Raw genomic sequence first — 260,647 nt, forward strand, 5'->3', positions numbered from 1 at the left:
GGGTGTTGCATTTCCACTAACAATAATCTTTTGTGTTGCTGTCTTGCCTACTATAGGTTCCTTTCCAGATCTTCCATATACCTATTACCAGTAGTATACATATATTTAGGTAATGAAGAGAAGTGGAATCAGTACTGCAGTGATGTGATATCCTCAGACATGGAGTGACGTTGTACTTTCGGTCTAGTAATTAATTTCTGATAATTTAGAGCTCACAGTAAGTTAAGTATAGTAGATCTCTTAGACGGATGTTAATAACCAAGAATATAAGCAATCACTGTAATTTATTCCTGCCGTAGATCAAAGTCCTTATTCCTCCTGAGACCACTGTTAGCATCCCTGATATATGGCTGTAATAAATTGTGCACCTTAAGCTGCATATTTTAATAGGTCTTAAAAATCAAATTCAGCAGATATGTGTGCTATTTTTACATAGGTCACCACTAGTAATATGATTATTGTATTCCAGATTTGCATTAACCCATGCTCACACCGGACTCTCATTGTAATATGGCATATATCAGAAATCAAGTCATACCTTGTTTGGGGAGAGGATGCATGGTGGACCTCCATTGGAGATGAATGACAGCTGTCTCTGCAGCCACAGCAGCTCCTTCTGAGATTGCTTCAACAAATGCTCTACATCACTTGGCTTTTGACCCATTAATCCCTCCTATAACAAAAGATATAAAAATGGCAAGCTGACCAAAATAGCGGAAAATACCGTTTACATGAATTCACTGACGGACAATGAACTTACCCAAATGTAGATTACAAGAAATGTAAACTATGACATTTATGCTCACATTGGTATTGAAAATAACCCGTTTTCACGGGATAATTTGTAACGCATAGTTACTAGCGTTTGCAACGTCTCCTGGTAAAAATGGCAGTCCTGCATATTTATTTATTTTATTTGGCTTTATAATAACAATCTTTATTTTTATATAGTGCTAACATATTCCGCAGCGCTTTACACACATTATCATTGCTGTCCCCATTGGGGCTCACAATCTAAATTCCCTGTCAGTATGTCTTTGGAATGTGGGAGGAAACCGGAGTGCCTGGAGGAAACCCACGCAAACACGGAGAGAACATACAAACTCTTTGCAGATGTTGTCCTTAGTGGGGCTTGAACCCAGGACTCCAGCGCTGCAAGGCTGCAGTGCTAACCACTGAGCCACCGTGCTGCTTTATGCTCCAAATTTGATCTAATGTGAACACATTTAGGCACATGTTCATTAAACAATTTTTGCCAGAATTTTGAGCTTTAACAGTGCAAAAATGTTGCAACTTTTGGCGCTTTTACATCAATCTGAGTCGAGCTTTGCCATTTTTGTGAAAAGTGGGCATGGTCAAGCTGGAAGAGTGAGGCTGGAGTGTGAATGGGCAAAAAATTCATGATAATTTATGCCACAAGGGTGCCATAAATTACGACAGAGATGTGCTCCAGTGTCTGTTTGGGGTACATTCCTTGCGGGTCATGGCAGCTGGAAGATGCTAAAAATTCCGGAGGCAAAGACTTTAGAAAAATCTGTATTCACCTTCTGTCGCACTTTCTACTTTAACTCCGGCTGGTTTCATGGCATATATTATGTCGTGTAGCATCTAAAGCTGATCAGTGGCCGCTGAAGGGCTGAGCCGATTATGCACCGATTATTGGCTGCTGCCATCATGTCATATTGCTTATACTAGAAGACTGGTGGGGGACTCAGTAGCCATTACTAGGGTTGAGCGACCTTGACCTTTTTAGAGTCGAGCCGTGTTTCGCGAAACCCGACTATCTTAGAAGTCGAGTCGAGTGGAATCGGCCGATTATCGCGAAAAGTCGGGTATCGCCCGAAACACGAAACCCAATGCAAGTCAATGGGGGAGCATAGTCGGCAGTGAGTGGAGGCCAGGAAAACACCTACACTGCCCATTTTAATGGCAAAAACATCCATTCTTGTTAAAGAAGCTTGTCAATCGTAATTTACCTTATAATAATTGGAAGGCATTTGAAATTGGGGGTCATTTGGCTAAAGTTGTGGGGGGTAGGGCTGGTTCAAGTAATTAGTGGGCCCAGTAAATCTGGACCACGTCACGGCAGTGGAGCAGGGAGAGGTAAGTATTTAAACTTTGCAAGTGCTGTGATCCTGAGCAAGCAGGGGGGGCCCACTCGTTGGCATTGGCACTGGCACAGGGCCCCTCAAAGTACAGCGGTGTGTTTGCACGGCGGGGGCGCCTCCCACCGGCAGCAACACTTTTGCGTACTATGAGAGGCCCTGTGCCAGTGACGTCGCCAACTAGTATTCCTCCCCCCACCTGATGAAGGAACCTGCACTTTCATCTGCACCTTCCTCTTTGTCCCCGTGTAAGGTGGTATGGTATGCGGGAAGAGGAACCTGACTTTCAGCAGGGTCACAATCTTGCTGTGTAGCGTGCACGGGGAATTTTGCGTTATGGGTCAATGTACCAGCAGACTCATCTATCACTGGCTGGGCAATGGGCAGGATGAGGAGGAAACACAGATGTAGGCCCAAAAAATAAAGTGGGCTAAATGCAGTTCAAAATTGGTAACACAGGACTAACCAGGGGGCATTGCAGTGGAGGACAACTGGAATGAGAGGCTGACACAGAGAGTAGGCCCAAATCAGTAAGTAGTCGACATGCAGTTCAAAATTGGCAACCGTAGTAAACAGGCGGCCCAGCTTTGTTCAGTTGAGGAGAACAGCAAGGAGTGGCAGACACCGATAGTAGGCCCCAACCCAACTAGTAGGCCAAATGCAGTCTAACATTAACAACTACTTAACAAGAGCCTGAAAATGGAATTTCAGGACAGGAAACCAGGAGAACAGCAAGGAGTGGCAGACACCGATAGTAGGCCCCAAACCAACTAGTACGCCAAATGCAGTTGTTCCATTTAACTACAATTTAATGAGAGCCTGAAGATAGAAGTTCAGGAAAGGCAACCTGGAGAACACCTTGGAGTGGAACACACCATCTCTCTACACCCCATACCCAATTTGTAGGCCTAATGCAGTGTAGTTTTCAACAACTACTAAACGAGAGTCGGAAGATCGAAGCAATGTGGACGAAACCTGGGGAACACCTTGGAGTGTAACACACCGTCTCTCTACACCCCATACCCAATTTGTAGGCCTAATGCAGTGTAGTTTTCTACAACTACTAAACGAGAGTCGGAAGACCGAAGCAATGTGGACGAAACCTGGGGAACACCTTGGAGTGGAACACACGATCTCTCTACACCCCATACCCAATTTGTAGGCCTAATGCAGTGTAGTTTTCTACAACTACTAAAAGAGAGCATGAAGATCGAAGCAATGGAGAGGAAACCTTGGGAACACCTTGGAGTGGAACACACCATCTCTCTACACCCCATACCCAATTTGTAGGCCTAATGCAGCGTAGTTTCCAACAACTACTAAACGAGAGCATGAAGATCGAAGCTCAGGAAAGGCAACCTGGAGAACACCTTGGAGTGGAACACACCATCTCTCTACACCCCATACCCAATTTGTAGGCCTAATGCAGCGTAGTTTCCAACAACTACTAAACGAGAGCATGAAGATCGAAGCAATGGAGAGACAACCTGGGGAACACCTTGGAGTGGAACACACCATCTCTCTACACCCCATACCCAATTTGTAGGCCTAATGCAGCGTAGTTTCCAACAACTACTAAACGAGAGCATGAAGATCGAACCAATGGCGATGAAACCTGGGGAACACCTTGGAGTGGAACACACCATCTCTCTACACCCCATACCCAATTTGTAGGCCTAATGCAGCGTAGTTTCCAACAACTACTAAACGAGAGCATGAAGATCGAAGCAATGGAGAGGAAACCTTGGGAACACCTTGGAGTGGAACACACCATCTCTCTACACCCCATACCCAATTTGTAGGCCTAATGCAGCGTAGTTTCCAACAACTACTAAACGAGAGCATGAAGATTGAAGCTCAGGAAAGGCAACCCGGAGAACACCTTGGAGTGGAACACACCATCTCTCTACACCCCATACCCAATTTGTAGGCCTAATGCAGCGTAGTTTCCAACAACTACTAAACGAGAGCATGAAGATTGAAGCTCAGGAAAGGCAACCTGGAGAACACCTTGGAGTGGAACACACCATCTCTCTACACCCCATACCCAATTTGTAGGCCTAATGCAGCGTAGTTTCCAACAACTACTAAACGAGAGCATGAAGATTGAAGCTCAGGAAAGGCAACCTGGAGAACACCTTGGAGTGGAACACACCATCTCTCTACACCCCATACCCAATTTGTAGGCCTAATGCAGCGTAGTTTCCAACAACTACTAAACGAGAGCATGAAGATTGAAGCTCAGGAAAGGCAACCTGGAGAACACCTTGGAGTGGAACACACCATCTCTCTACACCCCATACCCAATTTGTAGGCCTAATGCAGCGTAGTTTCCAACAACTACTAAACGAGAGCATGAAGATTGAAGCAATGGAGAGGAAACCTGGGGAACACCTTGGAGTGGAACACACCATCTCTCTACACCCCATACCCAATTTGTAGGCCTAATGCAGCGTAGTTTCCAACAACTACTAAACGAGAGCATGAAGATCGAAGCAATGGAGAGGAAACCTTGGGAACACCTTGGAGTGGAACACACCATCTCTCTACACCCCATACCCAATTTGTAGGCCTAATGCAGCGTAGTTTCCAACAACTACTAAACGAGAGCATGAAGATTGAAGCTCAGGAAAGGCAACCTGGAGAACACCTTGGAGTGGAACACACCATCTCTCTACACCCCATACCCAATTTGTAGGCCTAATGCAGCGTAGTTTCCAACAACTACTAAACGAGAGCATGAAGATCGAAGCAATGGAGAGACAACCTGGGGAACACCTTGGAGTGGAACACACCATCTCTCTACACCCCATACCCAATTTGTAGGCCTAATGCAGCGTAGTTTCCAACAACTACTAAACGAGAGCATGAAGATCGAACCAATGGCGATGAAACCTGGGGAACACCTTGGAGTGGAACACACCATCTCTCTACACCCCATACCCAATTTGTAGGCCTAATGCAGCGTAGTTTCCAACAACTACTAAACGAGAGCATGAAGATCGAAGCAATGGAGAGGAAACCTTGGGAACACCTTGGAGTGGAACACACCATCTCTCTACACCCCATACCCAATTTGTAGGCCTAATGCAGCGTAGTTTCCAACAACTACTAAACGAGAGCATGAAGATTGAAGCTCAGGAAAGGCAACCCGGAGAACACCTTGGAGTGGAACACACCATCTCTCTACACCCCATACCCAATTTGTAGGCCTAATGCAGCGTAGTTTCCAACAACTACTAAACGAGAGCATGAAGATTGAAGCTCAGGAAAGGCAACCTGGAGAACACCTTGGAGTGGAACACACCATCTCTCTACACCCCATACCCAATTTGTAGGCCTAATGCAGCGTAGTTTCCAACAACTACTAAACGAGAGCATGAAGATTGAAGCTCAGGAAAGGCAACCTGGAGAACACCTTGGAGTGGAACACACCATCTCTCTACACCCCATACCCAATTTGTAGGCCTAATGCAGCGTAGTTTCCAACAACTACTAAACGAGAGCATGAAGATTGAAGCTCAGGAAAGGCAACCTGGAGAACACCTTGGAGTGGAACACACCATCTCTCTACACCCCATACCCAATTTGTAGGCCTAATGCAGCGTAGTTTCCAACAACTACTAAACGAGAGCATGAAGATTGAAGCAATGGAGAGGAAACCTGGGGAACACCTTGGAGTGGAACACACCATCTCTCTACACCCCATACCCAATTTGTAGGCCTAATGCAGCGTAGTTTCCAACAACTACTAAACGAGAGCATGAAGATCGAAGCAATGGAGAGGAAACCTTGGGAACACCTTGGAGTGGAACACACCATCTCTCTACACCCCATACCCAATTTGTAGGCCTAATGCAGCGTAGTTTCCAACAACTACTAAACGAGAGCATGAAGATTGAAGCTCAGGAAAGGCAACCTGGAGAACACCTTGGAGTGGAACACACCATCTCTCTACACCCCATACCCAATTTGTAGGCCTAATGCAGCGTAGTTTCCAACAACTACTAAACGAGAGCATGAAGATTGAAGCTCAGGAAAGGCAACCTGGAGAACACCTTGGAGTGGAACACACCATCTCTCTACACCCCATACCCAATGTGTAGGCCTAATGCAGCGTAGTTTCCAACAACTACTAAACGAGAGCATGAAGATTGAAGCTCAGGAAAGGCAACCTGGAGAACACCTTGGAGTGGAACACACCATCTCTCTACACCCCATACCCAATTTGTAGGCCTAATGCAGCGTAGTTTCCAACAACTACTAAACGAGAGCATGAAGATTGAAGCTCAGGAAAGGCAACCTGGAGAACACCTTGGAGTGGAACACACCATCTCTCTACACCCCATACCCAATTTGTAGGCCTAATGCAGCGTAGTTTCCAACAACTACTAAACGAGAGCATGAAGATTGAAGCTCAGGAAAGGCAACCTGGAGAACACCTTGGAGTGGAACACACCATCTCTCTACACCCCATACCCAATTTGTAGGCCTAATGCAGCGTAGTTTCCAACAACTACTAAACGAGAGCATGAAGATTGAAGCTCAGGAAAGGCAACCTGGAGAACACCTTGGAGTGGAACACACCATCTCTCTACACCCCATACCCAATTTGTAGGCCTAATGCAGCGTAGTTTCCAACAACTACTAAACGAGAGCATGAAGATTGAAGCAATGGAGAGGAAACCTGGGGAACACCTTGGGGAGGCAGACACCGTTAGTAGGCCCTACCAAAGTTGTACACCCAATGCAATTTTAAAATTCCTAGAGGCTGAAAACAAGACTATTGACGCTCAGCTTTTTTCTAAGGAACACAGCTGAATTGAGTGGCGCAGACAGACACAGGTAGTAGGACTCAAACCAAAAATGTGGCTCACTGCAGCAGAAAAAAGTTACAGGGGTACACAAGCTGCAGTGCTCTGGGCAGTGGAGGACAATTTCAATAGTGAACCGCAGACAGACTTTGTACACCTACTATTAAAAAAAGGATGCTCTATGCAATTATAAATAGGTTCTAGGGGTACACGGGCAGCAGTGGTGTGGTCAGTGGAGGCCTAGTGGAAGGAGTGACCGCAGACAGGCATCGAAGGCCTAAAATAATAACACATGGCTGTAGGCAATTTTAAATTGGTTCCAGGGGTACACGGGCAGCAGTGGCCTGGTCAGTGTAGTAGTAGTAGAAAGAACGGACCGCAGACAGGCATCGAAGGCCTAAAATAAAAAAATTGGGCTGGCTGTAGGCAATTTTAAATTGGTTCCAGGGGTACACGGGCAGCAGTGGTGTGGTCAGTGGAGGCCTAGTGGAAGGAGTGACCGCAGACAGGCATCGAAGGCCTAAAATAATAACACATGGCTGTAGGCAATTTTAAATTGGTTCCAGGGGTACACGGGCAGCAGTGGCCTGGTCAGTGTAGTAGTAGTAGAAAGAACGGACCGCAGACAGGCATCGAAGGCCTAAAATAAAAAAATTGGGCTGGCTGTAGGCAATTTTAAATTGGTTCCAGGGGTACACGGGCAGCAGTGGTGTGGTCAGTGGAGGCCTAGTGGAAGGAGTTACCGCAGACAGGCATCGAAGGCCTAAAATAATAACACATGGCTGTAGGCAATTTTAAATTGGTTCCAGGGGTACACAGGCAGCAGTGGCCTGGTCAGTGTAGTAGTAGTAGAAAGAATGGACCGCAGACAGGCATCGAAGGCCTAAAATAAAAAAATTGGGCTGGCTGTAGGCAATTTTAAATTGGTTCCAGGGGTACACAGGCAGCAGTGGTGTGGTCAGTGGAGGCATAGTGGAAGGAGTGACCGCAGATAGGCTTCGAAGGCCTAACATAACAAAAATGTCAATACAATGGTATTGTCAGTGGCAGGCATTGAAGGATGTCAGCGCATAGACTAAACATTGGTGGAGCTGTGAGATAATTTTGCAAGTGGTAGAGCACTGTTTGAGCTGGGGGGGGGGGAACTGTCTTGTGGCCGGCGGTACAGGCCCAGGGCCCCTCATATTACAACGGTGTGTCTGACGTTGGGTGCGCACCATCACCGCCAGAGACACTTTATTGTACTAGGAGGGACCCAGTGGCAGTGCCGTCGACCAAAAGCGGGCACACCCACCTCTTCAGACAAACAGCACTCTCACGGGTGCTGTCGCCAAGTGTCGATACCACGGCCCCGTGTGGGGAGTTTGGCCATTTAGTGAGGTGTAAACATGTCGTATGCTGGACAATCAGGTGCAGAAAATTACGAGATTGGAAAAGGCATTCAGAATAGTCCACAGGCAAGACCTTTTCATAGGAAAGCTAGGTGTCAGCCGGGCAAGGTGGGGCAAAAGATTTCGAAATCCAGTTGTGGTTCATTTTAATGAAGGTTAGATCATCTACATTTTGGGTAGCCAGACGAGTCCTTTTTTCTGTTAGTATTGAACCTGCAGCACTGAATACTCTTTCTGATAGGACACTAGCTGCCGGGCAAGCAAGCTCCTGCAATGCATATTCTGCCAATTCTGGCCAGGTGTCTAATTTGGATGCCCAGTAATCAAATGGGAATGACGGTTGAGGGAGAACGTCGATAAGGGATGAAAAATAGTTTGTAACCATACTGGACAAATGTTGTCTCCTGTCACTTTGAATTGATGCTGCAGTACCTGTCCTGTCTGCGGTCATAGCAAAATCACTCCACAACCTGGTCAGAAAACCCCTCTGGCCAACGCCACTTCTGATTTCTGCCCCTCTAACTCCTCTGGTCTGCTGGCCCCTGCAGCTCGTGTGAGAACGATCACGGGCGCTGTGTGCAGGGAATGCCAGAAGCAAACGGTCAACAAGAGTTGATTGTTTGGTTGCTAATATTAGTTCCAAGTTCTCATGTGGCATTATATTTTGCAATTTGCCTTTATAGCGAGGATCAAGGAGGCAGGCCAACCAGTAATCGTCATCGTTCATCATTTTAGTTATGCGTGTGTCCCTTTTGAGGATACGTAAGGCATAATCCGCCATGTGGGCCAAAGTTCCAGTTCTCAAATCTGCGGTTGTGCTTGGTTGAGGGGCAGTTTCAGGCAAATCCACGTCACTTGTGTCCCTCCAAAAACCAGAACCCGGCCTTGCCGCGCCACCAATTTCCAGTGGCCCCGGAAAAGCTTCCTCATTAAAAATATAATCATCCCCATCATCCTCCTCGTCCTCCTCCTCCTCTTCGCCCGCTAACTCGTCCTGTACACTGCCCTGGCCAGACAATGGCTGACTGTCATCAAGGCTTTCCTCTTCCTCAGCTGCAGATGCCTGATCCTTTATGTGCGTCAAACTTTGCATCAGCAGACGCATTAGGGGGATGCTCATGCTTATTATGGCGTTGTCTGCACTAACCAGCCGTGTGCATTCCTCAAAACACTGAAGGACTTGACACATGTCTTGAATCTTCGACCACTGCACACCTGACAACTCCATGTCTGCCATCCTACTGCCTGCCTGTGTATGTGTATCCTCCCACAAAAACATAACAGCCCGCCTCTGTTCGCACAGTCTCTGAAGCATGTGCAGTGTTGAGTTCCACCTTGTTGCAACGTTTATGATTAGGCGATGCTGGGGAAGGTTCAAAGAACGCTGATAGGTCTGCATACGGCTGGAGTGTACGGGCGAACGGCGGATATGTGAGCAAAGTCCACACACTTTGAGGAGCAGGTCGGATAACCCCGGATAACTTTTCAGGAAGCACTGCACCACCAGGTTTAAGGTGTGAGCCAGGCAAGGAATGTGTTTCAGTTGGGAAAGGGAGATGGCAGCCATGAAATTCCTTCCGTTATCACTCACTACCTTGCCTGCCTCAAGATCTACAGTGCCCAGCCACGACTGCGTTTCTTTCTGCAAGAACTCGGACAGAACTTCCGCGGTGTGTCTGTTGTCGCCCAAACACTTCATAGCCAATACAGCCTGCTGACGTTTGCCAGTAGCTGCCCCATAATGGGAGACCTGGTGTGCAACAGTGGCAGCTGCGGATGGAGTGGTTGTGCGACTGCGGTCTGTGGACGAGCTCTCGCTTCTGCAGGAGGACGAAGAGGAGGAGGAGGGGGTGCGAACGGCTACAGCCAACTGTTTCCTAGACCGTGGGCTAGGCAGAACTGTCCCAAACTTGCTGTCCCCTGTGGACCCTGCTCTTTAACACGCTGGTGGAGGGCTGGGATGGCTTTTCTGGAAAAAAAGTGTCGACTGGGTAGCTCGTAGCGTGGTACAGCGTAGTCCATCAGGGCTTTGAAAGCTTCGCTTTCAACTAACCGGTAGGGCATCATCTCTAACGAGATTAGTCTAGCTATGTGGGCGTTCAAACCCTGTGTACGCGGATGCGAGGCTAAGTACTTCCCTTTTCTAACCATAGTCTCATGTAGGGTGAGCTGGACTGGAGAGCTGGAGATCGTGGAAATAGCGGGGGTGCCGGTGGACATGGCAGACTGAGAGACGGTGGGAGATGGTATTGTTGCCGCCGGTGCCCTAGATGCAGTGTTTCCTACTACGAAACTGGTGATTCCCTGACCCTGACTGCTTTGGCCTGGCAAAGAAACCTGCACAGATACTGCAGGTGGTGCGGAAAATGGTGGCCCTACACTGCCGGAAGGGATGTTGCGTTGCTGACTAGCTTCATTGGCCGAGGGTGCTACAACCTTAAGGGACGTTTGGTAGTTAGTCCAGGCTTGCAAATGCATGGTGGTTAAATGTCTATGCATGCAACTTGTATTGAGACTTTTCAGATTCTGTCCTCTGCTTAAGGTAGTTGAACATTTTTGACAGATGACTTTGCGCTGATCAATTGGATGTTGTTTAAAAAAATGCCAGACTGCACTCTTTCTAGCATCGGATACCTTTTCAGGCATTGCAGACTGAGCTTTAACCGGATGGCCACGCTGTCCTCCAACAGGTTTTGGCTTTGCCACACGTTTTGGGCAAGATACGGGCCCGGCAGATGGAACCTGTTGCGATGTTGATGCCTGCTGCGGCCCCTCCTCCTCCGCTTCAGAACTGCTGCCGCCTGCACCCTGTTCCCCCAATGGCTGCCAATCGGGGTCAAGAACTGGGTCATCTATTACCTCTTCTTGTAGCTCGTGTGCAACTTCGTCTGTGTCACCGTGTCGGTCGGTGGTATAGCGTTCGTAATGGGGCAACATAGTCTCATCAGGGTCTGATTCTTGATCATTACCCTGCGAGGGCAATGTTGTGGTCTGAGTCAAAGGACCAGCATAGTAGTCTGGCTGTGGCTGTGCATCAGTGCACTCCATGTCAGATTCAACTTGTAATGGGCATGGACTGTTAACTGCTTCACTTTCTAAGCCAGTGACGGTATGTGTAAAGAGCTCCATGGAGTAACCCGTTGTGTCGCCTGCTGCATTCTTCTCTGTTGTTGTTTTTGCTGAAGAGGACAAGGAAGCGACTTGTCCCTGACCGTGAACATCCACTAATGACGCGCTGCTTTGACATTTACCAGTTTCACGAGAGGAGGCAAAAGAGCTAGAGGCTGAGTCAGCAAGATAAGCCAAAACTTGCTCTTGCTGCTCCGGCTTTAAAAGCGGTTTTCCTACTCCCAGAAAAGGGAGCGTTCGAGGCCTTGTGTAGCCAGACGACGAACCTGGCTCCACAGCTCCAGACTTAGGTGCAATATTTTTTTTCCCACGACCAGCTGATGCTCCACCACTACCACTACCCTCATTACCAGCTGACAATGAACGCCCCCGGCCACGACCTCTTCCACCAGACTTCCTCATTGTTTTAAAAATGTAACCAAACTAATGGTATTTGTTGCTGTCACACAACTTACACGGTGAGCTATAACTTCAGTATGATTTAGCTACCCCTTTACAGGTGAGTGAGATCACAACGAAAATCAGGCACAATGTTACACAAAGAAGACACAAAAGAGAATAGTAAAACCAAAAACACTCAGTTTGAAAAAATGTTGCAGTAATCCGCAAGTGCTAGTAAAAGATGTAAAAAACAGGGTATTTGGTTGATACGTTTTTTGCAAAAAATGTATACTAAGCTGCTCTACCAATCTTCACGGTATACCCTTATCAGAGCAGTCCTAACTAATGTATGCAATCCCTATCTGATGTATTTAAAAACCTGATCATCTGTATATAACCTGTGGATTTATCACGTTTTCTAGTGCGGATTCTGCTGCGGATTTACATCTGCACTTTTCTATTGGAGCAGATGTAAAAACGCTGCGAATTCCGCACAAAGAAGTGACATGCTGCGGAAAATAAAACGCTGCGTTTCCGCGCGTTTTTTACCGCAGCATGGGCACAGCGTTTTTGGTTTCCCATAGGTTTACATTGTACTGTAAACTCATGGGAAACTGCTGCGGATCCGCAGCTGCGGATCCACATCATGTACACATACCCTAAAGGGACTCTGTCACCTGATTTTGGCGGGCTATGTAAATGCACTCTTTTTGGTCCGATGGGCGGTGTTTCTTCTTTTTTCCTTCACCCCATCTTTCCCCGCTGTCCGCAATATTTTCCGGAATTGGAGTTTGTGTCCTTCATAGTTGGCTCGTGCGCAATGCAATCTTCGGTCGCGCACGCGCAGTATGCTTTGCCCATCTGCGGGCAAAGCCGAAAAGCATTACTGCGCATGCGCCGGTGCACTATGTTCCGGAAGTAATTCTCTGTGTTCTGGGACAGTGACGGCGCATGCGCAGTAATGCTTTTCGGCTTTGCCCGCAGATGGGCAAAGCATACTGCGCGTGCGCGAGACAAGATTGCATTGCGCACCCGCAATACATCAAAGTCTGTGTTTCAAGGACGTCTGATTTCATCCTTCAAAAGAATCTGTCAACAGGTTTTTGCTATCTCATCTGAGAGGGGTATGATGTCAAGGCAGAGACCTTGATTTCAGCGATGTGTCTTACTCGGCTGCATGCTATCAGTGTGATACTGCAACATTTTTTCAAACTGAGTGTTTTTGGTTTTACTATTCTCTTTTGTGTCTTCAGGTTTCTTGGTGGTGTGTGAACATGATCATACAGACTTGTTCACTGTGCAAGTAGCCCATGTGTTCCTGTTTCCACAATGTTACACACTCTGCTGTTGGTGGCAACAAATGAGAGAGATGCCACACACGCAGGACTGTCACTGAAGCACAAATGTAAATATTAATCTCCCACTGATTTGATTTTTTTTTTTTTTTCAGGGAGACTTTAGGGAAAAAAAATAATAGAATAAAATGATTTTTTCAGGAAGAATTTAGAAACCAAATAAAATAAAATGCTTTTTTCAGGGAGAATTTAGAAAACAAATAAAACAAAAAAAGGCTTTCTATGGCCCACTGAGTGAGAGATGACGCACACAGGTGTCAGGAGTGGCACACAAGCCCAGAGGCCAATATTTATCTCCCACTGATTGATGTAGTGATTTTTTCAGGTAGATTTTGGAACCCAAATCAAGCTAAAAAAATAATAGGCTTTCTATGGCCCACAATTGGAGAGAGAGAGAGAGATGGCACACCCAGGAGTCAAGACGGGCACACAAGCAGAAAGGGCAATATTAATCTCCCACTGATTTGATTTTTTTTTTTTTTTCAGGGAGACTTTAGGAAAAAAAAATAATAGAATAAAATGATTTTTTCAGGAAGAATTTAGAAACCAAATAAAATAAAATGATTTTTTCAGGGAGAATTTAGAAAACAAATAAAACAAAAAAAGGCTTTCTATGGCCCACTGAGTGAGAGATGACGCACACAGGAGTCAGGAGTGGCACACAAGCCCAGAGGCCAATATTTATCTCCCACTGATTGATGTAGTGATTTTTTCAGGTAGATTTTGGAACCCAAATCAAGCTAAAAAAATAATAGGCTTTCTATGGCCCACAATTGGAGAGAGAGAGAGAGATGGCACACCCAGGAGTCAAGACTGGCACACAAGTAGAAAGGGCAATATTAATCTCCCACTGATTTGATTTTTTTTTTTTTCAGGGAGACTTTAGGAAAAAAAATAATAGAATAAAATGATTTTTTCAGGAAGAATTTAGAAACCAAATAAAATAAAATGATTTTTTCAGGGAGAATTTAGAAAACAAATAAAACAAAAAAAGGCTTTCTATGGCCCACTGAGTGAGAGATGACGCACACAGGAGTCAGGAGTGGCACACAAGCCCAGAGGCCAATATTTATCTCCCACTGATTGATGTAGTGATTTTTTCAGGTAGATTTTGGAACCCAAATCAAGCTAAAAAAATAATAGGCTTTCTATGGCCCACAATTGGAGAGAGAGAGAGAGATGGCACACCCAGGAGTCAAGACTGGCACACAAGCAGAAAGGGCAATATTAATCTCCCACTGATTTGATTTTTTTTTTTTTTCAGGGAGACTTTAGGAAAAAAAAATAATAGAATAAAATGATTTTTTCAGGAAGAATTTAGAAACCAAATAAAATAAAATGATTTTTTCAGGGAGAATTTAGAAAACAAATAAAAGAAAAAATAGGCTTTCTATGGCCCACGGAGTGAGAGATGACGCACACAGGAGTCAGGAGTGGCACACAAGCCCAGAGGCCAATATTGTTCTCCCAATGATTGATGTAGTGATTTTTTCAGGTAGATTTTGGAACCCAAATCAAGCTAAAAAAATAATAGGCTTTCTATGGCCCACAATTGGAGAGAGAGAGAGAGATGGCACACCCAGGAGTCAAGACTGGCACACAAGCAGAAAGGGCAATATTAATCTCCCACTGATTTGATTTTTTTTTTTTTTCCAGGGAGACTTTAGAAAAAAAAAATAATAAAAAAAAAATGATTTTTTCAGGAAGAATTTAGAAACCAAATAAAATAAAAATGATTTTTTCAAGGAGAATTTATAAAACAAATAAAACAAAAAATAGGCTTTCTATGGCCCACTGAGTGAGAGATGACGCACACAGGAGTCAGGAGTGGCACACAAGCCCAGAGGCCAATATTTATCTCCCACTGATTGATTTATTGATTTTTTCAGGTAGAATTTAGAACCCAAATCAACCAAAAACATAAATAGGCTTTCTATGGCCCACTATTTGTGAGAGAGATGGCACGCTCAGGACTGGCACACAAGCCCAGAGGCCAATATTAATCTCCCACTTTTTATTTTTTTTCAGGGAAAATTTATAAACCCAATAAAAAAAATAATAAATAGGCTTTCTATGGCCCACTATCTGAGAGAGAGAGATGGCACGCTTAGGACTGGCACACAAGCCCAAAGGCCAATATTAATCTCCCTTTTTTTTTCAGGGAGAATTTATAAAACCCAAAAAAAAAAATAATAAATAGGCTTTCTATGGCCCACTATTTGTGAGAGAGATGGCACGCTCAGGACTGGCACACAAGCCCAGAGGCCAATATTAATCTCCCACTTTTTTTTTTTTGTTCCAGGGAAAATTTATAAACCCAATAAAAAAAATAATAAATAGGCTTTCTATGGCCCACTATCTGAGAGAGAGAGATGGCACGCTTAGGACTGGCACACAAGCCCAAAGGCCAATATTAATCTCCCTTTTTTTTTTCAGGGAGAATTTATAAAACCAAAAAAAAAAAAATAAATAGGCTTTCTATGGCCCACTATTTGTGAGAGAGATGGCACGCTCAGGACTGGCACACAAGCCCAGAGGCCAATATTAATCTCCCACTTTTTTTTTTTTTGTTCCAGGGAAAATTTATAAACCCAATAAAAAAAATAATAAATAGGCTTTCTATGGCCCACTATCTGAGAGAGAGAGATGGCACGCTTAGGACTGGCACACAAGCCCAAAGGCCAATATTAATCTCCCACTGATTGATTTATTGATTTTTTCAGGTAGAATTTAGAACCCAAATAAAGCAAAAAAAAAAAATAGGCTTTCTATGGCCCACTGAGTGAGTGATGATGCACACAGGAGTCAGGAGTGGCACACAAGCCCTGAGGCCAATATTTTTCTCCCACTGATTGATGTAGTGATTTTTTCAGGTAGATTTTAGAACCCAAATCAAGCAAAAAAATAAATAGGCTTTCTATGGCCCACTGACTGAGAGATGGCACTCACAGGAGTCAAGAGTGGCACACAAGCCCTGAGGCCAATATTTTTCTCCCACTGATTGATGTAGTGATTTTTTTCAGGTAGATAAAAAATAGGCTTTCTATGGCCCACTGAGTGAGAGATGGCACACACAGGGATGGCACTCTAGCAGAAATGTCAATCTTAATCTCCCACAAAAAAAAAACAAAAAAAAAAAAACAGGGAGTGTCCAACAATTACTATCTCCCTGCAGTAATCTCAGCCAGGTATGGCAGGCAGCAATAAGGAGTGGACTGATGCACAAATTAAATAAAAAGTGTGGACAAACAAAAAAGATAGCTGTGCAGAAAGGAAGGAACAAGAGGATTTGTGCTTTGAAAAAAGCAGTTGGTTTGCACAGCAGCGTACACACAGCAATGCAGCTATCAGGGAGCCTTCTAGGGCAGCCCAATGAGCTACAGCGCTGAGGGGAAAAAAAATGTAGCTTCCACTGTCCCTGCACACCGAAGGTGGTGTTGGGCAGTGGAAATCGCTACAGCACAAGCGGTTTGGTGGTTAATGGACCCTGCCTAACGCTATCCCTGCTTCTGACGAAGCGGCAGCAACCTCTCCCTAAGCTCAGATCAGCAGCAGTAACATGGCGGTCGGCGGGAACGCCCCTTTATAGCCCCTGTGACGCCGCAGACAGCAAGCCAATCACTGCAATGCCCTTCTCTAAGATGGTGGGGACCAGGACCTATGTCATCACGCTGCCCACACTCTGCGTTTACCTTCATTGGCTGAGAAATGGCGCTTTTCGCGTCATTGAAACGCGACTTTGGCGCGAAAGTCGCGTACCGCATGGCCGACCCCGCACAGGGGTCCGATCGGGTTTCATGAAACCCGACTTTGCCAAAAGTCGGCGACTTTTGAAAATGAACGACCCGTTTCGCTCAACCCTAGCCATTACTGTTCAGCGGTATCAGTCTAAGAGATGAGTAAAGGTTTATTTTCTTTAATTCCTCACTTTGGGCCCATAGACAATATTTTTTAAAGTACTGTATAGGAAAATCACTATAAACTAAACAGTCCCTTTTTTGGCTGCAGCAACCTGAGTTAACCTACATGATTGAATTACAGTCTGTAGTTTATTGTTACTCTTATGTCCCATGAATGAGACATTTTACATGCTGGGTGTCATGTGACTTCTTCTTCTCCCTGTGTCTCAGTCTCCATCTTGGCTTCATTAGAGGCACATGTGCTTTCAGCTTGTCTCAAAGAAAGTCTTTTTTACCTGCTGCTGCTGTTTATGCATTCAACAAGGATTCTTAAAGAAATCAAAGTCTCTTCTGGATTCTTCATAACATGTGTCCCGGCAGCTGAGTAAAGCTATCTGCGAACGTGGCCAATTGTAAGTAGGGTGAAGAGATTCAGCATCTCACAGAGCCATATTTGCAGCCACAGGCCCCGGGGACAGAATAGTAAAAAAGACTTACCAGATTCATCTTTAAAGCCACCAACAGCTTCTATAAAGCTACAGAACTTTCTGCATAGCATCTGCTCTCAGCATATAAGAGACTATACAGCTCCCATTCTCCCTGTGAATCAGGATGGCTGAAGGAATGACTACATGGTTTCTGCCAGACCCATTGTTAGAGGAAGAGTGCATAGAACTTGATCCACCATCTAGTTAGAAGGCTAGACGTCCCACAAAGCCCACATGGAAAGTACGGGAGAATCTAGAATCCAGTAAACAATCTTCTCCATGCCATAGCAGAGCACTGGCAAAAACTGCTGAGTCACATAGACAGCAGTCTCAGCCTGATTCTGTCGAACGACCACAAGAGGGAACCCTTGCACAACTGTGTTCAGATTATCAACTGTATGCAGAAATTGCAGATTAGTGCACCTCAGTTTTACAGAGACTTAACCCGTCTGCTCCCTGCAAAGAGCTGCAAGCTTTCCAACAACTTAACTCTGAGAGAGAAAGCATGGTGCGCAATATAAAAGCCAAGACAGAGGCAAGAATCGCGCTAATAGCCGAGATGTCATCTTGTATTTCCAGCTCAGCCAGACAGTGAAAGCGATCATCTAAGTCACGCTCTTCAAAATCCTCAACCCTCAGCGAACAGCTCGTAAGAGCACGTGCAGAAGCTGAGGCCACTAAAATACAAGCTGCCTTCGCTCAAAAGAAAACTGAGATAAAATTAGAGGCAGCCGAAACAGAGGCCCTAGAGAAGAAAAAAAAGGCAGAAATAGAGGCCTTAGAGAAGGAATGCGAACACGCCGCAGCCATGGCAAGGTTAAAGGTCCTGGAACAAGCCATCAGTGGGAGCCAAAGAGTCAGTTTAAGTGATTTTGATACTGAAGACCCTCTTAAGCATACTAGAGACTATGTACAAAGTCAATACAGCGCTCCCCCTCCTCCTGCAATCCTTCTTGACTGCACAGATGCTCCCCTGAGACAACAGGACACAGACTGTTTACCCACATCCTGCACCCAAGGTCAGAACAATACGCTGCCAACCCTGCATCCTGATCCTCCTCTGTGCACCGGAATGTACCGGAAACCTGCACCTCACCAAACCTTATACACAGAAACATACGTGCAGGCCAATATGCAGGCAAGTCACCACACTCCGGTCAGTCACACAATTCCAGTCCCATGTGTGGCAGAAACTAAGCTCATTAAGCCAGTTAATGGACTGAACGCCTACGCTGCCCCATATGTTCCTGCATTCCCAGGCCAAAGCACAGACTGTATGAACAATGCTACCCAGCCAGCAACGGTCCTTCCAAAATTGGAAAATGCAGATATGACTGGCTTTGCAAGGTACATGATTTGGCGTGATATAACTAAGGGTACCGTCACACAGTGCAATTTTGATCGCTACGATGGCACGATTTGTGACGTTACATCGTCGCTTAATTATCGCTCCAACATCGTAGACTGCGGTCACACTTCACGATGTACGGCGCTGGAGCGATAATTTCATGACGTATTTGCGATGTAGAAGTCGTATGGGACAGTCGTACGGTCGTGTCACACAAGACGATTCAGAGCAAACTTACAAAGTTTGATGATAAACCTGAGAAGTACAGGGGTTGGAAGTGTACCTTTAAAGCCACAATCAGTGGCCTCGGTATTACTGCTGCTGAAGAGCTAGACCTGCTAATCAGGTGGCTTGGGCCACAATCCACAGATCGGGTCAAGAGAATTAAATCCGTCTACATCAGTAATCCTATCGCGGGTCTCACCACTGCATGGAACAGGCTAGAAAGAAGCTATGGCAGTCCTGAGGCCATAGAAAAGGCCCTGTTCAAGCGACTAGAGAAATTTCCAAAGGTATCTAGTAAGGACAGTATAAGGTTCCAAGAGCTCAGCGACCTACTGTTAGAGCTTCAGCTGGCCAAAGCAGACCCATACCTGCCTGGCCTCAGCTACCTGAACACTGCTCATGGGGTAACTCCAATAGTTTCCAAGCTGCCATCCAATATCCAAAATAGGTGGGCCATGCTTTGATCAAAATACTAAAGAGAAAACCAAGTCTCCTTCCTTCCATTTTCCCACTTCTGCGAGTTCATCGAAAATATTACAGAGTGTAAGACTGATCCAAGTTTTTCCTATGAAGAACACAGCGACCCTGCTTCATCTCCTAAACACGAGAGTCCACGTCTTAACTACAGGAACCGCTGAGCTCCAATGTCCGTCAAGAAGACTGATGTTCTTCCCACACCTACAGTATCACAAGATAAGAGCAACAAAGGTGAGAAGGTTGAGAATCCTAATTGTATGTGTCCCATTCACAAGAAACCTCACCCCTTAAAGAAGTGCATCGGCTTCAGAAAGAAACCACTCCAGAAACGCAAAGAGCTTCTGAAGAACTTTGGGATATGTTACAGGTGCTGCACTTCTACTGAACACTTTGCTAAGGACTGTAAAATATCTATTAAGTGTTTGGAGTGTGAGAATGAGGAGCATGTGAAAGCGCTCCATCCATCCCAGTCTAACACTGCAGAGCCTACGCCTCCCCCCACCATGAGGCAAGGTGGGGAGGACGCTGTTCAAACAGTGAGTTCTATCACAATATCTTCTTCATGCACAGAAGTTTGCAGAGAAGGTCTCTGGGACAAGTCGTGTGCGAAGATATGTCTGGTGAATGTGTTTCTCAAGGGTCGACCAGAGAAAACCGCAAGGGTGTATATTATCCTGGATGATCAGAGCAACCGGTCACTTGCAAGGTCAGAACTCTTTGATATGTTTGACTTAAAGGGAAACTCTCACCCCTACACCCTAGGCACCTGCAGCGGTGTTATGGGGGTCTCTGGGAGAAGAGCAAATGGACTCATCGTGTCTTCTCTTGAGAACAATGTGGAGATACCCTTACCCACTCTGGTCGAATGCAACCAGATACCGTCCAACAGAGAGGAAATCCCAACTCCAGAGGCTGCACTCCATCACCCTCATCTAAGGACTTTAGCAGGCAAGATACCAGCTCTCGACAACAGTGCAAACATTCTGATCTTGCTTGGCAGAAGCATTCTGCGACTACACAAGGTACGTCAGCAAATCAACGGGCCACACGACGCTCCATTTGCTCAACGCTTTGACATAGGCTGAGTTATCATAGGCAATGTCTGTATAGGAAAGATGAAGAGACCCATGAGGATTTCCTCATTTAAGACTCACGTCCTACCAAATGGTCGCAGCACTTACAACCATGCCCATATCATTACTGGATGAAAGAAAAGATAAGCGATAACAAGTGGAAGAAAGAAACCTCTGATGACACAAACACATTAATATCTCACAATGGTGACCTCGGGTCAACAGTTTTCAACTCTACAAGAGAAGACAACCAGCTAACACCTACAAGGGAGGACAAAGAGTTTGTAAAGATTATGGAAAAGGAATTCGCCCAAGACGATTCAAATAGCTGGGTAGCACCTCTACCTTTTCGTTCTCCAAGAACAAGACTACCTAATAATCTGCAACAAGCAACGGCAAGGTTTTCATCCCTAAAACGCACCTTAAAGAGAAGGAGATACATTTTGTCGACTTCATGCAGAATATCTTCGACAGAGGTCATGCAGAACCCGCCACCCCGCTAAAAGAAGGTGAAGAATCTCCCATCCTTTGGTGTCTACCATCCTCGCAAACCCAACCAAATTAGAGTGGTGTTTGACTCCAGCGCTCAGTATGAAGGCATCTCCCTAAATAGCCTGTTGCTCACAATCTAATCTAAACAACAGCCTTATAGGTACTGATTCGCTTCAGGCAAGAACATTTCGCAGTAATGGCCGACATTCAACAAATGTTTCATTGTTTTATCATGAGAGAAGACAGCAGAATCTACCTCAGATTCCTATAGCACAAAGACAACAACGTCCACAACAAGGTTATAGACTACAGGATGAAGGTGCACGTCTTCGGGAACAGCCCCTCGCCTGCAGTGGCCATCTATGGATTAAGACGGACAGCACAAGAAGGTGAGAGAGAATATGGGTCTGATACTCGTCTATTTGTGGAAAGAAACTTCTACGTAGATGATGGGCTTAAGTCTCTTCCCACAAGTGAAGAGACAATCGATCATCTCTCTAGGACTCAGGAAATGCTGTCAACAGCAAACCTAAAGGTACCGTCACACTAGACGATATCGCTAGCGATCCGTGACGTTGCAGCGTCCTCGCTAGCGATATCGTCCAGTGTGACAGGCAGCAGCGATCAGGCCCCTGCTGTGCTGTCGCTGGTCGGGGAAGAAAGTCCAGAACTTTATTTGGTCGCTGGACTCTCCGCAGACATCGCTGAATCGGTGTGTGTGACACCGATTCAGCGATGTCTTCACTGGTAACCAGGGTAAACATCGGGTAACTAAGCGCAGGGCCGCGCTTAGTAACCCGATGTTTACCCTGGTTACCATCCTAAAAGTAAAAAAAAACAAACACTACATACTTACCTACAGCCGTCTGTCCTCCAGCGCTGTGCTCTGCACTCCTCCTGTACTGGCTGTGAGCGTCGGTCAGCCGGAAAGCAGAGCGGTGACGTCACCGCTCTGCTTTCCGGCCGCTGTGCTCACAGCCAGTACAGGAGGAGTGCAGAGCACAGCGCTGGAGGACAGACGGCTGTAGGTAAGTATGTAGTGTTTGTTTTTTTTACTTTTAGGATGGTAACCAGGGTAAACATCGGGTTACTAAGCGCGGCCCTGCGCTTAGTTACCCGATGTTTACCCTGGTTACCAGCATCGTTGGTCGTTGGAGAGCTGTCTGTGTGACAGCTCTCCAGCGACCAAACAGCGACGCTGCAGCGATCCGGATCGTTGTCGGTATCGCTGCAGCATCGCTAAGTGTGACGGTACCTTTAGACTCCACAAGATCATCTCCAACAGTAGAAAAGTAATGGAAGCATTTCCATCTAAGGATCACGCTGCTGGTGTAAGGGATCTTGTTCTGGGTTCTGACGTTCCTCCCATGCAACGCAGCCTCAGTCTGCTTTGGGATATTAAGCAGGACACGTTCACTTTCCAGGTGTCAGCTTGTGATAAATCTTTCACTAAACGAGGAGTCCTATCTGTTGTGAACAGCATCTATGATCCTCTCGGGTTTATCGCACCCATCACCATTCAAGGCAAGATACTGTTGAGACAGTTGACCGCCGAGAGTATGGATTGGGACACTCCGCTACCATCCCAGAAACAACAAAGGTGGGAGGCGTGGAAGAAGTCTCTGAAGATCTTAGAGCATTTCCAAGTCCCACGTTGTTATTCCCCAGCCACCATTTCAGCCACCATTAGAAGAGAAGTCCACATTTTCTCCGACGCTTCTACAGAAGCTATAGCTGCTGTAGCCTACCTGAAGACCTTGAAAGAAGATAACAAGGTGCATTGTGGGTTCATCCTCGGTAAGGCAAAACTAACCCTGAAACCTGCTCACTCTGTTCCAAGACTCAAACTTTGTGCCGCCGTTCTGGCGGTGGAGTTAACTGAAGCTATAAAGGACGAAATGGGCATTGCTATTGATTCATTTACCTTCTACACAGACAGTAAAGTGATACTTGGTTACATCTAAAACCAAACAAAACAATTTTATGTCTATGTCAGCAATAGAGTACAGCGTATCAGAAGCTTTTCTACCCCCAACCAGTGGCACTACGTCCCTACTGACATGAATCCAGCCTACCAAGGGACGAGACTCACTGCCGCGTCTAAACTCAATGACAACATGTGGGTGTCACCTCCAAGGCTCTTGTACGAGCATTCCAGTTCAAGGGAGTTCAACATTTACGAGCTGGTGGAACCAGAGTCTGACAAAGAGATCAGGCCAATCATTTCTACTCACTACACTTCTGTGATGCCAAAATTGAAACTGAGATCTCTCTGCTTTGAGCGCTTCTCAAGTTGGACAGCTGTCGTGCGGGCCATAGCTCGTCTAATTCACATCACCCATTCCTTTGCCGGTAACAAGACATCGGAGTGTTGTGGCTGGCATATGTGTAGAGGACACGCTACCATTGCTGATATCAGACATGCCAAGCAATTCATCATCCGATGTGTGCAACAAGAAGAATATGGTCACAAGATTGACAGTATCACAAGGGGTATTAGCCTGTCTAAGAATAGTTCTCTGTTTGAATTGAACCCAGTGATCGATCATCACGGATTGTTAAAGATGGGTGGTCGTATAGAGAAGTCTGACCTATGTGATAAGGAGCAGAATCCTATCATCATCCCGGGTCGGCACTACATTGCCACGCTGTTGTCCGTCACTATCATGAACGAGTGAAGCACCAAGGAAGACAGTTTACCGAAGGCGCTATAAGGTCCACTGGCCTATGGATCATGGGGATGAAGAGATGCGTCTCCTCAGTGCTCCATAAATGCATTAAATGTCAAAAATTAAGAGGAAAACAGCAACATCAACAAATGGCAAATCTTCCAGCAGCCCGGCTAAACACAGACCAGCCAGTCTCGTACGTCGGCGTAGATGTTTTTGGCCCATGGTCGGTTGTTACAAGAAGGACCCGTGGTGGAGCTGCAAACAGTGAGCGGTGGGCCATGCTGTTCACCTGTCTCAGCATCCGAGCAGTTCACATTGAGGTAATTGAATCCATGGATTCCTCTTGTTTCATCAATGCCCTCAGAAGATTCTTTTCTATCTGGGGACGCGCCAAGCAACTCAGATCTGACTGTGGCACTAACTTTGTGGGAACGTGCAAAGAACTACAGTTGCACAACTTTTTGACTGACAATGGGTGTACTTTGGTGTTCAACCCTCCACATTCCTCACATATGGGAGGATCCTGGGAACGTATGATTGGCATTGCTCGAAGAATCCTAGATTCGATGTTGCTGGATCACAAGTTACCCCTCACCCATGAAGTGTTGGTTACCTTCCTGGCTGAAGTGTCTGCCGTGATAAACGCAAGACCATTGATGCCAGTAACATTGGACCCTGATGCACGAATGATCCTTACTCCTACTACACTTTTACTCAGAAGGTTGGAGCTGCCGCAATCCCTCCAGGGAAGTTTGTGGACGGGGAAATTTACAGACGTCAGTGGAAACAGGTACAATACTTGTCCAATGTCTTTTGGCACCGCTGGAAAACTGAATACCTGCACTTGCTTCAAAGCCGTCACAAATGGCAGACTGCAAAACCTAATCTCCAAGAGGGAGACCTCGTTCTCCTTAAAGATAAAGAAGCTCATCGCAACGACTGGCCAATGGGTCTTATCACCATGGTTACACCAAGCAATGACGGGAAGATCCGTAAGGTAGAAGTCAAGGTTACGAAAGGCGGTTCAACTCCTATTTTCTTCCATCCAGTCACTGAGCTTGTGTTACTTTTACCAAAGGAGGACATCACATGAAAGTCATTGTTTATAGACACAGCTCACGGCGGGGAACGTACGCTATATATTCCTCCAGCTGTGTTGGAACATTAGAACATTTGAACTTTCTCCAGTGGATTGTTGGGTTGGTGGAAGTGTTTGCAAGTTGCAGCTTCCCCAATCTGAAGATGGGTTTAGGTTTGGACTCGGACTATCCCGCTGTTGAGGACTTCATGTCTACAACTGAAGATTGGACCATGCCAATTGGACTACAACTGTCATTGTTGTTATTACTTGCATGCTTGCTTTCTTTTGTTTTTCAGGTCAGTGACATCCCCAGAGGACATCAAAAAATTATGAAATCTAAAGATTTCAGACGGGGAGTGTTATGTCCCATGAATGAGACATTTTACAGACTGTCCTGTACATTTTACATGCTGTATTGCAGTTTCTCATATTGTTTATTGTTGCTATGTGTTCCTGGGTTTTGCATAGCTGAAATCCTCCCTTTCCATGAAGTTTGTCCCTTCTGTCTCCCTGTCTCCCTCTGCTGGGTGTCATGTGACTTCCTTCTTCTTCTCCCTGTGTCTCAGTCTTTCAGCTTGGTCAAAGAAAGTCTTTTTTACCTGCTGCTGCTGCTGCTGTTTATGCATTCAACAAGGATTCTTGAACAAATCAAAGTCACTTCTCGATTCTTCATAATGTGTGCTAGCAGCTGAGTTAAGCTATCTGCGAACGTGGCCAATTGTAAGTAGGGTGAAGAGATTCAGCATCTCACAGAGCCATATTTGCAGCCACAGGCCCCGGGGACAGAATAGTTACATTCAGATCAACAGACAAATGGTGAATTAAAGGGAAGGTGCTGCGATTTCTATTTTTGTATTAATAATTATTTATTTCTTGCTATTATTATTTATGCATTCATTATTGTTATATTACTGTTAATAATATTTATTATTGATTATTATTTATTTCACAGAATATAGAAGGTGTGCTCACTGTAAAAAAGTGCTCTGGAGAAAACAATATTATTTTTTTCAGTCACTGGGGGCTCCCATTTTAATTTGCTGGTGTGTAACAACATTTATATACCTCAAATATGGCAGCCCATGTACCGCCTTATATCTCCTCTCTCATCTCTGTCTATCGCCCTACACATGCCCTCCGTTCTACAAATGACCTAAGACTAAGATCCCCCGTAATTCGAACCTCGCACCTCCGTCTCCAAGACTTCTCTCATGCTGCGCCAGCTCTCTGGAATGCAGTACTCCAGACAATCAGACTGATACCTAGCTCCAACCTATTCAAGCGCGCTTTCAAAACCCGGCTGTTCAAACAAGCCTACCACATCAACTACTCAGTAAACTAACTTTGCCCTGTTCCCTCCTTCCAAGTATTATTCTGAATCTGCACCCTACTATTCCTCTGTCTCCACACCCTCCATGCACACGTAAACTGCACTTGTTACTTGACTATTGCACTTAAACACATGGGCTGATGATGGGATCATACAGCTTTTTATGAAAATCCCAATTTATTAGAATTACCAGACCTGAAATAACAAGCACTTTTCACCTATTGTGTCCCCTCCATTTCCTTGTAGATTGTAAGCTTGCGAGCAGGGACCTCACTCCTAATGTCACTGTTTAAATTGTCTTAACTTGTATTGAATTTATTGTCTGTACATGTCCCCACTTAATTGTAAAGTGCTGCGGAATATGTTGGCGCTATATAAATAAAAATTATTATTATTATTATTATTACATAGGAGTCTGTGGTCCCTGTCTGAACACATCTCCTACACTATACAATGTACCAAAGAAGTTGCACTCTGTCATGCTAAAGCATGTACACATGGAATATATGAATTCTGAATAGGAATACAGCTCTGGATAATAAGAAAAAATTGAGACGCACATAATTTGGACAATTCATACGTGCCCAGCAATGAAAGACAGGGTAGGTTCAAGCTGCTGGCACCCTACGTGTCTAGTGCGAATACCTCTCTTAGGCTGAAGTCTGAATTCCTGGGTAAATGTGGCTACCTCTTTCAATAGCTTGTATTTATGGGTAGGTAGGATCCTGCTGTAATTAAAAACACCACATATTGAAGGGCGGTGTGCTCTATCAGCATCTCCTACACTGTGGCTGCCTCCTCCTGTGACCTGGGAATGCCCCCTGGGCTGTCCATGTCACAGCTGTGGGAGGAGACTGGAAACATGTTTGTGAAGCTCACAGCATATGCATGTACCGTCACTGCTCAGTGCGAACCAAGCGGTAACAGCAGCTGATGGGCAGGGAGTGATGACAGGAGATGCATTTAGTGGAGGTATTGGATGAGGTGAGTATCGGTTCTGCTATGTCACTGTAAATTTACATAGCAAAGCCATGTATCTATTGCTCATATTGGTGATTGCATGCGTTCATTATACTGTATTGAGCTCTCTGTGGGGCACATTATACTGTATTGAGGACCATGTGGGACCATTATACTGTGGAGCACTATGTGGGGGCATTATACTGTATGGACCACTATGTGAGGCCATTATACTATATGGTGCAGTATGAAGACACAAAAGAGAATAGTAAAACCAAAAACACTCAGTTTGAAAAAATTTTGCAGTAATCCGCAAGTGCTAGTAAAAGATGTAAAAAACAGGGTATTTTGTTGATACGATTTTTGCAAAAAATGTATACTAAGCTGCTCTACCAATCTTCACGGTATACCCTTATCAGAGCAGTCCTAACTAATGTATGCAATCCCTATCTGATGTATTTAAAAACCTGATCATCTGTATATAACCTGTGTGAACAGGGTTCAGAGAGGAAAATTCCATGTGTGCATACAGGGTAGAACAGCTTTTGTGCAGATAGCCCAAGAGGAGTGGTGGAACTCCCCAGTCTTGTAGACACAAGAGAACAATTATGGAAACAGGAACACATGGGCTACTTGCACAGTGAACAAGTCTGTATGATGTGTTCCTGTTTCCATATATGGTGCAGTATGTGGGGCACATTATAATGTATTGAGCACTATGTGAGGCCATTATTCTGTATGGAAGACTATGTGGGGGCATTATAATATATGGGGTCATTATACTGTGAAGTACTATGTAGGGTCATTATACTGTATTGAGCACTATGTGGAGCCATTATATGGGGAATCTAGGGAGTTCAATAGGACAAAAATAACTTTGTAAGGGTTGCAAAGTTATGATTTATGCTCTTCTGTGACCTAGTTGAATATTATTTTAGTTTTTTGGAGGGATGGGTGGTGGAAATTAGAACTTCTGCTATGGGGCCCCATGATTTCTATATACGCACTTGGTGATACGACCTAGAGCCATGTATCTAATGCCCATCATGGTAATACCCACCTAAAGCCACGTATCTAATGTTCATTACATCAGGGGTGGATATACCACCAATGCAGCTGGAGCAACTGCACTGGGGCCTGAAGATGGAGGAGAGTATGCAACCGCTATGGGGCCACTGAGTCAAGATTATGGAAGGGAGTGAGAGGGGCCCGGTGTCATGCAGTATCGGACCCCTCTCACTCACTCCCGTAATCATTCTGATACCCAGAGCCGGGGAGAAAGCAGTGTGCGGAGTGCAGGAGTTTAAAAAGCGGTTGTGTCATGCAGGAAGAGATGCTGGCTAATGAACGCTTTACCCACCAGACTGATGAGAGCGCTCACTGGCTGCCATCTCTGTCCTCCTGAATGGTGCATCCCAATGGTGAGTACTCACCTGTAGTCAGGGGGCCAGGGCCACACAGCACACAGGGGACAGCAGTGGAGGAAGAGCAGGGCTTACAGTGTGTATTCCGCTCCCTCCACTGTTCCCTTCCCAGCAGGAACTCACAGAACAGAGGTCGGGGGAGGATACGCATTGCACGGGACAGCACAGCCACAGCAGGGAGCTGATATCAGTCCTCTCTGCTGTGTCCCCATCCTCCACAGTGGGTTCTGCAGCCCTCTCAAGCTGATCTCTGAACTAAGTGACCGACCGTGTCTCTTGGGTGTGTCAGTTGCCTTGAGTTCCCTGGCTCTGTGTTAGTGACACACAGGCCTGGGTGCACCAAGCCACCTGCTCTGCAACTTACAGAATCCAAACTGACACACCCAAGGCAAAACTGACAGATTTTAAATGGAATCGTGACCATAGAGCCACTTCCATAACCCGGAGTGGAGAGTGAGATTCGCTCCACTACCAAACTTTTAAATCCCTCTAAAAATAAAAGCCCTTAATGGGTTTTCCTAGAAATCTGACTGAGTCACTACTTAGACCCAATCCTTTTTTTCTTTATTTTGCCTTGTGACTCAGGCGTCCTGCTGTTAACACAAGGCACTCCAGCGGGTTTAAATAGGACTCATCTCACCACGGAGGAGTGAATGAAAAGCTGCCTGCACAGCCTCCCCGCCTGACTAGACATGAACTCATTAGCGTGGGAAAGTTTCTGAACATTCTCACACCCTGTCAGTTCACCATGGGTCAGACTGGGAGTCTGCGCAGCCTCAGTGACGTCAGCGGTAGTTAAACCTGTGTGTTTCATTATTTCATTAAAAGACTTTATTCTTAACATGTGTGTGCATTTTTAACCCTTTCATACTATTGGTTTAATAATGGACACCTCTCCATTATTAACCAGGCATAATGTCACCTTACAATAGCAAGGTGACATTAACCCCTTATTAGCCCATATGCCATCGCTACAGGGGAATGGGAAGAGAGAGGCTAAGTGCCGGAATAGGCGCATCTTACAGATGTGCCTTTTCTGGGGTGGCTGGGGGCAGAACTTTTTAGCTGGGCGGGCAATTACCATGGTTCCACTCTAGGCTATTAACCCCTTACCGGCATCGGACGTACTATACCGTCCGATGCCGGCTCCCCTGCTTTGATGCAGGGCTCCGCGGTGAGCCCGCACCAAAGCCGGGACATGTCAGCTGTTTTGAACAGCTGACATGTGCCCGTAATAGGCGCGGGCAGAATCGCGATCTGCCCGCACCTATTAACTAGTTAAATGCCGCTGTCAAACGCAGACAGCGGCATTTAACTACCGCTTCCGGCCGGGCGGCCGGAAATTACGTCATCGCCGACCCCCAGTCACATGATCGGGGGTCGGCGATGCTTGTATATTGTAACCATAGAGGTCCTTGAGACCTCTATGGTTACTGATTGCCCGTCGCTGTGAGCGCCACCCTGTGGTCGGCGCTCACAGCACACGTGCAATTCTGCTACATAGCAGCGATCAGCAGATCGCTGCTATGTAGCAGAGCCGATCGGGTTGTGCCTGCTTCTAGCCTCTCATGGAGGCTATTGAAGCATGGCAAAAGTTTTAAAAAAAAGTTTAAAAAAATGTGAAAAAAATTAAAAAAACATAAAAGTTTAAATCACCCCCCTTTCGCCCCAATCAAAATAAATCAATAAAAGAAATATCAAATCTATGCATATTTGGTATCGCCGCGCTCAGAATCGCCCGATCTATCAAATAAAAAAAAGTATTAACCTGATCGCTAAACAGCGTAGCGGGAAAAAAACTCGAAACGCCAGAATTACGTTTTTTTGGTCGCCGCGACATTGCATTAAAATGCAATAACGGGCGATCAAAAGAACGTATCTGCACCGAAATGCTATCATTAAAAACGTCATCTCGGCACGCAAAAAATAAGCCCTCAAGCGACCCCAGAGCACGAAAAATGGAGACGCTACGAGTATCGGAAAATGGCGCAATTTTTTTTTTTTTTTTTTTAGCAAAGTTTGGAATTTTTTTTCACCACTTAGATAAAAAATAACCTAGTCATGTTTGGTGTCTATGAACTCGTACTGACCTGGAGAATCATAATGGCAGGTCAGTTTTAGCATTTAGTGAACCTAGCTAAAAAGCCAAACAAAAAACCAATGTGGGATTGCACTTTTTTTGCAATTTCACCGCACTTGGAATTTTTTTCCCGTTTTCTAGTACACGACATGCTAAAACCAATGATGTCGTTCAAAAGTACAACTCGTCCCGCAAAAAATAAGCCCTCACATGGCCAAATTGACGGAAAAATAAAAAAGTTATGGCTCTGGGAAGGAGGGGAGTGAAAAACGAACACGGAAAAATGAAAAATCCCCCGGTCATGAAGGGGTTAATATATGCCCTCAGTCACTAGCTTTCCCTCTCTGGTGGGGAAAATTGCGCAGGAGCCAACGCCAGCTTTTCCGTGAATTAAACCTTTAATTTAACACCTACAGCTCCAAAATTTTACACAAACACACTGCTAACATTATTAGTCAAGGACATATATAAATCTAACTGATATGCAATGGTTTACTGTATGCAAACCATGTCTCATATCCTGTCGGGTTCTGCAATAATTTTACATACAATTGAATTATCGGATATTCTGCTATCTAACTCACTATTAAATATAAAGAGATATATATATATATATATATATATATATATATATATATCTATAATATAACGCTGGGAGCGTCACTCTGTCCGAAGCCTCTATAGACTGCGCAAGCGCCGGCGCAGTCTGGGCCTCACAGAGCGACGCTCCCGGGAGATCGCGGTATGCGTAAGCACTGACGCATACCGCGATCTCCACCGGAGAGTCAGGGACTGCCAGGAGGGAGGGTAAGTATACTCACCTTTCCCGGTTCCAGCGCTGCTTGCGGCTCCATCTCCCGGCTCCTCTGCTCCCGGCTCCGGAGGGCGCGGACTGCGCAGGCGCCGATTCCTGCTGCCGGAATCGGCGCCTGCGCAGTCCGCGCTTTCCGGCGCCATTTTCTTGAAGACACACTCCGGCCCCACTGCAGGTGTGTCTTCAAGAAAATGGCGCCGGAAAGCGCGGACTGCGCAGGCGCCGATTCCTGAGTATGGTATTTTTTTTTTTTTTATGGCAGCAGCATTCGGGGGCATACACACTGGAGCGGGGGGCATATAATACAATGGTGGCGCAGGATGGCAGCAGCACATGACAGAACGGGCGCAGGATGGGAGCAGCACATGACAGAACGGGCGCAGGATGGCAGCAGCACATGACAGAACGGGCGCAGGATGGGAGCAGCACATGACAGAACGGGCGCAGGATGGCAGCAGCACATGACAGAACGGGCGAAGGATGGCAGCAGCACATGACAGAACGGGCGAAGGATGGCAGCAGCACATGACAGAACGGGCGCAGGATGGCAGCAGCACATAACAGAACGGGCGCAGGATGGCAGCAGCACATGACAGAACGGGCGAAGGATGGCAGCAGCACATGACAGAACGGGCGAAGGATGGCAGCAGCACATGACAGAACGGGCGCAGGATGGCAGCAGCACATGACAGAACGGGCGAAGGATGGCAGCAGCACATGACAGAACGGGCGCAGGATGGCAGCAGCACATGACAGAACGGGCGCAGGATGGCCGCAGCACATGACAGAACGGGCGCAGGATGGCCGCAGCACATGACAGAACGGGCGCAGGATGGCAGCAGCACATGACAGAACGGGCGCAGGATGGCAGCAGCACATGACAGAACGGGCGAAGGATGGCAGCAGCACATGACAGAACGGGCGAAGGATGGCAGCAGCACATGACAGAACGGGCGAAGGATGGCAGCAGCACATGACAGAACGGGCGCAGGATGGCAGCAGCACATGACAGAACGGGCGCAGGATGGCCGCAGCACATGACAGAACGGGCGCAGGATGGCAGCAGCACATGACAGAACGGGCGCAGGATGGCAGCAGCACATGACAGAACGGGCGAAGGATGGCAGCAGCACATGACAGAACGGGCGCAGGATGGCAGCAGCACATGACAGAACGGGCGCAGGATGGCCGCAGCACATGACAGAACGGGCGCAGGATGGCAGCAGCACATGACAGAACGGGCGCAGGATGGCAGCAGCACATGACAGAACGGGCGCAGGATGGCCGCAGCACATGACAGAACGGGCGCAGGATGGCCGCAGCACATGACAGAACGGGCGCAGGATGGCAGCAGCACATGACAGAACGGGCGCAGGATGGGAGCAGCACATGACAGAACGGGCGCAGGATGGCAGCAGCACATGACAGAACGGGCGCAGGATGGCAGCAGCACATGACAGAACGGGCGCAGGATGGCAGCAGCACATGACAGAACGGGCGCAGGATGGCAGCAGCACATGACAGAACGGGCGCAGGATGGCAGCAGCACATGACAGAACGGGCGCAGGATGGCAGCAGCACATGACAGAACGGGCGCAGGATGGCAGCAGCACATGACAGAACGGGCGCAGGATGGCAGCAGCACATGACAGAACGGGCGCAGGATGGCAGCAGCACCTGTCAGAACGGGCGCAGGATGGCCGCAGCACATGACAGAACGGGCGCAGGATGGCAGCAGCACATGACAGAACGGGCGCAGGATGGCCGCAACACATGACAGAACGGGCGCAGGATGGGAGCAGCACATGACAGAACGGGCGCAGGATGGCCGCAGCACATGACAGAACGGGCGCAGGATGGCAGCAGCACATGACAGAACGGGCGAAGGATGGCAGCAGCACATGACAGAACGGGCGAAGGATGGCAGCAGCACATGACAGAACGGGCGCAGGATGGCAGCAGCACATGACAGAACGGGCGCAGGATGGCAGCAGCACATGACAGAACGGGCGCAGCACATGACAGAACGGGCGCAGGATGGCAGCAGCACATGACAGAACGGGCGCAGGATGGCAGCAGCACATGACAGAACGGGCACAGGATGGCAGCAGCACATGACAGAACGGGCGCAGGATGGCAGCAGCACATGACAGAACGGGCGCAGGATGGCAGCAGCACATGACAGAACGGGCGCAGGATGGCAGCAGCACATGACAGAACAGGCGCAGGATGGCAGCAGCAAATGACAGAACGGGGACGCAGGATGGGAGCAGCAAATGACAGAACGGGCGCAGGATGGGAGCAGCAAATGACAGGATGGGAGCAGCAAATGACAGAATGGAGGCGCAGGATGGGAGCAGCACATGACAGGATGGGGGCGCAGGATGGAGCAGCACATACCAGGATGGAGACCATATACCAATATAAATGCTCGCCACCCGGGCGTAGAACGGGTTCAATAGCTAGTATATATATATATACAGTGGGGCAAAAAAGTATTTAGTCAGTCAGCAATAGTGCAAGTTCCACCACTTAAAAAGATGAGAGGCGTCTGTAATTTACATCATAGGTAGACCTCAACTATGGGAGACAAACTGAGAAAAAAAAAAATCCAGAAAATCACATTGTCTGTTTTTTTAACATTTTATTTGCATATTATGGTGGAAAATAAGTATTTGGTCAGAAACAAACAATCAAGATTTCTGGCTCTCACAGACCTGTAACTTCTTCTTTAAGAGTCTCCTCTTTCCTCCACTCATTACCTGTAGTAATGGCACCTGTTTAAACTTGTTATCAGTATAAAAAGACACCTGTGCACACCCTCAAACAGTCTGACTCCAAACTCCACTATGGTGAAGACCAAAGAGCTGTCAAAGGACACCAGAAAAAAAATTGTAGCCCTGCACCAGGCTGGGAAGACTGAATCTGCAATAGCCAACCAGCTTGGAGTGAAGAAATCAACAGTGGGAGCAATAATTAGAAAATGGAAGGCATACAAGACCACTGATAATCTCCCTCGATCTGGGGCTCCACGCAAAATCCCACCCCGTGGGGTCAGAATGATCACAAGAACGGTGAGCAAAAATCCCAGAACCACGCGGGGGGACCTAGTGAATGAACTGCAGAGAGCTGGGACCAATGTAACAAGGCCTACCATAAGTAACACACTACGCCACCATGGACTCAGATCCTGCAGTGCCAGATGTGTCCCACTGCTTAAGCCAGTACATGTCCGGGCCCGTCTGAAGTTTGCTAGAGAGCATTTGGATGATCCAGAGGAGTTTTGGGAGAATGTCCTATGGTCTGATGAAACCAAACTGGAACTGTTTGGTAGAAACACAACTTGTCGTGTTTGGAGGAAAAAGAATACTGAGTTGCATCCATCAAACACCATACCTACTGTAAAGCATGGTGGTGGAAACATCATGCTTTGGGGCTGTTTCTCTGCAAAGGGGCCAGGACGACTGATCCGGGTACATCAAAGAATGAATGGGGCCATGTATCGTGAGATTTTGAGTGCAAACCTCCTTCCATCAGCAAGGGCATTGAAGATGAAATGTGGCTGGGTCTTTCAACATGACAATGATCCAAAGCACACCGCCAGGGCAACGAAGGAGTGGCTTCGTAAGAAGCATTTCAAGGTCCTGGAGTGGCCTAGCCAGTCTCCAGATCTCAACCCTATAGAAAACCTTTGGAGGGAGTTGAAAGTCCGTGTTGCCAAGCGAAAAGCCAAAAACATCACTGCTCTAGAGGAGATCTGCATGGAGGAATGGGCCAACATACTAACAACAGTGTGTGACAACCTTGTGAAGACTTACAGAAAACGTTTGACCTCTGTCATTGCCAACAAAGGATATATTACAAAGTATTGAGATTAAATTTTGTTTCTGACCAAATACTTATTTTCCACCATAATATGCAAATAAAATGTTAAAAAAACAGACAATGTGATTTTCTGGATTTTTTTTTCTCAGTTTGTCTCCCATAGTTGAGGTCTACCTATGATGTAAATTACAGACGCCTCTCATCTTTTTAAGTGGTGGAACTTGCACTATTGCTGACTGACTAAATACTTTTTTGCCCCACTGTATATACACTACTGTTCAAAAGTTTATGGTCACTAAGAAGTTTCCTTATTTTTGAAAGAAAAGCACAGGTTTTTCTAATGAAGCTAACATTAAATGATTCAGAAATACACTCTATACATTGTTAATGTGGATGTTTGTGTGTGTGTGTGTGTGTGTAGCCAATTCACTATCCCTATCTATTACACAACCCCTGAGGATGGCTGGACCATCATTGTAAATACATCATTGCAAATACACACCGGTACTTTGTATCTCCCCCACCTCATTGTAGATTGTAAGCTCTCACGAGCAGGGTCGTTTTATTTCACTTTAATTATTGTATTGTTAACGTTGTTACTTATGACTTTTGTGTTTGAAACTGTTAAACTGTAAAGCACTGCAGAATATGTTAGCGCTATATAAATAAAGATTATTATTATTATTATGACTATTCTAGCTGCAAAAGTCTGGTTTGTAATGCAATATCTTCATAGGTGTGTAGAGGCCCATTTCCAACAGCCATCACTCCAGTGTTCTTATGGTACTTTGTGTTCTATAGCTGTGTAACAAGGCTAATGGATGGTTAGAATAACCTTGAAAACCCTTGTGCAAGTATGTTAGCACAGCTGAAAACAGTTTGGCTGATTAGAGAACCTATAAACCTGACCTTCATTTAAGCTAGTTGAGAATCTGGAGCATTACATTTGTTGGTTCCATTAAACTCTCAAAATGGCCAGAAAAAAGAACTTTCATGTGAAACTCGACAGTCTATTCTTGTTCTTAGAAATGAAGGCTATTCCATGCGAGAAATTGCAAAGAAACTGAATATTTCCTACAACGGTGTGTACTACTCCCTTCAGAGGAAAGCACAAACAGGCTCTAACCAGAGTAGAAAGAGAAGTGGGAGGCCTCGCTGCACAACTAAGCAACAAGACAAGTACATTAGAGTCTGTAGTTTGCGAAATCGACGCCTCACAGGTCCTCAACTGGCGGATTCATTAAATAGTGCACACAAAACGCCAGTGTCAACGTCTAAAGTGAAGAGGTGACTCCGGGATGCTGGTCTTCAGGGCACAGTGGGAAAGAAAAAGCTATATCTGAGACTGGCTAATAAAAGGAAAAGATTAATATGGGCAAAAGAACACAGACATTGGACAGAGGAAGATTGGAAAAAAGTGTTATGGACAGCTGAATCCAAATTTGAGGTGTTTGGATCACATAGAAGAACATTTGTGAGATGCAGAACAACTGAAAAGATGCTGGAAGAGTGTCTGACGCCATCTGTCAAGCATGGTGGAGGTAATGTGATGGTCTGGGGTTGCTTTGATAATGGTAAAGTGGAAGATTTGTACAAGGTAAAAGGGATTTTGAATAAGGAAGGCTATCTCTCCATTTTGCAACCCCATGCCTTACCTTGTGGCTTGATTGGAGCCAATTTCATCCTACAACAGGACAATGACCCAAAGCACACCTCCAAATTATGCAAGAACTATTTAGGGAAGAAGCAGGCAGCTGGTATTCTATCTGTAATGGAGTGGCCAGTGAAGTCACCAGGTTTCAACCCCATTGAGCTGTTGTGGGAGCAGCTTGACCATATGGTGCGCAAATAGTGCCCATCAAGCCAAACCAGCTTGTGGGAGGGGCTTCTGGAAGCATGGGGTGACATTTCTCCAGATTACCTCAGCAAATTAACTGCTAGAATGTCAAAGGTCTGCAATGCTGTAATTGCTGCAAAGGAAGCATTCTTTGACGAAAGCAAAGTTTGAAGGAAAAAATTATTATTTCAAATAAAAATCTTTTTTTCGAACCTTGGCAATGTCTGGACTAGATTTTCAATTAATTTGGCAACTCATTTGATTAATAAAAGTATGAGTTTTCATGGAAAACACAAAATTGTCTGGGTAACCCTAAACTTTTGAAATATATATATATTTACATTTATTTTTTCTATTCTGTTTTAACCTGTCAGTGTGATTTTACATTACACTGCACTGAATTGCCAGATTTTCTAAATGACACCGGTGCGTATTTCTTGCAAGTCACACTGATGGTCCGTGTGGTGTGTGAGTTTTTCTCGCACCCATAGACTTTCATTGGCGAGTCTCGGCCGTAATATGGTGCAAATCGCCGCAAGCTGCGATTTCTCTTGCACGTATAATATGGCCGAGAAAACAAAGGATAATGGGAGCTGCCCCATAGATTGTTAGAGAAGGGATTTCCAACCTACTCAGGTGTTCTGTCTTTTAGGTACCTAAGGGTACTTTCACACTAGCGTTTTTTTAAATCCGTCACAATGCGTCGTTTTGCAAAAAAAACGCATCCTGCAAAAGTGCTTGCAGGATGCGTTTTTTCCCCATAGACTTCTATTGACGACGCATTTGCGACGGATTGCCACACTTCGCATCCGTCTTGCGACGGATGCGTCGTGCTTTGGCAGACCGCTACATGTAACGTTTTTTTCTCCTGACGGACCGCTTTTTCCGACCGCGCATGCGCGGCCGGAACTCCGCCCCCACCTCCCCGCACCTTACAATGGGGCAGCGGATGCGCCGGAAAAATGCATCCGCTGCACCCATTGTGCAATGCAGCAAATGCTAGCGTCGGAATCTCTCCCCGACGCATTGCAACGGGGAGATTCTGACGCTAGTGTGAAAGAAGCCTAAGCGATGAAGCAATAATCAGAGAGACACACGCTCGTTGTCTGTCCAAGTAGTCTCATGCTCTTTATTCTCAGGGCTGGGCTTTTAAAGCACCAAGATCAAAAGAAAAACGTTACGTAAAAAATTGGCCTTACGGCGCGCGAATTTTTGCCTGTAGGACATTATTGCAAGAGAGCTTGGCTGAGTAGATTACACAAGAAGGAAAACACACAGCAAGTCAGCAGGATCTAGGAGCAACATGGCAGATGTGACAACCTACATGGTGAGCTGCAGCATGTGCTACATGTTCACAGATCGACCAGAAGAAGAATCCAATTTCACCTGTCAGAAGTGTAGACTAGTGGCCCTTTTAGAAGAAAAGGTGCGGGGTCTGGAAGAAAGAATAGCAACTTTGAAACTCATCAAAGAGAATGAAGACTTTCTAGACAGAACAGAAGCATCTCTACTGGTCACAGAAGGTGCAAAAAGTGTCAGAGAACCTCCAAAAGCAGATGAGTGGAAGCATGTGACCAAAAGAAGCAAGAAGACCATGGAGAAATCACCAACCACACAACTGAAGAACCGATATCAAATCTTTGTAGAGGATGAAGATGGCACACCTAAGAATGAAGCAATACCAGCAAGCAAAAAAGAAAAGGGCACACAGCAACAAGTGACAGCAAAAAGTACAGCCAAGAAGCAACGAAGAGTGGTGGTGGTGGGAGACTCACTACTGAGAGGCACCGAAGCAGCCATCTGCAGACCGGACATAACTGCAAGAGAAGTATGCTGCCTTCCAGGTGCGATGATCAAGGATGTGACCGATAGGATACCAAAGCTCTTCAGCTCCAAGGACGTCCACCCATTTCTTCTGATACATGTTGGCACCAATGACACGGCAAGGAAGGACCTACCGACAATCTGCAAGGACTTTGAAGAGTTGGGGAAGAAAGTAAAGGAACTGGATGCACAGGTAGTTTTTTCTTCTATCCTTCCAGTAGACGGGCATGGCACCAGGAGATGGAACAGGATCCTTGATGCAAACAACTGGCTAAGACGATGGTGCAGACAACAAGGATTTGGATTCCTGGACCACGGTGTGAATTACTGGTATGATGGACTCCTCGCCAGAGACGGACTACACCTCAACAAACCTGGGAAACACACATTCGCCAGAAGACTCGCTACACTCATCAGGAGGGCGTTAAACTAGAAGAAGAGGGGACGGGAAGAAAAACATTAGACTCGAACAAAGACGACCCAGGAAAACATACTCAGAAGGGAGGTAAGAACATTTCTAAAACAATCCACAGTGAGGAGATTGGAACAAAACAAAATCCTCTAAACTGCATGCTCGCAAACGCCAGAAGCCTGACAAACAAGATGGAAGAACTAGAAGCAGAAATATCTACAGGTAACTTTGACATAGTGGGAATAACCGAGACATGGTTAGATGAAAGCTATGACTGGGCAGTTAACTTACAGGGTTACAGTCTGTTTAGAAAGGATCGTAAAAATCGGAGAGGAGGAGGGGTTTGTCTCTATGTAAAGTCTTGTCTAAAGTCCACTTTAAGGGAGGATATTAGCGAAGGGAATGAGGATGTCGAGTCCATATGGGTTGAAATTCATGGAGGGAAAAATGGGAACAAAATTCTCATTGGGGTCTGTTACAAACCCCCAAATATAACAGAAAGCATGGAAAGTCTACTTCTAAAGCAGATAGATGAAGCTGCAACCCATAATGAGGTCCTGGTTATGGGGGACTTTAACTACCCGGATATTAACTGGGAAACAGAAACCTGTGAAACCCATAAAGGCAACAGGTTTCTGCTAATAACCAAGAAAAATTATCTTTCACAATTGGTGCAGAATCCAACCAGAGGAGCAGCACTTTTAGACCTAATACTATCTAATAGACCTGACAGAATAACAAATCTGCAGGTGGTTGGGCATTTAGGAAATAGCAACCACAATATTGTGCAGTTTCACCTGTCTTTCACTAGGGGGACTTGTCAGGGAGTCACAAAAACATTGAACTTTAGGAAGGCAAAGTTTGAACAGCTTAGAGATGCCCTTAATCTGGTAGACTGGGACAATATCCTCAGAAATGAGAATACAGATAATAAATGGGAAATGTTTAAGAACATCCTAAATAGGCAGTGTAAGCGGTTTATACCTTGTGGGAATAAAAGGACTAGAAATAGGAAAAACCCAATGTGGCTAAACAAAGAAGTAAGACAGGCAATTAACAGTAAAAAGAAAGCATTTGCACTACTAAAGCAGGATGGCACCATTGAAGCTCTAAAAAACTATAGGGAGATAAATACTTTATCTAAAAAACTAATTAAAGCTGCCAAAAAGGAAACAGAGAAGCACATTGCTAAGGAGAGTAAAACTAATCCCAAACTGTTCTTCAACTATATCAATAGTAAAAGAATAAAAACTGAAAATGTAGGCCCCTTAAAAAATAGTGAGGAAAGAATGGTTGTAGATGACGAGGAAAAAGCTAACATATTAAACACCTTCTTCTCCACGGTATTCACGGTGGAAAATGAAATGCTAGGTGAAATCCCAAGAAACAATGAAAACCCTATATTAAGGGTCACCAATCTAACCCAAGAAGAGGTGCGAAACCGGCTAAATAAGATTAACCCCTTTACCCCCAAGGGTGGTTTGCACGTTAATGACCAGGCCAATTTTTACAATTCTGACCACTGTCCCTTTATGAGGTTATAACTCCGAAACGCTTCAACGGATCCTGGTGATTCTGACATTGTTTTCTCGTGACATATTGTACTTCATGATAGTGGTAAAATTTCTTTGATAGTACCTGCGTTTATTTGTGAAAAAAACGGAAATTTGGCGAAAATTTTGAAAATTTCGCAATTTTCAAACTTTGAATTTTTATGCAATTAAATCACAGAGATATGTCACACAAAATACTTAATAAGTAACATTTCCCACATGTCTCCTTTACATCAGCATAATTTTGGAACCAATTTTTTTTTTTGTTAGGGAGTTATAAGGGTTAAAAGTTGACCAGCAATTTCTCATTTTTACAACACCATTTTTTTTTAGGGACCACGTCTCATTTGAAGTCATTTTGAGGGGTCTATATGATAGAAAATGCCCAAGTGTGACACCATTCTAAAAACTGCACCCCTCAAGGTGCTCAAAACCACATTCAAGAAGTTTATTAACCCTTCAGGTGTTTAATAGGAATTTTTGGAATGTTTAAATAAAAATGAACATTTAACTTTTTTACACAAAAAATTTACTTCAGCTCCAATTTGTTTTATTTTACCAAGGGTAACAGGAGAAATTGGACCCAAAAAGTTGTTGTCCAATTTGTCCTGAGTACGCTGATACCCCATATGTGGCAGTAAACCACTGTTTGGGCGCATGGGAGAGCTCGGAAGGGAAGGAGCGCAGTTTGACTTTTCAATGCAAAATTGACAGAAATTGAGATGGGACGCCATGTTGCGTTTGGAGAGCCACTGATGTGCCTAAACATTGAAACCCCCCACAAGTGACACCATTTTGGAAAGTAGACCCCCTAAGGAACTTATCTAGAGGTGTGGTGAGCACTTTGACCCACCAAGTGCTTCACAGAAGTTTATAATGCAGAACCGTAAAAATAAAAAATCATATTTTTTCACAAAAATTATATTTTTGCCCCCAATTTTTTATTTTTCCAAGGGTAAGAGAAGAAATTGGACCTCAAAAGTTGTTGTCCAATTTGTCCTGAGTACGCTGATACCCCATATGTGGCAGTAAACCACTGTTTGGGCGCATGGGAGAGCTCGGAAGGGAAGGAGCGCAGTTTGACTTTTCAATGCAAAATTGACAGAAATTGAGATGGGACGCCATGTTGCGTTTGGAGAGCCACTGATGTGCCTAAACATTGAAACCCCCCACAAGTGACACCATTTTGGAAAGTAGACCCCCTAAGGAACTTATCTAGAGGTGTGGTGAGCACTTTGACCCACCAAGTGCTTCACAGAAGTTTATAATGCAGAACCGTAAAAATAAAAAATCATATTTTTTCACAAAAATTATATTTTTGCCCCCAATTTTTTATTTTTCCAAGGGTAAGAGAAGAAATTGGACCTCAAAAGTTGTTGTCCAATTTGTCCCGAGTACGCTGATACCCCATATGTGGCAGTAAACCACTGTTTGGGCGCATGGGAGAGCTCGGAAGGGAAGGAGCGCCGTTTGACTTTTCAATGCAAAATTGACAGGAATTGAGATGGGACGCCATGTTGCGTTTGGAGAGCCACTGATGTGCCTAAACATTGAAACCCCCCACAAGTGACACCATTTTGGAAAGTAGACCCCCTAAGGAACTTATCTGGATGTGTGGTGAGCACTTTGACCCACCAAGGGCTTCACAGAAGTTTATAATGCAGAGCCATAAAAATAAAACAAAATTTTTTTCCCACAAAAATTATTTTTTAGCCCCCAGTTTTGTATTTTCCCTAGGGTAAGAGGAGAAATTGGACCACAAAAGTTGTTGTCCAATTTGTCCTGAGTACGCTGATACCCCATATGTGGGGGGGAACCACCGTTTGGGCGCATGGGAGGGTTCGGAAGGGAAGGAGCGCCATTTGGAATGCAGACTTAGATGGAATGGTCTGCAGGCGTCACATTGCGTTTGCAGAGCCCCTAATGTACCTAAACAGTAGAAACCCCCCACAAGTGACACCATTTTGGAAAGTAGACCCCCTAAGGAACTCATCTTGATGTGTTGTGAGAGCTTTGAACCCCCAAGTATTTCACTACAGTTTATAACGCAGAGCCATGCAAATAAAAAATATTTTTTTTTCCACAAAAATTATATTTTAGCCCCCAGTTTTGTATTTTTCCAAGGTTAGCAGGAGAAATTGGACCCTAAATGTTGTTGTCCAATTTGTCCTGAGTACGCTGATACCCGATATGTGGGGGGGAACCACCGTTTGGGCGCATGGGAGGGCTCGGAAGGGAAGGAGCATCATTTGGAATGCAGACTTAGATGGATTGGTCTGCAGGCGTCACATTGCGTTTGCAGAGCCCCTAATGTACCTAAACAGTAGAAACCCCCCACAAGTGACCCCATATTGGAAACTAGACCCCTCAATGAACTTATCTAGATGTGTTGTGAGAACTTTGAACCCCCAAGTGTTTCACTACAGTTTATAACGCAGAGCCGTGAAAATAAAAAATCTTTTTGTTTTCCCACAAAAATTATTTTTTAGCCCCCAGTTTTGTATTTTCCCAAGGGTAACAGGAGAAATTGGTCCACAAAAGTTGTTGTCCAATTTGTCCTGAGTACGCTGATACCCGATATGTGGGGGGGAACCACCGTTTGGGCGCATGGGAGGGCTCGGAAGGGAAGGAGCATCATTTGGAATGCAGACTTAGATGGATTGGTCTGCAGGCGTCACATTGCGTTTGCAGAGCCCCTAATGTACCTAAACAGTAGAAACCCCCCACAAGTGACCCCATATTGGAAACTAGACCCCTCAATGAACTTATCTAGATGTGTTGTGAGAACTTTGAACCCCCAAGTGTTTCACTACAGTTTATAACGCAGAGCCGTGAAAATAAAAAATCTTTTTGTTTTCCCACAAAAATTATTTTTTAGCCCCCAGTTTTGTATTTTCCCAAGGGTAACAGGAGAAATTGGTCCACAAAAGTTGTTGTCCAATTTGTCCTGAGTACGCTGATACCCCATATGTTGGGGTAAACCCCTGTTTGGGCACACAGGAGAGCTCGGAAGGGAAGGAGCACTGTTTTACTTTTTCAACGCAGAATTGGCTGGAATTGAGATCGGACGCCATGTCGTGTTTGGAGAGCCCCTGATGTGCCGAAACAGTGGAAACCCCCCAATTATAACTGAAACCCTAATCTAAACACACCCCTAACCCTAATTCCAACGGTAACCCTAACCACACCTCTAACCCTGACACACCCCTAACCCTAATCCCAACCCTATTCCCAACTGTAAATGTAATCTAAACCCTAACCCTAACTTTAGCCCCAACCCTAACTGTAGCCCCAACCCTAACCCTAACCCTAATCCTAGCCCTAACCCTAGCCCTAACCCTAACCCTAGCCCTAACCCTAGCCCTAACCCTAGCCCTAACCCTAGCCCTAACCCTAGCCCTAGCCCTAGCCCTAACCCTAGCCCTAACCCTAGCCCTAACCCTAGCCCTAACCCTAGCCCTAACCCTAACCCTAGCCCTAACCCTAGCCCTAACCCTAGCCCTAACCCTAGCCCTAGCCCTAACCCTAGCCCTAACCCTAGCCCTAATGGGAAAATGGAAATAAATACATTTTTTTTTATTTTTCCCTAACTAAGGGGGTGATGAAGGGGGGTTTGATTTACTTTTATAGCGAGTTTTTTAGCGGATTTTTATGATTGGCAGCCGTCACACACTGAAAGACCCTTTTTATTGCAAAAAATATTTTTTGCAATACCACATTTTGAGAGCTATAATTTTTCCATATTTTGGTCCACAGAGTCATGTGAGGTCTTGTTTTTTGCGGGACGAGTTGACGTTTTTATTGAAAACATTTTTGGGCACGTGACATTTTTTTATCGCTTTTTATTCCGATTTTTGTGAGGAAGAATGACCAAAAGCCAGCTATTCATGAATTTCTATTGGGGGAGGCGTTTATACCGTTCCGCGTTTGGTAAAATTGATAAATCAGTTTTATTCTTCGGGTCAGTACGATTACAGCGATACCTCATTTATATAATTTTTTTATGGTTTGGTGCTTTTATACGATAAAAACTATTTTACAGAAAAAATAATTATTTTTGCATCGCTTTATTCTCAGGACTATAACTTTTTTATTTTTTTGCTGATGATGCTGTATGGCGGCTCTTTTTTTGCGGGACAATATGACGCTTTCAGCGGTACCATGGTTATTTATATCTGTCCTTTTGATCGCGTGTTATTCCACTTTTTGTTCGGCGGTATGATAATAAAGCGTTGTTTTTTGCCTCGTTTTTTTTTTTTTTTTCTTACGGTGTTTACTGAAGGGGTTAACTAGTGGGCCAGTTTTATAGGTCGGGCCGTTACGGACGCGGCGATACTAAATATGTGTACTTTTATTGGTTTTTTTTTTTTATTTAGATGAAGAAATGTATTTATGGGAATAATATTTTTTTTTTTTTTTCATTATTTTGGAATATTTTTTTTTATTTTTTTTACACATTTGGAAATTTTTTTTTTTACTTTTTTACTTTGTCCCAGGGGGGGACATCACAGATCAGTGATCTGACAGTTTGCACAGCACTCTGTCAGATCACTGATCTGATAGGAGTGCAGGCTGCTTCACAGTGCCTGCTCTGAGCAGGCTCTGTGAAGCCACCTCCCTCCCTGCAGGACCCGGATCCGCGGCCATCTTGGATCCGGGGCTCGAGCAGGGAGGGAGGTGAGGAGACCCTCGCAGCAACGCGATCACATCGCGTTGCTGCGGGGGGCTCAGGGAAGCCCGCAGGGAGCCCCCTCCCTGCGCGGTGCTTCCCTGTACCGCCGGCACATCGCGATCATCTTTGATCGCGGTGTGCCAGGGGTTAATGTGCCGGGGGCGGTCCGTGACCGCTCCTGGCACATAGTGCCGGATGTCAGCTGCGATAAGCAGCTGACACCCGGCCGCGATCGGCCGCGCTCCCCCCGTGAGCGCGGCCGATCGGCTATGACGTACTATCCCGTCCAGGGTCAGATAAGCCCAGGGCACCTCGACGGGATAGTACGTCTAAGGTCACAGAGGGGTTAAAATAGATAAATCTCCGGGTCCGGATGGCATACACCCACGAGTACTAAGAGAACTAAGTAATGTAATAGATAAACCATTATTTCTTATTTTTAGTGACTCTATAGCGACAGGGTCTGTTCCGCAGGACTGGCGCATAGCAAATGTGGTGCCAATATTCAAAAAGGGCTCTAAAAGTGAACCTGGAAATTATAGGCCAGTAAGTCTAACCTCTATTGTTGGTAAAATATTTGAAGGGTTTCTGAGGGATGTTATTCTGGATTATCTCAATGAGAATAACTGTTTAACTCCATATCAGCATGGGTTTATGAGAAATCGCTCCTGTCAAACCAATCTAATCAGTTTTTATGAAGAGGTAAGCTATAGACTGGACCACGGTGAGTCATTGGACGTGGTATATCTCGATTTTTCCAAAGCGTTTGATACCGTGCCGCACAAGAGGTTGGTACACAAAATGAGAATGCTTGGTCTGGGGGAAAATGTGTGTAAATGGGTTAGTAACTGGCTTAGTGATAGAAAGCAGAGGGTGGTTATAAATGGTATAGTCTCTAACTGGGTCGCTGTGACCAGTGGGGTACCGCAGGGGTCAGTATTGGGACCTGTTCTCTTCAACATATTCATTAATGATCTGGTAGAAGGTTTACACAGTAAAATATCGATATTTGCAGATGATACAAAACTATGTAAAGCAGTTAATACAAGAGAAGATAGTATTCTGCTACAGATGGATCTGGATAAGTTGGAAACTTGGGCTGAAAGGTGGCAGATGAGGTTTAACAATGATAAATGTAAGGTTATACACATGGGAAGAGGGAATCAATATCACCATTACACACTGAACGGGAAACCACTGGGTAAATCTGACAGGGAGAAGGACTTGGGGATCCTAGTTAATGATAAACTTACCTGGAGCAGCCAGTGCCAGGCAGCAGCTGCCAAGGCAAACAGGATCATGGGGTGCATTAAAAGAGGTCTGGATACACATGATGAGAGCATTATACTGCCTCTGTACAAATCCCTAGTTAGACCGCACATGGAGTACTGTGTCCAGTTTTGGGCACCGGTGCTCAGGAAGGATATAATGGAACTAGAGAGAGTACAAAGGAGGGCAACAAAATTAATAAAGGGGATGGGAGAACTACAATACCCAGATAGATTAGCGAAATTAGGATTATTTAGTCTAGAAAAAAGACGACTGAGGGGCGATCTAATAACCATGTATAAGTATATAAGGGGACAATACAAATATCTCGCTGAGGATCTGTTTATACCAAGGAAGGTGACGGGCACAAGGGGGCATTCTTTGCGTCTGGAGGAGAGAAGGTTTTTCCACCAACATAGAAGAGGATTCTTTACTGTTAGGGCAGTGAGAATCTGGAATTGCTTGCCTGAGGAGGTGGTGATGGCGAACTCAGTCGAGGGGTTCAAGAGAGGCCTGGATGTCTTCCTGGAGCAGAACAATATTGTATCATACAATTATTAGGTTCTGTAGAAGGACGTAGATCTGGGTATTTATTATGATGGAATATAGGCTGAACTGGATGGACAAATGTCTTTTTTCGGCCTTACTAACTATGTTACTATGTTACTATGTATGTTACATGGATTATACAATGGGTTGTCATATACATCCTGGGATACAAGATAGATTAGGTCAAAGAATGCTGGGGGGGCTTTGCACATGTCTGCGGTTTTATGAGATTCTGGCTGAATATTCAAGATTTTTGGGTGGATAAAGACAAAAACATAAAATAGTCAGATCAAGAGCGGTGCACTCTCTTTTATATTATATATGGTGCTCAAAGGACAAAAATCACAATATGAAAAGAGGGTAACCTTTGGCACTCAACAAGTCCATACTTTTATATTCTTAGTGAAAATAGGTTTATTAATAGACAGCCAGCAAAAAAATATTAACATACATCAAAGTTCCAACGTTTCGGCGTACATCGCCTTTGTCAAGGAGGTCTGTATGTACCAATGGTGGCTAATGTGGCAGGACCATCGTGAGGTAAGAAAGCCGGCGTGCGTCCCGAGACTCCAGGGCAGAGTTGTTGAGTGCCAAAGGTTACCCTCTTTCCATAAAGACAAAAACAGACATAGAATCGGCGATTCTGAGAAATTCTGACCACTACTATGTGGAATGTCCGGGAAATTGTCCACAAGGAGAGACAGATGATAACATTGCACAATACTTGTTTTCTGTAATTCTGTTATTTTTCTGTTACTTAAAAAGATGAAGATTAACCATTTCTTTAACAAGATTAACATTGGTCCGATTTTTTTATCGCATAGCACTCGTCTGTATTACGCTCTAGTGTGACCCCGGCCTTAGTCTGAGGATTGCCTTCAGGGAGAGCAGAACACACGTGGAGGTTGTTTCACTGTGGTTTGTTGTGCTTTGTATACTTTAATAAAAAATTCATTGTTATTTATGTGGTGGTCCCTGATTCCCTGGCATATTTCTTTTTCCTTGATGTTTGCAGTATTCGGCAAGCTATAGCGCTTGATCAGCCAGTGCGCTCCATGTATCTGGGTTCTTTCTGCAGCTTATTCGGCAAGTGCTATAGCTTGCCGAATAAGTGGGGACCCGAAGAAATTCGCTCAACTCTTGTTACGATTACAGGGTTACACTAAATATGTCAGTATTTTTTAAAAAAGCACATTAAACATTAAAATTATAAAAGTATTTTTAGTAATTTCATGGGAGAATTTTTTTTTCTTCAAGATATGTGTCTCTATGCACTTGTATGATCTTATAATCTGCTTCTGGGTTCACTGCCTGCAATACAGCTAACAATTATCAAAAATCTCCAATGTATATCATTGTGGGCTGCGGCTCATAGTTAGAGCTGCTGCATGAGATCGCGAGTTCAAGTCTCGGGGGGAACAGAGAAGAAAATAGTTTATTTAATTTATGTCAGAGCAGAGAGATGCAGCCCTGCCCCCCCCCCCTACAAGAAGGAGGAGGAACCACAGAGCGATGACGACTTCAGAGAGAGATGAGTATTAGAAGTTGAGACAAAGCCCTGAAGTGGCAGGATTGAGCACTCAAATCAAGACAGTCTCACTGAATCTGGGACGGTTGAGAGCTATGCAGTTATAAAATAAAAAGACAAATGCCTAAACGTTTCCATCTTAAGTTATACTTCTGTTTCCTTGAGGGAAGGAGAAATAAAATATGGATGACAATCAGAACAAGCACCCCCCACATGTGAATGCTATTTCATGGTGTAACCTATCATATTTTCATATGCCAGATTCTGGACTCTTGTATCCAGGACAGCCTATATTCCAATAATAAAATGCCTGGTGTGTCTGGACCGTAGACTAATTTAAGGGCAAGTACCTTACATTTTAAATGCTTTATGTATTTAACCACCTCTCTCCAGATAGTAACTAGTAGAGTTGAGCGAATTTGTTCGGATTCAGTTGCCGAATCTGAATTTGCCATATTCGTGCTATATTGATACCCTATCCGTGCCGAATGTATGTTTGTTGTTTGGTTCAGAACATATTTGGTAATTTCTACACCCATTGATTCTAATGACATTTGGCTGTGTTCGACGAATATTGCAAACAACAATATTTGCTGCCGATCGAATTCAGAACCGAATCTGAACAAATTCGCTCAACTCTAGTAACTAGGAAATATCCAGCCTGGCTGCAATGACCATCTGCTCACACTTTGAAGCTTAGACTCACTAGGCAGAGGTGTCACGATTGACACTTATGTATTCTCATCCAAACCCCCTATGTTTCTGAGGTCCTGCAATAAGTGTAAATAGTGGTCATGCCATTTGTGTAGAGGTAGTCTTGTAAATGATAGACAAACTAATCTTACTTAATTGATGTTATAATTTTCCCTTCCACCTTGGTTTCTCTATTGAGGCCTAGGATTTACCTTGGACTGTATAGTGAGGCCCAGGCATCATCTTGATCTGTCTAGCAAAGCCCAGGCATCACCTTGGTCTGTCTAGTAACGTCCAGATCATCACCTTGGTTTGTCTAGTGAGGCCCAGACATCACCTTGGTATGTCTAGTGAGGCCCAGACATCACCTTAGTTTTTATAGTGAGACCCAGGCATTACCACGGTCTCTCCAATGAGGATCCGGAATCACTTTGGTCTGTCTAGTAAGGACGAGACATCACAATAGTCTTTATATTGAGACCCATACATTACCACGGTCTCTCCAATGAGGATCCAGAATCACTTTGGTCTGTCTAATAAAGTCCAGACATCACCTTAGTCTTTTATAGTGAGACCCATGCATTACCTTGGTCTCTCCACTGAGGATCCATCATCACCTTTGTCTACCTCGTAAAGTCCAGACATCACCTTCCTTTGTGCAGTAAGGCCCAGGCATCACCTTGGTCTACATAATGAGGCTCAGATATCACATTGGTTGATCTGAGGAGACCCCAGTAAAGAAAGATTAAAAACTCTGGTCAAGACTATTCTTGCTTCCTAAATCAGAATAGGAGATTTATTATTATTGATACACTGAATGTACCAGGGGCATAACTATAGAGGGTGCAGAGATTGAATGTCCTAGTACTTGATGGGTCTAAAGGCACCTCTGTCACTTAAGAGGACACTAACATAAAATACACTTAGCAGATGAATGCCTTGTTACTTATTTTGCACACGGACTCTTGAGATTTTAGTTACATCTAGGGTAACAATCACTTTCTTCTCAAGGCCAGTATTGTTTTTTTTAATATTTCTAGTTAGAAAGGTATTGTAAATATTCAGTAAATTAGGAATATTTGCAATTGTGTTAGAAATGTCACACAAGTGCATGTAATTAACAAAAACTTGGCATTCATAAATTAACAAATCTGTTTCACAGTGATTTTCTTAAAGAACTACTGTAATTCATTGTCATCACCATCTGAAAATGTATCTAATCTGTATGATCATTCAGTTAGTCCCTCTTATTTGCTGCATTAGGCCGGGGTCACACTTGCGAGTGTGATGCGAGAAACTCGCACAAGTCTCTCACATCAATACCTGGCAGTGCCACCAGCACTTGGACCAGAGCGTGCGGCTGCATAGAAATACATGCAGACGCACGCTCTAGTCCCGAGTGCCGGTGGCAGTGCCGGGTATTGATGCGAGAGACTCGAGCGAGTTTCTCGTATCACACTCGCAAGTGTGACCCCGGCCTTAGAGGTAATTTGTCAGCAAGATTTCACACCGAACTGTTTCTATGTGCATGTAGCTCTTTCAAAGGCAAGTCCAGCAATAACTTGACATTGCCAGTTCATTCTGCCATTGCTGAGAAATCAGTGTTTGTATTGATATGTAAATGTGACTGTAGATCTGAAGCCTCTGTCACCTCAGCTCTATTCTCTGTTCAGTACCATCCCCTTCTGCTTAACTGTTAGCCTCTTGACTGAAGAAGCGCTCGATAAATGTTAAAATAAAATAAACATACAGTGCCTTGAAAAATAATTCATACCTCGTGAACTTTTCCATATTTTTTCATATTACACCTACAAACCTAATTGTATTTTACTGGGATTTTATGTGATATACCAACATAAATTAGCATGGATTTGTGAAGTGTAAAGGAAATGATACTTGGTTTTTGAAATATTTTTCATAGCACTGTATACACAGCAATGTAAAAAACGACCCCCCCCCCCCCCTGGAAGAAGCTAAGGGCGAAACGCGCGTCGGGGCGAGAGGGGAGGAGTATTTTATGATGGGCCCCATAAGATGCTTCATAGAAAATATGCCCCATATAATGCTGCATAGATTGATTATGGCCCCATAAGATGCTCCATAGATAATGTGCCCCATATAATGCTGCATAGGTTGATTAGGGCCCCATAAGATGCTCCATAGGAACATTTGCCCCATATGCTGTTGCTGCGATTAAAAAAAAATCACATACACACCTCTTGTCCTGAGCAGACCCCCGGCAGTTGCAATATTTAAATGTCCGTGTTCCACCACTGGGCGCCGCTGTGTCATCCGCGTCCTCCACAGCGACTGTTCAGGCAGAGGGCGGTGCGCACACTAATCGCATCATCGTGCCCTCTGACCTGAACGTCACAGGCAGAGGATGCAGAAGACACAGCGGCGCCCAGTTGTGGAACGAGGGACAGGGGAATATCGTGCAATACTCACCCTCCAGTCCCCATTATACTCACCTGCTCCTGGCGCAGTCCCTTGCAGCTTCTCACTGACAGGTGATCATCTGCACCTGCAGCTTCTTCCTGTGCTCAGCGGTCACATCGTACCGCTCATGAAAGTAATGAATATGCGTCCATATTCATTACTTTAATGAGCGGTACCACGTGACCGCTGAACACAGGAAGAAGCTGCGGGCGCCGAAGAAGCAGGAACGTGCAGAGACGCGCTGGGAGCAGGTAAGTATGATTTGACAGCTGCCACTCCCCTGCCGACCCCTGGGACAATCACTTGAGTATAAGCCGAGAGGGGCACATTCAGCCCCAAAAAATGGGCTGAAAATCTCGGCTTATACTTGAGTATATACGGTATATATTGATAAATTATAAATGATTATTTTTAAAAGACGCTTGTCATGATCCAATTTAGGATGCGTGGCAGCTCTGGTTCCACTATGTTTTAAACGTAGCTTACTTTCAGGACCAGTAAGGGATAATGTAAGTTTCCCCTGCTGGCAGCCTGCAGCAATTGCAGAGTGGCTAGGTCAGCTTATGTGGGTGGTGACTACTCCCACCATCCTTTAAATGGTCACCTGATGCATCATCTGAATGTTGGTGATTGAGTTATTCTATGGAGACCAGCCGTGCAGTTGCAGCTCTCTGGTGTCAGCCACTTCTGGAATTTGGAGTCCTGTTTCTGTCTCATCTGCGGTGTGGAGCTTGGCAGTGGAGTCTAGAAGCTAAGTGTTGTGTTTATTCCTTGTCCCTCTCGTGTTTGTCACTGTCCCCTGTGTTTGTACCATATGCAGTGGGGAGGCTAGTGCCCTTGCCGACCAGTGCACAAGCCAGGGTAGTGTGAGGTGACAGCGAGGGACGAGGTTCCTGACGGTGGTGGGGGAAGGGCCTACTTAGGGCATTTGGGGAGTGCAGGGACGGGCTCAGGTTTGAGCTCAGGGGGTGTGCATCCCTCATTTCCCTATCGGTCGGGCCTTCCTCTCCCCTTTTCCATCCCGTTGTGTGCTTGTTGTACCGTCCGCTGACCAACCCCCCGATTGGGTCGTTGTATTTCATGACAACGCTGATGGCAAAGCTGCTGCCAAATAGACTCATCAGGGAAAACACCACCTGTTTTCCTGAAGCATCTTCTGCCTTAAAAACTATTCTAGTATGCATCTATGTGCACATACCCTTAGGGTTCACATACACATAGGGCTCATTTTAAGTCAACTTCCTGGAAATTACACAATAATGGCTTTTCTAATTCACTTTCATTAGCGATTTTGCTTTCAGTAGCAGCATAGAACAGCTGTGGTCCAAACTGTCTGTTAGGTATTGTTGTAAAATCTAATGTCAGTGTACAAACAGACTATTGAGAGAAAAATGTAAAAAATAGAACAATTATTATTGTGCAGGATCCTGCATTAAATTTATAATTCTGGGTAACTGGAAGTACATTGTAAAATTGGTTTAGAAAAAAATAACTTTTTCTACTTTCATAAACCAAATCTATGAAAAAAAACCCGATCCGGATGCATCAGTCACCGGATTCGTTTTTTTTTTCAAAATTCAACGGATTGCGTCTGATGGCAAAAAACTGATGTGTGAAAGGGGCCGTGAGATGATAATGCTAAAAAGTTTTTACCTTCAAACATCCAAGTCTGGTCCTCAGCTCATCACACTCCACTTGCAAAAGCCGAATCTCTACTTCTCGCTCTGACTCTTTACTCGGACAGGGTGAGTGAGCCGGACCTCCATTCACTGATCGCATGATGTCTCCTGTTGGTGGCTTCTTAGGCAATGTAGAAGTTTTCTTCTGCTGTAATTATAAGCAGAGTAGAAGTCCTTTACCACATCCTATCATTTCAGTTCACAGCAGCTCTCATAAAATATTTATACAAGTGTCAATGTATGAGAAAACAGAATAAAATGGATTTGAAAATAACACAAGCATATTTTGTGAAAAAGACTAGAACAAATAGAAATGAAGAGGAGACAGGAAAGGAAAATCGTGAACTTGTGGAAATCACAGGATGGATAGATATGGTAATGATATGCAAATGGTGAAAAATTGGAAACAACATTTCAAAACGACTTGATTTGGTTAGTGTTGAGTATGAGAGCCTTTTTCAACATGATTATGTCTGTATGTTGCTTGGGCTACTGTGAGAATCCTGTGGGCCTAAATGTGCTACCATGAACTACAGTGTCTCCGCACTTGCTTCCCATCAAGCACATCTAGGATCTAGCGTCCCCAGTGCCTGCGCTGTAGTTCGAAGGGCAGCGCAACTGCGCATGCCCCCAAAAAAACGCAGTTGCACTGCCCTTCGAACTTACAGCGCAGGCGCCAGGGGACGCTAATGAAGAGGAGGCGACGCCCGGCGCGCAGAGGCCCTGAGGGACGGCTGTGGTGCATCTGTGTTAGGGGGGAAAGACCTGCCCCCGTGGCGATTTCAAGGTATGAGAGATAAATTTGATAAACGATCAATTCAGCAGTGCCAGGGACCCGAACTAAAAGAGCCACCTTGTCAGAATGCAGCATTAGTGCAGCACAAGGTGGCTCTTTTAGTTACAAACGCCTGGGGAGGTGACAGGTTCCCTTTAAGACTCTAGCTCCCTCCTCTTTTGGCAGTTCAGTGCACCTATCAAGGTAGATAAATCACTCTCTTTTAAAGTGTAAAAGAGTTGGAAAGTCTCTAAAACTTCTGTAAGTCTAAGTTCCAGAGGTTAGATAAGAGGCACACTAACGTTTTTGGCCAATGATTTTCACTAACCTTATTCTGACAATGTTAGATATTAAAGGGGTTGTGTCATGAACAAGAAACATGTCTATATGCCATATTAACACATATGGATATCAAAGAGGGAGTCTCTGTACTTCCTTTTATATGCCAGAACATGCATTGTTACTCTAAAGGCTAGAAAAAAGCAAAAATAAGGAACTTAAAATGTAACATTTAATATGAATCATTAAAATATCACTGCAGTAAAAAAACTAATTAGACATGGGGGAACATGTCAGTACAACTGATTAATTTATGTCTCAATATGTCCAAAGGAAATTCACTTAAAAGAAAATTGGAACAATCTCACCAGATCCATAGATGATAGAATCTCCATTGTCAAAAAAAACCCACCTCCCATGGAATAATAGACAAGGACCCATGAGGGTAAGTATCCATGTCAAAATAAAGTTCACTTTGCCATTTGAACAGAGGACCACCTCCCAACGCATTTCATCCACATAGGACTAATCAGGGGATATTAAGATATATTGTTGCACAACTGTGGGTGGTGCACACGTGGGAACCCAACCCGTGAGTAATACAGAGTGTTGGGTCACATCTACCATAAATATTGTGAGTTATTCCATATTGACATTTTTCCTAACAAGTGAACCTTATATTCTATCTTTATTCTTAGAAAATCATTTTTATTTTAGGCTTCCCTGAGATAACATATATTATAATCCAAGTGCCTATATTCCAGTCCGGGGCCTTCACATATTTCTGATACAATAAACAACAAGCATACCAGGCCCTATTACCAGGCCCTATATTGGAACATTCACGGTCAGCGTCACACATGTAATGAACTCTATGACACAGATAATATATTGTTCTGATATAAAATATCTTATTCTAGGGTTTAGATACCCATTCAGTACTTGCTAGTACCACAGAGGAAGGTCCAATTGCAATCACGGTACGTTCTTTACCTCCGATACCTTTCTAATTTTTTATCACCACACATACACTGCTCACAGCCTTTAGTTTGGGCCTTCTCCCCTTTCCCCTCCCACCTTTGGGGCAAAAATAGCACCTTGCAGTCGGGCAGATTTTCCAAGATCTTTTTTCTTCATTTCTTCGGTTCCTGAGCATGGCAATTACGCCAATTTGTTATTTATTAATACTATTGTTATTGTTTTCTGACATTATCCTTTTGTATCAGACATGATGTTGTTATTTTTTCATTATTTTTTCATTATGTATCCATTGCAGTACTTGATAAAGGTACATTTGGGGACTGAAATGTTGTAATTATTTTCGGGACTGCATTAAAATCTTCATATCAAACATAAGTTGAGTGCCAAGTTATAATCAGGGGATATGGCAGCCAAAGAAGGAGTGCTACACCATTGCTGGTATTATTAAAGAGCCTCCCACATAGAAGGAGGGATCTATAAAATTGGCTATCTATTGCACTTTATATCGCTTATTTGTCACTCTAAAGGCCCCTTCACATTAAGCGACGCTGCAGCGATACCGACAACGATCCGGATCGCTGCAGCGTCGCTGTTTGGTCGCTGGAGAGCTGTCACACAGACAGCTCTCCAGCGACCAACGATCCCGAAGTTCCCGGGTAACCAGGGTAAACATCGGGTTACTAAGCGCAGGGCCGCGCTTAGTAACCCGATGTTTACCCTGGTTACCAGCGTAAAAGTAAAAAAAAAAAAACACTACATACTTACCTACCGCTGTCTGTCCCAGGCGCTCTGCTTCTCTGCACTCCTCCTGTACTGACTGTGAGCACAGCGGCCGGAAAGCAGAGCGGTGACGTCACCGCTCTGCTTTCCGGCTGACCGATGCTCACAGCCAGTACAGGAGGAGTGCAGAGCACAGCGCCGGGGACAGACAGCGGTAGGTAAGTATGTAGTGTTTGTTTTTTTTTACTTTTACGCTGGTAACCAGGGTAAACATCGGGTTACTAAGCGCGGTCCTGCGCTTAGTTACCCGATGTTTACCCTGGTTACCAGTGAAGACATCGCTGGATCGGTGTCACACACGCCGATCCAGCGATGTCCACGGGAGATCCAGCGACGAAATAAAGTTCTGGACTTTCCCCAGCGACCAACGATCTCCCAGCAGGGGCCTGATCGTTGGTCGCTGTCACACAGAACGATTTCCTTAACGATATCGTTGCTACGTCACAAAAAGCAACGATATCGTTAACGATATCTTTATGTGTGAAGGTACCTTAAGGCTAGAAACACATTGCATTTACAGCTACTCTTGGGTACATACAGTCATGGCCAAAAGTATTGACACCCCTGCAATTCTGTCAGATAATACTCAGTTTCTTCCTGAAAATGATTGCAATCACAAATTCTTTGATATTATTATCTTCATTTAATTTGTCTTAAATGAAAAAAACACAAAAGAGAATGAAGCAAAAAGCAAAACATTGATCATTTCACACAAAACTCCAAAAATGGGCCAGACAAAAGTATTGGCACCCTCGGCCTAATACTTGGTTGCACAACCTTTAGCCAAAATAACTGCGACCAACCGCTTCCGGTAACCATCAATGAGTTTCTTACAATGCTCTGCTGGAATTTTAGACCATACTTCTTTGGCAAACTGCTCCAGTTCCCTGGTATTTGAAGGGTGCCTTCTCCAAACTGCCATTTTTAGATCTCTCCACAGGTGTTCTATGGGATTCAGGTCTGGACTCCATGCTGGCCACCTTAGAAGTCTCCAGTGCTTTCTCTCAGACCATTTTCTAGTGCTTTTTGAAGTGTGTTTTGGGTCATTGTCCTGCTGGAAGACCCATGACCTCTGAGGGAGACACAGCTTTCTCACACTGGGCCCTACATTATGCTGCAAAATTTGTTGGTAGTCTTCAGACTTCATAATGCCATGCACACGGTCAAGCAGTCCAGTGCCAGAGGCAGCAAAGCAACCCCAAAACATCAGGGAACCTCCGCCATGTTTGACTGTAGGGACCGTGTTCTTTTCTTTGAATTCCTCTTTTTTTCTCCTGTAAACTCTATGTTGATGCCTTTGACCAAAAAGCTCTACTTTTGTCTCATCTGACCAGAGAAGATTCTTCCAAAACGTTTTAGGCTTTTTCAGGTAAGTTTTGGCAAACTCCAGCCTGGCTTTTTTATGTCTCGGGGTAAGAAGTGGGGTTTCCCTGGGTCTCCTACCATACAGTCTCTTTTCATTCAGACGCTGATGGATAATACAGGTTGACACTGTTGTACCCTTGGACTGCAAGGCAGCTTGAACTTGTTTGGATGTTAGTCGAGGTTCTTTATCCAACATCCGCACAATCTTGTGTTGAAATCTCTTGTCAATTTTTCTTTTCCATCCACATCTAGGGAGGTTAGCCACAGTGCCATGGGCTTTAAACTTCTTGATGACACTGCGCACGGTAGACACAGGAACATTCAGGTCTTTGGAGATGGACTTGTAGCCTTGAGATTGCTCAAGTCCTCAGACAGTTCTTTGGTCTTCTTTCTTTTCTCCATGCTCAATGTGGTACACACAAGGTCACAGGACAGATGTTGAGTCAACTTTAATCCATGTCAAATGGCTGCAAGTGTGATTTAGTTATTGCCAACACCTGTTAGGTGCCACAGGTAAGTTACAGGTGCTGTTAATTACACAAATTAGAGAAGCATCACGATTTTTCGAACGGTGCCAATACTTTTGTCCACCCCCTTTTTTATATTTGGTGTGGAATTATATCCAATTTTGATTTAGGACAATTCTTTTTGTGTTTTTTCATTTAAGACAAATTAAATGAAGATAATAATACCAAAGAATTTGTGATTGCAATCATTTTCATGAAGAAAATGAGTATTATCTGACAGAATTGCAGGGGTGTTAATACTTTTGGCCATGACTGTATGCTCAGTAGGTACTGTATATGCCTGACCGTAGGCCACCCTAGGATGCTTGCACATCCATCCATCCATCTTAAGAGTCCATTGATATAAAATATACTGCATAGAAAACTGTAGCCTGTTACACATTTAAACAATGATATACAGAACATAGCAGCGACCAAACAGAGGCTATATCCTATATTCTATCTATAGGAAAGGTTGGGAAAAGCTCCAAACATATACCTTAGGCTATGTGCACAGATGCCATGTGCACCTAGCCTTATTCTGGTGCCCTCAAGTTGTTCTTGTCCTATTGTATTGCAATATATAGTATAAGCAATAAGATAATCGCAAGGTCAAGTCCCCCAAAAAAGACTGAAAAAAAGAAAATTTAAAAAAAGTTTTTAAAGATTTTAAAATTCGAATTACTTCCTTTCTTCCTTGTTAAAAATAAATAAATAGTCATATTTGGTGTTGCGACATCCGTAAAACTCCAGTCAAAAGTATCAAAATATAAAAATAATTTACCCATTTGGTCAATGACGTAAAGCGAAAAACAATATCAACTCAAATGGCAGAATTGTGTTTTTCTATTACCTCACCTCCCTAAAAGAAAGCAATCAAAGCATCATATTTACCCCAAAATGGTACAATAAAATGTCAGATCACCAGGCCAAAAAAAGAATCCCGAACAAAGCTCCATGGAAGGAAATAAGAAAACGTTATGGGTAGGGATGAGCAGACCCATGGATGTTCAAATTCATTAGGTTTGAGCAAATTTTAGTCCAAAGTTCGGTTCGGGTACCAGCACTGTACCGGAACCCCATAATAGTCAATGAGGACCCGAACTTTGGTGCAGTAAAATGGTCATAATAAGGGCTAAGGGGCTGCAACAGTCTCTGTCTCTCTCTCTCTTTCTCCTCTGTATTATCTCTCTGTACCATATAGACATCTCAGCTTTCAAAAATCTGTAGTATGCAACATCTCTAGGGGAGAAGTGTACGGACATGGTACCAGTTAGAAACTCAGAATATTAACAATACATTGTCTACAAAATAAATGATTCCTATTGAAGCTGCCTGATTTTTTTTCTAACTGGACTTACAGCTTCCAGTTCACACACATTTCTATAAATTCCCATACGTATGTTTGCTAATCAATATTAATTACTTTAGGATTCATAGCGTAACATGCAAAAGCTGATCAATGGCAGTTAATATCTATTTACGCTTTAATAAGCAGAAAAACATTTATGGTTGTAATTAAATTTGACTAAACAGTTACAAGCCCCAAGGCATTATTAATAAATAAATAAAATGAAAAATATATTATTTCCAGAATGTTGATATGAATTTAAATGTAGCAAATTCTTTCTCTGCTATCATTAATACATTCGTAAATCTTGGGCTCTGAACCCCACACCCGAGGCGGACCAATGGCTTGACGATTGTGAAACAAAATTGTGCAGCAATTAGCCATCGCAATGAGAGGCGTTTTAGCCACATGTGGTGAATAGCACCGGGTGGCTTTGGCTTCGAGTTAAGTTACCGTCACACTAAGCGACGCTGCAGCGATGCCGATAACGATGTCAATCGCTGCAGCGTCGCTGTTTGGTTGCTGGAGAGCTGTCCCACAGACAGCTCTCCAGCGACCAGCGATGCCGAAGTCCCTGGGTAACCAGGGTAAACATCGGGTTACTAAGCGCAGGGCCGCGCTTAGTAACCCGATGTTTACCCTGGTTACCGTTGTAAATGTAAAAAAAAAAACACTACATACTTACATTCCCGGTGTCTGGTCATGTCCCTCGCCTTCAGCTTCCCGCACTGACTGAGTGCCGACCGTAAAGTACAGCGGTGACGTCACCGCTGCACAGCGTGCTTTACGGCTGGCCGGCCGGCGCTCACCAGTCAGTGCGGAAAGCTGACGGCGGGGGACAGGACCAGACACCGGGAATGTAAGTATGTAGTGTTTGTTTTTTTACATTTACAACGGTAACCAGGGTAAACATCGGGTTACTAAGCGCGGCCCTGCGCTTAGTAACCCGATATTTACCCTGGTTACCAGTGAAGACATCGCTGAATCGGTGTCACACACGCCGATTCAGCGATGTCAGCGGGAGATCCAGCGACAAAATAAAGTGCTGGACTTTCCCCAGCGACCAACGATCTCCCAGCAGGGGCCTGATCGTTGGTCGCTGTCACACATAACGATTTTGTTAACGATATCATTGCTACATCACAAAAAGCAACGATATCGTTAATGGTATCGTTCAGTGTGACGGTACCTTTAATATTAGCCCCACAGTGCTTATGGCACCAATTAGAATAGGTTCTTTAGCTCTGTTCTTGTTGGTAAAAAATACCAGAATATTGATTGCTTCCATTAAAGTGGTTTATCTATATGCAATATTCAGACCTATGGAAAATCTAGAGAGGGTTCTCTGTTCAAGATCCCCTGTATGAATTTGTGCTGGTGGACTTGAGACATCCATATATTACATTAACCGCTCCTGACTAATGCCCAGTTTTGACCCTTATCTCAGGCTAAAAACCTATAATTTTAAGGGTGTTTTAGCTTAGAGATACTGCCTTAAAATAGTAGGCTTTTAGCCCGGGAGAGACATACTAGGTTAGGGAATGTTTCACTGAAGGTTCCGTCTGAATCACATATTTAAGAGATTTACACTGAAACCCAGGTATAAGAGCTCATCGTAGAGCACAGGATAAATGTGCGCCGAGCCTTACTGCGATCTTTGGAAGGCATAATGAACAAATCAACAGCAGTTCGAGAAAAAGATTTAGCATCGCTATATTTTGAGAGCTATAATTTTTCGATATTTCTGCCAACAGAGTCATGTGATAGCTTGTTTTTAGCACAGCGAGTTGATGTTTCAATTGGCACCATTTTGGGGAATATAACATTTTTTGATCACTTTCTATTTTGATTTTTCGGAGGCAGAATGAACAAAAATCAGCAATTCAGGAATTGTTTTTTGAGTTTTTTTTGTACTGTTTACCATGTGGTAAATGTGATAAGACAGAGTTATTCTTCAGGTCAGTGTGATTACAGCGATACCACATTTATTTTATTTTATTTGTCTTGGCGCGTTAACGCAATAAAATTATTTTATAGAAAAAAAGTATTGTTTTTCCTTCGACATATTCTGAGACCGCAATAACTTTTTTATTTTTACGTTAACAGAACTGTATGGTGACTTGTTTTTTGTGAGACAATATGACGTTTTCAACTATTCCACTTTTATTTACATTGCCGGGTATTGATGAGAGAGACTTGCACGAGTTTCACGCATTGCACATGCAAGTGTGGCCCCGGCCTTATTACTTAGATCACTGGTATAATGCATTGCAATGAACCAGCACTGCAGTGGATTATAGCTGGCAGTGATACACTGACAGAACACCTTTTAGACCATGCTCATGGCAAGGTCTAAGCAGGCCACCTCAGCTGGCAGAGCTGGAGGTTATCATGGCATTGCCACGACAACGATAGGCAGCCCGTGATGACATCATGGGGGAGCCAATTGCTTTGGAAAGGGAGCCCTCTCTTAGTCTTTTAAGTGCTATGATCGTTATTTGTTTAAAAAAAAAGGTTTATTCCAGGCACCAAGTCCCTTATTCCCTTATTTTTCTGTGTGTTAATTCAACCCAAATCCTCAGAAATAGCCTCGTCACATCTCTTCTGGGTGGTGCATGCATAAAGATGTATTATATTGGAAAAAATAGCAAGAAAAACAGCACTCACCCAATCCTTATTTCCAGATGTTGTTTTAATCCATAAAATTGATTACAATTGAAATATATCCTCAGTTTACATTACCTTTTTATATCAGTGCTCTTTTTTGACGTTGCAACATATTGTATGAGTCCAAATGTGGAGCTGTAGTGCGCGTGCGCACCTCACCCTCTGTTGTTCGCGCTGGACTGTTTGGCATCTTGAGAGCTGCCGCACACACGCATGAGCCTCTGAATTATGTCATGCTCCCGTCCGGTACTGACTTGATGGCTGGGCAGTCATCATTGTGACGTGGGCAGCGTGATACGCATGCACCGCAACTGCAGTGCCACTGGGGGAGTCACATTCACGTGGGTTACCATGCGACTCTTAACTATGGCTACATAAGGTCCTGGTGGTGCACCACCTATCTACACCTGCCCCTTGAGAAAGCAATGAAAAATCCACACGAAACCAGGTTGGAACCACCTGGTTTTACGCACTGCACTTTCTTCTCCCTCTGGGTAAGATGATTTCACTCTCCTCTGACTGAGTATTTGACTCTTGAACACAGTGCTGCAGCGAGCCAATACATATAACTGGTCATTCTGACCCGATCACTTAGCGTTTTTTTAACCCCTTCAAGACCTTGCCCTTTTCCATTTTTGCGTTTTTTGTTTTTCGCTCCCCTTCTTACCAGAGTCATATTTTTTTTTATTTTTCCGTCAATATGGCCATGTGAGGGCTTGTTTTTTGCGGGACAAGTTGTACGTACTTTTGAACAACATCATTGCTTTTAGCATGTCGTGTACGACAAAAGGGGAAAAAAATTCAAGTGCGGTGAAATTGCAAAAAAAGTGCAATCCCACACTTGTTTTTTGTTTGCTTTTTTTGCTAGGTTCACTAATTGCTAAAACTAACCTGCCGTTTCAATTCTCCAGGTCATTACGAGTTCATAGACACCAAACATGTCTGGGTTATCTTTTATCTAAGTGGTAAAAAGCATCTCATTTTTCATGATCTGGGGTCGGGTGAGGGCTTATTTTTTGCGTGCCGAGCTGACGTTTTTAATGATATCATTTTGGTGCAGATACGTTCTTTTGGTCGCCCATTATTGCATTTTAACCCCTTAATGACAGCCAATACGTCTTTTAACTGACCTGAGATATAAGAGAATAGCCTCCCCATACAGGTGACAATCCAGTAGCTGTCGGCTGTCCACTATAGCTGACAACTTGCTGCATCAGCCACGATCAGTGTTTGCACCATCCAACTCTGTTTTACCCCTAAGATGCTGCTGTCAATAGTGACTACATCATTATAAATGGTTAACAGAGTGTGGGGGCTTCCTCTTTATCCAAATTGGTGCCCTCAGATCATGATTTTGTTGTCCTGATATTTGCCATGGCAATTCATGACCAAATAGCGGCCTTAGAGTCTGATTGCTGTAGTAATCTGTTCAGAAGTTAGAGACATTTAGGTGGTAAAAATGCACATTTTCATTCCTATCAGCCACTTTGCATTTATTCCTGTAAAGCACCTGAAGAGTTAATAAACTACCTAACTACAGTTTTCAATATGTTTAGGGGTGCTGATTTTAAAATGGTATCACGTTTGGGGGTTTCCAAATATATGAGACCCCTAAAGTCACTTCTAACATGGATAAGTCCCTAAAAAAATAAATTTTGTACATTTCCTTGAAAAAATGAAAAATTGCTGCTACATTTTTAATCCTTCTAAAATGCTAACAAAATAAAATAACATTTTACAAATGCTAGTGATGTAAAGACAACATGTGGGAAATGTTATTTATTAATGGTTTGCTGTAGTATGGCCATCTGGATTAAAGGGATAATCATTCAAAGTTTGAAAATTGCTAATTTTTTAACATTTTTCTCAAATTTTTGATATTTTTTATAAATAAACATAAAACATATTGACCTAAATTTACCATTATCATAAAATATAATGTGTCTCGAAAAACCAGTCTCAAAATCACTGGGATTTGTTGAAGCGTTGCAGAGTTATTACCATATAAAGTGACACTGGTCAGATTTTAAAAAATTTGGCTCCGTCACTAAGGGGTTAATGAAATGTCATGGCGACCCAAAAAAACCTAATTCTGGCGTTTCAAATTTTTTTATCGCTACGCTGTTTAGCGATCAGGTTAATCCTTGTTTTTTATTGGTAGATCGGGCGATTCTGAACGCGGCGATACCAAATATGTGTATATTTGATTTTTTTTTGTTTTATTTTGAATGGGGTGAAAGGGGGTGATTTAAACTTTTATATATATTTTTTTTTTTTTCATATTTTTTAAAACATATTTTTTTTACCTTTTTCCATACTTCAATTTCCTCTATGGGAGGCTAGAAGCTGGCACAACTCTATCGACTCTGCTCCTTAGTGCGAAGCTCAGATCGCTCCTATGTAGTAGATTTACTGCATTGCTATGAACGCCGACCACAGGGTGGCGCTCATAGCAATCCGGCATCAACAACCATAGAGGTCTCAAGGAGACCTCTGGTTGTTATGCTGACGCATCGCTGACCCCCGATCATGTGACGGCCGGGGGTCAGCGATGCGCTCATTACCGGCCCAATGACCGGAAGCACTAGTTAAATGCCGCTGTCAGCATTTGACAGCAGCATTTAACTAGTTAATAGCGGCGGGTGGATCAAAATTCCACCCGCTCACCGCCAGAGCCCGCATCAATGGAAGAGATGCGACCATCCGCTGTACTAGTACGGCGGAGGTCGAGAAGAGGTTAATGTTTGCATACCGACCTGCTCTGTATATGCTCAACATCTATATTAAATTATTCATGTTGACTCATCTTGTGAACATTACCCTTTTGGAAGTAATTATGGTAGTTCACTATGTATTGTGTATGTCTGTCCTTTTGCAATTGTTTTTTAAATACTTTGGTTAATTTATGGTTAAATAATAAAAATACAACTTTTTAAACCTATATACTCTGCATTTTCTCCTGTTTCAAATGCCATGCATTGGAGTGGTTCTTTAAATGTGGCTAGTTGGCACCTATCTGGTGCATGGTTCCATTAACCATTATGATACTGGGTTTTTTGTTCCTGAGCTTAAAGGGGCAGCGTGCATATAGTAAATGCCCTCAGCTGGTAGCCGGGAATTTAGTATAAAGAGTACACCTGCTTGATAGCTTTCAGCCTATTGCTGGGAGTCATCCTGTATAAAAGACTCCCTCTCCCTTAGTGAGTCGTCAAGCAACAGGTTTAGTTACTAGGTAGTGTGGAATTCTACCAACGCAGGTGTGAGGTCTCCTGGTCCTGTTGTGACCAGTGTCCTGAAGCAAAATCCCTGGTCCCCATGCAGCCAGCGTCCTGAACCCAAATCCCTGGTCCAAGTGTGGCCAGTGTCCTGAACTCAAATCTCTGGTCCTAGTGGACATTGTCCTGAACATCGTCCCCTGGTCCCAAAGCGGTCAGTCCTGTTCTCAAAGTCCCCTGGTCCAGGTGCGGGCAGTGCTTGAACGCTGTCCCCTTGTCCCGATGCGGCCAGTCCTGTACCCAAAGTCCCCTGGTCCTGGTGCGGCCAAGTCTTGTTCCTGAAGTCCCTTGGTCCCAGTGTGGCCACAGCCTGAACATTGTCCCTCAGTCCATGTGTAGCCAGTCCCTTAGACTGGTGTGTCTGAACATAGCTCTTGCCCGTGTCAGTTAACCTGACCCATGGGAGATCAGCCTAGGAGTGGTACCTGGCAGCTAAATGCAGCAGAGTCTGTCCCCACCATCAGCTCAAGTGAACACCTGGTAGCCATTTAGCTATGCCCCTTCCTAGGCAGGCCCACTCCTATGACACAGTGGGTCCACAAATCCACATGCGCCACCATTGGGTGTAACAGTCTGGATACTGATTTCTGGCATAAACCTTACCATAGAAAGCTCTCTGCATGCAAGGGTTAAAATGCAAAAATGGTTTAGCTGGAAATTTGCCACGTTTCACTAAACCTCAGCACACTGAAAAAAAAGATTATTATATCGAGTTCAAATGTTATATCATGTAATATCATGTTTACTAAATTTTCCCCCAAAAAATGTGAAAAAATAATCTTTTTTTTTTAAATGTAAGTACCTTGAATTGACTCAATCATTAAATCTTGTCTTGATGACTTTTGATTCTCGTGATTAATTTAAGTCTTAAACGACTCTAAATCAAGCAAAAAAAAAGTATTTTACCAGAACAACATGATTTTTCCATCAATGCCTTTACTTGAAACATTTCTAAATTGTGAACTTGTTCAACCTGGCATTCACATTGATTTCAGCCAGGCAGATGGGAAACATACAGACGTATTATCATTTAGGTTAATTTGCACAGAACATTGAGGGGTATTTGTGAATGACACCAATTAGGTATGTTATTGCTTCTGCTGCTCACAACAAGTCTAGTAGTCACATCTTGGACCAATATCCTATCTTAAGAATACACTTTACTTGCATGTATTATTTTCCACTTTAATCTACCTGTTCTCTCATGTCCTAGGAGATGCTGAGGTAGTGGAAAAGATATCCGTTGATCAGCACCCCCTTAGCTAAAACTGAGACTATAATTATTTTTTTCAAAATAATATATATGTTTATGTACATATCTAATATACAGCTCTGGCAAAAATTAAGAGACCACTGCAAAATGTTCAGTTTGTCAGATTTCTCTCTTAATAGGTATATTTTTTGAGTAAAATGTAAATTGTTCTTTTATTCTATAAACTTCTGGCAACATGTCTCCGAAATTCCAAGCAATACATTTTTTATTTTTTTTCTGAAAATGAGAAATGGTCAAAAAAACAAAAAAATGCAGTGCTTGCAAACCTCAAATAATGCAAAAAAACAAGTTCATAATCATTTAGAAACAACAATACTAATGTTTTAATTCAGGAACTGTTCAGAATTCAATATTTTGTGGAATAACCATGATTTTTATTCACAGCTTTCATGCGTCTTGGCATGCTTTCCACCAGTCTTTCACGCTGCTTTTGGGTGACCTTATGCCACTCCTGGTAGAAAACTTTAAGCAGTTCTTCTCTTCTTTGATGGATGGCTTGTGACTATCCAGCTTCCTCTTGATTTCATTCCAGAAGTTTTCAATGGGGTTCAGGTCTGGAGATTGGGCTGGCCATGTCAGGGTTTTTATGTGGTGGTCCTTCATCCACACCTTGATTGACCTAGCTGTGTGGCATGGTGCATAGTCCTGCTGGGAAAAATAGTCCTCAGAGTTGGGGAACATTGCCTGAGCAGAAGGAATCAACTGTTTTTCCAGGATAACCTTGTATGCGGCTTGATTCATACGTCCTTCGCAAAAATTAACCTGCCCAATTCCTGCCTTGCTGAATCATCCCCAGATCATCACCGATCCTCCACCAAATTTCACAGTGGGTACAAGACACTGTGGCTTGTACACCTCTCCATGTCTCCCTCTAACCATTAGATGACCAGGTGTTGATCTGGTATATAGATATATATAGATATATAGTGACATAGTCACTGGCAAAGTACTAGAGGGGAGATATGTTTAATTGAGGCTGTTAGCTTCAGTGATCTGAATCCTAGAAGTTTGCTCCAAAACACTAAGTGCTGAGAGAGGTTAATCAGTCATTTTTAAGTGCAAGACTTTTTAGTGAACACCTGAAGAGCGGGTGAGAGGTTGTTCACCATATCTCCTCCCCAGGGTGGGGTTTAGGAGGTAAATAAACAGCCTTCGGAGTCATTCGGGGTTCAGTGTGTCTGGAGTCGGCAGCTCCAGAGAAGCGTTTTGTGTTAAACTGTACTGAACATGGTTGTTATATCATGAGCAGGCAGATTCCTGCAGCTGCAGAGACGGTACACCATATTGTTTTGTCTTTGTTGTTTCACCCAAAGAGCCATGTTTATTTTTCACTTTGCACTGGTTTATGCTGCATGTAAATAATAAAGCAGTGGAAGATTTAAAGAAACAGCGTGTTAGAACTGGCGAAACGCATCAAATAATAAAATTAGAGAAGAAAAAAGGTGCGTTCGTAGTCCACCGTGCAGCTAAGACACCTGCTGCTTGGTAATGACGGACTATATGGCGGTATAATGTGAGTACACACAGGGGTTAGCTTCACCCGGTATGAGGGAAGCGAACCCTGTTGCGTCACAGGGCCGCGGTACCACACAAAGAGTGCAAGCAAAGAGTCACAGAACTCTGACCCAAGACTCTGGGAAAGAGTTCCTCTAGACCACTTGCGCTCGACACCGTTACTGGGGTGTCAAAGACTAATCTGAACTTTAGAATTAACTGCACAGGAGTGCGTGCAGCGCCACTCTGGCAGACACCACTAACCACCCAAACTTGGGCCAGGAAAGCGCACTATATGCGCACGGCGCCGCACTGGCGGTCACTGCTTATTAGATAGAGTAACTTGTGTTACATGTGCAGGATAGCACTGTCAGGCGCTAGGTAGTTCCACAATTCACGAACAGTCAACAACACTATGGATAGGAATTATTGGAGCTTTCATCCATCGACAGGCATACATCCACACACACAAGTTAACAAGTTTATACTAGCGCATGGCCGTGCGGCCATGCGAATCTTTTATAGCTGTAGTTCTCCAGGACCTTCCTAGTGATCCAATAGGAGCCGCTACAGTACCTGAGCATGTGACCCCCGACCTCCAATGAGAGCTCGAACCGTTGACATGCCCAGTAGGGGAAAAGCTGGACATAGGCTGGTTTCACATTTGCGTTTTTTGCCGCTGCGTTTTAGCGCAAAAAAACGCATCCGTTTTTTTTCCTATACTTAACATTTAAAACACATGCATTTTTTTTGCATGCGTTTTGCCGCGTTTTGCCATTGCATGCGTCTTTTATATGCATGCATTGTGTTGCAGAAATGCAACATGTAGTAATTTTTAGCGGCGTTTTTTTGCCGCACAAAAAAAAGTATTGCTGTCTATGTAAACGCATGCGTTTTTAAACACATGCGTTTGGTTGCGTTAAAAAAGCATGTGTTTTTATAAAAAAAACAAGAAAACACACTGATAAGCCACCCCACACCATAAAATTGATAAAGGGATCCTACCCCTAACCCTAGGGATCCTAACCCTAACCCTAAGGGTTAGGGTTAGGATCCCTAGGGTTAGGGTTAGGGGTAGGGTTAGGGTTAGGATCCCTTAGGGTTAGGGTTAGGGGTAGGGTTAGGATCCCTTAGGGTTAGGGTTAGGATCCCTTAGGGTTAGGGTTAGGATCCCTTAGGGTTAGGGGTAGGGTTAGGGTTAGGATCCCTTAGGGTTAGGGTCAGGATCCCTAGGGTTACTAGGGATCCAAACCCTAACCTTAATCCTAGCTATTTCTGTTTATAGTGGGTTTTCTTGTTGATTTTGATGATTGGCAGCTGTCACACACTTCTCATCATGCGTTTAAAAAACGCAAACGCATGAAAAAACGCATGTAAACGCGTCAAAACGCCGCGTTTGTATTAAAACATGCAAAAACGCATGCGTCTAAAAAAACACAACATTTTACCGCGTTTACATGCGTTTTTTTCGCCACATGCGTTTGCGTTTAAAACGCTGCGTTTTTAAACGCAAATGTGAAAACAGCCATAGTCCCTGAAACGTCTGTTCGCCACTGATCAGTGCTGGCTACAAAGGCTGAGCCTAGAAAAGCAGCAGTAACCAAGCACACAGTATCAGCTTGAGCCAGACGCTGGGACCGACGTCTCTGCCGAGCAGGCTCCACTGCGGCTGGAGGAGAATGGGAGACCGCAGCAGAGATGGTTCGAGATTCCCCCTGTGTAGCGGTGCTAACTTGACACCTAACAAAGCGTACCTGTATCTACCTCTGTGTGCAGCCAAGTGATGCAATCTACCATAATATATATAAATTGAAGAATATTTCCTTTAAAATTATTTTTAAATTACATACATAGAGAATTGCTGTATGTAAAACATAATGTTAAAATCGCATTGCATTCACATTTTATTCGGATGCTAGGTGAAAAAAATCGCATGCCAGTCGCAAGACACTTGTCCGACTTTTCTGGATCAACATTGGACCAAATTCTTAAACGCTAGTGTGTGCTAGTAGGCCCGAAAAAAAAAAAAAGAGAAAAACTTTTATAAATACAAAAAATATATAAAAATTCAAATCACCTCACAGTTCCCTTATAACAAATAATCAATTAAACTGCTATGATGCAAAAATAATCATTCACACAACAATCAGTTGAAAAATAAATACTTTACTGTTCTAGGAAAATGACAGAAACTAAATTTTTTTTTCACAAAATCTTTTTTTTCACAGAATTTAAACATTTTTTCACAAACTTATGAATTGTTTTTAACCATGTAAAAAAAAAATATCCATGTACTTGGCTTGGTGAATCATGTTTTCTTGCAGCATAGAAATAAAACCTTAAAAACTATGCCAGAATTACATTTTTTTTTCACTATTTCATCCCTCTTGAAATTTTTTTCCCAATTTTTCAGTACATTAAAGGGTTAAATGATGTCATTGAAAACTACAGCTCGCCCCACAAAAAGAAGACCTTCATACATATGTTGACAGAAAAAATAAAAATACTTATGGCTCTTGGAAGAAGGGGAGCAAAACTGAAAAATTGCCTGGGTGTTAAGGGGTTAAATACTTTTTTTTTTTTTAAAGTCTTTTTAAGGATTTATGATTGATGCATAGTTGATGTCTATGTATAAATAAGTGGTAAGTTTTATAGGGATAATATTTAGAACATTTTGGGGGGACATGCACTCATTTAATTTTGGAAATGTTTAGAGATGAAAAATGTTAACTGAATGATTCCGTGTTAAAGGGAATATCAGCAGATTTTTGCTCTGTAAACTGAGGACAGCACAAGGTAGGGGTTTAAAACACTGAACTCAATGATGTGTCACATGTGGGATGTTGTTTCCATCCTTAGACTAAAGGATTAATCACCTGGTGATTAACACTGCTGTGACTATCAGGAACGCGGGCAATTCTCCGACTCCGCTTCCCAAGCTTCTTCAACACAAAAGACATATGCTCCACATAGGGAATGCCATATACAATCATAAGGATGTGTGTAGATATTTGTTCACATAGTAGTGTGGTATACAATTGGGTGAATGCAATATAGAAATACAAGAAAAATAACAGACCAAGGTTCAAGGAACCATAATGCAAAAGTAACCGAACCAAGAAATTAGATCACGTGTCATATATACATAGAGACATCCTGCTTCCTATGTGGGGTAAGCACAACATTAAAGCTAGTTTCGCCGCTTCTCTGTGGTTCATCAGGGGGTAAAACATTTGCACAGTACTGAATAACCCTATGAACTATAATGGATATGTGATCCATCTATGAAAAACATAAAGCTGAAACACGTGTTTGAAACACTTCTGATTGATGTCTTTGGGTCAGTTCAGTGACTTCGAATTCATGCTCCAGTTGCGTCCTCAAATTCCAGGCAGAACTGTGTTTGTGTGACCCTTTTTGTTTATTTTTTAACACCTAAGGCATAAATTTGTACTCCTCCTGTTCATTACTTAGTGTGTCTGTAGCTACTTTTTATTGGTTTCTGCATGATTTCTTTCTGTATTAATTATGTATCTTCTTTCTGTTCTCCCTGCTATTGTAGTTTTCTAAAATTAATTGCATACATGGGAACAAATTCTGTTACATTCATTAGCACACTGGTCCAGAGATCACAGTGCACTATTGTGTTTAATTATGAAAATGTACTTAATCTGTAAGCGGACTAGGGGGATCCTCTAGGGGAATGACTATTGTTCTGCACGTCATTTCAATAGTGACCGGGTACAGGCTGATGCTGGTGCACACATATATGCAGTCTACGCTGATAAGAATTTAATGTAGAGGGTGCTAGGTGGAAGGCTGCTCTATGACAAGTGGTTTTTGCGCATAAGTACCATATTACATACCGTATTTTCCGGCGTATAAGACGACTGGGCGTATAAGACGACCCCCCAACGTTTCCAGTTAAAATATAAAATCTTAAAAATCGGGGGTCTTCTTATACGCCGTATGTCATCTTATACGGCCGGTGACTAATGTGCCTTTTTTTTTGGGGGGGGAGTGGTCCCGATGACGGAGGGGGCGTCTCACAGGGAAGTGTGAGTATGCCCCATTACCTCATATTGTAGCTGCAGCGTCAGCGTGGGGTGCTGGGGAGCGGCGGCGGCTGCTCCTTTGTGCCGCGTGGGTGCTGTGGGGTGGCGGTTCCTTTTGGTACAGCGCCGGGGCTCTGTGCTGTGGGGCGGCAGCGGGGGCGTATCTTCAGGGAGAATCAGTCGGGGCTCCTCCGGCATCTCCCGAAATCCCGGAGGCGCCGGCAGCTCCATTGCTGCGATGCGGTGGCCTCCGGGAAAATGGCCGCTGGGGGCGGCGCAGGCTCAGATTCAGATCTCATCCCGAGATCTCGGGAGACGAGATCTGAATCTGAGCCTGCGCCGCCCCCAGCGGCCATTTTCCCGGAGGCCACCGCATCGCAGCAATGGAGCTGCCGGCGCCTCCGGGATTTCGGGAGATGCCGGAGGAGCCCCGACTGACTCTCCCTGAAGATACGCCCCCGCTGCCGCCCCACAGCACAGAGCCCCGGCGCTGTACCAAAAGGAACCGCCGCCCCACAGCACCCACGCGGCACAAAGGAGCAGCCGCCGCCGCTCCCCAGCACCCCACGCTGACGCTGCAGCTACAATATGAGGTAATGGGGCATACTCACACTTCCCTGTGAGACGCCCCCTCCGTCATCGGGACCACTCCCCCCACCCACCATAGATACCCGGCGTATAAGACGACCCCCGACTTTTAAGAAGATTTTCAGGGGTTAAAAAGTCGTCTTATACGCCGGAAAATACGGTAATTAAGTGCAGTGATACTATTTTTACAATCATAAATATTTATGACTCTAGAGTATTCTTATTTCTCATTGTTGTTTCCACTTCAATGGATAAAAAAAACAATTTCTCACCACTTAAAGGGGTATTTCCATCTCCAAGATCCTATCCCAACATGTAGTAGATGTAATAATGTTAGCAAATACCTCCAATTAGAAATGTTCTATAGTTCTTCTGATTCGCTATCTTGCTTACCTATGTTCAGGGCATTGCATTAGCTTAGGTATCCATTGTTACAACCACTCATGTAGTGACAGTTAGTGAATTGTTATTGCTCGTAACTATGGATACCTAAGCTACTGCAATGCCCTGAACATGGGGTAAATGACTTCGCGAATCAGAAGAACTATACTACTTTTCTAATTGGAGGTATTTGCTAATATATTTATTACTATTACACCTACTATATATTGGGATAGGATATTGGAGATGGGATAACCCCTTTAAGACACTGAGAAGCCCCAGTAGTCAGCCTGGACAGAAACATAGCGCACGAAAAGAGCAAGAAAAGCCCTAAGGCTATGTGCACACGTTGCAGATTTTGATGCGAACCTGCAGCGTTTTTGGAAGCGTGAAATTGCATCAAATCCACAGTGTAGTGCACAACCATTGTTAGTCAATGGGAATTACAAAATTGGTGTGCAAATGCTGTGGAAAAATCCACCCGCAGCATTTTATTTTCTGAAGCATGTCAATTCTTTTTGCGGATCTGCGGCGTTTCTGCACCCATTGACTTACATTGAGTCAGTCAAATCCGCAGCAAAACCGCAGGTGTAAAAAGATTTGCGGTTTTGCAGCAAAGTTGTGTGCGAAAAACACTGCAAATAGGGAGGAGGAAGAGTGTGTGGGCAGAGACTATGTATGTGCAGAGATGTGTGTGTCTGTGTGCGGGTGTCTGTGTGTATCTGTGTGTGCGGGGGTCTGCGGCAGTGTGTGTGTGCAGGTCTGTGTGTAGGCAGGCATCGTCCGATGGAACTACTAGTCCCATCTGGCTATGTCTGCTGTCACATAGAACAGTGACAGCATTAGCCGATGATGGGACAGTAGTAGTCATAAAGTGAGAGCGGCACACTGACAGGAGTATTATCTCCGGTCAGTGTTTCACTGGAGGCCTCTGTAGAGTGGTCTCATCTCCTGATGGGACAGCTCTTCATGGGAGATCCTTGTGGGACAGTCGTTATTAAATGGATTACATCAGAACAGGGAGTATTTGTGTTTATTATTTTATTTTTATTACAGGAGATCAAGGGCGTTGCATGGGTTAGGCGTATAATAAAGATGGCAAACTGTGTTTAGTGTTTTATTTCATTAAAAGATTTTATTCTGGCTGTGACACCAGAATGGGGTCAGAAAATGTCCACCTGATGAAGACGGTACTTCCGTTAAAACGCATTGTGGCTTAAACCCCATTCTGGTGTCAGAGTTTCCTTTCAGCGCTCCTTTGACCAAGTTTCTCCCTTTTCCTGTTTCTGTCCTCCTTTGGAGGTGTTCGGCTGGAGCTGCGGGGGGACTGTGCACCCTCCCCTCACTAGGGCTACCTAACCAGTGCTCCTAAAGAATCCGCCTTTTACTGACTTTGTTTATTCTGGCTGTGTCTTTATTTAACCCCTTAACAACTATTGGATTAGTAATGGATAGGTGTCTTATTGACACCTATCCATTACTAAGCCGGTTTGATGTCACCTTACAATACAAAGGTAACATCAACTCCCCAACTATTACCCCACTTGCCACCGCTACAGGTCAGTGGGAAAGAGGCTAAGTGCTGGAATTGGCACATCTTAGAGATGCGCCATTTCTGGGGTGGCTGCGAGCTGGTGTTTGTAGCCTGGGGGGCCAATATCCATGGCCCCTTCCTAGGCTATTAATATCAGCCAGCACCTGTCTGAATAGCCTTTTCTGGTTATTAATTATAGGGGAAACCCATATCATTTATTTGGGGGGCTCCCCTAACGTAATAGCCAGTAAAGGCTAAGTATACAGCTGTGACCTGATATTAATAGCTTTTCAAGATCCATGGGTATTACCCCCTTCCCAGGCTATAAATATTTGCCCCCTGTCTCTGGCTTTCCTTCTCTGGTTTTGAAAATTGCGTGGGAGCCCACGCCATTTTTTTTTCCCTTTTTTTAATTAAAGAGATATTGCGTTTAAGGCCAGGGTCACATTGCGAGAAACTCACACGAATCTCGCACCTCAGTACCTGGCACTGCCACTGGCACTCAGGATCAGAGTGTGTGGCTGCATGTATTTCTATGCAGCAGAACGCTCCGGTCCGAGTACCAGCTGCAGCGCCGGGTACTGAGGTGCGAGATTCGTGTGAGTTTCTCGCAAGTGTGGCCCCGGCCATCGCAGATTTTGTGTGTGTGTCTTTCTTTAACTCTTTATGTACCATTTTATTATGTTTATTTCTAAACATCTTGATTGGTATTATCTATCTATCTCTCTATAGATCTATTTATCTATAGATAGATCTATAGATAGATAGATTGATCGATAGATAGATCTATAGAGAGATAGATAGAAATATTGTATCAATAGATATCTATCTATAGATATCTGTCTATAGATCTATCTATCTATATCTATTCACTTATATTTGTTTTGTGTGTGTAAACATTATATTTGAACATGGTATGTGATGATATTATGGCCTTCAATGGAGTATGTAAAAGAAGAGGTTGGACAAGAAAATCACATCGCAATTCATTTTTTTTCCTTAAATAATCGATCTTTATTTAGCTTAAAAAAGCATACAAATCCACATAAAAAAGTACATGAAAATCTGCATCAAAAAATGCACAGATTTTCAACTGCATTTTCTGTCAAGAGAGGAAGAATCCGCTTAGAAAATTCCAGAGGCAAATCTGCAGCGTGTACACATACCCTAAGAGAATATAATGCCCAATAAAAATGTTTTTTTTAATGAAAGAATAAAAGATAATAATTATATGGTATAACAAGTAGTGACAAGGAGACTGATAACCAAGAAAGTAGGGACTATGCCAACAATATAAAGAGTGCTAACAGTACATATTGACAAAATAGATGAAAACCGCAATAGTACTTTGCACTTGCGGTGGGATATACTTTTTCCTTTTTCTAATAGTTCAGGCAGTAAAGGAATAGCACTTACATGACTGATCACCTGTGAGTATGGAGACCCCGCCGCCCCAACGCACATTTCGCTTCTTTGTCAGGAGGTGTGTCCCGCACAGAAACATTTGAACCGTGTAATACCCAATTACTACCATCATACAGCATCCACGGACCCATGTCATGGATATTAGTGCAGTGCAGAAGATAGCATTATATATCTGGGGCACGTTGTGAAGTCCAGGTGCCGGACCATGTGGAGATGCAGGGATGGATGATAAACCTGTATGCCTGCACAACTACCCCATAAAGTGGGCATTACTTTCACTGGTATCAATGGGTATGAATTCAAACGAAGGCAACACATATACAGTTGTGTGAAAAAGTGTTTGTCCCCTTCCTGATTTCCTAGTCTTTTGCATGTTTGTCACACTTAAATGTTTCAGATCACCAAACAAACCTAAATATAAAAACAAAGTTAACACAAGTAAAGACAAAATGTAGTTTTTAAATGAAGATATTTATTAAGGGAAAAAGAATTCCAAACCAACAGGGCCCTGAGCGAAAAAGTGATTACCCTGCTTAATATATAAATTAACTGTGGTTTATCACATCTTTGAGAAGCTGAGTTAAAATTTCCTAGCCACACGCAAGACTGATTACTGCCACACCCGTTCTCAATCAAGAAATCATGTAACTAGGACCTGCCTGACAAAGTGAAGTACACCAAAAGTTATTCAAAAGCTAGACATCATCCTGCAATACAATGACATTCTGGAACAAATGAGAAACAAATTAATTGAGAACTTTCAGTCTGGAAAAGGTTAAAAAGCCATTTCTATAGCTTTGGGACTTCAGCAAACCCCAGTGAGAGGAATTATCCACAAATGGCTAAAACATGGAACAGTGGTGAACCTTCCCAGGAGTGGCCTGCTGACTAAAATTACCCCAAGAATGCAGTGACAACTCATCCAAGAGGTCACAAAAGATCCCACAACAACATCCAAAAGATCTGCAGGCCTCACTTGCCTCAGTTAAGGTTAATGTTCATGAGTCCACCATAAGAAAGAGACTGAGCAAAAATGTCCTGCACGGCAGAGTTTGAAAACCACTGTTGAGCAATAAGAACATAAAGACTCGTCTCAGTTTTGCCAGAAAACATCTTGATGACTTTTGGAAGAATACTCTGTAGACTGATGAGACAAAAGTTGACCTTTTTGAAAGGTGTACAGTTAGGTCCATATATATTTGGACAGAGACAACATTTTTCTAATTTTGGTTACAGACATTACCACAATTAATTTTAAACAAAACAATTCAGATGCAGTTGAAGTTCAGACTTTCAGCTTTCATTTGAGGGTATCCACAATAAAATTGGAAGAAGGGTTTAGGAGTTTCAGCTCCTTAACATGTGCCACCCGGTTTTTAAAGGGGCCAAAAGTAATTGGACAATTGACTCCAAGGCTATTTCATGGACAGGAGTGGGCAATCCCTTAGTTATGTCATGTCCCCATAAAGCCTATAACTATAATTATAATGATCACAAGACACCTTTAATGGTTGGAATAAATGGCCGTGAGGTTTTATTTTGGGTTTCAAATTCCAATTAATTAAATAAATAACCGATAAATAATATCCATAAGTTCATAAGTCCAAATGTCCATAAACTTCCAGAAACCAAATCCACCCAAAGTTGAGTGATTTTTACCCCAAAATAAAACCAAACGACAGGTGAATGATAACATAAAGGGAGGGAGGGCGGGCTCTTCTTTTCTTCAGGCGCCGGCGAACTGACTCTCCAACGCCGGCGCTCAGGTATATATCATAACAAAATCTGCCCAGCAACTGATTGACAACCAATCATCCATCAAATTTTAGGCGGGCAAAAAGCCAGTCAGAACCAGATCTGACTGCTTTTACACACAGTAACAGTAAATGCCCTGACCTCAACTTGACCCCTAATATTCCTAGCATAAATGAATGTGCCAGGCCTATGTGGACATGGGACCCCCGCTATATTACTGTTGTCTGAGCGGGGGGGCTTACATGTCCCCATAAAGCCTATAACTATAATTATAATGATCACAAGACACCTTTAATGGTTGGAATAAATGGCCGTGAGGTTTTATTTTAGGTTAAAAATTCCAATTAATTAAATAAATAACCAATAAATAATATCCATAAGTTCATAAGTCCAAATGTCCATAAACTTCCAGAAACCAAATCCACCCAAAGTTGAGTGATTTTTACCCAAAAGGCCAAGGTTCAAAGAGCCGAGGCCCCCCCCCCAAACCACACAGCCATTTTTCGATTATATTGCCCATGTTAAGATTAAATATATCCAGTCCAATATCGGACAAATGAACCAAATCATTTCTGAACATCCCTGTTAAGAAGCCTTCTAAGTCTGTATCAGTGAGTCACAAAAGGACGTGAGCACAGCAACTTAGGTGCACGGGTAGGTTCCCAGGCCGTACATATGTAAATACAAAGAACCCGGCACTCAACTTTTACTCAAACTGGTGGTATTTATTTCGTAGTACGAAAAAACATTTCGGCCAGGTCTGGCCTTCGTCAGTTACGTACTAAGAGTTGTCATAGGGATATGCTGCGTGAGCGTGGTTGATTACAGGGATGTCCCTTTTGAAATGTCAGCCTCCGATAAATGACGCGGCTGCAGGCTGTATGTGAGACGGGTCCGGACGCGGTGTCCACCGCTGTCAGTGGGGATGCCCGAGTGCACTAACGACGAAGGCCAGACCTGGCCGAAACGTTTTTTCGTACTACGAAATAAATACCACCAGTTTGAGTAAAAGTTGAGTGCCGGGTTCTTTGTATTTCTAAGTCTGTATGTCTAAAAGAAAACCCAGAAATAAGAGGTAAAAACTTCGTCATGGAGAAATTAACCCTCTTCCGGATCTTATCCAAAAATAAAAGCTGATTACAGTGCCAAGCCCGCCTTGGAATGACCTCTGAAAAAACAACACCAGACAATGGAAAAGTCTGTCTTAAGTAAGTAAGGTCTGACCGCATAATAGCCAGTAAATTCAAAGTGTTGATTCTTCCTAAGTCATTCCCGGCGAGATGCACTACAATTAAATCCGGATAAGGGAACCCCTCCAAACAACTTTTTACCTCGGACACCAAAGAAGGCCATTTCAGGCCGCGAATGCCGTGCCAAAAGACTTGAACTTTAGATGAATGGAACGACAGATTTTCAGAATATGATCGAAGGCCGGCCCTCTTCTGAGCCCAGAAGACAAATGAATGCCCAACGATCCAAATAACTGCAGGGTATAAGAGAAATGAAAATTAATCGGGATATAAATCAGGACGAACATAAATTTTGAATCTTTTCGACTCCCATCTTCCCATTTTTTTAATTCTATCGTCAGATAGGCCAGCTCTTGAGGCTTCTGTAGCCGCACCTATTCTGAAAGAATGGGAAGTAATTTTGAGATGACCTTTACCCAAAAATGCCAAACACTTCTTCAAAATAAAGTTGAATTGAAAAACCGTCACCGGGGAAGAATCTCTATGAATAAAAAGGGAGCCTTCAGCCGGAGGCCTAAACGTAATCCATTTGGACAGATTAGCCACAGGACAAATTTTAGATTCAGGGAACGAATTCACTCTTAGTTCAGAACCTCTCCCCAGCTGATCCGGTTTAGATTTCCTGATAAACAAAAGAAGAAACGATTCAAAAATTCTGACGTCCGAAAGCATGAGCCCAGATGAAACAGACTTCTTGGCTGACACTACCTCACTAACCCTCAGTGCCCCAAAAAAGGAGATAGAAAATATGGAATTAAACAAAAGTGCTTCCTCAAAATTCCTACAAACGTGAGCAAGGGCAGAACAAATGTCAATTAACAAAGAAATAGAAATAGGGCACCTTGAATCCGGAAAAAATCTTTCCCTTTTTAGGCCCTTCAAAAACTGCTTAACTAAGAAAAATTCCGTCAATGCAGTACCGTCATGTAATTTCAAAAAGAAAGAAACTCCCGCAAAGCTTTTGGCTATTGCGGAGTAAGATAAGCCCTGCTTGACCAGAGACTCTGCGAATTTCAAAGCTGAAGTCGGGTCAGGAACAGAGGCGTCAAAACCGAAAAGCACAGAAAAATCGACCCATTTCTTCCATGCAGCTGAGTAATCAGCCCATGATCTGTTTGATAAAGAATTCTGAATAAAATAAGGAATTATATCGGAATCAGGTCCTGAATTGAAATGGGGCAATCGCACGCCTCTTTGTCTGCCATTGGGACCTGTAGATAAAAATCATGCCACTGACGATGCAATATAAGATCAGTTAAATAACTAACTTTACCACTTACCGAGACTGCCTTTAACCAAATATTGCAATTCAAACATTCCAAAACCAATTTTCTCAAAATTTTTGCTGCGTTCGCATTTTTGGATGATAAGGTATTAATTGAAAAAATTACTGTCTGATTCGTGGAATGTAGTAGAACCCTGGAATTTCGCAATTCACGGCCCCATAAACAAATACACAGAAGGATTGACAAGAGCTCAGTAATAAAAGGGTTCTTGTTTAATTTTCTAGCAACCCAATTGACAGGCCAGACCAGGGATACCCAGTGAGATTGGAACAAACAAGCTACTCCTAGGGTGGCGTCTGCAGAAAAAACGAGGGGAATATAATCCGAAGAGACAAAAGGAGATTGGATTATTGATCTGCCATTAAAACCCGCTAAAATTGATAGCCAGATTCTGGCGTCCTCTCTCACCTCTGAACACAATCTATTATGAGAATTGGGGGAAAAAGGCCCCTTAGTAGCTTCGTAAAGCGACCTGGAAAAAACCCTGCCAAACGGAATGACCCTTATGTTTCTTTTGCTAGTAAGTTTTCCAGAGAACTATGAAGCTTGTCAATTTTTTGTTGGGGCAGGACGGTTTCCATTTTGACCGAATCGATCATGATGCCCAAAAATTCAATGCGACTAGAAGGGCCTACAGTTTTCTCGTGGGCAATTGGAACTCCAAAAAATGCGCACAATTCAAGAAACCTAGAGAGAGTATTCTCACAAGACATAGACTGGGATGGGCCAACAAAAAGGAAGTCATCTAAATAATGTAGAATACCTGCCTCACAACCGCTAGAATCCAAAACCCAATGCAAAAAACGGGAAAAATTCTCAAAATAGAAACAGGACAGGGAAAAACCCATTGGAAGGCATTTGTCAAAAAAGAAGCAGTTATCAAAATGAAAACCCAATAAATTAAACCCCTCCAGATGAACTGGGAGAAGTCTGAAGGCAGATTTAATGTCTGATTTGGACATAAGGGCGTTAGGGCCGAATTTTCTAAGCATATCCAGAGCGCCATCAAAGCAGGAGTAGTTGACAGAACACATTGTCTTGTCCACCTCATCATTCAGTGATTGGCCGACTGGATAAGATAAGTGGTGAATCATCCGGAAAGAACCAGGCTCCTTTTTGGGAACAATACCCAGGGGAGATAAGCGAAAATTTAAATATGGGGGGGACAGAAAAGGGCCGGCGACTCTGCCTAACTCAATTTCAGAAAAAAATTTTTCCCTAGCGACATCAGGGAAGTCGGTAATGGACGGGAGATTTTTAACTAAAACACAACCAGAACCTTTGAACTGAGGAACACGAAAACCTAGAGAGAAACCGTCATATAGTAAACTACTGATCTCCTTGTCTGGGTATTTGCTTAGCCAGTGGACCATTTTTTCCAGCCTCACTGGCGATTGAGCCCTTTGAAATTGATTCCTTAGAGGATTGCTGGGCAGCCTGCTTTTTAAAGCATTTGGACATTGGGTGGGAATTCCCACAAAAGGAACATTCATGCCGAAAACGGCAACTATTGTTCCACTTACAGAAAGAATCATTGTAAGCAAAACAAACACCTTTTTTGCTGACAGAAACAGAAGGCTGTCTAGTACCAGCATTCCTCATAGGAAGCATAAGATTAATCCATAAACCAATGTCTTTGGAGCCCCATTTTACTTCGGGATGAACTGACAGCTTATGTCTAAATGCCTCATCATAACTGAGCCATGCGGAGCCACCAAAATTTTTATAAGCCTCCAAAATAATGTCGACGTGTTGGAAGAGACTACTACAAAGGTTAGGTGATTTCTCTCCCAACACGGCAGCGTAGATGGCAAACGCCTGGACCCAGTTATTAAAGGACCTAATACTACGTTTAGGGTCATCATGGTCAGATTTGTCATCTTTCTTCTCTGACTTAGGGGGGTGATCCCTACTTGGTAACAATGAAAACAGATCGACAAATTGATTATTCCAAATGAGCTCCTTAACCAAGGGGCTCAAATGGAATCCCAGTGGGGAAAGCTCACAAGTTAAGGCCTCTTTGAAAGCATTCAAAGGAGGCATGCTAAGGGCAGGAGCTTCTGAGCGAAAAGGAGCAGGAGAAGCTAATGCCCGAGATGAGTTATTAGCCTCGCTTAAAGCTTCAGCTACTACAGATTTAATTAAATCTCTTAACTGGCTCTGAGGGACAGACAAGGGGGCATTACAAGTCTCACCCCTCGCAGGTCGGTCGTCCGGTCTTCTTTCTCCTTCACAGCCTGCGCTCCAGCCCGCAGAATGGGGCGAGCACAGCTGCCTGGCAAGTCTAGGGTCACGATCCTCCTCTTCATCGGATGACAGGGGGGGCGGAGCAGACCTCGAGCCCCGTGCAGCAGCTGCAGGAGCCGACCGGGCGCCAGCAGAGAGGGGCACCGCAGCGCTTTTACGGCCGGTGCCCTTTCTGGCTCTTCCGGCCGCTCCCGATGACGTGGACGGCTCACCCAGCTGATGGCCGCCGAAATCTCGCGGAGGGCTGCGAGACTTTGATGCGCAGCGGCGGCGTGACTTCCCGCTTGGTTCTGACAGACCGGGCCTGGACGCCGCAGGAGACGGAGCTGGTGAGGATGCCGCCTTCTGTCTCCTGGTCCTCGCTGGAGGGCTCACAGCCGCCGGAGCTCTCATTTCTTCACCCGCAGCAGGCACGACAAGTTCTGGGACCGGAGGAGGAGCGACGGCTTCGGAGGCTGCCAATGAAGGTTTCATAGCCAAGCAGCTCCTCAGCCAATCCTCCCCGTCCTCCCCGCCGGCTCTTGATAGGAGTTCCTGCAGGAGCTTCTCCATCGATCTGTGATGTCTCTTCTTTTCTTCAGGCGCCGACGAACTGACTCTCCAACGCCGGCGCTCAGGTATATATCATAACAAAATCTGCCCAGCAACTGATTGACAACCAATCATCCATCAAATTTTAGGCGGGCAAAAAGCCAGTCAGAACCAGATCTGACTGCTTTTACACACAGTAACAGTAAATGCCCTAACCTCAACTTGACCCCTAATATTCCTAGCATAAATGAATGTGCCAGGCCTATGTGGACATGGGACCCCCGCTATATTACTGTTGTCTGAGCGGGGGGGGCTTACATTCTCAATTAAGCAGATAAAAGGCCTGGAGTTGATTTGAGGTGTGGTGCTTGCATTTGGAAGGTTTTGCTGTGAAGTAAACATGCGGTCAAAGGCGCTCTCCATGCAGGTGAAACAAGCCATCCTAAAGCTGCGAAAACAGAAAAAACCCATCCGAGAAATTGCTACAATATTAGGAGTGGCAAAATCTACAGTTTGGTACATCCTGAGAAAGAAAGAAAGCACTGGTGAACTCATCAATGCAAAAAGACCTGGGTGCCCACGGAAGACAACAGTGGTGGATAATCGCAGAATAATCTCCATGGTGAAGAGAAACCCCTTCACAACAGTCAACCAAGTGAGCAACACTCTCCAGGAGGTCGGCGTATCAATATCCAAATCTACCATAAAGAGAAGACTGCATGAAATTAAATACAGAGGGTTCACTGAACGGTGCAAGCCACTCATAAGCATCAAGAATAAAAAGGCTAGACTGGACTTTGCTAAAAAAATATCTAAAAAAGCCAGCACAGTTCTGGAAGAACATTCTTTGGACAGATGAAACCAAGATCAACCTCTACCAGAATGATGGATAGAGAAAAGTATGGCAAAGGCGTGGTACAGCTCATGATCCAAAGCATACCACATCATCTGTAAAACACAGCGGAGGCAGTGTGATGGCTTGGGCATGCATGGCTGCCAGTGGCACTGGGTCACTAGTGTTTATTGATGATGTGACACAAGACAGAAGCAGCCGAATGAATTCTGAGGTATTCAGAGACATACTGTGTGCTCAGATCCAGACAAATGCAGCCAAACTGATTGGTCGTCGTTTCATACTACAGATGGACAATGACCCAAAACATAAAGCCAAAGCAACTCAGGAGTTTATTAAAGCAAAGAAGTGGAATATTCTTGAATGGCCAAGTCAGTCACCTGATCTCAACCCAATTGAGCATGCATTTCACTTGATAAAGACTAAACTTCAGACAGAAAGGCCCACAAACAAACAGCAACTGAAAACCACCGCAGTGAAGGCCTGGCAGAGCATCAAAAAGGAGGAGACACGGCGTCTGGTGATGTCCATGAGTTCAAGACTTCAGGCAGTCATTGCCAACAAAGGGTTTTCAACCAAGTACTAAAAATGAACATTTTATTTAAAATTATTTAATCTGTCCAATTACTTTTGGTCCCTTTAAACACAGGGTGGCACATGTTAAGGAGCTGAAACTCCTAAACCCTTCATCCAATTTTAATGTGGATACTCTCAAATGAAAGCTGAAAGTCTGAACTTCAACTGCATCTGAATTGTTTTGTTTAAAATTCATTGTGGTAATGTCTATAACCAAAATTAGAAAAATGTTGTCTCTGTCCAAATATATATGGACCTAACTGTATGTCCCATTACATCTAGTATTGAAGTAACAGAGCATTTCAGAAAAGCAACATCATATCAACAGTAAAATATGGTGGTGGTAGTGTGATGGTCTGGGACTGTATTGCGGTTTTTAGACCTGAAAGACTTGCTGTAGTAAATTGAACCATGAATTCTGTTGTCAACCAAAAGACCTTGAAGGAGAATGTCCAGCAATCTGTTCATGGCCTCAAGATGAAACGGACTTGGGTTATACAGCAAGACAATGATCCAAAACACCCAAGCAAGACCACCTCTGAATCGATTGAGAAAAGCAAAATTCAGACTTTGGAGTGGCCTAGTTAAAGTCCTGACCTTAATCTGATTGAGATGCTGTGGCATGGCCTTAAAAATGTGATTCATGCTCGGAAACCCTCCATTGTGGCCGAATTACAACAATTCTGTAAAGATGAGTGGGCTGAAATTCCTCCAGGGCATTGAAAAAGACTCATTGCCAGTTATCGCAAACGCTTGATTGCAGTTGTTGGTGCTAAGAGTGGCCCAATCAGTTATAAGGGCAATCACCTTTTCACACAGGGCTCTGTAGGTTTGGATTTCTATTTCCCTTAATAACAAAAATCTTCATTTAAAAACTGCATTTTGTCTTTACTTGTGCTATCTTTGTCTAATATTTAAGTTTGTTTAGTGATCTGAAACATTTAAGTTTGACAAACATGCAAAAGATTAGCAAATCAGGGAGGGGACAAACACTATCACACAACTGTAAGTATATACGACCTCCCCATTTCTAAAACTTACCCAAAGGGTTAGAGGTTTCATAACTGTGGCAGATGATCACCCTTTGATTTCAGCAGGTGTCATGTAATGCTTCTTTGCAAGCAGTGATGTTCCTACCATAACTTGCAGCTATTGCTTGAAGCTTACTGCATGTATACGGCTGTAACAGTATAATGCCAGCTCTTTACATTTGTGGTTAGCACCACCTAGTGGTCAGTGTCCGCATCTTCAGCTGGAATTATATAAGCCATGAAGTCAGAAAATCAGAGCTCTTCCGCCATATTAAGAAATTAATCAGCCCAGATTGTTGCACATATATAAAAATTAGTGGATATTAAAGTTAACAAATGTGTACGACATCTGGCAAAATGCTCAGTGGGGGAGTGGGGCTCCAACTTTCTCTCTGGAAAAATAAATATCGGATCCCGACAGTGACTTTTGCCAGGAGTTTCAGTGCGGCATCGCCCAGAAGGTAAAAGCTGTGCTTTACTTTTTTACGTTACACGATACATAGTTCGGTAAGAGAGTATTCACATGTGGGAGATTTGTAGCAGAAGTTTCTGTAATTGTCCCATCCATTTGAAGGAATCTTAGAGAAATCCCTGCACATGTAACAGTGACAACCTCATTCACATGCATGGAAGTGATTTCCATACAGTCATTTCTACCATGTGAGAACATATAGTAGAACGGAGGTGACTTTGCATCATGCACTCCTTGCCATATATAAATGGGGACACATGCACTATACAAGTTATACAAGTGGCAGAACATCACTGGGCAGCTCTTACTGAGTTACGTAAGATAACATTGTGGTCAGCAACAGCAGAGTACTTAATGGCAAATACCGCTGAGCATTTAACTCTGCATATTAGTAAGAGTGCATGTCGTAAACGGATTATGGCGGCGTATTATTATATTACTGGATTGTGGATGGGCTCTGCAATAATTGTCTGCACAACTCTGCCATCTAGTGTTCTTTTCAGGCATTTTCATATAACCCACTGTAACAAACACGTCTGTATATCACTGCTGCATGTAAAAAGAAGCCGCAACTGGTTAGCCGGTGACAAAAAGTTTGTTTTTCAAGAATTTATTAATTCGCTCTGGCAGGATGCATTCAATCAGTAAGTGATACATCACTGAATTCAGTGTCTTAGCCACTACCTCATGCTGTCCTCAGATTAAATAGCAAAAACCCGCTGACAGATTCGATTTAAAGTGGTTGCCCACTATTGTTAAACACTTTAAAATCAGGCCCATGGTAGTGCTGAATAAACAAAAAAAAAAAACAACAACCATAATTCCCTACCGGACCTTTGCCAGTCCCCACTATTACTGCTCCCTCAAGCTAGCCTCCGGACTTCGTGATTGGGTGTAGGGGCCATATTCAGTCTGACCTGGAAGAAATGCAAGGAGACTGGCATGGGCAGCGGGAAGCAGCACAGGAGAGCGGTAGGGGTCTGGTAGGTGATTATGGGTTTCTTTATTTCAGCACCTCCAAAAGGGATTTTATGTCATTAATTATACCAGTTTATACATTCTATGTGTTTTCAGGATTATTATTGTGACGAGCATAGCTACCCATAGAGACATCCCATTCTATGGGTCATTTTCTATGCCCCGGGTGGTTTAGAAAGTGCTTAGGAGTAGCAGGAAGCATCAATGTACCTTATTCCAGTGTTCATACTAAAGTATAGACTACTCCATTATTTTCAGTTACAAGTCCATAGAAGTGATGGTGGCGCATCATCAACACTTCTGAGCCCTGGATTTCAGAGAAAAGGGGCAATATGCGTTACTAAGCAGTTAAGGAATCAAAGTGTTCCATTACATCGTTGGGTGTTAAAGTTCTGTATGTCTGATCATTGGCATAAAACGCCTCCCCGTCTCCCAGCAGGTCAAAAAAAATTACATGGTATTAACCACAGGTCATAAAACTGGCGTATCACAGATCTTACCATAAGCAGAGCAAGCAGAGCCTAGATCAAAAGGGTAATGTGGTTTATTTCTTAATGGCAGATGCTGATGAGATGCTAAACACACAAATTGTAGAATACAAGGCTGACTGATGTTAAATTGCTTTGAGGCATTTGACTTTCAAGCACTGTGTAAGATTAAACAATAATTATCACCGCTTCTTGTAAAGAACTGATGAATTTGTAGCATAGCAAAAGTACCATGGTGTCAGGAGCTGAAAACCAGTAATCAGACAACAGGATACTGAAAGGAAACCACACGATTTCCAGGATGTGAGAATTTCCCCACGATTTTTACAAAATCACCCTTAGATATAACATCATGATGGGATGTCCTCTGCTGCACATTCTTCACAGTGGTCTATGCAGTACATTTCCCTGGGAAATCTGGTTGTCAAACAATAGGACGGCCATTACACGTCACATAAATTACTTGGCATTTAACTGTCTTATGGTGACACATCAATACTCACATATACACTGATGAGCAACTGCGTAACAACATTTTGCCATTTTGGCTTTCAGGCTCCATATCTCACCAGCCACTGCTGCTTCAAAACTGAAAAAACACCACAGAAAAACAGGCAAAGGTGCTTACCTGTCAGGTCTCAAATCAAATGCAAATAGAATAAATAACTTGGCACTCAACTTGGTGAATAGTGGTAGTCAAGAAAAACAAAATTTATTACTTAGAGTAGCAGTCCAGAAAATTAGACGTTTCGGTCAAGTGAAAAGACCTTCTTCAGTAAACCGACTGCTGTGAAGGTGGAGTATATACAGCACTTGTATGTGTATATATGAAAGGCTGAGGGGTCCTATGTAAGAATCCAGTAGGACCTAAATGTTAACGGCCAGTAGCCGAATTATAGGTCATCAGTATTCATCCACAAAAGAATATGAAAAGGTATAATTAGGAACACGGAGCTAATGAAGATGTCTGGGGAAGTATATGGCCATGGGAATAATGTCACATGTATGGCAGAACGATATATCCAGCAATTAACATAAGTAAAGAAAGGTCCAAAAAGAAATAATGGGAGCGAGAAAAGCTTCTTGGTAGATGAAGTTAATAGACACAATCGGCTCCGATGTGCTGTGGACCGTGGGCGTACATCAATGCGGTGAATGAAGATTCAATTAGCGGTGGACACCGCATTGATGTACGCCCACGGTCCACAGCACATCGGAGCCGATTGTGTCTATTAACTTCATCTACCAAGAAGCTTTTCTCGCTCCCATTATTTCTTTTTGGACCTTTCTTTACTTATGTTAATTGCTGGATATATCGTTCTGCCATACATGTGACATTATTCCCATGGCCATATACTTCCCCAGACATCTTCATTAGCTCCGTTTTTCTTGACTACCACTATTCACCAAGTTGAGTGCCAAGTTATTTATTCTATTTACTGGTGTGGGAAACCTCTCTTGAGCACCGACACTGTCGAGCTGTGCCGCGCTATACTTCACTCAAATCAAATGCAGTCTCATGGTGCAGCGGGCCCAAGTAAAGATGGCGACTGCACAGGTGCAGTAAAACCAAATGAGACAGCCAGCCTACAATCAGGGATTGGCCGCTTGGCACACCAGTGCAAATAATCTACAGCAGTGTTCACACAGAGTATGCACAGCAACTGGATCATAGCCTATTAGTAACGCCATGTGGCGGGCTGACCAGCGCTAACTGTAATGCGTCCCATGTGAACAGAGACCACAACTTACAAAGCCATCAGAGCCCAACTGCACCTCTAAAAGTAAAAAAGTGCACAAGAACATATCAAACTATGTAAAAGTAAGGTGGCTATTCCAGCCTTTTTGGATAGTGGGGCGGGGTTTAATCAGATTGACGCCCTGTTTGTCCAGGACCAGGGTCTCATTCCTCACAAATTTCTGGATCTATACCTATGTTGGCTATGGATTCTGCACCCTTGCACCAGGGGTATTTACTCAGGTCATTTGAGAGATACGTCTGAAGGTGGGGCCATGCACGTGGAATCAATCAATTGTTGTGTGTTAGAGGGCTTGAACTCTCCTGTGGTTCTTGGGTTACCTTGACTGATGTTGCACAATCTAGTGGCGGACTGGAAAAGTTGGGAGATAGGAAAGTGGAGTGAGAACTGTCAAAGACACTGCATGGGCACCCGTTTAGCCAAGGTTGATACTTTGTCCCTGCTGAAATACTTGTTTGATTTTGAGGATGTGTTCTCGGAGCAGGGGTGTCAGGAATCTCCTCATCATCGTTCTTATGATTATGGTATTAATTTAATTTCTGGGGTCAAATTGCCTAAGAGCAATATAATATTTCAGGTCTAGAGACACTTGGCATGAAGGACTATATCTCAGAAAGTCTGGTTAAGGGTCATATCAGACCTTCTTCATCTCCCATTGCAGCAGGGTTTTCTTTAAGAAAAAAGATAGGCGGTTACGTGCTAGCCTAGATTTCAGTGAACTAAATCATATCATGGTTCGGGAGCCATCCTCTCCCTCTCATTCAAGGCCTCAGGGCATAAAATCTCAGCAGTATAAAGGAGGGGGATGAGTGGAAGACTGGTTTTGATACACTGGAGGAACACTACGAAAACCTCGCAATGCGATTTGGGTTGACTAATGCTCCCGCAGTTTTTCAGCACTTGGTAAATGACATTTTTTTCATCTGGCAGGTAGATTTGTGGTAGTCTATCTGGAAAGCATTGATTTATTTGATGGACCTCAAGTCACATCAAGTACTTGTTAGGCAGGTCTTACAAATACTTCCTGGCCATAAATTATGTCAAACCAGAGAACTGTATGTTTTTGGTTCAGGAGATCCCTTTTTTGTGTTATTACATATAGTCATCCAGTTTTCGCATGGATCCGGTGAAAGTCTGGGTGCTACTGGATTGGGATCGGACTGAAGACTTAAAAGCTTTACAAAGGTTTTTAGGGTTCACCAATTATTACCATAAGTTCATAAATAACTTTTCAGTAGTGGCCAATCCACTGACGGATATGACCAGGAAAGGGATGGACTTTTCTAAATGGTCCAGTCCAGCGACTGAGGCATTTACTACTTTAAAGAGATGTTTTGCTTCTGTGCCAATTCTTATACAGCCTGACATCACTCAGCCATTTATTGTAGAGGTAGACAAATCAGAGTTGGGGGTTGGGGCTGTATTGTTGCAGGGTTCATCTCCAAGTAAATGGCATCTGTGTGCATACTTCTACAAGAAATTGTCCCATGAGAGAAACTATGACATTGGTAGTAGGGAACTCTTGGCAATAAAGTGGGCTTTTGAGGAGTGGTGTACTTTTTTGGAAGGGACAGTTCATCCAGTCATGGTAATCACTGATCATAAAAATATTTCGTATTTGGAATGTGCGAAACCTCTGACACCTAGACAAGAAAGATGGTCATAGTTTTTTTAACCAGAATCAACTTTCTTGTGACATAAAGGCCGGGGGATAAGAACGTTAAGGCGGATGCTTTTTCTCATTGTTTTCCGGGATGAGGAAGTAATTGCAAGCCACTTCATATATTACAGAAAGGTGTACTTATTGCTACTATATGTTTTGATCTTGAGAAGGAGGTCGTAGAGGCTCAGGGGGACACTCCTGATGCCTGTCCTTCAGGTAAACTGTTCGTTCCTGTGAACCACAGTCTTAAAATTTTGAGTTAACATTATGATTCGGTCCTGGCTGGACATCTTGGTAATAAAACTAACACAGATCTTTTTACTCATCGTTTTTGGTGGTGCATCGGTGGTGCACGTGGATTTGTGGACCCACTGTGCCACAGGACCAGGCCTGTCTATAAAGGAGCATAGCTAAGGCTACATTCACATTAGCGTTCCGCTAATGTGCGTCGCTATTGCGTCGGCGACGCAGCGGCGACGCGCCCCTATGTTTAACATAGGGGACGCGTGCGTTTTTTTGGTTGCGTTTTCCGACACGTGCGTCGTTTCCGACGCTAGCGTCGGACGCAAGAAAATGCAACAAGTTGCATTTTTTGTGCGTCCGATTTTCGTCAAAAAACGACGCACGCGTCGCAAAACGCAGCGTTTTTGCGTGCGTTTGCGCGTGTTTTTTGTGCGTCGTGCGTTGCGTCGCCGTTGCGTCGCCGACGCACCGGCGCGCAATGCTAATGTGAACGTAGCCTAAGCGGCTACCTGGTGTTCACTAGAGCTCCTGATGGTGGAGACAGGCTGAGCTGCAGGTAGCTGCCAGGTACCACTACTTAGCCGAAAATGGTACTGCAGCTGCTGACCCCAGGAGTCAGGTTTGTTGACACTGATTAAGGACTACGCTTAGACACACCAGTCTACGATACTGAATCAGGGACATACTGCATAAGGACTGGGGAACAATGTTCAGGCTCTGGCCACACTGGGACAGGGGTGAATTCAGGAACAGGACTGGCTGCAGCGGGACCAGGGGAGCAGATTCAGGACCCAGGTCGTACAGAGATCAGCGGAGCAGGTTCAGGGAACTGGCTTGTCACATGTGTTTCAGGTGTGACAGACAGTCATCCTGGATCTGGCTGTAGAAGGTCTTTGCGATTAGCTCTACAAGCACATTTTGATTTTCGCATCTCTGTTATGAAGTGATATCCTTGTCCCTCTAGGACCCAACAGTTACCTCCACCTTCTACTGCTAATTAACTCAGCTTTGCTGAAGGTTTAAATACATTCAGTTTCTTCAGCAGGGTGCTGGCGTTAGCTCAATTTCCCTCTGTCTGGTTGGAAGTACTAGCAGTCATCTAGTGTCTTCTTGAAGTTCCCTTGGAGGATTCCTGGAGTGATATATCGGTGGTCTTCTCAAGCTAAGTGTATATTCTCGTTCGTCCACCATCTATGTCTTTAGTTGTAGTGGGGGATAACTAGCACTCACTCTGTCCCTCCCTATCCAGGGCCTATCACTAGGTTCAAGCAGGGATAAGGTTCCTGCACAGCGATAGATGCGGAACCTATTTAGGGACATTTAGGGCAGACAGGGTGTTGTTAGATCTGCCTAGGGGTATCCACCCCCCCTTTTCCTAATGTTTGGGCTTCCCCTTCCCTTTCCCCATTGTTGTGCACCTTACTTCTTCCTCATCCAGCGTGACATTGCTGCAAAAGGACCAAGAGACCTCCCAACTCAATAGCAAGAGAAACTACACACTAATGAATATTGTTGCTTTGGTGACTCCCTAAGGGGGGGAGTCTTTTATGCAGGATGACCCCCATCAATTGGCTGGAGGACATCTAGCAGGTGTACTCTGATACTAAGCGCATGCCATTTATTAACTGCGGGTATTTTACTATGTGCACCCACTGCCCCTTTAAGAATTGGGGAGCAGTCTCACACGCACAGACTAGGCATCCTGCCAGGAAGTGTGGCATGCACAAGCAGGAGCCATGCCAGCAGAAGGGGACTACACAACAGGGCCGGAGCAGTCAGTATTCCAGTGTCCCTGCATGGAGTAGGAAGGGGAACCATGCAGGGGCGCTGACAATATTGTTACAGTGACAGCCCCATATCATCAGTCTTCCTCCACCGAACTTGACACTTCCTTCAATTTCTAGATACGTTAGCCCCATTTTTCCTTGTTTATTCCAGATCCATATGTACTCATCAGAGCCTAAACTGTTGACTTTCATTTCATCACTCCAAATCACCCGTTTCCAATCTTCTATTGTTCACTTTTTGTACTTTTTTTTTTGCAAACTGTATCCTGTGTCCTCCAATTATTTCCTGCACTTCACCATCTATCATCCCTTACCAACTGCACTGTGGGCCCTGTGGACTAAGCTCTACCTTTGGGGAGCTATACTAACTCTGCAGCAATACCATCAGCCCCAGTGGACCCCTTTAAGCAGCGTCGGTCATCCCTGGCCGAGTACCACAGGTAGCATTACGAACACTTATCCCATAAACTCTATTCCTATTTCATATTTTATTGGATGCCCAGGGCCACGGACTGGGTCATTGCTGCCGCGACACATCCCTTTAAGAAACCGGCCAGGTACCGAGTACCCCACGGTCCTAACGGGCGCTCCAGAACTTTGTAGCAGGAATATCTGTGCTGTGCTGCTGAGTGGACCACAAGTTCCAGACACTCTAAGCGAGGGCTGCTGAGCTGAGAGAGGGCTGTTAAGTCCAAGGCTGTAGATAAGTCCATAGTTAAACGCAATATTATAGTTAAACACAAGAGAATAGTTTGGTGTTTCCTTAAGTTACTAGCCGTCATTGTTTTTTTTTTTTTTTCTGCTTTTATCTGCACGGTTTATCCCTGTTGAATATGTGCTCCATGGACAATGCCACCAGGTGTGCATCTTGTGCATGACTAGAACAGCCGTTTAAGGGTGAATATGTCTGCACTCGATGCCAGCGAGTTACATGTTTGGAAGCCCAGGTAATGGATCTAAACGTGCAGCTTGCAACACTCAGGAGCATTGCAAACCTGGAGAAGAGTTTAGAGCTCACTAAGCTTGCCCTGCTTGTGGCCAGTGATATGCAGGAGGGTGGAGGTGGGGAAGATCAGGACAGGGAAGTATGCAGCAGGGTAAATGTTACAAGAATGGGTAGGGAAAAGAGCCAGGGAGCTGAATCCTGATCTGGCACAACCTAGTAAAAGATGCCTGTTTGGCTGATATTTAGGAATGCAAGTCCGGGACTGGGATCACTGCAGCAGGACGTTGCTCCTAGCAACCAGGAAAACGACTGCTGTAGGAATTAGGGAAATAAAAGTGCAGCAAAGGCCAGACAGATGTTGGTGGTAGGGGACTCTATAATCAGGTGGACAGACAGGGTCATCTGCCTCCGAGACCGTGAATGCCGAACATTGTGTTGTCTGCCAGGTCCTCGGGTTTGACATATTGTGGATCGGATAGACAGATAGCTGGGTGGGGCTGGGGAAAACCCAGCCATCATAGTACACATCGGTACCAATGACAAAGTCATATGGAGCTGGAAGGTCCTTAAGAATGATTACAGGGAGCTAGGAAAGAAGATGAAGGACAGGACCTCCAAAGTGGTGTTTTCAGAAATACTGCCAGTGCCACGAGCGTGACTAGATAGGCAGCGGGAACTTAGGAAGATAAACAAATGGCTTAGAAATTGGTACAGGAAGGAAGGGTTTGGGTTCTAGGAGAACTGGGCCGACTTCTCTGTCCAATAAAGGCTCTACCAATAAGACGGGCTGCACCTCAGTGGGGAGGGTGCCGCTGTGCTTTTAAAAAAATGGTAAGACGGATGGAGGAACTTTTAAACTAGGGTCTGGGGGAGGGAGGGTAGTTGTGCTGATAAGGGGATAGATAGAGTAGACAGAGTGAAGGAGGCAGTACAGATAAATAAGGATTTAGGGGGGTTGCAATATTCAAGGAAAGCAGAGAATTGAGTAGGTGTAACAGATGTGCTAATAATATTAAATGTCTGCTGGCAAATGCAAGATGTCTAGAAAACAAAATGAATGAACTAGAGACTCTTATGACGGTCACAGAATACAATATGGTGGGCATTACGGAAACATGGCTTGATGAGAGCCATGACTGCGTAACAAACGTAGAGAGTTACACTACATTTAGAAAGCACAGCAAAGATAAAAAAGGTGGAGAAGCGTGCATCTTTGTAAAATCCACATTAAAACCTGTGCTCAATGAAGACATTGGGGGAAGTTACAGCAATGTAGAGTCACTATGGGTAAATGTACATGGGGATGGCAACAATGGAACACTGCTAATTGGAGTGTGCTACAAGCCTCCTAATATAGCTTAACAGGTAGAGGATGAAATGCCTTAACAAATTGAAAAGGCAGCAAACAGTAATAGGGTTCTTATAATGGGGAATTTTATCTATCCAAACATTCAAAGCTACAATTTCCTATCCACAATTCAGGACAATTACTTTTTTCAGCTGCTTGATGAACCAACCAGGGGAGGTAATCTGCTGGATCTGGTTCTGTCAAATAGACAAGATACAATTTCAGATCGATACGTTAGGGAGCATTTGGGAAGCAGTGACCATAACATGGTAAGTTTCAATGTAATTTTCAATCAAACATTCAGAAGGGGAAATGCCAAAACCTGGAACTTTAACCCTGCTGTTCTGTTAGGTCAAAAATGACCGTTTTTGAAATTCTATAATGTTATAAAAATTCAGCGTGTGATTCTGAGACTTGAGGCTCCCTGACTTTTCGTCATTAGGGGGGTACTCTCTATGGGAATTTTTTTTTTTTTTAATTTTTGTTTACTTTATTTGGTACAATTTTTTTTTACACTTGTACTGTTCGGTCAAAAATGACCGATAGGCCTTTATTCAGCTCTCCAGACAATTTTTGACAAAAATAAAGGTGCTATCACCTCATTTTGAACTATATATTGCATCTACTACTATTTATCAATGTATCTGACTACTTTTGGTCAGAAAAGATTTACACATACCAACATTTTCAAGTTGCGATACAGCCGACGGATTCACTTCCAGTATAGCTATGCGCAATTTATTTCACTGGTTTTTATTTACCCTGCTGTTCATATAGATCTAGTTCCATTCAGTTGTCAACATTTCATATTGTAAATCATGATTTTCTGATTTTCCATGTGTTTGCTGGTTGTACAGTATTACACTGTGCAATGCTGTCCTAAGCAGAATTCACCTAAAGTGTTGTACTGTGAGCTTTTTCCTGCTGCAGGGTGGTGTCTGCTCTGATCTTATCTGTAGACAGATAACATAGCAGTGTAGAGTTTCAGTTCAGCTGGAGACAACACAGAGTGAGCAGAGGTTCAGACGTCAGAGCTCTGAAGTCCCATTTTTACAGGTATGTTACAGATAAATTATTCTTTTATTCTAAAATTATTCAATATTCTCACTGCTGTGATAAAATGGATGATAGGGGGTTAGCATTAGGGTTGTGTAGACTCAATGTCTGCTTATGAGTACATATTCTCACTGCTGTGATAGAATGGATGATAGGGGGTTAGCATTAGGGTTGTGTAGACTCAATGTCTGCTTATGAGTACATATTCTCACTGCTGTGATAGAATGAGTGCATGCCTCATTTTTGTTTGCGACGCTCCAGCACCATAATCACAGGGCATATCTCAATGTGTGACGGGACGTTATTGTGTGTATTGTTGCAAAATTGTTTTGATTTTTTTTTTCATTCATTGTTTATGGATATATTTTATTTTTTCATTCAACAGTGATGCCTTACAGCATGAGAAGAAGACACTTCACCCAAGCTGAATTGGAGGAGTTTATAAACGACTCCGATACAGACGAGGATGTCCCACCTGAAAATGTCTCCGAAGAGGAGGACAACATTAGTGAGGATGAAGATATTGCCGAGAACTCGGATTCTGAGGGTGAATCTGATGTGGAAACCCCGACAACCGGTCTGACGCAAGAAATCAATTCAAAAAACAAAGATGTCGTTTGGAAATTGCAGCCTCCTGCTCCGACTGGTAGAAGGTCTTCATCAAATGTCATCACAGATACTCCAGGTCCCACTAGATATGCAATTGCTAGAATTGATGACATTCAATCGGCATTCCTATTTTTCATAAATATAGCCATGCAAAATATACTTATCCAAATGACAAACATTGAGGGAAAAAAGGTTTATGGCGATAAATGGAAGAACTTCGATGTGACGGCTATGAATGCTTACATCGGGTTACTTCTATTAGCTGGAGTATACAAATCATATGGAGACAGGAACACATGGGCTACTTGCACAGTGAACAAGTCTGTATGATCATGTTCACACACCACCAAGAAACCTGAAGACACAAAAGAGAATAGTAAAACCAAAAACACTCAGTTTGAAAAAATGTTGCAGTAATCCGCAAGTGCTAGTAAAAGATGTAAAAAACAGGGTATTTGGTTGATACGTTTTTTGCAAAAAATGTATACTAAGCTGCTCTACCAATCTTCACGGTATACCCTTATCAGAGCAGTCCTAACTAATGTATGCAATCCCTATCTGATGTATTTAAAAACCTGATCATCTGTATATAACCTGTGTGAACAGGGTTCAGAGAGGAAAAATCCATGTGTGCATACAGGGCAGAACAGCTTTTGTGCAGATAGCCCAAGAGGAGTGGTGGAACTCCCCAGTCTTGTAGACACAAGAGAACAATTATGGAAACAGGAACACATGGGCTACTTGCACAGTGAACAAGTCTGTATGATCATGTTCACACACCACCAAGAAACCTGAAGACACAAAAGAGAATAGTAAAACCAAAAACACTCAGTTTGAAAAAATGTTGCAGTAATCCGCAAGTGCTAGTAAAAGATGTAAAAAACAGGGTATTTGGTTGATACGTTTTTTGCAAAAAATGTATACTAAGCTGCTCTACCAATCTTCACGGTATACCCTTATCAGAGCAGTCCTAACTAATGTATGCAATCCCTATCTGATGTATTTAAAAACCTGATCATCTGTATATAACCTGTGTGAACAGGGTTCAGAGAGGAAAAATCCATGTGTGCATACAGGGCAGAACAGCTTTTGTGCAGATGATCAGGTTTTTAAATACATCAGATAGGGATTGCATACATTAGTTAGGACTGCTTTGATAAGGGTATACCGTGAAGATTGGTAGAGCAGCTTAGTATACATTTTTTGCAAAAAACGTATCAACCAAATACCCTGTTTTTTACATCTTTTACTAGCACTTGCGGATTACTGCAACATTTTTTCAAACTGAGTGTTTTTGGTTTTACTATTCTCTTTTGTGTCTTCAGGTTTCTTGGTGGTGTGTGAACATGATCATACAGACTTGTTCACTGTGCAAGTAGCCCATGTGTTCCTGTTTCCATAATTGTTCTCTTGTGTCTACAAGACTGGGGAGTTCCACCACTCCTCTTGGGTTATCTGCACAAAAGCTGTTCTGCCCTGTATGCACACATGGATTTTTCCTCTCTGAACCCTGTTCACACAGGTTATATACAGATGATCAGGTTTTTAAATACATCAGATAGGGATTGCATACATTAGTTAGGACTGCTCTGATAAGGGTATACCGTGAAGATTGGTAGAGCAGCTTAGCATACATTTTTTGCAAAAAACGTATCAACCAAATACCCTGTTTTTTACATCTTTTACTAGCACTTGCGGATTACTGCAACATTTTTTCAAACTGAGTGTTTTTGGTTTTACTATTCTCTTTTGTGTCTTCAAATCATATGGAGAGTCCACTAAAAGTTTGTGGAATTCGGAAACGGGGCGCCATATATTTAGGGCCACCATGTCTTTAGAAAGATTCCACGAAATTTCCAGAGTTCTACGGTTTGATGACAAAACGGATAGATCTGAAAGAAGAAGCACAGATAAACTTGCCCCAATTAGGGATTTGTGGAGTAAATGGGTCGAGATACTCCCAAAATGTTATAATACCGTAGAAAATGTCACTGTTGATGAGCAGCTGGTGTCATTTAGAGGCAAGTGCCCATTCAGGCAATACATTCCAAGTAAACCAGCAAAATACGGTATAAAAATCTGGACTCTGTGTGACAGTAAAACATCATATGCTGCAAATGTTCAAGTATATATTGGAAAAAACCCTCTAGAAAGACCTGAAAAAAACCAAGGCATGAGGGTAGTTTTGGACTTGACCCATGGACTCAAAGGGAGAAACGTTACCTGTGACAATTTCTTCACATCCTACCAATTGGGGCAGATGTTACAAAAAAACAATATAACTATGCTGGGTACTGTACGAAAAAATAAACCTGAACTTCCACAGGGTATCCTCAATAAGAGAGACGTACACAGTTCAATGTTTTATTTTACAAAGGACACTACGGTAGTGTCGTACGTTCCCAAAAAAATAAACAAGTTATCCTCATGAGCACCATGCACCATGATGCAAAAATAAGTGAGAGAGATGACAGAAAGCCAGACATGATTCTTCACTATAACGCCACTAAAGGTGCTGTTGACACATTAGACCAGCTTGTAGGCACGTATACATGTAAAAGAAAAACAAATAGGTGGCCTATGATTCTCTTTTACAACCTGATCGATGTATCTGCCTATAATGCCTTTGTATTGTGGCGGGAAATAAACCCCAAATGGCAAGAAAAAAAATTACACAAACGACGGCTTTTTATTGAGGAATTGGGGAAGTCTCTCACTAATCCATATGTAAAAACACGGCCACGAAATCCAAGAAATGAGAGTGCAGAAAAAGTGGCCCGACAAATTCGAGAGCATGGTGGAGACGGCGAGCCAACAGCTTCGACCACCACTGATACTGAAACGGCTTCCACCATCGCAACCAGCTGCAAGCGAAAAAGATGCTCATTCTGTCCAATGTCCAGTAACCATAAATCTAATATTATGTGTTGCAAATGTGCAAAATACTTGTGCAAGCGTCATGTAAATTATACATGTGATCAATGCAAGTAATACATTGATCGCATTTATCATTTGTTTTTGACAAAAAACTTTTTTTTTGTTGAAAAGTTTGTATATAGTTTAGAATAAAGAAAAGTTTTTATGTGCAATATGAAGCAAATATTGCAAAAAATGTTAATTTATTTGATTCAAAAAATAAAAGTTTTTGATTTAATTTTTCATCTGATTATTGAAAACCATGTTCACATACAGTAAAACAATGCAACAGGTAATCAAATAACACTTGAATTAGGTACAAATCACAACTTTGTTAGGTCCGGTCAAAAATGACCGGGAACAGTATAAGTGTATAAAAAACAACGTTTTTTGCCATTTTATAGAGAAAAAAGCTTTTTTTTTTTTTTTTGCCTTTGAAAAAAGTATATCTACATAATGTTTGATATTATTACTTATAGTTAACATTTAGATCAAGATTTTTTTTTTATCTGCAAAAACAATTTTTACAAAAATCGAAAAAATACCATAGCGACCACAATATTGTGCAGTTTCACCTGTCTTTCACTAGGGGGACTTGTCAGGGAGTCACAAAAACATTGAACTTTAGGAAGGCAAAGTTTGACCAGCTTAGAGATGCCCTTAATCTGGTAGACTGGGACAATATCCTCAGAAATAAGAATACAGATAATAAATGGGAAATGTTTAAGAACATCCTAAATAGGCAGTGTAAGCGGTTTATACCTTGTGGGAATAAAAGGACTAGAAATAGGAAAAACCCAATGTGGCTAAACAAAGAAGTAAGACAGGCAATTAACAGTAAAAAGAAAGCATTTGCACTACTAAAGCAGGATGGCACCATTGAAGCTCTAAAAAACTATAGGGAGAAAAATACTTTATCTAAAAAACTAATTAAAGCTGCCAAAAAGGAAACAGAGAAGCACATTGCTAAGGAGAGTAAAACTAATCCCAAACTGTTCTTCAACTATATCAATAGTAAAAGAATAAAAACTGAAAATGTAGGCCCCTTAAAAAATAGTGAGGAAAGAATGGTTGTAGATGACGAGGAAAAAGCTAACATATTAAACACCTTCTTCTCCACGGTATTCACGGTGGAAAATGAAATGCTAGGTGAAATCCCAAGAAACAATGAAAACCCTATATTAAGGGTCACCAATCTAACCCAAGAAGAGGTGCGAAACCGGCTAAATAAGATTAAAATAGATAAATCTCCGGGTCCGGATGGCATACACCCACGAGTACTAAGAGAACTAAGTAATGTAATAGATAAACCATTATTTCTTATTTTTAGTGACTCTATAGCGACAGGGTCTGTTCCGCAGGACTGGCGCATAGCAAATGTGGTGCCAATATTCAAAAAGGGCTCTAAAAGTGAACCTGGAAATTATAGGCCAGTAAGTCTAACCTCTATTGTTGGTAAAATATTTGAAGGGTTTCTGAGGGATGTTATTCTGGATTATCTCAATGAGAATAACTGTTTAACTCCATATCAGCATGGGTTTATGAGAAATCGCTCCTGTCAAACCAATCTAATTAGTTTTTATGAAGAGGTAAGCTATAGGCTGGACCACGGTGAGTCATTGGACGTGGTATATCTCGATTTTTCCAAAGCGTTTGATACCGTGCCGCACAAGAGGTTGGTACACAAAATGAGAATGCTTGGTCTGGGGGAAAATGTGTGTAAATGGGTTAGTAACTGGCTTAGTGATAGAAAGCAGAGGGTGGTTATAAATGGTATAGTCTCTAACTGGGTCGCTGTGACCAGTGGGGTACCGCAGGGGTCGGTATTGGGACCTGTTCTCTTCAACATATTCATTAATGATCTGGTAGAAGGTTTACACAGTAAAATATCGATATTTGCAGATGATACAAAACTATGTAAAGCAGTTAATACAAGAGAAGATAGTATTCTGCTACAGATGGATCTGGATAAGTTGGAAACTTGGGCTGAAAGGTGGCAGATGAGGTTTAACAATGATAAATGTAAGGTTATACACATGGGAAGAGGGAATCAATATCACCATTACACACTGAACGGGAAACCACTGGGTAAATCTGACAGGGAGAAGGACTTGGGGATCCTAGTTAATGATAAACTTACCTGGAGCAGCCAGTGCCAGGCAGCAGCTGCCAAGGCAAACAGGATCATGGGGTGCATTAAAAGAGGTCTGGATACACATGATGAGAGCATTATACTGCCTCTGTACAAATCCCTAGTTAGACCGCACATGGAGTACTGTGTCCAGTTTTGGGCACCGGTCCTCAGGAAGGATATAATGGAACTAGAGAGAGTACAAAGGAGGGCAACAAAATTAATAAAGGGGATGGGAGAACTACAATACCCAGATAGATTAGCGAAATTAGGATTATTTAGTCTAGAAAAAAGACGACTGAGGGGCGATCTAATAACCATGTATAAGTATATAAGGGGACAATACAAATATCTCGCTGAGGATCTGTTTATACCAAGGAAGGTGACGGGCACAAGGGGGCATTCTTTGCGTCTGGAGGAGAGAAGGTTTTTCCACCAACATAGAAGAGGATTCTTTACTGTTAGGGCAGTGAGAATCTGGAATTGCTTGCCTGAGGAGGTGGTGATGGCGAACTCAGTCGAGGGGTTCAAGAGAGGCCTGGATGTCTTCCTGGAGCAGAACAATATTGTATCATACAATTATTAGGTTCTGTAGAAGGACGTAGATCTGGGTATTTATTATGATGGAATATAGGCTGAACTGGATGGACAAATGTCTTTTTTCGGCCTTACTAACTATGTTACTATGTTACTATGTTACCATGTTCCCTTTTGGATATAAAAAAAATATAAAACAAGCTTTGTATTTATTTTTTTTCTGGTATTTGAACAACCATCTTCACAAGCAATATAATAGTGCAAAAACTGTTTAAAAAAACCACTTAGATTAGCTAAAAATGATTATTTTATAAGGACGGTCAAAAATGACCGGGAACAGTACAAGTGTATGTGAAATCTAAACAGAACAGCAGGGTTAAGAAAGCTGATTTTAGCAAATTAAGGGAAGAGCTTAATCATCTGGACTGGGACCACATCATGGTAACTGGGGATACCGAACATAAATGGTGCATATTTAAGGAAATACAACTAGAATCCTGCAGAAAACTTATACCCTCTGGTAATAAAATGTCAAGGAAAAAAAAAGAAACCATTATGAATAAATAAAACACTACAAAGTTTAATAAGACAAAAAACAAAGGGTGTTCAAAATCTTGAAAGTCGAAAATACTGAAATAGCATTTCATGAGTATAAAGATCTAAATAAGAAATGTAAAACAGAAATCAAGCTAGCAAAGTTATCTATAGAGAAACACATCACCAACTAAATTAAAATAAATCCCATTTTTTTTTATAAATACATCAATGCCAAAAACAAAAAAATAGATGGCATTGGCCCCTCAAAAGATGACAGTAACAAGATAATTACAGAGGATAAAGAAAAGGCTGAGATGTTAAACCGTCACTTTTCATCCATGTCCACCAATCAACTGTGTGTTACAGTGATCATTTGACAAGGCAAACATCAAAATTCACAACCTGATATAACTAGTTTAACACAAAAAGAAGTACATCTACGTCTGAGCAATTTAAGCATTGACAAATCCCCTGGCCCAGATGGCATTTATCCACAGATACTCAGGGAATTGAGCTCAATAATTGACAAACTGCTGTATCTCATATTCTTAGACTCTCTTGTAACCGGTGTGGTGCCACAACATTGGAGGATAGCTCACGTGGTACCAATATTTAAGAAAGGTGAGAAGGTCCATCCGGGCAACTACCGTCCGGTATGCCTGACATCAGTAGTGTGCAAAATTTTTGATGGCATTATAAGAGATGACCAGCAAAAATATATTGCAGAGAATAATATAATAACTGACAAGCAGCACAGATTCATGAAGGATAAGTCATGTATAATAACATGTTGGGTTTCTATGAGGAGGTAAGTTCAAATCTGGATGTTGGTAATGTGGCTGATATGATTTATTTGAACTTGCAAAGGCATTTGATACAGTTCCACATAACAGGCTTATACAGAAGCTACAGAAGCAAGGACTGAGGGAAACTATATGCAGATGGGTAAGGAATTGGCTAAATGACAGGAAACAAAGAGTTGTCATAAATGGCACGTTCTAATTGGATAAAGTCAGCAGTGGGGTACCACAGGGATCTGTGCCAGGATCGATTCTTTTTAACCTCTTTATTAATGACCTTATGAATGGGACAGAGAATAATGTGTCAGTCTTTGCTGATGACACCAAACTATGTAGGATATTAAAATCTGACCTTAACCATACAATATTGCAAAATGATCTGAATAAGATGACTGAATGTGTTAACACTTGGCAAATGAGGTTTAATATAGATAAATGTAAAGTAATGCACCTAGGATGGAGTAATGTCATTGCTGCATATACCTTAAATTTGAGTGTACTTGGGACTACAGAACAGGAGAAGGACTTGGGTATTCTTGTAACAGGTAAGCTAACAGTAGTACTCAATGTCAAGCAGCAGCCGCAAAAGCAAACAAGATTTTAGGATGTATAAAACAGAGATAAAATCCCGTGATCCCAACGTATTATTACCCCTTTATAAATCACTGGTGAGGCCACATCTAGCATACAGGATCCAGTTTTGGGTTCCACATTTTAAAAAGGATATTCAGAAGTTAGAATGAGTTCAAAGGCGGGCAACTAGATCATTACAAAGGATGGAAGCCCTGTCATATGATGAGAGGTTTGAAAAGTTGGGCTGGTTTAGCTTAGAAAAAAGACGCCTCAGAGGAGATCTCATTTGCATGTATAAATATATGTGTGGCCAGTACAAATCACTTGCACATGACTTATTCATTCCAAAAAAATTCTGAGGACTAGGGGGCACTCATTACGGATGGAAGAAAGGAGATTCCAGCAGCTAAATAGGAAAGGGTTCTTTACAGTTCGAGCAGTCAGACTGTGGAATGCCCTACCACAAGAGATAGTAATGGCAGACACTATAACAGCTTTTAAAAAAGGGCTGGACGAATTCCTCGACACATATAACATTGCTGGTTATAGTTAAATTAGTGACGAAATGTACAATTGGTGGAGAAAAGTTGAACTTGATGGATCTAGGTCTTTTTTCCTTATAGTAAATGCAGAGCTGAAAAAAACTAATATGAAATAAACCCCATATTAAATCGATATATATCGATTAAAAGTATACCACAAAAAATATTGCATTTAATACACTAAAAACAACTCATACACACGTCACACATGTCAGTAGCCTATCTAATATATAAAGCTGAATGTGTGTGTGTGTTTGTGTGTATGTATGTGTGTATATCTGAAATTGGCATCTGCACAGTCGCAGCTACAGCCAAAAAATTTTGCACAGTCACACGTCTGGACCCCGAGAGCATCACAGGCTATGTTGTGAGGCGAAATTTTAAACCCGCGCGTTCCAATTCACCAAACAATTTTGCCCCTATCTACATAATGGGGAAAAAGTGAAAGGAAAAGTGTTGGAGGCAAATTGACAGCTGCCATATGTGAACAAGGGGGACTTAAAGAATGAGAACGATGGCGCCAAAGACTATATACCGTACAGTTGCTAAGGTGGGGTCCCGACATGGGATACTCACCACACACGGGGATATGAACACACACAAAATGCGCCACACACTACCACGTGCTTGAACACATACTGTATCACTCTCAGCACACATTTCACCACACATACACCAACCTCGCCACATAAAAGTCGAAACACAAAATTTGCCACTCAAAACTCACCACGCGCAAAACTCGCCACACGTGCAAAACTCACCTCATAGAAAACTTGCCACACGCAAAACTTGCACACGCGGAAAAATTGCCACATGCACAAAAGTTGCAACACATGTAAAAGTTGCACCACACATAAAACTCGCCACGCGCAAAACTCGCCATGCGCAAAACTTGCTACACACAACTTGCTACACTAACCTGTCACATGCAACTCGACACAAAAAGTTGCTGCACGCATGTCGCCACACAAAACTCATCTCACAAAAGTCGCTACATGCATGTCGCCACACGGAACTCAACACACACAACTTGACACATGAAACTCGCCCTAAAACACACACAAGTCTGGTATTATCCTTCAAAAATTAAAATCTGATTAATAAGCAGACAAACTACAAGAGCAACAACTGTACCATATAGGAAATACGGTAGCTGTCAGTCACATGACATGTCTATTATGTGTATGTGTGAGCTAATATATACTGCTAGGGGGGAGAGCTTCCTGTTGGTTGGGGATTTATCAGGCTGCCAATTTAGCTTACAAATGCTGAGGTAAAAATACTGAGCAAATAACGTGTGAACAAGGTCTAATACAGGAGGAGATGACACACAGATATATACTATATACAGGAGGAGATGACACACAGGTATATACTATATACAGGGGAGATTACACACACATATATACTATATACAGGGGAGATGACACACAGGTATATACTATATACAGGAGGAGATGACATATGGTATATTCGATATACAGGAGGAGATGACACACACATATATACTATATACAGAGGAGATGACATACAGGTATATACTATATACAGGAGGAGATGACACACTGGTATATACTATATACAAGGGAGATGACATACAGGTACATACTATTTATAGGGGAGATGACACACAGGTTTATACTATATACAGGGGAGATGACACACAGGTATATACTATATACAGGGGAGATGACACACAGGCATATGCTATATACAGGAGGAGATGACATACAGGTACATACTGTATACAGGAGGAGATGACACATAGGTATATACAATGTACAGGAGGAGATGACATACAGCAGGTATATACTATTTACAGGGGAGATGACATACAGGTATATACTATATACAGGAGATGACATACAGGTGTATACTATATATAAGGGAGATGACAAACATGTATATACTGAGGTGAAAATGAGGGGTGTGAGGTGAAAATGAGGGGTGTGAGGTGAAAATGAAAAGGTGTGAGTGCAAAATGAGAGGAGTGAGGGAAAATAGTGGAGTGATCGGAAAATGACAGACGTGAGGTCGAAATGACAAGTGTTAGGGGGGAATGAGAGGAGTGAGGGGGAAAATAAGAGGAGTGAGGGGGAATATGAGAGGTGTAAGGGAGAAAATGAGAGGCGTGATGGGAAAATAAGAGAAGTGAGGTGCTATAACTAACCAGAGATATTTACTATGCCCAGGCAACGCCGGGCTCTTCAGCTAGTATAATATAAAACCAAGGGGGTGAGGGCCTAAAAACAGACAAGCACAACTAAGGGATATAATGCAATATGATGTGATATGCTTTCCCTGTAAACATACACCGTACAGAATGCCCTACCTAGCCATGGAGGTTTCATCCTAATTAGACCATGTAAGTGCCCCCGCTCACTGATGAATATTGTTTTAATAGGAATTTTTCCCTCATGTTAGTTTTTTATTTTTCAGTCGTTTTTTGCTAGGTTAAATGGATAGCTTTTGACCATCATTACATGATTATTGAATCTGGACACTGTTGGTGCTTTTTATAACCAAAATGTATGTATTTGAGCTACAAATCATATATGTAATAGGGTTTAATAAATAATATTGAAGAATAAGTAAACAGCAGAGTTCTTCAGTAATCTAGTCAGGGTCTGTAATCCCTATTCTCTTTAGGATTTGTGACTAAATCAAAGTGAAATTTTCAAGGGTCATTTGAAATATATGGAAAAAATTTGGCCATCATCTAAGATATTTTGTGTACACTTATAATTATACTCACAGAATTGGAAGGGCAGTGAGGGTAAATTTAGAGTAATGGATAGAAGAGCCCACACACTGTTTCTATCAGTGTCCCCCTATTTCCCAACTGAACATGGAAGAAAGAGGAGATGAGATGAAAAGAGAGAGGAAGAGAGACAGAGAGATGATAGATGGAGGTAAGAGAAGAGAGAGAAGAAGAGAGACGAAGAGAGGACAAGAGAGACAGGAAGAGAGAGGGAGAGGTAAGAAAAAAGTGACAGACAGGAGGAGGGAAAGAGGAAGAGAAAAAGAGAAAGAGAGAGCAAGTGAGAGAGGGAGAGGTAAGAGAGAGACAAAAAACAGGAAGAGATAGAGGAAGAGAGAGTGGAAGGAAGGGAGAGAGAGAGGAAGAGGGAGAAAGGAAGAAGAGAGAAAGAGATACAAAGAGAGAGAAAGAGAATGAAGAAGAAAGAGAGGGAGACTGTGAGAGTGAGAGTCTATACAGTAGATATATTTATAGGAACACAGACAAATGTGTATGGAAAAATTTTACAGAACGATTGTGGCTCACCTGTAATTGACATATTTGACAAACATTAATTCCTTTGACCATGCAATATACTGAAAAATAGGTTAAAAAATTCCAAGTAGAATATCCATGTATTTCGCACCACCCATCTTCCCCTCGACTCAGACCATTTTCCCTGTCACTGCTGATGAAAAACATCCCCACCATGTCACCACCATGTTTCATTGTGGGCATGGTTTTCTTTGGGTAGTGAGCTGTGTTGGTTTGGAGCCAGACATTGCTGGACAAAAAGTTAATTTTTGGTCTCATCTGACTACAGCACCTTCCTTCATACATTTAGGGAGTCTCCCACATGTCTTTTGGCAAGCTCAAAACAAGCCTTACAATTTTTTTCCTATAAGTAAAGGCTTTTTTCTGCCCACTCTTCCTTAAAGGCCACCCCAATGAATGTACAGCTTACTGTAGTTGTATGGACAGATACTCCAGTCTCTGCTTGGGAACTCTGCAGCTCCTTCAGGGTTTTTTTAGTCTCTGTGAAATCTTTCTGATTAATGTCCTCCTTGCCCAGCCTGATAGTTTTGGTGGGTGGCCCTCTCTTGGCAGGTTTGTTGTGGCGCCATGTTCTTTTCCATTTGATGATAATGGATTTGATGGTGTCCCGGGGGATCATTAGAGATTGGGATACATTTTTAGAATCTAACCCTGACTGGTACTTCTCAACAACTTTGTCCCTGACTTGATTGGAGATCTCCTTGGTCTTCATGGTGTTGTTTGGTTAGTGGTTCCTCTTCTTTAATGATGTTGAAGCCTCTATGGCCTTTCAGAAAAGGTAAGTATATACTGACAGACCATGTGACACTTAGATTGCACACAGATGTACTTCCTTTCTCTATGCATGTGACTTATGAAGGTAATTGTTTGCAGCAGAAATACATATGAATACATATGCACATGCCAATTTTTAGCTATTTGATCCCATAAATTCAATTTATGCCTATATTTTTCTCACTTCAGTTCACCAACTTAGACTATTTAGTACTGGATGGATTACAATTGGACTACAAAAATATTTAAGCACAGATTGTAATGTAACAAAATAGGTAAAACGCCAAGGGGGCAAATAGTTTTGCAAGCCAATTAATTTACTTAGAAAATCGGTGACATCTACAATACTTATTTCACCCGCTGTATACTTGCAGAAATAGAAAAAATGTTTCCTAAATTTGTAGCTACAACGTTTGATCATTATCAAGATCTCTGCTTGCAGACTGGACACCTGCGGGTTTTCACCCAGACATTGAAAACCAAAATATTTCTCAAAGTTCCTAACAATCTTTGCTCAAACTGTATTCATAGGTGAAGCTTCCTTTTAGTTCTAGCATTCTTTTGTCATTTCATGTATTACGAGCGCACAAAAAAATGTTATCACTCACCTTGATCTTAGCTTTGGCTGCATTGGGCTTTTCAGAGTCCTTGGTGTTGGTCTTCTGGTTTGGTTGCTTTGCTGTACTTACTACTTTACTGCTGGCAGGTTTTTGCTGTGAAACGAAACAAAATAATTAATGATCAATAACACTTTTTATTAAAGGGGTTGTCCAGGTTTGGCACAAAAGTCTGCTGTCAGTAACTAAAGACTTATGAATCCTCACAGCACGCACAATGTGCACTGTCAGGACTCTATGGTGTTGGTGACGGGAGCAGACAGTCAAGTGACTGCAATTATGCAACATGCATACTCCGGGCCACATTCCAACTTGACATGTGCAGCCTCTCTTAATACAAGTGAATTAAGTTAGGTCGCGCACATCTAGTCGGAAAGTGGCAGGAAGTTTGCATATCACAAATTTGTGGTCACATGACCGCTTGCTCCCAGAACCGGCACCGGAGAATGCCGACAGTGCACACCATGCACACTGTGAGGATTCAAAAGTTTGCAGTCACATAAAGTAGTGGTCCAGTTTTGATTCTAAGACAAAGGAAGTTATTAATTACCGTAGTAATATAGACATATTGATATCTGGGCTGCAGGCCAATGCCAAAAAATAATTTAAGAGATGGATTAGTATTTGATATGATATGCTGCCTTATCTTTTAAACTCTATGTAAAATTCAGACAATGGGCTAGCCCCTGTTTCTCAATAAATATCTACAATGTGGAGCAGAATGAACTAAAGAACTAAAGGGAAGCATTTACATGCATTAACAAAATACCAAAGTGATCTGAAAATAAAATAATCTTGCAGATTTCACATTGGCCACTGGGGCTTTTTCCACACTAATACTACCTGTCCTTTTTTTAATAAGGCTCCTTGATATATTGCAATGACAGGTGACAGCTTAATACTCAGCTATTAACAAAGGATCCACCATTCCCAACATAATAAATAAATAAATTAAAAAGAATTAACCTAACTGCTAAACAGCGCAATGAGAAAAAAAATTAAAAACGGCAGAGTTGCGTTTTTATGGTCGCCGCCACATTGAAATAAAATGCAATAGCAGGCAATCAAAAGAATGTATCTTCACCAAAATGGTATCAATAAAAACTTCAGCTCAGCACGCAAAAAATAAGCTCTAACCCAGCCCCAGGTCATGAAAAATGGAGATGCTATGGGTCTTGGAAAAAGGCACCTTTTTTTTTTTTTTACGAAACTTTGGATTTTTTTTCACCATTTAAATAAAAAAAGAACCTACACATGTATGGTGTCTATGAACTCGTAATGACCTGAATAATCATAATGACAGGTCAGTTTCAGCATTTGGAGAGCAAGGTAGAAAAAACAAACAAAGAAAAAAACAACTGTGGAATTGCACTTTTTTTTTGCAATTTCATAGTACTTGGATTTTTATTCCAGTTTTCCAGTACACGATGTGTTAACACCGATGGCGTCGTTGAAAAGTACAACTTTTCCAACAAAAAAAAACTCTCACATGGCCATATTGACCAAAAAATAAAAGTTATGGCTCTGGGAAGAAGGGGAGCAAAAATCAAAAACGCAAAAATGAAAATATTGCTGGTCATGAAGGGGTTAAACAATAGTACATTTTCTGATTATAGCTTCCTTTTAAGCTGGTCTTACACCAGAGCTTTTTAGAGTCTTACAGGCCAGGCAATGCTCCCTGTAAAATACTATGGAAATGAGCTCTCCTCCAGAGGGAAGGAAACCTGGCTTTAGTAAAGTCTTTAGAAGTTAAAGGGAACCTGTCACCCCCAAAATGGAATGTTAGCTAAGCACCAGCATCAGGGGCTTATCTACAGCATTCTGTAATGCTGTAGATAAGTGCCCAATGTATACTAAAAGATGAGAAAAAGAAGGTAGATTATACTCACCCAGGGGCGGTCCCGATCCCGGTCCGGTCCGATGGGTGTCGTGGTCCGGCCCGGCGTCTCCTAGCAAAGTACTGCAGTGTGCAGGTGCCGGGAAAGGTCAGAGAGGCCCGGCGCCTGCACACTACAGTACTTTGCTCTGCCCTCAACAGGGCAGACAAAGTACGCCTGCGCTGGAACCGCAGACAAGAAGAGGACGTCATCGTAAGAAGATGGGAGGCCCCAGACCGGACTGCGACTCCCATTGGACCAGAACTGGACCGGGACCACCCCTGGGTGAGTATAATCTAACCTATTTTCCTCATCCAGAATGCTGTAAATAAGCCCCTGATGCCGGTGGGCTTAGCTCATCTTCATCTCATTTTGGGGGTGACAGGTTCCCTTTAACTTCCCTAAAGGTCAATGTCAGACCCAATCCGTGCAACATGGCTAAGGATACTATCCAGACCAGAGTCTGCTTTAAATGGAAAACACACGCATCTGCAGATAACTTTTTCAGTATTCTTGCCCTTCTGTGGTGTAGGGCTGAGTATTCATTGACTAAGTGAGACCTGCCAAAAGCCTCTAACTAGTGATCTGGTAAAGTGTTATCCGACCATGCTCGTGTTCTAACCGAGTGTCTTCGACGTGTTTGAAAAATATGTTTGAGTCCCCACGGCTGCATATCTCCTGGCTGTTCGACAGCCGCAACACATGCATGGATTGCCTGTTAGGCAATCTAATTATTCAGTGACTAGTAAAGTGCATGGTAAACATTCATGCGTCTTTTGCACCATATTTTGAGCCTGCCCATGTGTTTGGCACCTTTCCCAAACACAGCATGCGATGAAAACTACTCTATCAAATCATTCAATCTCTTCCACATTTATACTTGTGCTTCCTTGTTCACTTCTGCTGTGTTGTTCTTTTACTTAATCATTAAATTACCCACAGCTTTTGTGCACAAAAGCTGCCAAGAGCCATTAATGCAATAATGATTGTGGTAAAAGTGCCCAAACTATTGCTGCAAGTTACAGAAATTTCTGTATTTTAACCAGGGGCAGGATCTGACTGCAAAGAGCCCTGGTACAGGACTTGTATCTGCCCCTCTGTACCCTGTCCTTCATGCCCGAAGTGATTACGTGCTCAGATACTGTAGAAACTATGCACATATACATGAATATTCACATTAGACACTCGTAAACACATATAGAAGCAGAGAAGGGTTGACAAAAACCCCACAGAGCATATATACATTTAAAATTTTAATTTTATTTCAATAATTAAAATAAATGAATAGATAATAGTAATGAGCGAACGTCTTCGCCACTACTCGTTACTCGCACGAGTATCACTATGGTCAGTGTACTCGGCGAGCAGCAAGCATTTCCGGGATTATTCGGCAGTAACTGGTGTCTGCACCCAGCGTTTTTGGTGGTCTTTAGAGACCCAATCACAGTGCAGGGATTGTCTGCCAGGCCATGAAACGCCGCAGCTATCTTTGTTGTGGTCATGCTGTGATTGGCTTGGCCGCACAGCATCATCCTGAGTATAAGAGACCTGGCGCCGCCCTGCTCGCCGCATTCTGTTCCTGTTTCAGCAAGAGTAGGGAGAGCTGGTGCCGAAATAGGGTCAGAATCGTGGTTTTTTAGATGTAGTGCAGGTCTGCAACTCTTACATCCACAACTCCTGAGAAACCAACAGCCCTTTTCGGGCTAATTCGTGGGTCCCGATATTGCAGTGCTAGGCAGGCAGGGCACAGCATATCCACATCAGTGCAAGGGCTGCAGGCACTGTATGTGCGTCCATTGCTCCCACTGCATCCCTCCCAAAGCTCCATAACTGCCTGCTGCTGCTGCAGCTTATTTACTATATACCAATTTTTTTTTCCAAAAATTCACCCCCTTAAAAAAAAAAAATACAGTCGGTTCTGTCAGACTGAGGCCTGTTGAAAAATCATAGTTTGTCAGGCATACATAGCATAGTTGTGTGTGCTAGCCTTCTGCCACTTTTTTTTTGGTGTTTTAAATTCACCAAAAAATGCCTCATATATTTGCGTGCTCCAACTTTGGGCATTGTAGGCTAGTGTACTTATTTTTTGGCTGTCTTATACTCAAATTCTATACAGCACATTTTAGCATAAAAAAAATTCAAAGGCCACAGATTTGCCATTGTGGTATTTCTGTGAGAGCCTTCATATATCTCTGCTCCAAGTTTGGGCATTGTAGGCCGGTGTACTTATTTTTTGGCTGTCTGATACTCATATTCTATACAGCACTATTTAGCATAAATTCACTTCACAAAAAAAATAAATTGAATACTGTCTGTTAGGTCAGGCTGAGGCCTGCCTGGTGTTTGGGTTTCAAAAATCGTAGATTTGCAGGCATACTGATCAGATATTATTTCGCTACTAATAAAGACATTTGTGTTGAGTATTTAAAATAGTGCAGTAGTTCATTTAATATGGTTAAGGCAAGGGGCAAGGGACGGGGAAGTGGACGTGATGCTGATGGTGCATCCAGAGGACGAGGCCATGGCCAAGGTGAAAGTGGGCAACAACATCTTCTCGCTCGACCTTCCTGTCCCAGTTTCTAGGGGACCGCAGCACACCACTATTGAAGCCAGAGCAGTGTTAAACCATTGTTGGTTGGATAGCGGATAATGCTTCCAGTCACTTAGCCACCACCACCACCTTGTCTTCCACATGGTCAAGTCTCAGTAGCCGTGATTGTGGCCAAGATATTCCTCAACCTGATCCTCCTTCTTCCCACCATGCCTAGTGCCCTGAGACAACTGATCCCACACTTGGACACTCTGAAGAGCTGTTCAGTTTTCCATTTCAAGATTCAGAAATCTCTGCCGGTCAACTTGAAGTGGGGAAAGATGAGATCGCATGTAGAGCTGCCCAAAGCATTGACCAGCTCCGCTCACACGAAGGCGATGGTGGGAAAGTGTCACAAGAGGTGGATGATGATGAGACACAATTGCCAGAAAGTCATGAGGAGGAGCAGAGTGCGGATGTGGAAGACAAGGTGGTGGATGACATAGTGACTGACCCAACCTGGCAGGAGGACATGCATAGCGAGGACAGCAGCACAAATGGGGAAGGAGGCATATCCCACCAACAGGCAGAAAGAAGCAGTGTGGTGGCCACAGAAAGAAGGTGTGCATCAGTTCCCAGAAACACCAACATAAAGGGACGTTGCCATTCCAACTGTTAGATCTTCCAGAGTGTGGATATTTTTTAAAGACTCTGCCGATAACCCCAAACAGGCCATTTGCAGCACCTGCGATGCCCGCATCAGCAGGGCTAGCAAAACAGCCAGCCTGACCACCACCAGCATGATCAGGCACAAGAAAGCAAAGCACCTGACTTTGTGGGCCGAACCCCAGGCTCCAGGACCACTGCCTGCTGGTCAAACCACTGCTTCTTCCACTGTTTTGCATAGAAGCCAATCCTCAGTACACTGTGCATATGAAGATGCCTCTAGCCCTGCACCTGTTGTGGCTCACAGTCAAGCAGCACCATCAGCAAGCCCGTCCACTTCCTTGTCACAGCACAGCGTTCAGTTGTCTATAACCCAGTCTTTGGAACGCAAGCAGAAATGCCCAGCCAACGCCCCACAGGCCACAGTCCTCAATTCTAATATTTCTCTTCTGCTTGCGCTAGAAATGCTGCCTTTTAGGTTTGTTGAGATGGAAGCTTTCCACAACCTGATGGCGGCGGTCATCCCAAGGTACTCGGTCTCCAGTCGCCACTATTTTACCCGGTGTGCCATACAGGCATTACACCAGCATGTGTCCCACAACATTACCCATGCCCTCAACAATGCTGTTACAAGGAAAGTACACCTAACAACGGACACGTGGACAAGTGCTTGTGGGCAGGAATGGAACATCTCAATGACGGCACACTGGGTTAGCATAGTGGAAGCCAGGACCCAGTCAGACCTTGGGATGGAACACATCCTCCCCACGCCGAGGATTGCTGGCCCTACGTCAATCAGGGTTGCCCCCACAGTCTACAGCTCCTGCACCACCTCCTTGTCCTCCTCTTCTTCATCCTCCATCTCTGAAATCAACACATCAGTCAGAAGCTGGAAGCACAGCAGCACTGCCTCAGCCAAGCGGCAACAGGCTTTGCTGAAGCTAATCTGCATAGGTGGCAAACCGCACAAGGTAGAAGAGTTGTGGACAGCGCTGAAAGAGCAGTCAGATGTTTGGATGACACCGCTGAACATACAGCCAGGCCTGGTCGTGTGTGACAATGGCCGTAACCTCGTGGCGGCTCTGAGGCAAGGTGAGCTCACACACGTACCTTGCTTGGCCCATGTGCTTAACCTCAAGGTTCAACGTTTTCTGAAAAGCTACCCGGAGGTGCCGGATCTGCTAGTGAAAGTACGCCATCTGTCTGCTCATTTTAGAAAATCAGCTACAGATTCAGCCGCCCTTGTCATGCTTCTGTACACCACCAAGTGAAAACAGCGAAACATAACCTCAAATACATTCTCTCTTTTGGGAAGGTGTATTATCATGCACCTCTTCACAACCACACATGGGTATACGCTTCCACATTTGGTCTGTTTGTTGTTATCCTCCTCCTTGTCCTCATCATCCAGAACCACTAGAAGACCAGGGGGAAGGTGCTCTGTACTGTTATAGGCCGGGAGCTACGAAGGCACTATTTTATTTTGTAAAAACAGGACCCCACATTGGGGAATTGGGCATTACATTACATTGGGCCTACTTCGTAAGTCTGCCTCCTGCAATGTGTCCTTTAACTGCCACTAGATTACCAGGGTTTTAGGTCGGTGAATTTTGGGCAAGGGGCCCGCGAGGGCACTAGTCTATTTAAAAAAAAAAAAAAGGTACCTCCATTGGGGAACTGTTTAGCAGCTCATGCACTACATTACAAGTCTTAGAGACACACACCACTACATTGGGCCTAATTCATAACATTTCTGTACCTTAAAGAGCTCCTTTAAAAAGTTCCTTTTTGTGTTGTCTGGTTGCTCACATTTGACACAATACACTTCATATAAATTTGATAAAGCAATGCTGTTAGTTTGGCTCAGTAGTTCATTACAAATATTTCTTTGTCGACTACATTAGTTTCTCTCCTTGAGAGCCATAACTTTGGCTGCCTAAAATGTACAAATGGCAAATATACAAATGGCGATTTGTAACCAAGATTTAAATACTGTATACCGAATGCATTCATTCAAGACGAAGAAAAAAACCCGACACAAAGTCCGAAAATAGGGTATAATATAACAATATTTATTAAAATATATATGAATTGAAAAGTGGTACGGTGAGAAAATACCATAAAAAGGCACTACACCAGGGACATAAATATGGCAATAAAATGATTCAAAAAACCACAATGGGAGTTTTTTCTTATATATGTATAGTTATTTATATAAATGCCATACAGCCATAAATGGCGGTAATACCAGATCTAGAATATAAGGTGCATGTGCAAAATCAATAAAGTGGCTACAACCTGATAGAAAAAGATAAAGGAAGAATATCAATATGTGATATGACCCATAATATGGCAGCACATGTAATAGTGAGCAATATGCGGGCTAAAGAACTACTATATGTGCAAAAGAACAAACATAGATGAAGAAAGAGCCACCTGGTATTTACCTGCTATGTAGGATGTAAGTCCTTGGGATGTGCCAAGCCCCGACGCGCGTTTCGGCGTCTGCCTTCGTCATCAGTGACCCCCTGATTTCATAAATGAAACAAGATGGGTCTGCTTATGTGTCACACAATACATGGCCAGCTAGGGTTGTTAAATGTTACAATGACATTTCCCAGTGAACGCATTTGTAGTGGTTGAAAGCAATGTTAAAGTTGAAAAACGCTTCAAAAACGCTGCGTCTGAACTAAGCCTAAGTGGGGGAGGAAATTTTCAGTCTGGGGTTAAATATTTGGCCTTACAGGCAAGTCATTAACCTGCAAAGGATGTACCTTGACATATTTCCCAGCAAAATCCGTTTTGGTTTCGTTTTAATGTGTTTCTTGTGACACTGAGAAAAATGGCATGAATCTCGTAAAAAGTTTATTAAGGCTGTGAACTAGGAGTCAGGAAAGCTTCCAGGGGCGATCCCCATTAGGTCCCTATGTCATTTCAGCAGTGTTTCCATCATTTTCAGACGTTTATAGACCTTAAAAGGACCCCCAGGGGGGATCGCTGTAAAAATACTCGGGTCTCCCATAAATTTACATTGGGCTCGTTGCTCGGTTTGAGTACCCGAGTATTCCAATTTGCTGAACCTGAGCAACGAGCACCCGAGAATTTTAGTGCTCGCCCATCACTAATAGATAAATGAAGTAGTGACTAGGGTTGAGCGAAACGGATCGTTCATTTTCAAAAGTCGCCGACTTTTGCCACAGTCGGGTTTCATGAAACCCGACCCGATCCCTGTGTGGGGTCGGCCATGCGGTACGCGACTTTCGCGCCGAAGTCGCGTTTCAATGACGCGAAAAGCGCCATTTCTCAGCCAATGAAGGTGGACGCAGAGTGTGAGCAGCGTGATGACATAGGTCCTGGTCCCCACCATCTTAGAGAAGGGCATTGCAGTGATTGGCTTGCTGTCTGCGGCATCACAGGGGCTATAAAGAGGCATTCCCGCCGACCGCCATCTTACTGCTGCTGATCTGAGCATAGGGAGAGGTTGCTGCCGCTTCGTCAGAAGCAGGGATAGCGTTAGGCAGGGTCCATTAACCCCCAAACCGCCTGTGCTGTAGCGATTTCCACTGTCCAACACCCCCTTTTGTTTGCAGGGACAGTGGAAGCTACATTTTTTTTTTCTCAGCGCTGTAGCTCATTGGGCTGCCCTAGAAGGCTCCCTGATAGCTGCATTGCTGTGTGTACGCCGCTGTGCAAACCAACTGCTTTTTTCAAAGCACAAATCATGTTGTTCTTTCCTTTCCGCACAGCTATCTTTTTTGTTTGTCCACACTTTTGATTTAATTTGTGCAGCAGTCCACTCCTTGTTATTGCTGCCTGCCATACCTGGCAGAGATTACTGCAGGGAGATAGTAATTGTAGGACAGTCCCTGTTTATTTTATTTTTTTAATTCTCCCTAAAAAAAGTAGTGGGAGATTAAGATTGGCATTTCTGCTAGAGTGCCAGTCCTGTGTGCCATCTCTCTCAAATAGTGGGCCACAGAAAGCCTAGTGTCTGTTTTTTTTAATTTTTTTTATTTTGGTTTTTAAATTCTCCCTGAAAAAAAAAAATAAACAGTGGGAGATTAATATTGGCCTTTGTGCTTGTGTGCCAGTCCTGTGTGCCATCTCTCTCAAATAGTGGGCCATAGAAAGCCTAGTGTGTTTTTTTTTTGTTTTTTTGTTTTGGTTTTTAAATTCTCCCTGAAAAAAAAAACAGTGGGAGATTAATATTGGCCTTTGTGCTTGTGTGCCAGTCCTGTGTGCCATCTCTCTCAAATAGTGGGCCATAGAAAGCCTAGTGTCTGTTTTGGGTTTTAAAATCCTCCCTGAAAAAAAAAATAAACAGTGGGAGATTAATATTGGCCTTTGTGCTTGTGTGCCAGTCCTGTGTGCCATCTCTCTCAAATAGTGGGCCATAGAAAGCCTAGTGTCTGTTTTGGGTTTTAAAATTCTCCCTGAAAAAAAAAAAAAATAAACAGTGGGAGATTAATATTGGCCTTTGTGCTTGTGTGCCAGTCCTGTGTGCCATCTCTCTCAAATAGTGGGCCACAGAAAGCCTAGTGTCTGTTTTGGGTTTTAAAATTCTCCCTGAAAAAAAAAAATAAACAGTGGGAGATTAATATTGGCCTTTGTGCTTGTGTGCCAGTCCTGTGTGCCATCTCTCTCAAATAGTGGGCCATAGAAAGCCTAGTGTCTGTTTTTTTTTTGTTTTGTTTTGTTTTTTAAATTCTCCCTGAAAAAAAAAATAAACAGTGGGAGATTAATATTGGCCTTTGTGCTTGTGTGCCAGTCCTGTGTGCCAGCTCTCTCAAATAGTGGGCCATAGAAAGCCTAGTGTCTGTTTTGGGTTTTAAAATAATCCCTGAAAAAAAAAAAAAAAACAGTGGGAGATTAATATTGGCCTTTGTGCTGGTGTGCCAGTCCTGTGTGCCATCTCTCTCAAATAGTGGGCCACAGAAAGCCTAGTGTCTGTTTTGGGTTTTAAAATTCTCCCTGAAAAAAAAAAATAAACAGTGGGAGATTAATATTGGCCTTTGTGCTTGTGTGCCAGTCCTGTGTGCCATCTCTCTCAAATAGTGGGCCATAGAAAGCCTAGTGTCTGTTTTTTTTTTTGTTTTGTTTTGTTTTTTAAATTCACCCTGAAAAAAGAAAATAAACAGTGGGAGATTAATATTGGCCTTTGTGCTTGTGGGCCAGTCCTGTGTGCCATCTCTCTCAAATAGTGGGCCACAGAAAGCCTAGTGTCTGTTTTGGGTTTTAAAATTCTCCCTGAAAAAAAAAAAATAAACAGTGGGAGATTAATATTGGCCTTTGTGCTTGTGTGCCAGTCCTGTGTGCCATCTCTCTCAAATAGTGGGCCATAGAAAGCCTAGTGTCTGGGTTTTTTTTGTTTTGGTTTTTAAATTCTCCCTGAAAAAAAAAAATAAACAGTGGGAGATTAATATTGGCCTTTGTGCTTGTGTGCCAGTCCTGTGTGCCATCTCTCTCAAATAGTGGGCCATAGAAAGCCTAGTGTCTGGTTTGGGTTTTAAAATTCTCCCTGAAAAAAAAAAATAAACAGTGGGAGATTAATATTGGCCTTTGTGCTTGTGTGCCAGTCCTGTGTGCCATCTCTCTCAAATAGTGGGCCATAGAAAGCCTAGTGTCTGATTTTTTTGTTTTTTTTGTTTTGGTTTTTAAATTCTCCCTGAAAAAAAAAATAAACAGTGGGAGATTAATATTGGCCTTTGTGCTTGTGTGCCAGTCCTGTGTGCCATCTCTCTCAAATAGTGGGCCATATAAAGCCTAGTGTCTGTTTTGGGTTTTAAAATTCTCCCTTAAAAAAAAAAAAAAACAGTGGGAGATTAATATTGGCCTTTGTGCTTGTGTGCTAGTCCTGTGTGCCATCTCTCTCAAATAGTGGGCCATAGAAAGCCTAGTGTCTGTTTTGGGTTTTAAAATTCTCCCTGAAAAAAAAAAATAAACAGTGGGAGATTAATATTGGCCTTTGTGCTTGTGTGCTAGTCCTGTGTGCCATCTCTCTCAAATAGTGGGCCATAGAAAGCCTAGTGTCTGTTTTGGGTTTTAAAATTCTCCCTGAAAAAAAAAATAAACAGTGGGAGATTAATATTGGCCTTTGTGCTTGTGTGCCAGTCCTGTGTGCCATCTCTCTCAAATAGTGGGCCATAGAAAGCCTAGTGTCTGTTTTGGGTTTTAAAATTCTCCCTGAAAAAAAAAATAAACAGTGGGAGATTAATATTGGCCTTTGTGCTTGTGTGCCAGTCCTGTGTGCCATCTCTCTCAAATAGTGGGCCATAGAAAGCCTAGTGTCTGTTTTTGGTTTTTAAATTCTCCCTGAAATAAAAAATAAACAGTGGGAGATTAATATTGGCCTTTGTGCTTGTGTGCCAGTCCTGTGTGCCATCTCTCTCAAATAGTGGGCCATAGAAAGCCCAGTGTCTGGTTTTTGTTTTTTTTTTTGTTTTGGTTTTTAAATTCTCCCTGAAAAAAAAAATAAACAGTGGGAGATTAATATTGGCCTTTGTGCTTGTGTGCCAGTCCTGTGTGCCATCTCTCTCAAATAGTGGGCCATAGAAAGCCTAGTGTCTGTTTTGGGTTTTAAAATTCTCCCTGAAAAAAAATAAAATAAACAGTGGGAGATTAATATTGGCATTTGTGCTTGAGTGACATTCCTGCGTGTGTGGCATCTCTCTCATTTGGTGCCACAGAAAACCGAGTGTGTAACATTGTGCCTGATTTTCCTTGCAGTCTCACCCACCTATAAAGGGATATCTAAATCCTACAGAGGTTTGAGTTCACCTTGTAAGTTTTTTTACAGTAACAAATACCGTTACTTTGGTTACGTTTTTAAAACAATGAGGAAATCTGGTGGAAGAGGTCGTGGCCGTGGGCGTTCATTGCCAGCTGGTAATGATGGTAGTGGTGGTGGAGCATCAGGTGGTCATGGGAAAAACAATAAAGCACCTAAGTCTCGAGCTGTGGAGCCAGGTTCGTCATCTGGCTACACAAGGCCTCGAACGCTCCCTTTTCTGGGAGTAGGAAAACCGCTTTTAAAGCCGGAGCAGCAAGAGCAAGTTTTGGCTTACCTTGCTGACTCAGCCTCTAGCTCTTTTGCCTCCTTTTCTGAAACTGGTAAATGTAAAAGCAGCGCGTCGTTAGTGGATGTTCACGGTCAGGGACAAGTCGCTTCCTTGTCCTCTTCAGCAAAAACAACAACAGAGAAGGATGCGGCAGGCGACACAACGGGTTACTCCATGGAGCTCTTTACACATACCGTCCCTGGCTTAGAAAGTGAAACAGTTAACAGGCCATGCCCATTACAAGTTGAATCGGACATGGAGTGCACAGATGCACAGCCACAGCCAGATTACTATGCTGGTCCTTTGACTCAGACCACAACATTGCCCTCGCAGGGTACTGATCCAGAATCAGACCCTGATGAGACTATGGTGGCCCGTCACGAACGCTATACCACCGACTTACACTGTGACACAGATGAAGTTGCACACGAGATAGAAGAGGAGGTTATAGATGACCCAGTTGTTGACCCCGATTGGCAGCCATTGGGGGAACAGGGTGCAGGCGGCAATAGTTCTGAAGCGGAGGAGGAGGGGCCGCAGCAGGCATCAACATCGCAACAGGTTCCATCTGCCGGGCCCATATCTGGTCCAAAACGCGTGGCAAAGCCAAAACCTGTTAGAGGACAGCGTGGCCATCCGGTTAAAGCTCAGTCTGCAATGCCTGAAAAGAGATCCGATGCTAGAAAGAGTGCAGTCTGGCATTTTTTTAAACAACATCCAATTGATCAGCACAAAGTCATCTGTCAAAAATGTTCAACTACCTTAAGCAGAGGTCAGAATCTGAAAAGTCTAAATACAAGTTGCATGCATAGACATTTAACCACCATGCATTTGCAAGCCTGGACTAACTACCAAACGTCCCTTAAGGTTGTAGCACCCTCGGCCAATGAAGCTAGTCAGCAATGCTACATCCCTTCCGTCACTGTAAGGCCACCATTTTCTGCACCACCTGCAGTATCTGTGCAGGTTTCGTTGCCAGGCCAAAGCACTCAGGGTCAGGGAATCACCAGTTTCGTAGTAGGAAACACTGCATCTAGGGCACCGGCGGCAACAATACCGTCTCCAACCGTCTCTCAGTCTGCCATGTCCACCGGCACCCCCGCTAGTTCCACGACCTCCAGCTCTCCAGTCCAGCTCACCCTACATGAGACTCTCGTTAGAAAAAGGAAGTACTTAGCCTCGCATCCGCGTACACAGGGTTTGAACGCCCACATAGCTAGACTAATCTCGTTAGAGATGATGCCCTACCGGTTAGTTGAAAGCAAAGCTTTCAAAGCCCTGATGGACTACGCTGTACCACGCTACGAGCTACCCAGTCGACACTTCTTTTCGAGAAAAGCCATTCCAGCCCTCCACCAGCAAGTTAAAGAACGCATCGTCCATGCACTCAGGCAATCTGTGAGTACAAAGGTGCACCTGACAACAGATGCATGGACCAGTAGGCATGGCCAGGGACGTTATGTGTCCATCACGGCACACTGGGTGAATGTGGTGGATGCAGGGTCCACAGGGGACAGCAATTTTGGGACAGTTCTGCCTAGCCCACGGTCTAGGAAACAGTTGGCTGTAGCCGTTCGCACCCCCTCCTCCTCCTCCTCGTCCTCCTGCAGAAGCGAGAGCTCGTCCACAGACCGCAGTCGCACAACCACTCCATCCGCAGCTGCCACTGTTGCACACCAGGTGTCCCATTATGGGGCAGCTACTGGCAAACGTCAGCAGGCTGTATTGGCTATGAAGTGTTTGGGCGACAACAGACACACCGCGGAAGTTCCGTCCGAGTTCTTGCAGAAAGAAACGCAGTCGTGGCTGGGCACTGTAGATCTTGAGGCAGGCAAGGTAGTGAGTGATAACGGAAGGAATTTCATGGCTGCCATCTCCCTTTCCCAACTGAAACACATTCCTTGCCTGGCTCACACCTTAAACCTGGTGGTGCAGTGCTTCCTGAAAAGTTATCCGGGGTTATCCGACCTGCTCCTCAAAGTGCGCGGACTTTGCTCGCATATCCGCCGTTCGCCCGTACACTCCAGCCGTATGCAGACCTATCAGCGGTCTTTGAACCTTCCCCAGCATCGCCTAATCATCGACGTTGCAACAAGGTGGAACTCAACACTGCACATGCTACAGAGACTGTGCGAACAGAGGCGTGCTGTTATGTATTTGTGGGAGGATACACATACACGGGCAGGCAATAGGATGGCAGACATGGAGTTGTCAGGTGTGCAGTGGTCGAAGATACAAGACATGTGTCAAGTCCTTCAGTGTTTTGAGGAATGCACACGGCTGGTTAGTGCAGACAACGTCATAATAAGCATGAGCATCCCCCTAATGCGTCTGCTGATGCAAAGTTTGACGCACATAAAGGAGCAGGCGTCTGCAGCAGAGGAAGAGGAAAGCCTTGATGACAGTCAGCCATTGTCTGGTCAGGGCAGTGTACAGGACGAGGTAGCGGGCGAACAGGAGGAGGAGGAGGACGAGGAGGATGATGGGGATGATTATTTTTGTAATGAGGAAGCTTCTACGGGGCCAATAGCAACTGGTGGCATTCCAAGGCCGGGGTCAGGTTTTTTTAGGGAGACAAGTGACTTAGAAGTCCCTGAAACTGCACCTCAACCCAGCACAACCGCAGATTTGACAACTGGAACTTTGGCCCACATGGCGGATTATGCCTTACGTATCCTCAAAAGGGACACACGCATTTGTAAAATGATGGCCGATGACGATTACTGGTTGGCCTGCCTCCTTGATCCTCGTTATAAAGGCAAATTGCAAAATATTATGCCACATGACAACCTGGAACAAATATTAGCAACCAAACAATCAACTCTTGTTGACCGTTTGATTCAGGCATTCCCAGCACACAGCACCGGTGATCGTTATCACACGAGCTGCAGGAGTCAGCAGGCCAGAGGTGTTAGAGGTGCACAAATCAGAAGTGGCGTTGGACAGAGGGGTTTTCTGACCAGGTTGTGGAGTGATTTTGCTATGACCGCAGACAGGACAGGTACTGCAGCATCAATTCTAAGTGACAGGAGACAACATTTGTCCAGTATGGTTACAAACTATTTTTCATCCCTTATCGATGTTCTCCCTCAACCGTCATTCCCATTTGATTACTGGGCATTCAAATTAGACACCTGGCCAGAATTGGCAGAATATGCATTGCAGGAGCTTGCTTGCCCGGCAGCTAGTGTCCTATCAGAAAGAGTATTCAGTGCTGCAGGTACAATATTAACCGAAAAAAGGACTCGTCTGGCTACCCAAAATGTTGATGATCCAGCCTTCATTAAAATGAACCACAACTGGATTTCGAATTCTTTTGCCCCACCTTGCCCAGCTGACACCTAGCTTTCCTATGAAAAGGTCTTGCTTGTGGAGTACTCTGACTGACTTTTCCAATCTCGCAATTTGCAGCAGCTGTTTGTCCAGCATACAACATGTTTACACCACCCTAAATGGCCAAACTCCCCCCACGGGGCCGTGGTCTCGCCACTTGGCGCAAGCACCCGTGAGAGTGCCGTTTGTCTGAAGAGGTGGGTGTGCCCGCTTTTGGTCGACGGCACTGCCACTGGGTCCCTCATAGTACAATAAAGTGTCTCTGGCGGTGGTGGTGCGCACCCAACGTCAGACACACCGTTGTAACATGAGGGGCCCTGGGCCTGTACCGCCGACCACAAGAGAGTTCCCCCCCCAGCTCAAACATTGCTCTACCACTTGCAAAATTATCTCTCACAGTTCCACCAATGTTTAGTCTATGTGCTGACATCCTTCAATGCCTGGCACTGACAATACCATTGTGTTGACATGTATGATGGTACTTAACATAGTCAGGGGCAGTGTCCTATATTTACACCAGTACATACTTTGCACCAAATTACTAGGTCTAAAACTCAGCAGAGGAGCCCACCCCGGTACCTAAGTATTCCACCCTTTTGTGTTTTGGTTTTGGTGTAATGCAAGACATTAACATCTATATATTTTTTGAGAGTACTAACTGGCAGACACTCATTAAAATCGGCCTCCGCTGACAACACCAATGCTGCCTGTGTACCCCTGCAAGAGAATTCCAAGTGTCTCCAGCCCACTTTTGTTATGTTAGGCCTACTAAGCCTGTCTGCGGTCACTCCTTCCAATAGTCCTCCACTTACCACACCACTGCTGCCCGTGTACCCCTAGAACCAATTTTAAAGTGCCTACAGCCTAATTTTGTTATGTTAGGCCTACTACGCCTGTCTGCGGTCCCTCCTTCCACTAGTCCTCCACTGACCAGACCACTGCTGCCCGTGTACCCCTGGAACCTATTTTAAAGTGCCTACAGCCTAATTTTGTTATCTTAGGCCTACTAAGCCTGTCTGTGGTCACTCCTTCCAATAGTCCTCCACTGACCACACCACTGCTGCCCATGTACCCCTGGAAGCTATTTTTAAGTGCCTACAGCCAACTTTTGTTATGTTAGGCCTACTAAGCCTGTCTGCGGTCACTCCTTCCAATAGTCCTCCACTGACCACAACACTGCTGCCCGTGTACCCCTGGATGCTATTTTAAAGTGCCTACAGCCAACTTTTGTTATGTTAGGCCTACTACGCCTGTCTGCGGTCCCTCCTTCCACTAGTCCTCCACTGACCAGACCACTGCTGCCCGTGTACCCCTGGAACCAATTTTAAAGTGCCTACAGCCTAATTTTGTTATGTTAAGCCTACTACGCCTGTCTGTGGTCCCTCCTTCCAATACTCCTCCACTGACCAGACCACTGCTGCCCGTGTACCCCTGGAACCAATTTTAAAGTGCCTACAGCCTAATTTTGTTATGTTAGGCCTACTACGCCTGTCTGCGGTCCCTCCTTCCAATACTCCTCCACTGACCAGACCACTGCTGCCCGTGTACCCCTGGAACCAATTTTAAAGTGCCTACAGCCTAATTTTGTTATCTTAGGCCTACTAAGCATGTCTGTGGTCCATCCTTCCAATAGTCCTCCACTGACCACACCACTGCTGCCCGTGTACCCCTGGAAGCTATTTTAAAGTGCCTACAGCCAACTTTTGTTATGTTAGGCCTACTAAGCCTGTGTGCGGTCACTCCTTCCAATAGTCCTCCACTGACCACACCACTGCTGCCCGTGTACCCCTGGAAGCTATTTTAAAGTGCCTACAGCCAACTTTTGTTATGTTAAGCCTACTAAGCCGGTCTGCAGTCACTCCTTCCAATAGTCCTCCACTGACCACACCACTGCTGCCCGTGTACCCCTGGAAGCTATTTTAAAGTGCCTACAGCCAACTTTTGTTATGTTAGGCCTACTACGCCTGTCTGCGGTCCCTCCTTCCACTAGTCCTCCACTGACCAGACCACTGCTGCCCGTGTACCCCTGGAACCAATTTTTAAGTGCCTACAGCCTAATTTTGTTATGTTAGGCCTACTACGCCTGTCTGCGGTCCCTCCTTCCAATACTCCTCCACTGACCAGACCACTGCTGCCCGTGTATCCCTGGAACCAATTTTAAGGTGCCTACAGCCTAATTTTGTTATGTTAGGCCTACTACGCCTGTCTGCGGTCACTCCTTCCAATAGTCCTCCACTGACCACACCACTGCTGCCCGTGTACCCCTGGAAGCTATTTTAAAGTGCCTACAGCCAACTTTTGTTATGTTAGGCCTACTACGCCTGTCTGCGGTCCCTCCTTCCACCAGTCCTCCACTGACCAGACCACTGCTGCCCGTGTACCCCTGGAAGCAATTTTAAAGTGCCTACAGCCTAATTTTGTTATGTTAGGCCTACTACGCCTGTCTGCGGTCCCTCCTTCCAATACTCCTCCACTGACCAGACCACTGCTGCCCGTGTACCCCTGGAACCAATTTTAAAGTGCCTACAGCCTAATTTTGTTATGTTAGGCCTACTACGCCTGTCTGCGGTCCCTCCTTCCAATACTCCTCCACTGACCAGACCACTGCTGCCCGTGTACCCCTGGAACCAATTTTAAAGTGCCTACAGCCTAATTTTGTTATGTTAGGCCTACTAAGCCTGTCTGTGGTCCCTCCTTCCAATAGTCCTCTACTGACCACACCACTGCTGCCCGTGTACTCCTGAAAGCTATTTTAAAGTGCCTACAGCCAACTTTTGTTATGTTAGACCTACTAAGCCTGTCTGCGGTCACTCCTTCCAATAGTCCTCCACTGACCACACCACTGCTGCCCATGTACCCCTGGAACCAATTTTAAAGTGCCTACAGCCTAATTTTGTTATGTTAGGCCTACTACGCCTGTCTGCGGTCCCCCCTTCCACTAGTCCTCCACTGACCAGACCACTGCTGCCCGTGTACCCCTGGAACCAATTTTAAAGTGCCTACAGCCTAATTTTGTTATGTTAGGCCTACTAAGCCTGTCTGTGGTCCCTCCTTCCAATAGTCCTCCACTGACCACACCACTGCTGCCCGTGTACCCCTGGAACCAATTTTAAAGTGCCTACAGCCTAATTTTGTTATGTTAGGCCTACTACGCCTGTCTGCGGTCCCTCCTTCCACTAGTCCTCCACTGACCAGACCACTGCTGCCCGTGTACCCCTGGAACCAATTTTAAAGTGCCTACAGCCTAATTTTGTTATGTTAGGCCTACTAAGCCTGTCTGTGGTCCCTCCTTCCAATAGTCCTCCACTGACCACATCACTGCTGCCCGTGTACCCCTGGAAGCTATTTTTAAGTGCCTACAGCCTAATTTTGTTATGTTAGGCCTACTAAGCCTGTCTGTGGTCCCTCCTTCCAATAGTCCTCCACTGACCAGACCACTGCTGCCCGTGTACCCCTGGAACCAATTTTAAAGTGCCTACAGCCTAATTTTGTTATGTTAGGCCTACTACGCCTGTCTGCGGTCCCTCCTTCCAATACTCCTCCACTGACCAGACCACTGCTGCCCGTGTACCCCTGGAACCAATTTTAAAGTGCCTACAGCCTAATTTTGTTATATTAGGCCTACTAAGCCTGTCTGTGGTCCCTCCTTCCAATAGTCCTCCACTGACCACACCACTGCTGCCCGTGTACCCCTGGAAGCTATTTTTAAGTGCCTACAGCCAACTTTTGTTATGTTAGGCCTACTAAGCCTGTCTGCGGTCACTCCTTCCAATAGTCCTCCACTGACCAGACCACTGCTGCCCGTGTACCCCTGGAAGCTATTTTAAAGGGCCTACAGCCAACTTTTGTTATGTTAGGCCTACTAAGCCTGTCTGCGGTCACTCCTTCCAACAGTCCTCCACTGACCACACCACTGCTGCCCGTGTACCCCTGGAAGCTATTTCAAAGTGCCTACAGCCAACTTTTGTTATGTTAGGCCTACTACGCCTGGTCTGGTTTTCAGCCTATAGGAATTTGAAAATTGTATTGGGGCTACTACTTTGCTAGGGCCTACTAACGGTGTCTTCCGCTCCAAGGTGTTCCCCAGGTTTCCTCTCCATTGCTTCGATGTTCTGGCTCTCGTTTAGTAGTTGTTGAAAACAACACTGCATTACGCCTACAAGTTGGGTCTGGGTTGTAGAGACGGTGTGTTCCACTCCAAGGTGTTCCCCAGGTTGCCTCTCCATTGCATCGATCTTCTGGCTCTCGTTTAGTAATTGCTGAAAACAACACTGCATTAGGCCTACAAGTTGGGTCTGGGGTGTAGAGACGGTGTCTTCCACTCCAAGGTGTTCCCCAGGTTGCCTCTCCATTGCTTCAATCTTAAAGCTCTTGTTTAGTAGTTGTTGAAAACAACACTGCATTCGGCCTACAAGTTGGGTCTGGGGTGTAGAGACGGTGTGTTCCACTCCAAGGTGTTCCCCAGGTTGCCTCTCCATTGCTTCAATCTTAAAGCTCTTGTTTAGTAGTTGTTGAAAAGAACACTGCATTCGGCCTACAAGTTGGGTCTGGGGTGTAGAGACGGTGTGTTCCACTCCAAGGTGTTCCCCAGGTTGCCTCTCCATTGCTTCAATCTTAAAGCTCTTGTTTAGTAGTTGTTGAAAACAACACTGCATTTGGCCTACAAGTTGGGTCTGGGGTGTAGAGACGGAGTGTTCCACTCCAAGGTGTTCCCCAGGTTGCCTCTCCATTCCTTCGATCTTCTGGCTCTCGTTTAGTAATTGTTGAAAACAACACTGCATTCGGCCTACAAGTTGGGTCTGGGGTGTAGAGATGGTGTCTTCCACTCCAAGGTGTTCCCCAGGTTGCCTCTCCATTGCTTCAATCTTAAAGCTCTTGTTTAGTAGTTGTTGAAAACAACACTGCATTCGGCCTACAAGTTGGGTCTGGGGTGTAGAGACGGTGTGTTCCACTCCAAGGTGTTCCCCAGGTTGCCTCTCCATTGCTTCAATCTTAAAGCTCTTGTTTAGTAGTTGTTGAAAACAACACTGCATTCAGCCTACAAGTTGGGTCTGGGGTTTAGAGACGGTGTGTTCCACTCCAAGGTGTTCCCCAGGTTGCCTCTCCATTGCTTCGATCTTCTGGCTCTCGTTTAGTAGTTGATGAAAACAACACTGCATTCGGCCTACAAGTTGGGTCTGGGGTGTAGAGACGGTGTCTTCCACTCCAAGGTGTTCCCCAGGTTGCCTCTCCATTGCTTCAATCTTAAAGCTCTTGTTTAGTAGTTGTTGAAAACAACACTGCATTCGGCCTACAAGTTGGGTCTGGGGTGTAGAGACGGTGTGTTCCACTCCAAGGTGTTCCCCAGGTTTCCTCTCCATTGCTTCGATCTTCTAGCTCTTCTTAAGTAGTTGTTGAAAACAACACTGCATTAGGCCTACAAATTGGGTCTGGGTTGTAGAGACGGTGTCTTCCACTCCAAGGTGTTCTCCAGGTTTCCTCTCCATTGCTTCGATCTTCTAGCTCTTCTTAAGTAGTTGTTGAAAACAACACTGCATTAGGCCTACAAGTTGGGTCTGGGGTGTAGAGACGGTGTCTTCCACTCCAAGGTGTTCCCCAGGTTTCCTCTCCATTGCTTCGATCTTCTGGCTCTCGTTTAGTAGTTGTTGAAAACAACACTGCATTAGGCCTACAAGTTGGGTCTGGGGTGTAGAGACGGTGTGTTCCACTCCAAGGTGTTCCCCATGTTGCCTCTCCATTGCTTCGATCTTCTGGCTCTCGTTTAGTAGTTGTTGAAAACAACACTGCATTAGGCCTACAAGTTGGGTCTGGGGTGTAGAGACGGTGTCTTCCACTCCAAGGTGTTCTCCAGGTTTCCTCTCCATTGCTTCAATCTTTATGCTCGTCTTAAGTAGTTGTTGAAAACAACACTGCATTAGGCCTACAAGTTGGGTCTGGGGTTGTAGAGACGGTGTCTTCCACTCCAAGGTGTTCCTCAGGTTTCCTCTCCATTGCTTCGATCTTCTGGCTCTCGTTTAGTAGTTGTTGAAAACAACACTGCATTCGGCCTACAAGTTGGGTCTGGGGTGTAGAGACTGTGTCTTCCACTCCAAGGTGTTCTCCAGGTTTCCTCTCCATTGCTTCAATCTTCATGCTCGTCTTAAGTAGTTGTTGAAACAACACTACATTAGGCCTACAAGTTGGGTCTGGGTCGTAGAGACGGTGTCTGCCGCTCCAAGGTGTTCTCCAGGTTGCCACATAATCTAAGCTGCATAGAGCCTATTTTGTATTTTTACACCTACAAAGTCTTTCTGCGGTCCCTCCTTCCAATTGTCCTCCACTGAGCACAACAATGGAGAACGTGTACCCATGTAACCTTTTTTAAACCAGCGTCGAGCCAACTTTGTGGTTTAAGGCCTACTTGTAGTGTCTGGCTGCGCCACTCAATACAGCTGTCCTCTTTACAAAAAATGACCTACAATTATCTGGTTTTCAGCCTATCGGAATTTTAAAACTGCAGTGGGCCTACTAGTTGGGTTGGGGCCTTCTATCTGTGTCTGCCGCTCCTTGCTGTTCTCCTACAGTGAACAAAGCTGTGCCGTCTGTTTACTACTGTTGCCAATTTTGAACTGCATGTAGACTACTTACTGATTTGGGCCTACTCTCTGTGTCAGCCTCTCATTCCAGTTGTCCTCCACTGAACAAAACAATGCCCCCTGGTTAGTCCTGTTACCAATTTTGAACTGCATTTAGCCCACTTTATTCTTTGGGCCCATATCTGTTTCCCCCTCATCCTGCCCATTGTCCAGCCAGTGATAGATGAGTCTGCTGGTACATCGACCCATAACGCAACATTCCCCGTGCACGCTACACTGCAAGATTGTGACCCTGCTGATAGTCAGGTCCCCCTTCCCGCATACCATACCACCTTACACTGGGACAAAGAGGAAGGTGCAGATGAAGGTGCAGGTTCCTTCATCAGTTGGGGGGAGGAATACTCGTTGGCGACGTCACTGGCACAGGGCCCCTCATAGTACGCAAAAGTGTTGCTGCAGGTGGGAGGCGCCCCCGCCGTGCAAACACACCGCTGTACTTTGAGGGGCCCTGTGCCAATGCCAACGAGTGGGCCCCCCCTGTTTGTTCAGGATCACAGCAGTTGCAAAGTTGAAATACTTATCTCTCCCTGCTCCACTGCCGTGACGTGGTCCAGATTTACTGGGCCCACTAATTCCTTGAACCAGCCCTACCCCCCACAACTTTAGCCAAATGACCCCCAATTTCAAATGCCTTACTATTATTATAAGCTAAATTAAGATTGACAAGCTTCAGTAACAAGAATGGATGTTTTTGCCATTAAAATGGGCTCTGTACATGTTTTCCTGGCCTCCACTCACTGCCGACTATGCTCCCCCATTGACTTGCATTGGGTTTCGTGTTTCGGTCGACCCCCGACTTTTCACGATAATCGGCCGATTCCACTCGACTCGACTTTTGAGATAGTCGGGTTTCGCGAAACCCGACTCGACTCTAAAAAAGTCAAGGTCGCTCAACCCTAGTAGTGACATAGAAGATGCTGAGCACAAATGTAGGGGAACACTAATAGATACTAGCTGCAATAAACAGTACATACTACACTAATAATTCAAATAACAATCCTGAGGAACTATAATAGTAAGGGTGAAACGTCCCTTATTAATTTAACAGGAGAGACCTGAATATAGGTAATGTACTTACAAGTATGTAGAGCTGCTTGTTATAATGGGTATTTTTTTTATATTGAACCTGTAAACACATACATGAATACAAAAAATGTACATGCACATACATTGTCTATGCATTTATATATTGTCATGACTCTGTTGTCGGGTGTCACCAGGATCAGGGGCTCCTTCCCTGTCCTTCCCTGTCCCTAACGCGAAGGGTGCCCTAGCTTGTCCTGTTCCCTGGATGACTTCTGATGGTGAAGATGCCGTGACCACGTACCATGCCTTAGCTCCTGAATACACCCTCAGTCTGTACCCTTCTCTCACCCAGGGAAGAGAGGAGCAGTAGTGAACTGTAACACACCAACCAGACTAACAAGGTAATACAAACAGGGATACAGGAAAATACCAATCATTCAAATATACACACTTAAACAACAGAGGTAAATACCAAAGTAGGAGAAGAAAGGGAATGATCACACATTCAAAACCTAGCAACAGTCACAGATAAATCGACTAAATGCTATCTCCAATACTGAAAAGTTTTTTGATGAACTTACGGTAGTAGTTGGTGAAACCAAAAAATCTTAAAGCTCTTGTTTAGTAGTTGTTGAAAATAACACTGCATTCGGCCTACAAGTTGGGTCTGGGGTGTAGAGACGGTGTCTTCCACTCCAAGGTGTTCTCCAGGTTTCCTCTCCATTGCTTCGATCTTCTAGCTCTTCTTAAGTAGTTGTTGAAAACAACACTGCATTAGGCCTACAAGTTGGGTCTGGGGTGTAGAGACGGTGTCTTCCACTCCAAGGTGTTCCTCAGGTTTCCTCTCCATTGCTTCGATCTTCTGGCTCTCGTTTAGTAGTTGTTGAAAACAATACTGCATTCGGCCTACAAGTTGGGTCTGGGGTGTAGAGACTGTGTCTTCCACTCCAAGGTGTTCTCCAGGTTTCCTCTCCATTGCTTCAATCTTCATGCTCGTCTTAAGTAGTTGTTGAAACAACACTACATTAGGCCTACAAGTTGGGTCTGGGTCGTAGAGACGGTGTCTGCCGCTCCAAGGTGTTCTCCAGGTTGCCACATAATCGAAGCTGCATAGAGCCTATTTTGTAATTTTATGCCTACAAAGTCTTTCTGCGGTCCCTCCTTCCAATTCTCCTCCACTGAGCACAACAATGCAGAACGTGTACCCATGTAACCTTTTTTAAACCAGCGTCGAGCCAACTTTGTGGTTTAAGGCCTACTTGTAGTGTCTGGCTGCGCCACTCAATACAGCTGTCCTCTTTAGAAAAAATGACCTACAATTATCTGGTTTTCAGCCTATCGGAATTTTAAAACTGCAGTGGGCCTACTAGTTGGGTTGGGGCCTTCTATCTGTGTCTGCCGCTCCTTGCTGTTCTCCTACAGTAAACAAAGCTGTGCCGCCTGTTTACTACTGTTGCCAATTTTGAACTGCATGTAGACTACTTACTGATTTGGGCCTACTCTCTGTGTCAGCCTCTCATTCCAGTTGTCCTCCACTGAACAAAACAATGCCCCCTGGTTAGTCCTGTTACCAATTTTGAACTGCATTTAGCCTACTTTATTTTTTGGGCCCATATCTGTTTCCCCCTCATCCTGCCCATTGCCCAGCCAGTGATAGATGAGTCTGCTGGTACATTGACCCATAACGCAAAATTCCCCGTGCACGCTACACTGCAAGATTGTGACCCTGCTGAAAGTCGGGTCCCCCTTCCCGCATACCATACCACCTTACACTGGGACAAAGAGGAAGGTGCAGATGAAGGTGCAGGTTCCTTCATCAGGTGGGGGGAGGAATACTCGTTGGCGACGTCACTGGCACAGGGCCCCTCATAGTACGCAAAAGTGTTGCTGCAGGTGGGAGGCGCCCCCGCCGTGCAAACACACCGCTGTACTTTGAGGGGCCCTGTGCCAATGCCAACGAGTGGGCCCCCCCTGTTTGTTCAGGATCACAGCAGTTGCAAAGTTGAAATACTTATCTCTCCCTGCTCCACTGCCGTGACGTGGTCCAGATTTACTGGGCCCACTAATTCCTTGAACCAGCCCTACCCCCCACAACTTTAGCCAAATGACCCCCAATTTCAAATGCCTTACTATTATTATAAGCTAAATTAAGATTGACAAGCTTCAGTAACAAGAATGGATGTTTTTGCCATTAAAATGGGCTCTGTACATGTTTTCCTGGCCTCCACTCACTGCCGACTATGCTCCCCCATTGACTTGCATTGGGTTTCGTGTTTCGGTCGACCCCCGACTTTTCACGATAATCGGCCGATTCCACTCGACTCGACTTTTGAGATAGTCGGGTTTCGCGAAACCCGACTCGACTCTAAAAAAGTCAAGGTCGCTCAACCCTAGTAGTGACATAGAAGATGCTGAGCACAAATGTAGGGGAACACTAATAGATACTAGCTGCAATAAACAGTACATACTACACTAATAATTCAAATAACAATCCTGAGGAACTATAATAGTAAGGGTGAAACGTCCCTTATTAATTTAACAGGAGAGACCTGAATATAGGTAATGTACTTACAAGTATGTAGAGCTGCTTGTTATAATGGGTATTTTTTTTATATTGAACCTGTAAACACATACATGAATACAAAAAATGTACATGCACATACATTGTCTATGCATTTATATATTGTCATGACTCTGTTGTCGGGTGTCACCAGGATCAGGGGCTCCTTCCCTGTCCTTCCCTGTCCCTAACGCGAAGGGTGCCCTAGCTTGTCCTGTTCCCTGGATGACTTCTGATGGTGAAGATGCCGTGACCACGTACCATGCCTTAGCTCCTGAATACACCCTCAGTCTGTACCCTTCTCTCACCCAGGGAAGAGAGGAGCAGTAGTGAACTGTAACACACCAACCAGACTAACAAGGTAATACAAACAGGGATACAGGAAAATACCAATCATTCAAATATACACACTTAAACAACAGAGGTAAATACCAAAGTAGGAGAAGAAAGGGAATGATCACACATTCAAAACCTAGCAACAGTCACAGATAAATCGACTAAATGCTATCTCCAATACTGAAAAGTTTTTTGATGAACTTACGGTAGTAGTTGGTGAAACCAAAAAATCTTAAAGCTCTTGTTTAGTAGTTGTTGAAAATAACACTGCATTCGGCCTACAAGTTGGGTCTGGGGTGTAGAGACGGTGTCTTCCACTCCAAGGTGTTCTCCAGGTTTCCTCTCCATTGCTTCGATCTTCTAGCTCTTCTTAAGTAGTTGTTGAAAACAACACTGCATTAGGCCTACAAGTTGGGTCTGGGGTGTAGAGACGGTGTCTTCCACTCCAAGGTGTTCCTCAGGTTTCCTCTCCATTGCTTCGATCTTCTGGCTCTCGTTTAGTAGTTGTTGAAAACAACACTGCATTCGGCCTACAAGTTGGGTCTGGGGTGTAGAGACTGTGTCTTCCACTCCAAGGTGTTCTCCAGGTTTCCTCTCCATTGCTTCAATCTTCATGCTCGTCTTAAGTAGTTGTTGAAACAACACTACATTAGGCCTACAAGTTGGGTCTGGGTCGTAGAGACGGTGTCTGCCGCTCCAAGGTGTTCTCCAGGTTGCCACATAATCGAAGCTGCATAGAGCCTATTTTGTAATTTTATGCCTACAAAGTCTTTCTGCGGTCCCTCCTTCCAATTCTCCTCCACTGAGCACAACAATGCAGAACGTGTACCCATGTAACCTTTTTTAAACCAGCGTCAAGCCAACTTTGTGGTTTAAGGCCTACTTGTAGTGTCTGGCTGCGCCACTCAATACAGCTGTCCTCTTTACAAAAAATGACCTACAATTATCTGGTTTTCAGCCTATCGGAATTTTAAAACTGCAGTGGGCCTACTAGTTGGGTTGGGGCCTTCTATCTGTGTCTGCCGCTCCTTGCTGTTCTCCTACAGTGAACAAAGCTGTGCCGCCTGTTTACTACTGTTGCCAATTTTGAACTGCATGTAGACTACTTACTGATTTGGGCCTACTCTCTGTGTCAGCCTCTCATTCCAGTTGTCCTCCACTGAACAAAACAATGCCCCCTGGTTAGTCCTGTTACCAATTTTGAACTGCATTTAGCCCACTTTATTTTTTGGGCCCATATCTGTTTCCCCCTCATCCTGCCCATTGCCCAGCCAGTGATAGATGAGTCTGCTGGTACATTGACCCATAACGCAAAATTCCCCGTGCACGCTACACTGCAAGATTGTGACCCTGCTGAAAGTCGGGTCCCCCTTCCCGCATACCATACCACCTTACACTGGGACAAAGAGGAAGGTGCAGATGAAGGTGCAGGTTCCTTCATCAGGTGGGGGGAGGAATACTCGTTGGCGACGTCACTGGCACAGGGCCCCTCATAGTACGCAAAAGTGTTGCTGCAGGTGGGAGGCGCCCCCGCCGTGCAAACACACCGCTGTACTTTGAGGGGCCCTGTGCCAATGCCAACGAGTGGGCCCCCCCTGTTTGTTCAGGATCACAGCAGTTGCAAAGTTGAAATACTTATCTCTCCCTGCTCCACTGCCGTGACGTGGTCCAGATTTACTGGGCCCACTAATTCCTTGAACCAGCCCTACCCCCCACAACTTTAGCCAAATGACCCCCAATTTCAAATGCCTTACTATTATTATAAGCTAAATTAAGATTGACAAGCTTCAGTAACAAGAATGGATGTTTTTGCCATTAAAATGGGCTCTGTACATGTTTTCCTGGCCTCCACTCACTGCCGACTATGCTCCCCCATTGACTTGCATTGGGTTTCGTGTTTCGGTCGACCCCCGACTTTTCACGATAATCGGCCGATTCCACTCGACTCGACTTTTGAGATAGTCGGGTTTCGCGAAACCCGACTCGACTCTAAAAAAGTCAAGGTCGCTCAACCCTAGTAGTGACATAGAAGATGCTGAGCACAAATGTAGGGGAACACTAATAGATACTAGCTGCAATAAACAGTACATACTACACTAATGATTCAAATAACAATCCTGAGTAACTATAATAGTAAGGGTGAAACGTCCCTTAATAATTTAACAGGAGAGACCTGAATATAGGTAATGTACTTACAAGTATGTAGAGCTGCTTGTTATAATGGGTATTTTTTTATATTGAACCTGTAAACACATACATGAATACAAAAAATGTACATGCACATACATTGTCTATGCATTTGCATATTGTCATGACTCTGTTGTCGGGTGTCACCAGGATCAGGGGCTCCTTCCCTGTCCTTCCCTGTCCCTAACGCGAAGGGTGCCCTAGCTTGTCCTGTTCCCTGGATGACTTCTGATGGTGAAGATGCCGGGACCACGTACCATGCCTTAGCTCCTGAATACACCCTCAGTCTGTACCCTTCTCTCACCCAGGGAAGAGAGGAGCAGTAGTGAACTGTAACACACCAACCAGACTAACAAGGTAATACAAACAGGGATACAGGAAAATACCAATCATTCAAATATACACACTTAAACAACAGAGGTAAATACCAAAGTAGGAGAAGAAAGGGAATGATCACATATTCAAAACCTAGCAACAGTCACAGATAAATCAACTAAACGCTTCCTCCAATACTGAAAAGTTTTTTGATGAACTTACGGTAGTAGTTGGTGAAACCAAAAAATCCTTGTAACACCTTCAAATCCTCAGGACGATCCCAATCCAGTACCGCCCGGAGTTTCTCCGGATCCATTAGAAAACTGGTGGACTATAAGACATATCCTAGCAAAGGAATCTCCTCAACAAAGAACATACATTTCTCTAGTTTGACAAATAATTTATTGTTTCTGAGTATCTGTAAGACCTGCGTGACATGTACCTGATGTGACTCAAAGTCAGGTGAATAAATTAATATGCCCCAGGGACAAGATTAACTGTGCAGTGATAAAGACAATGGGGAGGAAGTCCTTGACACCCCTGCTGCGAAAACACATCCCCAAAGTCAGACAGGTATTTAAGCACAGACTGGGTATCCACCCTTGCAAGCCAGGTGCCCAAACAGTGTCCTTGACAATACTCACTCAACTTTACCACTTCCCAAGGCTGCCAATCTACCACAGGGTTGTATATAGTGAGCCAAGGAAGTTCAAGAATCACAGGAGAGGGCAGACCCTCTTGCACATAACAGTCAATACCTTCTGAGTGCATGGCCTCTACCTATAGATATAACACTCCGACGACTTGAGTAAAATATTCCTGTCTTAAGGGTGCAGAGTCGATGTAAAACTATGGGTTTAGGTCTGGACAGTGTATGTGGTTTGAGGCTCTGGACCTGGAGGAACCTAGCGTCGATCAAGTTAAAGCCCACTCCACTGTCCAGAAAGGAAGAAATAAGCACCTTATTTTGCCTAGGTGGATTTCATGAGGCATAAAAAATTGTGTCCTACCCACTGAGGAGATATGTACACCCGGCTTGCCATCCTTCCTGCAACCCAGGCTCCTTAGTTCTCCTGCGGCTGTTTACAGTGAGATAGGGTAGGACACGTGCCCACAAAATGGCCCTTTGTATCACAGTAGAAACTTACTCCCTCTTTGCGCTGAACAGCAGACTGCTTTCCAGAATGAGGTGCCCCACCCAACTGCCTAGGTTCCTCAGACCAGTTTTCCCTTGGCCCCGGACCTCACGCACATTGAGATGCCTCTTTATGTCTCTGGCAAAGACGGAGATCCACCCGGATAGCCAGACACATGGCGGCCTCAAAAGAAACTGGAGTCTCATACAGGGCTATTGATAGCCCTTCACAGAACTGGCTACGGAGCACTGGGTCGTTCCACTTAGTCAGTGGACCACATCCGAAACTCGGAGCAATAATCCTCCACTGGCTGGTCTCCCTGCTGAAGCAGACGTAGTGTGGACTCAGCTAGGAGGATGCGGTCAGGGTCGTCGTATATTTGACCCAGTGCCAGAAAAAATGTGTCCACCATATGGAGCGACTTGGAGTCAGACTGGAGAGAGAATGCCCATTCTTGGGCATCACACTCAAGGAGACAGATTATTATCCCCACCCGTTGCACTTTGGTTCCTGAGGAACAAGGGTATAACCTAAGTATAGCTTACAGGCCTCCCTGAAAACAACAAACTTGTCATGCCCCCCAGAGGACTTGTCAGGTGAAGCGATCTTGGGCTCGACTAAGGGTTGCCTGAGAGTCATGGTCCCCAAACCTAATGTGCTAGGGTGCTGTAAAATGACAGTGCATAGATCTGGCACCTCCTGGCTGAGCTGCTGCAATTGCCCTGTCAAAGCAGTAATAGGATCCATAATGGATCAAAAACTGGTTTCGCTCAGAGCTAATGTCACGGCTCTGTTGTCTGGTGTCACCAGGAACAGGGGCTGCTTCCCTGACCCTAAAGCTAGGGGTGCCCTAGCTTGCCCTGTTCCCCGGATTACTTCTGATGGTAAAGACGCCAGGGCCACGTACTTCGCCTTAGCTCCTGAGTCTGCCCTCAGTCTGTACCATTCCCACACCTAGGGTGGAGGGGAGTAGTAGTGTACTGTAATACACCAACCAGACTAACAAGGTAATACGAACAGGGTTAAAGAGAAAATGCCAGTCATACAAATATACACACATAAACAACAGCGGTAAATATCAAAGTATGAGAAGAAAGAAACAGTCACAGATAAATCCACCAAACGCTTTCTCTAATAACAACCACCAACAACCTCCAGCCATGCAGCATAAGTTATCTCTGACAATGAGTGCTAGCCAGGGCCCAGATTATATAGGAGATGGGATTGGCTAACAGTGCACAGTTGAGAGTCTTAACACAGAAAAGCTTCCAGGAGCTCTCAACTGAGCAGATTAGCCCCTGCAGTGCTAAAAGAAATTTACACTGTTTAACCCCTTAACGACCGGATGTATTTTCATTTTTGTATTTTTGGTTTTTGCTCCCCTTCTTCCCAGAGCCATAACTTTTTTTTTATCAAAATGGCCATGTGGGGCTTGTTTTTTGTGGGTTTTGTGGGACAAATTGTACTTTTGAATGACATGATTGGTTTTAACATATCGTGTACTGAAAAAGGGGAAAAAATTCTAAGTGCGGTGAAATTGCAAAAAACGTGCAATTCCATACTTGTTTTTTTTTTTACCATGTTCACTAAATGATAAACTGACCTGCCATTATGATTCTGCAGGTGCCTACAAGTTCATAGCGTCTCCATTTTTCATGATTTGGGGCTGGGAGAGGGCTTTTTTTTTACGCACCAAGCTGATGCATCTTTTGATACTATTTTGTATTTTGGTGTATATACAATCTTTTGATTGCCCATTATTGCATTTTATGGCAATGTAGCGGCGACCAAAAAACATAATTCTGGCATTTTGTATTTTTTTCTCATTACGCCATTTATCAATCCGGTTAATTTTTTTTTTATATTGATAAATTCGGCGATTCTGAACACAATACCAAGTATGTGTATGTTTGATTTTTTTTTTTATTGTTTTATTTTGAATGGGGCGAAAGAAGGGTGATTAGAACTTTTAGATATTTTTTTATTTTTCAAAACATTTTTTGTTTTTGCATGCTTCAATAATCTTCATGGGAGACTAGAAGCTGCAGTACTTTGATTGCCTTTGCTACACACAGGCAATGATCAGATCAGATGTATGTAGCAGAAATGCTCACTTGCTATGAGCACCGACCACCGGGCAATCTGGCTATGACAACCATGGTCTGCTGGAGATCTCCGGTTGTCATGCCAACCCATCGGTGACCCGTGATCATGTGACGGGGTCACCGGTAGATGGTATTCCCAGCATTCTTACAAGAAGCGCAAGTTAAATGCCGGTGTCAGAGATTGACAGTGGCATTTAAAGAGTTAACAGCAGTGGGTGGATCGCTATTACACCCGCAACTGTTAGAGGCACATGTCAGCTGTTCAAAACAGCTGACATGTGCCGGGAAAGATGTGGGCTCAGCATCGACATCAAAGGGAGGGATTCCGATATGGGCATACTATTGTGCCTAATGTCGGAAAGGGGTTAATAAGGAGGTGAAGTGCTACTAATCAGCACAGGAGTTGGAGAAATCAGATGCTGCTGTCTTCTGGCACCTCTCTGTCATGACACACATCTATATATATAATTGTCTAAGGGGCACTTCCGTCTGTTTGTCTGTCTGTCTGTCATGGAAATCCCAAGTCGCTGATTGGTCGCAGCCAGCAACCAATCAGCGATATTGGCACGGTATTTAAACACACGCTTCGGTCATTGGTTGTGACCGCGACCAATCAGCGACAGGCTCAGTCTGGCCGCGAATTGGCGCCAGATTTGAACCACGCTTCGCTGACCGGCCAGCCGGTCGCGACCAATCAGCGGTATTGGTGTGGAATTTAACTCCCACTCATAGCGCGACGTACATACATACATACATATTCTAGAATACCCGATGCGTTAGAATCGGGCCACCATCTACTTATACATAAACATAGAAAAGGCATTAAAGGGAATCTTTCAGCAGATTTTGTTATGTAATCTGACAGCAGCATTATGTAGGGACAGAGACACTGATTCCAGAGATGTATCACTTAGTTACCATTATTGTTTCTGCCTTCTATCCTACAGATCCTAAGTTTGTCTTGTCAAAAACCAGCTACAGAGGAAATTACAATGGGTTAATTACATCTATAAAGGGATCTACTGGGTGCATTTGGAGTGCTGGAGATGAGAGGGTCGCTTTCCTGTATAGTTTGAGAGTGACAGACAAATCTTCACTGGCTGATGAGAGAATGTCTTCAGTCAGAAGCTGCAAAATATACATGTACTGGGATTTCTACAGCGTTAAGTGACTGGGCCGCCATCCCTATGTGCAATAGTGCAGAAGAGCCAACTGTACATGTGATATGTCATCCCTTGATTTTGAGCAAGTGTTTTATATGATGTAATATTTTTATATGAAACTTGCTAAAAATTTTAACTGGTAAACTACAGTTTATCTGAGCTCCACAAACAACTTTCATAACCCAACTGATAGAACTATTGGATATGTGAAAAATTGGGGGGATGGGATATTGGGGTTAACTCCAGGAAGAATTTTCAGGTTTGGATTTAGTTCTTATTCATGTAGCAGTTTTACATCCTCAAACATTGTACTCAGCCATTATACGCTACAATAGAGATCTACGGTGCCCTACTTTACCTCCGTATGTCTCTCATCTAGAGGTACATGGAAACGTATTCTGTCATATAGATGAATATGGGTTTCAGAAGCTATGTAGAGCGCTCAGCATGTGATGGCAGGTACCCAAGGGGAAGCTTTATGAATCTGTCTAAAAGAAACATTGTCTTTCTTGCCAATAGAAACCAGTCAAAGCCTTAATTTATTTTGCTGGTCTGAAAATGTAAAGTGAAAGTGGTGCTGTGATTGGTTGCTGTCAGCATTAAAATTTTGATTAACTTTAAGACTTTATCTATGCCTATGTTAAAGGGGTTCTTCAAGAATGTAATAAAAGGACCCCATAACATTTGAAATGGCAGTCTGTCCAAGGCCCATGTCAGGATGGGCTGCAGTCTGAATAAACACAGCTCCCAGGACTGTAGGCACACATATTGGTGAGGTGCCAGAGACGTGCGTGACAGAAGAAGCTGTAGGATGCTAGCAGGTGCATAGGATGCAGTGACACACAGGAGGCAGATCAAGGGTTTACAGGGATTTAATGTAACACAATAATAAAACAAGCAAGGGGGTATTATTTTAAAGATAACAACAGTACAACTTATCATTCTCTTGGCCTTGGGAGGAGGTTGCTGGAAGATCCCTCAGTGGCGCCGCAGGCGGTGCGAGATGTCTCCAATCGGGTCTCGCAGAAAGGCAATGCACTGGCTCCTTGCGGTGGTGAATCCTCCGAGTCCTTTGGCACATGGTCTCCTGGTCCGGGCGCGAGATGTTGTAGAGGTGTTGGTCTGCGGCACGGCGGATGTAGCAAACAGTTCAGCAGACAAGGCCGCAGAAGTAGTACACAGTCCAGTGGTCATAGCCACAGGAACAAGCCCTCAGTAGACGCTGCAGGGATAGGACTGAGCAGTGCCTCTGCAGTGGTGAGTGAAACGATGCTCTGAAGTCCGTACTGGTCACTGTACGGTGTGGGGATCTCTCTGGGCCCTCGGTCATCAGTCGGGAGAGCACTGCTAACTGGGTATGAAGGCACGGATAGCTGGAGTGGGCAAGTCGAGAGGGAGTCAACCATCTCTGCGCTCTGACACTGGTTCCCCGCCAAAAGCCCCATCTTCCCACGCACACCGCTATTTGCTATTTAAAGGGACTCTGTCACCTGAATTTGGAGGGAACAATCTTCAGCCATAGGGGCGGGGTTTTTGGGTGTTTGATTCATCCTTTCCTTACCTGCTGGCTGCATGCTGGCTGCAATATTGGATTGAAGTTCATTCTCTGTCCTCCGTACTACATGCCTGCACAAGGCAATCTTGCCTTTTGAAGGCATGTACTATGGAGGACAGAGAATGAACTTCAATCCAATATTGTGTAAGAGGGTGAACTGTAGTCCCACTGAGAGGGCACTAGGACCCTGTGGTTTTTGCCTGTTGCAGCAGAAGACAAACCGTGCAAAACTCCCGGAGACAATGTGTGCTGGGGGTTGGGGTCTAGTGTCTCGTGTGTAAAGTGAAACTAGGAAGTGAGAGCTGAGAGAGAAAAGGCGGGAAGCAAAGGCAGAAGCTGCTGTGAGATCTTAAAAAGAGACTGTGTGTGGATTTACTGCAAGTGTTTTTGGAGGAAAAGAAGCTTTTGAGAGACTTTTTATTGCTAACGTTCCCCTGGAGAAGAGCTAACCTTTTGTTTAACTCTGTGAGAGACTTGTGTTGCTAACGTTTCCTGGAGAGGAGCTAACCCTTTATCTAAGAAAAGACTGAGACTTTACTAAGAACCCAGTACGAATTTGGAAGTCTGTGGATTCCCTGTGCATTGAGTGGAGAAACAAGTCTGGACAGACTGCTGATACAGAGACGGACGGATTGTCGTGGAAGCATTCCTAGGAGCTACAGAAGCAGAGACAACATCGTGAGACCACTAACTAAGTCCCCGGCATTTGGGCTCGGAATCGGCCGACAAGACAAGAGGAGCTTGCTGTAACTTATTGGCGCTGAAGATATGGACTGGCTGCAGCCTGTGCGGATTCCTGCCTGAGAGGAAATCCATCTCAGGATACAGTACCATAGTTATAGATACCCGGGTATCTCTGCTCAGAGTGTTAAATTGTTACTTTAGAGGTGTATCTTATATTAGAGTTGTGTAAGTTATACTCAGTGTGCCATTCCAGGGGTTCCCTTGATAACACTACATTCAATTTACACTTGTTCCTGTTTTTAGTTGCCTGTTAGGTAAATTTCTTACTAGTCTGTTGTAGTATACAGTTCTCAGGAGACCTTGGAGTGGCACAGTGATTTCAGCTGCTGCTGAGCTAGTGTATCTTTGGGGTGCATCTGCCTTAATATTCTCCATATTACCTTGATTATTTTGCCTTTGAGTAAATACCGTTGGAGATTTCTGCCTTGGTCTTGGTTTGTGACTCACTGGATCTTATTCGGACCTCTGGTCATTACAATTGCAGCCAGCGGGTAAGGAAAGGGTGAATCAAACACCCGAAAACCCCGCCCCTATGGCTGAAGATTGTTCCCTCCAAATTCAGGTGACAGAGTCCCTTTAAGTCGCATCCGCCCCCATCAGTCAGGTGTCCTGAAGTGCTCCAGTCAGAAATTTATTCCCCTCAAAATAAGGGTGACAGCGCCGACAGTTCCAGCCCAGACACGCAAGAGGGACTGTTAGCCTGGTTCTCCTCCCTACAAAGCCATAAATATTCTCACTGACCAAGCGGAAGAGACCTTTTATCCAGCCTCAGTCCCCCATGCCCAGCCAGCAAAGGAGATTTTTTTTTTCCTGTCACAGCTGGTCTCCTTGGTTCACAGAGGAATGTGTGCTTTCGACACAACTCCTCTGTCAGTTGAGACCCGGGCCTCCAGAGCTGTGTTTTCAGACTGCAGTCCATCCTGACTAGAATGGGCTTCAGTTTTAATTACTGTTCTCTATTGGAACTCCTCCTTCCTATCTAACTGCTCCTTCACTGTATCTTTTGTCCATTCTTACTCCTCTAATCTTCCCCTTACTAGTGGTGTTCCTCAAGGCTCACTCTTAGGCCCCCTCTTTTTCTCTCCATACACCGATCCTGTTGAAAAAAACCATCAGCAGATTTAGTTTCCAATGTCATCTCCAGGTGCTTCTAACAAAATTAGAATATCATCAAAAATTTAATTTATTTCAGTTCTTCAATACAAAAAGTGAAACTCATATTATATAGAGTCATTACTAACAGAGTGATCTAATTCAAGTGTTTATTTCTGTTAATGTTGATGATTATGTCTTACAGCCAATGAAAACTCAAAAGTCATTATCTCAGTAAATTAGAATAATTAATAAAAAAACACCTGAAAAGGCTTCCTAAGCGTTTACAAAGGTCCCTTAGTCTGTTTCAGTAGGCTCCACAATCATGGGGAAGACTGCTGACTTGACAGATGTCCAGAAGGCAGTCATTGACCCACTTCGCAAGGAGGGAAAGCCACAAAAGGTCATTGCTAAAGAAGCTTGCTGTTCACAGAGTGCTGTATCCAAGGATATTAATGGAAAGTTGAGTGGATGGGAAAAGTGTGGTAAAAAAAAGGTGCACAAGCAACTGGGATAACTGCAGCCTTGAAAGGATTGTTAAGAAAAGGCCATTCAAACATTTGGAGGAGGTTCACAAGGAGTAGACTGCTGCTGGAGTCATTGCTTCAAGAGCCACCACACACAGAAGTATCCAGGACATGGGCTACAACTGTCACATTCCTTGTGTCAATCCACTCATGACCAACGCCCGAAGCATCTTATCTGGGCAAACAGTGGATTTTTATGAACATATGTATCCCCGAGTAAGTACTACATTTCAGCTATTAGTACATCGGTACCATATAATCATATTATTTATTACTCATTCATATGACTTATACCATTACTATCTTATCAGTATCAACCACAACCAAAGGAAATCGTCACTCATTCCCTGAATGTACTCCGCACCTAACATCAAGTAACACCAAGTGAGTATCCAGTCACTTATTCTCGTATTGTCCCAGTATTGCGCGGTGATTCGTTCTTGTATAGCTTCCTAAACTTGTTGTTACTGCCTCTCTGTGATTGCCACAGGTGGGGGTAGTTGGCCCTGGAAGCTCTGAAGTCAAAGCTGCTCTTATCCCAGCGAGTCAGCGGAAGGATGAGACTCTGTAATTTTGCACCATTTTTGGTATTTTGCTTGGACTGTTCTATGTGTTATTTGCCTGTTTTGTGGTTCAATAAAGTATTATCACACTGTTTAACCCTCACCCTGTGTTGTCTGAGTAGTATAACACCCACGGTAAAAAGAGAGCGGGTGCTCCGTGGGATGAGCTATGGTCCATGCTGTTTTTCGGATAGTAGACTAGAGCATCCACTGACCCCCGTGTCTCCACATCTATAGAGAGTGAGGGAATGAGGAACAATACTCTGTTACCTCAGAATTGTATTAAAAATGGATTATCTACTCGTCCTCTAAACCAGCCAATCTTTTAAATTTACATTGAAGAGAGTATACAATGTTCCAAACTTATCAGAGGGACATACAGTGCCATGTAAAAGTTTGGGCACCCCTGGTCTCAAAATTACTGTTATTGTGGACAGTTCAGCAAGCTGAAGATGAAATGATCTCTAAAAAGCCCAACATTAAAGATGACACATTTTCTTTGTATTTTAGGCAAAAAATATAGATGTTTTTATCTTTTACATTTTAAAAATGACAAAAAGTAAAATGGGCAGAAGCAAAAGTTTGGGCACCCTGAATGTATAGCACCTAGTAGCACCCCCTTTAGAAAGTATCACAGCTGGTAAACACTTTTTGTAGAGAGACAAGAGTCTTTCAATTCTTCTTTCAGGGATTTTCATCCATTCTTCCTTTGAAAATTCTTCCATTTCTGTGAAATTCCTGGTTCTTCTTGCAAGCCCTGCTATTTTGAAAAACTTTGGCTTGTGCCTTTTGAGGTAGTCTATTGTGGATTTTGATGTGTGTCTAGGATCATTATCCATTTGTAGAAGCCATCCTCTCTTCAACTTCAGATGGTGTTATGTTTGCATTAAAAATTTGTTGAAACTTCATTGAATCCAGTGTTCCCTCTACCCATGAAATGTTCCCCCTTGCCATTGGCTCCACCACAACCCAAAAACATGATTGATTCACCCCCATGCTTAATGGTTTTCGAGATGTTTTTTTCTTGAAATTCTGTGCCCTTTATTATCCACACATACAGTGGGGCAAAAAAGTATTTAGTCAGTCAGCAATAGTGCAAGTTCCACCACTTAAAAAGATGAGAGGCGTCTGTAATTTACATCATAGGTAGACCTCAACTATGGGAGACAAACTGAGAAAAAAAAATCCAGAAAATCACATTGTCTGTTTTTTTAACATTTTATTTGCATATTATGGTGGAAAATAAGTATTTGGTCAGAAACAAACAATCAAGATTTCTGGCTCTCACAGACCTGTAACTTCTTCTTTAAGAGTCTCCTCTTTCCTCCACTCATTACCTGTAGTAATGGCACCTGTTTAAACTTGTTATCAGTATAAAAAGACACCTGTGCACACCCTCAAACAGTCTGACAACTCCACTATGGTGAAGACCAAAGAGCTGTCAAAGGACACCAGAAACAAAATTGTAGCCCTGCACCAGGCTGGGAAGACTGAATCTGCAATAGCCAACCAGCTTGGAGTGAAGAAATCAACAGTGGGAGCAATAATTAGAAAATGGAAGACATACGAGACCACTGATAATCTCCCTCGATCTGGGGCTCCACGCAAAATCCCACCCCGTGGGGTCAGAATGATCACAAGAACGGTGAGCAAAAATCCCAGAACCACGCGGGGGGACCTAGTGAATGAACTGCAGAGAGCTGGGACCAATGTAACAAGGCCTACCATAAGTAACACACTATGCCACCATGGACTCAGATCCTGCAGTGCCAGACGTGTCCCACTGCTTAAGCCAGTACATGTCCGGGCCCGTCTGAAGTTTGCTAGAGAGCATTTGGATGATCCAGAGGAGTTTTGGGAGAATGTCCTATGGTCTGATGAAACCAAACTGGAACTGTTTGGTAGAAACACAACTTGTCGTGTTTGGAGGAAAAAGAATACTGAATTGCATCCATCAAACACCATACCTACTGTAAAGCATGGTGGTGGAAACATCATGCTTTGGGATTGTTTCTCTGCAAAGGGGCCAGGACGACTGATCCGGGTACATGAAAGAATGAATGGGGCCATGTATCGTGAGATTTTGAGTGCAAACCTCCTTCCATCAGCAAGGGCATTGAAGATGAAACGTGGCTGGGTCTTTCAACATGACAATAATCCAAAGCACACCGCCAGGGCAACGAAGGAGTGGCTTCGTAAGAAGCATTTCAAGGTCCTGGAGTGGCCTAGCCAGTCTCCAGATCTCAACCCTATAGAAAACCTTTGGAGGGAGTTGAAAGTCTGTGTTGCCAAGCGAAAAGCCAAAAACATCACTGCTCTAGAGGAGTTCTGCATGGAGGAATGGGCCAACATACCAACAACAGTGTGTGGCAACCTTGTGAAGACTTACAGAAAACGTTTGTCATTGCCAACAAAGGATACATTACAAAGTATTGAGGAGAAATTTTGTTTCTGACCAAATACTTATTTTCCACCATAATATGCAAATAAAATGTTAAAAAAACAGACAATGTGATTTTCTGGATTTTTTTTTTCTCAGTTTGTCTCCCATAGTTGAGGTCTACCTATGATGTAAATTACAGACGCCTCTCATCTTTTTAAGTGGTGGAACTTGCACTATTGCTGACTGACTAAATACTTTTTTGCCCCACTGTAGCTTTGATCATTGTGGTCACATAGTTCTATTTTAACCTCATCGTTCCACAGGACCAAAAGTGCATCAGGCTTGTTTAGATGTTCTTTTGCATACTTCTGACTCTGAGTTTTATGGCAAGGACGCAAGAGAGGTTTTCTTCTGATGACCCTTCCATGCAGGCCATATTTGTGCAGGTGTCTCTGAAGAGGAGACTAATGTACTGCTACTCCAGAGCCTGCTAAATCTTTCTGAAGGTCTTTTGCAGTAAAGCAGGGTTCTGATTTGCCTCTCTAGTAATCCTACAAGCAGCTCTCACCTCCACTGTTCCTGTTTACTGCCATTTCTTAATTACATTTAGACCTAAGGAAAAGGCAACTTGAAAATGCTTTGCTATCTTCTCAAAGCCTTCTCTTGCTTGGTTTGCCTCAACCATTTTCATTTTCAGAGTGCTAGGCAGCTGCTTAGAAGAACCAATAGCTGCTGTATTTTGGCACAAGGTTAAAGGAGGCTAGGTTTTTATAAAGCTGATAAATTTGCATCACCTGGCCTTTCCTAATGATAATAATGAGCAAGCCATAACTCTAACAAGCTAATTAAGGTCTGAAACCTTGGCCAAAGTTATCTGCGCGCACAACTCTAAAGGAGTGCCCAAACTTTTACATCTGCCTATTTTACTTTTTGCAATTTTTAAAATATAAAAAGTGACAATGTATATATTTTTTTGCCAAATATATAAAATAAAAGTGTCATCTTTAACTTTAGCCCTTTTAGAGACAATTTCATCTTCAACTTAATTAACTGTTCACAATAACAGTAATTTTGATCAGGGGTGCCCAAACGTTTACATGCCACTGTATAATACATTAAAGAGGTTGTCCACTACTTTATTATTTATGACCGATCATTAGGATAGGCCATCAATGTCCAATTGGTCGCGTTTTGAATAGGAGACGTATATGCAGTACCCAGATGCAGCTACTATCAGAAGACGAAGCAGCTCAGGAATTGAGCATTTCTGGCCAGAGGCTGCCGCCGCCAACACCAAAAAGAGCTAATTGGCAGGTGGTGCCAAGTGTTGGACTTCAACCTATCAGACATTGATAACCTATCCTAAGCATATGTCATCAAATATAAAGTAGTTGACAACCTCTTTAAATGGTAATTAACTCATATTCTAAATGGTCAGTCAAAATAAAGTCTTCGTAAAATATTCCCATATTAAAGGGGTTATCCAAGACTTTTATTATTTTTGCATAAGAACTACAGTTAGGTAGTTGCTAACTACTCACCTTGTTCTGCATGGGAACGATCTTTGTCCGCATTTTCCTTGTTTTATTTCACCTCTCAACAGGGCAGGGTCTTCTCTTCTGCTCTTTTTTGTTGACGAGGCGTCACAAAGGCTACGTTCACATTTGCGGCTTTGGACGCAGCGGCGTCACCGCAAAACAACGCATGCGTCATGCTTCCCTATCTTTAACATTGGGGACGTATGTGCGTTCGTTTTCATGCGTTTCGGTGCGTTTTGCGACGCATGCGTCCTTTCGACGCACCTGGCAGTGCGTTGCAAACGCAACATGTTGCATTTTTTCTGCGTCCAAAATTTTTAAAAAATGCTTGCGTTGCACTTGCGTTGTATTTGCGTCGTCGAAGCTTCAAAACCTCCATTGAATTGTATTGGCAACGCAGAAGACGCAAGTACTTGCGTTGTTGTGCGTTGTAGGACGCATGCGTTCTTTACTTTAAAAACAGAGACACTGAAAAGACCCTATATATTAAAAAAGGGTTGAACGCATGCGTCAAAAATGCATGCGTTCTACTTGCGTCTTTCATGCGTCGTGCGTTGCGTCCTGTTGTGAATTCTGTGGCAGAGCTCCCTCCTGTGGTCACATGTGGTACTGCGGCTTCTGAGTTTCCTTCCTCAGGTGATGTGGTGAAGTCGTTAGGTGCTGCTCTATTTAACTCCACCTAGTGCTTTGCTCCTGGCCTCCAGTCAATGTTCTAGTATTGGTCTTGCTTCCTCCTGGATCGTTCCGGTGGCCTGTCTGCTCTGCATAAGCTAAGTTTTGCTTGTGTTATTCTTGTTTGCTATTTTTTCTGTCCAGCTTGCTTAATTGGTTTTTCTTGCTTGCTGGAAGCTCTGGGACGCAGAGGGAGCACCTCTGTACCGTTAGTCGGTACGGAGGGTCTTTTTGCCCCTCTGCGTGGTTGTTTGTAGGCTTTTGTGTTGACGGCAAAGTTATCTTTCCTATCTTCGGTCTGGTCAGTAAGTTGGGCCTCACTTTGCTAAATCTATTTCATCTCTGCGTTTGTATTTTCATCTCTACTCACAGTCATTATATGTGGGGGGCTGCCTTTTCCGTTGGGGTATTTCTCTGAGGTAAGGTAGGCTTATTTTTCTATCTTAGGCCTAGCTAGTTTCTCAGGCTGTGCCGAGTTGCATAGGGAGCGTTAGGCGCAATCCACGGCTGCCTCTAGTGTGGTTGGATAGGATTAGGGATTGCGGTCAGCAGAGTTCCCACGTCTCAGAGCTCGTCCTATGTCTTTTGGTTATTGTCAGGTCACTTTGTGTGCTCTGAACTTCAAGGTCCATTGTGGTTCTGAATTACTTAATCATAACAGTACTGGAGGCCCAAAGTACTAATGCTTCTCAATAGAGGGAAAAAAGAAGTTCTGAGACCATTTTTTTTTCTTTGCACTGTGTTTTGCCTTTTTTTTCCCCTAGACATTTGGGTGGTTCAGGACACAGGTGTAGTGATGGACATTAAAGGTCTGTATTCATGTGTGGATCATCTCACTGCAAGAGTACAAAATATTCAAGACTTTGTGGTTCAGAATTCTATGTTAGAACCAAGAATTCCTATTCCTGATTTGTTTTCTGGAGATAGAGCTAAGTTTCTGAGTTTCAAAAATAATTGTAAACTGTTTCTGGCTTTGAAACCTCGCTCCTCTGGTGACCCAGTTCAACAAGTTAGGATCATTATTTCTTTATTCCGTGGCGACCCTCAAGACTGGGCATTTTCCCTTGCGCCAGGAGATCCTGCATTATGTAATATTGATGCGTTTTTCCTGGCGCGGATTGCTGTACGATGAACCTAATTCGGTGGATCAGGCAGAGAAAAATTTGCTGGCTCTGTGTCAGGGTCAGGATGAGATAGAGATTTATTGTCAGAAGTTTAGAAAGTGGTCCGTGCTCACTCAATGGAATGAAGGTGCGCTGGCAGCTATTTTCAGAAAGGGTCTCTCTGAAGCCCTTAAGGATGTCATGGTGGGATTTCCCATGCCTGCTGGTCTGAATGAGTCTATGTCTTTGGCCATTCAGATCGGTCGACGCTTGCGTGAGCGTAAATCTGTGCACCATTTGGCGGTATTATCCGAGCATAAACCTGAGCCTATGCAGTGCGATAGGACTTTGACCAGAGTTGAACGGCAAGAACACAGACGTCAGAATGGGCTGTGTTTCTACTGTGGTGATTCCACTCATGCTATCTCCGATTGTCCTAAGCGCACTAAGCGGTTCGCTAGGTCTGCCACCATTGGTACGGTAAAGTCAAAATTTCTTTTGTCCGTTACTTTGATCTGCTCTTTGTCATCTTATTCTGTCATGGCATTTGTGGATTCAGGCACTGCCCTGAATTTGATGGACTTGGAGTATGCTAGGCGTTGTGGGTTTTTCTTGGAGCCCTTGCAGTGTCCTATTCCATTGAGAGGAATTGATGCTACACCTTTGGCCAAGAATAAGCCTCAGTACTGGACCCAGCTGACCATGTGCATGGCTCCTGCACATCAGGAGGATATTCGCTTTCTGGTTTTGCATAATCTGCATGATGTGGTCGTGTTGGGGTTGCCATGGCTACAAGTCCATAACCCAGTATTAGATTGGAAATCAATGTCTGTGTCCAGCTGGGGTTGTCAGGGGGTACATGGTGATGTCCCATTTCTGTCTATTTCGTCATCCACCCCTTCTGAGGTCCCAGAGTTCTTGTCTGATTACCGGGATGTATTTGATGAGCCCAAGTCCAATGCCCTACCTCCGCATAAGGATTGTGATTGTGCTATCGATTTGATTCCTGGTAGTAAGTTTCCTAAAGGTCGACTGTTTAATTTATCTGTACCTGAGCACGCCGCTATGCGGAGTTACGTGAAGGAGTCCTTGGAGAAGGGTCATATTCGCCCGTCATCGTCGCCATTGGGAGCGGGGTTCTTTTTTGTGGCCAAGAAGGATGGTTCGCTGAGACCTTGTATAGATTGCCGCCTTCTAAATAAAATCACGGTCAAATTTCAGTACCTCTTGCCGCTGCTATCTGATTTGTTTGCTCGGATCAAGGGGGCTAGTTGGTTCACCAAGATAGATCTTCGTGGTGCGTATAATCTTGCGCGTATTAAGCGGGGCGATGAATGCAAAACTGCATTTAATATGCCCGAGGGCCATTTTGAGTACCTAGTTATGCCTTTCGGACTTGCCAATGCTCCATCGGTGTTTCAGTCCTTTATGCATGACATCTTCCGAGAGTACCTGGATAAATTCCTGATTGTATACGTGGATGATATTTTGGTCTTCTCGGATGTTTGGGAGTCTCATGTGAAGCAGGTCAGAATGGTGTTCCAGGTCCTGCGTGCTAATTCTTTGTTTGTGAAGGGATCAAAGTGTCTCTTTGGTGTTCAGAAGGTTTCATTTTTTGGGGTTCATTTTTTTCCCCTTCTACTATCGAGATGGACCCTGTTAAGGTCCAGGCCATCTATGATTGGACTCAGCCGACATCTCTGAAGAGTCTGCAAAAGTTCCTGGGCTTTGCTAATTTTTATCATCGCTTCATCGGTAATTTTTCTAGTATTGCTAAACCATTGACCAATTTGACCAAGAAGGGTGCTGATGTGGTCAATTGGTCTTCTGCTGCTGTGGAAGCTTTTCAAGAGTTAAAGCGTCGTTTTTCTTCTGCCCCTGTGTTGTGTCAACCAGATGTTTCGCTTCCATTCCAGGTCCAGGTTGATGCTTCTGAAATTGGAGCGGGGGCTGTTTTGTCGCAGAGAAGTTCTGATTGCTCGGTGATGAAACCATGCGCCTTCTTTTCCAGGAAGTTTTCGCCTGCTGAGCGAAATTATGATGTTGGCAATCGAGAGTTGCTGGCCATGAAGTGGGCATTCGAGGAGTGGCGTCATTGGCTTGAAGGAGCTAAGCATCGCGTGGTGGTCTTGACTGATCACAAGAACTTGACTTATCTTGAGTCTGCTAAACGGTTGAATCCTAGACAGGCTCGTTGGTCGCTGTTTTTCTCCCGTTTTGACTTTGTGGTTTCGTACCTTCCGGGCTCTAAAAATGTGAAGGCGGATGCCCTGTCTAGGAGTTTTGTGCCCGACTCTCCGGGTTTGTCTGAGCCGGCGGGTATTCTCAAAGAGGGAGTAATTTTGTCTGCCATCTCCCCTGATTTGCGGCGGGTGCTGCAAAAATTTCAGGCTAATAAACCTGATCGTTGCCCAGCGTAGAAACTGTTTGTCCCTGATAGGTGGACGAATAAAGTTATCTCTGAGGTTCATTGTTCGGTGTTGGCTGGTCATCCTGGAATCTTTGGTACCAGAGATTTAGTGGCTAGATCCTTTTGGTGGCCGTCTCTGTCGCGGGATGTGCGTTCTTTTGTGCAGTCCTGTGGGATTTGTGCTCGGGCTAAGCCCTGCTGTTCTCGTGCCAGTGGGTTGCTTTTGCCCTTGCCGGTCCCGAAGAGGCCTTGGACACATATCTCTATGGATTTTATTTCGGATCTCCCCGTCTCTCAAAAAATGTCGGTCATTTGGGTGGTTTGTGATCGCTTCTCTAAGATGATCCATTTGGTACCCTTGTCTAAATTACCTTCCTCCTCTGATTTGGTGCCATTGTTCTTCCAGCATGTGGTTCGTTTACATGGCATTCCAGAGAACATCGTTTCTGACAGAGGTTCCCAGTTTGTTTCGAGGTTTTGGCGAGCTTTTTGTGCTAGGATGGGCATTGATTTGTCTTTTTCCTCGGCTTTCCATCCTCAGACTAATGGCCAGACCAAACGAACCAATCAGACCTTGGAAACATATCTGAGATGCTTTGTTTCTGCTGATCAGGATGATTGGGTGTCCTTCTTGCCTTTGGCTGAGTTCGCCCTTAATAATCGGGCCAGCACGGCTACCTTGGTTTCGCCGTTTTTCTGCAACTCTGGGTTCCATCCTCGTTTCTCTTCAGGGCAGGTTGAGTCTTCGGACTGTCCTGGTGTGGATACGGTGGTGGACAGGTTACAGCAGATTTGGACTCAGGTAGTGGACAATTTGATCTTGTCCCAGGAGAAGGCTCAACGTTTCGCTAATAGTAGACGCTGTGTGGGTCCCCGACTTCGTGTTGGGGATTTGGTTTGGTTGTCATCTCGTCATATTCCTATGAAGGTTTCCTCTCCTAAGTTTAAGCCTCGTTTCATTGGTCCATATAGGATTTCTGAGGTTCTTAATCCTGTGTCTTTTCGTTTGACCCTTCCAGATTCTTTTTCCATCCATAACGTATTCCATAGGTCATTGTTGCGGAGATACGTGGCACCTATGGTTCCATCTGTTGATCCTCCTGCCCCGGTTTTGGTGGAGGGGAAGTTGGAGTATATTGTGGAGAAGATTTTGGATTCTCGTGTTTCGAGACGGAAACTCCAGTATCTGGTTAAGTGGAAGGGTTATGGTCAGGAAGATAATTCCTGGGTCTTTGCCTCTGATGTCCATGCTGCCGATCTTGTTCGTGCCTTTCATATGGCTCATCCTGGTCGGCCTGGGGGCTCTGGTGAGGGTTCGGTGACCCCTCCTCAAGGGGGGGGTACTGTTGTGAATTCTGTGGCAGAGCTCCCTCCTGTGGTCATGAGTGGTACTGCGGCTTCTGAGTGTCCTTCCTCAGGTGATGTGGTGAAGTCGTTAGGTGCTGCTCTATTTAACTCCACCTAGTGCTTTGCTCCTGGCCTCCAGTCAATGTTCTAGTATTGGTCTTGCTTCCTCCTGGATCGTTCCGGTGGCCTGTCTGCTCTGCATAAGCTAAGTTTTGCTTGTGTTATTTTTGTTTGCTATTTTTTCTGTCCAGCTTGCTTAATTGGTTTTTCTTGCTTGCTGGAAGCTCTGGGACGCAGAGGGAGCACCTCCGTACCGTTAGTCGGGGCGGAGGGTCTTTTTGCCCCTCTGCGTGGTTGTTTGTAGGGTTTTGTGTTGACGGCAAAGTTATCTTTCCTATCTCCGGTCTGTTCAGTAAGTTGGGCCTCACTTTGCTAAATCTATTTCATCTCTGCGTTTGTATTTTCATCTCTACTCACAGTCATTATATGTGGGGGGCTGCCTTTTCCTTTGGGGTATTTCTCTGAGGCAAGGTAGGCTTATTTTTCTATCTTAGGCCTAGCTAGTTTCTCAGGCTGTGCCGAGTTGCATAGGGAGCGTTAGGCGCAATCCACGGCTGCCTCTAGTGTGGTTGGATAGGATTAGGGATTGCGGTCAGCAGAGTTCCCACATCTCAGAGCTCGTCCTATGTCTTTTGGTTATTGTCAGGTCACTTTGTGTGCTCTGAACTTCAAGGTCCATTGTGGTTCTGAATTACCTAATCATAACAGCGTCCACGACGCTGCGTCCAAAGCCGCAAATGTGAACGTAGCCTTAGGCATTCATTCTGATTGACAGCTGGCTCACCACAGTTTGACAGCTGGGAGGCCGCTGTCAATCAGCATGACTTTGGCAGAGATGCCCTGTCAACAGAGCATAGCAGAGCAGAAAAGAAGACATTGACCTGTAGACGTGATATCAGTAGAAGCCGCAGAATCGCCAGCAAGAAAGATCTGTGACTACCTGCCTGTTCATTCATAGCCCCATGCTCAAAAATAATGCAAGTCTAGGATATCCCCTCTAATATACCTTTTAGAAGAGAGCAAAATATCCTTAATTGGATTCTGCTACTAGAGATTGATGGATTTTGAAAACCATACAGTGTACTGAAAACTGTATACTGTTCTCTATCTCTCTAAATACTTCATGTTTACGATTATTAAGAGTACTACTGATCATCAGTAGTGAGTATATATAAAAATTTAAACCTTTGTTATAAATTTTATCTGAAAAAATGAACTGGAGTTTAAGTTTGTATGCATGCAGAATAGAAGCATGTAAACACTGGTCATTAACCAAACAAGACAAAACCCAACAAACCCAAGCCAGAAACAAAATGAGCATATACCCTGCTGTAAATAAATAAGTAAAAGCAATAGGGTATATAAATAATGTAGGGTACTTAGTAAACAAAGCTTTTGATTAAAAAAAAGTGTAAAATCCATCCCACCAGCGTCAAGGTTTACCCAAATCGAGATGGTCCTAACCTCTAGTATTAAAACCTTATCATGTGTATATGTCAAAGTGACGTCAATTTGAATATGGGTCAAGCAGGACCGGGTCTCGAATATGGATACCCAACAAATGAGAAACTATAAAAACATTATGTCCAGCTCAAAGAAAGGGAGGCCACACTCTTACCTGCACTAAATGTAGAAACCTGAAACTGATCCGAAAAAAATGGACTGGAGTATAATATTATTTAGTAATGTAACTGGCATCTTCATCAATTGTAATACCTTTTTGCTGCTTACAAACTGGAATAATTTAGTGAAAAGAAAATTGAGGAGGGGTATGCAGCTGCAGCTCTGTTGTGGATTCTGTTTTTGGGCTCCCTCTGGTGGTTACAAATGGTACTGGGTGACTTGTGTTTTCTGCGGTCTCTGGTGTCCACCTGTTCTATCAGGATATGGGAGTTTCCTATTTAACCTGGCTTTCTTGTCATTTCCTCGCCGGCTATCAATGTAATCAGTGTGTCTTGTTACCTCTGCTTCCCGCTTCTGTAATCTTCAGGACAAGCTAAGTTTTTGATTTTCCTGTTCCACGTTTTGCTTAATTTTTGTCTTAGTCCAGCTTGCAGATATGTGATTCCTTTTTGCTGGTTGCTCTAGTGGGCTAATATTACTCCTCATGTTCCATGAGTTGGCACATGAGTTCAAGTAATTTCAGGATGTTTTTTGTAGGGTTTTTCGCTGACCGCGTAGTTCACTTTTGTATCCTCTGCTATCTAGCTTTAGCAGGCCTCATTTTGCTGAATCTGTTTTCATAACTACGTATGTGCTTTCCTCTCATTTCACCATCATTACATGTGGGGGGCTGCTATTTCTGTGGGGTGTTTCTCTGGAGGCAAGAGAGGTCTGTGTTTCTTCTAATAGGGGAAGTTAGTCCTTCGGCTGGCGCGAGACGTCTAGGAATCATCGTAGGCACGTTCCCCGGCTACAGCTAGTTGTGTGTTAGGTTCAGGATCGCGGTCAGCTCAGTTTCCATCACCCTAGAGCTTGTTTTGTTTTTTGTGCTTGTCCTTTTGTGATCCCCTGCCATTGGGATCATGACAGTATAGCCGGCCTGAAAGTGGTAATCGTATTGGCTGAAGTAGGAGGAAAAGTAGTCTGAGGAAGTTTTTTTTTTTTTTTTCCCCTCAGAGTTTGCTGCCTAGCCTTAATTGCAGCCTGGCTGCGTCTTATCTCCTCTTAATCCCTGAATGGCTCTGACCTCAGCTGTTTATCATGGATGTCCAGAGTTTGGCTTCCAGCCTGAATAATCTTGCTGCTAAGGTTCAAAATATACAAGATTTTGTTGTACATGCTCCTATGTCTGAACCTAGAATTCCTATCCCAGAGTTTTTTTCTGGAGATAGATCTAGTTTTCTGAATTTTAGGAACAATTGCAAGTTGTTTCTTTCTTTAAAATCTCGCTCCTCTGGAGACCCTGCTCAGCAAGTCAAAATTGTTATATCTTTCCTGCGGGGCGACCCTCAGAATTGGGCATTTGCATTGGCACCAGGGGATCCTGCGTTGCTCAATGTGGATGCGTTTTTTCTGGCATTGGGTTTGCTCTATGAGGAACCTAACCTATAGATTCAGGCTGAAAAAGCTTTATTGGCTCTCTCTCAGGGGCAAGATGAAGCAGAAATATATTGTCAGAAATTTCGGAAATGGTCGGTGCTTACTCAGTGGAATGAGTGCGCCCTGGCTGATTCAGAGATGGCCTTTCTGAGGCCATTAAAGATGTTATGGTGGGGTTCCCTGCGCCTATAGGTCTGAATGAGTCTATGACTATGGCTATTCAGATTGATCGGCGTTTACGGGAGCGCAAACCTGTGCACCATTTGGCGGTGTCTTCTGAACAGGCACCTGAGAAAATGCAATGTGATAGAATTCAGTCCAGAAGTGAACGGCAAAACTATAGGCGGAAAAATGGGTTGTGTTTTTATTGTGGTGATTCAGCTCATGTTATATCAGCATGCTCTAAACGCACAAAAAAGGTTGATAAGTCTGTTGCCATTAGTACTTTACAGTCTAAGTTCATTCTGTCTGTGACTCTGATTTGTTCATTATCAGCCATTTCCGTCGATGCCTATGTGGATTCAGGCGCTGCCCTGAGTCTTATGGATTGGTCATTTGCCAACCGCTGTGGGTTTAGTCTGGAGCCTCTGGAAGTCCCTATTCCTTTGAAAGGAATTGACTCTACACCTTTGGCTATGAACAAACCTCAGTACTGGACACAAGTGACCATGCGTATGACTCCCGTTCATCAGGAGGTGATTCGCTTCCTGGTACTGTATAATTTACATGATGTCTTAGTGCTTGGTCTGCCATGGTTACAAACTCATAACCCAGTCTTGGACTGGAAAACGATGTCTGTGTTAAGCTGGGGATGTCAGGGGGTTCATGATGATGCACCTCCGATTTCTATCGCTTCATCTACTCCTTCTGAGGTTCCTGTATTTTTGTCTGATTATCGGGATGTTTTTGAGGAGCCTAAGCTCAATTCGCTTCCTCCTCACAGGGATTGCGATTGTGCTATAGATTTGATTCCTGGCAGTAAGTTTCCTAAAGGACGTTTGTTCAATCTGTCAGTGCCAGAGCATACTGCTATGCGGGATTATGTTAAGGAGTCCTTGGAAAAGGGACATATCCGTCCATCTTCGTCTCCTTTGGGAGCAGGTTTTTTTTTCGTGGCCAAAAAAGATAGTTCCTTGAGGCCTTGTATAGATTACCGTCTTTTGAATAAGATTACAGTCAAATATCAGTATCCTTTGCCATTGTTGACTGATTTGTTCGCTCGCATTAAGGGGGCTAAATGGTTCACTAAGATTGATCTTCGGGGTGCGTATAATCTTGTGCGGATAAAGCAAGGTGATGAGTGGAAAACCGCATTTAATACGCCTGAGGGCCATTTTGAGCATTTGGTGATGCCTTTTGGACTTTCTAATGCTCCTTCTGTCTTCCAGTCCTTTATGCACGATATTTTCCGTGAATATCTGGATAAATTTATGATTGTGTATTTGGATGATGTTTTGGTTTTTTCTGATGACTGGGAGTCCCATGTTCAGCAGGTCAGGAAGGTGTTTCAGGTCCTGCGGGCCAATTCTTTGTTTGTAAAAGGTTCAAAGTGTCTCTTTGGAGTCCAGAAGATTTCTTTTTTGGGGTATATTTTTTCCCCTTCTACTATTGAGATGGATCCCGTCAAGGTTCAGGCTATTTGTGACTGGACGCAGCCTACATCTCTTAAGAGTCTACAGAAGTTCTTGGGCTTTGCTAATTTTTATCGTCGTTTCATAACTAATTTTTCTAGTGTTGTTAAGCCTTTGACGGATTTGACTAAGAAGGGTGCTGATGTTGCTGATTGGTCTCCTGCGGCTGTAGAGGCCTTTCAGGAACTTAAGCGCCGGTTTTCTTCTGCTCCTGTGTTGCGTCAGCCAGATGTTTCGCTTCCTTTTCAGGTTGAGGTTGATGCTTCCGAGATTGGAGCGGGGGCGGTTTTGTCGCAGAGAAGCTCCGATTGCTCAGTGATGAAGCCATGTGCGTTCTTTTCTAGAAAGTTTTCGCCCACTGAGCGGAATTATGATGTTGGTAATCGGGAGCTTTTGGCCATGAAGTGGGCATTTGAGGAGTGGCGTCATTGGCTTGAGGGTGCTAGACATCGTGTGGTGGTCTTGACTGATCACAAAAATCTGATTTACCTTGAGTCTGCCAAGCGTCTGAATCCTAGACAGGCTCGTTGGTCACTGTTTTTCTCCCGTTTCGATTTTGTGGTTTCATACCTGCCAGGTTCAAAGAATGTGAGGGCGGATGCTCTTTCTAGGAGTTTTGTGCCTGACTCCCCTGGAAATTCTGAGCCCACTGGTATCCTTAGGGATGGGGTGATTTTGTCGGCTGTCTCCCCAGACTTGCGACGTGCTTTGCAGGAGTTTCAGGCGGATAAACCTGATCGTTGTCCGCCTGAAAGACTGTTTGTTCCGGATAATTGGACCAGTAGCGTCATCTCCGAGGTCCATTCTTCTGTGTTGGCAGGTCATCCTGGAATATTTGGTACTAGAGACTTGGTGGCCAGGTCTTTTTGGTGGCCTTCCTTGTCGAGGGATGTGCGTTCTTTTGTGCAGTCTTGTGAAGTTTGCGCTCGGGCTAAGCCTTGCTGTTCTCGGGCCAGTGGATTGTTGTCACCTTTGCCTATCCCGAAGAGGCCTTGGACGCACATTTCCATGGACTTTATTTCGGATCTCCCTGTCTCTCAAAAAATGTCCGTCATCTGGGTTGTGTGTGACCGCTTTTCTAAGATGGTTCATCTGGTACCCTTGCCTAAGTTACCTTCCTCCTCTGAGTTGGTCCCTCTGTTTTTTCAGAACGTGGTTCGTTTGCATGGGATTCCGGAGAACATCGTTTCTGACAGGGGATCCCAGTTTGTGTCTAGATTTTGGCGGACGTTCTGTGCTAAGATGGGCATTGATTTGTCCTTTTCGTCTGCATTCCATCCTCAGACGAATGGCCAGACGGAACAAACTAATCAGACCTTGGAAACTTATTTAAGGTGTTTTGTTTCTGCTGATCAAGATGACTGGGTTACCTTTTTGCCGCTTGCCGAATTTGCCCTTAATAATCGGGCTAGTTCTGCTACCTTGGTTTCTCCTTTCTTTTGTAATTCGGGGTTTCATCCTCGTTTTTCCTCTGGTCAGGTGGAGCCTTCTGATTGTCCTGGAGTGGACATGGTGGTGGATAGGTTGCATCAGATTTGGAGTCATGTGGTGGACAATTTGAAGTTGTCCCAGGAGAGGGCTCAGCAGTTTGCTAATCGCCGTCGCCGCGTGGGTCCTCGACTTCATGTTGGGGACTTGGTGTGGTTGTCTTCTCGTTTTGTTCCTATGAAGGTCTCTTCTCCTAAGTTCAAGCCTCGGTTCATCGGTCCCTATAGGATCTTGGAAATTCTTAACCCTGTGTCGTTTCGTTTGGATCTCCCGGCATCGTTTGCTATTCATAATGTGTTCCATCGGTCGTTGTTGCGGAGGTGTTGTTCCTTCGCTTGAACCTCCTGCTCCGGTGCTGGTGGAGGGAGAATTGGAGTATGTTGTGGAGAAGATCTTGGATTCTCGTGTTTCCAGACGGAAACTCCAATATTTGGTCAAGTCGAAGGGTTATGGTCAGGAGGATAATTCTTGGGTGGTTGCCTCTGATGTTCATGCTGCTGATTTGGTCCGTGCATTTCATAGGGCTCATCCTGGTCGCCCTGGTGGTTCTCGTGAGGGTTCGGTGACCCCTCCTCAAGGGGGGGGGTACTGTTGTGGATTCTGTTTTTGGGCTCCCTCTGGTGGTTACAGATGGTACTGGGTGACTTGTGTTTTCTGCGGTCTCTGGTGTCCACCTGTTCTATCAGGATATGGGAGTTTCCTATTTAACCTGGCTTTCTTGTCATTTCCTCGCCGGCTATCAATGTAATCAGTGTGTCTTGTTACCTCTGCTTCCCGCTTCTGTAATCTTCAGGACAAGCTAAGTTTTTGATTTTCCTGTTCCACGTTTTGCTTAATTTTTGTCTTAGTCCAGCTTGCAGATATGTGATTCCTTTTTGCTGGTTGCTCTAGTGGGCTGATATTACTCCTCATGTTCCATGAGTTGGCACATGAGTTCAAGTAATTTCAGGATGGTTTTTTGTAGGGTTTTTCGCTGACCGCGTAGTTCACTTTTGTATCCTCTGCTATCTAGCTTTAGCGGGCCTCATTTTGCTGAATCTGTTTTCATAACTACGTATGTGCTTTCCTCTCATTTCACCGTCATTACATGTGGGGGGCTGCTATTTCTGTGGGGTGTTTCTCTGGAGGCAAGAGAGGTCTGTGTTTCTTCTAATAGGGGAAGTTAGTCCTTCGGCTGGCGCGAGACGTCTAGGAATCATCGTAGGCACGTTCCCCGGCTACAGCTAGTTGTGTGTTAGGTTCAGGATCGCGGTCAGCTCAGTTTCCATCACCCTAGAGCTTGTTTTGTTTTTTGTGCTTGTCCTTTTGTGATCACCTGCCATTGGGATCATGACACAGCTCACCATTCAGCATTACAGGTGCAATAATATGAGATGGTGCAGCTGGTGAGTTATCTTACTGGCGTACAGCACATAAGACAGCTCTTACATCATACCGAAAAAAGCCGGCCCACCCAAAAAGAGAGAAAAGTAACATTAACAGGACACAAAAAAGTAAAGGAATATACCCAAATCATGTTGTTTATCCTTATTCTGGCAGCACTGCACCTAAGTTTTTACCCCCAGCAGAGTAACCACGTTAAGTTGTCCATACACCCTTTACATACATAGACTAATGGAACAACTTTGTATATCTCCATGAGATCTGTTTTTTTTCATAGTACTTTTGAGAAGCTCACTAGTGATCTTATTGGTGGACCACTATATAAAACACTCAGCATACTGGCTCGTTCAGACAAGCGTCTTTAATATCCATGTTCTATGCAAAACAGATAACAAGGACGACCGCAAGTCAATGTGTTAGTTTACATGACATCTTTACACACGGACTGATGGTCTACATGTGAAAAATCAGTATGCTTTACTTTGATCCATATTTTGGATCATACTCATCCATTACAAGTAAATGGGGGCTGTTGTGAATTCTGTGGCTGAGTTCACTTCTGTGGTCACAAGTGGTATTGCAGTCTCTGGGCTTCCTCCCTCAGGTGTTTTGGTGAGCTCGTTGGCTGCCTTGCTATTTAGCTCCACCTGAGTCTGTCTTCCTTGCTCCTTGTCTATGTTCCAGTGTTGGATCTGAGCTACTGCATCTTTCCTTGGGCCTGCTGCTCTGCTAGATAAGTGCTTCTAGTTTGTTTTCTGTTTTTTTCTGTCCAGCTTGCTATTGTCTTTTGCTGGAAGCTCTGAGAAGCAGAGGGGTGCACCGCCGTGCTGTTAGTTCGGCACGGTGGGTCTTTTTGCCCCTTTGCGTGGTTTTCGTTTTAGGGTTTTTTGTAGACTGCATAGTTCTCTTTGCTATCCTCGCTCTGTCTAGAATATCGGGCCTCACTTTGCTGAATCTATTTCATTCCTACGTTTGTCTTTTCATCTTGCTAACAGTCATTATATGTGGGGGGCTGCCTATTCCTTTGGGGTATTTCTCTGAGGTAAGTCAGACTTGTATTTCTATCTTCAGGCTAGTCAGCTCCTCAGGCAGTGCCGAGTTGCATAGGTAGTTGTTAGGCGCAATCCACTGCTGCTTATAGTTGTGTGAGGATAGATCAGGTACTGCAGTCTACAGAGATTCCACGTCTCAGAGCTCGTCCTATTGTTTTTGGTTATTGCCAGATCTCTGTATGTGCGCTGATTACTGCACGCTGTGTTGCCTGATTGCCAGCCATAACAGTACAAGGAGCCCCCTCAAGCCAATGATTCCCAATAGAGGGAAAAAAGAAATCCTGACATCATTTTTTTTTCTTAGCTCTGTCTTCAGTCTTTTTTTTCCCCTAGACATTAGAGTGCTTCAGGACACAGCTGTGGACATGGATATTCAGGCTCTGTGCTCCTCAATGGATAATCTCGTTGTAAATGTACAAAAGATTCAAGATACTATTGATCAGAAATCGATGCTAGAACCAAGAATTCCGATTCCTGATTTGTTTTTTGGTGACAGAACTAAGTTCCTGAGCTTCAGAAATAATTGTAAGCTATTTTTGGCCTTGAAACCTCATTCTTCTGGTAATCCTATTCAACAGGTTTTGATTATTATTTCTTTTTTGCGCGGCGACCCACAGGACTGGGCGTTTTCTCTTGCACCAGGAGATTCTGCATTGAGTAATGTTGATGCATTTTTCCTGGCGCTCGGATTGCTTTACGATGAGCCTAATTCAGTGGATCAGGCTGAGAAAAATCTGCTGGCTTTATGCCAGGGTCAGGATGATGTAGAAGTATATTGTCAGAAATTTAGGAAATGGTCAGTACTCACTCTGTGGAATGAATCTGCACTAGCGGCTTTGTTCAGAAAGGGTCTCTCTGAAGCTCTTAAGGATGTAATGGTGGGATTTCCTATGCCTGCTGGTTTGAATGAGTCTATGTCCTTGGCCATTCAGATCGGTCGTCGCTTGCGCGAGCGTAAATCTGTGCACCATCTGGCGGTACTGCCTGAGAGTAAACCTGAGCCTATGCAGTGCGACAGGACTATGACTAAAGTAGAACGGCAAGAACACAGACGTCTGAACAGACTGTGTTTCTATTGTGGTGATTCTACTCATGCTATTTCTAATTGTCCTAAACGCACTAGGCGGTTCGATAGCTCTGCCGTTATTGGTACTGTACAGTCCAAATTCCTTTTGTCCATTACCTTAATGTGCTCTTTGTCATCGTATTCTGTCATGGCGTTTGTGGATTCAGGCGCTGCCCTGAATCTGATGGATTTGGATTATGCTAAACGTTGTGGATTTTTCTTGGAGCTTTTGCGGTGTCCTATTCCGTTGAGAGGAATTGATGCTACACCTTTGGCCAAGAATAAGCCTCAGTACTGGGCCCAGCTGACCATGTGCATGGCTCCTGCACATCAGGAAGTTATTCGCTTTCTGGTACTGCATAATTTGCATGATGTGGTCGTGTTGGGGTTGCCATGGCTACAAACCCATAATCCAGTATTGGATTGGAACTCTATGTCGGTAACCAGCTGGGGTTGTCAGGGAGTACATGGTGATGTTCCATTTTTGTCTATTTCGTCATCCATTCCTTCTGACATCCCAGAGTTCTTGTCGGACTTTCAGGATGTATTTGAAGAGCCCAAGTCTGATGCCCTACCTCCGCATAGGAATTGTGATTGTGCTATCGATTTGATTCCTGGTAGTAAATTCCCTAAGGGTCGTTTATTTAATTTGTCCGTACCTGAACACACCGCTATGCGCAGTTATGTGAAGGAGTCCCTGGAGAAGGGACATATTCGCCCATCGTCGTCACCATTGGGAGCAGGGTTCTTTTTTGTAGCCAAGAAGGATGGTTCGCTAAGACCGTGTATTGATTACCGCCTTCTTAATAAGATCACTGTTAAGTTTCAGTATCCCTTGCCATTGATTTCTGACTTGTTTGCTCGGATTAAGGGGGCTAGTTGGTTTACTAAGATTGATCTTCGTGGTGCGTATAATCTGGTGAGAATCAGGCAGGGAGATGAATGGAAAACGGCATTTAATACGCCCGAGGGTCATTTTGAGTATCTGGTGATGCCGTTCGGACTTGCCAATGCTCCATCTGTTTTTCAGTCTTTTATGCATGACATTTTCCGTGAGTATCTGGATAAATTCTTGATTGTTTACTTGGATGACATTTTGATCTTCTCAGATGATTGGGAGTCTCATGTGAAGCAAGTCAGAATGGTTTTCCAGGTACTGCGTGCTAATTCCTTGTTCGTGAAGGGATCAAAGTGTCTCTTCGGTGTGCAGAAGGTTTCATTTTTGGGGTTCATCTTTTCCCCTTCTACTATCGAGATGGATCCGGTTAAGGTTCAGGCCATCCAGGATTGGACTCAGCCGACATCTCTAAAAAGTCTGCAGAAATTCCTGGGCTTTGCTAATTTTTATCGTCGCTTCATCTGTAATTTTTCTAGCATTGCCAGACCATTGACCGATTTGACCAAGAAGGGTGCTGATTTGGTTAATTGGTCTTCTGCTGCCGTGGAAGCTTTTCAGGAGTTGAAGCGTCGTTTTTGCTGTGCCCCTGTGTTGTGTCAACCTGATGTTTCTCTTCCGTTCCAGGTCGAGGTTGATGCTTCTGAGATTGGTGCAGGGGCGGTTTTGTCACAGAGAGGTTCTGGTTGCTCAGTGTTCAAACCATGTGCTTTCTTTTCCAGGAAATTTTCTGCTGCTGAGCGTAATTATGATGTGGGCAACCGAGAGTTGCTGGCCATGAAGTGGGCATTCGAGGAGTGGCGTCATTGGCTTGAGGGTGCTAAGCATCGCGTGGTGGTATTGACTGATCATAAGAACTTGACTTATCTCGAGTCTGCCAAGCGCTTGAATCCTAGACAGGCCCGTTGGTCGTTATTTTTTGCTCGTTTTGATTTTGTGATTTCATACCTTCCGGGCTCTAAAAATGTGAAGGCGGATGCTCTGTCTAGGAGTTTTGTGCCCGACTCTCCGGGGTTATCTGAGCCGGCGAGTATCCTCAAGGAAGGAGTCATTGTGTCTGCCATCTCCCCTGATTTGCGGAGAGTGTTGCAGAAATTTCAGGCTAATAAACCTGATCGTTGTCCGGCCGAGAAACTGTTCGTCCCTGATAGGTGGACTAGTAAAGTTATCTCTGAACTTCATTGTTCGGTGCTGGCCGGTCATCCAGGAATCTTTGGTACCAGGGAGTTGGTTGCTAGATCCTTCTGGTGGCCATCTCTGTCACGGGATGTGCGTGCTTTTGTGCAGTCCTGTGGAATTTGTGCTAGGGCTAAGCCCTGCTGTTCACGTGCCAGTGGGTTGCTTTTGCCCTTGCCGGTCCCGAAGAGGCCTTGGACACATATTTCGATGGATTTCATTTCTGACCTTCCCGTTTCTCAAAATATGTCGGTCATTTGGGTGGTCTGTGATCGCTTTTCTAAAATGGTCCATCTGGTGCCCTTGGTTAAATTGCCTTCCTCCTCTGATTTGGTGCCTTTGTTCTTCCAGCATGTGGTTCGTTTACATGGCATTCCTGAGAATATTGTTTCTGACAGAGGTTCCCAGTTTGTCTCGAGGTTCTGGCGAGCCTTTTGTGGTAGGATGGGCATTGACCTATCTTTCTCCTCGGCCTTCCATCCTCAGACTAATGGCCAGACCGAACGAACCAATCAGACCTTGGAAACATATCTAAGATGTTTTGTTTCCGCTGACCAGGATGATTGGGTGTCATTTTTGCCGTTGGCTGAGTTCGCCCTTAATAATCGGGCCAGCTCGGCTACCTTGGTCTCTCCATTTTTCTGCAATTCTGGGTTCCATCCTCGTTTCTCTTCAGGACAGGTTGAGTCTTCGGACTGTCCTGGTGTGGATTCTGTGGTGGACAGGTTGCAGCAGATCTGGACTCAGGTAGTGGACAATTTGACCTTGTCCCAGGAGAAGGCTCAGCTTTTCGCTAATCGCAGACGCCGTGTGGGACCCCGACTTCGTGTTGGGGATTTGGTTTGGTTATCTTCTCGTCATATTCCTATGAAGGTTTCCTCTCCTAAATTTAAACCTCGTTTTATTGGTCCGTATAGGATTTCTGAGATTCTCAATCCGGTGTCTTTTCGTCTGACCCTCCCAGACTCCTTTTCCATACATAATGTATTCCATAGGTCGTTGTTGAGGAGATACGTGGCACCTATGGTTCCATCTGTGGAGCCTCCTGCCCCTGTTTTGGTGGAGGGGGAATTGGAGTATATTGTGGAGAAGATTTTGGATTCTCGTGTCTCTAGACGGAAACTCCAGTATCTGGTCAAATGGAAGGGTTATGCTCAGGAAGATAATTCCTGGGTTTTTGCCTCTGATGTCCATGCCCCAGATCTTGTTCGTGCCTTTCATGTGGCTCATCCTGGTCGGCCTGGGGGTTCTGGTGAGGGTTCGGTGACCCCTCCTCAAGGGGGGGGTACTGTTGTGAATTCTGTGGCTGAGTTCACTTCTGTGGTCACAAGTGGTATTGCAGTCTCTGGGCTTCCTCCCTCAGGTGTTTTGGTGAGCTCGTTGGCTGCCTTGCTATTTAGCTCCACCTGAGTCTGTCTTCCTTGCTCCTTGTCTATGTTCCAGTGTTGGATCTGAGCTACTGCATCTTTCCTTGGGCCTGCTGCTCTGCTAGATAAGTGCTTCTAGTTTGTTTTCTGTTTTTTTCTGTCCAGCTTGCTATTGTCTTTTGCTGGAAGCTCTGAGAAGCAGAGGGGTGCACCGCCGTGCTGTTAGTTCGGCACGGTGGGTCTTTTTGCCCCTTTGCGTGGTGTTCGTTTTAGGGTTTTTTGTAGACTGCATAGTTCTCTTTGCTATCCTCGCTCTGTCTAGAATATCGGGCCTCACTTTGCTGAATCTATTTCATTCCTACGTTTGTCTTTTCATCTTGCTAACAGTCATTATATGTGGGGGGCTGCCTATTCCTTTGGGGTATTTCTCTGAGGTAAGTCAGGCTTGTATTTCTATCTTCAGGCTAGTCAGCTCCTCAGGCAGTGCCGAGTTGCATAGGTAGTTGTTAGGCGCAATCCACTGCTGCTTATAGCTGTGTGAGGATAGATCAGGTACTGCAGTCTACAGAGATTCCACGTCTCAGAGCTCGTCCTATTGTTTTTGGTTATTGCCAGATCTCTGTATGTGCGCTGATTACTGCACGCTGTGTTGCCTGATTGCCAGCCATAACAGGGGGCACAAAAACAGATTACATATGGGTCCCCATCATATGTCACACATTTTTATGCAGATCCATGACAATTATAAACATAGTAAAATGTATTTGGCCTTTTCTTGTCTATTAAATTGTTTATATAAACACCGGATGCCATACTGATGTGAAAAATTGCCATAGGATTGCTTATGAATAGGGTTGAGCGACCTTGACCTTTTTGGAGTCGAGCCGTGTTTCGCGAAACCCGACTATCTTAAAAGTCGTGTCGAGTGGAATCGGCCGATTATCGCGAAAAGTCGGGTATCGACCGAAACACGAAACCCAATGCAAGTCAATGGGGGAGCATAGTCGGCAGTGAGTGGAGGCCAGGAAAACACCTACACTGCCCATTTTAAAGGCAAAAACATCCATTCTTGTTACAGAAGCTTGTCAATCGTAATTTAGCTTATAATAATTGGAAGGCATTTGAAATTGGGGGTCATTTGGCTAAAGTTGTGGGGGGTAGGGCTGGTTCAAGTAATTAGTGGGCCCAGTAAATCTGGACCACGTCACGGCAGTGGAGCAGGGACAGGTAAGTATTTCAACTTTGCAAGTGCTGTGATCCTGAGCAACCAGGGGGGGCCCACTCGTTGGCATTGGCACTGGCACAGGGCCCCTCAAAGTACAGCGGTGTGTTTGCACGGCGGAGGCGCCTCCCACCGGCAGCAACACTTTTGCGTACTATGAGAGGCCCTGTGCCAGTGACGTCGCCAACTAGTATTCCTCCCACCACCTGATGAAGGAACCTGCACTTTCATCTGCACCTTCCTCTTTGTCCCCGTGTAAGGTGGTATGGTATGCGGGAAGGGGGACCTGACTTTCAGCAGGGTCACAATCTTGCAGTGTAGCGTGCACGGGAAATGTTGCGTTATGGGTCAATGTACCAGCAGACTCATCTATCACTGGCTGGGCAAGGGGCAGGATGAGGAGGAAACACAGATATAGGCCCAAAGAATAAAGTGGGCTAAATGCAGTTCAAAATTGGTAACAGGACTAACCAGGGGGCATTGTTTTGTTCAGTGGAGGACAACTGGAATGAGAGGCTGACACAGAGAGTAGGCCCAAATCAGTAAGTAGTCGAAATGCAGTTCAAAATTGGCAACAGTAGTAAACAGGCGGCACAGCTTTGCTCAGTGGAGGAGAACAGCAAGGAGTGGCAGACACCGATAGTAGGCCCCAACCCAACTAGTAGGCCAAATGCAGTCTAACATTAACAACTACTTAACGAGAGCCTGAAAATGGAATTTCAGGACAGGAAACCAGGAGAACAGCAAGGAGCGGCAGACACTGTTAGTAGGCCCCAAACCAACTAGTACGCCAAATGCAGTTGTTCCATTTAAGCACTATTTAACAAGAGCCTGAAGATAGAAGCTTAGGAAAGGCAACCTGGAGAACACCTTGGAGCGGAAGACACCGTCTCTCTACACCCCATACCAAATTTGTAGGCCTAATGCAGTGTAGTTTGCAGCAACTACTAAACGAGAGTAGGTAGATCGAAGCAATGTGGACGGAACCTGGGGCACACCTTGGGGCGGCAGACACCGTTAGTAGGCCCTACCAAAGTTGTAGCCCCAATGCAGTTTTAAAATTCCTAGAGGCTGAAAAGACTATTGACGCTCTGCTTTTTTCAAAGGAAGACAGCTGTATTGAGTGGCGCAGACAGACACAGGTAATAGGTCTTAAACCAAAAATGTGGCTCACTGCAGTTTAAAAAAGGTTACAGGGGTACACAGGCAGCATTGCTCTGGGCAGTGGAGGACAATTTCAATAGTGGACCGCAGACAGACTTTGTACGCCTACTATTAAAAAAAGGATGCTCTATGCAATTAAAAATAGGTTCCAGGGGTACACGGGCAGCAGTGGTCTGGTCAGTGGAGGAGTAGTAGAAAGAACGGGCCGCAGACAGGCTTCTAAGGCCTAACATAATAACATATGGCTGTAGGCACTTTATAATTGGTTCCAGGGGTACACGGGCAGCAGTGGTCCGGTCAGTGGAGGCCTAGTGGAAGGAGGGACCGCAGACAGGCTTCGAAGGCCTAACATAAAAAAAAAATTGGGCTGTAGGCACTTTTACATAGGGTCCAGGGGTACACGGGCAGCAGTGGTCTGGTCAGTGTAGGAGTAGTAGAAAGAACGGGCCGCAGACAGGCTTCTAAGGCCTAACATAATAACATATGGCTGTAGGCACTTTATAATTGGTTCCAGGGGTACACGGGCAGCAGTGGTCTGGTCAGTGGAGGCCTAGTGGAAGGAGGGACCGCAGACAGGCTTCGAAGGCCTAACATAAAAAAAAAATTGGGCTGTAGGCACTTTTAAATAGGTTCCAGGGGTACACGGGCAGCAGTGGTCTGGTCAGTGTAGGAGTAGTAGAAAGAACGGGCCGCAGACAGGCTTCTAAGGCCTAACATAATAACATATGGCTGTAGGCACTTTATAATTGGTTCCAGGGGTACACGGGCAGCAGTGGTCTGGTCAGTGGAGGCCTAGTTGAAGGAGGGACCGCAGACAGGCTTCGAAGGCCTAACATAAAAAAAAATTGGGCTGTAGGCACTTTTAGATAGGTTCCAGGGGTACATGGGCAGCAGTAGACAGGTCAGTGGAGGCCTAGTGGAAGGAGGGACCGCAGACAGGCTTCGAAGGCCTAACATAATAAAATTAGACTGGCTGTAGGCACTTTATAATTGGTTCCAGGGGTACACGGGCAGCAGTAGACAGGTCAGTGGAGGCCTAGTGGAAGGAGGGACCGCAGACAGGCTTCGAAGGCCTAACATAATAAAATTGGGCTGGCTGTAGGCAATTTAAAATTGGTTCCAGGGGTACACGGGCAGCAGTGGAATGGTCAGTGGAGGCCTAGTGGAAGGAGGGACCGCAGACAGGCTTCGAAGGCCTACAATAAAAAATAATTGGGCTGTAGGCACTTTTAAATAGGTTCCAGGGGTACAGGGGCAGCAGTAGACAGGTCAGTGGAGGCCTAGTGGAAGGAGGGACCGCAGACAGGCTTCGAAGGCCTAACATAATAAAATTGGACTGGCTGTAGGCAATTTAAAATTGGTTCCAGGGGTACACGGGCAGCAGTGGTATGGTCAGTGGAGGCCTAGTGGAAGGAGGGACCGCAGACAGGCTTTGAAGGCCTAACATAAAAAAAATTGGGCTGTAGGCACTTTTACATAGGTTCCAGGGGTACACGGGCAGCAGTGGTCTGGTCAGTGTAGGAGTAGTAGAAAGAACGGGCCGCAGACAGGCTTCTAAGGCCTAACATAATAACATATGGCTGTAGGCACTTTATAATTGGTTCCAGGGGTACACGGGCAGCAGTGGTATGGTCAGTGGAGACCTAGTGGAAGGAGGGACCGCAGACAGGCTTCGAAGGCCTAACATAATAAAATTGGGCTGGCTGTAGGCAATTTAAAATTGGTTCCAGGGGTACACGGGCAGCAGTGGTATGTCAGTGGAGGCCTAGTGGAAGGAGGGACCGCAGACAGGCTTCGAAGGCCTAACATAATAAAATTGGGCTGGCTGTAGGCACTTTATAATTGGTTCCAGGGGTACACGGGCAGCAGTGGTCTGGTCAGCGGAGGCTGATTGTAATGAGTGTCTGCCAGTTAGTAGTCCAAAACAATAAATAAATGTGAATGTCTCGCATTAAAACAAAACGAAAACACTAAAGGGTGCAATCATTAGGTACAGGGGTGGGATCCTCTGCGTAGTTTCAGACCTACTAATTTGGCGCAAAGTATTTACTTTGGTAAATAGAGGACACTGCCCCTGACTATGTTAAGTACCATCATACATGTCAACACAATGCTATTGTCAGTGGCAGGAATGGAAGGATGTCAGCGCATAGACTAAACATTGGTGGAAGTGTGAGAGATAACTGTGGAAGTGGTAGAGCAATGTTTGACCTGGGGGTGGGTGAACTCTCTTGTGGCCGGCGGTACAGGCCCAGGGCCCCTCATGTTACAACAGTGTGTCTGACGTTGGGTGCGCACAACCACCGCCAGAGACACTTTATTGTACTATGAGGGACCCAGTGGCAGTGCTGTCGACCAAAAGCGGGCACACCCACCTCTTCAGACAAACAGCACTCTCACGGGTGCTTGCGCCAAGTCGCGATACCACGGCCCCGTGTGGGGAGTTTGGCCATTTAGGGAGGTGTAAACATGTCGTATGCTGGACAATCAGCTGCAGCAAATTAAGACATTAGAAAAGTAATTCACAGTATTCCACAGGCAAGAGCTTTTCATAGGAAAGCTAGGTGTCGGCCGGGCAAGGTGGGGCAAAAGAATTCGAAATCCAGTTGTGGTTCATTTTAATGAATGTTAGATCATCAACATTTTGGGTAGCCAGACAAGTCCTTTTTTCGGTTAATATTGAACATGCAGCACTGAATACTCTTTCTGATAGGACACTAGCTGCCGGGCAAGCAAGCTCCTGCAATGCATATTCTGCCAATTCTGGCCAGGTGTCTAATTTGGATGCCCAGTAATCAAATGGGAATGACGGTTGAGGGAGAACATCGATAAGGGATGAAAAATAGTTTGTAACCATACTGGACAAATGTTGTCTCCTGTCACTTTCAATTGATGCAGCAGTACCTGTCCTGTCTGCGGTCATAGCAAAATCACTCCACAACCTGGTCAGAAAAGCCCTCTGTCCAACGCCACTTCTGATGTGTGCACCCCTAACACTCCTGGTCTGCTGCCCCCTGGAGCTCGTGTGAGAACGATCACGGGCGCTGTGTGCTGGGAATGCCTGAAGCAAACGGTCAACAAGAGTTGATTGTTTGGTTGCTAATATTAGTTCCAAGTTCTCATGTGGCATAATATTTTGCAATTTGCCTTTATAGCGAGGATCAAAGAGGCAGGCCAACCAGTAATCGTCATCGTTCATCATTTTTGTAATGCGTGTGTCCCTTTTGAGGATACGTAAGGCATAGTCCGCCATGTGGGCCAAAGTTCCAGTTGTCAAATCTGCGGTTGTGATTGGTTGAGGGGCAGGTTCAGGCAAATCTACGTCACTTGTGTCCCTCAAAAAACCAGAACCCGGCCTTGCCACGCCACCAATTTCCAGTGCCCCCGGGAAAGCTTCCTCATTAAAAATATACTCATCCCCATCATCCTCCTCGTCCTCCACCTCCTCTTCGCTCACTACCTCGTCCTGTACACTGCCCTGACCAGACAATGGCTGACTGTCATCAAGGCTTTCCTCTTCCTCTGGTGCAGACGCCTGATCCTTTATGTGCGTCAAACTTTGCATCAGCAGACACATTAGGGGGATGCTCATGCTTATTATGGCGTTGTCTGCACTAACCAGCCGTGTGCATTCCTCAAAACACTGAAGGACTTGACACATGTCTTGTATCTTCGACCACTGCACACCTGAAAACTCCATGTCTGCCATCCTACTGCCTGCCCGTGTATGTGTATCCTCCCACAAAAACATAACAGCCCGCCTCTGTTCGCACAGTCTCTGAAGCATGTGCAGTGTTGAGTTCCACCTTGTTGCAACGTCTATGATTAGGCGATGCTGGGGAAGGTTCAAAGACCGCTGATAGGTCTGCATACGGCTGGAGTGTACAGGCGAACGGCGGATATGTGAGCAAAGTCCACGCACTTTAAGGAGCAGGTCGGAGAACCCAGGATAAGTGTTCAATAAGCACTGCACCACCAGGTTTAAGGTGTGAGCCAGGCAAGGAATGTGTTTCAGTTGGGAAAGGGAGATGGCAGCCATGAAATTCCTTCCGTTATCACTCACTACCTTGCCTGCCTCAAGATCTACTGTGCCCAGCCACGACTGCGTTTCTTGCTGCAAGAACTCGGACAGAACTTCCGCGGTGTGTCTGTTGTCGCCCAAACACTTCATAGCCAATACAGCCTGCTGACGCTTGCCAGTAGCTGGGCCATAATGGGACAACTGGTGTGCAACAGTGACAGCTGCCGATGGAGTGGTTGGGCGACTGCGGTCTGTGGAAGAGCTCTCGCTTCTGCAGGAGGACGAGGAGGAGGAGGGGGTGCGAACGCCTACAGCCAACTGTTTCCTAGACCGTGGGCTAGGCACAACTGTCCCAAAATTGATGTCCCCTGTGGACCCTGCATCCACCACATTCACCCAGTGTGCCGTAATGGACACGTAACATGCCTGGCCATGCCTACTGGTCCATGCATCTGTAGTCAGGTGCACCTTTGTACTCACAGATTGCCTGAGTGCTTGGACGATGCGCTGTTTAACATGCTGGTGCAGGGCTGGGATGGCTTTTCTCGAAAAAAAGTGTCGACTGGGTAGCTCGTAGCGTTGTTCAGCGTACTCCATCAGGGCTTTGAAAGCTTCGCTTTCAACTAACCGGTAGGGCATCATCTCTAACGAGATTAGTCTAGCTATGTGGGCGTTAAAACCCTGTGTACGCGGGTGCGAAAATAAGTACTTCCTTTTTCTAACCAGAGTCTCATGTAGGGTGAGCTGGACTGGAGAGCTGGAGATTGTGGAACTAGCGGGTGTGCCGGTGGACATGGCAGACTGAGAGACGGTTGGAGACGGTATTGTTTCCGCCGGTGCCCTAGATGCAGTATTTCCTCCTACAAAACTGGTGATTCCCTGACCCTGACTGCTTTGGGCTGGCAAAGAAACCTGCACAGATACTGCCGGTGGTGCGGAAAATGGTGGCCTTACAGTGACGGAAGGGATGTTGCGTTGCTGACTAGCTTCATTGGCCGAGGGTGCTACAACCTTAAGGGACGTTTGGTAGTTAGTCCAGGCTTGCAAATGCATGGTGGTTAAATGTCTATGCATGCAACTTGTATTGAGACTTTTCAGATTCTGACATCTGCTTATGCTAGTTGAACATTTTTGACAGATGACTTTGCGGTGATCAATTGGATGTTGTTTAAAAAAATGCCAGACTGCACTCTTCCTAGCATCGGATCCCTTTTCAGGAATTGCAGACTGAGCTTTAACCGGATGGCCACGCTGTCCTCCAACAGGTTTTGGCTTTGCCACGCATTTTGGGCCAGATACGGGCCCGGCAGATGGAACCTGTTGCGATGTTGATGCCTGCTGCGGCCCCTCCTCCACCTCCGCTTCAGAACTACTGCCGCCTGCACCCTGTTCCCCCAATGGCTGCCAATCGGGGTCAACAACTGGGTCATCTATAACCTCCTCTTCTAGCTCGTGTGCAACTTCGTCTGTGTCACCGTGTAGGTCGGTGGTATAGCGTTCGTGACGGGGCAACATAGTCTCATCAGGGTCTGATTGTGGATCAGTACCCTGAGAGGGCAATGTTGTGGTCTGAGTCAAAGGACCAGCATAGTAGTCTGGCTGTGGCTGTGCATCAGTGCACTCCATGTCAGATTCAACTTGTAATGGGCATGGCCTGTTAACTGTTTCACTTTCTAAGCCAGGGACGGTATGTGTAAAGAGCTCCATGGAGTAACCCGTTGTGTCGCCTGCTGCATCCTTCTCTCTTGTTGTTGTTTTTGCTGAAGAGGACAAGGAAGCGACTTGTTCCTGACCGTGAACATCCACAAACGATGCGCTGCTTTTACATTTACCAGTTTCAGAAGAGGAGGCAAAAGAGCTAGAGGCTGAGTCAGCAAGGTAAGCCAAAACTTGCTGTTGCTGCTCCGGCTTTAAAAGCGGTTTTCCTACTCCCAGAAAAGAGAGCGTTCGAGGCCTTGTGTAGCCAGACGACGAACCTGGCTCCACAGCTCCAGACTTAGGTGGAATATTTTTTTTCCCACGACCACCTGATGCTCCACTACCACTACCATCATTACCAGCTGACAATGAACGCCCACGGCCACGACCTCTTCCACCAGACTTCCTCATTGTTTTAAAAACTTAACCAAAGTAACTTTATTTGTTGCTGTCAAACTTACACGGTGAGCTATAACTTCAGTATGATTTCGATATCCCTTTACAGGTTGGTGAGACCGCAAGGAAAATCAGGCACAATGTTACACACTCTGTTTTCTGTGGCACCAAATCAGAGAGATGCCACACACGCAGGACTGTCACTCAAGCACAAATGTCAATATTAATCTCCCACAGTATTTTTTTTTTTAGGGAGAATTTAGAAACAAAATAAAATAAAATGATTTTTTTCAGGAAGAATTTAGAAACCAAATAAAATAAAATGATTTTTTCTGGGAGAATTTAGAAACCAAATAAAAAAAAAAATAGGCTTTCTATGGCCCACTGAGTGAGAGATGGCACACACAGGAGTCAGGAGTGGCACGCAAGCCCAAAGGCCAATATTTATCTCCCACTGATTGATTTTTTGATTTTCTCAGGTAGAATTTAGAAAGCAAATCAACAAAAAAAATAAATAGGTTTTCTATGGCCCACTATTTGAGAGAGATGGCACACCCAGGAGTCAAGACTGGCACACAAGCAGAAAGGGCAATATTAATCTCCCACTGATTTTTTTTTTTTTTCAGGGAGACTTTAGAAACCAAATAAAATAAAATGATTTTTTCAGGAAGAATTTAGAAACCAAATAAAATAAAATGATTTTTTCAGGGAGAATTTAGAAACCAAATAAAAAAAATAGGCTTTCTATGGCCCACTGAGTGAGAGATGGCACACACAGGAGTCAGGAGTGGCACACAAGCCCAGAGGCCAATATTTATCTCCCACTGATTGATTTATTGATTTTTTCAGGTAGAATTTAGAAACCAAATCAACCAAAAAAATAAATAGGCTTTCTATGGCCCACTGAGTGAGAGATGGCACACACAGGAGTCAGGAGTGGCACACAAGCCCAGAGGCCAATATTTATCTCCCACTGATTGATTTATTGATTTTTTCAGGTAGAATTTAGAAACCAAATCAACCAAAAAAATAAATAGGCTTTCTATGGCCCACTGAGTGAGAGATGGCACACACAGGAGTCAGGAGTGGCACACAAGCCCAGAGGCCAATATTTATCTCCCACTGATTGATTTATTGATTTTTTCAGGTAGAATTTAGAAACCAAATCAACCAAAAAAATAAATAGGCTTTCTATGGCCCACTGAGTGAGAGATGGCACACACAGGAGTCAGGAGTGGCACACAAGCCCAGAGGCCAATATTTATCTCCCACTGATTGATTTATTGATTTTTTCAGGTAGAATTTAGAAACCAAATCAACCAAAAAAAAAAAATAGGCTTTCTATGGCCCACTGAATGAGAGATGGCACACACAGGAGTCAGGAGTGGCACACAAGCCCAGAGGCCAATATTTATCTCCCACTGATTGATTTATTGATTTTTTCAGGTAGAATTTAGAAACCAAATCAACCAAAAAAATAAATAGGCTTTCTATGGCCCACTGAGTGAGAGATGGCACACACAGGAGTCAGGAGTGGCACACAAGCCCAGAGGCCAATATTTATCTCCCACTGATTGATTTATTGATTTTTTCAGGTAGAATTTAGAAACCAAATCAACAAAAAAAATAAATAGGCTTTCTATGGCCCACTATGTGAGAGATGGCACACACAGGGATGGCACTCTAGCAGAAATGCCTATTTTAATCTCCCACAAAAAAAAAACAGGGACTGTCCTACAATTACTATCTCCCTGCAGTAATCTCAGCCAGGTATGGCAGGTAGCAATAAGGAGTGGACTGATGCACAAATGAAATAAAAAGTGTGGACAAACAAAAAAGATAGCTGTGCAGAAAGGAAGGAACAAGAGGATTTGTGCTTTGAAAAAAGCAGTTGGTTTGCACAGCGGCGTACACACAGCAATGCAGCTATCAGGGAGCCTTCTAAGGCAGCCCAATGACCTACAGCGCTGAGAAAAAAAAAATGTAGCCTCCACTGTCCCTGCAAACCGAAGGTGGTGTTGGACAGTGGAAATCGCTACAGCACAAGCGGTTTGGTGGTTAATGGACCCTGCCTAATGCTATCCCTGCTTCTGACGAAGCGGCAGCAACCTCTCCCTAAGCTCAGATCAGCAGCAGTAAGATGGCGGTCGGCGGGAACGCCTCTTTATAGCCCCTGTGACGCCGCAGACAGCAAGCCAATCACTGCAATGCCCTTCTCTAAGATGGTGGGGACTGAGACCTATGTCATCACGCTGCCCACACTCTGCGTTCACCTTCATTGGCTGAGAAATGGCGCTTTTCGCGTCATTGAAACGCAAGTCGCGTACCGCATGGCCGACCCCACACAGGGGTCGGATCGGGTTTCATGAAACCCGACTTTGCCAAAAGTCGGCGACTTTTGAAAATGAACGACCCGTTTCGCTCAACCCTACTTATGAATGAAGAAATTCTTTGTCTGATCTCGGACTAATTCACAAAACTCACAGTTTTTACAGAGAATCTGTCAGCGTTTTTTGCTATTTAATCTGAGAGCAGCAGGTTGTCGCGGCTGAGACCCCGATTCCAGCAATGAGTCACTTACTAGACTGTGTTGTTTTTTTTTCTCCATAAAATCTTTTTTTTATCAGCAGGAGATAATCACTGGAGGACTAATGGTCTTGCGTGATGTAGTCCTTTTGCTTTGTGTAACCTTACCCCCACCAATGATTGGCTGCTTTCTGTCTATGCACAGTGCGCGCATAAAGCTGTCAATCAGTGGTGTGGGCGGGGTCATACAGAGCTCAGCATTCAGGCACTGCTAGATCTGTGCAGAGAAAACAGTGATTTCATTAAAACTACACCAGGCAGACCTGTGAGTGACACGGATGGAATCAGGGTCTCTGACCATACATCATGCTACTCTCAGATAACATTGAAAAAATCTGGTGACTCATTCCCTTTAAAACACTGAAGCTTGATATTACATCATATAAAGCTTACAATAATGTTTTCATTTGTTGCTAATGCGAAGCAAAATATTTCTCTTTGGGTTAATATAGTGTGACCTATAATTGGCCAGTGTCTGTAAGGTTTCTCTGATGCTCTGCAGACCTGATGCAGGCACTGCCCTCATAATAATTCTTCTAACAGATTCTGCCAACCATCCTATTAGCTACAATGTAATGGATAAAGGTCAGGCTGCGCTTAGGAAGGGAACTCACCCATTATTCCAGGAGTGTCCTGAAAAGTGTTGTACTGGCAGCAGTATGAGAAAATGTATTATAATGTAAATCCACAAGCACAGCAGTTCTCCCATTCCTAATGCTCTGAAGGGCTGACTGCAGAATTTACAAGGCTGGTATGCTTTATATTAAACAGAGTTAGCAAAATTGAAAAGATCTATACTTGCAAGAAGAAGACTGTGCTGTGGGGTTTCCTAAGGTTAGAGAAAAATCCGTACAAAACGGTTTGAGTGGAAAAAAGGTAAGAAATCACCAGAGTGCTGCAGTATGTTAGACTGAATAAGCCCAAAACACAAAATGAGTATGGTGGGCAAAGAGGTGAAGACTGTCCTAGTCTAGCTGACATGGACAACCAGACTCATCACCGGACCAAGGCAACACCAATCTTTTCACTTAAAGACTATTTCCAGAAATTACAGCTGAAGGTCGCTTTGGATAAGTCTCTATGAGCTTTCCTCATCTTGCCACAGTGATTTTTGCCCATTCCTCAAGCAAAACTGCTCCAGCACCTTCAAGTTAGATGGTTTCCTCTGGTGAACAGCAAACCTCAAGTCTGACCACAGATTCTCAATTGGATTAAGGTCTGGGCTTTGACTATGCCGCTCCAAAACATTTACACGTTTCTGCTTAAACCACTCGAGTGTTGCTTTAGCAGTATGCTTTGGGTTATTGTCTTGTTGGAAGGTGAGCCTCCATCCCAGTCTCAAATCACTGACAGACTGACAGAAGTTTTGCTCAAGAATATCCCTGTCTTTTGCACTATCCATCTTCCCCTAAGCTCAATCAATTTCCCTTTCCCTGCTGTCGAAAAACATCCACACAATATGATGCTGTCACCATCATGTTTAACTGTAGGGATGCTGTTCTTGGGGTGATGAGCTGTGTTGGTTTGGTGCCTGATATAGCATTTACCTTGGTGGCCAAAAATTTAAATTTTGATCTCCTCTGACCACAGCACCTTCCTCCATACATTTGGGGAGTCTCCCACATGTCTTTTGGAAAACTCAAAACTAGCATTACAATTTTTGTGTGTTAGTAAAGACTTTTTCTGCCCACTCTTCCAGACCTTCCAGACAGGCCACCTCTATGGAGTATAAGGCTTATTGTGGTCCTAAGGACAGATAATCAAGTCTCTGCTTGGGAACTCTGCAGCTCCTTTAAGGTTACCTTTAGTCTATGTGCTGCCTCTTTGGTTAATGCCCTCCTTTCCCTGGCTGAGGGTTTTGGTGGGTGGCCCTCTCTTGGCAGGTTTGTTGTGGTACTACACTGTGTGCAGAATTATTAGGCAAGTTGTTTTTTGGATCACATGATACTTTTTATATATGTTGTCCTACTCCAAGCTGTTCAGACTTGAGAGCCAACCACCAATTAAGTAAATCAGGTGATGTGCATCTCTGTAATGAGGAGGGGTGTTGTGTAATAACATCAAAACCCTATATAAGGTGTGCTTAATTATTAGGCAACTTCCTTTCCTTTGGCAAAATGGGTCAGAAGAGAGATTTGACAGGTTCTTTAAAGTCCAAAATTGTGAGATGTCTTGCAGAGGGATGCAAGCAGTCTTGAAATTGCCAAACTTTTGAAGCGTGATCACAGAACAATCAAGCGTTTCATGGCAAATAGCCAACAGGGTCGCAAGAAGCGTGTTGGGCAAAAAAGGCACAAAATAACTGCCCATGAATTGAGGAAAATTAAGCGTGAAGCTGCCAAGATGCCATTTGCCACCAGTTTTGCCATATTTCAGAGCTGCAACGTTACTGGAGTAACAAAAAGCACAAGGTGTGCGATACTCATGGACATGGCCAAGATGAGGAAGGCTGAAAAATGACCACCTTTGAACCTGAAACATAAGCTAAAATGTCAAGACTGGACCAAGAAATATTTTAAGACTGGCTTTTCAAAGGTTTAATGGACTGATGAAATGAGAGTGACTCTTGATGGGCCAGATGGATGGGCCAGAGGCTGGATCAGTAAAGGGCAGAGAGCTCCACTGCGACTCAGACACTAGCAAGGTGGAGGTGGGGTACTGGTATGGGCTGGTATCATCAACGATGAACTTGTGGGACCTTTTTGGGTTGAGGATGGAGTGAAGCTCAACTCTCAGACCTACTGCCAGTTTCTGGAAGACAACTTCTTCAAGCAGTGGTACAGGAAGAAGTTGGTATCGTTCAAGGAAAACATGATTTTCATGCAGGACAATGCTCCATCAGATGCCTCCAACTACTCCACAGCGTGGCTGGCCAGTAAAGGTCTCAAAGAAGAAAAAATAATGACATGGCCCCCTTGTTTACCTGATCTGGACCCCATAGAGAACCTGTGGTCCCTCATAAAATGTGAGATCTACAGGGAGGGAAAACAGTCCACCTCTCGGAACAGTGTCTGGGAGGCTGTGGTGGCTGCTGCACGCAATGTTGATAGTAAACAGATCAAGCAACTGACAGAATCTATGGATGGAAGGCTGTTGAGTGTCATCATAAAGAAAGGTTGCTATATTGGTCACTAATTTTTTGAGGTTTTGTTTTTGCATGTCAGAAATGTTTATTTCTAAATTTTGTGCAGTTATATTGGTTTACCTGGTGAAAATAAACAAGTGAGATCGGAATATATTTGGTTTTTATTAAGTTGCCTAATAATTCTGCACAGTAAGAGTTACCTGCACAAACAGATATCCTCCTAAGATAGCCAAATCTAAAAAAAAAACACTCCAACTTCCAAAAATATTAATTAATAATATTTATTTATGAGTCTTTTGGGTTGATTGAGAACATAGTTGTTCATCAATAATAAAAATAATCCTCTAAAATACAATTTGCCTAATAATTCTGCACACAGTATATGTTATTTCCATTTGATGATAATAGGTTTGATGGTGCTCTGGGGGATCATCAGAGATTAGGATATGTATATTTTTTTATAACCTAAATATTTTTTTATGCTTCAACAATTTTGTCCCCGACTTGATCGGAGATCTCCTTGGTCAAGACAGTGTTGTTGGTTAGTGGTGCCTCTTGCCTAATGGTGTTGCGGCCTCTGTGGCCTTTCAGAAAAGGTGTGTATATACTGACAGACCATTTGATACTTAGATTGCACACAGGGAAACTTCATTTCACTAAGCATCTGACTTATGAAGGTAATTGCTTGCACCAGATAGTTTTAGAGGCTTCATAGCAAAAGGGGAGAACACATATGCACTTGCCAATTTTTCCCTAAATTTAATTTATGCCAATCCTTTTCTAACTTCACCAACTTAGACTATTTTGTGCTGGTGCATCAGACATAAATTGGATTAGAACATATTTACACATAGTTTGTAAAGTAACAAAATAAGTAAAAAGATAAGGGGTTTCGCAAGGCACTCTACCTGCCTGATCTATCCAGCTGTCAGGGACCTCTCTGGTTCTGCTGCTTGATGTCAGTAGAGTAGCTCTTGCTCTATCTACGGCTGCTCTACCTACGGGGCATGACTGCCTATGCTGTGCTGATTGGCATCCGGCTTCCTGCAGTGTGACAGCTGGCTCCCCGCTGAATATCAGCATGACATCAGCAGTCACACCCCAGAGCAGTAGAAAAGCAGCGACTGTTGATGTGACATTAACAGAAGCCGCAGAATTGCCGGCAGAGGTCGGCGGCAGGCAGAACAGGCAGGTAGTAGCCAGGTACCTACCTGTTAGCTCTTAGGTCCATAGTAGAAAAATAAAAAAAGTTTTGGATAACCCCTTTAACTCTATGAGCATGCACTTCTGCACAACAGTTCTGAACAATTACATTACATTAGCATAGAGCGCATATACTTGGTGTATTTTTGCTATAGTATTTTTAGATCTGTTCTTACTACATGTTTCAAAAGGCTTTTTTTTTAATCACTTATGAGTTATGAGTTTTGCCTTAGATCATCTCTCTTAGATTTCAGCATACAGAAGGAATGTCATTTTAATTGTACTCTGCCCAGGCTTCAATGAAGAAAACACATTTTATGTATTAGTTTTTCAAATCTGTAAAGCGGGCAAAGGAGGAGAAAGCACTGAAACAGAATTAATCACTTAGGATAGGTCCACACAGTGCCTTAAGATATGTGCACATGGGGTCTTACAGGCGCCGGCGTACCCACGTAACTTTTCACATAGATGATGCTTCGGGAAAACGCTGGTTGTGTTCTTCCTGAAGTGGCCTCTTTGGCGTCTTTCTAGTCGTTTCTGCAACAGTTTTGCCCCCTTTTTTGTATTTTACATATAAAATAGAATAGTCCTGTCACTTCTTTTAAGCACTTTATAACTTTTAAAGCCTGAGGAGTTAAATAAGGAGTTAAAAAGTTTCAAACAGTTTGATTGCTTTTTAAATATTTTTTAGTGATTTTTCAGATAGATTCCAAGTGCACTTTGCCTGAAAATGACACCGTGTGCACATTCCATTAGACTTTTTTTTGTAACCTTTTTTATACCTCACGCAAAAAATTTTTTAAAACAAAGTCTGCGATCTTCTAAAGGGTATGCACACAATGAGTTTTTTGAGGATGTCAAAACCATGAGTTTAAAGAGCGGTGGTGTCACTGAGAAGAGAGGAACAGCGCTTGATCCTGGAGAAGGTGGCGGTAAGTGAGTATATTAATGCACACACTACACTACTTACATATATATACACAGATTTAGTATAAAAAAATCTATAGTAATGCTTCTTTAAAGGGATTGTCTGGACTTTTAGAAAAGTAACCTAGTTTTCCGATGTGGCTGTCCGTCATGTGACTTATACGGTCATTTTTGATTCCTGCTCTTGTGAGGTCCGGTATAATGTTCCCATGATGTCACATGCCACTTGTGATATGCCATACAGAGAGTTTAGCTACAGAGAATGTGCCCCATGGTCCCCACTGTGCTCTGGAACTTCTGCCCATGTATCAGTCACACACAAGAGCTCGCCCCGTTCTCAGCGCAGACAGAAAAGCTAGAAGAAGAAAGCTGGCCCAGAAACAGGAAGGATCATGCAAGGCAGGAAGGGAAATGCCTCAGCAGGAAGCTCGGAGAACAGACAAGCACTTGGAGAACAGCAATGTCAACTGATGCAAATGATGGCAATGCGAATATCAGTAATAACGGATCTTTGTAAGAAACAAGGTCAGATACGCTTTTATGGATTATGGAAACATAGCTTCAAATTTAAATGTTTTATAAGGGGATCTTGGAAAACCCCCTTGAGCTATGACAGGTCCGAAATGTCCAGTTGCTGTCTATTTACCTTCTAAAAATATATGAATTTTTTGGAAACAAGAATACAGTTTGTGGAGGGCTGCTTAGAGGCTTTGGAAATATTTTTTTTAACACTACTGGATTGGACGTGGACAGAGACCGTGTCTAGGAACATAAAGAGGTTGTTCCCTTTCAATTAAATTTATCCCATGGCAATAAAAAAAAATTCCAAAACGTCACCTTCCCTGGGTCCACTGGCGAGTCGCTACTGCTGTTCCCCATGACTGGGATTGGCTGCAGAGATGACATCACAGCAGCCAATCAGTGAGCGCACCGACTCTGAACAGGGTACTCTGCTGACACCGGAACACCCCGCTAGCTCTCCATGATGTCTGGCACGCTCTCAAGGTGACGTAGTCTCCTGCTAGGCCAATGCCAGACACCAGGAACAGGGGCTAAGCCTCCCTGATAGACTTGGAGACTATGAGTACAGCATGATTTATTTTTATTAGCAAGCTGCAGACAGGAACATATTTTTTATTTCAAGTGAACAACTCCCCTTTGTGATCTCTCTGTTGGAGTTCTTCATTGAAGGAAATGTGCTAACCACTACTCAAAAAAAGAGGGAATGTCCAGCTTCACCGAATCCGTAAAAAAGAGTTTTCTTTATTCACAAACTTTAAACATGGAGGATACAGACTTCAGCACGAACCATATGGGTAGGAATCTCAACACGTTTCTGAAGACTAAGCTCCCTTAATCATGATTAAGATCATGATTCAGAAACGCGTTGAGATTCCTACCTATATGGTCCGTGCTGAAGTCTGTATCCTCCATGTTTAAAGTTTGTGAATAAAGAAAACTCTTTTTTACGGATTCGGTGAAGCTGGACATTCCTTCTTTTTTTGACTTTACACGCCTGGACACAGCGGGTCCGTGCTCCCAAAGATTGGCTTATGCATCACGGGTGAGCTGGCTTATTTTTCCGCTAACCACTACTACATAATTATTTTTTGTTTTCAGCATTCTACTTAGTATTAATATTCAACATGAGTTATCGTATATACTTTATTCTAATTTCACCTATGGAAAATTGCATTTATTTGGATTTTTTTTTCTAATTTTCCAGTACATTATATGGTAATATGTATGGAGTCCTTTAAAAATGCAACTTGTCTCACTAAAAACAAACCCCCGTACAGCTATGCGGGTGGAAGTATCAAAATAGTTATGGCTGTTGGTAGAGGAGGGGGGAAAAAACAAATTGCAAAAATGAAAAATGGGCTGATACTTAAGGGGCTAAAGGGTGAAGGCTGCGATTTCCCACCAGTAAGAATGGTTAGTGCCATGTCTATCCGAGGTAGCCCTTTGAGTTAACTGGCCTTATGCTACGTTCACATTTGCGTTGTTGGGCGCAGCGTCGTCGACGGATACCGACGCATGCGTCATGCGCCCCTATCTTTAACATGGGGGCGCATGGACATGCGCCGGTATGCGTTGTCATGCGTTGTACGACACATGCGTCATTTGGGCGCACCAGACAGGGCGCACCCAATGCTACATGTAGCGTTTTCCCTGCGCCAAATTTCCTGTACTTTCCTATTTTTGGACAACGCATGCATCAAAAAACGCTGCGTTGTGTATATGCGTTTTGGGTTGCGTCGACGACGCTGCGCCCAACATCGCAAATGTGAACGTAGCATTAGACAGACTTTACAGCTGATAATTGTCTAGGTGAGCCTGGTGATATAATGCCCCCTGTACTGTCAAGTTAACCATTTCTTCCCTTTGGGTATCATTCTAAGAGTCATGACAAAGTGCTTCCACCTCCTTTTATATGAATGTTTCTCTGGCAGGCGCTCAGTGTGTGGGTGCTCACTTTCGGGTGCCATGTCTACATACATGGGAGCCATTTACTTTGGATTTTGGGGTTTTGTACCTAGTGGCTTGTGAGTCTCTTATCCGCAGTTCTTCAGTTATTGATATGTGGATGCCAACAATGTAATATCGCCGATCAATATTTAGGTTCTGAATGATGGAACATGACCATGAAATATGGTACACATAATATACTGTAGAAAAATATTGCAGGCTGATGAGAATGTATACACCAGAAGCTATGTTGTGCTATGTATAAAATGTATATGTCTTCCATGACATCCATAGGGATAAATATAGGCCCATTCTCTAGCATTTCAGATAAAGCGTCTGTGGATAAATGGATCTGAAACTTGTAATAGCAGAATGTCAAACCAGTGAAGCAGGTTCATATTCCTCCAACCAGAAATAGAACATAAATTGGACCTAGGAACAAGTTCAGAGATTCTAGAACTGTATGAAAAGAATGAGTCATTTCACAGAAGCCACCGACACCAGCAGAAAATCAGCAATGGGGGGAAAAGACGGCTCTCCAGCAATATGTTAGGTCAATGAAAGAATATACATTGTTAACTATTTGTTCCCCAGGCAAAAATGCGACCAATAGAGTGCAACTTCTGTTCAGTGATCAGCAGCAGATCGGTAACGGTGCTCTGCAGCACTTAGCGGCGTTCTATATGAGCACATTGCTCGGCAGATGATACTAAATTTGGACTTGATTATGGAAATAAATACAGGAAATATTCTGCACAGAAATGTATTAAAGTGCAACGTCAACATGTTCCCGAAATATAAATGAAAATGCTGAAATAACGTCTCCCCAACTCCCACTCCAACAGGCCGGAGCGTGACTAGTAAAAGTGAACCCTTGGCAGGGAATGCACGCGGATATATTCTCATTATCTAAGACAGATTGATGTGGGTGGCTCCATATGCATTACCCACTTGTTCAGTTTATGGAGAGCAATGAGTTTACAGACCCGTCTGAATGGCATGGTGCCTTTTTTTTAACACTTAATAATCCTCGAAAATTTAGGAAGGGGTATATTACATGTATTCAGTATTTCATCGCGGGAAGACTCCTAATCATTATTTTTCTAACCTGATTCTGGATTCAATTGTATTGAAATTATAAGTCACTCTGTAGAAAAATGATCCTGCCTGTAAGCCAGTGTATGCTGTTGGGGTTCCCTTGTCAGTAAACCAATTACAGTACACAACTTCTATGTCCCCAGTCGCCTGCTTATTAGGTTTTACTCCATTTTCCCCATCTACCATCTTGTATAAAGATTGCTCACAGCAATGTGGCTCAGTGGTTAGGTATCTAGTTTCTATGTACTCCCACACTCCAAAGACATACAATTTAGATTGTGAGCCACCAGGGGAATTATGACCACGGCTGCCAACCATCCAGAAATTCCAGGACAGTCTGTAAAAATACGCCACGTTTTTGCAATGCCCAAAATAACATTTAAGCCGTCCGTCATATCTTTGAAGCTGAAACTTATGCAAACTATTTTGACTGCAATAATCATCATTTTACTGTAAATGCAGCTAATGTCTTCATATCAGCTTTATGGGCAGTAGACGCGTATCACTTATAATCAGAATGATTTATTACGGTTTTTGACTCTGTCCATAAAAAATAATATTTGTTTCGTGATTTTTTAATAAACTGTCCAGAAAAAAATAAAAAGTCAAGTTGACAACCCTGATGATGACGTCAGCAAAGCACCATGGAATTAATATAGCTATACAAGTGAAAAAACAAAGACAGAAACATAAAGTCATCACCGACAATGTTACATTTTTAGAACTCAAGCAGTGGGAGATCTGCAGTACATCACAAAGGAGACCCTGAGACCGCTCTATATACATCACTTAGGAGATGCTGTTGCTGCAGCAGCATATACAACACATAGGAGACACTGGGGCTGCAGCATATACATCACATAGGAGACACTGGGGCTGCAGCATATACAACACATAGGAGACACTGGGGCTGCAGCATATACATCACATAGGATACTCTGGGGCTGCAGCATATACAACACATAGGAGACACTGGGGCTGCAGCATATACAACACATAGGAGACACTGGGGCTGCAGCATATACAACACATAGGAGACACTGGGGCTGCAGTATATACATTACACAGGAGACACCAAGATGGCAGCATATACATTGCATAGAATACATTGGAGTTGGGGCATATACATCATAGGAGATGCTGGGACATATACATCATAGGAGATCCTGGGACATATACATCAGAGGAGAAAACTGGGGCATATACTGTACATTACAGGATGAGCAAGGACATATACATCACAGGAGGTACTGGAGCATATACTGTACATTACAGGATGAGCAAGGACATATACATCACAGGAGGTACTGGGGCATATATTGTACATCACAGAAGGTGCTGGGGCACACACAGTACATCATAGGAGATGCTGGGACATATACATCACAGGAGATGCTGGGGCATATACATCACAGGAGGAGCTGGGGCACATACATCATTGGAGATGCTGGGGCATATATGTAAGGAGGTGAAACATCAGAAGAGTCTGGGGGCGGTTACCTTCTCGGCTCTGTGCCTGGAACCATTGAGCTGTGCTGCAGTTTCCCCAGGGGGCAGACTTAGAGACTGGGACAGGAAGGAAGCGGGCAGAGAGCGGGAAAGGCACGTGCACGAGGGACAGAGCAGCGTGAGCAGCAGTCAGAACAGGGTGCAGCTGCGCTCCGGGAGAGAGAGCTCCCGGTCTGAGGACAAATACAGGGAGACTGCCCAGAAAGACTGCATCTTGTGAGTACTTGAAAGCGGACTCTGCTGTGGCTGGAGAGGGGCGCTTTGAGACCCGTGTAGAGACATTGGCCTGTGCAGAGAATTCTACCCCCTGGTCTCCGCGGTATCAGTGCAGAGCCCCTGATTCCTGGTACAGAGACTAAACAGTGCAGAGCCCCTTATTCCTGGTACAGAGACTTAACAGTGCAGAGCCCCTGATTCCTGGCTGTGCTGTAAAAGCTAAAGACTCAGAGCCTGTGCATACCACATTAACGCCTGAAACCCGAGGCAGCAGGCTCCTTGAGACTACTCAGCCCACGGACAACAGAGCGGCGACAAGTGCCGTTGTTTCTCGGCGCCGAAGACGACCCTTCAAGCAAGTCCTCATCAGACTGATAAGTGTTCTTTTCTCAAGAAATCTTGCTTACTCCTGTTACATTGTTTGACTCCCAGATTTTTGCACTGTTTTATAGCCAGTTATTTCCCACTGCTTCCTCCCTGCGAGGAGAACCTGATTCCTGTTAATAAACCCCTCAACTGTTGGTCTGTCTGTTCCGTGGTGACATACTCAGTACCTGCATACTATTACATATACTTCACAGGAGATGCTGGGGCATATACATTACAGGAGGAGCAAGGACATATACATCCCAGGAGGTATGGGGCATATACATCACAGGAGGAGCTGGAGTACATACATCACATGAGACACTGGGGGCATATATATATCACAGGAGCTGAGGCTGCCGCTGCTGCCATCCTCAGTGGTTAAAATGGAGAGCAGGGCGCACAGGCTCTAGCAACATAGTACTTCCTGAAGCTGGCACTGCCCAGCATCAGTATATAGTACTTCATTGCACACCCTGCAGAGTTCGTTATTGAATACTGTGTATGCGTAATTGCAGTCTCAAGAAGAATTAAAGGGTCAACCACCGGTGTTTTGCTGGCCACTGGCACGAGCACTGTGATCCCCAGCCCATTTACTAACAGTAAAGAATCCTCTTCTATGTTGGTGGAAAAACCTACTCTCCTCCAGATGCAGAGAATGCCCCCTTGTGCCCGTCACCTTCCTCGGTATAAACAGATCCTCGGAGAGATATTTGTATTGTTCCCTTATATAATTATACATGGTTATTAGATCGCCCTTCAGTCGTCTTTTTGCTAGACTAAATAATCCTAATTTTGCTAATCTCTCTGGGTATTGTAGTTCCCCCATCCCCTTTATTAATTTTGTTGCCCACGCTCTAGTTCCATTGTATCCTTCCTGAGCACCGATGCCCAAAACTGTACACAGTACTCCATGTGCGGTCTAACTAAGGAAGACTACAGTGGATTAGGCAAACTGACGATCCATGATTTACCCGTTCATGTTAGACTAAACTTCTGTCTGCATAGTTGTTATATGATATGAAGGGATGATGATGACATGTGAAAGAGAGAGTTACATGGTTTACTCCTATTTGCAAAATTTTGGGTCACATTTTTCCCATGGTAAGAAGCAAAGAGGCAATGTTGTATTGGCAGAAGGTTGCCAATTAGTTTTACAAAATAAATATATTGAACCATTTATCAATAAATAATAACAAGTAATGTGACATATGAAGCATTTTATTATTATTTATTGATAAATGGTTCAATATATTTATTTTGTAAAACTAATAAAAACAAGTAGAAAGTGCCTTAAAACCTGTCTCAATAGTTGACAGAATTAAACTGCAGCACGCTGCTAACGCGTTTGAAAACCACTTTCTATCCATGCTCCTGATTAAAGCCTCAGTCTTAAGGTACCTTCACACATAACGATATTGTTAACGATATCGTTGCATTTTGTGACGTAGCAACGATATCGTTAATGAAATCGTTATGTGTGACAGCGACCAATGATCAGGCCCCTGCTGGGAGATCGTTGGTCGCTGAACAAAGTCCAGAACTTTATTTCGTCGCTGGACTCCTGCTGACATCGCTGGATCGGCGTGTGTGACACCGATCCAGCGATGTCTTCACTGGTAACCAGGGTAAACATCGGGTAACTAAGCGCAGGGCCGCGCTTAGTAACCCGATGTTTACCCTGGTTACCATCCTAAAAGTAAAAAAAAACAAACACTACATACTTACCTACAGCCGTCTGTCCTCCAGCGCTGTGCTCTGCACTCCTCCTGTACTGGCTGTGAGCGTCGGTCAGCCGGAAAGCAGAGCGGTGACGTCACCGCTCTGCTTTCCGGCCGCTGTGCTCACACAGACAGTACAGGAGGAGAGCAGAGCACAGCGCTGGAGGACAGACAGCGTTAGGTAAGTATGTACTGTTTGTTTTTTTTACTTTTAGGATGGTAACCAGGGTAAACATCGGGTTACTAAGCGCGGCCCTGCGCTTAGTTACCCGATGTTTACCCTGGTTACCGGCATCGTTGGTCGCTGGAGAGCTGTCTGTGTGACAGCTCTCCAGCGACCAAACAGCGATGCTGCAGCGATCCGGATCGTTGTCGGTATCGCTGCAGCGTCGCTTAATGTGAAGGGGCCTTTACTATTCTGCAGAAAAAGAATGTATAAAACTGTCTGTAAGCATGCCGACTCTGCCTTGACTGATTTGTTTTAGTGATAGCTCTGCCAAGTGAGACATGATCCAAGGCAGAATGGGCAGGACTCTCGGTGATCAGGGCATGGCAGTTTCAGGAGTTCTTTTTTCTGTCTAGTAACAAAAACTGAAGGACTTTGATGGTCTTGTTGGCAAAGACTGCGTTGCTATTCTTAGTTTAGAAAAAGTAGAAACCTGACAAACCCATCAAAAGGCTCTAGGATCTGCCAGATCTTTGCATAATACCACAATCATAACACAATATGTTTTCATGCTGCGTAAATTTGAGATTGTGTGCTGAACCGAGGGGGAATTTTTGCGTCTATGGATACATTGAGATGCAGCAGAAAACTAGAGATTATGGGAATAGTGTAGAACGACACGTTACATATGGAATGGTAAAACCAGTACCGAAAATGATTATTATCTAATTACTGACTCACAATCTAATAACTCACCCACTTTTTCTTTTCCTTGTCCCTTCTTGGTGTTTCAGCTTTGGTTTTAGTGTCCTCCTGGAGAGTAACAGCATGATCGTTGCTCTTCTCCTAGAACAGAATGTCAGGACTGTTAGATGCCACAAAGACATCATCACACAAAATACAAGGTTCTATATATGTCAAAATCTAAAAAATGGAATAAAATATTCTTCTGCTACTTTCATACAATGTAAGAGACACAAATGGAATCATGAAGCGTAAAGCAAGTGACAGTATTGTGTTACTGAGAAAATACCAAAATAACCAAAAATCAATAAATGCAGAAACATTAAAGTATCATTCTGACCTATGAGTACAACCAGTGTCATATCAGTGTCATGTTCTGCTGTGTCAGTTGTTCTGTTGTCTCCAGATGGCATAGATCTGTACATTGCCAGATCCTAAGACTAATTATCTCCATACCATAGTGAAGATAATTCCTCGGTGACTGGTGATTCATCCCGTCTTCCAAATAACAGTAACCTTTTGCTACTTTTAGTCTTTTCTCCCGCCAGCTCACTAACTGATGATTACCAACATGGTCAGGGACTGCGATATCTAGAAGTTCTGCATTGTAACCATCTTTGCATTAAAATTAAAAACCTACCTTCTTGGCCTCCTCTGTATGATAGGTACCTTGTCCCATTTACTGTCAAGAACAATAAAAATCTAGGACATCAGTGAAGGATAGAGGGGTAGAGCTGGAGAAGACAATATTTCTGATTCTTGATAATGACCTAAGAAAAACTCCACTGAACTTAACCTCCTTGGAAAACTGACAGTCCTCCAGATTTGTCCCATGTTTCCCAATTAGGAGAAGCTGAGGATTATTGGTTGTTGGTGGTCATTATTATTGACAACGTCATGAAGACTCCAGACAGAATGAGAAGTCGCTTTACTTTGTATCAGGTTCACTGTTAAAGTTTGACAGTTAAAGGGTAAAAAATAAGAGATTCTCTGCATGCTCTATTGGAAGCATATTTTGTCCTTAGTTAAAACGTGTCTCCTTCCACAGAATTAGGAGGTCACATCCTTCAAGAAAACAAGTATCTCCCTCACAAACGGCACCTTGAGCGAAGTGTCTGTAGCTGTCAAGAATCCCAGTCATGAAGTAAGAAGGATTGAAAGCATTTAAGTCAGAGCACCTCCAAATGTGCCACCCAGGTGTGTGTAAGACATGTAGTGATGCTGGAGCAGGTCCTTCTCTTGCCATCAGCTGCAGAACCTAGCAATCTTTCTCACACATTTTCATTTCCATAAGGAAGAATCGATACGAGATAAAGACTCTGTTTAATCCCAGGGGCACAGAAGAGTGCGTGATATCTCTTTTTCAGTTCCAACAAAAGCATGAAGAGAGGATGGAACAGCCATGGACTCTGTATGCAGAGTTACTGAGAAATAGACTCAGCACTGGTCTGTTCTCTCCCTATACCTGATGATGAGTGAAGTGTGCAGCATCAATGAACCAAGCTTGCTGATGCTTGTGGACGTGGGTGGGAGCACACTTGCTGATAACCATCTGCAGGTCGTGTATGGTGCATTGTCATCACAGTAGGAGGGAGTTGTGTGTTATCATAATAAGGAGGAGACAGTATCACGGATAGGGAAACAGCAATACATTACAATCATACACAGTATCACTACATTTCCTGAAATGCACTGGTTTTCCCTGAAATATTTTTATATCTCAGATAACAAAACCTTAATCAGTAATATGATTATAGCAAATATTTGAGTTCAAACTCACAGACCCAACTTCGGTAACACATACAAATTGTATTACAGCAGATACAAAGGAAACTATGGCATTTAACTTCAATATTGTAATATTCAAAGAAAAATTAGATAAGTGGAGGAGAAAGGGGATATGGGAAGGGAGGGAAAAAGTGTTATATTACAAACCCTCCTGATAATTGAGTGTGTCAGTAATCACACTTATGTCTGCTGTGCTCAAGCAACTTGTATAGTCATTATGTCTCACACAAAGTAACCTGCCTGTCCTGGACTACTCCTGGGTGGGATGTAATGAGACCCTGATCTGATCTCACTGAAGGGCCATTACAAGTTGAGCAGAACAAACAGAAGTGTAATTACTGAGACACATCCGGACAGGCAGTACAGCAGAGGTGACATTGCTATGAGAGGAGAGATGATAGAAGGGTTTGTTGTAATGAGACACAGCAAAACTCAGCTGCACTTCCCCTCCTCCCCATATTGACTCAAGCAGGAGATAAGGACTGTCATACATCTCACATACTGAGGAATCTGTTCCAAGCTATGGTGAATGCATGTTCTTCCTTTGAATGTTGTTATTATTATTATTATTATTATAATTTATTATTATTATAGCGCCATTTATTCCATTGCACTTTACATGTGAGGAGGGGTATACATAATAAAAACAAGTACAATAATCTTAAACAATACAAGTCATGACTGGTACATGAGGAGAGAGCATGAGGGCTCACAATCTACAAGAGATGGATGAGGATACAGTAGGTGAGGGTAGAACTGGTCGTGCAGCGGTTTGATCGATCAGTGGTTACTGCAGGGTGTAGGCTTGTCAGAAGAGGTAGGTCTTCAGGTTCTTTTTGAAGGTTTCCATGGTAGGCGAGAATCTGATATGTTGTGGTAGAAAGTTCCAGAGTATGGGTGATGCGCAAGAGAAATCTTGTATGCGATTGTGGGAAGAGGAGATAAGAGGGGAATAGAGAAGGAGATCTTGTGAGGATTGGAGGTTGCGTGCAGAAAAGTACCGGGAGACGAGGTCACAGATGTATGGAGGAGACAGGTTGTGGATGGCTTTGTATTTCATGATTAGGGTATTGAACTGGAGTCTACGGGTAGTGGGGAGCCAATGCAGGGATTGACAGAGGGGAGAGTCCACAGAATAGCGGGGGAACAGGTGGATTAGTCGGGCAGCAGAGTTTAGAATAGATTGGAGGGGTGCGACAGTGTTCGAGGGGAGGCCACAGAGCAGGAGGTTGCAGTAGTCAAGGCAGAAGATGATGAGGGCATAGACTAGGGTTTTTGCAGATTCTGGGTTGAGGAATGTACAGATCCATAAAATATTTTTGAGTTGAAGTCGGCAGGTAGTGGAAAGAGCCTGTATATGTGGTTTGAAAGAGGGATCAGTGTCAAGGATTACCCCAAGACAGCGAGCTTGTGGGAATGGGGAGAGTGGATAGGTCCATTGGGGGAGTCGCGTGAGATGGTGGAAGATGATGAATTCTGTTTTGTTCATGTTAAGTTTTAGAAATCTAGCGGAGAAGGATGAAATAGCGGACAAACATTGAGGGATTCTGGTTAGTAGGGTGGTGATATCTAATCCAGAGATGTAGATATGTGTGTCATCAGCATAGAGATGATACTGAAAGCCATGAGATTCTATGAGCTGTCCCAGGCCAAAGGTGTAAATGGAGAAGAGCAGGGGCCCAAGGACTGAACCTTGCGGGACTCCGACAGATAGGGGGCAAGATGAGGAAGTGGTGTGCGAGTGGAAGAGGCTGAATGTCCTGTCTGTTAGGTATGATGAGATCCAAGATAGGGCCAAGCCTGTGATGCCAAGGGATGAGAGGGTCTGTAATAATAGGGAATGGTCCACTGTGTCAAAGGCAGAGGACAGGTCCAGGAGGAGGAGGACAGAGTAGTGTTGCTGGGCTTTGGTGGTTAATAGGTCATTGGTGACCTTAGTAAGGGCAGTTTCAGTGGAGTGGTATGAACAGAAGCCAGATTGTAAGCGGTGAAAGAGGGAGCAAGAAGAGAGGTGGGAGGACAGTTCAAGATGGACGTGTTGTTCCAGTAGTTTTGAGGCATAGGGGAGAAGTGATACAGGGCGATAGCTAGATACAGAGGATGGGTCTAGAGAGTCCTTTTCTTGAGGGGAAAACACCAGTTGTTAGTGATAGGTTGAAGAGATGGGTTAGGGTTGGGATAAAGACTGTGGTGAGGTTTGGGATGAAGTGAGAGGGATCGGGTTAAGTGCACAGGTGGTGAGATGCAATCTTGAGAGTAGAGTGGAGAGTCGATCTGTAATGGTGGAGAAGTAGGTTTTGGAGGTGGAGGGCTGGGCAGTTAGGAGGAAGGGCTCTGGGGGTTGTCGACCAAATCTGTCTCTGTTGTTTCCTGCTTATGATTGGTTCAGCATAATAAAGGGGAAGAAGTACACTCACTTTGACTAAAAAAAAGTTATGACATTATGTGCCACATACTTTGTTAATATATCCGCAATGGAGCATTGAAATAATAATAATAAAAAAGATTTATTCCGCTTTGTTCAACATGAAAAAATGTCAAAAGGTTCTTTTTAAAGGGAAATTGCTGACCGTGATAAAAAAAGACCTAAATTAGTATAATGTGTCTAAAGCTGAAGAGGCACAGATGTAATGATCTCTGAATTTACTCTTACAGCCTGTGCTCAGCCTTGTCATGCATCCCATGGACTCAAGCCCTCATGTCAAAGAAAGAGTATAAGAGACTTGTATATCCTGAATACAAAGCACAAGCTGCTTGAACAATTACTGTAAGGAGTGAGTCTAGAGATCAGAATTACACATATTTATATAGACACTTGTAACATGGAGGTGATTAAGCAATATAAGTTACATCGAGAAGCAATAATTACATGACTAAAAAAACGCAATGCTGTCATTTCGATTTTCATTTCCTATTAAAGAGTTTACAGTACGGAAATAATAATTTTATATTTTGATAGACCTCACTTTTACAGAAGTGGCAATACTAAATATGTTTGTTGTTTTATTTTTTATCTCTATTCTTAATGGAGCATAAGAGTTGAATTTTTATATTTTTAAACAAGTTTTTATTTTTACCTTTTTTTTTTTTTTTAGTCCACGTTGGGGACTTCAATCTGTGATTGATCTCTTAAATTCTATATTGCAATACCAGATTGCTGTACGTAGTGTAAATCGCAATCTCCATTTAAGTGCCTCGGTCAGAGATTGACATCTAAATGGTTAACGGCAGCGAACGAGGCTAGGCTCAGCTTCTGAGCTCCCTTCATACTTCTACTGCCGTCACACTAGCAGTATTTGGTCAGTATTTTACATCAGTATTTGTAAGCCAAAACCAGGAGTGGAACAAATAGAGGAAAAGTATAATAGAAACATATGCACCACTTCTGTATTTATCACCCACTCCTGGTTTTGGCTTACAAATACTGATGTAAAATACTGACAAAATACTGCTAGTGTGACGGCAGCCTAAGGGGTAAAAGACAAAAATAAAAGAATTTACTAAAGTAGTAACAGTGTCCAGGTATTCATTTTAATTCTAGATTGAACAGTATACGATGTACTTGAAGAAGTTGTGACAAAGTGGGTTTTCCTGGAGCATGATCAATCGTTGTCTAGGACAAATCAGCAGCAAAAGATGTTACTTTCTGCAAACCTATTTCAATCTGCTCAAACATGTTGCAAAGCAATGGCCAGATCATAATTCAGTGCTAGAAGATATTTATTTGTTTTACCTGCCCCTATGCCAAGCTTATTCGAGATAGGAACAGGATCAGCGGCTGTAACATGGTTATTAGGTTGGAAATCACAGTGCTAAACACATTGGAAAGTAAATAGGATACAATCATTGCCAGTGCCCTATATATTTAGATGAATTCACTGGAGCTTACATAAATGGAAGCTGTTTGCAGTTTGTGTTTCTGGCTGTTGCATTTTCCTATACAGAACATAATAAATGGATAGAATGAAGACCTTACTTAAGATGTCCTCAAGAAGCACCGTTTAGGATTTTGATATTTGCCTTTGTAATGGAAACACACTATTGCACTAAGACTCTTACCCCTTTTACCATAATTGTTCTCTTGTGTCTACAAGACTGGGGAGTTCCACCACTCCTCTTGGGCTATCTTCACAAAAGCTGTTCTACCCTGTATGCACACATGGATTTTTCCTCTCTGAACCCTGTTCACACAGGTTATATACAGATGATCAGGTTTTTAAATACATCAGATAAGGATTGCATACATTAGTTAGGACTGCTCTGATAAGGGTATACCGTGAAGATTGGTAGAGCAGCTTAGTATACATTTTTTGCAAAAAACGTATCAACCAAATACCCTGTTTTTTACATCTTTTACTAGCACTTGCGGATTACTGCAACATTTTTTCAAACTGAGTGTTTTTGGTTTTACTATTCTCTTTTGTGTCTTCAGGTTTCTTGGTGGTGTGTGAACATGATCATACAGATTTGTTCACTGTGCAAGTAGCCCATGTGTTCCTGTTTCCATAATTGTTCTCTTGTGTCTACAAGACTGGGGAGTTCCACCACTCCTCTTGGGCTATCTGCACAAAGGCTGTTCTACCCTGTATGCACACATGGATTTTTCCTCTCTGAACCCTGTTCACACAGGTTATATACAGATGATCAGGTTTTTAAATACATCAGATAGGGATTGCATACATTAGTTAGGACTGCTCTGATAAGGGTATACCGTGAAGATTGGTAGAGCAGCTTAGTATACATTTTTTGCAAAAAACGTATCAACCAAATACCCTGTTTTTTACATCTTTTACTAGCACTTGCGGATTACTGCAACATTTTTTCAAACTGAGTGTTTTTGGTTTTACTATTCTCTTTTGTGTCTTCCCTTTTACTATTGTAGAATGAAGGTAAAATATTCACTCACTATTCAACAGTCATCAGTGTCTGCACAATACAAATACTTTCATGCCTAAGGGTACCGTCACACTATAACATTTCGATCGCTACGACGGTACGATTCGTGACGTTCCAGCGATATCGTTACGATATCGCTGTGTCTGACACGCAGCAGCGATCAGGGATCCTGCTGAGAATCGTACGTCGTAGCAGATCGTTTAGAACTTTCTTTCATCGCTGGATCTCCCGCTGTCATCGCTAGATCGGTGTGTGTGACACCGATCTAGCGATCTAGCGATGCGATCCAGCGATGCGTTCGCTTGTAACCAGGGTAAACATCGGGTAACTAAGCGCAGGACCGCGCTTAGTTACCCGATGTTTACCCTGGTTACAAGCGTTAAACTAAAAAAAAAAAAAAACAGCACATATTTACATTCTGGTGTCCGTCAGGTCCCTTGCCGTCTGCTTCCCGCACTGTGACTGCCGGCCGTAAAGTGAAAGCAGAGCACAGCGGCTGTGCTTTCACTTTCACTTTACGGCCGGCAGTCACTGAGTGCGGGAAGCAGACTGCAAGGGACCTGACGGACACCAGAATGTAAGTATGTGCTGTTTGTTTTTTTTTAGTTTAACGCTTGTAACCAGGGTAAACATCGGGTAACTAAGCGCGGTCCTGCGCTTAGTAACCTGATGTTTACCCTGGTTACCCAGGGACCTCGGCATCGTTGGTCGCTGGAGAGCTGTCTGTGTGACAGCTACCCAGCGACCACACTACGATTTACCTACGATCACGGCCAGGTCATATCGCTGGTCGTGATCGTAGGTAAATCGTATAGTGTGACGGTACCCTAAGGACGATCTGCTTCACAATACAAACTACCCTTATCATCCAAGTGGTAATCCAGGATGTAGGGTTTTTTCCCTATTGGTCTAAGAACTTACCAGCACGTCGTTGCTAATTATCTTTCTGTTCTGTCTAGCGAAGATCTCTTTTGGCAAAACCAAATTCAGCAAGGATCCAAAATAATGAATTAAAATAGCTTAAATTAGAGCTATATCAACAAATTGCTACAAAACAGACACAAAACATGTAAATAAAGTGCCAAAGTGAACCAGTGCAATATTAAAAATAGTTCGGTCTCACCATTTGTAGTCTTCCGAAGAGGTCATCCATAAACTCAGGAAGGGGACAGGGCCAAATGGGTACCCTAGTCTCCCTGCCGTGTCCCAAGCGTGTCTCCTGTCCTGACAAGGACAGTACCCAAGTGTGGTCTATCCCACTAGTGGTGTCCCTATACAAACCCTCCCTTTCATATTGGATCCTTGCCGAATTTGGTTTACCTTGATCGGATCATTTTGCCCCTTGTGGGTCCTTGACGATTGTTGATTCTGAAGATCTCTTTTTGCTCAGGTGGCGATTCCCCGGCTTATTTTGACCTCTCGTCAACAGATTAGACCCTGCTCTTCCCTTTTGACGGGGCATCACTGCCATCATCATTTTGGATAACAGCTAGCTCCTCACAGTTAGGCAGCAGGGAGCCGGCTGCCAATTAGCATGACATCTACAGCAACGCCCTATTAACAGAGCAGAAAGGACGAGAAGGTGCTGTTCTGTCAACTTGATGTTATCGGAAGAAGAAAAATCGCTGGCTGGAGCTGTCCGTGACGGTGTAATTCTAAATATTGCTCTAAACCAGGACAGATTGTCGCAGCGCAGAACAGGCAGAGATTTAGTCCTGGATGACCCCTTAAAACACATCTCTTAGACTTACTTTGAAAAGCCTGCGTTTGAATGAATCCTCCCCCATCGCACACTTTTATTGTTTACTTCTTTGAATTAGTATACATTTTTTTGTTGATTTTGGTCAGTGTTTTGCATCAGTACTTATAAATGCCAAAACAGCTGAACGTAATCAAATAAAAACTTAGACCCTGATTAATCAAGGCTGGCAAATTTCTCGTCAGTCTTGATCAAGGGCATGTTGTAGTTAGATGCTCTTCATTCATTAAGAGGTGCTCCATTCTTAATGAATCACCAGTGGTGTGTGACTCCATGCTCCTCACCAGAAGTCTTACTCCAGTCCCTAACTATAGTGACATTCCGTGCATAAACCACAACTAGTCATGAATCAGATGAACTGTGGTGTCATGCCACATCATGCCCCAGCTCCTGCCATTTTAGCAGCACTGGGAGGAGCTAGCATGAAAATTTCAAACTCTTAGTTGCGCCAAAATATTGCAGCTTTTCAAAGCAATATATGCCAGAATTCTTGCAAACTTACTTAGATGAATTAGTGACTTTATCTATAAAAAAATATATATGTGTTATTTCAATAGGGTTGTGGTTGGGTGATTTTGGAGGTTGTCATCTGATGCAGCACTTCATACCTCTCTTTGTTGGTTTCATAGCTGTTACCTAGCAATACAAATGATGGTCACACTAAATGAAATTTAGATAGAATGGATGTCATTGCAGAATGCTGTTGAAGCCATACTAGGTATGTGCCCTGATTTCTCAAATAAATCACCAATAGTGTTACAAGCTAAGCACCCCAAACCAACACACCTCACCCTCCATTCTTCACGGTGGGCACCACACATGTAAAAGCCATCCGCTCACCTTTTCTGCATCTCACAAAACATGGTGCATGGTAACAAAAATCTAAAATGTTGATTCATCTAAATATAGTACAGATTTCAACAGATCTAATATCCAATTCTTGGCCAAAACATGTCTCTTCTTCATGTTTGTGGTCCTCAGTGGTGTCTTTTTTTGCAGCAATTCTGAATAAAGGCCTGCTTTTCACAGTATACTCTGTATACCAGTGTTTCACAAACTCCAATTATCATGGCCCCCAACAGGTCATGCTTGCAGGATTTTCATAGTGTTGCACAGGTGTGAAAATTCTTGATGTCTTGATGATACTTCCACCACCTTTGGAATACTAAGGAAATCCTGAAAACATATGTTGGGGGCTGTGAGGACTGGAGTTTTAGAAACACTGCTCTGGATAATTGATGTTGAGATGTGTCTAGTACTTGCTGTCTATGCATCATTTGTGAGGGATGTTATATGAGGTGCTACCAATTTGCATTTTCTGAGGCTGGTAACTGTGTTGAACTTATCCTCTGCAGCAGAGGTAATTCTTGGTCTTCCTTTCCTGTGGTCGTCTCCTGGAAATTCAGTTTCATCAAATAGCCAGTGGACAAAAGGTAATTTTCAGAATTAGTATGTAATAGTGCATTATAACACTTTATAACATTTTATTTGTTTTGCCTTGTCCCAATTAGTTTGCACAGCACTGTATGTTCCTTCATGGATTGGTTACCTTCAGTCTGAAGCTACAATGTGAATATTCCAATAAGAACTAAGAAAACCATTCCATGAACTGGTGTGCCCAAACCTTTGACAGGAACTGTACAATAATGGGGTATCATGTTCTTTAACCCCTTCCCGACCAGTGACGCCACGTAGGCATCATGAAAGTTGGTGCCAATCTGACCTGTGACGCCTATGTGCCGTCATGGAGGGATCGAGTCCCTGCAGATCGGGTGAAAGGGTTAACTCCAATTTCACCCAATCTGCAGGGACAGGGGGAGTGGTAATTCAGCCCAGGGGGGGCGGACTTCACCCCCCGCCCCCCCGTGGCCGGTGGCTACGATCGCTCTGATTGGCTGTTGAAAGTGAAACTGCCAATCAGATCGATTTGTAATATTTCACCTATGAAAACTGGTGAAATATTACAATCTAGCCATGGCCGATGCTGCAATATCATCGGCCATGGCTGGAAACCCTGATCTGCCCCCCCCACCGCCACCGATCTCCTCCCCAGTCCTCCGTCCTGTGCTCTGCTCCCCTCCGTCTTCCTGTCTGCTCCCCCGCCCTCCTGTCCGCTCCCCCGTTCTCCGATCCCACCCCCGTGCTCCGATCCCCCTGTGCTCCGATCTCCCCCCCATACTTACCGAGCCTCCTGGTGTCCATCCGTTTTCTCCATGGGCGCCGCCATCTTCCAAAATGGCAGGTGCATGGTTACCTTCAGTCTGAAGCTACAATGTGAATATTCCAATAAGAACTAAGAAAACCATTCCATGAACTGGTGTGCCCAAACCTTTGACAGGAACTGTACAATAATGGGGTATCATGTTCTTTAACCCCTTCCCGACCAGTGACGCCACGTAGGCATCATGAAAGTTGGTGCCAATCTGACCTGTGACGCCTATGTGCCGTCATGGAGGGATCGAGTCCCTGCAGATCGGGTGAAAGGGTTAACTCCAATTTCACCCAATCTGCAGGGACAGGGGGAGTGGTAATTCAGCCCAGGGGGGGCGGACTTCACCCCCCGCCCCCCCGTGGCCGGTGGCTACGATCGCTCTGATTGGCTGTTGAAAGTGAAACTGCCAATCAGATCGATTTGTAATATTTCACCTATGAAAACTGGTGAAATATTACAATCTAGCCATGGCCGATGCTGCAATATCATCGGCCATGGCTGGAAACCCTGATCTGCCCCCCCCACCGCCACCGATCTCCTCCCCAGTCCTCCGTCCTGTGCTCTGCTCCCCTCCGTCTTCCTGTCTGCTCCCCCGCCCTCCTGTCCGCTCCCCCGTTCTCCGATCCCACCCCCGTGCTCCGATCCCCCTGTGCTCCGATCTCCCCCCCATACTTACCGAGCCTCCTGGTGTCCATCCGTTTTCTCCATGGGCGCCGCCATCTTCCAAAATGGCAGGTGCATGGTTACCTTCAGTCTGAAGCTACAATGTGAATATTCCAATAAGAACTAAGAAAACCATTCCATGAACTGGTGTGCCCAAACCTTTGACAGGAACTGTACAATAATGGGGTATCATGTTCTTTAACCCCTTCCCGACCAGTGACGCCACGTAGGCATCATGAAAGTTGGTGCCAATCTGACCTGTGACGCCTATGTGCCGTCATGGAGGGATCGAGTCCCTGCAGATCGGGTGAAAGGGTTAACTCCAATTTCACCCAATCTGCAGGGACAGGGGGAGTGGTAATTCAGCCCAGGGGGGGGCGGACTTCACCCCCCGCCCCCCCGTGGCCGGTGGCTACGATCGCTCTGATTGGCTGTTGAAAGTGAAACTGCCAATCAGATCGATTTGTAATATTTCACCTATGAAAACTGGTGAAATATTACAATCTAGCCATGGCCGATGCTGCAATATCATCGGCCATGGCTGGAAACCCTGATCTGCCCCCCCCACCGTCACCGATCTCCTCCCCAGTCCTCCGTCCTGTGCTCTGCTCCCCTCCGTCTTCCTGTCTGCTCCCCCGCCCTCCTGTCCGCTCCCCCATGCTCCGATCCCACCCCCGTGCTCCGATCCCCCTGTGCTCCGATCTCCCCCCCATACTTACCGAGCCTCCTGGTGTCCATCCGTTTTCTCCATGGGCGCCGCCATCTTCCAAAATGGCAGGTGCATGCCAGCTGGCAGATTCGTTCCAGGTACATTTTGATCACTGTGATAAAACCTATCACAGTGATCAAAATAAAAAAAATAGTAAATGAACCCCCCATTTATCACCCCCATAGGTAGGAGCAATAATAAAATAAAGAAAATATATATATTTTTTCCACTAGGGTTAGAGTTAGAACTAGGGTTAGAACTAGGGTTAGGGCTAGGGTTAGAACTAGGGTTAAGGTTAGAATTAGGCTATGTGCAAAAAGGTGCGGATTTGGCTGCGGATCCGCAGCAGATTGGCTGCGGATTCGTAGCAGATTGGCTGCGGATCCGCAGCGGATTAGACGCTGCGGATTCGTAGCAGTTTTCCATCAGGTTTACAGTACCATGTAAACCTATGGAAAACCAAATCCGCTGTGCCCATGGTGCGGAAAATACAGCGCGGAAATGCTGCGTTGTATTTTTCGCAGCATGTCAATTCTTTGCGCGGATTCTGCAGCGTTTTACACCTGTTCCTCAATAGGAATCCGCAGGTGAAATCCGCACAAAAAAAACACTGGAAATCCGGTGTAAATCCGCAGGTAAAACGCAGTGCCTTTTACCTGCGGATTTTTCAAAAATGGTGCGGAAAAATTTCACACGAATCCGCAACGTGGGCACATAGCCTTAGGGTTAGGGATGGAATTAGGGCTAGGGTTGGAAATAGGGTTAAGATTAGGCTTGTGGTTAGGGTTATGGTTAGGGGTGTGTTGGGGTTAAAGTTGTGGTTAGGGTTGGGATTAGGGTTAGGGTTGGGATTAAGGTTAGGATTAGGGTTGGGATTGGGGTTACGGGTGTGTTGGGGTTAGGGTTGTGGTTAGGGGTGTGTTGGAGTTAGGGTTGTGATTAGGGTTATGGCTACAGTTGGGATTAGGGTTAGGGGTGTGTTTGGGGTTAGCGTTGGAGTTAGAATTGATGAGTTTCCACTGTTTAGGCACATCAGGGGTCTCCAAATGCAACATGGCACCACCATTGATTCCAGCCAATCTTGTGTTCAAAAAGTCAAATAGTGCTCCCTCCCTTCCGAGCCCTGACGTGCGCCCAAACAGTGGTTTACCCCCACATATGGGGTACCAGCGTATTTAGGACAAACTTGGCAACAAATATTGGGGTCCAATTTCTCCTCTTACTCTTGCGAAAATAAAAAATTGCTTGCTAAAACATAATTTTTGTGGAAAGAAAAATGATTTTTTATTTTCACGGCTCTGCATTGTAAACTTCTGTGAAGCACTTGGGGGTTCAAAATGCTCACCACATATCTAGATAAGTTCCTTGGGGGACTAGTTTCCAAAATGGGGTCACTTGTGGGGGTTTCTACTGTTTAGGCACATCAGGGGCTCTGCAAATGCAACGTGATGCCCGCAGACCATTCCATCAAAGTCTGCATTTCAAAACGTCACTACTTCCCTTCCGAGCCCCGACGTGTGTCCAATCAGTAGTTTACCCCCACATATGGGGTATCAGCGTACTGTTAGGGGTCGAGTTCCCGCTTCTGCACAGGGGGAATCTCGGGCCGCTTCTGCTGTGGTCTCCCATTCCTCTCCTGCCGCAGGTAAACCTGCTCAGCAGAGACGACGGTCCTTGCGTCTGGCTCAGTCTCACTCGGTGCTTAGGCTTGCTGTTGCTTCTCCAGCTTTTGCCATTAAAGCCAGTGCTGGGCAGCAGCGAGCGGGCTTCTCTGGGACTAAGTCCTTATTTGCACACACTGAGCATGCCCAGGGCAAGATCTCCCGTTGGAGATCGAGGGTCACATGCTCAGGCACTGCAGCACATCCCATTGGTCCTCTTGGCAGGTCCTGAAAGGGCAAAACTTCTGTAGCTACTTCCTGTGCTGCAACTATATAAACTGCGCATGACCGCACGGCCATGCGCTAGTGTACAATTGTATACGTGTGTTTGTTGTGAGTGCAAGTCGTTCATTAAATACCCCTACCCTATTGTATGACTGTTCGCGTATGGAGTATGGCTGCTATCTAGCGCCCGACTAACCACTCAACGTGTCACACACGTATCAGCGTCTATTGCTGTGTCTGCCAGTGCGGCGCCACGCGCCAGTAGTGCGCTTCCTGACCCACGTCTGGGTGCTTAGTGGTGTTTGCCAGCACGGCACAGTTCGCACTTCGGTGCTCTAATAATAATAGTTACCTAACACACCCAGTTGCGGTGTTGTGTCAGCAAGTGGTCTAATCGGACTTCAATCCTGAGTCTTGGGGTTGTGTCCGCTGACTCCTTGCTTGCACTCTTTAGTGCGGTATTGCAGACCTGTGGCTTTACCGGGTTCGCTTCCACCGCCATATTACGCTGCCATTTACTAGCAGCAGGTTTTCACCTGCACGGTGGACCCCGGACTGCGAACGCATCTATTACATCATTCTTGGTGCGTTCCGCCAGTCCTAACACGTACTCAGGACAAACTGGCCAACAAATATTGGGGTCAACTTCTCCTGTTACCCTTGTGAAAATAAAAAATTGCTTACTAAAACGTAATTTTTGATGAAAGAAAAATGATTTTTTATTTTCACGGCTCTGCGTTGTAAACTTCTGTGAAGCACTTGTTGGTTCAAAGTGCTAACCACATATCTAGATAAGTTCCTTGGGGGGTCTAGTTTCCAAAATGGGGTCACTTGTGGGGGGTTTCTAGTGTTTAGGCACATCAGGGGCTCTGCAAACGCAACGTGACGCCCGCAGACCATTTCATCAAAGTCTGCATTTCAAAACGTCACTACTTCCCTTCTGAGCCCTGACGTGTGCCGAAACAGTGGTTTACCCCCACATATGGGGTATCAGCATACTCAGGACAAACTGTGCAGCAACTATTGGGGTCCAATTTCTCCTGTTACCCTTGTGAAAATAAAAAATTGCTTGCTAAAACATAATTTTTGAGGGAAGAAAAATTATTTATTATTTTCCAGGGCTCTGCGCTATAAACTTCTGTGAAGCACTAGGGGGTTTAAAGTGGTCACTGCACATCTAGATTAGATCCATGGAAGGTCTAGTTTCCAAAATGGGGTCACATGTGGGGGAGCTCCAATGTTTCGGCACACAGGGGCTCTCCAAATGCGACATGTTGTCCGCTAACGATTGGAGCTAATTTTTCATTCAAAAAGTCAAATGACGCTCCTTCGCTTCCGAGCCCTGCCGTGTGCCCAAACAGTGGTTTACCCCCACATGTGAGGTATCAGTGTACTCAGGAGAAATTGCCCAATAAATTTTAGGATCCATTTTATCCTGCTGCCCATGTGAAAATGAACAAATTGTGGCTAAAAGAATTTTTTGGTGAAAAAAAGGACTTTTTCATTTTTACGGATCAATTTGTGAAGCAACTGCGGGTTCAAAGTGCTCACTATGCATCTAGATAAGTTCCTTGGGGGGTTTAGTTTCTAAAATGGGGTCACTTGTAGGGGAGCTCCAATCTTTAAGTACACAGGGGCTCTACAAACGCGACATGTTGTCTGCTAACGATTGGAGCTAATTTTTCATTCAAAAGTCAAATGGCGCTCCTTCCCTTCCGAGCCTTGCCGTGTGCACAAACAGAGGTTTGTGACCACATATGAGGTATCGGTGTACTCAGGAGAAATTGCCCAACACATTTTAGGATCCATTTTATCCTGTTGCCCATGTGAAAATGAAAAAATTGAGGCTAAAAGAAATTTTGTGAAAAAAAATGTACTTTTTCATTTTACGGATCAATTTGTGAAGCACCTGGGGGTTCAAAGTGCTCACTATGCATCTACATAAGCTCCTTGGGGGGTCTAGTTTCCAAAATGGGGTTACTTGTGAGGGAGCTCTAATGTTTAGGCACACAGGGGCTCTCCAAACGCGACATGGTGTCCGCTAAAGATTGGAGCCAATTTTTCATTGAAAAAGTCAAATGGCGCTCCTTCCCTTCCGAGCCCTGTCGTGCGCCCAAACAATGGTTCCCCCCACATATGGGGTATCGGCGTACTCAGGACAAATTGTACAATAACTTTTGGGGTCCAGTTTCTGTTTTTACCCTTGGGAAAATAAAAAAAATTGTTGCTTAAAGATCATTTTGTGAATAAAAAGTTAAATGTTAATTTTTTCCTTCCATATTGCTTCTGCTGCTGTGAAGCACCTGAAGGGTTAATAATCTTTTTGAGCACCTTGAGGGGTGCAGTTTTTAGAATGGTGTCACTTGGGTATTTTTCAGCCATACAGACCCCTCAAACTGACTTCAAATGTGAGGTGGTGCCTAAAAAAAATGGTTTTGTAAATTTGGTTGTAAAAATGAGAAATCGCTGGTCAAATTTTAACCCTTATAACTTCCTAGCAAAAAAAAAAAATTGTTTCCAAAATTGAGCTGATGTAAAGTAGACATGTAGGTAATGTTATTTATTAACTATTATGTGTCACATAACTCTCGTTTAATAGAATAAAAATTAAAAATTTGAAAATTGCGAAATTTTCAAAATTTTCGCCAAATTTCCATTTTTTTCACAAATAAACGCAAAAATTATCGACCTAAATTTACCACTAACATAAATCCCAATATGTCACGAAAAAACATTCTCAGAACCGCTAGGATCCGTTGAAGCATTCCTGAGTTATTACCTCATAAAGGAACACTGTTCAGAATTGCAAAAAACTGCCAGGTCATTAAGGTCAAAATAGGCTGGGTCATGAAGGGGTTAAGTATTTTGACTTTTTGTAAGTGATAGTGTTAGAGGGAGGTAATGTTAAAAGAAAACCATCTTCTGGAAACCCACACAAATATTTTGTGGATATCGACAATGCTTTATGTCTGTGTCTTAAATACTGTATGACTGAATCTGGAAACTGAGCAGAATACATATTCATTGCTAGACTTCATATGTGTCTCTGGAGGGAATTATTTATGGCTATTATGAACTAGGTCTTTCATTTGATTAAACTTTCAAAGACTATAACGCCATTCTATTTATATAATCGGAAGAACAAGGTTTATGCTTGCTATGCACAAGAAAGGCTAGAAGAATAAAGGAGATTAGATAACTTTACTTGAAGGTTCAGCCAGTGCCCTCTTAAAATGACAAGGATTTTATGATCAGATATTCAGTGGCCAGACCTTTTCAACCTTGATCAGAGAAATGATAAATGTTGCAAGAATATGAGCATTTAAAGAGAGGGAGAACCAGTTTAGAGGGAATCTATGGGAGATTGAAGCATAAAAATTCAGACTTATGTGACCAATGAAATGCTAGTAGAGTTTACAGTAAAGCAAAAAGATTTGCAGGACCTTGATCCAGCAGTCATGTTGGAAGTCTATGGCCTCAGAACTAAAGCCCTTCTAGCATCCTCCTACCAGCTATAATCCCCATCTCCTGATTAGTAGGCGCAATGCAACATCATGCGTGAGTAATGCCGCAAGGATAATGTTGTTCCAGGGATACTGGTAGATAGTCGGAAGTTTGCAGAGTTCTGGACTACTTACATGGCTACTGGACCAGGATACTGCAAATCTTTTTGATCACCTCTAGCAGGTTTGGAGGAAAACAATGGTCTTCTGTCACTGGCAGAGACTTCTTTAACATGAAGTATCATCTAAAGATGGGACATACCTGTTCATACAATGGATTTCTTGTTCTTATTGGTATGTGCATATTGTAGATTCAGACTGCAAGAAGCAAAAACCTGGATTCAATGAATAGAAAACCACTAAACCAGAATGTGTATTAACCCCTTTACTAGTGATGAGCGAGCACTAAAATGCTCGGGTGCTTGCTGCTCGGGTCGAGCAAATTGGAATACTCAGGTACTTGACCCAAGCAACGAGCCCAATGTAAGTCTATGGGAAACCCGAGTATTTTTACCGGGATCCCCCCCGGGTCCTTTTAAGGTCTAAAAACGTCAGAAAGTGATGGAAACACTGCTCAAATGACACATGAACACTATGGGGATCGCCCCTGGAAGCATTTCTGACTCCAAGGTCACACCTGTAATGTTGTCAGAGTTTCGTGCCATTTTTACAGGTGCACCAACAAACACACAATAACGTAACCAAAATGGATTTTTCTGTGAAATATGTTAAGGTACATCCTTTCCAGGCTAATGACTTGTATATAAGGCAAAATAATTTACCCCAGACCAAAATGTTGCTCCACCACTTGGGCTATGTTCACATGCAGTGTTTTAGAAGCGTTTTTCAACTTTAACATTGCTTTCAACCAATACAAATGCATTCACTGGGAAATGTCATTGTAACATTTAACGACCCTAGCTGGCCATGTGGTGTGTGACACATAAGGGGACACATCTTGTTTCATTTATGAAGGAAGGGCTCTTAAAGTCACAAAGCCTACTTTTAGAGGGGCATCAGGCAGCATTAATATTCTTAAAGGGCCATTATTAAGCAGTTGGTCTCCTATGCTGTTATTGCATATGCAGTGAGTGGCTGGGCGGCCAAGAATTTCGAAGCACCCCAATACCCCTTTCACGAGAGGTACAGGAGGGCTTCCTGAAAAAGTGTTGCATTGAATGCAAGGCCTTCCCTGCTATCAAGTCATATGCACCCCAAGAATCCTTTGAACCCAGGTACTGGAAGACCAAAGGAAAACCCAGTTCACAGTCTTCAGTTGGTCTGCCATACTGTTTTCTTATGTATTAACTGCAAAGCCTGTTGTGCTACCAAGTAATTTGCACCCCAATAAGCCTTTGAACCCAATAGTATTTCAATATTTTCATTTTGTAGAGGTACACACTGGGTCATAAAAGAGCAGTGCAGAGATAACAGGTACATATCAGAATAAATGGGAAAAATATACGTACATCTCATTTTGATGACCGTTCCCCCTGGGGGAGTTTATTTTGGTTTCTAATTAGTAACGGGCATCAGAAAAACACCCTTGCACAACAATTGAGTAACTTTTGCATCATGGAATACGTTCACCCTGGTGTTGTACTGGTTGTGGATGATGAGGATGAGGATAAGGCCAGGATCACACATGCGAGAAACACGTCCATGTCTCACATGTGAAATCCAAGCTCTGGCGCCGGCACTGTGGAGAGGAGCATGCGGCCGCATAGCAACACATGGAGCCGCACGCTCCGCTCTGGAGTGCCGGCGCCAGAGCTTGGATTTCACATGTGAGACACGGACGTGTTTCTTGCATGTGTGATCCCGGCCTTAGGAGGAGGATAACACCAAACAGACAAAATCAGGAAGCGGATACCCATGTGTGGTTGGGGAGAGTTGCATGACAATACACCTCCACAAAAAAAACACAATGTATTAGTGGTTATGTTTCGAAGTTTTCACTTGGTGGTGTGCAGAAATCTTGCCCAATCCAGCCCTTGTTCATTTTTATAAGCGTCAGCCTGTCAGCATTTTCAGTTGACAAGCGAATGCGCTTATCTGTTACAATTCCACCAGCAGCACTAAAAACCTGCTCTGACAGAATGCTAGCAGCAGGGCAGGTCAGGACCTCCAAGGCGTAGAGAGCCAGTTCATGCCACGTGTCCAGCTTGGATACCCAATCCTTAAAAGGCACAGAGGAATCACGGAGGATGTTTGTATGATCTGCAATGTACTCCCTCAGCATCTTCCCAAACTTTGCACTTCTTGTGACAGCACCCCTTGCCTCTGTGCAGGCACGATGGGAGGCTCTGAGAAAATTGTCCCAGAACTTTGCCATTGTTCCCCTGCCTGAGCTGGATTGTATTTCTGTCTCTCACGCTGGACTCCTTGTTTGTACAACAAACTCTGACATCTGCTGCCAGCATTGTCACATTGGAATTTTCGAATTAATTCCGCTACAAGGGCCCTCTGGTACTGCAACATTTTAGTACACCTCTCTGCCTCTGGCAGAAGAGATTGAAAGTTCTCCATGTAGCGTGGGTCTAGAAGTGTCACCAACCAGTAATGAGTGTCACCAAAAAACTTTATAATGTGAGGGTCACATGAAACACAGCGCAACATAAAGTCAGCCATGCATGCCAGACTGCTAACAGGCAAGAATTCTGTGTCCTCACCAACAGGACGACTGACCATGCTGTCCTCCTCCTCCCTGTCCTCAGGCCATCCCCACTGAACAAGACGGTATGACAGCTGTGCATGTAGTACCATCTATAGCGCATGAAAGTAGCTCCTGTTCTTCCTCCTCCTCCTCCTTTTCATTGCCTACCAATCCACGTTGAGAAGACATGAGGCTGGGCTGAGTGTAATCCCCCTGTATGGTTCCTTGCTCCATGTCCTCGTGCTCTGCCTGCAATGCATCCTCTTTAATTGTGAGCAGAGAGGTTTTCAGAATGCAGAGAAGTGGAATGGTGACGCTAATTATGGTGTCATCGCCGCTCACAATCTTGGTGCAGTCCTCAAAGTTTTGTAGGATGGTACATATGTCTGACATCGATGTCCACTCCTGAGGTCTTATGTGTGGAGTCTGAACTGAATATCGACGACCTTGTTGATGTTGGTAGTCAACAACTGCCTACTTCTGCTCACAAATCCTTTCCAACATATGCAGTGTAGAGTTCCAAAGCGTGGGTACATCACTCACCAGTCGGTAAGCCGGAAGCTGCAAATGCTGCTGAAGCACAGCAAGGGTGGCTGAAGCTGTAGCTGACTTTCTAAAATGGGCAAACAGATGGTGTACTTTCACTAGCAGATTCGGCAGCTCTGGGTAGCTTTTCAGAAATTGTTGAACCACAAGGTTAAGCACATGGGCCAGGCAAGGTACGTGTGTGAGCTCACCTTGCCTCAGAGCAGCCACCAGGTTCTGGCCATTGTCACACACGACCATGCCTGGCTGTAGGTTCAGAGGTGTCATCCAAATATCTGACTGCTCTTTTAACGCTGTCCACAACTCTTCTGCATTGTGTGGTTTGTCACTTATGCAGATTAGTTTCAGCACAGCCTGTTGCCTCTTGGCTGAGGCAGTGCTGCAGTGCTTCCACCTTCTGACTGATGTGCTGATTTCAGAGATGGAGGCTGAAGAGAAGGAGGTGCAGGAGCTGTAGACTGTGGGGGCCACCCTGATGGATGTAGGGCCCGTAATCCTCGGCGTGGGGAGGATGTGTTCCATCCCAAGGTCCAACTGGGTCCCGGCTTCTACTATGTTAACCCAGTGTGCCGTGAGATGTACCATCCATGCCCACAAGCACTTGTCCGTGGTTAGGTGGACTTTCCCAGTAACAGCATTGTTGAGGGCACGGGTAATGTTGTGGGACACATGCTGGTGTAATGCGGGGACGGCACACCGGGAGAAATAGTGGCGACTGGGGACCGAGTACCTTGGGACGGCCGCCGCCATCAGGTTGCAGAAAGGTCCTGTTTCAACGAGCCTAAAAGGCAACATTTCAAGCGCAGAAGAGAAATGTTAGAATTTAGTACTGTGGCCTTTTGGGGGTTGGCTGGGTATTTCTGCTTGTGTTCCAATGACTGGGGTATAGACAACTGAAGGTTGTGCTGGGTCAAGGACGTGGACAAGCTTGATGCTAGTGGTGCTTGACTGTGGGCAACAACAGGTGCAGGGCTAGAGGCATCTTCACATGCACGGTGGACTGGGGATTGGCTTCTACGCAAAACAGTGGAAAAAGCAGTGGTTTCACCTGCACACAGTGTTCCTGGAGCCTGGGGTTCGGCCCACACAGTCGGGTGCTTTGCTGCCATGTGCCTAATCATGCTGGTGGTGGTCAGGCTGGTAGTTTTGCTACCCTGCTGATGCGGGCATGGCAGGTGCTGCAAACGATCTGTTTGGGGTTATCGGCAGAGTCTTAAAAAAATAACCAGACTCGGGAAGATCTAACATAACCAGACTCGGAAAGATCTAACAGTTGGAATGGCAACTTCCCTCATGTTGGTGTTACGGGGAATGGATGCATGCCTTCTGTCTGTGGCCACCACACTGCTTCTTCCTGCCTGTTGGGTGATATGCCTCCTTCCCCATGTGTGCTGCTGTCCTTGCTCTGCATGTCCTCCTGCCAGGATGGGTCAGTTACTATGTCATCCACCACCTCATCTTCCACATCTGCACCCTGCTCCTCCTCCTGACCATGGCTAGTCAAAGCTTTGGGCATTGCTACATGCAATCTCATCTGACCCCACTTCAAGTTGACCAGCCGAGAGTCCGGAATCTTGAAAGGGAAAACTGAACAGCTCATTTTTCTGTCTTGCTATAGTAGCCTCTGGCACGTATACCATTATTGTGAGTTGTGAACAATTATATTATACTGTGTAATTGGATTGCTTGCCTTTTGGTATTTTGATCATGCGCTTCTTTGCAGGTGGTGGGATACTATTATTGGGGAAATTTTTAGGTTAGGTTGTATATGTATATATCCTGGCATACAAAAGCAAAGGAGACATTGTGGATTAGTCAGTTGACTTTGGTATTCAACGCCCCTGCGACTGTCACTTATGCAGATTTTGATGGTATTTGTAATAAGTTAGAGTTTTTATTTAAATTAATTTAATAAAAGAGTCAGCAGACACGGGTCTAAACTTCGGTATGTTTAAATCTATAGTTGATGCTCAGATAGTTAATAAAGGGACTGGTGGAAGAAGCTGCACCGATTTCTTTTAATTACCCAGATAGCTGTCATCAATGTGCTTTTGTCACTTATGCAACCTAAATGGAATTTGTGGAAAAAAGTTTTGTAGATATTCTTACAAGCAGAGATAATGAGACACATAAAAATGAGTAAAAAAAATCCCCCTTTCCTTTGAAGTTGATACAAGAGAACCACGTAGACTGCACAGATTGCGGTATATATTTAAAAATAGCTCTGGTATTGTCAGCTTCAGTAGGGCATCTAGTCCAACACATTACTCATAGCAGCAGCAGCTGGTAACCTATACTGAAAAATAAAACTGCAGCAGAATAATAGACTACACCTTACCATTTCTTATAAAGCGAAAGATGACAATAAATTAGGGCTTTGTAGTTATTTAGCAGGATGTTTCTTAGTAATATATACCAACAATGTGTCAGGTTCAGATTTTGATATACGAGACTCGTGCATTGGAAACAATTGTATGTCCACAGCAATTTTGTGCAATTTTTGCTTTATTGTTTTGTAACACATTACTGTTCTTTTGCACACATACTTTGACTGTCATGATTCCACAACTCACAGTGTCCGAAGGATAGGATAGGATCAAGCGTGTCTGTCTGTATTGTGACTGATAGCCCAGTCATTCAATCTGAGGCAGAGGTGTTCTCGGCTGTCGGTATTGCGAACAACAGCCCTCAATCTGCTCGGGTCTGTCCTCCATTCAGTGTGATTACTTGGCAATTCAGTTGACTGGTAAAGATCACAACCTTGCCAGTTATAGCCTTGCTCTGTGGTGTTTGCTCTGTGGTCTTTGCTGCTGAACCTTGAATTTGCCTTTTCACTACTCATTTGTATTACCCCTTTTGCCTTTGGCATACTCTGACCTTAGTTACCTTGACCCAGACATTGCCTCTGACTATCCGTTTGTTATATCCTTTTGTCTTTGTCGTACCTACTAGCTTTTGACCTAACATTGACAAAGCAAGTTCAATTGTTACAGCAGCTTCTTGTCAAAGAACTACTTTTTCTACTTTTAACAAGACCAATGACTTTGAACCCCTATGTTTCCCCTTTACAAAATAATAACACCTATACTCACCTCTGGTGCTAGCGTCATTCCAGGGCTCTCACTTTCTCTGGATGTATGTGATTTGTCCGAAGGCGGGGAGAATGAAGGCAGCACTGACTGGCTACAGGCATTGCGTGACATCTTCTGTCAGGCGATCCTGGAGAGAGCCAGCAGTGATACAGCTAGAATGGCGCCAGTAGTGGAGGTGGATATAGCGGTTATTATTTTACAAGGTGTAGTATAATAGCAGGGTGTTAGTAATAAAACTGAGCCTTTAATAGATGTAAAAGCAAATAAGGTAACACACATTAATAAAAACACCAAGGTTACTGATTCATAGGATTTTATTCTGTTTGGGAGACAGTGGTGGAGAAAAAAAATTAATGAAAAACAGAATAATTACAGTACCAGTTGGCTCATATGACAGTGGTCGTAGAATTCTATAAATATTTTCTACTTAACAGCAAAGTCACAAACAGCAATCCAAAATACCACGGCCGAGGAGAACCACGGTCTCACTCCCGAAAATGCATTAATGCAAAATACATGTAAATAGACAAAATACTCCCATGAGATTAGAAACACCTGAAAGATTAGAGTACATAAACCACCCCAAAATAAATAAAATACAAAGAGTTTATTAAATCAATATACGGTAAGCAGTTAAAGCCATGTATATTGGCAACAAGAAGGAGAATAGGTGTGGAGACACACTGGTACAGCAAAGGAGATAGGCAAGGACTCAGAAGTAACCAGGGGTATAACCAGGGGTATAACAAGACAAAACTTGTAAAGGATCCCTATGATCAGTAAAATCAATGGGTGGATCACCCACACTATCAATATATATAATTGTCTAAGGTCCACTTCCATCTGTTTGTCTGTCACGGAAATCCCGTGTCGCTGATTGGTTGCAGCCGGCTGGGCGTGACCAATCAGCAACAGGCACAGTCCGGCCGTGAATTGGCCCCTCCCTACTCCCCTTCAGTCAGTGCCCCCTCCATACTCCCCTCCCGTCAGCGCCCACATAGCGTATTAGCAGTCCGTTAAATGGAATTTGTTACATCCCGGCATAGCGCGGTGTAACGCAGTCCGTTAACGCCCCCATAAACCCTGTAAGTGTGACCAACTTTTTACTATTGATGCTGCCTATGCAGCATCAATAGTGAAAACACATAATGTTAAAAATAATAACAACAAAAAATCATTATATTCTCACCATCTGGCAACTGCGGCAGCCTTTCTCGGTCCTCGCTATGCTCAGGTCCCAAGAATGCATTGCAGCAATGACCCCAGATGACGTAGCGGTCTCGCGAGACCACTACATCATCATGGGTTATTGCCGCAAGGCATTACTGGGAACGGAGCATCGCGAGGAACATTGCTAAAGGCCTGGGCTGGATCCAGGGGCCGCCGGAAGGTGAGTATATAACTTTTTTATTTCAATTCTTTTTTTTACAGGGATATGGTGCCCACATTGTTATATACTATGTGGGCTCTGTTATATACTGCGTGGGCTGTGTTATATACTGCGTGGGCTGTGTTATATATTACGTCGCTGTGCTATATACTGCATGGGCTGTGCTATATACTATGTGGCAGTGCAATATACTACGTAGCTGTGCAATATACTACGTAGCTGTGCAATATACTACATGGCTGTGCAATATACTACGTGGGCTATGTTATATACTGCGTCAGCTGTGCTATATACTACATGGGCTGTTATATGCTGCGTGGGCTGTGCTATATACTACGTGGGCTGTGCTACATACTACGCGGGCTGTGTTATATACTGCATGGGCTGTGCTATATACTACGTGGGCTGTTATATACTGTGTGGGCTGTGTTATATTCTGCGTGGGCTGTGTTATATACTGCGTGGGCTGTGCTATATACTGCGTGGGCTGTGCTATATACTGCATGGGCTGTGCTATATACTGCGTGGGCTGTGCTATATACTATGTGGCTGTGCTATATACTACATGGCTGTGCAATATACTACGTGGGCTATGTTATATACTGCGTCAGCTGTGCTATATACTACGTGGGCTGTTATATGCTGCGTGGGCTGTGCTATATACTACGTGGGCTGTGCTACATACTACGCGGGCTGTGTTATATACTGCATGGGCTGTGCTATATACTACGTGGGCTGTTATATACTGTGTGGGCTGTGTTATATTCTGCGTGGGCTGTGCTATATACTGCGTGGGCTGTGCTATATACTGCGTGGGCTGTGCTATATACTGCGTGGGCTGTGCTATATACTATGTGGCTGTGCTATATACTACGTGGCTGTGCTATATACTACATGACTGTGCTATATACTACGTGGCTGTGCAATATACTACGTGGCTGTGCAATATACTACGTGGCTGTGCAATATACTACGTGGCTGTGTTATATACTACGTGGCTGTGCTATATACTACGTGGTTGTACTAAATACTATGTGGGCTGTGTTATATGCTATGTGGGCTGTAAGACTCTTTCACCTGGCGCCTGTAGAGCTTCTGCTCAATCATATAAGCCATCATGATTTGGCATTTGTCAAAGCCATTATTCAATTTAAGAACGGACTGTACACTTGACGCTTATATCCCAAACCTAGACAGGTGCCATTGAACTAAGAAAATCAATGTTATTTAGCTTAAAATGGATTTTCCACCACCTGGATAAGCCCTTCTTAAATAGAGCCTGTCAGCATGATTTTGCATGTTGAATTAGAGGCATGGCTATAATGGCACTGTTATAGACATTAAATAGGTACCATTAGGCCTTGCTCACAAAAGCATATAACACGGCCAAGTGCCACTGGATATTTTATCAGATAGCCATTGGCTCAATGTTATATTATGGGGCAGTGCAGCTCACACGTGCCGATAGAAGTCTGTGGGTGTGTGTGAAACATTGGACTGCACTCGGATGTGATCCCAAAGAAGTCCAATATACTTAGACAGTGCTGCGAGAGAATCGCAAAGCTGGAGCAGAGTGTCATTAGCAAGTCGCATTGGATGCTATACACTTGACTCCAGCCTTAGTGAAAGAATCCAGTTGATGTTTGTTCTTTAATTTGCATTTGAAGTTTTGGTGTAAAAAACTTTAGGTGCGTAAGGGCAGGGCTGTAGGTATGGTTTTTGTCTCCTGCCCTGTTCCCCTGCCTGCTTCTCATAGCTGTATTACAAGTCTCTGCTTTGTGAGTGATCTACCTCCTATTTGAAAATTCGTATCAGCACTGCCCTCAACGTGGGCGGCGCTTGCGCAGATTGATCCCCGGCGGTCTTCAATAAAATGGCGCCGCAGATTGAGATATCTGCTCAATGACTCACTTTAGAGATTTAATTAAGCAGAGATCTCAATCTCCGTATGAGCTCCATTTTATTGAAGACCTCTAGGAAATCAATCTGCACAAATGCCATGAGGGCACTTACTTTCAAACAAAGGTAGGTCACTCACAAATGCTGATTAAAGAATAACCACCGTGTGGTTTAATATGCATTACAGCACCATTATGGTTATGCCTTTACTTTAACGTGCAAAATCGTGCAGACAGGTTTTCTTTAAATGTTGTATGTAATATTCCAGGTGTTTGGTTTATATTACAGGCAGGGCTGTATGGGGCTCAGTAAACAGAAGAGCGGGGACCCGGACCAAGTCCGGGCCCCCCATCTTGTGCTTCTGCTCCGGGCCCCAGGGTATCATGTACCATTGCGTACATCTCGGAGCAGGGAGGCTCGGAACGCTCACGGCCTTGTAGTTCCAAGAGAGTCCCTCCACCTCCTCTGTGATGCGCTGGTGACTGTACGTACGCGATGACATCATCGCTCATGCTCTGTCATGTAAGAGCTCCAGAATGCCAGTCCAGAGGTGGAGCTGCAGGGGATCCTTTTAGAGGTAAGTATATAGAACTTGACAAATTGGGAGTGGGGAGAGCAAATGATGAATTGGGAGTGTGGAGGAGAGAAAATGATGTACTAGCAGTAGGGGGTGAAAGCAAATGATGAATTGGAAGTGGGGGACGGTGGATAGCAAATGATGAATTGAGAGCAAATGATAAATTGAAGGTGTGTGGAGGGAGCAAATGATGACTTGAGGGTCGAGGGGGAGAGCAAATGATAATGAATAGAGGGTCGGGGAACAGCAAATTATGATGAATTAGGGGTGGGGGTGGGAGAGAGAGGACATGATATTGAATTGGGGAAGAGGTGGGCATGTAAATAAAATAAATCTGGGTAGCAGGGAGGTGCAGAGCGGGGGCACTGAGGATGATCGAATGTGATTGGTAATGAATTGTGGGAAAAAAATATAGTTCTTACCGATAACGGTATTTCTCTGAGCCCATGACGGCACCACGGAGAGAGGGGATCCGCCCACCAAGGACAGGAAACCTACGGATAAAAAGGCGGTACCACTCTCCTGCATCAGTTTGTTTACATATATAACGATGGGAGACTACTAAGACATTTGTAAAATTTTTAACTGTTTAGCATAACAAGATACCGCGTGGCATTAAACTATAAATGGACTATGGCACTAATTCAAAGTGTGCACCCATAAGTGAAGGGAGGGAATGTACGGGTGCCGTCATGGGCTCAGAGAAATACCGTTATCGGTAAGAACTATATTTTTCTCTGACCGCCCATGACAGCACCACGGAGAGAATTGCATAGATAGTACATTCAGGGGGGGACCACCGCCTCCAGAACCCTTTTACCAAAAGTAAGGTCTGAAGAGGAGATTAGGTCCAATCTATAGTGCCTATAGAATGTGGATGGTGAGGACCAGGTAGCAGCTCTACATATCTGGTCTATGGAAGCTCCGGCCTTCTCCGCCCAGGAAGTTGCTACTGCCCTCGTTGAGTGAGCCTTAACCTCCCCGGGAACGGACATCCCACTTGCTGAATATGATAGACTGATGGCGTCTGTGATCCATCTTGCTATGGTGGCTTTAGATGCTTTTTTCCCCTTCCGGGGACCCTGGAAACACACAAACAGAGAGGAATCCTCCCTACTCTCTCTAGTGACTTCTAGGTAATGTAAGAGACATCTTCTTACATCTAGTGTATGTAGTGTTTGTTCCTCCTTGTTCTTAGGGTTAGGGCAGAAGGAGGGGAGAGATATCTCTTGAGACCTGTGAAATTTTGAAGCCACTTTCGGGAGATATGCTGGGTCTGTTTTTAGAACAACCCTGTCCTCTAGAAATTGTGTGTGAGGAGGGTTGGCTGAAAGAGCCTGTAAGTCGCTGACCCTACGGGCAGAAGTGAGGGCGACTAATAGAGCTGTTTTGAGGGATAGCGTTTTTATTGTAGATTCATGTAATGGTTCGAATGGAGGACTGGTCAGGGCTTTAAGGACCAAGTTTAAGTCCCATTGAGGAACCACTTTTACTGGCAGAGGCCTTGATCTTCCTGCTGCCCTAATGAATCTAGAGACCCACCTATTTGAAGCTAGGTCAAAATTAAATAGGGCTCCTAGTGCTGCCACGTGAACTTTTAGGGTACTGGTAGCTAAACCCATATCCAACCCATTTTGTAGGAACTCTAATATGGAATTGATGGGAATCTCTTTCCCTATTTTTGCACCTGAAAAGGACAGAAACTTTTTCCATATTTTGCCGTACTGTTTTGTTGTAACCGGCTTCCTACTTTTTAACAGAGTTGAGATTAACCCCGAAGAGAACCCTCTGTTTTCTAATATTTTCCTCTCAAGAGCCAGGCTGTCAAGTGCAAGTTCTTGACTTGTGGATGACAGATTGGGCCCTGTGACAACAGATCCTGGAGGTCTGGTAATACCCAAGGGTCGGATATTGACATTTTCCTCATCCATGAGAACCAAGGTCTCTTCGGCCAGAACGGGGCAATTAAAATGACCAGCGCCCCGTCCTCCCGAATCTTCCTCAGCACTGCTGGAATCAGAATGAGGGGAGGAAAGGCATATACCAGATGGTGACCCCAAGGGATCAGGAACGCGTCCACAGCTACTGGGTTCCCCAGGGGAGATAGGGAGCAAAAGGAGGCTACATTTTGGGAACACCCCATTTTTTCGTGATCTGGGTAAATATCTCTGGATTTAGTTCCCATTCCCCCTGTTTTAGGCTGGATCGACTGAGGAAGTCTGCCTTGTAATTGTCTACCCCCTTTATGTGTAGACTTGTCAGGGATAGAAGGTTGTTCTCGGCTAATTGCAGGATTGAGCTGGCCACTTCCATTAGGCTTTTGGAACGGGTACCCCCCTGATGGTTTATGTAAGACACTACCACCCGATTGTCCGACATCACCCTTACATGGTGAGATTGAAGGACTCCCGAGAATTCTTGAAGGGCAAATTTTACTGCCAGGAGTTCCTTCATATTGGAGGAATTGTTTGCAAGGGAAGGAGACCAACTGCCCTGAGCTACCAGGTCGTCCAGATGAGCCCCCCACCCTGAGGGGCTTGCGTCCGTGGTTAGGACCTTTGATATCGGGATTACCCATGGGACTCCCTGGGAAAGATTTTCCTGCAACGTCCACCAAGTCAGAGAGTGATTGGTGCGAGGAGATAATGTTAACCGCCCGTCTAAATGCTCTCCTAGGAGGATTTGCTCTGATAGTAGCTGCCATTGGAGATCTCTTGAATGTAGTTGAGCCCACCGGACCGCAGGGATGCAAGAGGTCATAGAGCCTAACAGGAACATGCCCTGACGGAGAGTTATAGAGGGGAGAGATTGTATTCTTAACGCTAAGCTCATTATCTTTTGTATTTTGCTCTCTGGGAGCCGGCATTCCATTTTCCTGGAGTCTAGAGTGAGACCTAGGTACTCCTGAACCTGAGAAGGCACCAATCTGGATTTCTCTAGGTTTATTAGCCAGCCCAGGTCTTTTAGAGAATGAATCACTAAATCTAGCTGATTCTTGCAATGTTGCGGGGAGGAGCCTATCACCAGAAAATCGTCCAGATATGGTACGATCAGGGTGTTTTCTTCCCTGATCCTTACCTCCGCGACCAGCTTTGTAAAGACCCTCGGGGCTATTGCTAGGCCAAATGGTAGGGCTGTGAACTGGAAGTGGCTTAGGACTCCCTTGATGTGGATTGCCATTCTGAGGAATCTTTGGTGATCCTTGTGTATTGGGACGTGATAATATGCGTCCTTCAGGTCTAGGACCACCATGAAGCATTGAGGAAACAGCATTTTGATTGATGATTTTATCGTTTCCATCTTGAATGCCTGAACCTCTAGGTAATTGTTTAGGTTCCTCAAATTAATAATAGTCCTGAAGGAACCGTCTGGTTTCTTTCTTAGGAACAGAGGGGAATAGTACCCTTGCCCTCTTTCTTGAGGGGGAACTTCCAGGAGTACTCCTTTTTTTACTAACCCCACAATCTCGTTCTCTAGTGTTAACTGCTCTTCTGCCGAGGATCTTGTAGATGTTATCTTGAAAGAGGGACGAGGGTACCTCTTGAATGTTAATCTCAGTCCTGATTTTATGATGTTTAAGATCCATTGACTGGAGGTAATCTTTTCCCAGGCTGGGAGAAAGAGAGATAATCTCCCTCCCACCTGGGGCGAACCTTCATTGTGGAGGTTTCTTGCTGTCATTGAGGCTTTTGTTGAAGATAAACCCTTTATTCTTGTTCTTCTTATCTTCCCACTTCCCCTGGCCTCTCCCTGGGTTCTTACGGAAAAACCTCTTGTTCCGAAAGGGCTTCCTATAAGAGGGGAGACCCAGAGAGGGGAAGGACTTTTTCTTGTCCCCTGCTTTTTCCAGGATGTCATCTAGAGTCGACCCGAACAGAAACTCTCCTTCACAAGGGATGGTACACAGTTTCGTTTTCGTCTGCAGGTCGCCTGGCCAATTCTTAAGCCAGAGGGCGCGCCTAGCCGCATTAGCAAACGCTGCTGCTCTGGCGGACAGCCTGATGGAGTCGGCCGAGGCGTCAGCTAGGAAAGCCGCGGCCCCTCTCATTACGGGTAATGTGTTCAGAATTGAGTCCCGGGAAGTTTTCCCCTTTAATTGACCCTCTAGTTGGTTCAGCCAGATCATCAGCGAGCGTGAAGTACATGCTGCTGCAACTGCCGGCTTCAGGCCTCCTCCTGCTGCCTCCCAGGACCCCTTGAGAAAGGCATCTGCCTTCTTGTCCATGGGGTCTTTTAGAACCCCCATGTCCTCGAACGGGAGGGCGAATTTCTTTGAGGCTTTAGCAATTGCTACATCTAATTTGGGGGCCTTCTCCCAAAAGGAGCACAATTCCTCCTCAAAGGGGTATTTCCTTTTTGGCGTCAAGAGAGTCTTCCTCATGGGCTTCTTCCATTCCTTTTTAATCAAGGCCGCGATTGCTTCGTTAAGCTTGAAAGCTCTTCTCTTTTTCTGTTCTAGGCCCCCAAACATGATGTCTTGTACTGTTTTTTTAGGATGGGAGTCTACCAACCCCATGGTACTTCTCACCGCCTTTATGAGGCCATCAGTATCCTCTAGAGGGAAACAGTTATGTCCCCCTGAGGAAGAAGTAGATGATGCAGATGAATCGGAGGAGATTGATGACATTGAACTCTCACTATCACTTTCGGATTTTGAGACTGGAGATGGGGATCTGTGTTTGGTCTTTCTCCTTTTTTTTCCACTTTTTAGTGACCTAAAGGTGTCCTCCACTTGCTCCATAATTAGGGTTTTAAGATCTGTTGCAAACCCTGGAAGGTTTTCAGATACAGTCTGCTGAATGCAAGTATTGCATAGTCTCTTATCCCATGTAGGTGGAAGATCCTCTCTACAGATGGCGCAACTTTTGTGCTTAGTTTTAGCTACGCTTTTCCTCCCCTAAAAGAGACAAATAACACTCTTACTGTCTCTGACATTCACGAAGATCCACTTACCACCTCCAGGACCCATAAATACCGGTTGGGGGTTCTCTGCCTCTGGCTTTCTCCCCGACGCCGTACTGGACTCCTTACTGTGTTGAGACCTTTGGCGTTCCTTGCTGGTGTCCTGGTGCCCTTTCTGCTGTCGCCTTTTTTGCTGCTGCTGCTGCTGCTGTGGCGATGCTGCAAGTGGAGGTGATTCGGGCAAAGGTGATGCCGGGTCGCTCATACTGCTGCTGATCTGCAGATGCTGCCTCGAGCTTGGCTGAGCTAGCGCTCCTATCTCTTGAGGCTCCTGCTTTTTACTGCAGAGCCACTGGGAGGATATAGATTCTGCTATTTGAATCCTCCCGCCGCCCGCACCTGCGCAGTAGCGACCGCTGAACGCCGGCGCCTGCGCAGTAACTCCTACATGGTCCCTAACAGCCGCCCCCAGCGCCTGCGCAGACCGCGCCAAACTGTCGGCCGGAACCCCGCTGGCGCCTGCGCAGAGCGCACCAGGCGCCCGGCCGGAAGACTCGCCGGCGCCTGCGCTAAGCGTACCAAGCGCCCGGCCGGAAACACACCGGCGCCTGCATGAAGCACCCAAGCGCCCGGCTGGAACCCCGCCGGCGCCTGCGCAGAGCGCACCAGGCGCCCGGCCGGAAGTCCCGCCGGCGCCTGCGCAGAACGCACCAGGCGCCCGGCCGGAAATACACCGGCGCCTGCATGAAGCGCCCAAGCGCCCGGTCGGAAGCCCCCCCCCGGCGCCTGCGCATACCGGCGCACAAGCGCACCGCGAGACCACCTAGATCCCGGGCGTGCGCCGAACTTCCAAGATGGCGCCCGGGAAGCAGAATGGCGCTGCTGACCGGCACCCCCGGTCCTATGCAGCCCTGTAGCGCTTTCTCTGCACGCCCGATGGCAGTGCAGCGTGCAGACTTATGCTTGTTTTAGGGAGGGTCGCGCTGCACCTCCCGCAACCACAGAGGGACCCCCCTGGATGTTGCCGCTGCTGCATCTTACCTGGGGAGGTGACCGCGAATTCCTTGTCACCTCCCCCGCACACCCTGTCGGCTCACTGGCTCCCAGCGGTGGCGCTTCGGGTCACCACCCTAGCCAAGGCAGAGGGACCCCAGCTGCCTGAATCGGACTGGTTGGCCCCAGAATTCCAATGACGACTGGTAAGTCCGTAGGTCTCCCATCAAGGACAGGAAACCAACTGATGCAGGAGAGTGGTACCGCCTTTTTATCCATAGGTTTCCTGTCCTTGGTGGGCGGATCCCCTCTCTCCGTGGTGCCGTCATGGGCGGTCAGAGAAAGTACAGGAGCTAATTAATTTATATATTTATTGGTTGGGGAAAGTGGATATATATAGCTAGTGGGGGCATAGTGGCGAATTACAATTTATATTTGGAATAGTGGGTTGCATAATAATGAAGTACAGTACAGACCAAAAGTTTGGACACCTTCTCATTTAAAGATTTTTCTGTATTTTCATGACTATGAAAATTGTACATTCACACTGAAGGCATCAAAACTATGAATTAACACATGTGGAATTATATACTTAACAAAAAAGTGTGAAACAACTGAAATTATGTCTTATATTTTAGGTTCTTCAAAGTAGCCACCTTTTGCTTTGATGACGGCTTTACACACTCTTGGCATTCCCTTGATGAGCTTCAAGAGGTAGTCACCAGGAATGGTTTTCACTTCACAGGTGTGCCCTGTCAGGTTTAATAAGTGGGATTTCTTGCCTTATACAGGTCCTTCTCAAAAAATTAGCATATAGTGTTAAATTTCATTATTTACCATAATGTAATGATTACAATTAAACTTTCATATATTATAGATTCATTATCCACCAACTGAAATTTGTCAGGTCTTTTATTGTTTAAATACTGATGATTTTGGCATACAACTCCTGATAACCCAAAAAACCTGTCTCAATAAATTAGCATATTTCACCCATCCAATCAAATAAAAGTGTTTTTTAATAACAAACAAAAAAACCATCAAATAATAATGTTCAGTTATGCACTCAATACTTGGTCGGGAATCCTTTGGCAGAAATGACTGCTTCAATGCGGCGTGGCATGGAGGCAATCAGCCTGTGACATTGCTGAGATGTTATGGAGGCCCAGGATGCTTCAATAGCGGCCTTAAGCTCATCCAGAGTGTTGGGTCTTGCGTCTCTCAACTTTCTCTTCACAATATCCCACAGATTCTCTATGGGGTTCAGGTCAGGAGAGTTGGCAGGCCAATTGAGCACAGTAATACCATGGTCAGTAAACCATTTACCAGTGGTTTTGGCACTGTGAGCAGGTGCCAGGTCGTGCTGAAAAATGAAATCTTCATCTCCATAAAGCATTTCAGCCGATGGAAGCATGAAGTGCTCCAAAATCTCCTGATAGCTAGCTGCATTGACCCTGCCCTTGATGAAACACAGTGGACCAACACCAGCAGCTGACATGGCACCCCACACCATCACTGACTGTGGGTACTTGACACTGGACTTCAGGCATTTTGGCATTTCCTTCTCCCCAGTCTTCCTCCAGACTCTGGCACCTTGATTTCCGAATGACATGCAAAATTTGCTTTCATCAGAAAAAAGTACTTGGGACCACTTAGCAACAGTCCAGTGCTGCTTCTCTGTAGCCCAGGTCAGGCGCCTCTGCCGCTGTTTATGGTTCAAAAGTGGCTTTACCTGGGGAATGCGGCACCTGTAGCCCATTTCCTGCACACGCCTGTGCACGGTGGCTCTTTCCTCAGGTTCCCCAAGGTCTGAAATCGGTCCTTCTCCACAATCTTCCTCAGGGTCCGGTCTCCTCTTCTCGTTGTACAGCGTTTTCTGCCACATTGTTTCCTTCCAACAGACTTACCATTGAGGTGCCTTGATACAGCACTCTGGGAACAGCCTATTTGTTGAGAAATTTCTTTCTGGGTCTTACCCTCTTGCTTGAGGGTGTCAATGATGGCCTTCTTGACATCTGTCAGGTCGCTAGTCTTACCCATGATGGGGGTTTTGAGTAATGAACCAGGCAGGGAGTTTATAAAAGCCTCAGGTATCTTTTGCATGTGTTTAGAGTTAATTAGTTGATTCAGAAGATTAGGGTAATAGGTCGTTTAGAGAACCTTTTCTTGATATGCTAATTTATTGAGACAGGTTTTTTGGGTTATCAGGAGTTGTATGCCAAAATCATCAGTATTAAAACAATAAAAGACCTGACAAATTTCAGTTGGTGGATAATGAATCTATAATATATGAAAGTTTAATTGTAATCATTACATTATGGTAAATAATGAAATTTAACACTATATGCTAATTTTTTGAGAAGGACCTGTAAATGCGTTGTGCAGAAGTCTGGTGGATACACAGCTGATAGTCCTACTGAATGGACTGTTAGAATTTGCATTATGGCAAGAAAAAAGCAGCTAAGTAAAGAAAAAACGAGTGGCCATCATTACTTTAAGAAATGAAGGTCAGTCACCGGGCCTCTCTGACCTTTCCCGGTGCCTGTGCACAGCAGTACTTTGCTCTGCCCTCAACAGGGCATCAAAGTACGCCTGCGCTGGAGCATGAATACAAGAAGAGGACATCATCGTAAGAAGATGGGAGGCCCCGGACCGGACCGCGATGCCCATCGGACCAGAACCGGACCGGGACCGCCCCAGGGTGAGTATAATCTAACCTCTTTTTCTCATCTTTCAGGATACTTTGGGGGCTTATGTACAGCATTACAGAATGCTGTAGATAAGCCCCTGATTCTGGTGGGCTTCGCTCACCTTTGATTTTGGGAGGGACAGGTTCCTGTTAAGTAGTTAAAGGGAAGCCATTACCTGAAATGACTTAATGATTAAATTAGATTTTTTTTTGTTAAATGTATTTGTTTTTAAATTTCCAATTTTTTTATTGCATCACAATTTATATTAAAACTAAAACATAGAAATCTTACAATATTTACCCAGAACAGAGGGGATATTTTAGAATAACTTCCTTTTGTTTCAGGAAAAAATACATGTACATACCCACAATGGTCAGATCCCAACATCTACAGTCATGGCCAAAAGTGTTGGCACCCCTGAAATTGTTCCATAAAATGAAGTATTTTTCCCAGAAAATTACACTGATCAACACAAAGAAATCATCAGCACAGGTAATATGTCTGTTTTATGTAGTTTGATGTGCGGATTCCAAAAATATGCTTAGTTTTGCTCTATCACAAAGTTTCTGAGATAGAAGTATTTTCGTTATGTTATTTCTGCTTTTCAATATATGGTGTTTTTCCTATGTTATTCCCATTTCTTTGCTTGTCTTGCTTAATTGTGAATTTTCTTACAGGATCAACTTCACGTAAAGGTTTAAGTGACTTTTATGGAAAGGAGTTTTGACAGTGCAGTCAACCAATGACTGCTTCTCGGAAAGTTATGTCATGGGGAGTAGCTAACTATTATGAGGCGGTAAGATTTTAGTCAGTCAGAAAAGGATAATGATGGCAGCAAGGACTGGTATTTGAGATTTCGATAGGAGACAGGCCTTTACAGGGATCTGAGCCCTGCTACAGGAAGAAAGAAGGGAAGGCAGCGGACAGCCACCACTGTGAGAGGATTTTCACTGCTTTTCTGGGAGGGCAAGTCGCCTCAGAGGGAAGAAAACAGCTCAGTCACTGAGGTGTAACTGAGTGAGGGTCGCCATAGAGAGAGAACCTGAAAGCAGCCAATATCACACTGAGAAACTGCCTGTCTGCAAATGTTCATCTGAAGGGAATAGGCTGACCTGTTTACCTCACAACTGTATATAGTTATCTACCAGATTACCTCCAATAAAATCAGTTCTAAATACAAGCTGCCTCTGTCATCTCTGGAGAAATATCTACATATAGTTGGTCGGCTCATCGCATGTTTGTTTTTTTTTAGTTTGTCACCACCACTGAACTAAACTAAAGGTACCATCACATTTAGCGACGCTGCAGCGATCTAGACAACGATCCCGATCGTTGCAGCGTCACTGTGTGGTCGCTGGAGAGCGACACAGACACACAGACAGCTCTCCAGCGACCAACTATGCGAAGTCCCCTGGTAACCAGGGTAAACATTGGGTTACTAAGCGCAGGGCCGCGCTTAGTAACCCGATATTTACCCTGGTTACCAGCGTAAACATAAAAAAAACAAAACACTACATACTTACATTCCGGTGTCTGTCCCCCAGCGTTCTGCTTTCCTGCACTGACTGTGAGCGCCGGCTAGCCGTAAAGCACAGCGGTGATGTCACCACTGTAATCTGCTTTACGGCTGGCCGGTGATGACAGTGCAGGGAAGCAGAACGCCGGGGGACGCGACAGACACCGGAATGTAAGTATGTAGTGTTTTTTTTTTTTTTACATTTACACTGGTAACCAGGGTAAACATTGGGTTACTAAACGCGGCCCTGTGCTTAGTAACCTGATGTTTACCCTGGTTACCAGTGAAGACATCGCTGAATCGGCGTCACACACGCCGATTCAGCGATGTCTGCGGGAGATCCAGCGACGAAATAAAGTTCTGGACTTTCTGCTCCGACCAACGATGTCACAGCAGGATCCAGATCGCTGCTGCATGTCAAACACAACGATATTGCTAGCCAGGACACTGCAACGTCACGGATCGCTAGCGATATCATTGTTAAGTTGGACAGTGTGACGGTACCTTTACTCTACTGTTTGATTTGATTTAAAGGAGAAAAATGCCTCGACAGTATCAATCATCCGAACAGATTCTGCTATATGTGTGGTTCTTTTACACCAAAAGGCCAAGTACGTTCAATCACTCATGATATTAAAAAGATGTACCAGATGTACTTTAAGTGTCCACTTGGTGATCAAGACAAAAGCTGTGCCCCACATGTGATATTCGCTCCGCTGCCTCGGAGTAACCTTCGACTCTGCCCTGTCCTTCAAACCACACATCCAAGCTCTTTCCACCTCCTGTCGCCTCCAGCTCAAAAATATCTCCAGGATCCGTCCTTTCCTCAACCCCCAATCTACTAAAATGCTTGTGCACGCCCTCATCATCTCCTGCCTTGACTACTGCAACATCCTTTTCTGTGGCCTCCCTGCTAACACCCTTGCACCTCTCCAGTCCATCCTTAAAGGGACACTGTCACCTGAATTTGGAGGGAACAATCTTCAGCCATGGAGGCAATGTCACGCATACACACACATTATATATACTGTAAATATTTTATATTGATTGCAAATTAACATTTATACTGGCTTCTAATACTTACAATTGTAACATTCAGATGTATAATGCATCCGATTCGGCAGGGAAGAGATTCTGTACAGATGCTGAGGAGTCAACTTTTTTTTTCCAACTTCCACCATCACATGAAAAGCAGCTCTACAATAATGTAATCCGAGGACCCATCCCTAAACTGCCGGAGATGTTGCATAGTGTTACATGCAGAATGAAATCAGAGCCTGCAGTATGCTATTATCCCTACCGAGGGGTGGAGCCGCGTATTAGAAAAGATTCACCTGTGCCCTTTCATCAGCTAATACAGATTATCTCCATCCAGGTATACAAAGTCATTTCCTGGCTTTGCTAAACAGAAACACTAGCCTTCATTCGCTCCAATAACATCGCATTACAAATAATAAGCTGCTGAATATTATCCACCATTATTAAAAACAGGCTCATAATTATTTTTCACATTATTTCCTAGAGAGTGCTTAACAATAAAAAATATAAAAATAAGACTACTTTTTCACAGTAAAGTTTATTAGCTAAATGTCTCAACGTATCCAACAGGTTATCCCTTTGACATAAATTACATGTATTGTCATTAATTTATATTTATAATAAAAATAAAGTACAAATTTTACCGCTTTTTTTTTTTTAAAACTTTAAGTTCTTTTTTTCGTAACTTCCCAGTACTTCACATCACGCTCACTACACACTCGAAGGTTTTCAAAAAGATTCACAGCACTTTTACATAGTTACTGAAAATAAAATACCACTACCCAAAAAAAATAAAAATATATAGGAAAAATATGGTAACATCACAGATAAGTACACAATTTTTTTAGAGGGAAATCCAACACCAGGGGATTTTTTTTTTTTATTAGATTGTAAAAATTAACCACTTCACTCCCCAGGGCAGCAGCATTATCTTTTTTTTTTTTTTTTTCATTTCTTAAGAACTTTCTCTACCATTTTCTCCCCCTTTCTCAGAGAATTTTGGGGGGGTGTTTAAGCTAACGAGTTGAAGATACTGGTACGAGGGGGGTGCTCTGTTTTGTTTTTATACAACTTGTATTTTGAGATTTAAAGTTGTTAAAGCCACTAGTTTTTATGGATTCTGATTTTTCTCACTTTCATTCATGTTTTTATTCCTAGATTTCCATTCTACTAGAGTTTAAAGGTTAAAAAAAAAAATGTACAGATTGTTCATAGTGTCTGTGTACTGATCACCAAACCAATAAAACCTGGTTTAAAAAAATAAATAAATAAAGTACAGTAGATTCTAGATTTCTACCTAAAGAAAATTATATATGAAAGCGAGTCACCAGGGTTTTGGTGCCCTATGTTAACTTGCCATAATTTAGGGGCAAAAACTCTGAGTCAGGGACTGTGTAAGCTAGATGTTCCTGCAGTAGATTTGATAAAGCTATACTTTATTGACTGCATCTCTGCCAGTCCTCGATATTCATGAGCTTCGGTTAGGTTCGCCCTCCCACCATTGATCGGTAGTTTTCTGCCAATGCATTTGGCAAGTAGAAAATGGTCAATGGTGTAAGTGGAGTTGTGAGGAACTGGCCACTTACTAAAGATGAGTGAATTTGCTCAGGTTCCCTCTTATTCGGCAAGCTATAGTGCTTGCCGACTAAGCTGCAGAGGGAACCCGGCTTCCTGGATTGCCTTGCGCAGGCGTGTACTACGGAGGACAGAGAATGAACTTCAATCCAATATTGCGGCCAGCATGCAGCCAGCAGGCAAGGAAAGGGTGAATCAAACACCTGAAAACTCCGCCCATATGACCGAAAACTGGTCCCGCCAAATTTAGGTGACAGGTTCCCTTTAAAGACAGACGCAGATTTTGGTTTCACAGAGTTTGCTGCTCCAGGATTTTTAGATCTTCTTGTCAGATGATTCTATTATTGCTGAATCACAATTCTAAGCATTTCATATGTTTCTAAACATGTGTTTCTACAGTTTCTAAAGACATAAAAGTCATAAGGTATAAAGAAAACAAAAAAGGTACGCGAAGATATTACAAGGCAAGACTGTGTTTAGCGAAGGCTTTGTATATGGTATTGCAAATTTTAAGGTCATATAACAAAGTAATCTGTTTTAAGTCAAGAGTATCCTATTATGGTCATCAAAACCTAGATAATTAATCCTGGAAGATTTTTGGAACAACATAGGGAGAGTGCAGGGTACATGTTTACAGGGGTAGATGTGGACTGCCCTTGTAAGGGCAGGAGCTTGGGGGATAGCCTATCGTAGCCCCATAGGGATTGACATAGGGATTGTCATCTCTTCATGGTCCGGATGTCTGTCTGACTAAAGTATATCCGGTGCTCCTATGCCTGCCTACGGAATTGGTGAGATCGTTCCTGTTTATTAGTACAGTAAGCATATTTTACAGTACATGCTGATTACTGTCTATTGTGTCTATATGCGTCTATATGCGTCTGGTTGTATAGAGTCAGTTGCTGTCTTATATATATTTTTTGAACAGCTCCTTTGGGTACCCTATCCTGGATTGATTCCGCATATATGGTGGTGACGTGGCCCCGTATTAAGTGTTCACTTGGGTGACTTGTTTTTATTTACTTTTGTGTATTAAAAGTCATGTTTTATTTTTTCCACTTCGTGCTTTTTTGTAAGATTTTTAAAGGACATTAAAAAGGCTGTCTCATAAGCAAAATACATTTTAATCAATAGATCTGGGAATTATAATTTGGATGTGTAAAAAATGTTCCTGAGCTGAGAATCTTACAAATGTGCCCCTGATATATACTGTTATTTGAAGTGTCCAACAATGCAGATCAGCTCCAGTTTATGGTCGGAATATATCACATCTCCAGGCCAGTGGAGGAAGCATAAGTCACTTATAATAAGTGAGTATACAGGTGATGCAGTCTGAGCTCACAGCTGCTACATTCTCAGGTAGCACATTTCCCTGTCTGTTTCATATCAGCAGTGAGTGTTTCTGTTTCATCTGCAGCATTTCAGAGAAAAACATACTTTAAACGCCACTGAAGACCAGTTGGACAGACAGTTCCCTGGTGGCTTCTCCACATCCGCTGCCCTGGATTGACAGGTCTCTGCCTATGTGTACATATAGCAGAGACCTATCAATCCAGGGCCGCAGGCAGGGAGAAGCTGCCAGGGACCTAGCTGCCAACTAGTCTACAGCATGGTCTCGGTCAACGGTGACTTTTAACCCCCTTCATGATCTATGACATATATACGTCATAAGTAGTGTCCCTGCATTCTATGCGGGCTCCGGCACTGAGCCCACATGTAATAATCTACTATATAAAGCTGAATGTGTGTATGTGTGTATGTATGTCCGGGATTGGCATCTGCACCGTCGCAGCTACAGCCACAAAATTTTGCACAGTCACACGTCTGGACCCCGAGAGCGTCATAGGCTATATTGTGAGGTGAAATTTTAACCCCGCGCATTCCAATTCACCAAACAATTTTGCCCCTATCTACATAATGGGGAAAAAAGTGAAAGGAAAAGTGTTGGAGGCGTTGAAGCTACAGCCACAAAATTTTGCACAGTCACACGTCTGGACCCCGAGAGCGTCATAGGCTATATTGTGAGGTGAAATTTTAACCCCGCGCATTCCAATTCACCAAACAATTTTGCCCCTATCTACATAATGGGGAAAAAAGTGAAAGGAAAAGTGTTGGAGGCGTTGAAGCTACAGCCACAAAATTTTGCACAGTCACACGTCTGGACCCCGAGAGCGTCATAGGCTATGTTGTGAGGTGAAATTTTAACCCCGCGCATTCCAATTCACCAAACAATTTTGCCCCTATCTACATAATGGGAAAAAATGAAAGGAAAAGTGTTGGAGGCAAATTGACAGCTGCCAGATGTGAACAAGGGGGACTTAAAGAGTGAGAGCGATGGCGCCAAAGAGTATATACCGTACAGTTGCTAAGGTGGGGCCCCGACATGGGATACTCACCACACACGGGGATATGAACACACACACAAAATGCGCCACACACTTCCACGTGCTTGAACACATATTACCCTCAGCACACATTTCACCACACATTCTCCAACCTCGCCACATAAAAGTCGAAACACAAAAGTCGCCGCTCAAAACTCGCCACGCGCAGAACTCGCCACATGCAAAAACTAGGCTCTTGCAAAACTCGCCACAAGTGCAAAACTCACCTCATGGAAAACTCGCCACACGCAAAACTTGCACATGCGGAAAAATTGCCACATGCACAAAAGTTGCAACACATGCAAAATTTCTTCACACAAAACTTGCACATACTCAAAAGGCACCACACAAAACTCGCCACGTGCAAAACTCGCCATGCGCAAAACTTGCTGCACACAAGTTGCTACACTAACCTGTCACATGCAACTCGACACACAAAAAGTTGCTACACGCATGTTGCCACACACAACTCATCTCACAAAAGTCGCTACATACATGTCGCCACACGCAACTCAACACACACAACTTGACAAACGAAACTCGCCCTAAAACACACACAAGTCTGGTCTTATCCTTCAAAAATAAAAATCTGATTAATAAGCAGACAAACTACAACAAATGTACCATAAAGGAAATACGGCAGCTGTCAGTCACATGACCTGTCTATTATGTGTATGTGTGAGCGAATATATACTGCCAGGGGGAGGGCTTCCTGCTGGCTGGGGATTTATCAGGCTGCCAATTTAGCTTACAAATACTGAGGTAAAAATACTGAGCAAATAACGTGTGAATGAGGTCTAATACAGGAGGAGATGACACACAGGTATATACTATATACAGGAGAGATGACACACAGGTATATACAATATAGAGGAGGAGATGACATACAGGTACATATATATACAGGAGGAGCTACAGCAACAAAATTTTGCACAGTCACACGTCTGGACCCTGAGAGCGTCATAGGCTACGTTGTGAGGTGAAATTTTAACCCCGCGCTTTCCAATTTACCAAACAATTTTGCCCCTATCTACATAATGGGGAAAAAAGTGAAAGGAAAAGTGTTGGAGGCGTCGCAGCTACAGAAACAAAATTTTGCACAGTCACACGTCTGGACCCTGAGAGCGTCATAGGCTACGTTGTGAGGTGAAATTTTAACCCCGCGCTTTCCAATTTACCAAACAATTTTGCCCCTATCTACATAATGGGGAAAAAGTGAAATGAAAAGTGTTGGAGGCGTCGCAGCTACAGCCACAAAATTTTGCACAGTCACACGTCTGGACCTTGAGAGCGTCATAGGCTATGTTGTGAGGTGAAATTTTAACCCCGCGCTTTCCAATTCACCAAACTATTTTTCCCCTATCTACATAATGGGGAAAAGTGAAAGGAAAAGTGTTGGAGGCAAATTGACAGCTGCCAGATGTGAACAAGGGGGACTTAAAGAATGAGAGCGATGGCGCCAAAGAGTATATACCGATCAGTTGCTAAGGTGGGGCCCCGACATGAGATACTCACCACACATGGGGATATCAACACACACAAAATGCGCCACACACTACCACGTGCTTGAACACATATACCACGCTCAGCACACATTTCACCACACATACACCAACCTCGCCACATAAAAGTCGAAACACAAAAGTCGCCGCTCAAAACTCACCACGCGCAAAACTCGCCACATGCAAAAACTAGGCTCACGCAAAACTCGCCACAAGTGCAAAACTCACCTCATGGAAAATTCGCCACACGCAAAACTTGCACACGCGGAAAAATTGCCACATGCACAAAAGTTGCAACACATGCAAAAGTTGCCTCACACAAAACTTGCACATACTCAAAAGGCACCAGACATAAAACTCACCACGCGCAAAACTCGCCATGCGCAAAACTTGCTGCACACAACTTGCTACACTAACCTGTCACATGCAACTCGACACACACAAAGTTGCTACACGCATGTTGCCACACAAAACTCATCTCACAAAAGTCGCTACATGCATGTCGCCACACACAACTCAACACACACAACTTGACAGACGAAACTCGCCCTAAAACACACACAAGTCTGGTATTAGCCTTCAAAAATAAAAATCTGATTAATAAGCAGACAAACTACAAGAGCAACAAATGTACCATATAGGAAATACAGCAGCTGTCAGTCACATGGCCTGTCTATTATGTGTATGTGTGAGCTAATATATACTGCCAGGGGGAGGGCTTCCTGTTGGCTGGGGATTTATCAGGCTGCCAATTTATCTTACAAATACTGAGGTAAAAATACTAAGCAAATAACGTGTTAACGAGGTCTAATACAGGAGATCACACAGGTATATACTATATACAGGGGAGATGACACACAGATATATACTATATACAGGAGAGATGACACAGGTATCTACTATATAGAGGAGATGACATACAGGTACATACTATATACAGGAGGAGATGACATACAGGTATATACTATATACAGGAGGAGATGACACACAGGTATATACTATATACAGGAGCAGATTACCTACAGGTATATACTATATACAGGAGGAGATGACATACAGGTATATGCTATATATAGAAGATGACATACAGGTATATACTATATACAGGAGGAGATGACAAACAGATATATACTATATACAGGGGAGATGACACACAGGTATATACTATATACAGGAGGAGATGACATACAGGTATATACTATATATAGAAGGAGATGAAATACAGGTATATACTATATATAGGAGGAGATGACATACAGGTATTTACTATATATAGGAGGAGATGACATACAGGTATATACTATATACAGGGGAGATGACACAGATATATACTATATACAGGAGGAGATGACACACAGGTATATACTATATACAGGAGGAGATGACATACAGGTATATACTATATATAGAAGGAGATGACATACAGGTATATACTATATATAGGAGGAGATGACATACAGGTATTTACTATATAAAGGAGATGACATACAGGTATATACTATATACAGGGGAGATGACACACAGCAGGTATATACTATATACAGGGGAGATGACATACAGGTATATACTATATACAGGAGATGACATACAGGTGTATACTATATATAAGGGAGATGACAAACATGTATATACTGAGGTGAAAATGAGAGGTGTGAGGTGAAAATGAAAAGGTGTGAGTGCAAAATGAGAGGAGTGAGGGAAAATAGTGTAGTGATCGGAAAATGACAGATGTGAGGTCGAAATGACAAGTGTTAGGCGGGAATGAGATGTGAGGGAGAAAATGAGAGGTGTGAGGGAGAAAATGAGAGATGTGAGGGGGAAAATTAAAGATGTGATTGGGAAAATGAGAGGAGTGATGGGAAAATAAGAGAAGTGACGTGCTATAACTAACCACAGATATTTACTATGCCCAGGCAACGCCGGGCTCTTCAGCTAGTAATCTTTATATAGAGCCAACATATTCCGCACTGCTTTACAGTTAAACAGTTTCAAACACAAGAGTCATAAGTAAAAGCGCTACCAATAATATAATGATTAAAACAAAATAAAACAACCCTGCTTGTGAGAGCTTACAATCTACAATGAGGTGGGGGAGATATAAAGTACAGGTGTGTATTTACAATGATGTATTTACAGTGAAGATCCAGCCATCTTCAGGGGGTGGGGGAGATAGGTGGAGGTAGTGAATGGGCTACACATGCACACTTACAGATAAAATGACTTTGATTAGGGAACATGATAGGCCACTCTGAACAAATGTGTTTTGAGGGAGAGCCTAAAACAGTGCAAGTTGTGTCTGATCCTAGTTTCTTGGGGTAGAGCATTTCAGAGGATAGGCACCACGCGGGATAAGTCTTGTAGTCGGGAGGTAGATTAGTGCAGAGATTAGTCGAAAGTCGTTTACAGAGGCCATCAAACGGTTAGGCCGATAGACAGAAATGAGGGAGGAGATGTAAGGGGGTGCCGCACTGTGGAGAGATTTGTGGGTGAGAACAAGTACTTTGAATTGGATCCTATAATGAATGGACAGCCAGTGTAATGACTGGCGAAGAGCAGACGTGTCCGAGTATCGATTAGCCAGGTAGATGAGCCTGGCTGTTGCAAGAAGGATAGACTGGAGAGGGAAAGTCGAGTAATGAGGAGGCCAATTAGTAGAGCATTGCAGTGGTCCAGGAGGGAGTGGATCAGGACAACAAGTGAGGGTTTTAGTTTCCATGGTGAGAAAAGAGCAGATTCTAGAGATGCTCTTTAGGTGTAGGCGGCAAGAGCGGGCAAGAGATTGTATATAGGAGGTGAAGGAGAGATTGGTGTCAAACATAACACCCAGACAGCGCACCTGCCGGGGCGTTATTGTGGTGCCACCCACAGAGAGGGAAATGTCAGATTTAGGAAGGTTAGTAGATGGCGGGAGTAGAAGAAGTTTGGTTTTGGAAAGGTGGAGTTTCAGATAGAGAGTGGACATGATGTTGGAGACTGCGGACAGACAGTCAGTGGCGTTCTGTAGTACAGCGGGGGTAAGGTCATAGAATCATAGAATGACATGTATAGCTGTGTGTCATCAGCATAAAGATGGTACTGAAAGTCAAATCTGCTGATGGTCTGTCCAATTGGGGCCATGTAGGGGGAGAAGAGAAGGGGGCCAAGGACTGAGCCCTGAGGTACCCCAACAGTGAGAGGAAAAGGAGATGAATTGGAGCCAGCGAACAGAACACTAAAGGAGCGGTCAGAAAGGCAGGAAGAGAACCAGGAGAGAGCAGTGTCCTTAATGCCTAGTGACTGGAGCCTAGAGAGTAGGAGAGGGTGGTCAACAGTGTCAAAAGCTGCTGAAAGGTCGAGAAGAATGAGCAGAGTGTGGTCACCATTACATTTTGCTGTCAGAAGGTCGTTGGTCACTTTGATGAGTGCAGTTTCTGTCAAATGGAGGGATGGAAACCAGACTGTGAAGGGTCTAGGAGGGAATGAGTGGAGAGATAACGGGTAAGGCGGGAGTAGATCAGGCACTCCAGTTTAGAGATGAAGAGGAGATTGGAGACTGGTCAGTAGTTGTTTGTGTAGGATGGGTCGAGGGCGGGTTTCTTTAATAATGTAGTAATGATAGAGTGTTTGAAGGAGGGGAAAATGCCAGAGGAGAGGGAGAGATTAAAGTCTTGTCTGTCTTGCCCTTTCTTGTGCCCTTGACTATCATGGCCGCCTCTGTGTTGCAGATTAGACTTACTTATGGCGCTCCTCTACTGTCATGTGTAGCGTGTGAGGGCGGTCCGTCATTTGGCCTGCATCTCAGATGGCATCTTTACGGGGCTGGTAACTCTCCAGCGATCACCTACACTACAGCGTTCTCGCAAACAGCTGTTTGCGAGGACCAGACATAAGTTATCGCGAGAACTGCAGTGAACGAGGGACTTCCGACGGTGGGACAGGTGAGCCAGCAGACATGCGTAGTAAGCTGCGTGTACGCAGTTTCTACGCATGTGATTATTCATTAGATGCGATTTTATCACACCTAATAATAGTCAGTGGTAAATTTACGGCGCGGCGACGGAGCGTCGCCGCTTTGTAAACAGACATGCTGCGTTCTGAAAAGACGCGCCGCATGTCTGTTTACGTGGGTTTGCTGCCTGCGTGTTTTACCGCATAGTGGAGACGGGATTTCATGAAATCCCCTCCACTATGCTGTAACATCTGGACAATGCGTGTTTGATGCTGCGGCTCTACGCAGAGTTTCCTGAACGTGGAAACATACCCTAAGTCTGCACTGCTGAAGATTGCCAGGTGGAAGATTTTCCTTAATAGCCTTTATCCAAACAGGTTTTCAAAGTCAACGAGTTTCAAAGCCAAGCAGGACCTCTTCTTCAGGACAAACCTAGCGGTTAGGTTGTGTCCTTAGGAAGTTGTCCTGCGTGACTTTGAAACGTGATGACTTTGAAAACCTATTTAAATAAAGGCTATTAAGGAAAATCTTCCACCTGGCAGTCTTCATCAGCAGTGCAGACTAAGGCTATGTGCCCACGTTGCAGATTAGGCTTAGGAATTTTTGGTGCGGATTCTGCATCTCTTGGCAGAAAACGCAGGTGCGGATTTGACGCATTTTTTGTGCAGATTTTTTGCGGGTTTACTGCTTTTTTTACCCCTGCGGATTTCTATAATGGAATGGGTACAAAAATGCTGCAGATCCGCAAAAAAGTAGTGACATGCTACTTCTTTTAATCCGCAGCGTTTCCGCACGGAATTTTCCGCACCATCATTACAGCATTTTGTTTTCCCTATTGAATTACATTGTACTGTAAATCACTTGCGCATCTGCAGCATTTCTGCAAGGCAAAAAACGCTGCGGATCTGCAGGAAATCCACGTGTGCACATAGCCTTAGACATCAAAACCTGGATCCACTATTTGCCTCTTTCTTTGGACCAGTGTCTTGTGGTAGCAGATTCATGCTCTATACATTTTGCAAATATGCAACCCCATCAGTTAAGCATTATTATTATTATTATAGCGCCATTTATTCCATGGCGCTTTACTTGTGAGGAGGGGTATACATAATAAAAACAGGTACAATTATCTTGAACAATACAAGTCACAACTGGTACAGGAGGAGAGAGGACCCTGCCTGCGAGGGCTCACAATCTGCAAGGGATGGGTGAGGATACAGTAGGTGAGGATAGAGCTGGTTGTGCAGTGGTTTGGTCGATCGGTGGTTACTGCAGGTTGTTGGCTTGCCGGAAGAGGTAGGTCTTCAGGTTCTTTTTGAAGGTTTCGATGGTAGGTGAGAGTCTGATATGTTGTGGTAGAGAGTTCTAGAGTAGGGGTAGGGCGAGAGAAATCTTGTATGCTATTGTGGGAAGAGGAGATAGGAGGGGAGTAGAGAAGGAGATCTTGTGAGGATCAGAGGTTGCGTGCAGGAAAGTACCGGGAGACGAGGTCACAGATGTATGGAGGAGACAGGTTGTGGATGGCTTTGTATGTCATGGTTAGGGGGGGAGGCCGGGGAATAGCGGGGGGACAGGTGGATTAGTCGGGCAGCAGAGTTTAGAATAGATTGGAGGGGTGCGAGAGTGTTAGAGGGGAGGCCACAGAGCAGGAGGTTACAGTAGTCGAGGCGGGAGATGATGAGGGCATGGACTAGGTTTTTGCAGATCCTTGGTTTAGGAATGTACAGATCCGGGAAATATTTTTGAGTTGAAGGCGGCAGGAAATGGAAAAGGCTTGGATATGCTGTTTGAAGGAGAGATCAGTGTCAAGGATTACCCCAAGACAGCGAGCTTGTGGGACTGGGGAGAGTGGGCAGCCATTTACTGTAATGGATAGGTTCGTTGGGGGCGTCACGTGAGATGGGGGAAAGACAATGAATTCTGTTTTGTCCATGTTAAGTTTTAGAAATCTAGCGGAGAAGGATGAAATAGCGGATATTGAGGGATTCTGGTTAGCAGGGTGGTGATATCTGGTCCAGAGAAGTAGATCTGTGTGTCGTCAGCATATTACTTTCCTTTTAATTACCCAAGTTGTTTAGTCAGTTAAGACCCTATTTGCTCTTGTTTGCTCCCCAGCATCACAACTATATTCAACACTAATGACGACATATTTCCATAAGACAACATAATGTAATCAAATTCTGTGTCATACCTGTGGGATAAAAAATCTAACTATATCCCTGGATAAAATCCTTAAGAAATGTGGTTTCCAAAATGGGGTCACCTGTGGGTGGTTTCCCCTGTTTAGGCACATCAGGGGCTCTCCAAGCATGGCATGATATTCGCTCTCAATTCCAGACAATTTTGCGTTCCAAAAGCCAAACGGTGCTCCCTCATGAGCCCTGTCGCTCTCCCAAACAGTGGATTTCCCCCACAAATGGGGTATCAGCATACTCAGCAGAAATTGCACAACAAATTTTGTAGTCCATTTTTTCTTGTTACCCTTGTGAAAATAAAAAAAGTTTGGGTCTAAAGTAAATGTTTTGGGAAAAAAGTTAAATGTTCATTTTTTCCTTCCATATTGCTTCAGTTCTCATGAAGCAACTGAAGGGTTAATAAATTTCTTGAATGTGGTTTTGAGCACCTCGATGGGCGCAGTTTTTAGAATGATGTCACTTTTGGGTACTTTGTCATATAGGCCCCTAAAAGTCACGTCGAATGTGATGTGGTCCCCCCCAAAAAAATGGTTTTGTAAATTTTGCTGGAAAAATGTGAATCGCTGGTCAACTTTTAACCCTTATAATTTCCTAACCCAAAAAAATTATGTTTCCAAAACTCTGCTGATGTAAAGTAGACATGTGGGAAATGTTATTTATTAACTATTTTGTGTGACATAACTCACTGATTTAAGGGCACAAAAATTAAAAGTTTGAAAGTTTCCTAAATTTTTTAAGTTTTTGCCAAATTTCCGCTTTTTTCATAAATAAATGCAAGTCATATCGAAATTTTTTTTACCACCATCATAAAGCACAATATGCCACGAAAAAACAGTCTCAGAATCAGTGGTATACGTTGAAGCGTTCCAGAGTTATTACCACATAAAGTGACACTGGTCATAATTGTAAATTTGGCTCGTTACTAAGTGGTTAAGGATGACGACTTGGGATCTAACTTATTGGTTGACAACCGATGATCAGCAGATAAACAAGGGAGGATCTTCGTGGGTCCCATGTGCCTATATTTTTCAAGGTGAGTTTTGTGAGTTAAATTAGCGGGTCTGCTAGTAGTTCTCTTTCCAAGTACCAAGTTATGTTCTGGAAGTGCATTTTAACTTTAGAGGGGAGAACAGTAATGAAACTTTCACATGTGTCACTGTTCCATCCTTGAGTATTTTTGAGGATGGATGCTTCTGCTCATTCCAATAGAAAAAGGAAAGTTATACTAAATATAATTTCTGTGGTGATGAACAATGATTGATGGAGCACCATGTCACAAGGGAAAAAGTGATAATTCACGCATATTTTGTGACTGTATAAAAGCCGCGAAACATGATACTTTGCATACCTGAACATGCTAGGCAAACCTGAGTAATGAGCACTTGCACTCATCACTAGATTTGATCCATATCCAGCAAGTCAGGATGAATTGCAGAAGTCTCGAAAAAACAAGGGACAGAACTAAATACTGTGTATTTGCATAAAAGTTGTCAATAATAGTTTAAAAACGTATGAAATTCTTATAAACTGTATTTCAATAACCATAGAATCATCTGACGAAAAGGTTTAAACACACAAGCAGAAAACTCTGTGAAAAACAAAATCTGGGCCAGTCTTAAAACTTTTGGCTGCCTGTACAGCACAAAAACACATATATCACTTACCGGTAATGTGTTTTTATGGAAACCATGACAGCACAAATCAAAAACAGCGGTATATCACCAGTCAAAAAGATGTATATCAAAGCAAGGTGTGACTAATAATAAAAATTAACTTTTAATATATAATGCTAAAATTGGTATAATCAACCACATATAAACAAACAAGAAGGACTCACAGAACAAATTCCCATATATAGGGAATCTACGGATAATAAAATCCCTAAGACTGTCCACATGGACGCCTCTGTGTCAGTCTACAAAGGGAAAAATCAAACACCTCCCAAAAGGAGCATGTAACATATATGAGTAGTTACTCTCACCGCATGTAATGAATTCCCGTCAACCTAGTGGAAATGCAGTGAAGATGCATATATCCTGTCTCTGTTATTCATGCAGAGACATACATAGTATATAAAAAATTGGAACGATCTCACCTCCAGTTTTCTTATCTTGTAACGGCAAGACCACTCACATCCACAGCATCTGGGAGGGGGGGTCCACAGTTTTGACCACACATATACCCATCCAAGCTGTCAGGAGTGCAAATTAACCCCAAAATACCAAACACATTTTTCCCTACGCGTTTCGTTTTATGAACTCATCAGGGGAAACCGATGTAACGTCCCTCCACATCTGTGGGGGACCCTCAACCTAGGGGTATGCCAGTAATCCATTGTATATGTGTGGTCAAAACTGTGGATCCCCCCTCCCAGATGCTGTGGATGTGAGTGGTCTTGCCGTTACAAGATAAGAAAACTGGAGGTGAGATCGTTCCAATTTTTTATATACTATGTATGTCTCTGCATGAATAACAGAGACAGGATATATGCATCTTCACTGCATTTCCACTAGGTTGACGGGAATTCATTACATGCGGTGAGAGTAACTACTCATATATGTTACATGCTCCTTTTGGGAGGTGTTTGATTTTTCCCTTTGTAGACTGACACGGAGGCGTCCATGTGGACAGTCTTAGGGATTTTATTATCCGTAGATTCCCTATATATGGGAATTTGTTCTGTGAGTCCTTCTTGTTTGTTTATATGTGGTTGATTATACCAATTTTAGCATTATATATTAAAAGTTAATTTTTATTATTAGTCACACCTTGCTTTGATATAAACCATGACAGCACCAACAAGAGAGGGGATCCGCCCTTCAAGGACAGGAAACCTTCAAGATAAAAAGGGCGGCTGCTCGTTCCACATCAGTGGATTACAGAGAATGAGAGAACCTCCGAGTTAGTGTACACAAATGTATATACATTTATACAAATTATCCTTAACCCCACCTTAAGTGGTAAACTATATACAATAACCTACCAACCAGAAGGTGATGGCTTAGTAACAGGAGGGAATATAAGTGTGCGGTCATAGGTTCCATAAAAACACATCAGGGAGGAACCACAGCCTGTAGAACCCTCTTCCCAAATGTGAGATCAGAAGAGGCAGAAAGATCCAGTCTATAATTGCTATAAAAGGTGGAAGGTGATGACCACGTAGCTGCCTTACAGATCTGTTCTATGGATATATCTCCTCTTTCAGCCCAAGACGTTGCCATCGCTCTTGTAGAGTGGGCCCTCAGGGACCGGTCTTCCTGCACCTACATAGGCCAATCCAATAGATAGCTTCCCTTATCCATCTGGATAGGGTACCCTTCGAGATTCCCGCCCCCTTCCTAGAATCCTGAAAGGAAATAAACAGAGCGCTATCCTTCCCTCCAAGGTTTTGTTGCCAACAAATCGTGAAGACGGCATCTCACATATAGGGTATGAATTTCTTTTCCCTATCATTCTTTGGTTTAGGACAGAAGGAAGGTAGCGGTATCTCTTGTGACTTCTATGGAACCTAGATACTACTTTAGGCAAATAGGCAAGGTCAGGTTTTAAGGCTACTCGATCGTCCATTACCATGGTAAAGGGAGGATCTGCTGACATGGCCTGTATATTGCTTACTCTCCGTGCTGATGTAAGGGCCACTAAGAGTATAGTTTTTAATGTAACCAGTTTTATGGATCCTTCAGTTAAAGGCTCAAAGGGGTTCTGTTAAAGCACTCAAGACCAGGGTCAAGTCCCATGGAGGGACCCTGGCCACTGGGACTGGTCTGGATCTAGCGCATGCCTTAACCCATTATCTACCAATGTCCTTTTTTGGGACGCCTAATCTTTTGCTTCTAGCAACCAACTAAGATTTTATAATTTTTATCATTAGGTCCAATTTTTTGTGTTGTGTTTGTAAAATGAATGTTTTCAAAATAGGAAATCATGACATTGTCATTTTTAATTGAATATTGGGATGCCCTTTTCTGAAAAATCCGTAAAATGAAAATTTCTAATTTGGCAAGTAATGGGTTAATAAACTTGACCACCCACTGATTACCTGTGAGGTTGTAATTATAGAGCCCCTAAAGCAGATACCTGAACTTTCAAGGTACTAACCACGAGGCCCTGTGCCTGCCCCTTCTGAAGGAACTCCAGGATTTCTTTTAGGAGCATCTTTCCTTCCAGAGAACACCCTGTAGATGACAGGAAATCCTTCCAAGTCCTACTGTAAATTTTTATAGTTACTGACTTCCTACTAGTAAGCAAGGTAGAGACTAGGTTGGTAAATAAAAAAAACCTTACCATCTAGCACTGACCTCTCAAGTTCCAGGCTGTTAAGTGCAGCCCAGTCACCTGAGGATGGAACACGGGCCCTTGAGCTAGAAGGTCCCGGATCTCTGGAAGGACCCACGGTTCCATGACTGACATGTTCCTCAGCCAGAAGAACCAGGGTACTACCCTTGCTCTGTCTGCTGATCTTCCTGAGAACTGCTGGCATTAGACAGCCCGGGGGGTGGAGGTGGGAAGGTGTAGGCCAGGGTGAAGTCCCATTTGATCAGACGAAAGGAGTCTACCACCTGAGGATTTTCTCTTGGGTCCAGGGAGCAGAACCTCGCCACCTTGCTGTTCTGATGAGTGGTGAAAAGGTCCATTTCCGTCCCACATGTCCACCAGACGCCTGAATATTGCCATTTTGAAGGACCATTTGCCCTGCAGAAGTGGTCTACGGCTCAAAAAATCTGCTCTTATATTGTTCTTTCCCCTGATGTGAAGTGCAGATAGTGAAAAGATGCTTCTCCCTGCAAGGCTGAAAATCCTCTTGGTAACAAATTAGGGAGCAGGACAGTGTATCCCCCTGATGATTTAGGTATGCTACTGTGACTTGGTTGTCTGACAATATTTTCACATGATGGCCTCGCAGGAATGGAAGGAGACTGCAATGCATTCTCTACTGCCAGACGTTCCCACATATTTGAGGCTTCCTTTTCTACTGCCACCCCCTGGGACTGGCGTCTGTGGTAACTACCCTGGTGACGTGAGGAAACCACAGGACCCTCTCCCGATGGGACTTTATCTGCAACCACCAGCGGAGCGACTGTATAACCTCCTGAGGTAGTGTCAGTGTACCCTCCAGAAACCCCTGCAAGGAACGTTGGCTTTCCAAGATGAACCCCTGCAACTCTCGAGTGTATCTGGGCCCAATTCACTGCTGGGATACATGAGGTCAGGGAGCCCAGGAGGGACATAGCACTTTTGAGGAACATAACTACTTTGCTCTGGTAGGTGACACTTGCTGGCAAAAGTCCTAGAAATATTTCCTTTGTGGGCCCAACCTTGATTTTTCTAGGTTCAAACACCACCCTAAGCTTTCTAGGATGGTGGCTGTCTCTCACTTGACTGTGGCAGTGTGTGAAAGAACGGCCTACTATTAGGAAGTTGTCCAGGTATGGGATGACCAATCTGTTTCTTTCCCTTAAGTGGGTCGTAGCCTCCGCTATTAACTTCGTGAATACACGAGGGGCCACTGCCAGGCCAAAGGGAAGGGCCTTGTACTGGAGGCCCCCCCCTACTGATACCACCACCCAGATATTTCCGGAACGCTATGTGTATTGGCACGTGGTAATATGCGTCCTTCAGGTCTAGGACGGCCATATAGCAACCCGGCAAGAGCAGTTGAATTGCTGATTTTATTGATTCCATCTTGAAGTTTAGAATCAAGAACTTGTTCAGACACTTCAGGTTGAAAATCATTCTGTATGAGCCGTCCAGCTTCTTTATTAGAAACGGGAGAGCAGAAGCCATCTCCTGCTGGTACATCCTGCAGGTTTTTCATTAAAAGGTTCTGTATCTCTGACTCTAATGCGATTTGCTCCTAGTCGGACACTGGTGGGGACATCACAACGAACCTATTCGGGGGATGTCTCCTGAACTCCAGCTTCAACTCTGCCCCTACAAGGTTGAGAATCCAAAGACTGGATGATACACAGGTGGTCAAAATTGCCCTTTTTATCTTGAAGGTTTCCTGTTCTTGAAGGGCGGATCCTCTCTTGTTGGTGCGGTCATGGGTGACAGGAAAATTAGCATGGCTTTGTTGCCACGAGAGAGCTGTAGGTGTCTCAATAGCAACTTGTTCTGATTATTGAAGTGTTTTCCCCGATATTTATGCAATTCCTTTTTGTAAATATTTGAAGCAGAAATTCTGCTCTTACAAAAACCATTACATTTTTTTTTTTTTACATATGATTTTCCAGGCTCCTGATAAAAACACACCAAAAATACCCAGTTAAACACAGGAAAGAAATATATCTTGGTACCGTGTTAGCCAGTAGATAGAAAAATATTTAGAATTTAGTATGTAGTCTCGAAAGCTTGCAATTTGTTACCATCTTTTCAGTTAGCCATTAAAAGGTATCAACCACTGAGGACTCTCAGTTAAACACACACATCATAAATTTTCAAAAACATACATCCAGTTCGCTTGAATTGTTAAGCACAGAATATTTTATACACACACAAAAAAAAAAATCAGGGTCTCCGCTAATATTTTATACTGTCCTCAATTTGTGTAGAGAATTTCTCCTGAAGAAGGTATAACTGTTCCTATAGCTTTAGGCCTCAGAAATTAGTGTTTTTCATATACACAAAAACCACCAAACAACCGGTGCAAGCGTCATGAGAGTTGTATCAGGGTTTCATCATTGCCCGTTTTAACCATTGACGTTTCATCAGTGATTCTCACAAATGGATAAATTCCAATATTTTGCAACGTTAAAGGAAACCTGTCAGCAGAATTGTGCTGAGTAACCTACAGACACTGTCAGGTTGATGCTGTTATACTAATTAAAATGAAAATGATACCTTGGTTGATGAAATCCATCCTGTGGTGGTTGTTTAATCTTTATTTTCAGTTCTGAGTTAATGAGATGCTTTTCATGTGTATGGCTTCTGACAGGTCAGTGCTTCAGTAGTGACCTGCCCCCTATTTTTACATAATGAATATTCTAGACATTGAAAAAAAAAAGTCACCTACTGCCCCACAGGCGCCAGCGGCATCTTGCTAGAGAAAAAAAAAATTCCGCCTCCAAGATGGCACTGCTGGCTCCTGTGCAGTAGCAACAATCAGATCATTGACAGCTGCTACTGCGCAGGCGTGGCCGGCATAGTTTTCAGACTGATTTTTTTTTAATGAATTTATGTATACCAATAAATAAAAGAATTAAATACATAATATAGTGCAGACGCCGCCACCTGCAGAAGTAGATTTTTCCCCCCTCAAAATATATATAAATAATGGAAACACCTAACGTTTTGGCATCATAATCTTCGAACATGTGATAAACATGCAAACCATGACATATGGTAATGTTTTGTAGTTGATTATTTTTGTTATGTGATATGTGTGTATGTAAATTAACTGTGTTTTGCATAATTGTAAGAACATTGATGAGAACCTGATACCTATGGCAGACCTCTCGGAAATTGTTGGTGCTCGTATGGCAGAACCTAGTGTAACAGAAAGTGTCCGAATGCTTGGCGTGTCAAGAGGTACTGTCTCCAAAGTAATGACTGCGTTTGAAAGAGAAGGAAAAACGTCCGCAGCAAAGCACAGGTCTGGCCGAAAGTCAAAGTTGACTGAGAGAGACCGTCAGAGTCTAAAGCGAATTGTGAGAGAGGATCGCAAGACCACGGCTCCGAAAATCACTGCTGAGCTCAATGAACACCTACTGAACCCAGTTTCCACGAAAACTGTTCGTCGGGAGCTGCACAAATCTGGATTCCACGGAAGAGCTGCAATTAGAAAACCGCTGCTCTCAATGACAAATGTTTCCAAGTGTTTAGAGTGATGTAGAAACCTCCAGAATTGGTCCCTCGAGCAGTGGAAACATTCTCAGATGATTGATCGTTTACCCTATTTCCGACCTCCAGCCGAGTGTACGTTTGGAGACAGCCGAAAGAAACATTCCATCTAGACTGCATTCTCCCAACCGTAAAATATGGCAGAGGATCTGTGATGAACTGGGGTGCTATTATGTGGAGGTCCACCAGGCCAATGATATCCCGTCATGGAAGAATTAACAGCCGAGATTATTTAGGCATTTTGGGCGACCAAGTGCATACAATAGTTCAAGCACTGTTCCCGAAGGGGAACGCCATCTTTCAGGATGATAATGCACCAATTCATACAGCTAAAATCGTTAAAGCATGGCGCGAGGAACATTCTAATGAGGTTGAGCATCTCATCTGGCCCCCACAATCCCCAGACCTCAACATTATTGAGCATTTATGGTCGATTTTAGAGATTCAAGTTAGACTTCGATTTCCGCCACCATTGTCGCTTAAAGAACTGGAGGGTGTTTTAAGTGCAGAATGGGCTAAAATTCCTTTGGAAACAATACACACCTTGTATGAATCCATACCTCAGAGAATTGAGGCTGTAATCACCGCAAAAGGAGGACCTACCCCATATTAAACTAACTTTTGTTGATATTTCCAGGTGTGTATATTATATATATATATATATATATATATATGTATGTGTGTGTGTGTGTGTGTGTGTGTGTGTGTGTGTGTGTGTGTGTGTGTGTGTGTGTGAGTGTGTGTATGTATGTGTGTATATATATATTAGTTGGACCATCATTTATTTTTCAACAGGACAATGACCCCAAACACACCTCCGAGCTGTGTAAAGGCCATTTGACCAAGAAGGAGAGTGATGGGGTGCTACGCCAGATGACCTGGCCTCCAGTTACCAGACCTGAACCCAATCGAGATGGTTTGGGGTGAGCTGGATCGCAGAGTGAACGCAAAAAGATCAACTAAGTGCTAAGCATCTCTGGGAACTCCTTTAACCCCTTCCCGACCTTTGACGCCACATAGGCGTCATGAAAGTTGGTGCCAATCCGACCCATGACGCATATGTGGCGTCATGGAAAGATTGCGTCCCTACAGATCGGGTGAAAGGGTTAACTCCAATTTCACCCGATCTGCAGGGACAGGGGGAGTGGTAGTTTAGCTCAGGGGGGGTGGCTTCACCCCCCCCCCCCCCCCCCCGTAGCTACGATCGCTCTGACTGGCTGTTGAAAGTGAAACTGCCAATCAGTGCGATTTGTAATATTTCACCTATTAAAACTATTATAATATTATAATCCAGCCATGGCCAATGCTGCAATATCATCGGCCATGGCTGGAAACACTAATGTGCCCCCACCCCACCGATCGCCCCCCCCAAGCCACCGATCTGTCTGGTACACTGCTCCGGCTCCCCTCCGTCCTGTGCTCCGCTCCCCCGTGCTCCAATCACCCCCCCGTGCTCCGATCCAACCCCCCTGCACTCCGATCCACCCCCCCGTGCATCATCCACCCCCCCGTGCTCCGATCCACCCCTCATGCTCCGTTCCACCCCCCCGTGCTCCGTTCCACCCCCCCGTGCTCCGATCCCCTCCCCCATGCTCCGATCCCCCCCCCCGTGCTCCTCCCCACACCATTATACTTACCGATCCTGCCGGGGTGCGTCCGTCTTCTCCCTGGGCACCACCATCTTCCAAAATGGCGGGCGCATGCGCAGTGCGCCCGCCGAATCTGCCGGCCGGCTGATTCATTCCAAAGTGCATTTTGATCACTGAGATATAATCTATCTCAGTGATCAAAATAAAAAAAAAATAATAAATGACCCCCCTTTGTCACCCCCATAGGTAGGGACAATAAAAAAATAAAGAATTTTTTTTTCCCACTAAGGTTAGAATAGGGTTAGGGCTAGGGTTAGGTGCACACGGATTCTGTTCATCTGCGGATTTTTCCGCTGCGGATTTGATAAATCCACAGTGCTAAACCGCTGCGGATTTATGGCGGATTTACCGCGGTTTTTCTGCGCATTTCACTGCGGTTTTACAACTGCGATTTTCTATTGGAGCAGTTGTAAAACCGCTGCGGAATCCGCAGAAACAAGTGACATGCTGCGGAATGTAAACCGCTGCGTTTCCGTGCAGTTTTTCTGCAGCATGTGTACAGCGATTTTTGTTTCCCATAGGTTTACATTGAACTGTAAACTCATGGGAAACTGCTGCGGATCCGCAGCGTTTTCCGCAGTGTGTGCACATACCTTTAGAATTAGGCTATGTGCACACGGTGCGGATTTGGCTGCGGATCCGCAGCGGACTGGCCGCTGCGGATTCGTAGCAGTGTTCCATCAGGTTTACAGTACCAAGTAAACCTATGGAAAACCAAATCCGCTGTGCCCATGGTGCGGAAAATACCGCGCGGAAACGCTGCGTTGTATTTTCCGCAGCATGTCAATTCTTTGTGCGGATTCCGCAGCGTTTTACACCTGTTCCTCAATAGGAATCCACAGGTGAAATCCGCACAAAAAACGCTGGAAATCCGCGGTAAATCCGCAGGTAAAACGCAGTGCCTTTTACCCGCGGATTTTTCAAAAATGATGCTGAAAAATCTCACACGAATCCGCAACGTGGGCACATAGCCTTAGGGTTAGGGATGGAATTAGGGTTGTGGTTAGGGTTGTGATTAGGGTTATGGCTACAGTTGGGATTAGGGTTAGGGGTGTGTTGGGGTTAGTGTTGGAGGTAGAATTGAGGGGTTTCCACTGTTTAGGCACATCAGGGGTCTCCAAACGCAACATGGCACCACCATTGATTCCAGCCAATCTTGTATTCAAAAAGTCAAATGGTGCTACCTCACTTCCGAGCCCCGCCGTGCACCCAAACAGTGGTTTACCCCCTCATATGGGGTATCAGTGTACTCAGGACAAACTGCGCAACAATTACTGGGGTCCAATTTCTCCTGTTACCCTTGTGAAAATAAAAAAATGCTTGCTAAAACATCATTTTTGAGGAAAGAAAAATGATTTTTTATTTTCACGGCTCTGCGTTGTAAACGTCTGTGAAGCACTTGGGGGTTCAAAGTGCTCACCACATATCTAGATTAGTTCCTTTGGGGGTCTAGTTTCCAAAATGGGTTCACTTGTGGGGGGTTTCTACTGTTTAGCCACATTAGGGGCTCTGCAAACGCAATGTGACGCCCGCAGAGCATTCCATCAAAGTCTGCATTTCAAAACGTCACTACTTCACTTCCGAGCCCTGGCATGTGCCCAAACAGTGGTTTACCCCCACATATGGGGTATCAGCGTACTCAGGAGAAACTGGACAACAACTTTTGGGGTCAAATTTCTCCTGTTACCCTTGGGAAAATAAAAAATTGCAGGCTAAAAGATCATTTTTGAGAAAATATTTTTTTTTTTTTTCATGGCTCTGCGTTATAAACTTCTGTGAAGCACTTGGGGGTTCAAAGTCCTCACCACACATCTAGATTAGTTCCTTTGGGGGTCTAGTTTCCAAAATGGGGTCACTTGTGGAGGGTTTCTACTGTTTAGCCATATCAGGGGCTCTGCAAACGCAACGTGACGCCCGCAGAGCATTCCATCAAAGTATGCATTTTAAAACGTCACTACTTCACTTCCGAGCCCGGCATGTGCCCAAACAGTGGTTTACCCCCACATATGGGGTATCAGCGTACTCAGGAGAAACTGGACAACGACTTTTGGGGTCAAATTTCTCCTGTTACCCTTGGGAAAATAAAAAATTGCAGGCTAAAAGATCATTTTTGAGAAAATATTTTTTTTTTTATTTTCATGGCTCTGCGTTATAAACTTCTGTGAAGCACTTGGGGGTTCAAAGTCCTCACCACACATCTAGATTAGTTCCTTTGGGGGTCTAGTTTCCAAAATTGGGTCATTTGTGGGGGATCTCCAATGTTTAGGCACACAGGGGCTCTCCAAACGTGACATGGTGTCCGCTAATGATTGGAGCTAATTTTCCATTTAAAAAGCCAAATGGCGTGCCTTCCCTTCCGAGCCCTGCCGTGCGCCCAAACAGTGGTTTACCCCCACATATGGGGTATCAGCGTACTCAGGACAAACTGGACAACAACATTTGGGGTCCAATTTCTCCTATTACCCTTGGCAAAATAGGAAATTCCAGGCTAAAAAATCATTTTTGAGGAAAGAAAAATTATTTTTTATTTTCATGGCTCTGCGTTATAAACTTCTGTGAAGCACCTGGGGGTTTAAAGTGCTCAATATGCATCTAGATAAGATCCTTGGGGGGTCTAGTTTCCAAAATGGGGTCACTTGTGGGGTAGCTCCAATGTTTAGGCACACAGGGGCTCTCCAAACGCGACATGGTGTCCGCTAACAACTGGAGCTAATTTTACATTCAAAAAGTCAAATGGCGCGCCTTTCCTTCCGAGCCCTGCCGTGTGCCCAAACAGTGGTTTACCCCCACATATGAGGTATCGGCGTACTCGGGAGAAATTGCCCAACAAATTTTAAGATCCATTTTATCCTATTGCCCATGTGAAAATGAAAAAATTGAGGCAAAAATAATTTTTTTGTGAAAAAAAAAGTACTTTTTCATTTTTACAGATCAATTTGTGAAGCACCTCAGGGTTTAAAGTGCTCACTAGGCATCTAGATAAGTTCCTTGGGGCGTCTAGTTTCCAAAATGGGGTCACTTGTGGGGGAGCTCCAATTTTTAGGCACACGGGGGCTCTCCAAACGTGACATGGTGTCCGCTAAAGAGTGGAGCCAATTTTTCATTCAAAAAGTCAAATGGCGCTCCTTCCCTTCCAAGCCCTGCGCCCAAACAGTGGTTTACCCCCACATATGAGGTATCAGCGTACTCAGGACAAATTGGATAACAACTTTCGTGGTTCAGTTTCTCCTTTTACCATTGGGAAAATAAAAAAATTGTTGCTAAAAGATAATTTTTGTGACTAAAAAGTTAAATGTTCATTTTTTCCTTCCATGTTGCTTCTGCTTCTGTGAAGTACCTGAAGGGATGTGGTTTTGAGTACCTTGAGAGGTGCATTTTTTAGAATGGTGTCACTTTTGGGTATTTTCAGCCATATAGACCCCTCAAACTGACTTCAAATGTGAGGTGGTCCCTAAAAAAATGGTTTTGCAAATTTTGTTGTAAAAATGAGAAATCGCTGGTCAAATTTTAACCCTTATAACTTCCTAGCAAAAAAAAATTTTGTTCCCAAAATTGTGCTGATGTAAAGTATACATGTGGGAAATGTTATTTATTAACTATTTTGTGTCCCATAACTCTCTGGTTTAACAGAATAAAAATTCAAAATGTGAAAATTGCGAAATTTTCAAAATTTTCGCCAAATTTCCGTTTTTATCACAAATAAACGCAGAATTTATTGACCTAAATTTACCACTAACATGAAGCCTAATATGTCATGAAAAAAAAATCTCACAACCACTAGGATCCGTTGAAGCGTTCCTGAGTTATTACCTCATAAAGGGACACTGGTCAGAATTGCAAAAAACGGCAAGGTCTTTAAGGTCAAAATAGGCTGGGTCATGAAGGGGTTAAGATTGTTAGATTAGAAGACCATTCCCGGTGACTGCCTCTTGAAGCTCATCAAGAGAATGCAAAAAGTGTGCAAAGCAGTCATCAAAGCAAAAGGTGGCTACTTTGAAGAACCTAGAATATAAGACATACTTTCAGTTGTTTCACACTTTTTTGTTAAGTATATTTTCCACATGTGTTAATTCATAGTTTTGATGTCTTCAGTGTGAATGTACAATTTTCATAGTCATGAAAATACTGAAAATTTTTTAAATAAGAGGGTGTGTCCAAACTTTTGGTCAGTAGTGTGTGTGTATGTATATATATATATATATATATATATATATATATATATATATATATATATATATATATATATATATATATATATATATACAGTGGGGCAAAAAAGTATTTAGTCAGTCAGCAATAGTGCAAGTTCCACCACTTAAAAAGATGAGAGGCGTCTGTAATTTACATCATAGGTAGACCTCAACTATGGGAGACAAACTGAGAAAAAAAAATCCAGAAAATCACATTGTCTGTTTTTTTATCATTTTTTTTTGCATATTATGGTGGAAAATAAGTATTTGGTCAAAAACAAACAATCAAGATTTCTGGCTCTCACAGACCTGTAACTTCTTCTTTAAGAGTCTCCTCTTTCCTCCACTCATTACCTGTAGTAATGGCACCTGTTTAAACTTGTTATCAGTATAAAAAGACACCTGTGCACACCCTCAAACAGTCTGACTCCAAACTCCACTATGGTGAAGACCAAAGAGCTGTCAAAGGACACCAGAAACAAAATTGTAGCCCTGCACCAGGCTGGGAAGACTGAATCTGCAATAGCCAACCAGCTTGGAGTGAAGAAATCAACAGTGGGATCAATAATTAGAAAATGGAAGACATACAAGACCACTGATAATCTCCCTCGATCTGGGGCTCCACGCAAAATCCCACCCCGTGGGGTCAGAATGATCACAAGAACGGTGAGCAAAAATCCCAGAACCACGCGGGGAAACCTAGAGAATGAACTGCAGAGAGCTGGGACCAATGTAACAAGGCCTACCATAAGTAACACACTACGCCACCATGGACTCAGATCCTGCAGTGCCAGACGTGTCCTACTGCTTAAGCCAGTACATGTCTGGGCCCATCTGAAGTTTGCTAGAGAGCATTTGGATGATCCAGAGGAGTTTTGGGAGAATGTCCTATGGTCTGATGAAACCAAACTGGAACTGTTTGGTAGAAACACAACTTGTCGTGTTTGGAGGAAAAAGAATACTGAGTTGCATCCATCAAACACCATACCTACTGTAAAGCATGGTGGTGGAAACATCATGCTTTGGGGCTGTTTCTCTGCAAAGGGGCCAGGACGACTGATCCGGGTACATGAAAGAATGAATGGGGCCATGTATCGTGAGATTTTGAGTGCAAACCTCCTTCCATCAGCAAGGGCATTGAAGATCAAACGTGGCTGGGTCTTTCAACATGACAATAATCCAAAGCACACCACCAGGGCAACGAAGGAGTGGCTTCGTAAGAAGCATTTCAAGGTCCTGGAGTGGCCTAGCCAGTCTCCAGATCTCAACCCTATAGAAAACCTTTGGAGGGAGTTGAAAGTCCGTGTTGCCAAGCGAAAAGCCAAAAACATCACTGCTCTAGAGGAGATCTGCATGGAGGAATGGGCCAACATACCAACAACAGTGTGTGGCAACCTTGTGAAGACTTACAGAAAACGTTTGACCTCTGTCATTGCCAACAAAGGATATATTACAAAGTATTGAGATGAAATTTTGTTTCTGACCAAATACTTATTTTCCACCATAATATGCAAAAAAAATGATAAAAAAACAGACAATGTGATTTTCTGGATTTTTTTTTCTCAGTTTGTCTCCCATAGTTGAGGTCTACCTATGATGTAAATTACAGACGCCTCTCATCTTTTTAAGTGGTGGAACTTGCACTATTGCTGACTGACTAAATACTTTTTTGCCCCACTGTATATATATATATATATATATATATATATATATATATATATATATATATATATATATATATATATATACACACATATATAAATCACAGAATAATCTCCATGGTGAAGAGAAACCCCTTCACAACAGCCAACCAAGTGAATAACACTCTCACGGTGAAAGCCACTCATAAGCATCAAGAATAAAAAGGCTAGACTGGATTTTGCTAAAAAAAAATCTAAAAAAAAGCCAGC

The 260,647-nt window shown here is 44.1% G+C and overlaps 1 protein-coding gene across 1 annotated transcript; it reads right to left on the reverse strand.

The window, feature by feature from the left end:
* Positions 1-284: 284 nt before the first annotated feature.
* LOC138662605 (uncharacterized) lies at positions 285-196,237 on the reverse strand. Its single transcript, XM_069748465.1, has 6 exons — positions 195,401-196,237; positions 194,773-194,862; positions 110,140-110,244; positions 53,793-53,966; positions 539-673; positions 285-374 (listed from the first exon to the last, which is right to left on the reverse strand). The coding sequence occupies exons 1-6, from the start codon at positions 195,437-195,439 to the stop codon at positions 285-287; spliced, it is 633 nt and encodes a 210-aa protein (XP_069604566.1). The 5' UTR covers positions 195,440-196,237.
* Between the last annotated feature and the right edge of the window lie 64,410 nt (positions 196,238-260,647).

This window comes from Ranitomeya imitator, chromosome 1 (assembly GCF_032444005.1).
Source record: "Ranitomeya imitator isolate aRanImi1 chromosome 1, aRanImi1.pri, whole genome shotgun sequence".
NCBI lineage: Eukaryota > Metazoa > Chordata > Amphibia > Anura > Dendrobatidae > Ranitomeya > Ranitomeya imitator.

Excerpts from the sequence above, each read along its gene's own strand:
- LOC138662605 (XM_069748465.1), bottom strand. The coding sequence starts at position 195,439 with ATGGGACAAGGTACCTATCATACAGAGGAGGCCAAGAAG. Across the intron at positions 674-53,792 it reads CCAGACTTGGATGTTTGAAG|GAGGGATTAATGGGTCAAAA; the intron begins GTAAAAACTTTT and ends CTTTTGTTATAG. Across the intron at positions 375-538 it reads GCATCCTCTCCCCAAACAAG|CTTAAGGTGCACAATTTATT; the intron begins GTATGACTTGAT and ends TAAAATATGCAG.